Raw genomic sequence first — 288358 nt, 5'->3', positions numbered from 1 at the left:
GGTCATGTTGGCCGGGAGCTGAATAGCCAAACATGCAAGAAAGATGATAATGCAATAGACATTTTTATGTTTTTGTCCAAAATGCTTATATTCCATATACAGAAGACACTGTATACTCAAACTGGAAAACATCCTTCTCCGTATTAACAGCAATAAAAACTAGGATAGTTAAATTAAAACAGTAGTTGCCTTTCTTTAACTTAGACTGATTTGTACAGTTATTTAGCATGATGGGGGTTTGCATCAAGCATCATTTTCAATGCCTATTTGAATAAGACATATTTCATTTCTGATATGCCGTCAAACTTGTACACTACTGTGGCAGAAAAAGTAAGAAAAAATCTAGTTCTGATTTTCTATGCATGACACTCGTTGTATTAGGTCATAAGAGGTTATCAACATTATACTGAGGCAGGTAGGCTTGGGGATCTGTAAATGCTTTGCTAATCCAACCACCCAGAAGGTGTAAAGTAAGAACATCACTCTATGCTGCCTTCACTATGCAGAAAAGCCTCATCATCACCACATGAGAAGTGGTGGCTTCTATGCAGCACAAATGAGCATATGGCACTCTGTTGTAAATACACTGTAATATATCACTTTCAGGACATATCTATTGTAAATTGCAGGTGAAATATACCCGACTCCCCCCCACAGTTCTCAGTTTCACAGCCAAAGATTCATCCTGCTGACATTTTGCTACTGCTGTTGGTCTTTTCTCAAGAAAAAGAGAACTACAATTTTCAACTAAAAGAAATATTCATGGTGAATGGCTATAGCAGATGTTTCAGTTCTGCATGTTGGGTTGCACACAGGCCTCATTATCCCATGTTATAGCACCCACAAGTATATCATTTCAGATAGGTGTCCTTTTATCAGCAGGTATAGAACCTACTATAACCTTCTGTTTCTTGAAAACGAATATACAACATTTCTAATCTATTTTATTAACTGCTTAAGAGTGTTGAATAGACAACACAGTGACAATGGAATAATAAAAACCCGCTCAACAGACTAAACATAAATGAGATAAAGGGTAAATACGGTTCTCATGCAAGCCTGGGAATACTTGTGCTTGCCTTACTGAATTATCACTAAGATGTATTCAATTTTACCACTAATCTGCAAATGAAGTAATGAAGTAAAGCAGAACTGGTTTGAAAAATATGTATACAAGTCAAGGTGAGCCCAGTGCAAATGTTCCCTTTAGTAGTGATGAGAGATGAGCAAAGTACTTTATATATTGTATTTTATTCAGTTAAAAATTAAAAATGTATTGAAAATGTTATGTTTCACAGTTGTCTTAATTCAACTTTGTATGCAGTTGTGTGGAAATCTGCTTGTTTTTAGTGATGGGCAAAATGTTTTGGCAGGCATGGATTCCCGGCAAATTTCCTTGTTTTGCCATTGGCGGATTGTTTCGCGAAACGGATGAGAAAAAACTCGCCACACGTCCAAAAATTGTCACAATAATAGTCTCTTGTCCAAAAATTGTCGCAAGAATAGTCGCAGGCATCAAAAGAATAGTCGCACGTCCTAATTGTCGCAAGAATAGTCGCAAGAATAGTTGCAGGCGTCAAAAGAAGAGTCGCACGTCCTAATTGTCGCAAGAATAGTCGAAAGAATAGTCGCAGGCGTCAAAAGAATAGTCACAGGCGGAAAAAAAATTTCCGCACGACATTTTCAAATTTTTCGAAAGATTCGAGAATTTATCGGCGAAACAGGACAGATTTGCTCATCACTACTTGCTTTCATTTCTGTTGTTCACTGTGTGACTGAGATCTGTTTCCAATTCTTTGGCCTAAACGTGCTGTGCCTGTTGAAGTTGGGTCCTAAAGGAACCCTGGAGCTACTGCCTGGTCAGCAGAGATAAATTTGGAATAAAAGGCAGGAAGGAGTGCTGACAAGCTCAACTATATGGAATGCAAAGACCGCATTTTGACCTATATTGAGTACCTATATTGAATGGGGTTTAACAAGCAACTCCTAACAGGGAGACTGCAATTGCATTTTCGGGTGTTAATTGCCCCTTTTGTATGTATGTATGTATATTTTTATTTTTCTGTTACTAACAATGCAATGTATATTTACCGGAATTTGAACATAATTGCACTCATTAGTTGCACTGGTTAGTGAATTGCATGGCAACTGACCGGACAGCTTGTGGGGAGTATTCACATGTCCTTGTGCTGCACCTTTAACCTTAAAGTAAATACAATAGGGGGCCCATTTACTTACTCACGAACCGGCCGAATGCGTCCGATTGCGTTTTTTTCATAATGATCGGTATTTGGCGATTTTTTCAGAAAATGATCGCGACTTTTTCGTTGCCATTCCGAATGTTGCGCAAAATCTGCCGATTTTTTCGTAGCGTTAAAACTTGCGCGAAAAGTCGTGCCTTTTCGTAGCCATTCCGAAAGTTGCGCAAAATGTTGCGATTTTTTCGTAGCGTTCGGATTCATTCAAGCTTCAGTATGGTGACTTTTCTTGGGCCAGGTTGGAGCTGCAGGGTGCCATTGAGTCCTATGGGAGGCTTCCAAAATCATGCTAAGTCTGAAAGTTTCGGCCGCCGCTTACGAGCGCTCAATACAAAAAAGTCGCGACAAGATACAAGCAAATCGTAATGGCTACGAAAAACTCGCGTTTTTTCGCAAAAATCTTATTGGTAACGAAAAAGTCGCGACAATTTCTGAAAAGTCGTAAAGGCGCCGAAAAAATCGCAAAAAATACGAAAAAGTCGCAAAATGTTCGTTTTCCAATCGGAATTTTTCCAATTCGGATTCGAATTCGTGTCTTAGTAAATCAGCCCCTAAGTGTCACACTTAGCACGTAGATATAAGTTCATATTAATGGCTTTTTTTGCTCTTGAAGGTAATATATACAGTATGTCACAGTAACATTTTTGCTTATACAACAGAAATATGCTGGCCCTAGTAAGTAGGGATGCACCGAATCCAGGACTCTGCCATTTTCGGCAGGATTCAGATTTGGCCGAATCCATGCCTCTGACCAAACCCAATCCGAAAAATCACTTCACGAAAGTTGAAAATTCTTCCCAGATATAACCCTTCCAAAACCTAATTAGCACATGCTAATTAGGGTTTGGTTCGGTTTTCGGGCAAATCCTTTACAAAAGGTTCGGCCGAATCCAAAAAAGTAGATTCGGTGCATCCCTACTTGTAAGGCACTGAGTAGATATTTCCATCATTTTAAACTAAATATTGTTATTATTATTATTATACCTTTTCTAAGAGTGGTATAGTGTCTTATACGGTTTATGCATTAAATAAATTCCCATTTTGTAATATAAAACTTAAGACAATTATTACATAGCAAATTTGAATTGCGCATAGCACATTTTTAAGGCCTGCTTAAAGGTGGCATATTTTTTTAATGTAAAAAGAACTTTTTCAAAATTGGTTGCACGCTTTCTTCCAGAGGTGGATGGGGTCATTTTCCAGATGCACAAAACTTATACTAAATTCATGCAACAGAAACATTCTTCATGCAAAGGAATCATTTTTCGTATTGCAAATATTTTTTTATTAACTACTTTTATTACATGCCACGCTTATGCTGTTGAAATTCATTTGGAACTTTTCCATCCTCATGCTATGGTGACCTAGTTACAGTAGAACAATGCTTGTTTCTCTAACGAGATACAATTTAAACTTTCTAAATGCATATTTGAAATGACTGTTTTACTGACAGGAAACTATTTCACTGGTAGGAGTAATAAAAAAAAAAGATAGCAAAAGGCTGTTGAACCACAATGCTTTGCTGAATGAGATAACATTTCTTAGTTAGAAGCTGCAGGTGAAAAGTAAAACTAATTGCATGGAAATATGTTTTATAAGGCTACGAAAGTATTAGATACTTTGGATACATGTGTAAGCTTATAGTAAATTAGCCCTTTAGTTACCACAAGCTACACCGTATTTTACCCAGGATGAGACTGTATCCTTCAGGGGTGAGCCCTCGCTTTGTATGGAGGCCAGGTGGATATGTGTTGTATTTCTCAATAAATGGGCGCCAGTGGTTCTTAACATTGAAACCATGAACTGTTTATTTACACAGCCACTTAGGAGTAATTACAGAATAGGCAGGCAGTAGCATTTCACAGCATAGGCAGTACTTACAAGGAATAGTCACACTGACCCTTTAGCTGCAGGGCACAATGGGTTAACTCCCAAGCTTTCAGGTATATGCTTCCAGTGGAACCTGGGTGATTACTATCTAGCCCTAGGTCTGTACACTGTTAACCCTACTCTGGGTAGTATTATACCCCGGCTTATAATGCCTCTACAATTCCTGGTTGGAGCGAATGCTGCTCACTAAATAGCCCTGCCTGTCTATCACACCTAGGGGCTGATTTACTAAGACACGAATTCGAATCCGAATTGGAAAAATTCCGATTGGAAAACGAACATTTTGCGACTTTTTCGTATTTTTTGCGATTTTTTCGGCGCCTTTACGCGAAAAGTCGCGCCTTTTTCGTAGCGTTAAAACTTAAAAGGCGCAACATTTCGCGCAAGTTTTAACTCTACGAAAAAATCGCCAGATTTTGCGCAACTTTCGGAATGGCTACGAAAAACTCGTGTTTTTCCGCGCAAATCGTATTGGTAACGAAAAAGTCGCGATAATTTCCGAATAAATCGCAAAATACCGATCATTACGAAAAAAACGCAATCGGACGCATTCGGCCCGTTCGTGGGTTAGTAAATGTGCCCCCTAGTGTGATCTATAACAGGAGCTTGCTATTCTTTCTAAACCTACCTAGATTTCTCTGGCTGCTTCCTCAGGCAGAGAGCTTCACAAAATGGCCTTCAGCCTCATGGCTGCTCAGCCTTTTATAACCACAGTGACACCTTATGGCCAAACTGTGGAACTGCACAAGGGGTCATGCTATGACCCAGGAACAAGGGACTTACTTCCCATTACATTCAGGACCCTTCATAGCTGTCCAATACTAGGGAACCCAGAGTTAGAAAAGGCACATTTTACCAGTTCCCTACACATGGATAGAGTTTTCTCTGGGTATGGTGCTACTTCACCTATCAGCTGCTGTGTTAAAGTCTCCATATAGACATTTACTAAAATCTTAAATGTTCTCTGTTAAAATTAAAATATCACCAGCCTCTTTGTTATAAGGGGGAATGTACCCCTTTTGATATGAGCTCATTTAGCAAAATAGCTTTAACATACAAATGTAAGGCACTTACCCTTTTCCCACTTGTGCTGTCTTGGGATATGTACAAAAATCATTCTTATGTACATATTTACAAAGCATTTAAATAATTTAATAAAAATATTACCCATGTATCCCCAAGTGCTTAGTGTTGTTGAGCCATGGACACCTTGCACTCTTATGTGCCCAGTTCATGAACCAGTACAAATCCATTGGTCTCCCAAATCTGTTAAAAATCTTGTGTGGTTACACCTGAATTCATTGTGGGTGAAAGGGCCTGTTTACAAACAATGCTGTTGTAGTAGTGTAGTAATGTAAAAATGGACACAATCATGAGGAATATTGTCACCATTCATTAAACATTCTTGTGGCCAATCTTTTATTTTTTGTGCTTATTTGTACCAAAAGCCATTATATTTTGACACTCAGTTTTGCTGGAATGTGTACCCAAAAAATAAACACAGATAAAAGAGTTGTCTCACTGTTTTTCCATGATTTTTTCCCCCGAGAATACGTTTTTTTACATTAAAGGACTTTTAACAAAAAAACATGATTGCTGCAAAACTTATTATATAAAAAGTGAATTGTTAAAGGCAAAATAATATTGCCAAGAGTGAATAGCAGTACATTATTTAAATTTTAATTTAAAAAAAAGTATAAAATTGTATTTTCTGTTTTACAATAACTTTTGGTTCTTGATAAAAGTATTTTTCATTTTATCCTTTTTTTTTCAATGTAGATTTTACATACAAATATAAAATGAAACAAAGGAGCAAATCTTATTTAAAAACTGTGTAAAAAAGTAATGGAAAAAGAGGTGTCAGAATTGATCTATCAGCTTTCTTCATCTTGGCTAGCTGATGGAGCGCTGCTTTAGATATGCTCAATTTATCTGTCAAAGCATGATGTATATTTGTAACTATTTTTTTTGGGAATAGTAGGATGATATTTTTATCACAACAACATGTACTTGTACCACCACAAACACTAGAAAACAATGGAAAATATTGCAGGGCCCTACATTCAACAGCATAAATAGATAAAGAGCAGACAAATGTCTGATTATGTTTGGTATTTAAAAAGCCTCCTTTTTTTTTAAATATTGTCAACAGTTTGACAGAATTACAAAATCTGGTACTTGTTACTAAATAATGTCAACTATGGCCATGTTGTAGCCATTCTAGATTGTAATCTTTGAAACTGTCAGAACAATTCTCATGGAAATGGAAAGTTCATTTTATTAACACTCCCATCATCCCCTCATCTGCAGCAAACACATGATTTTAGTGATACGGAGAAGAACAAAGCAAATTTACCAGGCATAAATGCAAACAACATGAGCCTTAAGGGGTGCAAGTTTGTAAAAATAGAAGCAATGCCATTTCAGTTTTAACATGTACCTAATGATAAAATGAATATTATTTGTTAAATTCTAATTGATGTATGTTTCATATTTCTTATTTTTTCTTTGGTGTGGTTGTTGTTTGGTACATCTGTTTGTTATTAAAAAAACAAACAAAAGGAATTCTGGGAATGAATTCCAAACTCTTAAAAAATCCCATTTACATGGGTTTATCCTATAGGCTACAGCTCACCCACTGGGTTTGAAGCTGAAGCCAGGACAATAGCTAATCAGACCGGTTTCGCCCTTTTTGGGGCTCATCAGTGTAGTGCAGGGTTTTCTGATCAGCTTAGGTAGAGTCACCACGTGGTTCTACAAACAAATAAATTAGGTTGAGGAGACTGCCTCATTCAGACAAAAGCAAACAAAAGGAATTCTGGGAATGAATTCCAAACTCTTAAAAAATCCCATCCCTTTTTGGGGCGAAACCGGTCTGTAGTTGGGAATCTGATCAGCTATTGTCCTGGCTTCAGCTTCAAACCCAGTGGGTGAGCTGTAGCCTATAGGATAAACCCATGTAAATGGGATTTTTTAAGAGTTTGGAATTCATTCCCAGAATTCCTTTTGTTTGCTTTTGTCTGAATGAGGCAGTCTCCTCAACCTTTTTATTAAAAAAACAAAACACTAAAAATATATTTCAAATGTTGTAGTTCAGTAATGGTAGCCATGTGGGAAAGAGCTACAAATTAGCTCTCAATGGCATTGCTTGGCAGCTAAAAAGTAAATAACTCTCAAAAATCTGGTAATAAATGAATGCTTAAAGCAAAAATAAGTGATCTCATTAATAATAAAACAAAGTGCCGTTTTTAACAGCATAGTTTGTGGGGCATTTTCAAATAGCACACTCTGGATCCACTCATCCTATGTAATTTGTGAATTTATAATTTATAAAAAAAACACCAGACAAAGGATATCATTACAAACTGAGAAAACTTATGGCATAACTCATTACAGAATTATTAACTTATATTATATCATTACAGCAGCCTCAGAGATTACAACAGTAAATCAGAACCAATAGTTCATAATAAGTTTTATATCATTAGAAGTTCTTATTATGTTTTCAAATCACTGATATATATTATCCATTTAGATCTATTTTTTTTCTCTGCATATATTGTATCTTTGGTTCAAACAAGGTAAAACACTGTAAGTAGAGCATTCAGTGCAAAGTTTTACATATATTACATTTTACTGCTAGATACAGTATAAACTGAAAGAATAATTAATACTGTATATTTTTTATCTTATTTTATAGGTAAATAATACAGGCTTGGGACCTTGGGGATTCCATGATAAGGACTTAGAGCACTATGGCTTTAAGATACTGCATAACAGGTGTTTTTTTTTATCAAGCAATATGTAAATATAGCTTAGCTATAATCATATACAGTATAATACTAACTATTACAGAGAAAAAGCAAGTCTATAAAAAATGCTAAATTGCTTGTTTAAATAAGACTGTATAAGAAGAGCCATGTTTTGGAACTTTCTGGATTACAAGTGTCTGAATAATAGATATTCACTCCCCAGTGCAAATCAAGTAAAATAGATGGATAGATGCATAGATAGATAGATGGATGGATAGATGCATAGATAGATAGATAGATAGATAGATAGATAGATTTCAGAATAGCAATATAAAGAAGTACACTGGACGTCATGATTAAGTAAAAAAATAAATTTGTTTTGTGCATCCTTATATCAGTGTTCTGATGGGTTACCCATTTAATAGCACCTGAGCTTTCCTATATCATATATGTGTGCACCACGTACTTGACTTACGTGTGTGTGTGTGTGTGTATATATATATATATATATATATATATATATATATATATAGTATAGGTTGTCGGCACTCGAAGGTTTTACTTAATACAGTAAAGAAAACAAAAAGAGCAAAATCTGAGAGAAATCAGGCAGTGAAGTTTATTCTGTCCGACGTTTCAGTCCTATACAGGGACGAAAGTCAGGACTGAAACGTCGGACAGAATAAACTTCACTGCCTGATTTCTCTCAGATTTTGCTCTTTTTGTTTTCTTTACTGTATTAAGTAAAACCTTCGAGTGCCAACAACCTATACTATATTTTGTTTTTTCGCTCGAGCACCGAGGTATCGCAACATTGGGGTGTGCTTCCCACTCTGTGCTATATATATATATACAGTATATATATAATCATGTATTTTTTTTTTCCAGAAAACAGCATCGAGTAGCCAGTTGCAAGTGGGTAAATAAAAATTTCAAATGTACAAAGGGATCATTTAGGACTGCATGCACAAATGCACTTGACCACAGCACTCTGCTCCATGTTAAAAGTAAAGATGGCGTGTTACCTATGGGTGCATTGTCATTGTGCTGGCGCCATGTAGTGCCGCACTGCTGGCACGTGGCATCAACGGTATTTGACCTTTCTGCCTGTTTCAGATCATCCTGTTTGCCGTCTGAACCAACCTTTGCCTGGATACAATTTGAGACTCTCTAACTCTTCTGGTACTGTGTTTTTGGACTGATCAACTGCCTGTACTCAAGTTTCCTCCTTCGCTCATCACTAATAGGCACTGCACAGGCCTGATCAGCTCCTATGCCTTACATGCATTGGATGCCCATAAATATATGCAGCAGTGGTTATTGCGCATAGCAATACATTTCACTGATTTCAACCGCAAGCTAGAATTTAGAAATTCTTATTGAAGTTTGTTTAATTACTATTTGGGGCACGGCATATTTTATTCACAGTTGTTGGAAACCTAAGCATACTTTCTAATGACATTTCTTGTGAACCTGTTATGTTTACCCTACTACATTGCATTGTACAGGTATAGGACCCATTATCCAAGGGTATTCCGGATAAGGGGTCTTTCCGTAATTTGGATCTCAATACCTTAAGTCTACTAAAAAATCAATAAAACATTAATTAAACCCAATAGGATTGTTTTGCATCCAATAAGGATTAATTATATCTTAGTTGGGATCAATTACAAGGTTCTGTTTTATTTCTACATAGAAAAAGGAAATCAGTTTTAAAATTTTGAATTTTTTGATTAAAATGGAGTCTATGGGAGACGGGCATTCCGTAATTCGGAGCTTTCTGGATAACGGGTTTCCGGATAAGGGGTCCGATACCTGTATAAGAATAATATAGATTGTCCAACAGCTAATGGGTGTAACAAACAAAATATGTAACTATTTATACATTTTAATACATTAAATTTTTATTACTTTGTGGATAATATAAACAGACATGGGACATGTTATCCAGAGACTCATTGCCCAAAAAATTCATAAATACATTAATGCTATTTACTAAAAAACAATAAAATCACTTGATTTTAAATGTTTTAGCAGCATTACCACATAGTGCCTAATATCATGGAAAGTCCTCTTATTTACATAACAATCATTTTGTATAATAAATGCCATAACCAAAAAAATGAAAACTTTTGGTGGCATTCCTGTACTAATCAATTTCACCTACACAAATCTGCCCATGAAATCCTTTTATGTATTTGTCTTGAATCTTTCCTTTTTTTTATTTAAATTGCATTTGGTTTTCTGAATCTGCTCTAATAAACACAACACTACTTTTAACTTTGATAGAACAGAAGGGACACAGTTAAGGGTCCTCAGGCTGGTACAAATTATGCCATAGGCAGTCATGTACACTGTAATGAATTTTGACAGCTACAGTTATGGATATATAGCTATCTTGTCAATTTCAGTTTCCTCTGCTGTGTTAAATAAGATGATCATGGTTTCATCTACTAAAAGTACCACAGTCAAATGTAATGATTATAAATGCATATTTTATGAAGACCTAAGGTGTTCATTCCTTTGTGAATACATTCTTACTGCTTAAAGGAAACGGTGATTGGAATTGCCATCCAAATAAAAATGATCATAAAAGTCCCGTTTTAACCCTATGGTATAATATTTGCTATGTATTTCATAATTTTCATTAAAATACAAATTAATGACAAGATACTTAGTTTGGGACAAAGCAGATGTACAAACATTGTAACTATTAACTGTAAAATACAGACAAAATTCATTTATATCAATGCATATATCATTATAAAAAATATATTTTTTTTAATGTATAGGGCTCAATTATTCATTGATATATTTTTATAAAAATATTACATTCTTTGTGCAATATGCAATCTTCCACTATATTTTATTTCCATAAGACAACTCTCATCAAAGTCAGTAATTATCTTATATTATATAATGGTGCAATTTGATTGTTTTAATGAGCTGGCTTGTAATTTTGGGGTATATCTGGGGTATATCTATGTCTTTTACCATAATGTGCTGCTGAGTAGATCTTTGAAACTATGAATTAGCTCACTCTGATGGAAGGTGTATGATTTGGGGGTAAACATATAGTCGTGATTGAAACCTCTGTTCAAATGGCCTTGAAGCTCAGCACAAATCCCTTGTTACATCCCTAGATCTTTTGCATTTGCAAAATTAATTGTTGACTTTTTCCTGGATAAAAGATGGTCCCTGAAAATTACATTCTGCACCCAAATAAATGATTTGTAAAAGAGTCAGACTGGAATACTGGGAAAATCCTAGGTGCCTCTTCCCCTATAACCCTTCCCCCTGGGCTTCTTCATTGTGGCCAGTTTTTCCCATTTGTGCTCCTCTAAATAAAGTTCTGGGCCATGCACTGAAGATTTTTGCAGTTTCTGCAAAAATTAAGGACAGTCCAATCAGATTGCACATTCCAAAACTCTATTTACAGAAGCAGTCAGGGCTTGCCCTGCAAAACACCTGAAGTTATTGATTACGTTAGCGATGGGCAGGAATGCCAGAGCATGTCAAAAGGTGTAGTTGTGTGGCAAATAGGAAAATAAGGAGCAGCAGTGTAAAAAGAAGATTAGTTTGGGTCACACAAATGTAGCTGCATATACAGAGATTAGTAGAATGAGGAACAGAGGAATGTCTTGATTGCATAAGAGAAAAAGGAGAACTAAAACCTAAAAATAAATATGGCTAAAATGCTATATTTTATATACTGTACTTACTGCATCAGCCTAAAGCTTCAGCATCTTAACAGCAGCAATGATCCAGGCCTTCAAACTTGTCACAGGAGCTCCCCATCTTGAAAAGTATCTGACACACTCACATGCTCGGTGAGCTCTGGGCAGCTGTTGAGAAGCTAAGCTTAGGGGTTGTTGCAAATGATCAACCAGAAAATAAGGTTGGTATGCTGCAGGGCTGATTATAAAATTCTGATGCTAATTGCACTTCTGAGCTGCCATGTAGTAATTAACTGTATTAATTACTAATCAGCCTTATATTGTGACATTTATATTCTATATATAAAATATATTGTCAGTCATTAATCTCAGGTAAGTAACAGCAGTACAGAGTATGTGCAGGGAATCAGTAGAAAAGAAAATAGGGAGCTACTGGGGCATCTTTGGAGTCACAGATCTTCCCTAATTAATGGTTTTGATTGCATAGGCTGGTACAAAAGCCCAAAACACTTAATTTAGGACTGGAGTGATGGGGTCAGGAAAAAGACAGAGGCTAAATGTATTGCTCCAGATAAGCAGGAACATCCATGGAGATTAATTATATAGGGTTAGCGTTGCAAGAAATAGAATAGTGGAAATAGAAGAGCAAGAGCGAATAGTTTCCTCAAACAACCATATAATCTGGGCTGTAAAATGCAGGGCGATAGAGAAAGGTGCAACCTGATTTGTGCACACTGTCTGTCCATCTGTTTCTTTGATACCCTCTGAATTTATCTTGTGTTGATATCTCAGTATAAAATACTGTGGACCTCAGTGTCTCAAAATGGTGTCTATTGTACTTGGCTATTTTAGGCAATAAAGTTTTGACAATCAACATTTTAATAATAGGCATACTAACTAAAAGATTTTAAAGACTTGCTAATGATTGTGGGCCCTTCATATCAGGTTCTCTGGTCTGCCATTGTTATCCCAGTCTGACACTGCTTTGTGGTAAAATAAAACTAGAAGAGATCCTGAGATATGCAGTGCTATTCTATGTGGGGGCCTCATGATTTTTTAACCTAGTATTGTTGTATTTGATCATATAGCAAACTTGTTCCCATAAGATCTGAATTGACAGAAGACATCAGAAGAAGATGGCACATTCGCTGTGCAACTTTGCTGATTTATGGCAGGTCGGCATACTTGGAAACTTCTGAACAGAATAGATGTTGCAAGAAGGGAGGTTGGCTGATTATTATTAATGCTTATGTATACTTATATACTAGAATTGAATTAAATATAAATAGGATTAAGCACACTTGCCTCTAAAATATTCTGTAACATTATTGCCTGCAGAGGACAATTAAAGGATATTTTGAGCCATTTATGCTCTACCTATGCACACAGGCCCATATTAAGGTTGTATTTTGTTTCCTCATAGGATAATGAAGTTTCAGGTGTATTTGATTTAAAGAAAGTTATTTAATTTTACAGCATCTTTGGTTTTTTATCACTGACGGCAGACCTGTTTGATTGCATTTTAATTCCAAAGTGATCCCTTTTAAAATTAACATTCACTAAGTAAAAAAACACAAAGAGGATCTTAAAGACCACAATGTGACTCACCAATTAATTGAAAAGAATATAACCCCTGCAACGTAAAGTGGAAACTTAAGAGCAGCAACTGATGTGTTTCAATTAAAAAAGACACAATGATTAGTGATCAATGGTAGTCGTAAATTAACAGTATTATTAGTTTTATTGAACTGCCGTCTTTGGGAGATATATTTACTGCTATGCAAAAGACAGGATTTTTCTAAACTGTAACTTTTTAAAATCAATACACCTAATTCAATGAGGTATATCGTATTAAGGCCTCTTGGTGACTAATCACTTTTCATTTGTCACTAGAAATAAGTATCAAAGTTAGGTGTATCAGTCTATATATATGTTGTTCTCCATCGCTTAATATGCCTTTACTGTAATTACCTATAATTAAGTACTGTTTCAGTCCCTTGGAAATAAATCCCATTTTTCTACTTCTTTCACAAACACAGTCAATGGTTACATTCCTTTCTATTAACTCTATCTCTTGCTAGCCTGTTACTAACAGCTAATTAATAATACATATACTTAAGTACAGACCTGTAGCAATAGGCAGACTGCCTCATCCCCCTAGTTATATTTTTATCAGGCTATATATAGAGAAGAGGTCACTCCTAAAAAGATTGTGTTTCACCACTAAATACCTAAAAAATTTTATTCTCTTTACGAAGAAGACAGTTACCCAAAAAAAGAAGTTTTATCATCCTATTTATGATTATTAAAAATAATAGATAAGCACAAAACTAAATACTGTCAACATTGAGCAGACAGCATTACTAGACATTACTAGACATATCATGTCCCCTTTTTTATATTTTTTTAAATTTCAGAATTATTTTGAGGAAATATTTATAAATGAAGAACTGTTTATTTAAATAGAACACTATGGAAGTTCCATAGACTCAATTTTAATCAATTAATTTAAATTAATAAAATGTGTTTCCTTTATCTCAGTAATAATAAAACAGTACCTTGTACATGATCCCAAATCAGATATAATTAATCCTTGTTGCAGGCAATCCTTTTGGGTGTATTTAATATTTAAATTATTTTTTAGTAGACCTAGGGGTATATTTATCATGCTGTGTAAAAAGTGGAGTGAAGCATTACCGGGGATGTTGCCCAGGGCAACCAATCAGCAATTAGATTTCAACAGTTAGAAAACCAAAGCAAAGCATCTGATTGGCTGCTAGGAGCACCGGTAATGCTTCAGTCCACTTTTTACACAGCATGATAAATATACCCCTTAAAGTATGGTGATTTAAATTACAGAACGACCCCTTATCTGCAAAATCCCAGGTCGAGTAGTGATGAGCGAATCTGTCCCGTGAAACGCATTTGTTGCGCAATTTTTTTTGTCGCCCACGTCTTTTTTGTCACCTGCGGCTATTCTTTGTAGTAACCACGCCCATTTTGACGTGCCCGTGCCCTTTTTTTGGCACAGTCATGTCCAATTTTGCAGCAACAGTGCCCATTTTGACGCAACCGCACCCAATTTGACATGCAACCAAAAGAATTTTGCGCGACGAAGTTTTCCACAGCGAATTTTCTGTTTCCTTATACTATAGATGGTATATATACTAACAGAAAGTGTGAAGCAATTTTTTACAGTAATTTGAAGAGTAATCATTATTTGTACTAAATAAAACATATATTAATTATTCAGTTTGTGTAAACAGTAAGGTTTTTTTAATGTCATTGCTTAATGTAATCATCAAAGAATATGTTATTTGTCATTAGAATTTATTGATTTATATTATATTACTGTGCATTATTAATCAATAGAGATGAAAAAGTCTCCGAAGTGACATTGAGAAAGAGGTTAATTATTGAGTATAAACATCTGCTTGTCTATGTTGAGTTTGAAGTGTAGGTTCCTTGCTCCAAAGAAAGCCATAAATAGACATAGTATAGGTGTGCCAGTGAATTTTCTTTGTGTCTATAACACGATATACTATATCCGTTATTCCCAAATACTGTGCACCCTAACAACCTATAGTGCGAGGTTCTCCACATCCGGTATAGTAGATACTAAGGCACCTGCAATAAAGTCATTCTGACCAGGATAATGTGCAACTTTACAGAATTATTGTTTTTTGTAATTTGTGCTTTTATAGCATTTGCTAATTGAATAGTTAAACACCAAATACAAAACCTTTTGTATCTATCTGCCTTTGGTTTATAAAATATAATGCAAAATAAAACACACATCGTCCATACATTTATATTACATATAATATCTTAATAATATATCTTACTAATAAATAAATCAGTCTATCTTATACATATTAGAAAACCATAAATACATCTTTGAAATTTGCTATATGCTCGAGGAAGTCATAGTAAAACAAGTAACAAAGTAAAAATTAAGTTCAACTTCCACCTCATGGGACATTTAGATTAGGCACAATGGGCCAGAATCAGTTCAATGAATTGTTCTAAATTGAATTGCATGTCAAATTCAATCTTTTCATAAGTTTTCACACAATAAACCATGAGATACCTTTTTTCTCTTTGAATATAGTCCATTATTTGAAAGCACATTATGGTTGAGGGGACACAGCTGATGATGTGAAGAGCAACTGCGTACAGGGCCGATTTAAGGTGCCAGAGGCGTCAGATCTCATTGGTGAAGTTCTCCTAAAATTGTTTGATAGTGTAACACTCATGCATCTAGGTCTGTGTTTACCAAAGCAGAGGTCCAGCTATGCCTTTCTGAGCTAATGGCCAAGGGGGCAAATAAGCCATAATTACAAAATGGGAAAACAAAATAATGTATAATTGTTATGCTCTCCCAGTGGATTAAAAGCTATAGCAGATGAAAAGTCTGATAGTAACAAAATCCCTAAAAAGTAAAACCAGCAAAAAGACTCATAAATTATACTTTACAAGGAAAACAGAGATCCCAGTCAAACTGACATGGTGCCCATAAGACCAGAAAGAAACAAAGGTGGAGGCCTATACGCTAATGATCCCTCTAATTCACAAAGCAACATTGACAGCATGATAAATTTTCAACCTTAACTTAAACAAGCCTTTGAAAATGAAAATTAAGGACATTTTCTGCAACATGATTAAGGAAATCTGAGCTGAAATTCCAGGAATTAAACAGGAGCCAAGAACTTGGGATCCAGAACAGACCTGTTGAATATAAAAGAAATAAACCAAACATAAATTGCATGTAACCAAAGAGCCACAACGCCATTATACCACACTAAAAATGAGAGAAGAATTTTACAGACAAAAAGAAGATTTAAAGGATCTGTAGAAATAACATAAAAATAAGGCTGGTGCCTAAAACCATTTCTGTAGATGAAATTCACCCAGACAAAAAACAGCATATTTAAACAAGAACCAGGAGTATCTCTACCACGGGAAAGAGCACACTGAGTTTTCAAACCACATGGCGCCTAAACAAAAGTACCCAAAGAATTAGTCTCACTGGGAGGGATCTTTATCTCTCACAACATTAATAAAACTCAAACAACTTTAAACTAACTGACTAGCTTATGACTAAAGAATTTCCATTCAGATAGGGATACTTGGCATCAATCAAGAAGAACTATTTGCTGAATGAAGCCCAAAGCATTGGCTTGTTTACAAATTATTAAATACTTCTTGTTCAAGCTTGCAGTTAGTACTAAGGATTATAGTACTGCAGTCAAGGTCACCATTCAAAATATTGGGGCCCTTAAAACTAAATGGTCCAGGTCCCTTGTGACCAGAGTCATGAACTCTTTCTAGGTGCCACTGGGGACTGGATACTGCCTTGCTTGCCAAAGAGTGCTTGAGGAACCCCTTGCTAAAAAAGAAAAAAATGGTTTTCAGTCAAAAACTCACTGGCCTACCTACAGTATTCTCACATTTTCTCCCCTAATTGAGGTCCTGTGTGCAGTACATTTACTGTACATACCATCATACAATACCATGAATAGGAGAGAGAAGGCCTCTGCTTAAGAGACTGATCATACTGAGTACTAGGGATGTAGCGAACTGTTCGCCGGCGAACTAATTCGCGCGAACATCGGGTGTTCGCAAGTCCGCAAATTCGCAAACTTTTGGCGATGTTCGCCATTTGGGTTCGCCTTAGCTGGCGCCAAATTTTGACCTCTCACACCAGACCAGCAGATACATGTCAGGCAATCAGGCAGCTCTCCCTCCCGGGCCACCCCCCCCCCCTTGGACCACTCCCTTCCATATATAAACCGAAGCCCAGCAGCCATTTTACATTCTGCCTGTGTGTGCTTGAAGAGATAGTGTAGGGAGAGAAGCTGTGATTGATTTGAGGGAGAGTTTAAGTAGGATTTCTGGCTAGTAATCTACTACTGCTCTGTATTTGTGTGGGGATAGGAGCTGTGCATTCATTTCAGGGAGAGTTTAAGTAGGATTTCTGGCTAGTAATCTACTTTCTACTGCTCTGTATTTGTGTGGGGATAGGAGCTGTGCATTCATTTCAGGAAGAGTTTAAGTAGGATTTCTGGCTAGTAATCTACTACTGCTCTGTATTTGTGTGGGGATAGGAGCTGTGCATTCATTTCAGGGAGAGTTTAAGTAGGATTTCTGGCTAGTAATCTACTACTGCTCTGTATTTGTGTGGGGATAGGAGCTGTGCATTCATTTCAGGGACAGTTTAAGTAGGATTTCTGGCAAGTAATCTACTTTCTACTGCTCTGTATTTGTGTGGGGATAGGAGCTGTGCATTCATTTCAGGGAGAGTTTAAGTAGGATTTCTGGCTAGTAATCTACTTTCTACTGCTCTGTATTTGTGTGGGGATAGGAGCTGTGCATTCATTTCAGGGAGAGTTTAAGTAGGATTTCTGGCTAGTAATCTACTACTGCTCTGTATTTGTGTGGGGATAGGAGCTGTGCATTCATTTCAGGGAGAGTTTAAGTAGGATTTCTGGCAAGTAATCTACTTTCTACTGCTCTGTATTTGTGTGGGGATAGGAGCTGTGCATTCATTTCAGGGAGAGTTTAAGTAGGATTTCTGGCTAGTAATCTACTTTCTACTGCTCTGTATTTGTGTGGGGATAGGAGCTGTGCATTCATTTCAGGGAGAGTTTAAGTAGGATTTCTGGCTAGTAATCTACTTTCTACTGCTCTGTATTTGTGTGGGGATAGGAGCTGTGCATTCATTTCAGGGAGAGATTAAGTAGGATTTCTGGCTAGTAATCTACTTTCTACTGCTCTGTATTTGTGTGGGGATAGGAGCTGTGCATTCATTTCAGGGAGAGTTTAAGTAGGTTTTCTGGCTAGTAATCTACTTTCTACTGCTCTGTATTTTTTGTCTAAATAACAATTTGTCTAAATAACAATAATAATTCCGTGTCCAGAAACATCACTTGAGTGACGGTTTTCCACCAGCAATAATATATTCCGTATCCACTACTGTATACGTTGCCCTTGCAGGCCTTGTTGTCCGGTGTCTGCAACCAAGTGCCACCTAGCTGTGTGATCTTTTTCACAATTTGTCTAAATAACAATAATAATTCCGTGTCCAGAAACATCACTTGAGTGACGGTTTTCCACCAGCAATAAAATATTCCGTATCCACTACTGTATACGTTGCCCTTGCAGGCCTTGTTGCCCGGTGTCTGCAACCAAGTGCCACCTAGCTGTGTGAGCTTTTTCACAATTTGTCTAAATAACAATAATAATTCCGTGTCCAGAAACATCACTTGAGTGACGGTTTTCCACCAGCAATAAAATATTCCGTATCCACTACTGTATACGTTGCCCTTGCAGGCCTTGTTGCCCGGTGTCTGCAACCAAGTGCCACCTAGCTGTGTGAGCTTTTTCACAATTTGTCTAAATTACAATAATAATTCCGTGTCCAGAAACATCACCCAAGTTGTTTTGTAAAAATAAAAAAAATGCCAGGCAAAGGCAGGCCGCCACGCAGAGGCACTAGGGGCCGTGCTGCTATGATATCCTGTGGCCCTAGGAAATTGCCCAGTTTTCCGAAGGCACTTACCCTGAACTCCCAAAATGCTGAAGAGGTAGTTGACTGGCTTACACAGCACACCCCATCCTCTACTGTTTCTAACTTTGCCACAACATCCTCATCCTCCTTTGCTATGGGCACCCCACGTACCACTTCCTCCACCACCGCCACCCCTTCTTCACTGGAGTCAGAGGAGTTATTTACTCATGAGTTTGTTGAACTGAGTGATGCGCAACCATTATTGCCAGAAGAAGATGAAGGAGATGCGGACATTACACCAGATATCATAATTCAGGCAGGCAACACAACAGAGATGGACATAAGGTGTGATGAGGTCCCCGCTGCTGCTGTCTTCTGTGAGCTGTCAGAAGAAATTGATGCATCTGAGGAGAATGATGATGAGGAGAGTGATATTTTGTGGGTGCCCACAAGAAGAGAGCAAGAGGAGGATAGTTCAGATGGAGAGACGGAGAGTCAGAGAGGCAGGAGGAGATTAAGACTTAGAAGAAGCAGAGACAGCTCCCAGGGAACAGTAGGGCAACAACATGAATCGGCACCTGTGGTCAGCCAGCCAACGCACCCGCCAACTTCTACTGTTACTGCTAGAAAGCCCACATCAAAAGGCTCAGCAGTGTGGCATTTTTTTAATGTGTGTGCCTCTGACAAAAGCGCTGTAATTTGCAATGAGTGCAGTCAGAAACTGAGTCTTGGGAAGCCCAACACCCACTTAGGTACAACTGCTATGCGAAGGCACATGAACGCCAAACACAAAGCACTATGGGAGCAACACCTCAAAGGCAGCAGCCAAACGCTAAGCCACCCTCCTTCTGCTCCAGCATCTTACTGCTCTACCTCTGCTGTCCTTGACCCGTCTCAACCACCCTCCACTCCGCCTTCCAGTTCCTGCTCATCTGCCCCCAGCCAAGTTTCTGTGAGGGCCATGTTTGAGCGTAAGAAACCAATGCCTCCGAGTCATCCCCTTGCCCGGCGTCTGACAGCTGGATTGTCTGCACTCTTAGCCCGCCAGCTTTTACCATACCAGCTGGTGGACTCTGAGGCTTTCCACCAATTTGTAGCAATTGGGACACCGCAGTGGAAGGTACCCAGCCGCAATTTTTTTTCACAGAAGGGAATACCACACCTGTACCAGCATGTGCAGAGCCAAATCACCGCATCTCTGTCATTTAGTGTTGGGGCAAAGGTCCATATGACTACTGACACATGGTCCTCCAAGCATGGTCAGGGCAGGTATGTCACCTACACTGCCCACTGGGTGAACCTGGTGATGGCTGGGAAGCAGGGAATGCGTGGTTCAACAACAGTGGAGTTGGTGTGACCGCCACGGGTTGCATGCAGGTCTGCCACCACCTCTACTCCTCCTTTGCTCTCTAACTCGTCTTCTAACTCGTCTTCTAACTCGTCTTCTAAGTCTTCTAAGTCGTCTTCTAACTTGGCTTCTTCCTCCTCTGCTGCTGTGTCCTCCTCCACACCTGTGCACCCCCAGCTCCACATAGGCTATTCGACGTGCCAGGTACGCCGTTGTCATGCTGTCTTGGGCATGACGTGCCTGGAAAGTAGAAACCATACCGGATCTGTACTCCTGTCATCTCTGCACTCACAGGCCGATCGGTGGCTGACCCCACACCAACTGAAAATTGGAAAAGTGGTGTGTGACAACGGAAGCAATCTGTTGGCAGCACTGAGACTGGGCAATTTAACACATGTGCCCTGCATGGCACATGTTTTAAATTTGATAGTCCAACGGTTTGTCTCGAAGTACCCAGGATTGCAGGACATTCTCAGGCAGTCCAGGAAGGTGTCTGGCCATTTCAGACGTTCCTACACAGCCATGGCACGCCTTGCTGACATTCAGCGGCGGCACAACTTGCCAGTCAGGCGTTTAATTTGCGACAGCCAGACTCGCTGGAATTCAACCCTCCTCATGTTTGAACGTCTGCTGCAACAACAAAGAGCCATCAATGAATACCTGTTTGAACTGGGTGGTAGGACTGGATCTGCAGAGCTGGGGATTTTTTTCCCCCGTTACTGGGTGCTTATGCGCGACGCCTGCAGGCTGATGCGCCCTTTTGACGAGGTCACAAATATGGTTAGTCGCACTGAAGGCACCATCAGCGACCTAATACCCTTTGCTTTTTTTCTTTAGCGTGCCGTGCGCCGAGTGACAGATGACGCTGTAGACCAGCGTGACCAAGAGCCTGATTTCTGGGCAGAATCACCAGAACGTTCCCAGGCACCTGCTGCAACGCAGGGAGAGGTGTCAGAAGCGGAGTCAGAGGAGGAAGGTGGCTTTGTGGAGGCAGAAGACCAACAGGAGCAGGCTTCCCAGGGGGCTTGTGGTCACCTTTTGTGGAGCCCTGGTCTTGTACGTGGCTGGGGGGAGGAGACGGTGGTGGATGAGGACGTAGTCCTTGATAACGAGGAAGGGGAGATGGATACCTCTGCATCCAACCTTGTGAGAATGGGGTCTTTCATGCTGTCATGCCTGTTGAAGGACCCCCGTATCAAGAGGCTTAAGGAGAAGGACCTGTACTGGGTGGCAACGCTACTAGACCCTCGTTACAAACATAAAGTGGCAGAAATGTTACCAACGTACCACAAGTCCGAAAGGATGCTGCATTTCCAAACCAGCCTGCAAAACATGTTGTACAATTCTTTTAAGGGTGATGTCACTCCACATTCCAGGGGCAGAGGTGCCGGTAATCCTCCCACGAGCACACCTGCAAGGACAATGCACTTTGGCCACTCTGTAACGTCAGACATGCAAAGTTTTTTCAGTCCAAGGCAGCGCCAGGACCCTTCTGGATCCACCCTCAGAGAACGCCTCGACCGGCAGGTAGCGGACTACCTGGCATTAACTGCAGATATTGACACTCTGAGGAGCGATGAACCCCTGGACTACTGGGTGCGCAGGCTTGATCTGTGGCCAGAGCTGTCACAATTTGCCATAAATCTGTTGTCTTGCCCTGCCTCAAGTGTCCTCTCAGAAAGGACCTTTAGTGCAGCAGGAGGGATTGTAACTGAGAAGAGAACTCGCCTAGGTCACAAAAGTGTTGATTACCTGACCTTTATTAAAATGAATGAGGCATGGATCTCGGAGGGTTACTGCACGCCGGAAGACTTGTTCTGACTGCCCATGCAGCTGTCCTTCTCTGCACGCCGCTTGACACCACACACTGGCTTAATTGTAAGCCAAACTTTTTGGACAGGTAAATCCTGATTTTTTCTCTCTTCTACTCTTCTGTGCTTGTCACCCTATCTGAGTTCTTTGAAAGGGTTTGGCTGGGGCATGGTTATGATACCATCTAGCTTTGATGTTTTTAATGTCTTCTGTGCTTGTCACCCTATATGAGTTCTTTGAAAGGGTTTGGCTGGGGCATGGTTATGATACCATCTAGCTTTGATGTTTTTAATGTCTTCTGTGCTTGTTGTCACCCTATCTGAGTTCTTTGAAAGGGTTTGGCTGGGGCATGGTTATGATACCATCTAGCTTTGATGTTTTTAATGTCTTCTGTGCTTGTCACCCTATATGAGTTCTTTGAAAGGGTTTGGCTGGGGCATGGTTATGATACCATCTAGCTTTGATGTTTTTAATGTCTTCTGTGCTTGTCACCCTATCTGAGTTCTTTGAAAGGGTTTGGCTGGGGCATGGTTATGATACCATCTAGCTTTGATGTTTTTAATGTCTTCTGTGCTTGTTGTCACCCTATCTGAGTTCTTTGAAAGGGTTTGGCTGGGGCATGGTTATGATACCATCTAGCTTTGATGTTTTTAATGTCTTCTGTGCTTGTCACCCTATATGAGTTCTTTGAAAGGGTTTGGCTGGGGCATGGTTATGATACCATCTAGCTTTGATGTTTTTAATGTCTTCTGTGCTTGTCACCCTATATGAGTTCTTTGAAAGGGTTTGGCTGGGGCATGGTTATGATACCATCTAGCTTTGATGTTTTTAATGTCTTCTGTGCTTGTCACCCTATCTGAGTTCTTTGAAAGGGTTTGGCTGGGGCATGGTTATGATACCATCTAGCTTTGATGTTTTTAATGTCTTCTGTGCTTGTCACCCTATATGAGTTCTTTGAAAGGGTTTGGCTGGGGCATGGTTATGATACCATCTAGCTTTGATGTTTTTAATGTCTTCTGTGCTTGTCACCCTATCTGAGTTCTTTGAAAGGGTTTGGCTGGGGCATGGTTATGATACCATCTAGCTTTGATGTTTTTAATGTCTTCTGTGCTTGTTGTCACCCTATCTGAGTTCTTTGAAAGGGTTTGGCTGGGGCATGGTTATGATACCATCTAGCTTTGATGTTTTTAATGTCTTCTGTGCTTGTCACCCTATATGAGTTCTTTGAAAGGGTTTGGCTGGGGCATGGTTATGATACCATCTAGCTTTGATGTTTTTAATGTCTTCTGTGCTTGTCACCCTATATGAGTTCTTTGAAAGGGTTTGGCTGGGGCATGGTTATGATACCATCTAGCTTTGATGTTTTTAATGTCTTCTGTGCTTGTCACCCTATCTGAGTTCTTTGAAAGGGTTTGGCTGGGGCATGGTTATGATACCATCTAGCTTTGATGTTTTTAATGTCTTCTGTGCTTGTTGTCACCCTATCTGAGTTCTTTGAAAGGGTTTGGCTGGGGCATGGTTATTATACCATCTAGCTTTGATGTTTTTAATGTCTTCTGTGCTTGTTGTCACCCTATCTTAGTTCTTTGAAAGGGTTTGCCTGGGGCATGGTTATGATACCATCTATCTGAGATATTTTTTCTGTCCTCTGTGCTTCAGTGGCTGCAACAAAAAAACCATAATTTTTTAGGAATGTACACATTCCTGATTTTTCAGGGTTCTGCAACTGCGGCAAAATCGTATCTTTTATGGTCACCACAGGTGATCGAAAAGGTAGGACAAACCTGGGCCCACACTGCAGAATCAGTGTTTTTTGGTTCACGTTACTCTACATTGAATTACCTCTGCCTGACCATGCACGTGCGCACAAGCACGGTGACTGCTAAACACACCACTACAGAAATATTCCCACCGACGGGACGAACGTCCTGGAGGTGACAAGCAACTAGTAAAAACTAATATTCGCACACTTGACAGTATCATTAAAGCTTTTTGCGTTTTTTTTCGTTGCAGTAAACGCGGCGTTTTGTCTTTGCGTGTGAACCGGCCGTAACCTTTACACGACTTGATTGGAATGTAGATGCCGGACTTTTTAAAGCAGTTTATTACATAAGTTTAGGAATGTAGTGTGATTTCTGCCCTTTACAGCACAAAACGCAACGCTGTGTCAACAACTTATTTTTCAGAGAAATTTTTGCCATTGATGCCCCTCCTGCATGCCACTGTCCAGGTCATGGCACCCTTTAAACAACTTTAAAATCAGTTTTCTGGCCAGAGATGGCTTTTCTATGTTTTAAAGTTCGCCTTCCCATTGAAGTCTATTGGGTTCGCAAAGTTCGCGAACGTTCGCACTTTCCGACGAAAGTTCGCGAACGGGTACGCGAACATTTTTTTTTAGGTTCGCTACATCCCTACTGAGTACATTGAAACAGTTGTCACTGTTCTAGCTAAACCACTATATATTTTCCACTGTCTTCTGCCCTCTTATTTCTCGATGCAGGTTAGCCTTCTCAGAATTCCTACAAATCATTTATATCTGGGGGGGGGGGGTCTTTCAATTCTAACATCCTATTTTTGATGACAATTCTTTTAGCTTACTCTGTTTACCTTATAATCAGTATGGTAACCAGCACTATAGCTGCAGCTGGAAATTAGTAACTGTCTGCACAATCTATTCTAACCTCTATTCTAACTATGACTCATTTTAGACTGTCTTTTTGATTATATTGCTGGTCAACCTATGGAATGAGAAGCACATATTCTATCCTATCAAATGTAAGATAAGATATTGATTTGATATGTGACAGCTATAGTGTGTAGATGTAGGCACCCTGGGTGAAGAAAATGATAAGCAGTTTTACATTTCAAATGTAATATTCTTCATATGCAAGAAAATACGAATGATCGATGTTTACTTCAGATTCTCAGTTGCTTTAGAAGTCTAAATAAATAATATTTCTTTCAGGTTATTCCTACACATCATGTAGGTAAAAAAAATATGTTACAGCAGCATCTGCACATTGTTGTATAGCTGCTTGTGAGTCTGACCCAATGACAGTAAACCACAGGAGATTAATTATCACACTTACCAAGGTAAAACAAGTAGTAAACATCAATTCATGAATTAGACATTGCTGTGGAACATTGGGTTTGATTGATGACTGTTCTATATTACTGACTTATCAAGTATATTGTCACAGGCAATTACATCTTCAAGTTAAATATTTGAAGAAATGACATAACGTGTTTGCAGCAATTTGAATTAGACTCAAGTCTTATTGATGAATAAACACCCTTAAAATGACTGTAAATAATGTTACATGCACTTTGCTTTTATATTAAATGAAATACTGGCATTTGAAACTTGTAAATATTGTATTAGTCTTTACTAATATTTATTAGTCTATACAGATATGGGACCTATTGTCTAGAATGCTCAGGACCTGGGGCTTTCTAAATAAGGGATCTTTCTAGAATTTGGATCTCCATACCTTAAGTCAACTAAAAAATCTTTTACAAAATTAAATAAACCCAATTGGATTGTTTTGCCTCCAATAAAGATCTTAGTTGGAATCTAAGTTGGGTTGTTTTATTATTACATAGAAAAAGGAAATAGTTTTTAAAAATTATTTGATTATACACTGTACTAATTATATATCTGTACTCAGTGTCGGACTGGGACCCTAGGGGCCCACCAGAAAACCTTATACCATAGGCCCACTCTCTTTACTATTTTTCCTTCTTTCTTCACCCAACCTCTTTATTCTCCTAGTCTCTTTTATTTACATGCTAGCATCTATCCTTCCATCTATTTCTCTTCTTTGTTTTCATTCAGAAATAGGGAATAACCATGAAACAGGCCAAATGGTGAGGAGCAGGAGGGCCCACTGACACTTGGGCCCACCGGGAGATTTCCTGGTATCCTGGTGGGCCAGTCCGACACTGTCTGTACTAATATTGTATTAGTCCATACCTTATTGTTCAAGGTATACAAAAATGTATGTAAGCAAGATGTGCAAAAAATGTTTCTTTTAATAAACAAATATATTGATGCATACAGTGAAACCTCAGTATTACATACCCTGATTTTAGGTTTCCCTTCATTTTGAACCATTTTTGCGGTCCCACCAATATATAATGTATCATTAATTTCCCTGATTTCACTTTTTTCCTGGATTTCACACTATTTTTTGGCCCCCTGAAAAATATAAAATGGAGTTCTACTGTAAAAAACAAATGGATTTTTGAAAGAAATATATAGCGCTATATATTTCAAACATCTCAGGATCCTTTCCAAGTTAGAAAGCAGAAAAAATGTTGGTATTTCCTTATGAATCACTCTCACACACCACACCATGTGACCAAAGCCAATAGCGCCACCTCATAGCAGGCTGACAAAGCCATAATGAGCATAACGCAACTTCAATCACAATATAATTGAATGCTAAGGTAAGCCAAGGTACAGCACCTATAATTTAATTCTGACCAACATTCTAGAGACATACAGTATAGATATTTTCTTTTAAATAAAGAACTACCCACTCTGCTTGAGTAGATTTCCAAAGTGTGGATCCAGGACAAATGAAAAAAAGATCTTTAAAAAATATACAAACTGCTAAAGTAAAAAATGCTTTTGGAACCTAAGCTATTGTTCTTTTAGGGCTACATTTTACAAGGCAATAATATGTCCAAGAATGGGTCAATGTTTTTTTTCTTACCTATCCTTTCAATAGTCCATTTTCAGAAATAAAAGAAATCTCTTTCTCTACTTTGAATCTGCTGGGTTCTTTTAGTATTGTTCTATGTTGTATTTATAGTGTCTTGCCCTTTGTATTAAATTAACCTTTGTGTAACCTTTGACAACAAATGTTCTTATTAGTCTATCAGAGGCTTCAATGTACTTTTCCTCATCTAAAGCTATTCTCTTTAATCATGAAAATTGTCCTTTAGGGATCTTCTATATTTTACTAGGTGTATGATGCATGTGAATGTTGCCTGGCTATAGAAGTTATTTCTTTCTAAAAGGGTTCTAAACAACTCTGTAATAATACATCCAATTTCATTATTCATTCTAGCACTTAAGAAATGGATGCGGTTTTGATTATATTCAGGTGACCATAGAATGTCATTCATTTAAATATACTTAAAACACCTTTATACTACTAGCAGTAAAATTCAAAATCAAACACACTTGATTAATACATTGTAAAAAATATCCTTCAGATTTACTATTAGTGGAAAAACCAAGCCTGAGAGTTGGAGAACAAAGAAAATGTAACTTTTTATAAAAAAAACACAAAAAATAAGACTAATTGCAAGCTGTGCATTCAACAAACATTTTCAACTTTCAACTGTGCTTTTGTAGCTATAAACTATTCTTTTAAAATCTCATTGTTCTTCAAAGTATATGTATAGGAATATAAGGAAAACAAGGCACTCAGCAGTCTTAGTAATATTAGTATTAGTATATTTACTGATTTAGGATGTTGACAATATAGGTGAGGGATCTGGATATTTAATTTTATAGAGCAGATTTTAATTGTGCTTGCCTTGGCATAACATTTCAAATAAGTGTACACTTATTAATTTTATTAAATAAAAAGGAAGTCTCAATTACTGGGCGCCAAAAGTTCGGCACCCAAAAGTGATTGTATTCACTTACCTGATAACCCAGGATGGTGCTCCTATCAGCAGAAGACTGCACTGACCTGGGGTTCTCCCAGCAAGCACCCTGAAAAGTGATGAGCAAAATTTTTCACCAGGCATGGACATATTAGCTCATAACTGCCATGAAGTGATCCTCTTCCTGCTTCTTTACTGTGCATTCGCAGTAGAGTGAAAAGTTGGTTCTACTTTGCCTGCAATGGCCCCAGGATATTAAAGAAAGAAGAAGCAGAAAATGAAAGTTCTGTGGTGCTCCCCCTAATGATTGCATTTACCTACCTAATACCCCAGGCTGGTGCTCCTGTCAGCATAAAATTGCACCAGCCTAACTTTTGGCACACCAAAGTGATAGTGACTCCTTCAAAATTATTTATTGGTTATTCTTTATTTACATAGCACATACACATTTATGAAATCATTTTGGAGGAAACCTTTGCAGACCTGGATTTCTTGGAAGGCCACAATGGCCCGGGCAAAAATCAGAAGGGTGGCATGCCGCCCACTGTTATATCTCCAGTTGGGACTGCAAAGCAATCAAACTGGACAAGAAGATGCAGACCCAGTTGATGAGAGAATTGGGAATATTGGGGGGGGGAGGAAGGAGATTTTGCAAGCGGTGGGGGGAGGGGTCCGAGCTTTATGGGGGGGCTAGGGATGCAGCATCTTCAGCTCTGATCCTATGCAAAACTGGAAAGAACATACTATATCATTTTAGACAAAAGTATGCATGCCCAGATGTCGGAAAGAAAAAGATGCTAGTACCAGGGGAGTTTCTAAAACCGTTGTATTAAATAAAATGTCTCCCTTCTCTTTTAGTATAGCTTGTGTGCTGCATGCTTTGGGCGCTGTTTTAATTTTACAGAAATATGTGTTTGTTCAGGTCAAGAGGATTAAGAGAAGGAAATGAGAAAATGTGAATTGAATGCAGACAGCCATTTGGGTCAAAATAGTTCAGGATTTCTTCTTTGTTCTACTCCCTGATTAAATCGCACATATAAGAGATCAGTTTGACTGCAAGCAGAAAATATTGAAAAAAATGAAATGTTCATTTAGAAAAGAAAAGAGGATTTTATAAGAAGAAGATTGCCCTTTGCACAATATTTTCAGGGTTAATCTCAAACATATTTTGGTCATTTGCTGAACTTTCAAATACTCATAGGAAAGTTTTCATAAGCATTGCGTCTTTGACATTGTGTGTCCTACTGTAAATAATATGGTGAACACTGTGGCACGCAAATCTGGGTTAATTACCAATATGATCTCATCAGGCTGACATTTGAAAGGGAAATTGATTTCCTCATTAGTCGTATCTATTTATACAAAGCAATAATTGTATGTTTATGAATTATTCAAATGCCAAAGAAAACACAGAAAAGGCAACAAGAAGTTGTGTGATTTCTTGTGTATGCATATGTGTCTAATATATAGTTGCACAAAACTGTTAAAAAAAATGTCCTTGGTTGACTTCTATTGGAACAAGTATTACCATGCAGACAAAGTACTGTACCTCAGACAGAACAGAGTCTCTTTTGTTGTTTAGTGTCATATTAGTGTAAATAATCCTTCCCATATTGGTCCCATATCCTTAAATGGTTTTAGTAGCATGGCAGGGGGACTCTAAAGGGGGCATTTACTTACATTTGTTTTATTCACAATTCATATTTTTTTGCAGCAAAGTACACTTTTATTGCGGAAAAAAACTTGTGATTTTTTTATGTGACAAAACTGTGACTAATCCGAAAGAAAAAATGAGGCATCTTAAAGCTGTCGAGATCTTGTAGAAGTTATTGGCAGGTGTATTTTTTTACAACTGGAAGTTCTTTCTTTGCTTTGTGTTGTAGAGTATTTTTTTTTAATGCTTGCAATACAATACAGAATAGTCATGGTTATTACGTTTTTTTCTGCGTCTTTTTTCATTTGTGCTTTTTCAATTCAGATCTTTTGATAAATGACTAGACATGGTCATTAGTTTAGTTGTGGTTTTGAAAAACTGAAATCACTAAAAAATCAATCTGAATGTTGATATACGCCTCCCTAAATGTAGATCTTATTATGGCTATAATATGGTACCAAGTATAGATTATTATACAAAAAAAGGTGATCTTCTACTTTAAAGGAAAAGGAAAGGCTAAATCACTAGGGGGTGCCAAATGTTAGGCACGCCCCAGTGATTGTAACTGCTTAAGTGAAACCCCCGGCTGGTGCTCCTGTTAGAAGAAAACTGCACTGGCCTGGGGTAAATGCGGATGAGTGATCCTCTTCCTTCTACATTTACTGTGATCCTGAGGCCCACCCATGCCCAGTTGAACAAATAAGCTGGCTTTTTTGTGAAAGTTTTGTTTTTCACTCTACTGCGCATGTTTGAAGACTGAAGGAAGAAGGGGAATGCTCGCTTGCCTACACCCGCTTAGTGCAGTTTTCTCCTAACAGGAGAACTGGTCGGGGGTTTCAGGTAATCGATTACAATCACTGGGGGGTGCCTAACATTTTGGCACCCCTCAATGATTTTAACTATCCTTCTCTTTTGAGGTAATTTAATAAAGAAGAGGACTCATTTGGGATCATAAACAGTTGTGAGCCCTTTTCTGACTGTTTAAAACTCTCTAAATATACTTTACTATGCTATGACTGTATTCTTTTGATTATACATTTTAACAATTCATGTAATAGAAGGGGCCTGGGCTCACATGGATACACAACATTTCATAATAGTCTTTTTTATTTTGAAAAGTTATATTAGAAACCAGAAAGTTATCAACATGTGTAACAATAATGAGAAGTTTAACCCAACAATCCGAATGGACTGAAGGCTTCCCTACCTTTTCTCTTATTTTCAAGTTTTACATACAGTATGCATGAGAAATCAAACAGAAATTTGTGATGTGGCCAAGAGGTAGGTTATAGTAGCTTTGGTAGTAGTAACAAAGACAAGAAAGCACATTCATTATCTATATACTGTAAGAAGGGATTTAAGACATTTGTAGTAGAGACTGCACAGAGAATGCAATAGAGCAATACAAATATTGGGGTGTGATCTAGTATCTTTCAAAATGTTTTTGTTATAACCCAGCCATGAGCTCTACCTTACAGTACATTTCCTGCTATGCCCAGCCCTTCATCATATCCGAATTTCTGTTTTCTAAAATGGAAATTTGGTTCTGCTAGTGGAGAGATCACAATTGCGGTTTAGGGGCCAAAAACACTGCTGCACATAATGCACCCCTTTTTATATATGCTGGTTTTATGACTTCATGGTTAGGCATAAGTGTATTAAAGTATGATTGAGTCTGAATACAAAAAATTCGTATTGGTTCATACTGTGTGTATTTTATGTGACTTTTTCCTACTTTGCGCGACTTTTTCATACATTTGTGTGACTTTTTCCTACTTTGCGACAAAATTTGTGTGACAAAATCGAATTGTCGCACCGAGTACAAAAGTTTCGGATTCATTCAAGCTTCAGTATCGTGACTTTCCTTGGGCCAGGTTGGAGCTGCAGAGTGCCATTGATTCCTATGGGAGGCTTCCAAAATCATGCACAGAAGGATCAAAGTCGGAAAGGTATTCCCGATCGTTCAATACAAAAATTTCATGACTTTTGGATCGCCAATACGATATTATCGTGACTATTCCGATTTTTTCTAAAGCATTTTCGTGATATTTGCGATCATCAGAAATTATCGTATCTAATCCGAATTTTTCCCATTTTGGGATTCGAAATCGTACTTTTATGAATGTGCCCCAATGTGTTTCAGTAGAGTTTTTGGATGATGTTTCTTCTTCAAAGTTACTATGGAAGCTCAAACATGAGCACCACTCTGCAGAATTGTCTACTGGCAAAGCAGGCTTTAAAGGTTTCTTAAGCTGCACAATATTAAACACTTATATTAAAAGGCACAATAAGGGGCATATTTTTTATACTTCGTAAGCCAACATCACTGGTGATGTTGCCCATAGTAACCAATCAGATCTTTTCTTTTGTTTTCCAACTTGTAATGACCATTCAAATCTAATTGCTGGTTGGTTGCTATGGGATACATCACCTGTGATGTTGGTTTACATACTATAATAAATATGCCCCTAAATGTAAAGGCTGCTGTATATACATAATCAGCATTAAACAGAACCTCAAAACCATTTGGTGGCATGCAGAACAGTAATGCATCTATTTTTTTAGTAGAATGGAAATAGAATATACAATATATTTCACTGTTTGTACGTTAGTATGTCTTTGCACATATAAGTTTAAACCAAGTTTAATTTTGATATAATATATAATATAAATAGGTTTATTTTACATTGAGGTCTCTTGATTATATTTAAGAAAACCTATTTCCCTTTCAATAACTGTGCTTCCCCTTTGCAATTATTAAGTGCTGCCCATTTTTCCTCTATGTTAATATGTTGAAACATACAAATGTTTTTGTTCTGCTCAGCAGGAAATAACAAAGGGCACCAAGTCTTATAGATGTGATTTAGCTAGAATAAAATTTACATTTTCATACTATGACAATAAGGCCATGTTCATGTCAATCAGAATTTTAAAACTCTGCGGATTAGAATGTGAATTTTTAATAACAATTAAGAAAAAGTGTTTAGGGCTTTCTCCTGGCTTGCCATGGGAAACTAAGTTCACCTGCTAACCCAATGTGTAACACCAGCCTACTTCTCCAGTAGAAGCAGCAACACATAATCAATATACTGTTCTGAATTTGAATGTTAGATGCCTTGTTTTGAGGAAGCCTTTTGACTGTAATTATCAGAGCAGTGTTACAAAGAGTGGGGCACAATAATGATGGGGATTCCCCTTGTTCTAACACTTTATTGATACCTTTAAACTGTTGACAGCTCCCTGTTCTCCAATATAAACCCTTGTCAACGAATGCAATTTGTGTGATGCAAATATATGCCTGTGAGATTGGGTGTTGGGTGGGCTGATCTGTTTTCAAAGCAAAAACTAATGTTGTAAGATAAGAAAGAAAAATAGGTGTTTGTAACTGCTGATGCCAATATCAAGTACATTTCTTTGTCCACAACTCAAGGAGTGAAAATATTTGTGCTGTGAATGGTCCATGTAAGGATCAGCACATAAGCAGGACACACATCTTATGGTAGTCTTGTAGTTATACCAGAGCACCCATGGGCACATTTCTTCTAAGCACCATGACCAGACAGCTTCTTAGACAGATATTAGGAGGGCTGGGAGGAGGGGCTCCAATCTGACTGGTTTATGTAGAAGGCAGTGAGCATATGATGTTGACATTGCGTTTTTGTTTCTCAGTTACTTTTCATTTCTGAGTTTTAGAAAAAAAATTGTATCTAGGAAAAAAAGTTAAATTGTTATAAATCTGGCCCCTAGTGCTAAAATGCAGAATTGTGTAAAACGATAGGCAATAACATGGGTTATCAACACCAAATTTGAAGGCACACATACCCCCGAAAGCCCCCAGTGAGATACTTGTGAGTAAATCCAGCCGCAGAATTGAGGGGGAGACTTGGATCTTCTGTGATCAGACAAAAAGAAAAAAAAATTACTAAGGGATATTTACAAATCAAAATTATAAATTGAGTTTTGCCCAAATATTCTTTCTCTGGGATAGCACATTCATGAGCCCTCGGTCAGCGGTTTCTGTACCAGGCTTCCCTTTCTGCTCTGTCTACACTTAAATCTCTCTTCTTTGTTTCACTCAGTCACCACTGAAAGTTAGTGATGAATTTTTTCACCAGGCATGGATTCGCATGGATTCGGAGTCAAAATTGGGCGCGGCCGCATCACAATTGGGCGCAGGTGACAAAAATATAGACGTGGGCGACAAAAAAAAATCATGCAACAAATGCATTTCGCAAATTTTTTGCTGTTTCACAAATTTTCTTGCCATTTTGCGAGTTTTATGGTGAAGCAAAATGGGCCAGATTCGCTCATTACTACTGAAAGTATTAAGCATTTTTTTATTTGAACACTTAAATGGCACAAAATTCACTATCCTGAAGATTGTTTACAATATAATATAGGGATCATTCTAACTAGAGAACCTCTTGCATTGTAATTAAGTTTGGGATGCCTATTTTGGAGCGTAATGGTACTTTATTCCAAGACCTTCTTACCAATATTTACTGTCTCTAGAAACACAAAGAATATAGCACACATTCCCTATAAGTCTCTAGAGAAATATTCCTTCCATCTAGCTGTTTCAAAGCCAGAGAATGTGTATATTTTTTCTTTTTAGCCGTTGCCATAATTCTTAGCTCAATAATAACCATAAGGGACAGTTCAGCAGATTACACTGGAACTGCACAGAGTGATTATAAAATACAGATATTGTTGTCTAGTAAACAGGTTTTTAAAAAAGAAATACTATTGAAAGATATAAAACACAGAAAATTGTAGACAGATGGAAATTGTAAATAATATGTAAACAACAATATTTACTGTAATAAAACAGAATTGTATTTTATTTTCTATGAGGAATATGTTCCAGTTTGACAACCCCCTGCCAAAACAACAATTTGATATCCCTTTGGTTCAAATACTCTGAAAGAAATGATTTGTGCCCCAGTTTTAGCCTATCCTATTTTACATTTAGGAAAGTTAAAACCTTTCTTTTTTTATAGTCTCTAGTTCTTACAAAGTGCAGCTTTCAACAAAATAACATCAAAGCCTTACCTCGCCTTATTAATCCTGTACTTTCTATAGTCAAGTGAAGTTTAAATTTAAAGACTGCTGACGGCAAAAAACTAATTTGTTTAATACAGTTTTACATTGCTGCCAATACCAAAGCAAGGGCCAACAATGATCAAAATTTTAATAAACTTCAATGTTAAGGGGGGCATTTACTAACACATGATTCATATTTTTTGGTGCCAAAATTGTATTTTCACAATTTATTCTGCAACAAAACTATGACAAATCTAAAAGCAAAAAAACCTGTCAAGATCAAGTCAATGGCAGGTGTCCCTTTTACACCTTAAAGATCATTTTAGTTTTTTCTAAATTTTTTTTCACTGGTGCTTTTTCAATTCTGATTGAAAAAGCACGAATAAATAACTACATTTGTGAAAATGAGTTTAGTCCTGGTTTCAAAATCTTCTAAAACCACACAAATGAGAATGTTGGTAAATGGGCCTCTAAGTATTTTTTTTTCGTTTACTTTTTGTTCTCTTTTTAGCCCCCTACAACTGATGTTATAAATGCATTTATGTTTGCAGCTACTGTATATAAATAGGTTAAATACACAAGTGCTGATAAATTTGTGACATATTTGGAAGGATATACCTGCCCTTCTTTCTGCCTGGAGGCAAAACCAAAAAATCAAGTCAAGTATATATTGCACCTCAAAAACCACTTGTAGACAGTGGTGTAGACATTAGGGACCCACACCACCTCTCCTGATCACACAGCCTCTGGTCCTATAAATTTCAAATCCATAAGTAGTGATTTTATTTTGCTACTGTATATTTCCATTATTATGTTCTGTAGGGGTTTTAGAATGCAATCCTATTTGAATGATTTTTGGTGAACTTGCTTGCTTATTTTCTATTGGCTGCTTCTCTGGTGAGTGATATAGATACCATCGGCCCTCTAGCTTGAAGTTTGGAGCAGCCCCCAATCTTCTTGTCTCTTAGAGGCAGCAATCAAACTATTGCATGATTATTATATTAATATTATTTATTTGTTCCCATTTTTGTACTATGATGATTCAAATTTCCTTATAATTCACTTTACACATTGCCTATTTACTGTTAGTGGGAAAGTAAAGGCAATATCAATTGGGATTCCAGTTTGTTAGGTACCTGCTACCCCAGGTCTTTTTTCCCCCCACAAAAAAATCGTCAGGGGGGCCCGGTGTGAACATCAGCTTAGGCCCGCTTCCCTGCCACCCATCCTTCCTGTCTCTTTCATCCCTGCTTCCTGTCACTCACAGTGCTGCCAGGGGAAAAAGAGGGGTGATTAAGGTTATATAAGGCTATAGAGGAAGCAGACCCTATTCTCAAGGCCCACCTCCCCCCAGAAACTGAAGAGTCTGCTTCCACCACAGTTACGCCACTGGTGAACCTTAGGCAAGCTTCTCAGTTTGTCTCATGAGATAACTATAACTGAAATGTTTTTTTAGGAATCAAGAAACAGTACAGATATGTAAAGGGGTGCAAAGGACTGCAGCTATTTTCAAAAGGAAGAAATATATAGAAATGTAATACTGAAACATGAAACAGTTATGTGTCATATCTATTTAAAGCAACTTTTGTAGATGGTGCTGGTTGAATGTAACAGAAAATCTGCATCTAATATACTTTAAATATAACACATTCCAAAGTTTGAAAGCAATGTGTGGGAGGGAGTGAAATATAGAAGACTTTTAAAAATTCAGTGATAGATGTGACATGTCCAGTTAGTGCATTTGACTTTATAAAGCTCTACAAAAACATGCCTGCAGCACTTTCATTTAGGGAGCTTATTCCAAAACTATTGAATAATTGAAGAAAGCATAGCTGCCGTGTTTCTTTCTGTTAAGACTGATAAATAGAACTTGGGCAACCACTGTAAAGAGGCAAAAATAAAGAATGAAACTGCATCTAAGGACAAGGTCAGTTATGTTAGATGCAAAAAAAAAGATGAAAGAAAGCTATTCTTTATCTCACACTTGTAAATGCTATGAGATCTTACTATAAAATATGTTACACTACAATGTAGTAAAATAATCATATATATATACTGTATATATATATATATATATATATATATATATATATATATATTGTAAAAAAAACAAACACAAATTGTTCAGTTGCTTATACAGGTATGGGACCTGTTATCCAGAATGCTTGGGACCTGGGGTTTTCCGGATAAGGGATCTTTCTGTAATTTGGATCTCCATAACATAGGTCTGATAAAAATCATTTAAATATTGAATAAACCCAATAGGATTGCTTTGGCTCCAATAAAGATTAATTAAATCTTAGTTGGGATCAAGTACAAAGTATTATTACAGAGAAAAAGGAAATCATTTTTAAAAATTAGAATTATTTGCTTATAATGGAGTCTATGGGAGATGGGCTTCCCGTAATTCAGAACTTTCTGGATAATGAGTTTCCAGATAAGGGATCCCATACCAGTACAGATAAATATGCAATATAGGTATGGGTTGTCATAGGGTACTGTCATGGAGTTAAAGTTAAAAATATCTGGAGGGCATACTGTTGCCAAACACTGATTATGGATTATAATAAAGGTGGCGTAAAATTGTGGCACTGATTACCACAGTGTTTACTATACATAGAGCCGTAAAAAGTAAACTTGAACGCCTAATTTTTGGTAGTTCTGGTTTTTTTTTTTATGCTTTCATTTCTGTAAATTTGCATTTTTTGTGTTTTTCCTCATTATTTTTTCATTCATGCTTTTTTAATAGGCTGATGGAATAAATCACTTGGCATTTGTGGTTTTAGAGAAAACATTTTTGGGGTTTTAAAAAAATACCTCTTAAACTTCAAAAATAGTGATGTTGATAAATGGGCCTCTAAAGTAGCAACATTTAGGGATTCAAAATAATAATCAACTAATCTCACAGTGTTCAAAATCCAGCATGTTATCAGGCTGTGGTTCTACAAAATCACACGTTTAGTTTCAGCAAGGGCTCTGGCACACGGGGAGACTCAGGGTTGAACTGGGCCACCGGGACACCGGGAAAAATCCTGGTGGGCCCTGGCTCTAGTGGGCCCCGGCAGCCCAGACCCGTCCCTTACCTGCGCTCCCCCTGCCCGACCGCTCCTCCCCTGACGCATTAAATGTACGCGCTCGGGGGAGGACGTCGGGTGGGGGGGGGTGCGGGCCCCTGCGGGGGCGGGTGGTGTGGGCCCCTGCGGGGGGGGGGGGCGGTGCGGGCCCCTGGGGCCAGAGCCCCGGTGGGCCCTTCACCCCCCAGTCCAACCCTGGGGAGACTAGTCGCCCGCCACAAATCTCCCTTGTTGCGGGGGACTAATCTCCGCGAAATTCCATCCCACCGGCGCTTTACTCGCCGGTGGGATGGCATTTCGGGGAGACTAGTCCCCTGCGACAAGGGAGATTTGTCGCCCCTGACTAATCTCCCTGTGTGCCAGAGCCCTAAGGAGGAGCAAGCCTACCTATGCAAGTGTGATATATATCATTTGATTGAATCAAGCAGATAAGGTAGCTGAGATATAAAAGGGCAAATGAAGCATCTACATGTGGACTTGCAATACTTATATGTACATCAAGCCTTGCCATCATGGTTTTAACCTAATTTATCCCTGCTGTTAAAAATGAAAATATTAAATGAATATGAACATATTTTCAGGTCTAGGCATTTATTATATTTAAATCATTTAACATATTGAACATATTAGTGATTTATCACTCATGCAACAGGGAGCCAAATTAGGAACAGGCAGGGATTTCGAATGAGTGCATTTTATTTGAATATTCTTTAATGTAATACTACCAGTCACCCTTTTTGTGACAAAGATTATGATTTAAAATTTGTTTCCACCACTCAAGTACTGCCATTTGCCATCTAAAGGACAATGACTTTGTGTCAGTGTTAGTTTAGCAAGATTCAAGCTTTTTTCCACTTTGAGTTTCTGAGTTGAATTACAGATTTGGTACATTCATAAAATATAATGGGTAGAATGTGATTTCTCTGTGTTCGAGTTGTGTTTTCCTTATCAAAAAAGGGGCACATTAAAATAATTTTCGACATGTGTATTAGTCGCCGCGACTGACTAATCGCCCTGTGTGTCTTCGCCCTAAATGTTGTATTGCAGATTGCAGATTAATGCTGGAATGTCAAGGTAATGTCATACAAGGCTGTTCCTCATCTTCTCTCCAGGTGGAGAGAAGTTGATGCACTCACATCTGTTTTGCTGTGTCTCTGCACTGACAGGCACAGTGAAAAGACGCAAACCTATGCAGGTGCTTTTATACAGTTACATAAAATATATATCTATACCTTAATAGGCGAATTATGATGTTTAGTCCATGTCCTATATTTTTAAAAAACCTGTAGTACAAAAAATAAAAATTTCTTCAAATCAAAAACTTAGATATTAAAATTTTAATTTTTTTTTTTAGTTTTATTTTGCAAATGGTATATTTTTGTCTATGTATACAGTTTTACAAATGAATTAATCCTTCAGCTAGTACAGTATGTGGTCATTATAAGAACTCCTTTAATCTTCTTTGGATGCATCTTTCTAATGAAACCCTGAGTGACTACCTTCCATACTTATACAATGGTTCATTCATGTTCTCTGCACACATTTTTTTCCTTGTGTGAATGTCTAAGGTACAAAAATGGCATTTTAATTTGAGCTCCAAGAGAAGATACACAAGCTGTCTAGTATTTCAGATGGTATTAATTTTCTGTTCTTTTTTTTAAAAAAAAAATATTGACCTTTTCTCATTTAATAACAAACACTACTGTCTCATATAACAAAAAGTTTTTTTTTTAAAAAGTTAGACATTTTACAAGTGAACAAAGAATAATGAAAGAATTATATTTTATTTGAAGCAGCATAGATGGATTTTTACCTCACAGACTAGAGTACCATTTTGCCTAAGTAAAATTTGGGATGTAAATTGTTTCCAATGAAAGCCGATAGCTATAAGAACTTAGGTATGATGTATTCATTTTTATTTGTTATTGTACTTTAAGATCTTTATGTTTATGTAAACCTATAGTGATATATGTAGATTCATATTACAGGTATGGGATCTGTTATACAAAATATAGGTTTTCTGTCATTTAGATTGCCATACTTGTAGTAAGGTACAAGGTACTGTTTTATTGCTACAGAAAAAAAAAATGTGCATTATTTATTAAAATAGAGTCTTTGGGCAATGACCTTCCTGTAAATCAGAGCTTTCTGGATAACGGCTTTCCAAATAATGGTTCCCATAGCTGTATTGCTTATTTTTAGCACATGTGATGCACTTCTTTTTATTTATGCCGTCCCACCTCACCTAAATTTGCTCCCGTATGGAGCACTGAGAACAGGACCCACAGTGTCCCCAGTGCTCAACATGTGCAATCCCGAGGGGGCGGGGAATGAGGGTGGCCTCTGGGCGTCCTCCCGAGAAATTCAGCACTGTCTATGATTAGGCATAAAGGTCCAAAATGCGACAGGCATGTACAGAGTGTTTTTGTCTGTGCCTCTTCATGTTTTTAAACTATTTTCAATAAAGGCTATGCATTAAACAAGATAATATTGGAGGTGCAGTTGATTTTTAAATGAATCAAGCATACGCTAGTTTTATATGAATATGTCTTACAATAAAGTAACTGACTTTGTCTATTTACAACCTTATTTCTAAGGTACTCCAACTTCAAACATGCGTGAGTGCTTTCTTGAACTCCTGAGCTTTAACTAAATATTAAGCAGTTCCAGCACCCCAATATCCAAACTGGGGACCCCACTCCAAAATCCAGCATCAGTCAATTGTCCAGTGGTGCTATTTACTGTAATTTGTGACAATAAAAATGGCTGCAAAGGACCTTTTGGTGGCCAATACTGTAAATACTATAACCATATTATAATAATATTATCATAGCCCATCCAGGTTCCTGTAAGGCACAGCCTCTCTGATTCTGCTTCTGATATGATTGATGGATCATAACCAATAACCAATGGTCATAACTGTTGTTGCTCGTATTGTAATATTAGTGGATTTCTCTGGTGGGTTGAGCTACTTTCTGAAACCAACTTTTGATTTCCTGAAACCTCCAACTGCCCATGCGCAAGCAGGTTCGTATCGGCGATGAGACCCAAAGAGTCTTCAGTCGGTAAGCGTTTAAACTTAGGAACTATGCGATAAGGGAGAGGTGAGGGGGGTCTAGGCAGTGATAGTTAAGGGGGCTTTTAGCGCTCGGGGGTATAGTTCTCCTTTAAAGGTAAAAGCATTTAACTCATATTTACCTACACTATCTACACTACACTACTGAAGGGAAACTGTCTGCTTCTCCTAGGGATTCATAATACGAACTACTAACAAAGCCTAACACTGGAGTGGTGCTGAAAAAATGGACATTTGATATACTCTGTAAAGTACTGCAGGAGACTATGACTGCCAGGGGAATGCTTGCAGGGTTGTGAAAGGACTAGTATGCTCTGGCTGTGGCCTTCACATCCTTTCTGGATTCTGGGATTCTGTATGTTTCTTGAGGCAAATTAGAAGATGGCAGTTAATAAATAAATCCCTATCTTTCAAATGAAACAAAACATTCTGAAAATTCAAATGAAAAACTTCTCCACTTAAACCTGTTGAGATTCTATAGAAGTCAATGGGAGTGCATCTGAACCATTCAAGGTGAATTCTTTATTATTAAAACAATAGAGGTTGTACAGCGAGTGAAATGAAAGGAGTAATGTGATTTTTGCTTTAAATCAAGTCTTACTGTGATTCGTAAAACACATGATAGTGTTTAACCGATTCAAATTAGTCTTTCATAGGTCTCCCAAAGTTCTTCCCAACCTGAACCTCTTGTTTGATTTTTTTAAAAGATGTTGTGTTGGAAAATATAAACATCATAGGCTATTATGTCTGCATGCTATAAAAATAGTTCCTGGATAAATAGTGCTAAAATAGAGTTTCTTTCCATTCTTCTTCCCATTAGGGGATGAAATTATCATCATTTTAAATGTCTTAAATATTAAACATTAATTTAAATGCCAACTGTAATGCTATAATGAAGTCATGAAGTCTCATGGGGACAGGCAAATAAAAGAAGAACATTCATATTACCTCTTATTTCTCTGCAGCAGAATCATTTAAGAGCCTTTGAGACAAGGAAAGTCTTATACCCACATACAGTACACTGTGGGATGTATTTATTGACACTGGAGACAAACATCAACAGTGTTGTTGCCCATAGCAACCAATCAGCAATTAGATTTAAATGGTCAACTACAAGTTAGAAATTATGACTAGAGATGACCAAAATTTGTGGGGAAATTCTGCATTTCGCCATTGACATTTTTTTATAACGAAACTGACGCGGTTGCGTAAAAAAAAAAAGCGGTTGCATGTCAAAATATTTGTGCAGTAACAGTATTTCACAAATTTTTAGCAGTTTTGTGAATTTTGGTACCAAATTCACCATTGCACTACTCAGTTTTATGTCATTGAAATGGGACAGATTCGCTACCAGTGATGTTTGTCTCTAGTGTTAATAAATACACCTCATGCATAAAAGGCACTAAGTTTGCTCATGTGCTGTTGCCTTTAGAAACCAATTAGGTGTTTGCTTTTAAACAGATGATTAATAAATGCTACATGCTCATTGGATGCTATAGGTTATTTGACCAATACCAAACTTGACATCTTTTAATACACTTCCCAGTGTGTCAAGCACAAATATGACTTGAACAGGATAAGCTTTATAGCTCTAATTTACCATGTTTTTCAACAGGACCAGAATTGAATGATACAATAGCCATTCTTTTTGGTACAAAAAATGGTTAATTTCTGAAAATCATTTTAATTTGCTTGCATTATTACATACTAAAACACACAACTAGAGACTGAGTATCAGGCTGTGCTGCTCTGGTTGTTATTAAATGTATCCTTTACCCAATGGGGTCACAATACAGGGTTCCTTTTCTGTCAAATATACATACTGGCTCTTTTGGGACCTGCATCAGTATTATTTATGTTGAGGTAGGATGCCTGGATAACTTCACCTCCTGCCTTTAATGAATACAGTGCTGCTGAAAGCAGATAATGCTGATTTCATGGGACAAACCTAAAATGCAAAGACCCTCAGCAATTCTGCTCCAGGGCTTGACGGATTGTTGTTTTAGGAATTGAAATAGAATTGTAAAAAAACATAGCTTAATAAATGCTCTGTAAAGGCATCTTTAAATGATTGTAAAGTATTCAGTTTAAAACTGAAGTTTATAAATATTATAATTTCGATTTTGGAGCTGTTTTAGTTTTTATTTATTCTTAATATAATTTATATATCTTTAGCAACATACCTCTATATTGTACCATTAGGTGTGGTTTCTTGATAAAACTCTTGATAAAACATAGCATTCTAATGCAGCTAAATATAATGTATTCATTTATTATTTTGTAGCAGAGAGCATAACACAGGCTTCTTGGAATGGAAAGAAAAATGTAAATTCATATTTTTTGCGTTTCATCCTGTTAGGTCAACCACTTGAAAGCTTTTAGAGTCTGCAAAACCTTCCTAATGCCGTGTCAAATCCTTGATGTTTCTGTCATAATGTATGACAGACACATTTTGTCTAATCGGTAGACACAGTCATTTAAGATCCATTCTATACATAAAAAGCTTTAATCTCCATTTGTAAAAGATGTAAAGAATGATTATCCAAGAAGAGTTTTAAAGCTGAATGCCCTTGAAAGGTTTTACTGAAATGGAATACATTTGCAAAATATTATACTTATTGGGTGTCTGACGCAAGTGGAAATGTCCAAGCACTACTGAGCTTAATGTTGGTAAGAGTTTAAGTTTGTCCACGGTATGTATATTGCATAGTTACATTTAGGGCTTACAGTTGCATCATATTCTTAATAAATTGTGTTAAGAATAAGATTTACATTATTTTTTTAATAAATGTTTTAATTATACCTTTTAACTCCTTCTTTCTGAAAAATTCACCAAAATCAGTTGCCTGAATGTCTGCAGAATATTCATTTCAATATAAAATTTCATGGGAGTAAGTTTTGCATGAGCATGTAAGTTAATACAGTTGGAAAACAAGTTAGAGTCAAGATGCAGCAGGATCTTGACCAACTGGCAATCTGGGCAGCTAAGTGGCAGATGAGATTTAATGTGGATAAATGTAAGGTCATGCACCTGGGATGTAAAAATATGCAAGCCCCGTATACCCTTAATGGGACTGCACTAGGCAAATCCATAATGGAGAAGGACCTTGGAGTCCTTGTAGATAATAAACTTGGCTGTAGCAAGCAATGCCAGGCAGCAGCTGCAAGGGCAAACAAGGTTTTGAGCTGTATTAAAAGGGGTATAGATTCATGGGAGGAGGGGGTTATTCTTCCCCTTTACAGAGCACTGGTAAGGCCCCATCTAGAATATGCTGTTCAGTTTTGGTCTCCAGTGCTCAAACGGGACATTATTGAGTTAGAGAGGGTCCAGAGAAGGGCAACTAAGCTGGTAAAGGGTATGGAAAGTCTCAGTTATGAAGAAAGACTGGCCAAGTTGGGTTTGTTTACACTGGAGAAGAGGCACTTAAGAGGTGACATGATAACTATGTATAAATATATAAGGGGATCATATAATAACCTTTCTAATGCTTTATTTACCAGTAGTTCCTTCCAACGGACACGAGGGCACCCACTCCATTTAGAAGAAGGGAGGTTCCATTTAAATATTCGGAAAGGATTTTTTACAGTGAGAGCTGTGAAGTTCTGGAATTCCCTCCCCGAATCAGTCGTGCTGGCTGATACATTATATAACTTTAAGAAGGGGCTGGATGGATTCTTAGCAAGTGAGGGAATACAGGGTTATGGGAGATAGCTCTTAGTACTAGTTGATCCAGGGACTGGTCCGATTGCCATCTTGGAATCAGGAAGGAATTTTTTCCCCTCTGCGGCAAATAAGAGAGGCTTCAGATGGGGTTTTTTTGCCTTCCTCTGGATCAACTAGTAGTTAGGCAGGTTATATATAGGCATTATGGTTGAACTTGATGGACGTATGTCTTTTTTCAAGCCAACCCAACTATGTTACTATGTTACTATGTTACTATGTACAAGTATGTTTGAATGTGGCTATATGTATATATATATAGTATAAATAAAGTAGTGTGTATATATATATATAGTAATGTATATATAGTATATGTGCAAGGGGGATTTGTTGTAGCTGGTGTAATAAAAGTATAGTTATTGGCACATAATAGCATGAAAGACTAGACCTGCATGTTCTTCAAACACTAACTTCAACTGTCACTGGACATTTCTATGTGTCATTGGGCTGGAATGGGGATCAGGGATTGATAAGAAAACTTCTAATTTCTGTCAATAGTGTAATTCGGTAAATTCCAGGTTGTCAGTACATAAAGGCCAGTAGGAACAGAAATTCGGGATTTAGGAGGAAGATTACACTAGGTAAAGGTAGAACAGGTAGTGCAGAAGCGAGGTATCAGAAGGATCAGGCAGAGTCATTATTTGAATATCAGACACAGTTCAAGGCAGGTAGCTATCGATAATAGTCATTAACAGAAAATGAGTCAAATAAACCGGAAGACAATCAGACAAAGCATATCCAGGAACTTGATGATGAATGACATAAAACTGAGCGGTGCCATGATGTTAAAGGAACAGTAATACCAAAAAAGAAAAATGTTTTAAAGTAATCAATATATGATGTACCGTTGCCTTTGCTTCAGAATCTTTGCTATAGTTGATATAAACAAGCGGCTGTGTAGCCATGGGGACAGCCATTCATAACCAAAAAAGAAGAAAAGGCACAGGGTATACAACTTATAATAGATAAACCTGTAGTATACGATGGGATTCTGCACAGCTTATCTGTTATCTACTGTGTATGCTGTGTTTTAATGGCTGCCCCCATTGCTACATAGCAGTTTGTATATATAAACTATAGTTTTATCACTGCAGGGCAACAGTATATTTTATTGCCATCCTTTTAAAACACTTTCATTTTTAGATGTTACTGTTCATTTAACTACATTTTCCTGTCCTCGCCGCAAAGTGCCAGTCTGGGCACAAATGACGTTATCATTCCTATGTCATTGAAAGCTAAATGATGAAAGCTCCCTTGCTGGATATTCCAAACAGATCAACGGATTCTGAAAACCATAGCTTCAACCTCACAGAAATAAATAAGAAAAAAAATTAACAAACAAGTGTGGTATCTAATTTCTAAATCATTACATTTTTCTAATCATTACATTTTTCAAATTTTCCAGCTTTAATGTTGGTGGATATAATAAAGCTCAGTCACTGTAACAACTTTACATAGAAGACTCTGCAGTTTAGAGTCTTGTGGCTGATGAAGTAAATTCTATTAAATGAGTGCTCTAGAAAGCATTAGCCAAAGTCTCACCATCTTGTGTGATAAAGGCAACAAAAAAGAATCAATAGTTATCTGATTTACTGCTACTCTAAAATCCTAATATAATTATCTTCATGCCAAATGCACTTAAATTATAATTCCTACAGTTGAAAATATCTTTCATCTGTCATATTACTATCACCAGTTATTGGGTTTCTATCTCTGAACAGAATATGTTAGTAATGTGATCCCTGGAAACTAATGCCTATACCAAGGGGTTTCTTCTGGCACAAGCGCTGCAAGAACAGCATTAAAAGTTAGTGCAAAGTGCAGATGAGGTCTGGTTTGATTCAGTTTTACATGTCATGTGAATGCGTGATTTATTTCTTATGTGACTATTTTGTCGAAGAGAAACTAAGCAGAGCTGACAGAAACCCATTGTGCTTTATTTATATGCCACACAAGTACTTAATTTGGCTTCTCTGTGCTTTATTTGCATTGGTATGTTCAAATACAATGCTTTTTCTCATTTTCTTTGACTAACCTCTTTGCTTATAAGATTATGAAAATATTATATTATAAGATTATGACTGACTCTCCTTTTATAATAGGAAACATACAGTGCCTACTTCCCAAGTTTGAAGCTATTTCGATTATATTTTTACATTTTATAGCATGTGTGAGCCTTCCCTTCAGGAAATTTCCCTACAGTAGTGGGCACAGTAGTATGCAATGCCTGACCTACAGTAACAAACTCACACATGTTTATAAAGAAAGTGTATTCTTTTTATTTGTTAACATGATTAGGTTGGGAAGTAAATGTGTGTTTTGAAATGAAGAAAGCAGTAGATAAAACTTTTTTAAAGGGAAATTCCGGCTTCTGAACCACACAACACAGAAACCCCTAATATAACTATCACTGTGATCTGTATGAATAAATACCATTTTTATATGCTGAAATCCAGCTGCAAAACAGTTTATCAGTTCAGCATCATTTGAAATCCTGGCGGGGAAGAGGGACTTAAACACTGATGTTCTCCACAGCTTACAGACAGCATGCTGGAACTACATGACAAGGGGACTCCTCAATTGACCCTTCACCTTGAGGCACCCCACTGAACCCCCTTGTTACATACCTTAATGAAACACCAGGAGACAGAGGTAGAGAAAATGGCCACAGCATTTATTCACATTTTATCAAATTAATAGGACCTTGTCAGCAATATTCTAAAGCCATAATTCCATAAGAGGTCGCTACTATGCTCTGCCGTTCCTCGCTGAAGACTTGAATGAATATTCGTCTTCCTCTACCTACAGAGAGGATGGCCCCAAACTCTGCTACCAGCAGGAGCTGCATTACCAACCATGAGAGAAGTTCAACAGCCCTGCTGCTGGTCCTGGATCTGCAGTGTCTCAATGATAGGATATCCAAGCCGGCTGTCACCTAGCACAAGCAGTAGTAGCTTCTGTATCTATCAATCCACTGTGCAGTCACAGGAGACTGCGCGGTGGATTGACCTGTGCAGTACTCTGGCAAAATATGCAAAAAGGGGGAGGGTGGGTGGGATGTTTCTACCTGCTCAGAAGATACGGAAGTGAGTGCTTCTTTTTTCTGACATCACATCCCCCCCAGGCCAGCTTTCTCCTGCCTTAACTCTTTCCTTCTCACCTAATCACAGTTGAACCTAGTTCTGCCAATCTCTAAACATAAACCAGTGTAACCTGGCTGCTGGTTATTCAGATCCTTTGTCGTGCAGCCCCTGTGCTTATAGCTCCAGGGCTTTCCTTACCCTGGACTGGTATAGAATCTCAAAACATAATGCCCAGCCTTTTTAGTCTATTTCATAGTTAAGCTTTAATTCTCCTTTACGGATTCTTAAAATGCTTAATAACTAGAAAAATACTTCTCTGACCCAGAAGATGTGTTCCCCTGTTGACTTATTCCTACAAAATAATCTCACGCGTACATGTTTAGAAGTTTTATTTCATGTTCTTATTGATCTTTACTAGTTAATAAAATGCTTTTGTAATGCTGGGCTGCAAATGGTTTTAGCCTCTCAGTTACACAGAGCCCTTATCTATTAATTATCACTTGTAATTAGAAAGCACCTCTGCTTTAAATGAAGAATAACCTTGAAATCAATATAGGTTAAGGATCAAGTTTTTGAGTACTGTTGCCTGAACCTGAGATGAGATAATACTGTCTACAGTACAATAAATTAACATTATGATTATTTAAGGTATCCCATTTCTGTGGCTTAATGATTGCAATGTTGTTTGTTTCTGGAGCACTGACCTTGTCAGCATTTGCATGTAACAGAAAAACAGCGACTGCATGAAAAAATATTTAGGTGCATTTGTTTACTTCTAAAACATGCCTGAATGCTTCTATTCCTGATTTTATCATTTTAGCCTCCAATTTTGCACTTTTTTTCTCTAACCCTACTTCTTTCTCTGTACAGAGGATATGGAGTGGTAAGTTCTAGTAGCCACCTGTAATAGGGGCATTAGGCCAAAGGGGACTTTTAGAGACAGAATACCTGCCACACCAGTTTTTATTTCAAATTATTTTGGTGCACCTGTGATAATTTGTTAATTTCTCCTTTAAATGTCCACTGTAACCTTACATTCCCTGTAGAATTGGGCTTACTTCTGTTGGTATCTGTTTAGTTTAAATTTATAAAATTTGTGTACACATGTTGCGATTTTAATTCACTCCATATCAAGCAAGTACAGGGTAAGGAGGCCTTTAAAAAGGCATAGTATCCAAGGCTATTTTGATACTAAAATCTATAGTTAGTATTGATGCTGGTATATATGGTTTATGTATGTGAGTGTATAGATAGGTCAGTATAGGTTTGTGGGTGCTGGGTTTATTTGGAAGGGTTGAACTTGATGGACTCTGGTCTTTATTCAACGTTATAACTATGTAAATGACATGGAAAATTCCCTACCCCGTTTCTTCTTTTGAAAGGGCAGCCCACCTGCACAGGTCCTTTTCATTCTCCAAATCTAATGAAGTCATCCTCCTGAATCTCCAAATTTTTTTGCAAAACTGCCTTAAAAAATTGTTGTGAGGAAAAAAGTTGTGATCTCTTTAAAAGCTATTGCATCAGAAAAAAGTCACGTGTGTCGAAAATGGGCCATATTTCGGGAATTTTTTGCTGTTTCACAAATTTTTCAGCTTTGCTCATCACTACCAATGGGGAGCCTTATATTTGTCAACTCTGCTGTACTGCCTTACTTTTACAGGCCAGAAATGGTGTAAAGGGCAGGCTAGAAGGACAGAGGGTCCTACTGTATGCTAAGGTTCACTCTTATAAAAGCAGTAGGGGGGGTTCAATGTAACTTAAGTATATGTAGAAGAATAAATAATTTATAGTTAAGGTTTATGTTTGGCTATGGAGGGATGTTTTTGTATTGTTCTACAAGTTACATGTAGGGCTCAACAAAGTTTACAGTAAAGTAGATAATAAAGTTGTATCCAATATCAAACAATTTTGGTAAAGGTACATCAAAAATAGTTGCAATATTTAAATAAAGTCTATCATAATTAATTTTTATTTTAGGCATATTGGTAATTTAAATGGGATCGAAACCCAAAAATGAATTGATGCAAAGTACTCAGTGTTTCTGTGAGAACTTTTGCAGTTTACAACCAATTTGTATTTATAGCTGTTGCTGAGATATTTCGAAGCCTGCCTGGCAGTCTTAAATTACTAACATTCCAGAAATCACTTAAAATAGAAAATTAACTTACAATAAAAAAGTAATCAGAGAAACGATGTAAGTTTACACCAAATTATTTATATGTGTTTAGATCCCCATTAAATAAAAAGAAGGAACTGTAAATATATGTATATGTTATTATAAAAGTATGTAAGTGTGTTGTACAGAACACACTCAATGTACACATTTCAGCCCTGTCCAACCTTTTATATTAAAGTTTAGAAGTAGGCCATAATTAATTGTAATTTCAAGAAGATTACAGAGGTCAGGCAAATTCTTTGTGCCACAGTACTTTTGATAATTATTTTAATGGATGCAAAGTGCAAGGATTCATTTTGATTCAAGTGCTATTTCACTCCATTCAGATTTTCTTTAATGTCAGAAACACTGAATTGTAATTTAGACGGCCCATACTATTTGCAGGTTGAAGACTTTCCATCAATTTCTATTAGTAGCACTTTGGCTACCCTGAATTATTGTTATCTTTTATTTATCCATCTAATCTCTGATTCCTGTATTGAACATTAGATTTGCTTTAGTCAAGTACAAAAATTATTTCTTACGTACTGTTATTACTTAAATAGCTCCTCTATATAATACATCTCCTCAGTCTTTCCTAGGGAAAATTGATGGTGCCTATTCCCGATGTGAATAAATGTGATGATAATGTCATGAAGACTGTAAGAGGTCATTAACAGTAGAGCACATAATGTCCTTGTAGACAGCAGGCTCTACATTTTATAATTTATGGTAATATTATGTGATTTCCATGGCTGAAAACTCAGCTAGACCCAAATATATATATTTTGATTTTAAATACCTAGTACCATATTAAAAGGCAATATATATACCAAAATATGAAGTTGTTTTTACACTGAATACACAAGGCACTTTGCCTAAAATTCTAACAAATTAAATCCTGGCAGCACTTGAATGGGAAAACCAACACCAACTGTATCACTATGAAGATTTTCATTCATCCAGGTCATGGTATATCTAGTAAATCTAAATCAACTGGACTTAGGCTAAGTAATCATTGAAGACGTTTTACTACTCATCCGAGCAGCTTCTTCAGTTCAACTGACAGATATGGGAAGTCCTTAGCATATATACTCTTTCACTAATCCAATGGCACATTGTAACTCTTCAGAGAGGTGACAACTGAAGCTCACAGAGGTGTGAATGCTGTGGAGTTACTTTGGATAGGATTACCAAAGTATCATGCAGCTCCTAGAGAGTCAGTTGAACTGAAGAAGATGCTCAGATGAGTAGTGAAACCTCTTCAATGATTACTCAGCAAGTCCTTATACAACACTAACTGTAGTCACTATAATCAGAAATTTCCAATCATTTTCCAAAGTACTCCTCTTCAAATTTAGTTCTACAATGTTCTTTCTCTATTGGAATATTATTTTAATAGAGCAAAGTTGCAAATCTAAGAAGTTACTTAAGTTTAAAGCGTGTAAGAAAAGTGATCCTCTGCCAGAAAAGAAATCCACAACTTTTCAAAGTGTATTTGACATTATTTAATTAATGCTGAATAGCACATTCCTTTTTCAAGCTTCATTGCACTAATAATTTGAAGACAATGCTATTAGCATTAATCACAGCCTGTCTGTAGTGTTGTTTCTACCAGCTGCCTATTGATACAAAAGGAGTTATTTTTAGGCTTTTCTGTCTGTAATGTAGATTTTAGTACAGTATGACCTATTTCACTGATATCATTTACCAAAATTGCATTTCTGTCCATATGATTCTGACCTAATTATAGTACTTTTAAATTCATTTACCACCTACACCTGCAATGTTGCACAGGTATAGTAGGTCAAAATATAATCAAATATTACATTTTTTTAACATACAGTACATGCTTGCTTATTATGGCATGTATTGTTCAATTTAGCTGATTTCCATTTTTTGGCAGATTTGCTCCTTTACTCCCTACTCTCCAATGAAATGAGGGCTCCTATGTACGTGAAATTTCAAGTTACTTTATATGATGCTTTTTAGCTCAATGGAACACTGGCATTATGGATTATCGGTGTTCTCTTGAGGATAATTACTGTGATCAAAACATCTGTACTCTCTGACTGCTCATTCTTCGTTATGTAAACTGTATGTAAAATTGATCACCAAATAATGTTTACATGTGAATAAACAGGTTACAAAACAATGCTTTGAAAGCTGGTGAAAGCCTGAGAGAAGGAAACCTTACTAGCCCTGTAAGTTTATTATTGAAGTGCTCAGTATGATATTTAAGTCATGTTTTAATTTTGTATTTAATTTCAAATGAAAAAAAAAAAAAACTAAAAAAATAATGATAGGACTGCAAGTGCAGTTGTGGTCCCTTCAGTTTCCTCACAGTAAATTGAGTTTACCCACTTTTATTAAAAGTACTTTCATCCAAATGCACTTCTTGGCTTTTCTGCTCAGTGCCACTCAGTCCTTCCTGCCTTTAGGTGTAAATCGAGTGATGACTAAGCACTAAGGAAACCCTGGAGCTATCACCTGATCAGTTGGTGGCAGTAGCTCCAGGGTTTCCTTAGTGCTTAGTCAATTGCCAAACTTCAGTTCCGCCAGAAGGATAGGGCACACACGCATGCTAAACACTGGGAATTATGCCAGGCAGACATAAAAAAAATATTCGGTACAATTTCACCTGTTTTGGGCCAAGCACACCTGCAGTTATAGTCCTTTTGCAACCACAATGGCGCTGAAATGCTGGGAAAAATGCTGCATTATGGGAAAATGGCAATTGCACTCAAAACTGCACTGCACTTGCAGATATACTTGTGCCCTCCATAAGTTTTTAAGCCAACATTGAAGGGAGATTTTGAGGATTTAGAGATTTCCAAATGTATATCAACTTTTTTTCCCTTTTCCATTATTTTAAACTTCCTCTACTCTTTTTCACATATAATACAATTTTTAATAGTACTTTAAAGTGCATTTTTACAATCTTAAAGGTAAAAATGCTGATAGCAAGAAAAGTACTAAAGTTGAAAATTAGCCTTTGTTAATGAAGCACAAATTCAAATTATATTGAAAATCGTGCATTCTAAAGATAACATTTTTATTCTAGACTTGAAATCTGCTGAACCAACATGTTATTGTACCAACTGCACGATACCAAAATGCTCTAAATGAAGATCACGTAGTACCAGATCCTCCTTCCAGTCTGTTCCTGTTCCTGACCATTATACACCAGCGCTGCCAACATTGTTTATAGGGATACGTTTTATGCCATAACCCCATAACTATCACAGTCTTACAACATAACATTTTGGAGTCAACATTTTAAGAATTTTCTGACAAAAAACAGAACTCCGGCATATCTATTATGTTAAAAAGTAGCGAGGAGCGAATTTTTTCGCCAGACATGGATTCACAGTGAATTTCCACATTCTGCCATTGGCGAATTGTTTTGTGAAACTTTAGTGAAAATTAGCCAAGGAAAAATTTGTTGTGCGTCAAAAAAAGCAGCGTTTTTTTCTATCGTTTCACAAATTTTACACCGAGGCAAAGTGGGACAGATTCACTCATTGCTATTAAAAAGTAGATGTAGTGCATTTTACAATTCATGAATGTGTTTTGGACAATATCTATTAGCAATCTCAGTTTGTTCATAAAGTTTTGACTCATGCCATCTAAAAACCTAGCTGATTCTTACAAATACATTTCCAACCTGCTACACTTAGAAATATTATTAAAAACTGTGTCTTGGAACAACCCTCAAGGAGGGTAATCTTTAGCAAGGGATTACAATAGAGGGTCTTGCAGTCTGAGGGTGTGACTGTCTATGTGAGTTAGTTTTCTGGATTTCCACCTTTTGTATTTTTTAATTCCTTTTAAATTCAACATAGGAGTTTGCCCAAGATTGTCTAAAGCACAATGATAAGTTGTATGTTGCAATATTACATGCAATGCAATATGCAGAAATAATAATATATTTTACATCAAGCTACAGTAATTTGGAGATAATAGGACATGGATTTTAAAGAATTTATAAAAGGAAGGTTATAAATCTGGGAACCAAAATGAGTTGATAGGGTGTGAAATACAATCTGAACTGTTTCAAGAAAGAAGAGTTTTAAGGTTTCAACTTCTATTTGACATTTAATTGGTACTGAATAGCACATTTAGTTTTTAACTTTGTCGAACCTATTAATTTGAAGGCAGTATTATTAGCACTAATCACAACTTGTCAGTGGTGTTGTATCTAGATAACACATTCTGCCGGCTGGCAACTGTTATTGAAAAAAAGTATATTTTTATATTGCAGTGAATATATAAAACAAGAGAATTCTTTAAAGTTTCATTCACTGTACATTGTGACAGAAATGAAATAAATGCAAAATATAAAACTAAAGAACTGTTATGACATATTTTATTACTAAGTTTAAAAAAAATTATCTTTTACCTCAATTTACATTTTCAATATTATTTATTGTGTTGAAAATAGCAGAGCAGAGCACAATGTTTTAGGTTTGAGGGTCAGAGCACAATGTTCTAGGTATGAGGGTCCTACTCACCCTCATGATGAGCGGAATTTGTCCCATTTCGCCATAAAATTGCGAAACGGCAAGAAAATTTGCGAAACGCTGAAAAATTTGCAAAATGCATTTGTCGCACAATTTTTTTTTGCCGTCCACGTCTATTTTTTTGTCGGGCGCTCATATTTTTTTGTCGCCCCCACGCTTTTTGATGTGACTGTGCCCGATTTTTACGCCACCGCACCTTTTTTTTAAGCAACCGCGGCCTTTCTTACACGACCGCACCCAATTTGATGTGCGACAAAAAAAATTCCGCCCAACAAATTTTTCCATGGCGAAATGAGGAAATTCGCTGCAAATCCATGCCTGCCAAAAAAATTCGCTCATCACTAGCAATAAGCATAATAAAAAATAGTAAGAGGCTGTGATTTACTTATAACGTGCTGGCAAGGCAGTGTCTAGAATATGACGATATGGTGCACAAGCTGGATTTGATTAGAAGAGGCCTGCTTTATTTGAAAGCTTTATATACATGTAAATGTTTCAAGAAAACAAAAAGTTAGAAAAAAATGTGACATTACATGAAGTTTTCAGCAGTAAGAATTTCAATATTGGAATTTATTCTTCTATTCCAGTTCTCTAACAGTTTTGTGTGTAAAGTGAATGTGCAGTTATTACTTTTCTGCATTAATCAGTGTTGTTTCAACTGATAGACTGAGGTCACCATGCGTGACATTTCGTATAAAGATTTTATTTTCAGATGCACTATATTTTACTGCCATGCGTAACTACAAATGTTTTGCAAAAATGCTCTCCTTCCTCATTCATTCGCTCATCTGTCAATAGCCCTAAAAATGTACCTAGGCACTAAATAGCAAACCCATGTTGAGAATTAATGTCCTTTTAACGTTTAATGGTTTAATGCTTGCTGTATGAGTAGGGCTAGTAAATTCCTGGAAATTATTTTAAATTACTTTTTAGTAATTGCATAGTGTTTTTAGACTGCATTTTCTGTTTTTTTCTGCTGATAACATTTACTTTTTAACTGCCTGTTAATCCTTAGGGGCACATTCATGAAAACGCGAGTTCAAATCCCGAATGGGATTGGATACGAAAATTTCTGAAGATCGCAAATATCACGAAAATGCTTATGAAAAAATCGTATTAGTCACGATAATATCGTATTGACGATCCAAAAGTCACTAAATTTTTGTACAGAACAATTGTAAACAGCGGGAAAACCTTTCCATTTGTTTCACGCAAGCGTGCAAAAAATTCGCGCAAGCGTAGTGGTATGTATGTATGTATGTGAAATGTAATATGTTTTGATGTTCCTTCATTTTTGGGTGGGCCTTTAAATTTGCAGTTTCGTCTCATGTGTATATTCTATATGCTAAAGTGATGACAATAACGATGACTTGACTTGAGAATGAAGGTGCAATTGATACTACTACAAAGGAGCTACCACCAAGAATTAATGTATGGTTGGAATAATTGTCAGATGGTGCAGTTTTAAATGTTCAGTCAGCAATAGATGATCACCCAGAAACAGAACCCAGAAATAGAAATGAATCAATACAAAATAATTATATATATTGTCATGTCAGCATAATATTGCCCTGGCATGTCCAGAGTTAAACCTGGCAACATTTGTCTTTGTGTCCCACAGACACCCTTAATTTATTCAATACACAACAAGGGACTGTGGAAGGTGACAGCTTCATCAAACTCATCAGCCAATGCGGAGCCATATGGAGCAGGAAACTGGATCAAATAAGACAAGTGTGGACCTAGAAGACCAGCAGGAGGAAACAGCGTACAGAAAATATGGATTATAGAAAGGGGTCCATATCTCCTTTGTTTTAGGGTTCACATCCTCATAAATCAAATATTGTTTATGAGGAGGCCCCATGCTTCCCAATGATACCAAACAGGGACTGCCTATACCCACCAATTAGGAGGGATAATTTTTGGGGGACTGGGACATGAGACCCCCCTCATGTTTGGTATCATTTTGATCACCCACATATGAGTTAAAACAAGCCCCTACTTTCATAATAATATTGGGTACTGGCAAGTACCAATATTATATGACAAGAAACTGGCATGAGAAGTGCAGCTCTCTACAGGGGAGGTCATGTGACAAGCTCCTGGGCACTCCCTCATGAATACGGTAATGAGGGAGGAGCCCTGCAGGAGGATAAAAAGGGCATAGACCCAGGTACTAGTTAGTTCATTCTGAAGGTCTCAACTTATGTTGGAGGATGGGCTCAGGATTTCCAAACTCTTACCTCAGGAGGACACAAAAGATAACTCGGTTACGTACATAGAGTTTTCTCTGTGTTTTTATTTCCTTTTATTTTATTTACTGTTTGTATGTATATGTCTCTTTTTGTAAAACCTTTTTTAAATGCACTGTTACCTTTGTAATATTGAATATAAAATTTAATAAGTTTATGGAAGTCACATAAATGGAGTAAGTTTGGGCATAACTTTTTATGTAACTTACAAAGCTTTCACATAGTGACCAGGCCCCCTTACAGAGGAAGATTTAATGGGGCCCAGCACAACTGTACTCCCTCTACCCCCTAATGGCTGCCCTGTGTGCACATACTGTAGCCTGATTTTGCTTAGAGGTGAAAATTAGAGATGAAAATTATTTTCATAAGCAAAATTAGTCATTGGGCCTGATTCACTAAAGTGCGATAAAAATTATTGCATGCTTTTTTGCGTTAAATAAGTCGCAATAATTAATTATCGCGTGCGTTAAGTCGCCATTTTTGCATGTGGTATTTTTTGCGCTAGTTTTAACGCATGCGTTAATTTCCGCGCTGAAAAGAATACGATCGCATGATTCACTATAACTTAGGCGCGCTAAATATCGTATTCGGCTATGCGAAAATTAACACCTACTACAGGCAGGCGAAAAATTATAGAAAAGTACAGTAAATGAGTTTTTGCCAATAAAATATGGACTTAGCACTGTTATTTATTCAACTATGTGTCTTTTTTACTCAATTTTACTAAAGTCTTGGCATGTATAGAATTTCGCTACTAATATACAGTACTATAGCAGTGAATATGTTGTCGCCAAAATATACAGTACTATAGCAGTGAATATGTTGTTGCCAAAATATACAGTACTATAGCGGTGAATATTTTGTTGCGATAATATACAGTACTATAGCGGTGAATATTTAGTCGCGATATTATACAGTACAATAGTGGTAACTATTTAGTCGCACAAAATACATTACTAGGTATAATAAACAGTAAATGAGGTTTTGCCAATAAAATATGGACTTTGCATTGCTATTTTTTCAAGTATGTGTTTCCCCTAGAGTGACGCAGCCGCCAGTTTGCAGGGAAATGGTCATTTTTAATACAGTAATTTTACGAAAGTATTGGCGTGTATGGCTAACATGGCGTGCGTTCATTTGCGCGACTATTTATATGCGGCTACAAGTGATGAAATGTTTCGCCAGGCATGGATTTGCAGTGAATTTTTGGACGTGTGGCAAATTTTCGCCACTCGAAAATTCCCCGCACGTCCAAAAATTTACAAAGGCTTCAAAAAATAATAGTCGCGGGCAACAACTTGCGTTCATTAGTACATAGCGTATTTTCTGCCGAGTGTGATAACTCTAGCACTTCTTTTTTTTTCTTACTTATATTTTTATTGGTTTTTGGGGGGGGGGTTTGCAAATAAACATTTATACAGCACCTCTCTAGCACTCTGTGCTCACCCACACAATAGTTAAAATTATGCTAGAATGGCATTTCCTGAAACAAATTATTTTACGGTGAACTAATTTTTAAGGCCATGATTTTGCCATTGTCTAGGAAACCATCTATATTGTGTTCTGTATATTCCTTCAGCAGTTTGTCATTTTTGAGGTTATATAGTGAACTATAAAAGTCTGCAAAGGTCTAGGCTTGGTATTGATTATTTTCTTTTGATGTTATTCTATGATATATTAAATGTTATGTTAGGCCCCTAATTGCCTACATGAAAGAAACTCTGCTTGGTTACCTTTGCTATGCTACTCAATTTCAGTCACCTTAAGGTGTATTTCATTTCAAGTGGAGACTTTTTTCACCTTTTCAAATAATTTTCAGTATTTCATGGGAGCTCTACAGATGCACTACTGACTGGTCATGAAGATGCTTAGAAAGAACATTTCAGATTTGTTTAGTGGATTACTGATTTCTTTTCTAAGGGACAGTCCAAAAAACTAAATGCATACAATATTTACATTTACCTATTTACATTTACTCTTTGGGTTATAAGACATCATTATATGGCATAACATAAAATCTTCCTCTTAGGAAATGACATGAGAACCTCTGCAGACAACATGATAAATAGAGATTTAGCGAACTGTTCGCCGGCGTGGGTTCACCGCGTTTTTTTTTGGCGCCGCGTTTTTTCGCCTTGGTTTTTCCGCCGCATTTTTTCGCTTCGTTTTATCGCCTATGCATATACATAGGAATAGCTTGCGGGGTTTTTTTTGGCGTTATTTTTTGGCGTTTTTTTTGGCATTTTTTTTACAAAGTATTTTTCAGAGAAGTTTTTGCCCTTGATCCCCCTCCTGCATGCCACTGTCCAGGTCGTGGCACCCTTTAAACAACTTTAAAATCAGTTTTCTGGCCAGAAATGGCTTTTCTAGATTTTAAAGTTCACCTTCCCATTGAAGTCTATGGGGTTCGCAAAGTTCGTGAATATTTGCGAGTTTTGGCGAAAGTCCGCGAACGGGTTCGCGAACATTTTCGGTGATGTTCGCTACATCACTAATGATAAACAAATAAGCCCATAAAAACCAGCTGCCCCAAGAAAATGACTGCAGATTTGGTCTATGACCTACTGAATAAGTAATGGAGCAGATATGAATAGCTACCTTCCATCAAATGCCTGTAAACTATTCCTCCTCCCTATATCCTACAATATCACCCAGAATTCTAGTCAGGGATGCACTATATCATGCTTCACTTGTGTATCTGTTCTTGCACTAGTAACATATGATAGAAACATGTAATGATTTATTCATAAATGATAACCTATGTCTGAAATTAGATGAAAATACATGTGTGTACTAATATTACTTGAAAATATATGTGTGTACTATCAAGTGTATACTAACATGTTTATAAATCATTGCATGTTCTTGTCACATAGTTACATAAGTAATTTGAGTTAAAAAAAAGATGAAAGTGTAGATCTTAGATCACTTATAGCCATGGAAATTATGCTTGTTTAAGAAATCACCCAGGCCCCTCTTAAAGGCATTAACAGAATCTGCCATTTCAACATCACTAGGAAGGGCATTCCCCAACCTCACTGCCCTCACCGTGAAAAACCACCTACGCTGCTTCAAATGGAAGCTCCGTTCCTCTAATACCTTAAAAGCACTTCCTTGCTTGTTTTCCTTGCCCAAGCTGGTCCTGACGTCCTGGTTCCTAGCTAAGCTTGTTTTGTGTCTAATCTACTGGTTTTTAACTTCTCGTCTGACTTTTGACTACGATCCTTGCCGCCTGCCACTGACTTTTGCCTGATCTCGACTCTGATTCCGTCTCATCCCTTTGTACCGAGTTTGGAGAGTAACCTTGGCCATAAGTAGGATCCCTGTCTATCCCGACGAAGAAAGCCCAGGGCCCCAAAAGGGCATCAGTGAACACCAGGGTCTGCAGGGCTCTCCTGCTCTACCTAAGGGGTTATTCCAGGCAGTTTCTGGGCGAAAGTCGCAAAAGCACCGAAAAAGTCGCGCAAGCGGCGAAAAAGTCGCACAAGGTACGGAAAAGTCACAGAAAATATGATTGGACCGATTGAACGAACGTTCGGAGCATTCGTGGATAAGTAAATGTGCCCCTTAGTGTACATCTGTACTTTGTAGATTCTGGGGATTGTATCAGGTGGCACAGCTCAGCCCACACATAATTAATTTTCTTTGGTTGCATTACACAGGATATTTAATAGATTTCATAGGAAACACAATATTCCTAAAAGTCAGAATACATTAATGTGTAAAAATGTATAATTTTACTTTTCATAAAATATGCAGAACTTGGTTAACTGTGATTTGTAATAGTAAGTGCTAATACTAAGTGCTTTATGTAGTCATTACAGCACACTGAGTGGTACAGAAATGATAATGCAATCATTATAATAAGAGACAGTTATTTATAATTTAGAGATTTGATTACACTTTAATGTACCATTCCAACCAGCAGCATTAAAGTGGGTTTGGTGAAATGCCACATTTAAATCAATATAAAGAATATTGTGAAATAACCAAATGGGAGACTTATTTGCATCAGTATTGTTGCATCGCATGCAAGCCAGTGGGCACCAGGGTTTCAGAGATTTTTGTAGCTTGCTACATTAAGATATACCAGGACTTTTCATCTTCATCCAGCAGTATTGCTAAGCTACAAGCCCAATCCTTGCCATTGTATTATGGACTATGGATTATGTATGTATTATAGTTTTTAGTCCAGTCGTCTTGCATGATCAATACTATGATATACACCCACACATCATTCTGTCTTCTATATCACGCTCTGGATCCTTAGTTTCCTGGATATGTGACTCGGAATCACTATTCCAATATGTAAAGGCAACAGGAACTGTGCACATTTTAGATTTAATAGTTCTTACCCCTTTATTACAGACACACTATATAATATATCCCCTGAAACACAACATTTTGCTTTAATGAATAGCTTTTAGCCTTAATAAATAGGCTAAGATCCTATTTTATCTAAAAGAGTGTGTATGTTTAAAATAGTGATGAGCGAATTTGTCCAGTTTCTCCCGAAAATTTGGGAAACTGCTGAAAAATTTGCGAAATGGCAAAAAACTTGAGAATACTCAGCTACTGCATGACATTTTTTTAAGAAAACGCAACTTTTTTTTACACAAACACAATTTATTTGACACAACTGTGACTTTTTCTTCACTCAGCGAATTTTTGCTGCTGCAAAATTTGCCAATGGCGCAATGCAAAATTTTGCAGCGAATCCATGCCAACCAAAAAATTTTGCCCATCACTAATTTGAAGCTGTAACATCAAAAATCAGCACCATTAAATAAAACTTTTGCACATCTCTCAGGGCCAGTGGCCCATTTAATCGAGAAATATCCTCTAATTAGGGTGCTGCCTGCTCTATCTACAACTGGCGTCCTGTTAGTGTCTTTTTTTCTAGCATTAAACACCTAAATAGCATGCAGTATACAGACAGAAAGAAACAGTAATAAGAAAAGAGAGAGAGATGTCTGATGAGTCAAGTGAATAGATAGATAGATAGATAGATAGATGATAGATAGATAGATAGATAGATAGACAAATAAAACTTGCTGCTGGAGCTAATGTTTTAACATAAGTGAAAATACTTTGTATACTATGAAAGACTGTGAATATGCTGCAAGGATTGTATATTTGATGCAAGTTTGCCCTCCACTGGAGAACTAAGTACAGGTTCAATCAGAGTCTTCTTGAATCTTTTTGTGCTGTTATCATATTTTACTCCTAAATGAATATCTACACATGTTATACAAGTTGTTTTTCTGTGAAATGTGCCTTTATTTGTTAGTGTTGTTATTTGTTTGTCAAGGGCAGGTTAAGGGCATTGAATATGAGTAAAAACAAGCCAGCTGCTGTCTATCACTATACAGTATATACATGCATTATATTGTGCTCATGGGCTTCTAACACCAGTTGTTTTATTTGTGAATAGAAAAGCAGGTCTGTGAACGTTAAACATAGCGTTTTTACGCTGTTAATACATTTCTATTTCCGTTATAAACAGCTATAACAACAGTTAGCAATATAACAAACAAACATATAGATATTACATATTGCTGTGCTACAACTGCATTAGCACATTCTGTGAACCAGTTTACCTTTTCCTTTACCTTTCCTAAAAGAATCACTGATGACAACACTGATGGTTACTCTATTGATTTCCCTCGCAACACGCATTTGCAACCAGGGAATTTACTCTTATATATATATATATATATTGAATGTGGTGAAAAAACCTATTTGATTTGACTTACTGTAACTGTTAGAACCAACCATTCTGACTTATAGAAAGGTAATATACATTTGCAAAGTGATTGCAATTCACCAGTTTTTGAATTATTTTGATGAAGAAAAATAAACTTTTGTTTTTAAATATTTCTTTAACAATTTTAAATACCAATGTCACTTTACAGTACTCAGTCAATGAATCAGTCAATGTTTCCTTGATCCACCTTGAAAACTAAGTTGCTATTTTAGTTGCCAGACAGTTAAATGACTACCTATTGTTTTCAATGCATTCACAAATCTATATTTGGATGCCACTGGATTGCATCTGGGGAAAATGTGTATTTGTGCCAGAAAGCAATGTTTAATGTTTTGGAAAGCATAGTTATTGTCGAGAGAATTATTCACTTTATGGCGCTGAGTTAATTCTTTAAAACACATTTTCTCAAGACAGATATGCTGCAGGGCTCTCTGAACATGGAGTTATGCTAGGGTATAGTCTATTTTAAGCAAATATCTGTAATAATAAAACAGTACCTTATACTTGAAAGTAACTAAGTTGCATGAATCCATATTGGTGGCAAAACAGTCTTATTTGGTTTATTTAATGCTTAATGGATTTTTAGTGGACTGGATCTGGAAAACCCCAGATCCCAATCACTGTGGAAAATAGTTTCCATATCTTTATCTTTATCAAAGGGCTGTGATAGGTAGTGCCAGAAGTTAGAAAAAGCATCTCCCCAAAAGTCAGAACCTTCATTTAATTATGCTGGAAGACACCACACCAATTGTGCATGAACAAAAACAATGAAATGGCAGTATTTAATTATTACTGCTTGTAATGGTAATGTCCCTTTCAGAATCATAAACTAGCAGCATAGCTATTCAGACTGCATACTACACTGCTACAAATTACAGCAGTTTAATACTATTTGATCACAACCAGAAATTAGGGTTGCCACCTGTTTGGTTTTTGCCAGAACAGTTCAGGGCTTTTCGAGTTCGGGTCACAACTGTAAATAATCTGACCAATAACCACCTTTGGTGTCCCACAAGGCACAACCACATCCCTAAATGTCATAACCACAGCCCCATATGTACTGCGCTGCCACTCAGGTCAAAATCTGGGACAGTGGGATCAAGCATTAAAAATGGGACAAAAGTGTGAAAAGTGGGACAGTTGGGAGGTATGCAATTTTCTGCCAAAACAAATAGTTTAGTAAACAGAGCCTCATTAGTTTCCAGTTACAGTGGGAAGACTGGGCAAAATGGTGGAGCTTTGCGAACAAAAATTGAACAACCTTTTTCAAATGTTCTCAAATTAATAGTTGTTCACTGGTTAGCAGTATTGGCTAAGGTGCTAGGACTGATTATTAGAGATGTAGTGAACTGTTCGCCGGCGAACTAATTCTCGCAAACATCGGGTGTTCGCGAACGCGCAAGTTCGCGAACTTTCCGCGTATGTTCGCAATTTGGGTTCGCCGCGTTTTTTTGCGCTGCGTTTTTTCTCAGCCTAAAAAAACACCGCACAACCACACATGGCGTTTTTCAGCCTAGTACTGGTGTAAGCAAATCCCGTTTCCATGGTGCCAATAGTGCGAAATAGCAAAAAACGCCGCGTGTTTCCGCTAGGTCTGCCCGTTTTTACGCAACGCTTTTTCAACAAAGTATTTTTTAGAGAAATTTTTGCCCTTGATCCCCCTCCTGCATGCCACTGTCCAGGTCGTGGCACCCTTTAAACAAATTTAAAATCAGTTTTCTGGCCAGAAATGGCTTTTCTAGGTTTTAAAGTTCGCCTTCCCATTGAAGTCTATGGGGTTCGCAAAGTTCGCGAATATTCACGCTTTTTGGCGTAAGTTCGCGAACGCGTTTGCGAACTTTTTTTTTTTTTTAAGTTCGCTACATCTCTACTGATTATGGCTGAAGCAATATCTGCAAGGAAACTATCTGTGCCCTCTGGGTTACCCAGTTCCCTCCCACACAAAACATACAGTCAGTTTCATTAGCTCCTAATTAAACAGAGCATAGTGTGTGTGAATGCAACAGGGACCTTAGATTGTAAGCTCTCTAGGGAAGGGCTGAATATGTTGTGGCTATATAAGTAAAGGATAACAGTAATTTATTTGTTAAGTTTTTATTAAGTTTTATCCTATTGGGACAATTCAAAATGTAATGAAAACTTTTGCAATACATCTATGTAATTTCACCAGGCACTTAATAAAAGGCCAAAGTTACCCTCTGTTGATTTGATGACTGAAAATAAACACCTAATGGGTTGATATAGGTTATAAAACTAGTCTCAATACATAACCCCAGTATCTAAAAAGTATCAGTAACACATAGAAACCAGTTATCAGTTAGCATTTATACATTTGCTGCAATTGGTGAAGCGAGGTAATACTGTATTTGGAACAAGTCATACCTTGTTTCTTTCCCTACATGCCAGGAACTGCACATTTCTGCACAATTCCCCAAAAAATGTAATGCTAATTTTTTTCTTTTACTTTATCCATGCTTTCAGAGCATCTTAATCTATGTAAAGATATGCATAAAATAATATCATAAGCAAGTTGTTGTTGTAATTTCCTTTGTACTTAGTTTAATTATCTACTCATGTGTTAATTGACTTTTGCTGTGCTCCAAACTCTATATATGAGCAATGATGTTTGTGCACAAAGCTTTTCTATATTCTTTCCTTAATTGATAAAACTAAAATGTTTCTTTGTTTTAGTCTCACTTCAAGCTTCACACAACCTTGAGTAAATCCATGATTCATTAGTATATATTTCAAACTTTTCTTAGAAAATGAATTACCTTGTGTATATATTACTGTGAGTACTGTCTTATTTAATTCTCTCCTCTATTGTTTGACCTCTATTATATTAATAAATTATTCTCCACTATAATCAAGGGAAATTGTACTCATAAATTTTTTTTTCGTTTGTTTGGGTTCATGGCAATGATGTCCTGTACTTATTATCCTGCCTGTTACATATTTAATGATATCAATGAACACTTACAGGAAACATAAGACAATGTTATCCTAAGTTCTTTTCCAATATGGTGTAGCTAGGCCTAGTATTACATGCTACTTACCCTTCCATTCTATGTCTCAGAAGAATGTGGTCAGACAGTCCTGAACCCGATCGACATTTGTTTAACACCTGAAATTCAGGCAGCTAAAGCTATTGCATTTAAAAATCAATTTGTCCAGGAGAAGTGTATAAAAACCACGGGAGCACATATTGCATTAAATCATAGTAATGGAGATTTGCAGCTGGGCACAGAGTAGAACATTTGATATTCCAAAAAAAGGTTTTGTGCCGTTCTTAGGCAGTTTGGGATGAGAAAGATTCACCATGAGAAACAGAATTGCAGCTTAAACTACAATATATCCTCATACTCTGCAACTTATTGATAATGAGAGTATAAACATTGGCAGTGACAAAACTTCCCAAGAAGTTACAAGTAAAGGATATGCTCAAAAAATGTGAGCCTTGCCAGATTTATCACTGGATTTTTATGATACAGAATTGTTTAATTGCAAATTCTTAAAGCCATAACTATTAAGGTATGTGAATGGTACGTTTGCATGGAATGTGTGTGAATCTGTAGCCAGACTTGCAGAAACATATTCCTCTCTCTATATACAGTATAAGCTTTAGCTTTTATTTTGCAAACTATTCCTAATGAATGATGGAGACTTACATACACAGGGTTGGACCGGCGGGACACCAGGAAAAAAACAGTGGGCCCCAGTCAATGTGGGCTCCCTGTGGGTGCTCCCCACCTGCCTCAGATCGCTGAAGCAACAAGGTAAAGCGTGTGTGGGCAGGCACATGTTGGAGCAGGGGCAAATTGGCATTCACTTTGACATCTAGAGGAGCTCGCTACTAGAGTGGGGGCCTGAGGGGCATCTAGACACTGTACATGTGTTGCATGTAAAGCAGGAAATAGAAAGCAAAGGAAATATGACGTTTTTCAGCAACCTTTTAAAGGATTACTATTGTGGTAATCAGGTAATCTATTATCTGAGCTTTTCTGGATAATGGGTCTTTCTGTAATTTTGATCTCTATACTTTGTCTGCTAAAAAATCATTTAAAAATTAAATAAACCCAGTAGGATTGTTTTGCCTCCAGTATGGATTAATTATATCTCAGCTGGGGTCAAGTACAAGCTACTGTATAATTATTGCAGAGAAAAGGGAAATATGTTTTTAAAAAAAATAAATTATTTACCTAATATGGAGTATGTGGGAGATAGTCTTCCCATAATTCAGATCATTCTGGTTAACGGATACTATAACTGTATTATAAAAAAAACAATTGGCAATGTTCATTATAGGAAATTATATTTTATTGAGCATCAGAAAGCCACACCGAAAGAATAGGAATCTATGTTGACTATATTGCATTTCTCTTTGTACCCCCTGTGCTAATATAATGCTTGCCACAGCATTGGGGATTTTCAATAGTTTCAGCGGCAGAGCCCCTAGTGTTCACAGATATATGTTATTTGTATCTGTTTCTAGAGAATCACTATAATTTTTTTCTAGCCAAGGCACACAATAGGATTAATACTTTATGGTTGAGATTAAAAATGCAGAGGCCTATCACACAAGATTTAAGTCGTCCTGTATAGGAAAAAACTGGACTTCTTACTTTAAAGGAGTTTAAAAGCAATAATCAACGTACTTTATTCAGGTGAACCTTACCTGTAACAATCTGTAAATAGATGTAACAACTGTTAGGAGCAGAACAGTGTTTTAAGGGTTATTATTATTTCTATTAAAGGGTACTTTCTCTGTTAGTAATTATAATTTGTTTATGACCATGTAAGTGTTTGCCTATATGCGGCTCACGTTTCTGACTTAATAGAATGTGACTTGTACAATCGCATATGATGCGAGAATGCTTGTTCATCAGCATGTAAGAAAGATAAACTGTCCATGTAAGAGGTATAACTGTGCTAATTCTTTTTATATTTGGCAAGATCATTCTAAGGTGCATTATCCATATGTATCTGTTTGTTAAGTCCACACAAAGCCCATCAGTAAACATCTGTGGAATACATTGATAATAAACTAAGTAACAATATTGATTCACTGATTGCAGCATGCTTAATATTGTTGTCAGAACAATTAATTTGGCTACCAAATGAGTTGCTTACTATATTCCCTGTTACAGGACTGCCCAGCTGTTGGTAAACTATAGCCCCAAAAATGTCTTAGCTATTCAGGGAAGGAAAACAGAAAGCAAGGAGTGAGGTAGTATGTGTGTAATAGGGTACCACATGTATATATTGTAATTGGGCTGTGCAGTGTTTGTAACATTTTTAGAGATTACCCAGGCCAGGCTAAGGAACTGTAGGCATTGTATTGTTTGTATGTGAATCAAACTATTGTGGAAGCCAATACCACTAACTTTAAAATGACAGTTAAAAATTGGTGTGGGTGTTTTATGTATGTAGTTAAAATTACTAATCTATTTACATTCTACTGCTCCCATTGAAGGGCTCAGAAGCTACTCAAAACAGTCCTTTATTTAGTACAATGCGTTTCCACATCACTGATGTTTTTCTCAGCTCAAAAAAAAAGAAAAATAATCAGAATAATGTATCTGTAGGATCTTGCATGAGTAGCACAATTGGTTCCATAACAGGGCAACAGAATTCACTAGTACCCTGTGGCACAGCTTGTGACCAAAAAGTGGTTAGCCAACAAAGGGAGCTTTCTGATCCCTGGAACGCAATGTGCTTTACGTATGTGATTAGATAACATCTACCTATTTTTACCAAATTACTTATTCCGTTATACTGGAGCCTGTAGCTTTATGTTGCAGAATGTTAATATAAATTGCACAGTCATCAAGTGTCTGTACAGCTACAGGAATTTTACAGATTTTTCTGTGACTAAACCATTTGCTGCCAATTTTGAGAAAGCAATATTCCTAGGTAATCAAATATCTGCTCTCATGGCAATTTTAAAACACAGCTGTGTCAAATTATTTTGGTGCAAAATGTACCTTTTCAGTAAAAGAAGCCCCATTTGGTTTAATGCGAATCTGGCTCATTTTCACAAATGACAGTGAAAGAACCATCAATTTTGCAAAACAGAGGGCTGGTTATAAATTAAAAAAGGGGTGTAACTAGAAACGTGTGATTCTAGCCACCAGTGCTCCCAAATGTGCATTTCCCCTGCTGCACTTAAATGTATTTAATAGTCAATATCCAAGCAGCAGCAATTCCCTACAGCCTTAAGCTATTGCTTGTTGCTAAATCTCAGCAACACATGAAGACTTGCAGGCTGCATATTTTTGTTAAAACAGTACCCACATGTGGGTTACACACTGAAAACAAACATATGCACATATATATGATTCTGTACTAGTCAGCAACGGAGAAGGATGGTGTGGTATAGATGATGAACAAGGTTTGCAATGATAGAATAGCAAGTGCCCTGCTTGTATGAACTTGGCTATCTGGAACAGCTGAATTGAAATGAATTATTTATATTTTTCTTTAAAAAAAAAAAAACTTGATTAACTCTTCAGGTAATATTTTGAAATGTCATTTGGTTTTAGTGAACTATCGCTACCAACCAACTAACCCTTCAAGTCACTTAGTCAGTTGTTAAGGCGCTTGACTGTGCAGTATGAAGAACTGTGTCCTACGTCCCCTTTTAGTACTATAACTCCTCTTGGAGACAATATGGCTTTCAGGTTTTATGTTATACACATAAAACTACAATTATTATGATAAAGTGCAACTTAATAAAAACATTAATATTACACTGAATGCTTGCCAAAAATTAGTGTATGGCAGTCTTTTCGGCCACCTTCAACAGCAGCGTTGGGTGGGAAAGTCGTAGAAAGCAACTATGAAAGCAACATACTCTCAGGACCCTTGTCCAAGGAGCAAAAACTTGACCCTAGCTATCCCAAGGGCAAGTGGGTGGAATACTTCTCCTGCCAGCACTGGTGGAATAAATTAGGGGGGGAGAATTACTTCCTTCTGTACGACACTTATTCCTATCCTGTCTCCCTACCTCACATCCTGTTATGACCTACATTCAGTTTCCTTCTCTCCAGCTGTACTGACCGACACCCTTGGTTTACTGTACAGATGAAGCCCCCACCCTAGTGCAAAGTGTGGGGTGTAGTGATGGGCGAAAAGTTTCGGCAGGCATGGATTCGCGGCAAATTTCCGCGTTTCGCCATTGGCGGATTGTTTCGCGAAACGGATGAAAAATTTCGCCGCGGAAAAATTCGCCACACGTCCAAAAATTGTCGCCGGCGTCAAAAAAGAATAGTCGCGGGCGACAAAATAATAGCCGCGGGCGACGAAATAATAGCCGCACGACAAAACAAGAGCCGCGGGCGACGAAACAAGAGCCGCACGACGAAACAAGAGCCGCGGGCGACGAAACAAGAGCCACGCGCAACGAAATAATAGCCGCACGACAAAACAATAGCCGCGGGCAATGAAACAAGAGCCATGCGACGAAACAAGAGCCGCGGGCGACGAAACAAGAGCCGCGCGCGACGAAACAATAGCCGCGCGCGACGAAACAATAGCCGCGGGCGACGAAACAAGAGCCACTCGACGAAACAAGAGCCGCGCGCGACAAAACAATAGCCGCGGGACACGAAACAATAGCCGCGCGACAAAATAATAGCCGCGGGCGACAATTTTTTTTGTCGCACGACATTTTCGCCGTTTCGCTAATTTTTCGCTGTTTCGCGGATCTTTTCAAAGATTCGCGAATTTTTCGGCGAAGCGAAACGGAACAGATTCGCTCATCACTAGTGGGGTGTTCATGTACACTGGCATAACAACCATGGACAAGGGGATGTAACTGCACCTGGGTCTGCCCCAAATAGGGCCCATCAGGGATATGAAATGTGTGACATGCAGCCTGGAAGGTAGGAGGGTAGCATGTTGTCCTGGTGGGGGGGGGGGGCATAGTCCCCTAGTTAAGCCACTAGCAATGTAAAACATAGTGGGGGTCCTAGTTATTTTTTGTTTTCCACAACAACAAGATAGCTGAAACCTCCTTTCTCTTAAAAAAACTATGGCTGTTCCAAATGTCTAAAGGTGGTGCACAAAAGGTGGTGCACAAAAGCTGATCCTCCATGCTATCCAACAAATCAGCCTGTGGGCCGAACAGAAGGATCATGTCTAAGGGGCAGTATACACTATTTATACTTACAAATACCCATTAATTTTATCTTACCATACAGCTTTATTGGAGAAACAACACATGACATATTCACATTGCAAAAGTGCATTCATTTGAGAGGCTTTTACTACCATACTGCTTTTCTAACGTGATGCATTCATTATTCAATTCTGCCAATATGCTACCTTTTGCAATATATTCTATAAAAGATGTTTTAGTTTTAATTTGATTAGAAATGGAACACTCCAGCTCCTATATGACAGTCCCATCATAAATTTAACTGCGTGAATGCAGAAAAGGAATATACTCACAGTAAGCTGCACCCTCATACTTTCCCACTCAAGTTAAAAAAAAAGAAGAGCTACTTGTAAAAAGAGCATATTTGAAATTTGCATGTAACATATTTTAAAATGTAGAAGTGATTAAAAGCACATCACAGTACCAGCTACAGCCATTCATTTGTAAGAAAAATATAGTAGCTTAGCTACAAGTAAACAATAGCAGCAGTACAGTGGCTCTGTACAATCAAGCAGCATGAAGTGATTTACTGTTATGGTAAATGAGATGGCACTGTTCAATAAATATATTTGCATTTTCATTTAATGACACATTGTTGAGAGTTTTGATCATAACCTTTTCTACAGCATAAGGCTAATACTGCTATTTAACTCCAAGGCGAAGCATTTGACTGACACTCTTATATGAATTTATAATAAGTGTTCTCAGTTCTGTGTCTGTAATCTACATTAAGTGACCTCCCCAGGATTTATTTAAAGCCATTTTATTAAATCAGCCTCCAGCCATTTATAACAGAAATGTGTAGTATCCTAATTTTTATTAATAATAAAATCATTTTGCAATGTACCCATTAAATGCCTTAGAGGCTGAAATGCATTTCGAAATCCAAGGCAATAAACTGATTTGATAGTTCTGTATATTAAATCAGACTAGCAGCGTGCAAGTTCTCCCCCCGCCCCCTCCTTGCTGATTAGTACAACAGATTGCGAGTGAATGTAAAACCTGTGACCTTCTTATTGCTGCATCTCACTTCAGCAAATGCACATAGTTTGATTTGACTGCCATGATCACCTAAAGAGATGAACTACTGAAACTTGTCAGATTTTCCATCAGGCATTTTATAGCACCATTGATTGGAGGTGTCAGGAGCTGCGTGTGGGATACACTGCTGCCTGGCTAGAGCACAGCTGGTGCATGAGAAAGAAGTGCCCCAACTGTACAGTGACAGATTTTGCAAATCCTTCAGGAGTCGCTAATAAATCATTGTGGATTGAGAGGAATGCAGCTGATCTCTGAATTAGCTTCTATTGGAAAGGATCCATGAGTTGCATCCCACAATCTCGATGACATCACAGCAGCTCTTGGTCCTTGAGAGCCCTGATGTTGATCAGCTGAAGGAATTGGCTGCCGCTGCCAATCATAATACTGCTAGATGCCGCTCTACTTCTGCCCATAAGAGAGAAAGGCAAAGACACAGGCAGCAGCAGCAGTGGGGAGAAATGACTTTAGCTTTACACAAAGCCAAGCGAGGGAAGAAGCAGAAAGCAGCTGGTGCTGGTGAGATTAAATAGTTCTCACTGCATTTATACCGGTCTCTCAGTGCTCCCTGGTGTCATTCTGGTGTCCACGATAGAAAGTGCATTATAACGTTGCACTAAAGAGATGTGTGAATCATTCCAGCTGGCTGAATGTTTAAGGAATTCTGGCTGAGAGTGTGTGTGAGAGAACGTAACAGAAAGGGCTTGGCTGTGAGAGAGTTCGGCAGCTTTGCCTCTTTGCCTGCTGAAGCTGAGAACTGACAGGTAGCACTAATTCTCCTAAACCCAGGACGACTGAGCTCTGCTTCGGAGAATCTACCCAGCATCAAGTCAAGCAGAGCCATCCAGGTAGGACACACTTTAAAAAGTATCCAAATGAAAAATGAAGTCTTGTCTTATAGGTTTACAGCAAACGTGCATGCTTTAGTCCTCTGTCGTCAGGTCTTTTTGATTTGTGAGAGTAGCCAACTCTCATGAATGGTTGGAAGCATGTATTGTATAATAGTGATGCAATAGATTCAGTAATTATAGCAAACGAAACACAACATATGGGAACAATGAGCAATAATTCTTTGGAAAGCAGAGCAAACTCCCCCTTTTGTTTGACTCTGCTCATCCCATCATTTGAGCTCTGTCTCACTATCATAACTGAATTCTGCACGTTTGGATATTGATAGCAATGTAACAGAAAACTGCAAATGTGTTTTGCCGATGGTTGGCCAGTGGTTTTCCCCTTTGGATACCTACTAGCTCCTTCCTGCTAATTTCAAGGAACTTAATGAAGAATAATTACAAACCATTTTGTAGCAATTGCTCGCAGGAATCCTTATCCAGCAGATCTGTGCATCGGTTATTTCATTCATTTATTGATCCAGTTTTTTTTTCATTAGAGATGGTCCTGTGATAAAGACAGATTGTTTGCTTAGCAATTTTTCTTTTATATTGCTATTTGGCAATTGCTCTTTACAATATTGATTCGCAGTTTATATTTACATGCTGCGCTGTTACAGTTTCACGTTCGAAATTAGTCAATATATCAATTCATAAGAGATGCTACGAACAACACCGATACTAAAACCCAAAAGTTTAGTCAAGTGAGATATTTATCAAATTAGCTTTTCAATTTGCAAAGTTTCAATATTCAATTGAATGTGAAATATTCCAGCGGAATGTTTCTTAATGTAAGTTAGTTGTTAAAGTGCTACCAGAGAGTGTCCAATATTGTATACTTTACTGGACTATATTTAAATCAAAATGATCTTGTGTGCTGTACACCATGATAAACAAGGCCTACCAGTGTATTCTAACATTGTATTTTACATTTTTTGCTTTTGTTGTCAACAGCAATGTCTAAGGCATATGATTATTACAGAGATAGTCATAGATATTCTGACACGTTAAATGTAAATCAATGTGTTTGTGTTCAAAAGATTGCAAAGTGTCTGTATAATGCAGGTATGGGACCCACTATCTGGAAACCCTTTATCCAGAAAGTTCCAAATTATGGGAAGGCCATCTCCCATAAACTCCATTTTAATCAAATAATTCACATTTTTAAAATGATTTCCTTTTTCTCTGAGATATAATTGATCTTTATTGGAGCCAAAACAATCTTGTTCTTTATATCCCCAGGTCCCAAGCATTCTATATAACAGATCCCTTACCTGTACAACTACTCCTGTATTAAAGAGAATTAAAGAGAAAAAGAAAGACACTTTAAAATTCAGTAAATTACTGTAACACTCTATCTATCATCTATGTATCATCTAGTTGTATATATCTATTTTTTCTATCATCTATAATATCAATCTGTCTGTCTGCCTGTCTGTCTATCTATCTATCTATCTATCTATCCAGTATCTGTGTAGGATGTCATTTTTCATTTTGCAAAGAGCAGAGGTAAGCGCAGTTCAAATTCTGGATCATGTGTGAACTATGGGTTACCTCTTTACATCAATGGGTAATTGCTTCATATGGGTTAGTGCCTAGAAAATAACTGAAATTGATTATGCAAAGTTCCATGATCTCCACAAGCCACCAGATAACCCAAACTGTTTTGTAATGTGTAGGCAGAAACCATAGAAAGTAACTCCCATTCTCCTTTCTAAGTGAGGGTTGGACTACAAGTGTGAACTCAGCTTAACACCATCATATAATTTTATAAATGTGTAGAAGAAGCATTAGGGCTTATTTATTAAAGTTAGGTGAAAGAGTTAAGAACACTAATGGGCCATATTATTCCCCCAAATTAGCAACCTGTGTCTGTGTCAGTCGCACTTAGCATATCAGATGAAAGACGTAGCATGCTGCATACTCTAGTGTAAAGAAGACATATAATTAATACCTGCTTTAATCAGGTGTTAAGAATGAGGCTCCTGTTGTAAATTGTGTTTGCATGCTCTCATCCTTGAGCCTAATGGATAGCACATAAGCCAGGGGCGCCAAGTTGATGCCCATGCCTCACACATTAAAGGAACAATTCATTGTAAAAATTAAACAGGGTAAAATGGATAGACTGCGCAAAATACAAAAATATTTGTAATATAGTTAATTAGGCAAAAATTTAATCTATAAGGACTGGAGGGGCAGATATCTAACAAAATATCCAGAACACTACTTCCTGGGGGCCACATGGGTCATAACTGTTCAGTTAGTTTGTGAGCATGCAGGTCAGATTCAAATGCAAACTAACTGAATGAACCGTTATGTCCCATATGCCCCCCCCCCCCCCCCAAAGTCACTGATTGGTTACTGACTGCTAACAGCTCAGAGAGCTGAAAAAGAGGAAGTAGTGTTATGGCCATTATGTTAGACATCCGATCACTCCAGCCTTTATAGATTACATTGTTGCCTAGCTAACTATATTGAAAACATTTTTTATTTTGCGCAGTCTATCTATATCACCCATATTCATTTTCACACTGAACTATCCTTTAAGGTATGTATACTAGTAATATGCTGTAGGTTGTGCCAGATAGTGGCACAGTTACACAGGAATGCTGCGAAAGTGGTGCATTGTAGGTAACAAATATGGAGATTTGTGCCACTTTACATCTATCTCTTCAATTTAGGTGGCACATTAAAATATAGCTATATTACATATACACCTTTTAGCATATCCTTATAATTGTTAGTGTATCCTTATGTTTGGGTTCAACATGCACTTCTCATTCTGTGATATCCATGTATAAGAAACAGGGCAGGTGTGTTTTTAGTTACTAGCTGACAGATTCAAACTTGCTGGATTCCATTAGTTGGCTTTTTATGTATTCATTTTCTGAAACCCTTGTTATAGACAATTGGCATTAAGAATACCATTGTCTCTCTCTGTATACTTTGTTATGAAAGTTTACTACCACTCATTTAATTTATTTAAACTCTGTAGGGTCTTTGCTTTTCATAAACCATCATGTTGGACCTCCTTTTCTTCTGCTTTGACATAGCACCCTCTATAGGCAGCTACACCATACACTTACTAGTGCCACACTTACCTCAATGTCACCCACCTCAGCTGCTGAAAAAACTCAGATTATACATCCTACTTGGTTATGGGATACATAGATAGATAGATATACAGATAGATAGACAAAATGTAGATTTTATATTGCCTTTGTATAACACAAATCACACACATAACACAAGTCGCATCATTATAATATACACCATATATGCCACATGCATATGAAGAGTGTACTAACCTGTATAAATGTTATAGAAATGTGAATTTTTCTTTATGGTTTGCCCAAAAGAAAAAAAGTTTGATATTGTCATGCACTTATTGGGATGAAACGTGGCTAGTCATTTATCAGTTCAGGTAGTAAAAATAGGACTTATTGCTAATGTTTTTATGCTGAACCACTACACACATATATAGGAGGGCTGGTATTTTTTCCAGAAATGGTGACAACCTTATTCACCATGTTGCTACCTTGCCTAGTTGCAGTTTATTACAATTAAAAAAAATCATGTGATCTGTAAATGTCACACTTTTAATACATTTCTAATTAGAAACTGTGACTTACTAGCAGACAGTTCATCAGTAATTGCATTAGGGGAAATATAATTCGGTTTCTTTAGGAGTGGTAAAATCATTTCAGTCAGAGCTGAAGTGGTTAAGGTAAATTTGACCTTGTTCAGGAAAACACTTTGTGTATTATTGATCAAATTTTCCAGAAATGCAGAACAAATCATAGACAGACAGCTTCTTCAGCATGCAAGAGACAAATGGGGGTAGAAAGTGTACTACAGTAAATTATCTAAATACTTGTATACGTATTTGTTTTCATATTTTCACCCATAGTGTTACCATAAGATATACATTAAAATCAACAAATCTAATATCTGTTTGTATTACACATTATTGTTATAGTCAACGTTAGCACACAATTAGCATTACAGATTTAATTCAATGTACAGAACATTTGAGACTAGTATAAGTACAATTACTGCAAACTAATTTAAAATATGAGTTCTAAAGCTAAAACCATCCCGCCGCCCCACAATATACACTATATGGTAGGCCAAGCACTGCAACCATCTATCCACATGCCTAAACAATCACCTTAATATAAAATGCTATGTAGAGGTTTGGCATGCATGGTGGTAGAGTGGTAAGCTGCTTGGCAAAACAGCAACATGGGGCTCAATTCTGGCAAGGGCTAAAGTGTATATTTTCTACCTTGTTTTCTCAGGGTGCTTTGCTTCCTAAGGAGATGAAACTGTAGTCTCTACTTATATCAGTGTCTGGTAAAGCACCAACATGTTGGCACTATATAAATAAAAGCATAATAATTAGTGATGAACTAATCTATCCCGTTTCAAAAAAAAATTTGCACCAAATTTTTGCAAATGCAGAATTTCGCAGCGAATTCAAATCACTATATGACATTACTTAGTAAAATGAAAATTAATCAGACAATTTCCATATCGAAATACAATATGTAGTAATATACAATTACAAGTCTAACAGAAAGATACATAGATAGATATATAGATGATAGATACTGTAGATGAACACTAAATTAATTTGACTAAATATGTATCTTTATTTTTTGCCCCTCATGTAGGTTCGTAAAGAATAGAAGTAACAATCTTTCAACTATAAAACCTGTATGAACACTCTCTACAGGGGGTTTAATAAAAACACAATGTCTTAAAATACTATTATAAATTACTTTACAGAATTACTTAGGGACCTAGTATCCACAGCCTGTAGCAAAAGTATTTATATTTAAGGGGTGATATATCAACTTTGTAACTTTTGCTGAGCAGTTACGCAATTATCGGTTGCTTTCGCTTTAACAAATGTTCATTTTTATTTACATATTATACCAATACCAACTGTACAGATACTTTCTCCCCGCATGCAATTTGCATCAGGGAGCTAGGATTTAGACAGATGCTAGTTGTTGCTGAGCAGCAATGAGCAGTACCATGCCGCAGGGCAAAATGGAGTTTGACTCCACAAAACAGCCTCACACATTTTGACAAACTGAAACCTTTATCAGCTTTGAGAAACATGTCAGTTCATTAAAAAAAAAAAAACTTTCTTGGCTGTCAGAAAAGTTTCCCAGTTCATATTTCATAAAGCTTCCTCATTGTCTCTAAAGTAATTTATTGATATACCTGTTATTAGAGACAGCGTAAAATCCTATCAGTGACAATATTTACCGTATTAAAAAATGAAAGTGCTTTATTAAAAATCATTCAGAGGTCTGTGAATCTAAGATTATGATTTTAATAAACCATCAAAAACATATTCAGGCTCGGTACAATTGTTACTGACTTACGTTCCCATCAGTTTTAAAACTGTCACTTTCATGGACTTTTACAGAGCTATGAGAGCTTATTGGAATTGCTTTTATTTTGTTTCTCAGATCAGGACAACACAAAGCAATAGCTACTTACAACATATGACTTGAGACGGACAGGAATGCCTGGTTGTTTCTTATCCCACTGCCCATTCCCATTCCACACCTGCTCTCCTACCTAAGAGGAAGCCCTCTGTCTTCCAGCCCAACCACCACTGCAAGGCCTAATTCCTCTATTGTTACGCCATTGATTTATAGAAACAGGGGGCAGCTCAAGAGTTCATTGTGAAGTGCATCACTGTTCTTTGTGCACACCCATGGCCTAGCTCAAACTATAGCAATGTCACTCAAACACTTCTTACTTTTGCAGTATTACAGGAAAATGTGTGTGTAAATTATATATATTTATATAGGTCACTACAACTTTTAATTCATTATTATTATTAGTATTATTATTATTAACACATATTTACAAAGCTCCAGCTACAGATTCCACGGCGCTGTACAATAAATAGGGGCATACATTAAACATACAGATTACATACAAAAACACAATAACTGATACCCTGCCCAAAGATGCTTAAAGTTCATTACGATTAAAATAATTTGCTGAGGAGTTTGCACCTACAATAAGGTACAGGACCACAGGTAAGGCAGTTCATGAAATTTTAAGGTTAATTCCATTTTTTTTTTTTATCATTATATTACGTGCTCTTTTTACTGTATAAATCATAAATTGTAAAGGACATACATTTCCCAGTATCTGCCAGCCAGGACTGATTATTTAACTTAATGAGAATCTGGCCACTGCATTATACTGCAAATAGATGACTATGACTATGGTAATTACCTCTTTTAAAAAAAGGAACAAGTTTAAAAATGTCCCTCTTAAAAATGGCAGTGTCAGAGGATCCTCATGTTAAGTTTAGGCTGGACTATTATAATAAGATAATCAAACAGAGCAATGGTTTAGAGGTACTGTACAGATCACAGCACCCTACAGCAGACTTTGTTGGGATAAATATGAACAAAATGCTGAAAATCTGCAATGTTCTTATTGATGAACTTGAAATTGATGATTGCAGTCATGAATATGAGCCTCGTGGTACCATGATATGATTCATCATTTAAGAAATAATCTAAAGATTAAACAAAATAATTCTGTAATATCCATTTTTGTCATAATTTCATACATGCAGTGTTCATACATAAGTTAATAACCTAACTAAGAAGAGTAATGATTTGTATTTTTCAGCCAGGCATGATAAGCAGAACCATACGAGTCAGGTTTAAAAGTAAACTAAATTTACAGGTTGTTGTTAGCCTTGGCAAAGTTGGTTTCATGAGGAGTCCTGTTTTTCCCACATGTATAAGGAAAGAGTTATAGAGGGAAAATGCAGAAGGATAGTCTTGGGTCCCTTTGCTTTGGAGATATGGTGACATTTTTATTTAATTTATAATATATCTTCAACATCTGCTTTTGTATAAAGGCTAGGGAGCTTTTCGTTTCATTCATGCCATAGTACTGAATTATGGGTTGGGGGGGGGGGCTAACATTTAAAGACCATGGACAGCATAGATTCAAACCTACATAAATGGACATTTGATTATTAAGCTTTTAAGGAGGATCACTTCAGTAGATTACAGTGCTATGCAGATGTTTTTCACTGACAAGCTTAATCATAGGACTTAGCCAGGATATGAGTGTGAGGGATTTATTGAGTGCTATGAAATGCTAATAAATAAAAATAAGGTAAGGAAGATTTAAGGGTGGAAATAAATGGATAAACAATTCTAATGTAGTCATAGTAAGTTAGTGGACAACTGTGATAATCAATGCATTTTGAAGATGTCCTTTACAGCAGTAACATCCTGCCTGTATTAGACTCAGAGACCTTCAGTTTACAATACAGACTGCAATACCTCGGCTTTATATGAGCATGCAGTTGGAGTCCTGCATCAGTGCTTTGTTTTATTGAGTTTTTTTTCCTCTTATTGATTTTCTGTTTTTTTATATTGGCCTGTACTGCTCACCACTTTTCCTCATGATTATTTGGTGGTTTATTTGGTTCTGACCAGACCTACCTGTTTTTGTTGGTTCAGTCTCTGAGTTTATGTTTGACTCCCTTGTTTGCCCCTGTGGGAGTTTCTGGGTTCTTGTGTGTTTAGACCTGGTGGCACCCAAGTAACGGAAGGCCCAAAGTCAAATGGGGCTGTTATAGGCAGGAGAGCATGCCTGGAATCCAGTTCTTCCCCTAGGGTTTGGCATATCTTTACTTGACAAGGTGACTGTTGACTTTAAGCAGGTATTGGTTATTGCAAATACAAATCATTGGGTGTCTACTTTATGTGGTATATTTGTCAAAGGGTGAAATAGAGTTCACAGTTTATTTGTGTGGGATTTTTAGGAGTATATTTATCAATGGGAGAAAGTACATGCATAGAGAGCTGCAGAAGTTCCCTCTTGGATACTTTGGCAAGCTCTGTTTCACTCTTTAAAAATATCACCATTTTCTGTGGTATGTAATTTTTTGTGATATTTTACCCTTTGATTTACCTAATAAATGTCTATGTTCTTTCCATCGATGTTGATACTGCAGTTTGTCAGATCCACGGACATAGTTATGGACCTTTATCAAGAACTTTGGCAAGTGTATAGATGTTTTTATTCCAAGTATGCAAGGCAAATTCATGCCAAATACATAAGGGCGCTTCTTATATTTATGCTATGAACATCCATGCTTCTTATTTGTATTAGTGCCGTGAGTAGACAATTAAAGTAGCGGGGCATCATAATTCATTAAGATATTAATAAAAATATCTCTGAGCTGTGACAAATAGGAAGCAATTCATTGCACAGCTTAAGGAAACTTCTCAAATTTCTTATGTATACACATGGGAGGTTCTTAAGAATGTGACAGCACCATGTATCTGCTAACCGCAAGGAAAGCATTATTAAGTATTTGATTAAATTGGCAAATTAAGGACATGCACACTGCCCTGAACTTCGGTCATAAACCTGTCGAAATGACAGATGACATTATGAATACGGTCTGACAGGACTGTCTGATAGAAATATTCTTAAGGGATGACAAACATAATGATAGTTAGAAGAATCATAATTTAATAAATTCATCTCAGGGGATTGGAACATTTAAGTATCCAATATTTTCTTTTCAGGACCTTTTGTAGAAGCATTGCTGTACCTGTGAAAGAAGGCTCAGTATATTAAAATACATCATTTAGTGTTTTTTCATTTTACAAATCTTTGTATTTTTACATTATATTTGTATTGCACATTTTTGTATTGCAATAGACCTCAGTGCTGTACTTTCAGAGCAAGGTGTACTCATGTTCAAATATATTTTTCAGTACAGTAGATTTAATTAGAACTTTGATGACCATATAATCCCAATACACCCTACATGAGTAATTTATAGAAACATTTTCTGCTGGCATAAGCAATGGAAGACAGAGTTCACACAAAAAAAGGAATCATTCATTCATGTAATGAGAAAGAGAAGACTTTATTTTTAACTTTTACAACACGAAGTTGTTTTTTTTTTTGAAACGCCAAGGATTCTAAATAATAAAAAGGTGGGTTACATGCCTAGACACAGCGCTGGATTTATATTCTGGGTGCCCTAGGCCGCCCCCATTGATCCCCACCCCCCAACTCCTCATCTAAATATATGTTATATTCAACAGAACGTCAGAGTGTTCTAGAAATCACTGAGGTTAAGTGCATAATACCAAGGATCCCCCTTTTGATAAAAAAATAAATAAAAGAGATCTGTTTGTATCATGAAGATACGCAAAACAATCCTCTCAATTTAAGCACAACTGGTCTCCACAAGTGTAAGAATATAGTTGGACCCCCTGTCGTGTTATAGACTGTTCAGTCTGCAGGCGTGTTAATGCATGCCTTGCTATATTCTATGCTGGAAATGTCAAAGTATCTGTTGGAATTATAGTAAGCCAACAAGAGATGACGTGCTGGGTAACAACTATCAAACATACAAAATAATTAATAAAGAAACACTGAAACACACAGACCTTAGCAGAAATGTGTAAAGAGCTAACAGAAACAAAGTCCAAGTTCAGGCACAGGGTCAGGGCAGGCTGCAAGGCAAATGTAGTCTGTAAAGGAGGCAGAAGCCAGGGCAGGCAGCAGACAAGTAGAATCCATATATTAGGCTATGGTAAAAACATGGGTGGCAAAGGGAGGGCAGGTAAAGACAGGATTTAGAAGCATGGTTGTTAAAATACAGGACACAGGATCTCAGGAGCTAGGAACATGACAGGCGCATCGTTGGGATTTGTTCCACCTCTTATCAACCTACCACACCACCCCTTCTATCCCAGAAGAATCACACAGACATCAAATTTTGGATGGAAAGGGCTGCAGAACATTTATTAACACTGAAGTTTAATTTAACACGTACCGTAAGCAAATAGCATAACACGAACATATGATAAACATAAACAAACATAACATGAAAATAAGATAACATATCATGAACATATGATAACTTGAACGTTTGTATAACAAACAACTGTAACAATCTAATAACTGCGCAACGCCACTAGCGCTGCCAGCTGCCATCCTAGCCCGGGACCACCTACTCCTCAACAAACTCACTTCCTGACACACCTCCTTACCCCTGAGGTGCCAGGCGTGCCAACCACCAATAACCATGCAACCATTGGTTCCCGGACTCAACCACTCCGCCAGTCAAACTATAATACCAACTCACCTGTTAGGGGAGGGAGGGTGGGCGTTTTCCTGCACTGTCTAAAATGGACTGGAAGTGGGAAACACCAACTACCTATTTATACCCCCGCCTTGCTGCTATTTGAACCCACCAATCCCAAACCAGCTGGGAGTGGCCTACACCCCCACGACGCTGTCATGCACCTGCTTCCCTACGCCCTGCTACGGGTCACCGGTCACTGGAAGCTTAGTTGCAGCAGAGTCCATTGTAGATCAGGGAGTCCTTAACAGTATCTTACTTGGCCCAAGAAGTATGGCTATATTTTAGGGCTCATTTATGAAGACAGTCACACAAAAATGGATACAGATGCAGTGTTTTTTTATTCCATTTATTAAAGGCACTTGCATCTAAACCTGGTCCCCGCACTTGAGCCATTGTACCCACTCAGGTAGTAATTTCAGGTTTTCACTATGGAATGCATCAAGAGGTGCAGCAGACTTGCTCCCAGAAATCCAATGTGCTAGTTTACAGTGGTTTGCACCTGCAAACAAGGTGCAAATTCAGAGGGGATTATCTATTTCAGCAACATGTACACATCATTTATGGAAATTATGCAGTCCCCACTCCCCCAGTTTTAAGAGGAAACACATCCAATTCATCAAAATGTGCAAGCTCAGTTGCACTTGTCTCATGCTTCAGACGCAATTGTGCTGAGCACAAATCTACATATGGGTGCACAGAAACTTGGCACATTGCCCTTCCGTACTTAAATGAAGAAGTTGTTTAATGAAAATTCTTGACTGATTTTAAAAGCTTCACTACAGATTGTAAGGCTACAAATTCCACTAAACTGTAGGTTTACCCCCAAATAAAGGTGGATTTTTGAAAAGTAAACATTTTGATGATCCAAAATAGGCAAATCTATCTTTCTGCTTCAAGCCTCCAAACTGAAAAGCTTTGCTAAAAGCTTTTTTTATGCTATTTTTGAAAATATCCTGAAAACTTGCAGTTTATAGCCTTTTATATGCCATTTATTATTTGATACTAACATAAAACATCTAAAATATAAAAGCTAGGGGACTTCTGAGCAGTGGCCCAGTGTGCATATGATTATCAAATGATGTGGCATTTAGAGACCCAAAAAAGGAAAGTAATTAATACCAATTGTTATGGCTGTCGCAACTTACTACAAAGTTACATATTTTATTTGTATTTATATGTATTTTATACATTTTTACATTACCTATTTTAAAAGTGGATTCAGGAGTAGTTTATGCAGTGTTTACATCTTAAACAGTTTCAATAGGTAATAGCAATAATAATGAAATGCAATTCTATACAGTACGTATGCTGAATCAAACTTCATGCATAAGAATTGACATTAAACAGTTCCAAAGTTAAGAACTTTGAAATGATTCTAGAAATGTTGATGACATGTTACAAGTTGCAATAAAAGTGATGCGCAGAGATATTAAAAAAGTTCAACACATGTACACATCCGCATTTACTATCTGGGCATTAAATATCAAAAAACAGAAGCCTGGGTATCCCATGTCTGCACTTTGTTAATGCAGGCATGGATTAGCAGCAAATTTCCGCATTTCCTCATTGGTGAATTGTTTCGCGGTAAATTTGTTGCACGTCAAGTTGGGCACCGCCGCGTCAAAACAAGAGAGGGTGACAAATAGCCACGGCGACAAAAAAAAATTGTGTGACAAATGCGTTTCGCAAATTTTCTTGCCGTTTCGCAAATTTTATGGCGAAGCGAAACAGGACAGATTTGCTCATCACTACTTAGGTGCTGTAAATGCAAGAACTGGGCACCATGCTTTGTCTTCAGTATGAGAGTTCTGCATATTTACAGTGCCTGTAGTGTTGCCTTGCTCTAATATCTATGTCTATCATCAATATCTGGAATTCATTACACAGGGGTGCTAATTCCAAAGTGACATGACTATCTGACACTCACGGGAATTACCCCTCCATCATCACCACCGGTATAGGAAAGAGTAGATTACATTAGTTCACCTGATTTTCAAAACAATGACACTGGGAATGTGGACACTCTAAAATCTATGGAGACCTGTCAAAGCAGAAAAAATAAAATATATTCAATAACCTGTAACAACGGACATTTTTAAAATATAGGTATATTTTAATGCACAACACAAGAACATTTGTAAAAATAACCATCCCCCAAGTATGTTTTATTTTAGCTTGACTTTTCAAGCAATATATATATATAAAACACCTTTGAAATTGTATAGCATTTGGATAAGTGCTCTTACTGGTTGGCATTTTTAAAGAAAGGAGAATTTAATTCTCCATAGTTACACATTTTTTCAGTTTAATAGTATATTATATAATAAAAATCCCAGCATAAATTATTTTGTTCTGAAAAGATTGTGCAATCTTTCCCCCCTTCCTGAAGTCCATTATGTGTTTGCTATTTAAATCAAAAGGCAGTCTTGTGGGAGTATGAATAATCCTTGGCAATTGACATTTGCTCTATTGCACATTAGAAGCTCTAGTTAATACAAAGTGAACACTAAACAATTTGTTGCAAATTATATCTATTAACCGATCTAGAAGACATTTCCTTCCAAAACAACACATCTTTTAGACATTAGTATATTGGTATACATGCAGTCACAAAAAAATAATAAATTGATAAAATCAACTCATGCATTTAAAGACAGTGCAGTTACAGAGCACAAGGGTTTTTGACACCCCTTCTCTGTATATTTACTGCCTGGAAAAAAGCATTGTTATATAAATAATTATTTGAATATTCTTTCTGTGTTGCATTAATGATTTATTATTGTCTTTTATATTCAAATTGAAGCATAGGGGCCCACTAGGTTTTTTCCCAGTGACCCACCGGCCCAGTCTGCCCCTGGTTATACCTTGGCTGCATGTTACCAGTCCAGTGTAATTCTCTTCACTGTAACTGTAAATACAGCACAGGTATGTGATCTGTTATCTGCAAGCCCATTATCCAGAAAGTTCCCAATTACGGGAAGGCCATCATCCATAGACTCCATTTTAATCAAATAATTCAAAACTGTAAAACATAATACCTTTTTTCAGTAATAATAAAACAGTCCCTTGTACTTGATCCTAATGAAAAGATAATTTAATCTCATTGAAGGCAAAACAATTCTATTGGGTTTATTAATGTTTAAATGATTTTTTAGCAAACAAATTATGGAGACCCAAATAACGGAAAGATCGCCTATCTGGAAAACCCCAGGCCCCGCGCATTCTGGATAACAAGTCCCATACCTGTACCGTAACACACCCTTATACATTTTGTTCAGTAATGACATCAAAGAACATATACAACACTGTATCCAAGTTTGCTGCAGAAAAGGATCTTTATAGAACAATTAAATCCATCCTTCAGATAAATCCGGAGAAACGTATGAACTGGAAGTGACACAGCCAGATGAATGATTAATTGCAAATAAATGTAAGGTAATGCATTTGGGATTTAAAATAGGCAGACTACTTTTTTACTTATAACATTCTCATGCCTTAATTAAACAGTAGATTTTCCAGAGGAATTGAGGGCATCTACTGGGATTAAGGGAAGAGGATTCATCTTAAGGTGCAAAAAGGGTTTTTTTACAGTGAAGCCAATGCCTTTTAGCAAGAAAGAAAACAAAAGGTTACTGGCATTAATCCTCTTGCAATGCTGGTCCCATTGACATTATGAAGTCAGGATAGGATTTTTCCCCTACAGAGGCAAAATGAACATAATGTAATATGAATCAAGTAAGAGTTAGGAAACATGTTTAGATGTTTACAAAAAACTGATCCGGGTGATGATCCCTTTTTCAACCATAGCTTCTGTGTAATTTTCAGAAGTTTGGGGGAATGTACATTTAAGACACACTTTTATATTTAGTCAAATCAATGTTGGCTTCTGCTCCTGCCATTAGATATATCAGACAATACTTAGCCTGCTAGGTCATACTACTAATCCATTTTATTGCAAGAGGATTACCACACAAAGCCTCAATTGATGACTAGGGGACAATAACTCTGGTAAGCGAATGATTGGCACATACCTTAACTAATTAAGTTAAGTTAATTACACACACTAGCCAATACAGCATATATCAGTCTATAAGACACAAGAGCTATAAATATCTTTTAAATTATATCCTTATATATGGAGTTTATATGGTTATAATTGGTGCTTAGTGATGTCTTTTCTGTCACATGACTCACTGTATTATAATAAATGTACCCCCTGTTGTAAAATTTGAGTATATTAGGATACAGTATATGAGGATATTAGAAGTCACCTCTGAGTTCCATGACCTTCGGCCTCATGCTTTTATTTGGTCATGGAACTCCTCGGTGACTTATAATATCCCTATATTTTACAATTTTGCAGATTTGCAATAATAAAAATGCTAAAACAATCCCCTGAAGGTTGTCTGAAATGTTTAGCTCTGGCCATACTTCACAGCAGGTGCTTGGGTGCATTCTTTAGAAAATTGCTCTGGATTGGTCCCGTTGGCTAATTCTTTATCCATCTAAGGCTTTTGACATAGACAATGGATTTCTAAGGCTAACATACATTAATAGAAACAAGTATTCACCGTCTGGAGATGCTACTTACTGCTTAGCATACATAGATGTTGGGCCTTTCCCAAATTCAAATTTTAACGGAAGCTGTGGGACCTAAGTTTAAGGATTGTGATCAGATTTGTATATTCCTTGGTCCATTGTTTTATCAGTCATTATATTGTGCAGTACTATATGCTTGACTGACATTTTTGGCAAGTGTCTGTTTGCATCATTGCATTGGTTCTTTATACTGATCATCTACATGACAATACAGGGCTTGAACAGATTTATTTTCTAGAATAGTACTCTCCTGAGAGACGCCTCTTTTTAAAAATCAATTTCCTGGTAAAGTCAAGGAAGAATTCCATCATTTTTCTTTTTAATTTGCCCAAGAAGTATTGACGTCTCTAGTTGAGGTGATCAAACCAACTATTGCTGCCTCCACTGACTAAAATAGAAACAAATATGTAGATAAATAAGTTTCATTATTAAGATTTAGAAAATTCATCTTAAAGAAATATTGCTTCTAAGCATTATGGATATGCTTCCTAAACAGTGTCAGATCCCAGTCCCCCCGTCCAGTCTGACCCTGTTCCAAAAAGTGCAACAAATTTGATGTTTGCTGTTTTTCTCAACCCATTTCCAGATTAGAAACAAAAGGTTCACCCTTAAATAAATTCAAATTGGATTTTCATTTGGTTTTCTTTTTTAAATGTTTTATGATTTAGAAGCATTCCTTCTTTGCCTCTATCCACCCTGCAACTGAAAAGCCTTTCTGGTTGCCATGGTTACTGATCTCAGCAACCAAAAAAAAGTTGACCATAAGGCTCTAATTTTACAGTTATTTTTGTTTGTTTGTTTCTCTAATTAGTCACATCTATCACTTTGACTACCAAACTTCTACCTGGTTGTTAATTATGCCTTACCACACAAATAGCAGATAAAATGTCAAATCAGAGTAACAGCAGAGTAAAACATATAAAAATATGCAACAGATGCAGTTAATTGGTATTTTTTGCATTTAAAAGAACTGCTTATAATCCAAAATTAAAATAGACTCAGACACTGCTGATAAAGGGCATAGATGTAGATAATAACAGCTATTTTTATCAGCTGTGTGTGAGTTCATCCTACCTTGTGGTTAGATAGTAATCAACTGCGACATGCACATGGTATTGACCACTGCCTTGTACAGTATTTGATTAGGTTTTGTACTTCAGTGTGCTTACTATTTATTCCACGAATGCTTGGACCATGTTTCCTGATCATATTCTTCTACATCTGATACTGGTAGGTATAGAACATGCAATGGAAGAGCCATGGGCATTGTTCAACCTCTGAGAATATTATATGATGGTAATCACCTTGTGAAGACGAGTCTACTGCCTTTAACCACTACTAAACAACATTTCCTAGCATCCTCAGAGGAATTCTAGGAGTCGTAGTTTAACAGCAGCATTAAAACTACTGGTTGTATATTCCTGTCATGTAACAAACAAAGCAAACCACGGGATTCTCTGTGTGCCTAAATTCTTTTATACATAGCTATGGAAATAGAAGCATTACATTTAATTATAACATTCACTGCTATAATAGGTGTTAATATCTCTTCTTGTACTTGGTTTATTTTTTGCATTGCAAAAATTTAGAACATTATATAAATAAAAGGAGTCCCACAATACTAATAATATAAAAGCACCAGGTCACACCCCTAAAGGGTTCATTAACCATTAGATGGTGCAAGTGGGCAATTATCATACAAATGAGTGCTTACAGTTAGCCCCAGTGTGGCATTGCTGCACTTATGTGGCAGGGTGTGCATTTTATATTACATCTAGTGCATACTTGCGCACTTTTGCCCTGGCATTCATTGTATATGATTGTGTATCATTGCAGAAGCATAAAGATGTTTACCTGAAAAAGATGGGGAAACAAAGTGAATCATAGTCAAACCTTAACACTTTTTTGCACACTGTAGGGCTGATTTATGTTTGCAAGCACACTGAGCAACGTGAAATTCTGAGTGCAGTCACCATGCTTTTCCCCCACAATCCACCATTTTCCCCACAATTCTGGCATCATTGCAGACAGAGATGGCCGATTCATGCAGTTCCTCAAAATGGATGCTAATCGGGTTAATTCTGTCTGGCATAATTTCCGGTGTTCTCCATGCATGTGGTTTTTCCACAAGTGTGTTGTGCCTACTGCCACAGCTGAGGGAACCCTGACTCCTAGTCAGGAGGTGATGGTAGCTTTAGGGTTCCCATGCAGCTATAGGCACGGCAGAACCTGATTCAGAATGAAGGGCATGAAAGATTGAGTAGTTTGAGCGCAACTCTATGGAAATGCAAAGAGTGCATTTTGACGCAAGTACCTTTAATGAAAGTGGTTTTATGCACACAAGTTGTCCACTGCATCTGCAGATGAAAATGAGCCCTTGTGTCTTGCCTCCCTTTAGTAAATGAGCCTCAAATTTTTGTATATAAAAAAAAAGTTTGTATAATAATGTGTTGATGTTTTACTTTTAAGCAATACCTCTTAACCTACACATTTCTTCTAAATAAAATGATTGCCTTAACAATTAAAATACAAACAGATTTTCCAGTATACTAAATAAGAGTTTGCACCTGTTTTTGTGTATCTTTTCCCCAGGTCTTTCATTAAAGTTGCAGCAACAACAGTTTTATTAGCGATTGTATTTTATTGCTTTGACACTGACCCCATAGTGAATGCACTGCATGTTACCCACTGCTTTTTGATTGTTGTGACCTTTTTGATCCTGCCATGATTGCAGATCCATCTGTTTTACTAAGTTTACGTGAGGATATTGGTTGACATTTGCAAGATGATGCTGCCCTCTTGTGATAAAAGAAGTAAACACTGTCACTGCTGCAAAAGAGGCATGCAGTCACCGAATATGTGTAGTTCAATGGGCAACAATATGAAACTTAAATGTATTAAATTGAGGGTTAAAATAAATTATTTTTGATAACTAGACAAAGGGTTAAAATATGATCACCAAGATCCGCGGTTGTGTCTCATCCCTTTTATTTCTTCTTAGTGTTTTTTGCCTTTTATATTTGTTTCTTGGTATTAGAGAAGAAGAAGCCACTGTGATTTGAGTTCAAACTTTATTATATATCATGCATAAGTATTTGTATAACATACAAATGTTTGAAGAACACTAGACATATGTATCATAAGTGATCTTAAAAAAACTGTTTAGTGTAAAAATAAATAGAAAAAGGAAATAGACTGCATTCAAGCAAATTAAGCTGGGGAGCTGACCCCATTTATTCCTTTGGTGCAGTCTCTATTTCCTTTTTCTATGCATTGTTGGAGCGTTGCCATAAGTCTAGGAGACTCTGCACCAAAGAAATTTGTTTAGCGTCAATGCAGCTGTGTACTTTTTGTTTGCTACAGTGTAAAAATAAGACTGGGTAAATAGTTAGGCTGTGCAAAAAATGTTTTTAATATAGTTAGAAAAAAATGTAATCCATAAAGGCCAGATGAACTGAATGTCTAATCTTATAGCCAGACCTCAATGTACTCCTTTGCAGCTTTCTAACTTATTACCAATTCCTAACCAATCAGTGACACAAGGAGAGGCCACATGGGACATAACTGTTCAGGTAGTTTGCTTTTCAATCTGACCTGCGTGCTCAATATCAAAAGCACTGAATTGTTATGTCCCTTGTGGCCCCCTTTCTAGCAGCAAACTGACTAAAAAGTTAGAGAGCTGAAAGGAGGAATTAGTGCTCTGGCTATTATGTAAAAACATCCTCTCACTCCAGCCAGCATTTTTGGTTAACTTTTTTGTCACAGCCTATCTATTTACCAAGTTTTATTTTTGCACTGAACTGTTCCTTTAAGTTCTACAGTTGTTTGGTATATACAGTTTATTTATGTGAGTGATTAGATAGAGATATGAGATAAATGCACTGACTCTTGTCCTGTAAAGCCGTTTCTAAATATGTAATATAGTAACATATCTACATATAGCAGTTGATTTGTATTGAACAAAGACATGTCTATAAAGCCAGAAAGCCTGCATTGTCCTTGTGCCTTTATATAGTGATAAATATGTTTCACAATCTCAAACTGACCCAGTGGGAGAAAATATGGGATGTTTATTCTTTCCCCCCCCCCCCCCATGCCTTACTTATTATTTGTGTCACCTTATGGTCTCTACATTGGCACCCATTGCTTCCACCTAAATCTTATTCCCACTATTACATACTACCTGCTGTCCTGATGCCGTTAGCGTCCTGTAGATGCTTACTGACAACATGAAAAATAATAGTTTTCACGAAAAAGGTTAAATGGGTTAATAGTCAGTACTTATTTCCCCCATGGCTACAAAAAAATTGCCATGTCTACCTCTATCTATCTATCTATCTATCTATCTATCTATCTATCTATCTATCATCTATCTGGTCGCCCTTATAGACCCTCCTTTTCCATCACTCATTAAATCAGCTCCCAGATATAAGGCATCAACAGAGACCCCACAAGACCAAAATAAAAGTTACAGTTAAGGACATGGATCTATAAAGCAGATGCTTGGAACCTGAGGTTTTCCAGTCTGTCTAGCTTATTTATCTAGTCACCCCTATAGACCCCCCCCCCTTTCCATCGCTTACTAAATCAGCTCCCAGATAGGACACTGGAACATGGTGCTGTATGATAGACATTGATCTATTATGCAGATGCTTGGAACCTGAGGTTTTCTGGTCTGTCTGTCTATCTATCTATCTAGTCATCCCTATAGACCCCCCTCTTCCATCACTCACTAAATCAGCTCCCAGATAGAACACTGGAACATAGTGCTGTATTATAGACATAGGATCTATAATGCAGATGCTTGGAACCTTAGGTTTTCCAGGTAAGGGATCTTTCTGTAATTTGGATCACACCATACCTTAATTCTACTAAAAACATTTAAATATTAAATAAACCCAATAGAATTGTTTTAACAACAATATGGATTCATGCAGCTTAGTTACCATCAAGTACAATGTACTGTTTTATTATAACAGAGAACAATTTTTTTCCCCATAGAATCCATTTGCTTAAAATTCAGAATGGGCTCCAGGACAAGGGATGCCACACAAAGCTTTATGTTTTACAAAATAGTACTTAATTATGTAGATTGATGTATTTAAACACAAGCAGAATGCGGGAGCTTACATTAAGGAACCTCTGACGGTATTACAATAAATTGAGCAGACATGACACAAAGCCATGTTAATGTGTTTGGCCATGATGAATCCTTTAAATGTTGCCTTATTTGTATATATCTACTGTTACTAGATGAATTATACTCTGCATTATATATACATAGAAATGTGCACACACTTGTTTTAAGTGTGCTTAATCTAATATATGAACATAAGTAGAATTTATTGTTGGAGTCATATTGTGCTTAAAGCATCATGTCATTGATATTTTACCTTATGTTCCATAGCTATAATCAACGGGGAGTTTCTTTACTCTTTTACTTGTTGAAACAGAGGTTTCTTTGCTTCTAGAGCTTATTTTTATGAGATTGTAATAATGATTAGTTCATGTGTGTAAAAAGTCAATTAATGGTGGCTACAGCAGGGAACATTTTTCATTTGTCTTTTGCTTAGTGCTGTACAGGATATTTTTATCACTTCTGCCTAGATCAAATCATTCTAGATTACTTGAGGGGTTTTTAGCTTAGCATTCTTAATTATTAGTTGTGTGGTTATAATTGTACTGTTTTATTAAGTATGTATGTTTAGAGATTGCTTTGTTTATTTCTAATTGGAGTAAAGATATAATCCAAATGCTTCACTTGGTTCTATATATAGGCATGGGACCTGTTATCCAAAATGCTTGGGACCTGGGGTTAGGATCTCTCTACTAAAAACTGTTTAAACGTTAAATAAACCAAATAGGATTTTTTTGCCTCTAATAAGGACTTATGGTATCTTAGTTGGGATCAAGTACAAGTTACTCTATTACTATTATAGAAAAAAAAGGAAATCATTTTTAAAAATCACAATTATTTATTTATAATGGAATCTATGGGAGATAGGCTTCCCGTAATTCAGAGCTTTCTGGATTTCCTATATTATACTGTATGCATAGCTGCAAGACTGATATCATGATCTTTTTAAGAATGGTGGACACAAATGCATTACTAAGAAATATTTCTTTGCATTGAAAGGCCCTCTGCCACTGACACAAGGCATATATGCTTTTTAGTTCTATTAAAAACTAAAAACTACTAAAAGTGCTGTTATTAATTAGCAATATATTTTTATATCCACTTTACATCCATGTTTAATCCAATTATCCTCTAATATGTTGTGTATTTGTATGGTATATGTAATGTGCTAAGGTGTAAATCAAACATCGGTACAGTTATTATACATTAGTCAATGAGAATAAATATTTAAGTGCTATAAGTGTCCCTACACAATTTATCAGACCCCTGACATAAAAAGCTTACAATTTATTAGGATGAAGAGGAAGACAGAAATAAAACAGTGCATATCTGTTTTCATATTATGCGGTTACAATGTTTAACTATTTAAGCACTTCTATAAAACCTTTTAATGATGAGTGAATCTGTCCCGTTTCGCTTCGCCATAAAACTCACAAAACAGCAAGAAAATTTGCGAAACGCATTGGTCACGTGATTTTTTTGTCGCCCATGTCTTTTTTGTCACCCGCATCTTTTTTTTGTCTTCGCATCTATTTTTTTTGTCCCCCGCACTTTTTGTGACGCGCCTTTTTTTGATGTGCAACAAAACAAATTTCCGTGGCACAAATTTTTCCGCTGCAAATTTTCACGGAAGTTTCATGAAACAATTCGCCAATGGAGAAATGTGGAAATTCGCTGCAACTCCATGCCTGGAGAAAAAATTCACTCATCACTTAAACCTATATATTTTTAGTCTATGCCCATATAATATGCCATAGAATTCAAATTTATTTTTTTAACTGCACTATCTCACTACCCCTTTATTAAATTTGTTATTGCTCCAGCCTACCATCAGGGCCAAAACTAGGGGCATATTTATTATAGTGTGTAAGCCAGTATCACCGATGATGTTGCCAACAGCAACCAATTGGATCCCTGTGTTATTACATATTGAGTGCAAACAAAGAAAAAAAATGCATAATTTGAATATGCCTTCTATCATACACTGTTAAGTCTGCATAATATTTGTGCTTATCCTGAAGAAGTCCTATGTAATATCTTATACTATAAACTACCAAGCGATAAATGCAGTAGATTTAGCACCAACATGCCACTATATTTCTGTGTAAGGTAATGAAAGACACAGTGTCAGTGGAAAATGATTAGACTATAAATAAGGGTATAAAACCACAGCCTGACTGCAAATATTTTCTCATCATTTTTTGTATGTTTATATTTTTCAGGTAATGTCATACTATTTCAGTGACCACAGAAATCCTTTGGATGGGAGAGGAGTCTATTTCACATATCAGAACACACCTGCATATCTGACTGAATTTGCCTTGTAAGTTTTACCATACATGCAGTGCAATGGTCACATAGGCTTCTGCGAGGAGTGCGAGGCCACTTCTGTGCTCTATACACCAAGCCTCATTATGTAAAAATAGAGATTTACAACACACGTGCTAAAAAAATGAATCTTTTTATAAAGCTAAGAAGAAGTTTCAGAACACTTGTATTACTCTTAGTCACGTTCTGCCTGGCAAGTATTGTCATTTCAGCCTATTATTTGTTCTCTGGTCACAAGCAGGCAATCATCCTTGTTGAGACAACTGCACAAACCGAATGTGGAGATGAAAATGTATTACCTTACAGAACAATTGAGATCAAAGCGGCTAAACCTATTGATTCTTCAAAGAAAGATCTTACCATCTTACTTTTTGTAGAGAGCCAGTATTCTCAGCTTGGACAGGACATTGTAGCAATTCTGGAGTCCAGCAGGTTTCCATATCATATATTGATTGCACCAGGAAAGGGAGATATACCTCCTCTTACAAAGGATGGTAAAGGAAAATATGCAATTATTATATATGAAAATGTCTTAAAGTATGCATCCATGGACTCCTGGAACCGAGAGCTTTTGGAAAAATACTGCATTGAGTACAGTGTCAGCATTATTGGGTTTCATAAGGCTAATGAGAACAGCTTGCTGGTTACTGAACTGAAAGGATTTCCTTTAATTCTTTACAATAATGTTGCTCTTAAGGACTGTTTTGTAAATCCAAATTCTCCTCTACTTCACATAACAAAAGCTTCAGTAATTGAAAAAGGACCACTCTCTGGTGAAGACTGGACAGTCTTTCAGTACAACCACTCCACGTATCAACCTGTTATTTTATCTGAATTACAGTTACAGGGAACAAATTCCCAATTTCTATCTGGATCTTCCCACTATGCCACAGTAATTCAGGATCTAGGCCTTCATGATGGAATTCAGAGAGTTCTCTTTGGCAACAACTTGAATTTTTGGCTGCACAAGTTAATTTTTATTGATGCTATCTCTTTTTTGTCTGGGAAAAAGCTCAGCCTGTCTTTAGACAGATACATTCTTGTTGACATAGATGACATATTTGTGGGTAAAGAGGGCACTCGGATGAATATAAATGATGTAAAGGTAAGATGTTGCATGCAAGATCCAATATTAATAAAGGTCATTGTTTCTACAATAGTATACATAGATTCATAAGCTTGTTTTCCTGTTATAGATCATATGAACTAAAGCGGTATTTTTATATTACTAATATTTATACCTACCAAACTACCTTTGATTTTACTTCTGCTAACTGTTGCACTACTATTGGATTTTTTTTTATAAGTTTTTATTTAGGATTTTAACATTTTAACAACAAAAAGAAACAGTTTAGAGAACTACTATTGGATTTAATGTATAATTCCTTATTTTGAAAAATGCATATAAATAAAAAAAATAAACAACAAAATATTAGGAAAGACACGCCCTTGTGCTGGCTATGTTTACAACCTGTAGTATACAGGGTTTCTTGTATTCGTATAAGGCAGAAAATATTTATTTTTTTTAATAATGGCATTTTTAAATTCTCTATTCTATTTTCAGAGAGGAAATTACTCAATATAAGTGCAATTTTTATAACTAAAAGTAAGAACCCCTATTTAAATTAATGGGGAAAAATTGGTGTGCCAAAGTCTGTTTCATTGTTTAATATCAACAAAATAGGGAAAGCTATTTATTTTCTCTGTACCAGAAATGAAGATTGTTGTAAGATCCCTGAGTACAGCTAATTGCACAAGGGAAATTTGGTTTAGGCTGCTGGGCTGACATAGAAACATTGGAGTCCATGTTTTATTTTGAAAAATGACTGTTTAGGGACCAATTTAATATTGTTCTTTAGCATTAAATATGCATAATTTAAAATCTAGATACATATTATTTTATACAATAAGAGCATGTACTTCTACATATATATATTTGTACTGAATTTGTTACTTACATGCATAACTTACATTTATAACAGATAAATAGCGGTATAGAATCTGGTATCTGGAAACCTGTTATTTTGAAAGTTCCAAATTATGGAAATAATTCTAAATTTTAAAAATTTTCTTTTTCTCTGTCATAATAAAACAGTACTTTGTGTTTGACTGTAACTGATATATAATTATTTTTTTATAAAAGGCAAAACCATCCTGATGGGTTTATGTAATATTTAAATGTTTTTTTGTAGACTTAAGGTATGGAGATCCAAATTACACATAGACCCCTTACCTGGTAAACCCCTGGTCCCAAGCATTCTGAATAACAGGTCCCAAACCTGTATCATCTTTCAACTTCCTAAATATAAATCCAAAAGGACTTTAGTTTTGGTTCCGTCGAAAAGAATGTTTCTCACTTAATCTGCTTTAGATCTTGAACGTGTTATAAGCTTAGCATGACATTTATAATATGAGAGAAGATCACACAGTTTCCAGGTTTCTGCTAGACAATCATCAATAGCAATATTGGGCAATATTGGACAGGGCAAGGAAGGAGCAGGCTCACAGCAGGAATTCAGAATACAGCTGTCTAAATCACAGGAAAAATGATCAATGATCCATCACTGGGATAGAGAAGAAGACATGCATAAAACCACCTGGCGGGCTAAGAGGCAAGTCTTTAGAACAGGCCAGGTTGAGGTAGGTGGTAGACAAACAAGTCTATGAGACATGACAGAGGTAAAAGCAAGAAATCAGCAATAGAATTTCAGGACAGAGCAAGTCAGAAGCAGACACGCAGCTGTAACTCAGAATGCCGGAGGCTTGATTACAGTAAAAATGCTAAGTGATCCAGCACTGGAGTAAAAAAGAGAGGTTTGGAGATCCAAACCTACATGGCCTCCTCAACCAGGAGGAGGAGCAGCCAATAAACCCAAAGTCCCTGGTTCAAGACCAGAGAGGTCCAATGAGCTAAAGTGTAGTTATTAAAAATTTCAAAACAATTTGCCCTACTAACTAAAGATAATAATAAGGAATACAGGTGCCATGGGCACACTAATGGCACACATTTCTAGTATGTTTTTACAGGACAGTGATATTTATACATTGTATTATATTAGCCAGGCTACCAAACCAAGCCAGACTAGCCCAGCACTGTTATCATAATTGCCACCTGCTTTTGCAATAGTTCTGCCACAGAGAAATTTAAGTTAGTTCCAAGGACTTTAGAGGACAACTGCTTACAAGAACAAATTCCAATTTTATTTTAATTTCAGATAAAAAAGGCTCACAGACAGGGAAAACAGATACAACCTGCTCCCTTGCAAAATGATATATTTTTAAACATCGTGGGATTTGTGATTGATGAGTCCCATCATCTGATAATCTCCCAGTCCACAGAGTGAAATATGCATTGTTATTTTTCTTATCTTAATATAAATGCTATATCTTAACTGTTTGTGCCAAGTATAAGGTCTGGCTTCAGTCGCTGCTATATCTGCAGGATTTCTTGATAGCACTGTTAAAATCAAGACATGGGCATTGCAGACAGACTGAAAACAACCTACCATATTTTGCTGAATTGTAGCAAAATATGTAAACATATTAAATGATACTGCATGGGGTAACATAATACACAACATCTGTTTTCATTTAATGAAAGGACAATCACTAAAACTATATTGTTTAATATAAGATTCTATATAAGTGGCCAACTTATCTGAAGCCTTAGGATTGTACTTATTATGTATCAGCTGGCAAGGGGATATTTAATATTTTAAAAACAACATTTTTTTTTTTTTGGTCCCCAAAACAAGTTTCTTATCAACCCTCCCAATTTGGTTAGATTGATAGATTTTTTTTTCCCAAATCACACAACTTTATGAGCAGATATAAAGATACTCTGGGTACAGATTCTAGCATAGAGGCTTGAACTGTTTGCTATTTTCAGGTTAATATAAAGCAAAGGGTCTAACTGGGCCTTGGTAGCTCTTTTTTACCACATTCAGTAAAAGATGTACTGAGAATAAAAACTGTGACATCCAATTGTCTTGGTTTAGTCATTCAGCCTGAACCAACCCCTTCAAATGACTAAATGGTAGCACATTAATATAACAGGAAAGTGACAATTTAGCAGCACAAGTTTCAGAAAATCCAATCTTTATTTAATTATTTTAGAGGCCCATTTATCAACATTCTGATTTTAGTGGTTTTAAAAAAACCTGCAAAAAGAAAACCTTGAAATCCTTGTTTGTGTATGAATTTTCATACTCTTACAATTGAAAAAAAACAACAAACATGAAAATCTCTAAAACCACAAGGTAAATAAAGCTTGTTACAATTTGCCTAGGACAGCTCTCATTGACTTCTACATGACCTCACTAGCTTTAAGATGGTGAAGTTTTGTATTAATGCTTTTTGTGGTTTTTATGCTTAATAAACTACAAATTTTTGTGGTACAGAGTAATTAGTAGAATCAATGAGTTCTAGCAATAAAAAATATGATTTGTGAAAACAAACAAAATATCTGTCACTAGCTCTCACCACCTGCGGCGACTTCCAGCAAATCTATCCTACCACCATTTCACCTAAACACTCCTATGGGTTATCTCAGGTAGATTATCTCAGGCTCCCTAGGGTCATACACTATTTCCTTCTCATCTGCCAAAGAGAAAGTGGCTCACTGTACTTCCCCTTATATAACTTTTCCTGGGGTGTACCCTTCCCAAGAGCTGAAGCAGAAATCACAATAATTACAATAAAGACATTTTCCCATTCCTTACAAGCCTGCAACAAGCAAGCAGTAATTTCCCCGAGAATTCCCTTGAGTTTTTCTACTATCCAAAACAAAGGGTTTACTTACTCGGATGATATCTATCCTCTACATGAGTGTTCGGATACTGAATTTCAGTGGCGGAATCCTATTATGTGACAGGCGTCCTTAATGGCCTCATCAATCACTTGAGTTAAAGCTTAAAGGTATACTGTTATACTGTCCAGATGCTGATTCTTACTGGTTGCATTGTATGGTTATAGAGGTGACTTCTAACATGAAACACATTTTTATGAGACACTGAAATACAGTAGCATACCAGCATTGCCAAACAGCATTGCCAAACTGACTTTAAGCAACGGACCTTGTAGTTGAGTCAAGTAGAAAACTGTGAATTTGAATTCTCTGTTCTTTTTAAATCAAAGCTGATATGTGCTACTTAGCTTCATGCTTTCAGCTCACAGTGGGACACATTTTATGTTCTTATGAGGCAGGATTTAAGGGGGGCCTTTAGCTTTTTATTTCTGAATATGGTTTAAATACTGTGCATTCTGCTTGCAGGTCCTGCTTTCTTTCAGAATGAATATATGTTAATTTTTATATCATACTTTGTTATAAACAATAGCATTTTCTTTATGTTCTTTCTCTTTTTTTGTTTACTAGAGACTTGCTTCTGATACAGGTATTTGACCTATTATACAGAATGTTGGGGACCTGGAGTATTCCAGATAAGGGTTCCTTCCTGTAATTTGGATCTACATACCTGAAGTCTAGCAAAAAAAATTACCGGCGTTCTTATTCGATCAAAGTCAAATTATTCTGAATTTGACTTAGAGTTTTTGAATATGGTGCAAAGTGTAGACTGTGAACGCAGTGAAGAACATCTTGCAACATCTTGCATTTGAAATATGTAGAAAATGACAAAAATTGATGTTAAAAGTTATACCATCTTCAGAAAACACTGGACAATTTAAAGTAGAAGGAAAGGTTAAATCACTGCGGGGGGATTATAATCACTTACCAGATACCCCAGGCCAGTGATTGTCTTAGCAGAAAACTGCACTGGCCCAGGGTACTTCTGAGCAAGTGCCACAGAGTGTCCATCTGCTACCACTTCTTTCTTCAATGGCCCTAGGCAGTAGAGTGAAAGAGTTAGCTTTTTACTTAAAGTTCAACTCTACTGTGCAGGTACACCCAGCGAAAAGAAGGAATCAGGAGGAATAAGATAGTTCTGTGATGCTCTGTTACATTATATCGGCAGGAAAGAGATGAGGGCTGAGAGTGTTTGCCTATTCAAATTGTATTTTTTTGCCATCTAAAAGTTCCCCCAAGTTATTGAATATGATTAAGTCTGTTAGGTCTGCTGAGACAGTATCTAGCAGATCACACCTGAGCCACATAGGAATAGTGATGTAGCGAACATCGGCGAAAATGTTCGCGAACCCGTTTGCGGACTTTAGCCAAAACTCGCGAATATTCGCGAACTTTGCGAACCCCAGAGAATTCAATGGGAAGGCGAACTTTAAAACCTAGAAAAGCCATTTCTGGCCAGAAAACTGATTTTAAAGTTGTTTAAAGGGGCCACGACCTGGACAGTGGCATGCAGGAGGGGGATCAAGGGCAAAAACTTCTCTGAAAAATACTTTGTAAAAAAAACAACGCCAAAAAAAAAAAAACGCCAAAAAAACGCCAAAAAATAACGCCAAAAAAAAAAACGCAAGCTATTCCTATGTATATGCATAGGCGATAAAACGAAGCGAAAAAACACGGCGGAAAAACCAAGGCGAAAAAACGCGGAGCAAAAAAAAAAACGTGGCGAACCCAAAGTGGCGAACATCGGCAAAAGTCCGCGAATTTGCACGAACACGAACACCCGATGTTCGCGCGAATTAGTTCGCCGGCGAACAGTTCGCTACATCTCTACATAGGAAGTTGGGTACAATAAACAAAAGTGAAAAAATTGACTAATTTACTTATAAGCATTCAAAAAGTGTTAGCACTTCATCTGGTCTTCATGCAATTGTGGGTGCTTGGTCAATTTATAATATAAACATATTTAACAAACTTCTGCATCCAACGTTTTGGCTAACAATAGGGCCTTTCTCAGGGATAAATGATAAAGGTCCTAATTCGGGCCAAAACGTTGGATGCACAAGTATGTTAAATAAAGGACACTAGATTATGAGAATGGGAGCACTGGTCATTGCAGGAATGTATATATATATAAAGGAAGGAAGGAACCAGTGTTGGAAATGGAAGCAATTGATATGTCTGGCCCTATCTGGCCAAAGAAAAATGTGTTTCTCATGGCTAAAACACAATCATAATCTCTTTTTTTGCTGTGGGTATACTATATTAAAAATGTTATTTTCCTTGTTGTTGTACTGCAGGCCAGTTCGTTGGATATACTAAAAATAGCTAATATGTGCTTTCAGTTTTTACTGTGTGATTTTTATTTGTTTGTTATTCCTATACTGAATAGTGGCAAGGTCTCTAGCATTTATTGTGCAAATTGTGAACCAGGCAGGAAATAACATAATAAATGCTGTCACAATATGCATCACAATTATCACACATTTATACTTGGTTGAAACCTGATAAGATGAATCAAACCTGTAAATTAGATGAGCTGCTGCTAGTTTCAAAACATTCACTAAAGTCTAGTTATGATAAGGTATGTATAGACCTCCTGACTATACTACTTCTGTACCGCTTTTGTTTCAATTCATGGCAATAGGGTTTAATCATTTGTAAATAGTGATGGGCGAAATGTTTCGCCAGGCATGGATTCGCGGCGAATTTCCACGTTTTGCCATTGACGTATTGTTTCGTGAAACAGATGAAAAAATTTGCCACGGAAAAATTTGCAGAGCGTCCAAAAATTGTCGTCCGCAACAAAAAAATAGCCGCGGGCGACAAAAGAATAGCCGCAGGAGACAAAAAAAATAGCCATAGGCGACAATTTTTTTTGACGTGCGACATTTTCACTGTTTAGCGAATTTTTCGCCGTTTTGCGAATCTTTTCAAAGATTCGCGAATTTTTTGGCTAAACGGGACAGATTCGCTCATCACTATTTGTAAATAGTCATCTGTATTTATCTAAATCTGCATTATAGAGATTCTCAGAAATGTATGATGGGAGCGCATATATATAAAATAAAACAACAACTAATAGTGCAAAACCGTATTAAACATTATAGAGATGATAAGTGTTTAAGGAAAGGAGTAAAAAATGTTTATTTTATGTTCCTTTTCTGGTCACATCCTCTTTCTATGTTTAAAAAGAATATTATTATGATAAAACCTTCTCCTCCTGTACTGCATAACTGGATGCGATAAATTGATAGGGAGTTACCAACTGAATTAATAAATGCAGAGAGAGCCAGACCCCATATGTAATAAAAGGCATAAGCGTGTTTCAAGGGCAGTAATCCATAGCAACCAATAAGATGTTAGCTTTTAAACAGGTGACCATTAAAGTGATGTGGGAAGATGAAGTGATAATGCATTGATGTGTGGCATGCGTACTTCTTCCAGTAAAGACCCACCCTATCCCCTTTACCAGGCTCGGAGTGTACCAGTAATGAGTACCAACTATTAGTGATGGGCTAGGCATGGATTCACAGTAATTGCCGCGTTTCGCCACTGGCAGATTGTTTCGCAAAGCGGATGGAAAAATTAGCTGCGGAAAAATTTGCAAAAATTGCCGCAAGAATAGTTGCAGACGTCAAAAGAATAGTCGCACGTCCAAAAATTGTTGCAAGAATAGTTGCACCAGCGTGCGACAGCGAAACGTGACAGATTTGCTCATCACTACCAACTATACATATAAAATATTATATGGGTAAAAAAAACTAATAATAAATACACATTATGCATCTGTTTCCTCTCTAAAAGCAATGGTGTGCCCAGACTGCCATGCATTGTTCTGCTGTAAACTACATTAATCGTAAAATCAATCAGATAATTCTTGAGTAGATTATCTCAAAGACATCTCTCCAGGTTATGTGAATTGTCTTTTGTTGACATGCTAATGATTCCCTTATCTCATATAGCACCAGAGTAAGATACTGTCTTCCTAGCACAAGAGTAGGGTATTATCTGTGAAATTACTACTCCCTTTACTTCTACTAAATCATTACCTTTATATTATTCATGACTGTGTTAAACCATGAAGTGTTATTCAGGCATAAATATATATTTGGTCCTAGGCAATAACATTCATCATAGTAGTAATAATAGTAATATTACAAAACCTAATAATAGCTCTCTCAAAAAATATTTGAGTTGTTAATTTCATTTTATTAGGGTTCATATATGAAGGTAGCTTAATATTTAAGTTAATCTTATGTTGTAAAAACAATAATTTTAAGATCAAATCAACACATTAATCATGGTTGCTACCTCTACAAGTATATTGAGCTCTTTATATCTGGGAAAACATACAGTTATTAAGATGATTTATATGTGATTATCGGTGTAGTGCTTTAAACAGCATAACAAGAAAGTGAACTTGATTTATTTTTCCCATCTGGTACTGACACAACGAAGTGTAAAACTTCTGCATATTTTTTTTTTTCTTTTAGCTTTTCATATTCCTTCATATACCTTCTGGGGAACAAATATTTTTTATTAGTTCTTGAACTATTAATATATTCCCTATTGTTCAAATACAAACTAGATTACACAAAGTGATGCTTTATGTTTGATGCTTTATGTTTATGCAAATCCTGTGGATCTAAAAGAGTGAAGGGATACAAAATGACAGGCATAATAAAATAAAATGGCAAATTACAGCTTAGTGTGACATACTGAATATGTTTTGCTTTAAAAATAAAGGAGGGGAAAGAAATTGACTGCCCATGCATTTTATCTTCTGGAAGATAAAGTATTATATAATTGCGTTGCTTTATTGATATGTCTTTAGTATTATTGTTCTCTCCTTTCTAGACACCATATTAACAAACTAAGCATGAACGTGTCTTCCAGCAATGTCTTAAAGTAATGAAGTAGAAAAATAGCCAGCCATAGACAACTGCAATAACATTAACCCTATACCTAATTAGTATATGTTTTATTTATGCTATCCTTGGTCATCTGATCCAATTAGCATTTCCAGATAAATAGCCTAACGTGAGAAATTCACCTGTAGGTGGGCAATTAACATGGTAGGACTCAATTATAAAAGCACAAAACATTGCTGAAACTTGCCATACTCTTACCCCCAACGAAATGCAGGTATAGGATATATTATCCAGTGTGCTTGGGACCTGTATTTTCCAGATAAGTTTTTTTTCCCCCTATTTTGGATCACCTTAATTTGATTGTTTTGAACTTATATGGATTCACACAGCTTAGTTGGGATCAAGTATACGGTACTGTTTCATTATTACATAGACAAAGAAAATCTTTTTTTTGTTAATTAGGATAATTTGCTTTATAATGGGATCTATGTCAGATGATCTTTCCATAAATTTGGATCTTTCTGGATTTCAGATACTGGGTGAGGTATCCAGAACCTGTACTATTTACCAAAGATCTACAGTGCAAAATGCAAAGGGTACCATTTAAGGCATACCACTTTCAAGTAGGTTACCCAATATGTAGAATAAAGATATGTAATATAATAACTGTGAAATGAAGAATAAAATAGGATAAAATGTAACCTTGTACTTTATTTTTACAGCTTTTATTATATCCCCCAAAACTGGGAAATAGTGATAAGTTTATCAGTCTGGTTTTGCTTCACTAAAAAAAAATGGGAAACTGCTGAAAAATTTGGGAAATGCGGCTACCACACAACTTTTTTGACCCATATGACTTTCTGACGTGGCCACTACATATCTGACATGTCTATGACAAATATGATACAACTGCAACTTTTTTTTACTCAACCGCAACTTTTTTGACGCAACCCCAACTCTTTCCTCACTGGGTGGATTTTTGTTGCAGCAAATTTTGTGGCAGTTTTGCAAAAAAAAATTGCAAATGGCAAATTGCGGAATTTCACAGCGAATCCATGCATGGTGAAAAAATTTCGCTCATCACTACTGAGAAATCATGTTTCTCTCAATATAAAATATAAACTTGCCAACTTTTTTTGCAACTTGTTACATTTGCCCAATTAAATGAGCCTGTTTTAAAAAACTGCATACTGACCGGTTATTAATAACGTTATTATTTGTGCCCTCCTGCAACCTGCATTATGAATTTCTTGAAAAATGTGGTTCTCAGTGAGTAGTGCAGCATCAGAAGGCCCAGCTAGCTGTGTCCTTACAGTCTGAACGACTGGGCAAATTACTGACAAAATACTGGGTGGGAGAGGGAAACACCTATATGCCTCCCCCTCACCGCCTCTTGAAGTGAGCACTGCCCTTTGCGTGGGACATTGCAAATTAGGCCTGACATGTTTTGTGATGTTTCCAAGACATAAAGGAGAAAGTAACAAAAATGTGGCACCCCTTTTTTAAAAATGACTCTTATAGCTATGCTTCACATCAACTCTTATTTATCAAAGTACGATTGATTCCGAATACAAAAAAAATCATATTTTTTTTCTAATTTATAGAACTGTGCGTATTTTCTTTGTTAATATGCGCAACTTTTTCGTACTTTGCGACAAATTTTGTACGACAAAATCGTATTTGTCGCAACGAGTACGAAAGTTTCGGATTCATTAAAGCTTTGTTATCGTGACTTTCCTTGGGCCAGGTTGTAGCTGCAGAGTGCCATTGAGTCCTATGGGAGGCTTCCAAAAACATGCACAGAAGGATCAAAGTCAGAAATGATCATTCGGATATGAAAATTTTGTGACTTTCGGATTGCCAATACAATATTATCATGACTATTATGATTTTTTCGCAAACATTTTCGTGACATTTCCAATCATCAGAAATTATTGTATCTAATCTGAATTTTACCCATTTCGGGATTCAAACTCGTACTTTGATGAATCTGCCCCTTAGTTATGACAAGAACACCAAGCAAACACTAAACCTCAGCAGAACTGCATTTATTGTCCCTTCTCTTGCATGATGTGCATTACATACAAGAGCAATTTAGCTCACATGTGGTATATTTGTCACTTCAAATGTACTTTATGGGTTTCAAACAAAAGTTTAAAGTGGAATTTGCTTTTAAGCTCTATGGGGCAGGGACTTCCATCCTCTTTTCTCTTTTATTTATCTTGTATTAAGTTATCATCCTCTACAGTGCTAGTACATAAGTAACTCTATATAATAATGTACATACATGCATACATTTGTCAATTAGGATAAAAATACGTATTTTCTAACCACAATACAGACTTCCATAATAATAGTGGATGCATGCTCCTCTGCAACATGCTCTTGATGCACTAATACAGACACAAAGCAGGGTCTAGTTTGTTAAATTGTGCCAAAGCTGTGTCAAATACATGTAGGGGTCATTTTGGTGGGAATACAGTGTGCAATGTGCTGCAATTGACCATTTTGGTACACTGCGTTCTGGCTTTCCAAAAAGCCCCTTAAGGAGCTCTGGCTGCATTAGGCAGCACTCTAGCCAAGATGGGAAGATGGAGGGAGGCGCACAGGTACCCCCCCTGCCCCAAACATGTTCCCTAACGTGTTATTCAAATGCACAAGTTAAGACGTGCCGGGATACTTGATCTGGCAGAGAATAGCATTCCCAGGGGTGCAAGTGCATGGTATATGAGTAATAAGTGGTATGCTTTTGCACCCCTTTGCACTCTAGCACTTTTGGCCCAGAGAATAATGACTCCTAATGTTAACTGAATCAGTAACATGTACAGGAAAAAAAGCAGAAGAAAAATAATAATACAGTCACCCTTCAATATTTCTATTTGGAAAATATAAAGGCAAAATTAAAAAAAATATATACTAGCCCTTAAAAACAAAAGAAAGTCATCAATGTATAACAAAAAAAAACCTGCTAACTCCTTTACTCCTGGAAATACAGCTCTCTGTTCTCTAGTAACTCTGTATAGACTCGTGCAAAACTATTAACGTTTCATTGCTCTGCTCTCATTGTGTTAGAAAATAAAAAAGACTAATGAAGACTTTATCTGGGAAAGGAAGGAGCAACATCCAGATAACATATTAGGTTGCCACAAAGACAACAATAAACCAGAAACATAATTGCATTGCAAAACAAGAGTTCTACAACTTTTAAATCAATAAGAATTAAAAAAAAAAAAATAACATAATGACTTTCTTGGGATAGCAGATTCATTATAAAATCAATGTATCATACAGGTCTTAAAAACTGAACAGTATCTGCAAATATCATGTTAACATACTAATAATGGTGATATAAAGCACTATAAGGGCTTCTATATTTTTCCAATGGATCTGGATTTTAACCATTGTTATTTTATTTTATACTTGTCCTTTATACAGATTTTGTTTTATGTGTCATGAAGTGCAGAGTGTAGCCAGACCTCTGACAGTTGTCTATTAAAGGAGAACTAAACCTTAATTAAAGAAATAGGCTAGAAATGTTGTACATCATGTTTTGAGCTTCTGTACCAGCCCAATGCAATCACAGACCTATAGCAATGAAGACCTGTGCCTCCAAAGATGCCTCAGTACCTCCCCATCTTCTGCTGATTCCCTGCACATGCTCTGTGCTGCTGTCACTTACCCGAGCTTAGGGACTGACTCACAATAGACTGTATATATAGAATATAAATGTAACAGTATAAGTCGACCCCTAAGCTTAGCTTCTCAACAGCTGCCCAGAGCTCACTGGGCAAGTGCACTGTCGCGGACTGTTCTAACAAAATACAAGATGAGGAGCTCCTGTGACTATACTATTACTAAAAAGATGAAAAAGATGGCATTTCAAGCCATATTCATTTTTAGGGTTTAGTTCTCCTTTAAAAAGCACTAAGGAATGTATTTGCACCCCTTAGTGCTCTTGCACTTCTGAGAGTAATTGATCCGGTTTTTGTTTTTTTATGTCTTTTTTTTTTTTTTAGTTTTTATGTATTTTTTTGTATGTATAGTTTTTTACTACTCCATTCATACTGGATTTATATTGACCTTAAAAAAAAAAGCCTGTCCTTTAGTAGTTTTTCTTTAATTATACCAACATAATATGATGCTGCCATTGATACAGTAGAAAATAATTTGTTATTACAGTGCTTCCCAAACTGTGGAACATGTATCCTTGGGTGGTCTTGGGGCAGTGTCAGGGGGTGCTCAGTTCGAAGGAGGTTTCAGAATAATGTCTATTTGTTTTCCTAGATAACCAGCCTGTAGGACATTTGTGTTGAGATCTTCTGTAGCCTTGTATAAACTAAGAAGGTCCCAAAGAACAAAAGACTGTAATGTCAAGGGGGCCAGAGTTAAACAAAATCTGACAATCACTGTGTTATATTATGTTACCATATCTCCCCAACATCATAAAGAGATAACTAGTGAAAGCTTTGTGTTAAATAAGAATTTGGTTTTAAATCTATTGGTAATGACCCAAAATGGGTTGCCAAGCTAGCTTGGTTGGGTCCCCAAGACTCCATTTAATATAATAATCTTAAATCCAATACTCTGTCCAATCCAAAATAATAATAATAATAATACTAGAAAACACTGCTTAAAATGGTATGACCTGAATCAAAGGACATTCCTTTTTTTAGTTCCTTTTTCTAAAAGTTAGAACTGGTTGCAAACATTGTCTGCCTGCCATCTCAGGTGCTGGATTTGTTTTCTTCTTACTCTTATCTCAGATTGGTCCCTGCTACAAGTACTGGAGTGCTAAGGGTGCACAAATGTTCTACTTGGTACTCAACAAAGCTTTTTAGCTCTCTAGTGTCAGTGACCTCATTAATGCTAAATACCAAAATGGTTATTTTATGACAACATGGACATCATGGGAGGGGAGAAGTTCAGAAAAGGTAAAATACCACTTTAAGAAAATGTATCTATAAGATTGGCTGACTACTACAGTATCTGCATAAAAGTCAGAAGAAATCTTATCAGTTAATAAGTATATTTAGAAACTTGAGCATAAAGAGAACAGATGGAGCAAAATATACAATGTCTGCAAAATTATCAAAATGGTGCACAGTTTGGGCAGAGCATGAGTTTTTACAAAGCTTTGCTCATGTAGACAATAGAGAAGCACTGTAAATATAACCATCACTATTAATATAGTAGTGTCAGCTTTGAATTAACATCTTCACTGTATGCTTGTTTGGAGCCTTAGGGATCTTCTACTGGATACAGCAGTATATACTTGGAGAACATGTTTAATTACATTAATTAACTACCATGTATGTGCAGTACATACTGTAGGTTTGAATTATGCCATATGTATATGCATTTTATGTTGATGAAAATATGAAAAAGTTTGCAGGAAAGACTTTTATTTTAGGGTGCCATCTGCTATGTAGAAAAGAACATAGATTTTTTTTTTTCTCTTTGAATCTGTTTTTTTACTGCATTTTGCTATAAACAGGCAGGCAAGGACATTATATACCTTGAATCAAGAACCTAGTGAGAATATTGTCACAGCCATAAAAAGTTTATAAGAAAAATATCAAAATAAAATATGTTATTAACAAAGACGGTTTATAACTTTTTATATCATTTATATTGTGCTGTCAATAGAAAGTGGAAACTCAGGGCTTCTCTTCTGTTTTAATGATTTCTCTGCAGCTTTGGGGAATAAAACACAAATGATGAATCCTAGATTTACCTGGTGAACAACATAAGTTAAAATGAAAAACACTTTATGGACCAGAGTATTCAATAGGTTACCTGCACATCTGGCAAGGTGACTCGGTTTTCATATGACACATAGGATTATTGTCTTTTATGTATATGCTTTACAGAGATTACAGATCAGTTTCTGCCCCGGTGGAGCTTACAGTCAAAGATCCTTATCATATTCACACACAAACATACAATCAGCAGCCAGTTAACCTTGTAAGCATTTGGAGTCTGGGAGATAACTCCATGTTAGCCCAATTTATGGCATCCCATTTACTCAATCATTCACCTCCTGTATAAAGAATTTAATACATTTTGCACTAGTTAACATAAATAGCATACAAAGTAATGCTTGAGGTTTCATTAGTGTGTAGAATCATGTACCCACTGTCACTTACTATCACTGAATAAAATTTGACTTTTCAGAAAAATTTGACAGTTGTATCAGAAAAAAATATGCACCAAAGTCTTAGTGCTTGTTTAATAATTAGTCTTTATTAATGTAGTGCAGATTTCTACTCCATGATTTGTCCTGTGTTCTTCTAATTGTATACTTTCATTTTAATATTTTGTTAGATATTATTATTATTTGTATCGTTGCAGTAGCTGTCTCAGTTGGACAATTAGCCCCTGAGAGGCCAATTCTATTTTTTGAATGCAAACCAATATAAGGTACACACATGATGAGTGTGTGTATGTGTGTATATATATATATATATATATATATATATACACAACAGTATACATTGTGAGGACTCATGGAGGGATTGCCACAAGGTGCAGTGCTACAATGCCTAAGGGTGCCCTCAAATGAACACCATATTATACACTATGCACACTTGGGGTAGTTTCAGAAGCCACTTTATAATGTTAAACTCTCTTTGTGGGTCGACATGCTGCATCTTAAATGAAGGTATTTACTGACATATCATGTGAACTATGAAAAAAGTCATTTGTTTAATGACAACCTTTTTTTGTTATTTTTCTGCTCCCAAGGCTGTTGTTTCAGGGTGGCACATTTGGGTATCATGTATACTTCAGTTAGTGCAAACCATTTCTTCACTGCTCACCTAACTTATGTGCTTAAGGGTTATTTTACCACAAATTTCTTGGAGTAGTGGAGGTCCACCAATTAAATTTTGTCCAGGGCAGGCTGGTATCTTAAAGTGGCCCTGATGACAACTTTGAAATACGACCCAAATAAAAGTACCAGAACAGCACCAAACAATGTTTAATTGGTAAGCTATAAAGTGCAGAATATCTAATGGGCCCATTCATTAAAGCACACATTTTTGCTGGTTAAAGGCATGGTTGGAAAAAATTCGGAGTAACCACGACAATTTCTGATGTTCGAAAATGTCACAAAAATTATTTTCCTGGTTGTACAAAAATTTGTTGTTGCAATACGAACAGTGTCGGACTGGGACCCCAGGGGCCCACCAGAAAACCTTAGACACTAGATCCACTCTCTAAACAATTTTTCCTCCTTTCCTAACCCAATTTATTCTCCTAGTCTCTTTTATTTACATGCTAGCATCTATTCTTCCATCTATTTTTCCTCTTTGTTCCCATTCAGATATAGGGAATAGAGATGTAGCGAACTGTTCGCCGGAGAACTAATTCGCACGAAAATCATGTGTTCGCAAGTTCGCAAACTTTTAGCGATGTTCGCAATTTTGGGTTCGCCTTAGCTGGAGCCAAATTTTGACCTCTCACCCCAGAGCCAGCAGATACATGGCAGCCAATCAGGCAGCTCTCCCTCCTGGACCACCCCCGGACCACTCCCTTCCATATATAAACCGAAGCCCAGCAGCCATTTTACATTCTGCCTGTGTGTGCTTGATGAGTTAGCATTGGGAGAGAGCTGTGCAGGGGTTTGAGGGACAGTTTAGGTAGCTTTGCTGACTAGTAATCTACTTTCTACTGCTCTGTATGTAGCTGCTGTGGGCAGCTGTCCTGCTGATCTCATCTGCTGTAACCCAATAGTCCTTGTAAGGACTGCTTTTATTTTCTGATTACTGTTACTCTTCTTTTCATTGTGTACTGCAGCTCCGTCTGTGTGTGTTGGAGACAGGTGTGCTGCTCATAGTAGTGCACTAAGCACCAACCACACATTCACATCATTTTTTTAAATTTGTGTTTTTTTACTTTGCTACTGTAATTTATAGAGCCGAGTGCTATTAGTCTAGCTGTGGGGGACTGGTGTGCTGCTCCTAGTAGTTCACCCCCAGCACCAACCAGAGATCACTTTTTTTTTATTATTAATTTTTTTATTTTTTATTTAACTTACTGTTCTTTAATGTGTCCAGTGCTGTTTGCTGTTATTCATAGTAGTGCACCAAACACGTTACACATAGTAGTGACATTGCATTGCAATAAAATCACCTGAGCAATGTTTTTCCACCAGCAATAATATATTCCGTATCCGCTACTGCAGCGTTTTGTCTTTGCGTGTGAACCGGCTGTAACCTTTACACGACTTGATTGGCATGTAGACGCCGGACGTTTTTAAAGCAGTTTATTACACAAGTTTAGAAATGTAGTGTGATTTCTGCCCTTTACAGCAAAAAACGCAACGCTGTGTCAACAACGTATTTTTCAGAGAAATTTTTGCCCTTGATCCCCTCCTGCATGCCACTGTCCAGGTCGTGGCACCCTTTAAAAAACTTTAAAATCAGTTTTCTGGCCAGAAATGGCTTTTCTAGTTTTTAAAGTTCGCCATCTCATTGAAGTCTATGGGGTTCGCAAAGTTCGCACTTTTTTTTTTTGTGAGGTTCGCTACATCTCTAATAGGGAATGACCATGAAACAGGCCAAATGGTCAGGAGCAGGAGGGCCCACTTACACATGGACCCACCGGGAGTTTTCCTGGTATCCCTGTGGGCCAGTCCGACACTGAATCCGAAAGTCGCAAAATTTTCAGATCTGAGCGGTCATAAACAGCGCAAAATCCTTTCTGACTTTGAAACTTCAATGCGTGATTTTGGAAGCCTTCCATAGGACTCAATGGCACTGTACAGATCCAACCTGGCCAAAAGATAGTCACCAAAGACCAAAGAATGAATTCCGAAATGGTCGTAGTCTTTGCGAAAAATACGACTTTTCATAGAAGTTAATGAAACCACGGAAAAGTCGTGCAATTTTAATAATATTATCATGGTCATTACGAAAAGCTCTATAAATTAGAAATATTTTTTCTGAAAAAACAAATTGTGCTTTAATGAATGGGCCCCCATGTGTCAACAGCAATATGAAACAACAGCATTATAAAATGTATGGGTAATCTAAAATAAGCATAGTTCACAGTTCACTGCATTTGAGAGGAAATGCATTGCATTTGTTTCTCACTCTACTCTACAAGGGATCACACTGTCTTATCAGACTGACAATACTACAGTGATAAAGAGTGTTTGAGGAAGTCATGAGGAAAAAACACAAGAAGAGTTGGCGCCATTATGTATTAAGTCACATAACCAATGACACATGGCACATAGAGGCATATTTATGAAAGGTGTATAAATAAACCTGAGATGAAATTTATCACCCACTAGGAAACGTATACGTTCGATTTCTGTGACATGACCAGTGGCTTCTTTCACAGAATCCATGCAGTATTGCACTGGAAATTCCTTGGGGACTGAAGAAATGAAGTAGTGAAGACATTAACTTTCACATGTTCTGTTTTTTGTGGATTTATTTGTGAAGGCTGTAACAGGTTATTTTCTGCATAAAATCAGCATATATTCACCCTAAACAAAGATTGTTGTTCTTAGAGTGTCGCTGAAATATGTATATTCCTTACATTAATGTGGTGGCACTGGTGGGAAAATATGCTCCTCATTTACTGTTCAGTGCAACAGATTGAAGTGCACCACAATATACAGATATAGGACCCATTATCCGGAATGCTGGAGACCTGGGGTTTTCCAGATAAGGGGTCTTTTTGTACCTTGGATCTCCATACCTTAAGCCTACTAAAAAATAATTTCAACTTTAAATAAACCCAATAGGATTGTTTTGTGTCCAATAAGAATTAATTACATCTTAGCTGGGATGATCTACAATGTGCTGCTTTATAATTACAGAAAAAAAGGAAATGTGTTTTAAAATTTGGAATTATCTGCTTGAAATAGAGTCTATGGGAGATGACCTTCCTGTAATTTGGAACTTTTTGAATAACTGGTTTTCTGATAATGCATCCTACACCTGTACTTTTTAAATTAATTAATGTATGTAATATGATCAACACATACACAGATTTATAGATTAAACAGACATTCAAATCATCAGAGATCATGCAGAGATCTAGTAAAAAGCCTTTCAAGGAGCGCAGAGGCTTTTATAGCAGCTAAGAGAGGACCAGCTTCATAATACACTTGGCTTGGGAAATGAGATGTTAAATAGTGAAGTGACTCTGTCCCATTTTGCAGAAAAATTTGCGAAACGGCAAAACATTTTTTAAAACGCCTTGAAGTCAATATATAGGCATTTTTTAATATATTTTTTTTTGCTGCAGTTTCACAAAACATTTGCTGATGGCAAATGCGGAATTTGCTCATCACTAATGTTAAACAGTCAGGAATCCAGATACCTATGTGCTTATAAGTGTAGGTAAAATTTCCAAAACTTCAGTTCAAAACATTAAGGGGCAAATTTATCAAAGTACGATTTTCGTACCTTTAAAAAGCACGATACAAAAAACTTTTATTAAATACGATTTTTTTTGTATTGTGCTTTTTAAAGTACAAAAAATTAGTATCTTGAAATGCAAAAAAAAAATCGTATCTTATCGTATAATGTCTGAAAAGTAAGTTTTTTTCGTATCTGAACGATCGTAAACTGCAGGGAAACCTTTCTGACTTTGATCCTTCTGTGCATGATTTTGGAAACCTCCCATAGGAATCAATGGCACTCTGCAGCTCCAACCTGGCCCAAGGAAAGTCTCCCATAGGGCTCAATGGCACTCTGCAGCTCCAACCTGGCCCAAGGAAAGTCTCCCATAGGGCTCAATGGCACTCTGCAGCTCCAACCTGGCCCAAGGAAAGTCTCCCATAGGGCTCAATGGCACTCTGCAGCTCCAACCTGGCCCAAGGAAAGTCTCCCATAGGGCTCAATGGCACTCTGCAGCTCCAACCCGGCCCAAGGAAAGTCTCCCATAGGGCTCAATGGCACTCTGCAGCTCCAACCCGGCCCAAGGAAAGTCTCCCATAGGGCTCAATGGCACTCTGCAGCTCCAACCTGGCCCAAGGAAAGTCTCCCATAGGGCTCAATGGCACTCTGCAGCTCCAACCTGGCCCAAGGAAAGTCACAATACTGAAGCTTGAATGAATCCAAAACTTTTGTTCGAAAAAGTCACGCAAATGTACGAAAAAGGTGCAGAAAATACGCAAAAGTTGTAACCTTTCAAAAAAATACGATTTCTTTTGTATTCGGACCAGTCATACTTTGATGAATGTGCTCCTTACTTTTGTTAACAAAAACTATAACCATAACGTTCTTTGGCCAATCAGTTATGTTCTGGGGTTATTCTCAAGACCATTCAATTTGGCATAATAAGGGGGATCTATATACATTGTGTATACTTCTGTGACGAAGAAACTTGTGTGCAGTCACTCTGTACAATGGCAGTTTAAAATTCCACATTAAATCACCTTTAAAGAAAATGGAGGGGGTCCTATTTATACAACAATTAAGTAGAACATAGTTTTTTTATTTCAATTATTTATCTTTTATTGTTAAGCTTTATTTCTAACCTGTTTCAGAGTTGAACAATCTTGAATAAATCACCATTCAGTAATGCAGTCCATCATTAAAGCAGAAGGAATATTGAGAAGAAAACCCAGTATCAATTCTAAAATGTACATTTCCATGGAAGAGCCGATAATCTAAAGCTCCCCAACTAGGTGCACAGCCAGGGCAGTTACTAATCATATCCCAACTACAGATGAATTTAACCCTGTACTATACTGGTAATAAGGGTAAAAAAGAGCTGTAGTTGGGATTTAATCAGTACCTGACCCTTTAAAACCCAGTGGGTGAACATCAGCCTTTACTGTATGTCATTCCATAAAACTGGAAATTTTAGAAGCAATATTAGGCATTATGAGGAAGTGTTATAATACGCTGAATACACTATAAATAATAAACAGTTAAAAAGATTTTTTTTTCTTGAGTCTAGATAATCCCTTGTAACCTATGTCTAGCTAGTGCTGACTTGAGTTTAGAATACACTGCAAATTGCCCCTAGGATATAAATTTCAGTTAAATGACTATTTTGAGCACTAAGCTACACTATACACCCTAACAACCTCTTCAGTCATGTTGAATCATATTTTGCTTAGAATTAAATTCACGCTTCTAGCTTTATGCATGATTACAAAAAATAACCAATATGCAAATTGTTGGTTTAAATATCTAAACCATGTCTTCCTTAACATGACAGAATATGTATTACTCTGCTATAGGCAAGTCTTGATAACCCGCTCACTCTTCTAACCCAGAGGTTATTTGACCTTTAATTAAAGAGAAAATTTGTTGTCCTTCTTTCAAGAGAGAGCAAATAATGAACTCATTAAAATGAGGCTAGTGTTTGGCCCTAGAGCAGTAAGCGCTGAAGTCTCATTAGCAGCTAACAATTCAGTGCATGGCACATGAATAATGCTAATATGGCAGAGCAAAATGTCTTGGCACATTCAATTTTAGAAGAATCAAATTCTTATTGTCAGTGATATCCATGGCATGAAGTTTTAATGCACTTAAAGAAAAGTAATTTACCTTCTATTAGTCAGGAATGTTAGCAGTAAAAGCCTTAAAAGTTTGCAATGCAAACAAAGAAGTGGAATGTGATTAATTCGTTGTACTAGAATTGCTGGAAAACAGAAATTCTGTATGAGAAAGATGAGCTAGAGAGCTACAGAAAAATAATCGTAACCTGCATGTAAAGACAAAACGGGCGCCACCGCGTAAAAAAAGTTGTGCAACACCTGTGTTTCATGAAATTTTCTGTCATTTTGCAAATTTTTTGATGAAGCAAAACAGGACAGATTCACTTATAACTATAAGTAAAATAAAAGAACATACATATATATATATATATATATATAACATAGTGGAAATAAATGCCGCACTCACAGGACTTACTGAAAAATAAAGAATGCTTTTATTGTGAAAAAAACGTCAATCTAACGTTTCGGCCGTATCCACAGCCTTTGATACGTTAGATTGACGTTTTTTTCACAATAAAAGCATTCTTTATTTTTCAGTAAGTCCTGTGAGTGCGGCATTTATTTCCACTATGTTGCAATTGTTCTGATACTGCACCCAGGCATCCTTTGGATCTAAATAGACGTGAGTGCCTGCTTTCCTCCATTTTTTATATATATATATATATATATATATATATATATATATAGTTGCATCAGAGATGCTCAGTAAATACAGGGATGAGTGTGTGATCTAAGTTTAAGGGTAACTTCCATTCACAAAAGGGCTGGTAACAAGTGCAACCATTTTCAATAATAGGGGCATTAGCCTGTAAGCACCAAAATCAGATGCTATACAAGTGATCCAATTGGTGTAAAAAAACAAAAAAGGAGAACAGGAAGAAGAAGAATATGAAAAATCTGAAATAAAGAAATGAAGACCAATTAAAAAGTTGCTTAGAATAGGTCCAAATATATTCTACTAAAACTGTATGAATTTCGCCTTCAAACCTGCTCACCCACAAACATGTTTTAGTACTAGAATTTCTTCTTGCCAAGCAAGGTATAGCCTACATAGAGGTTTACTTGTTTAAAAGCAGCAAACCAAACAATTTTGGAGGTAGCGGTACTGGCCCTTCCCAGGTGTAATAATATAACTGAATTGTCTTGTAAGGTTGTAAGGTGGTTGTACATAAAGCGAGTCAGATGTGTGGGTTGGTGCGGCTTGTGGCATTTGCTATAGAGTAGGTTTAAGATATTTAAGATATGTTTTAGATGCAAGGTTGACTGTAACACAAAATGCGTCTTGCAAAATCAAGGTGGTTTACCTTTATAAATGTAAATGCCTGTTCTATTTAAGAAATATGCTTGGGGTTTAGGATTTCATATAAGTTATGTATCGGTACATTAAAGCTTTATCTGTCTTTGAAAGGTCAAACTGTAAGGCAAACTAGAAATTTCTAATAAATTCAGACCGTCTCTCCGACTAATACCACGAACAGAAACTAAAAGAGATTCAACAAAGACGTTTCATAATATATTTAATAAGTTTCAAGAATTATATACAAGAACTGAATATCTAGCAGGTTAAACAAGAAACTTGACTGACAGGCCAGTTTTTGTGTGGAGATAAGGTTCTTTGGTTCAGACCTGTGATGTTTATCTTGTCCTAGATATGAGATTACTGGCACTAACCATTTAGTTGTCCATCTTGTTTCTTACATGCTAATGGTTCTATGTCTCATTTTGTCTCTTACCATATACAGTAACAGTGATGGTTTCGATAGCTTACATTGTTCTAATTTCTCCATTTCAGGCCTTGTTAGAGACACAAAATTTGTTGCGAACTCAGGTTTCAAATTTCACCTTCAACCTTGGATTTTCAGGGAAATTTTATCATACCGGTAAGTAGAAAAGCATACATTCTTTTTTATTTTTGCAGAATTAACTTATGTAAGAATACAAAATGCCAGACATTAAAATACAGGTCTGTATCTTCAATTACGAATTAATTTTTGGGGTAAGATACAAAAAAAAAGTTTTCTTGTATAGTCAACCATAGCAACCAATGTTTGCCCACGTCTAGTCACCCTTAGCAACTAGTCAGCAGGTATCATTCACTGGTCAACTAAAAGCTCATCAGTGATTGATAACTGTGAATAACTGCTATTATGAATAGACCTTTTCTTAACAAGGCCCCATAAAAAATGTGCCTAAACTGTAGTACTGTCCTAATAGGGCAGCTATACCAATTCAGATGGTCACCAAACCTTAAATGGGGTTATATGTTTATATTAAGCACACCATCTCTGTGTAATTACCAGAATAAACTATCAATAGAAGTGAGAGGTTAAAAATATTATATTATAATGATTATTATTTAAAAAATACAATATTAATCTGCATTTTTCCATTTAACATTTTTATGTTACATTTACTGAAAAAGAAAAATATGTAGCAAAATATTGAGACCAGCAGAGGGTTGAACATAATATTCCCAATTCACTTGGTCAGCCCTGTAAATAATAAATTGCCCCTATAAATAATATTGTACATGTAACAATAGACTTTTTGTACCCTTTCAGATCCACAAAAATATATACAGCTTAATAACTTTGCCTACCGACCTAGCCTGCACTGTACATTATTTGAAGCAAAGTTATTTTTTATATCCTGGCAATTTCTCTATATCTGATATGAAGATAAAGGATTCATTAAAAGTGCTCTAACCTCTATAGTGTACAACATGTGGCACAGAGATCCCATTCACTACAATGGAAATCTGAATGCATCATCTAAGCCTTCTGCCTGTATAATCCCAACTAATATCATATAATGCAAAAACAAGAAAAACCCATTTGTATACACTTGCACAGGATACAAATTGAATTTCAGTTTTTATTCCATTACAAGTTTCCATTTTTGGTGTTTATCTATCTATTGATAGTTTTTTTATGGGAGGCTTTGTGACATTTTCAACAGAAATGATCGTGTTTTTTTCCAATCGTTCTTTTAACCACCCAAAATTTGTGCTTTAATGAATGGACCCCTTAGCATTCTAGCATCTACGCCAACAATCAGATCACATAGATCATTTATGATTTAATAAGAAGGATTAATTAAATTCAGACTGGAAATATTAAGGTAGCATAGTCATAACAGACACAGAGAACTCCAAGGAGGCATTTATCAACATTTTGATTTTAATGGTTTCAGAGTTTTTTGAAATCACAACTCAACTTTCCGTGAATGGCAGTCATTTATGAAAAGATGTGAATTAAAAAGGCACAAACAGAAAAAAAATGAGCGTTAACCACTATTCAAAACCCCCAAAAACTCACAAATCACAAAGCAAAGATAGAACTTCCAGCTGTAAAAGAGGCATCTGCCATTGACTTCTATATGATCTTGACAGGTTTTAGGTGGCATATTTTTTGTTTTGTCACAGTTTAACATAATTGTGAAAAAAAGGTTTTGTTCTGCAAACAAAAACACAAATCATGAAAATAAATCAAGCATTAATATATGCCCCCTCCAGTGTTTTCCTGAACACAAAACAAAGAGTGAGATGACAGAAGTGATGCACAAACTAGGATCCCTTCATTAGTAATGTACTCATCCAGGATGATGCCTTTATAATTGACCCCCACTGTCAGCTTGGATTTAAAGTAGTGCGTTCAACTTAACTAATATAAATTAATTTTACTCTTCTAACAACTAAATCAAAAAGGCATTAAGTCTTGGTTATTCTGTTGGTTTTATATATATTATCGTAGATTATCATGGATTTCTCCCTCTTTTTATAAAATTCTCTACTAATTTAATGTTAAAGAGAGTGCCCAATTTTGGTTCTTATTCTGCCTATCCATGCCCTCATATAGGCCTATTTGCAGGTTCATATTCTACAATGAGAAGGAATGAGCAGAAATCAGTACACATCTATACTTCTAGTCTGTACTATATTTATTCAACACTAAGGGGCTGATTTATCAAATCTGAATTTCGGACATTGAAAAGTACGCTTAGGAAAAGTTTGTATCAAAATTTCGGATTGCATCGTGATCGGACGAAAATACGAACGATCGTAAAAGGCACAAAAAAACGTTCTGAACCTTCTGTGCATGTTTTTGGAAGCCTCCCATAGGACTCAATGTCACTCTGCAGCTCCAACCTGGCCCAAGGAAAGTCACGATACCTAAGCTTGAATGAATAATAAAACTTTCATACTTATTTCGACAATACGATTTTGTTGCACAAATTGTTGTACGAAAAAGTTGCAGAAATTAACGGAAAAATCACAGAAAATACGCACAGTTCAAAAACTTGGAAAAAATACAAATTTTTAGCATTTGGACACAATCATACTTTAATGAATAGGCCCCTTATAGTTTTCACTGTGGTTCGATGCTGATGCTGTACAGATCCCCTCTTTTGTTTTTCTCACCACTTCTTGCTGTCAAATGTGAATGTGCCTTTCAACTATGTCCTTAAAGTTAACCATGTCTTTCTCCAACAGCAACCCCCCCACTAAATCCTCAAATCTAAATTTATGAATTTATGCACACACTGCATACCTAAATGATATATTCAAAGTGCAAATTAATTTCCAAGGCAAAACAATGAAACCCATTATAACTAAGGTCTACAATTAGTAGCTGCTAATTTCCCTGTGCACCAGAAATGAAAGGCTTGCACACATCACTGCAACCTAATCACACCTACCAAAAATGTAATTTACTTTAAGATACAGATGTCTTTAGTAAAGAATAGAATATTGTGTTTTAATGAGAAATATATGTTGCAATCCACCACTCATACCAACATACACAATCATCATAATACCACTGTAAATTTGTCTTATTATTGGTATGTGAGCAAACATTAATGTCTGTTGTATTAAGCAAAGTAATGACCTACAATAGCTGTGCCATTTATTTCTAAAAGGACAAATTATATTTAACATGACAAGCACAAATTTCTAGCTTAAGGAAATGGATAGGACAACCAAGGATGCTCTGCTTTCTTACTGTGAACGTAAGAAGGAGGTAGAGGGATAATTCAGGAAGACAAATGAACTCAACCTCTTTTTTTTATTAATGAATTGTCTAGCAGTACAATGGGACAATAAATGAACCTGCATTAGCATGGCTCCCCAAGCTGCACAAGCAAACATCAGCCTCACAAAGGCAGCGATAAGGAATGATTTATCATTTTTGCACATTAAAATTCACAAAAGGGTGAAAGAATTGTAGAATTTCAATATTTTAGCAAATAGTGCTATCTAAAGTTAACATACATATCTAAATACCTGTATTTTGCCACTGAAAATGATTTAATATATAAATGGAAAATGCACATATACATATGTAGTATTTCCTAAATTAAAATGTAATAACAATAAAACTTAATAACCTAATAATTATAATAGCTTCTACGGCCTTGACACACTGTAAAGTTAATTATATAAGCAACAAAATAAAGATAAGTCTTTTTATGGCATTTTGTGACATTTTAGTGCTTAACAAAATTACACTTTGCCATTCTTTTTATAAACAAGTTTAATTACAGACTGTAAAGAATCATGTTTGGAAAGTTACAAGAAATTATATTCTGGGGATTTATTACTTCATAAAATAATAGCTTTGATAATGAACATGCTTATTTGTGAATGCGTTTACTAAATGGAAGCCATTTATTTTATTTATATGAATCATTTTCTGTTATATTTTAAGACCCTTTAGTCTTATAAATTGGAAAAGTAAAGTAGGAATAAAAAAAAAGCTAAATATAAAAGGAAAGACAGAAAAACTGAATTAAGTATAAGTTTAGCAAAGGGCCATCAAAGTGGCCAATCAGAGGTTTTATTTATTTGTTTACTTAAATAAACTTACAAACAAAGCCTAGCAAGTTTTCTATATTCTTATATTTTAAAAAAGTGTTGCTTCTACAAAACTAGGGATGCACAAAATCCCGGATTTGGTTTGGGATTCGGGCCGAATCCAGCCTTTTTTTGAAGGATTCGGTTTTGGCTGAATCCACGGTCGCGGTCGAACCGAATTCAAATTAGCATAAATGAGCATATGCTAATTAGCACCCAGAAGGGTTAAATGGTAGGGGAAAAATTTTTTGCTGCGCACTGAATGTGCAGCAATTTTTAACCCTTCTCAATCCTAATTAGCATAGTCAGGGTTCTTTTAGGAGACTCAAAGCACTAAAAAAAACGCCAGGGCCAAACGATCGGATTATTTATTTTTTTTAACTTCAAGCTCCCCAATATCGCCCACCCATAGGTGGGGATATTGGGGGAAGATCCGCTCGCTTGGCGATCTCGCCAAGCGAGCGGATCTTACCGTGTATGGGGACCTTTAGTGCTAAGGGAAATTTGTACAATGGAAATTATATGAATTCTTGAAGTAACAGGCAGTTGACTCCCCTGAAACATTGAACTGGTTATGGCTCAATAGATGGGTTAAGCACCGGTAAAAAGAACTGATGTGTGCAGCTCTTATTTTCTTCATTTATTGCTGATTGAGATGTGAGCCAGGCATCCATGGTGCAGCACCATCTAACATTTGCACACAGGTTAGTCTGGGGAGTGAGGCAGATTGGATAAAGAAGTAATATTAAATTGCCTTATTGGTCTTATTTGTAAAACCTTTGTACTTGAAGTTTTTCAAGTACAAAAAAAAAAATTTAATTTGAATTTTTTTTATATACAGTTGATTTAATTTAGTTCCTGGTATATAAATGCTCTTCACCATTACTTTCTCTGTGTGTGAGAAGATAGATAGATACAGATAGAATAATATGTTCTCTTGTACTGTAGGATTACATATATAATGTTCATTATCTTTGCTTATTATAATAATATTTAGCGGTCACTTTAGCTGGAAAAAAAAACTGTTTTGGTGTTTATATTTAAAATACATGAATTGTGGAGAAAAGTAAACCCAAAAATAACATTTTGCCTGCTAAAAGAAAATGTAATTCTACATTATCTGTGGTCTACCTGACACAATATCTGACTCCAATTTAGTCTGTCCTAAAAGTCAGAGCAAATGAAACTTGTGGATTTTAATCTAATATAGTATGCCGCACCACATTTACAGGGTAATGTAATAAAATTTACAGATTTGCACCAGATATATTAATCTCATAGCAACGGGTAAGCATGTACAATTGATTGGCCACCTGTTGAAAAACAAGTATCTGGTGCCTCATGTATCAAATCACTAGGCATAAGTGTGCTGGCATAAAGAGGGCAAAATCATGCCCCTTAGTACAGAGAACTTGTGTTCTAAAATGTCAGTGCAGCTTGCACTTTGCACCTTGTGCTGAATGCAGTGTAAAGTGCTTAACACATTGCTATAGGCATGCAGTAAGTACAGGGACCTGCTGTATCTTGTGCCCACTGGCACTTACTTCATTGCATAAAAAAAACAATTATGTGACTTGTATGTTTTCAAATATTTTATACCATTTACCAGCCCTTGACAACAATACTAGAATAATTTGGGAATTATTTTCTAAACTCTTATTTATACGGTCTCAAAGTCATCACTATCCCATTTAAAATAAGTTTTAAAGCCATTATGCATATTTCATGTCCTGTAGTTATTAGTGGTGTAATTAAATTTACCATACCTCATGTTTTCTTCAAGGGACCATAGAAGAGGATGAAGGAGATGACCTTTTATTGCAATCAGTAAATGAATTCTGGTGGTTTCCTCATATGTGGAGTCATATGCAGCCTCATCTCTTTCATAATGAGTCCTCACTGGTGGAACAAATGATCCTAAATAAGGAGTTTGCACAGGTATGTGATGGCTACCTACTCAAAATGCATATAATCAAAATGGTAGTTTTGAAATGACACAATTTTTATATTTTTATAAAGTGAATTATACTCTGGGACAGAGATGGGGCTGTGGTTGGATGTTTGGGGTGTAACTAAGATTGGTTAGGATGTTCCAGGGTACAGGCAATAAAGCTCCCAAAAGTAATCTCTGGATGGTTGACATCTCTTGATCCTACATATAAACAGTCCGGGAAAGTTAAATAGAGTGAGCCACTGTAAGTGAGCAGTCCAAAGCCCTACAGAAAAAGTGCAATAGGTGTGAACCTAGGGTAAACTGCACCAGAATGACTCAAGTTTACTCTACATAATTTATGGAGAGCATAATAAATTTGTAGACCACCGTGGAGACCTCTTGTTTCCTGTAACTAAAACCAAGGTTTGCGTTCTACAGTAAATTAGAGTACCAATTGTTTCAAATATTAATCATACTGCAGCACCTGCATTGTTGTTTAAATCAAACTGTGTAACAACACCTCCTTTGATATCCAGTGAGTTCCTATACTTATTGTAGTGAGCCCCATGCAACATGTTCTGTATGAGATTAAGTCAGTAAGGCCTGCAATATAGGTTACATTTCTGTAGAAATGTTCCTAGCAACCAATAAGCACTTCACTATGATGTGTCTAGTGAAGTTGGAGTTGCTCCTTTAATGTCTACCAAACTTTAACACATCCACTTTTCATATTCTTTTATATTTTCGCTTCATATTCTTTCTGCAACTGTCCCATCAAAATTATTTGTTGACTGCATGTTACTGTACTTGTGAAAAACAGCAACCTAGAGTATATTGCGAATATAGTCTTTAGTTGGTGTGGTTTGTTGAAATAAAGCTTAACTAAAGAAGTAGGGAAGAAATGTTCTACATTATATTTTGATCTTCTATACCAGGCCAAGCCACCCACAGCCCTTTGGCAGGGACGATCTGTGCCTCTGAAGATGCCCCAGTAGCTCCCCTTCTTCTTTTCTGCTGATTCACTGCACATGCTCTGTGCTGCTGCTGTTACTTACTTGAGCTTAGGGACCAACTCACAATATATTGTATATACAGAATATAAATGTTGCAATATAAGGCTGATCAGTAAATAGATAATTGGCAACTCTGAAACGAGCGCATTCAGTATCAGAATTGACAATTGACAATATGCATTGTCACTGCCACATCTAGCAAGATCCAAGATGGGAAGCTACTGTGACAACTTTAAAGACATGAATCATTACTGCTATAGAGACGCTGAACTTTTAGGCTAGTACAAGTAAGTAAGGGTAAAAGTAAGTAAGGGTTAATAAGGGTTTAGTTCTCTTTCAAGCAGAAAATTTGAGGAATTATCTAAACTCAAAAACATAGGGGATTTTCCCACACTGAATCAAAGTAGTTTTATTGTATGATTTATCATACTGTGTAAAAAAAAATGGCGGCTAAATACACCACACATCACCAGGCATCACAGCCTACTTATAAAGCTATGTATTGATTTTCAGAAATCGCGTATCTTTGTGTAAAAATCTGGTGTAAAAAGAAGCAGCTGCTTATAAATAATATGTGAAAATGTGGCATTCATTCATAAAAAAAATGTTTTCACTTTTTTTCCTGCGTTGTAATGTGGTGAAAAAAATTGCTTTAAATTCAGCAGTCAGACGGCTTAAAATTAAACACACACCTTGATACATTTACCATTTATTTTACCCAGCTTTTTATGCTATTTTTCTGGCATTAATCATTTTACAGAGTATGATAAATAAGCCCCTAAGTGCTTTGGATTTGGTGTTAAAACTCAAGATCTATCCAACGCATTACTGCAAGGGCAGTCAAGTTAGGTAATAACATAAGTAACAGGTCAGGTCCACAAAAAGGAAAGCTTTTTAATGTATATTTTTAACTGTTACCCCATACTTCATATGTCACATCTGGCTAGAGGTTCCACATTAAGGATAAAGAGCATCAGTGACAAGGTACAGCCCCAGGGCCGCCATCAGAAATCACGGGGCCCCTCACAACAAAATTGTTGACAACTGTACAGCCCTCTCAACAATTATAGATATTACGGCCTAGATATTATATAGCTATAGAGATACATATATTAGAGATACATGCCTCTTATTTAATACAGTAAATGCAGTAGGGCTGGAGTATAATGATTTAAACATGTACCAAAGCTGAATGTGGTAAGTATAGTCAAAAGATTTCCATGACAGGGTGTCAATAGCTATCTGTTTGTCTAAGAATACCTTGTGCTTGAGTTATATTAAGTGTTTGAATTGGGATTGTTGTCAGAGGTATGTCATCTAGAAACGAAGACTGACCAATATTCATAATATCAAGTAAGAACAATATTTAAGTGAGATCAATGTAGGGAATAAAACAATTTGTGCAGTCTGTGCAACATTTTCCCTTATTAGAACAGAATAGACCTTCCTGTATAGCATAGTGATAGGCTAGGTAGGGGAATAGAATATCTGTATATTTTTATAGTACAAACCAGTCAGTGCCAGGGGTTATAGAACACTTTGGTAATTGTAAGACCGTGTAACTTCCTTTGGGGAGAAGGGTTCTTCAGGTTTTTATGTAATTTGGATATAGTGGAGATAGATCTAGGTCTAAATATCTATTGTATATGTTCCAGCTAGATAGGATGTTAAACTCCCTAGACAAAGTTTTTTTGCTTTAGTCAGACATATTCCTGCATTATTTGGAACATTTTTTCTTTTTTTACTCTTTTTCTTTAGGGAGACTTGTTAAATTAAAATTGGTTCTTATAAAATGTTTAGGGTAATAGGGTTTTTGGAAGTAAAGCTCTAGAGCAGTGATCACCAACCAGTGGCTCAGGAGCAACATGTTGCTCCCTAATCCCTTGGATGTTGCTCCTAGTGGCCTCAAAACAGGTGCTCATTTTTTAATTTCTGACTTGGAGGCAAGTTTGATATGGATCATAAGTAAGTGGGGATGGAAATAAAATGTATAATCATAGCGGTAACAGGAAGGTAATATTGACCAGTTGACCACTTCCTTGTAGGTATAAAAAATATTACTTGTATAGAATGATAACATCACTTCCTATCCCAGAGATTTTTTTGAAAAGTCCAATTCTTTATATAAAATGGGATTAAATTGGTCCACATCTTAGAACCAAGAGAACAAAGGAGAAAAACACTGAACAGGTCAGAAATGTCAGAACACAAAGCCTTAAAGCTGTAAGAAAATAGCCTTTGTGTTGCATTAATGAGTCCAATGACATTTTGATTACATGAAATTAAATTCATATTCATAGAGATATATATTGCTTTGTCAAACTAGCAATCGTAGTAGAGTGGTTATTCATTTATTTCAAACTTGGAAGGAAACCTGGCTCTTACAGTTTTTTCCTCTGCTGATAAGAAAGGTGCCATACTGCTCTTTTTATCCCATTTAGGCTTTTGCTTTGTGTCTCTCTTTAATTGATGGTGAGTGTATATCCTATATAAAATGCCAATTATTTCCATTTATACGTATGTATATTCTGCATAATCCATTGAATCATTATATCTATTTAAGAGCACACAAAAGAATCCTATTGAGCATTTGGTGCATTCATTACCTTTTAAATAATCATGTTTGAAATATTGGGCAGGGCTCAAAAGTAATTACAGTACTTTGCAATTTAATATCTAAAGCTGATTAGAATCCTGAACAATCCCACTTGGCTGCTTTGCATTTAAATGTGTAGTCTAAATTTGAAGGTTATAAATCTTTGAAATTACATTAAGGAGCACATTGCTTTAGCTAAAAGTGTCATAAATATAGCTAATCAATTAGGAATTAAATAGCATTCAGCTTTTATAAAATGCAGCCTTCCTTGAGATTTCTACTCATTGCATAAAAGCAATACTAGTTTGGTTTTTAATGCCCTACAATGAAGATTTTATGTTATTGAAGACACATCTTAAAAAGCCTTTGACCTTATAGTATTTCGCAGTACCCTCATTTCCAAAAGGCATTTATCTGCCCGTGCATACAACATAATTATGTTTTAAAGGTCAAGCCCACAAGTATACTGACTTTTAGGCCATAACGCTTAGAAGTACTGTCTATATTTACTAGTAAGTTTTTACACATATTCTGCACCCTTTAGAATGGATTTTTCCACTTCTGTTTCGCTCAATTTATTAATTTCAGTGAGACTTTGTTTGACTCAAAATGTCCAGGACAACACTAGGAATGCATTGCCCTCTTTTCTGTAATGTTGAGCTATCTGAATTTTTTATGGATATACTGGATGCAGAAAATTGTAACTAAATTTGATTATTAAGAAGATATAACTCAAATGCCTATATATAAGTATTTACAAGGTGGTAACTGCTTTATAAATGACACAGACAGCCCAAAATATGTTACTAAATGCACATTAAAAGTATTTAGGTAGTTTGCCTGGCTAGAGGGGTTATGTAATAAAAGGCCCAAAGTTTGTCCAGGAGCAGTAACGCATAGCAACCAATCAGCAAGTAGAATTTACTGGTAACCTGTTCAAAAGCAACTATTTGATTGGTTGCTGTGGGTTACTGCTCCTGGGTAAACATGGTGCCTTTTATTACATATGGGAAAAGAGGTTTAAATAAGGGGACTACCATATTTGTGCAGCAGTAATCTATTACCATTAGCAATTCTGACCAGTTGAGAAGGGATAGTCAGGTTGGTTTAGGAACTTTAAGTAACAGTATAAAAAAATCATATTTCTGACATGCTTACTTTTTTATATTATTATTTTATATATTTATTTATTTATTTTATAATACTGTATATATTATTTTATACTAGGGATGCACCGAATCCAGGATTCAGTTTAGTATTGGGCTAGGATTTGGCCTTTTTTGGCAGGGATCAGATTCAGCCGAATCTACAGTCCTGGCCAAACCAAATCTGAAACCTAATTAGTATATGCTGATGTAAAGGTTAATGTCATCGCATAAACGCGGCAGTGTAAAAATGTTTTACCCTTCCAAATCCTGATTAGCATATGCTTTGTCAATGTAAACATGCTTTCTATGTAAACAAAATTATAACAATTATACATTGTAAGTAAAGTTTTCCCATTTTAGGTATATAACCCCACATTATGTACTATATATCATCTTCTCACCATTCTTCTATCTGCTCCCCAAACCACCTTTCTCTTGTATTCTCTACCTTCCTCTGTTTTTCCCCTATTTTCTACTTCTTTTCTATTCTCTACAACCCTCTCTGTCTCCTTTTTTTTATCTGTATAACACTTCATCTCTTCTCTACTTCTCTTCCAGCAATCATTTCTCCCCTTTTATATTCTATATGCTCCTTGCACTTTATAGCCTCTCCATTATTTGCATGAAAAAATGGAGATAAACAAATAAAAGCTGCAGTGTTACAATAAAAAAGTTCTGGGATTCAAAACTCCTACATTCCCCTCTGAGGGGATGCTACTTCACAAGAATACAGAAGTAGAGGGATGGCTTCCCTCCCAAATTCCAGCACTGGAGAAATGGGGGGAAAACAAATAATATAAACAAGTAGGGATGTAGCGAACCTCAACAAAAAAGTGCGAAAGTTCGCGAACTTTGCGAACCCCATAGACTTCAATGAGAAGGCGAACTTTAAAACCTAGAAAAGCCATTTCTGGCCAGAAAACTGATTTTAAAGTTGTTTAAAGGGTGCCACGACCTGGACAGTGGCATGAAGGAGGGGGATCAAGGGCAAAAATTTCTCTGAAAAATACTTTGTTGACACAGCGTTGTGTAAAAACGCAAGCTATTCCTATGTATACGCAAAGGCAGCTGGCAGACGTAGCGGAAATACGCGTCGTTTTTTGCTATTTCGCACTATTAGCACCATGGAAACGGGATTTGCTGAAAAACGCCATGTGTGGCTTGTGCGGCGTTTTTAGGCTGAGAAAAAACGCAACGGAAAAATGCCACGCGAACCCAAATTGCAAACATGCCCGAAAAGTTTGCGAACTTGCAAACACCCGATGTTCGCGCGAATTAGTTCGCCGGCGAACAGTTCGCTACATCTCTATAAACAAGCTCAAAGTGACACTGAAGAAAACTATGTATATAATTGTCTACAATGTATATTAATCATTTAGAATGATATGTTGATCTTTTATTTATGCTAAGAAAATATAATTTCATTTTCCTTTCACAGGAGCATGGTATTCCAACAAACATGGGTTATGCTGTCGCTCCACATCACTCAGGTGTCTACCCTGTACACATGCAGCTCTATGAAGCTTGGAAAAAAGTTTGGGACATCCAGGTCACAAGCACAGAAGAGTATCCTCACTTGAAGCCTGCACGTTACAGACAGGGCTTTATACACAATGGTATCATGGTATGTTCAATTAAAGGCTCATCATCTAGACATTGTTTGTTTGACAGGAAGTAATGCTTCATAGCAATTTTTTAATGAAATTTCACCCAAACCATAGTAATTTCATAATGTTATGTGATCTGAGAACCTGATATGTAGTTATTCTACCCCCTGGATAAGAAATGTAGCTGATAAGGCCCTATTTGTTACTATTATGTGTTCGGAGTACTGCTGGCACTATGAGAAGTTTCCAAGGCTGTTTTTTTACATGTTCACATGTACACCCAGCGCTGCGGAATATGTTGGCGCTTTATAAATAATAATAATAATGTTGGTGTACTGACTTTGTCCACTCCAAACTTTTTCTTTTATCTCTGTTAATTGTATACCAAAGATAAAAGTTGGATTAAAAAAATAGATGCAACTAGTTTTCTTCATAATTATATCCCACATTTAAAATGTATTTTGTAACAATTAATTCATTTTAATATTGTTGTCCTTAAGTGGTGGTAAAAAGGCAATGGAAAGGTTGTAAGTGATAATTAATTGTGTTTTGAATTATTTCAGTGTCAGCACAAAAGTCCTCTTCTGTTTTTAATTATATGTACTGTTTTATCTTTTAACTTAACACTTGATATTCAAGTACATAAATGTAAAAATATAATATTTAGCAGACTTTTAAATATTGACCTTTCATGGTCATTTTATCTAGATGCATGACAAGACTGAATGAAACAATGAACAAATGGTGATTCTTATAAACCTTTATTTAGACTATTAAAAAGTCGTGTGCATGTACATATCATGCATAATATGCTCCCTATTGTAATTTATAAAAATATTACAAGCCATCGAAGACTTCCATGGCCATATAAAGGTGCTCTCATGTTCCTTTACGTACTACAGTCACTTCTTCTTATCTTTCTGTTAAGTTGCTGCATGCGGCCGGTTGAGTGAGGTGAATGGCTGTTCAGTTTAGCATGTGATGGGGGGGATTGATATAAGGGGTTCAGTCTGGCGAATGGAGTAGTAGTGGAGTAGTGGTGGCAGTGGTAGGGGGTTGTGGGTGCTGAGAGACATAAGGAGAAGCACACAGATAAGTCTATTGGGGTTATGTAATAAAAAACGCAAAGTTTGCCCAGGAGCAGTAACCCATAGCAACCAAATAGCAGGAAGCATTTATTGGTCACCTGTTTAAAAGCAAACATCTTTTTGGTTGCTATGGGGTACTGCTCCTGGCCAAACCTAGTGCCTTTTATTACATATGGGGGTAAATGCCTTTCTAAGCTGTAAATGGTGCATTTCTAGCAATATCATTTAACATTTTTGCCACTGGAAAATAGCATACTGTAAATGTGTAAATATGTACTAGACACACAAATATTGTGTACTTCTTGGGGTGTTGAATTACCAGGGTACCTGGTGTTTTGGTGAGTGCCGTCTCTACTATAGTATTTTTTTTTCATTCCTCTCACTATGTAACATATTTGCAGCAGCACACCATTTTATAAATACTTTTTGCACTGTGATTTAATACAGTGTACCAGGCTGCTGAAATAGTGTGTTAGCTTATTTCAACACCATTTTTTTACACATTTACAAATGTCCTCTTTAGTTGATCGACACCTCAAGTTAGCTAAAGCCGCTGTAGGGAAATCTGTTACATTGCTATATCTGCATTTTTTTCATTTTTTTTTTATAATTTTTAGGCTAATTAAAGGCTTATCGAAGGTTAGTATGGCCTACTTCAACTATCATTTTCATCTACTATCAACTATCATCATTTTTTTACAGTTCCTTTATTTGTTTTGCTACCAGAGGCAATAATGACTTTGCTATGCTAGTGCTCTTCAGCCAAGTACATTATCTAGCAATACTTATGCAGAAATCGCAGAATCACAGATCTAACTGTTCGCAGAGGCAAAGCCCATCCATTTTTTTTAAATAAATCATGATGATTACTTTTAGATGTCCCTCAATACTCTTAAAATGTACAGGGAATGTGCAGTTTTGATCTTTCTCGAGAAACAGACATGGAATTAACTTCCACTTCACTTTCTTTTTAGTCAATAAATAGCTTTAAAAAAGAACCTTAAACTACTACTGATCATATATTCAATAAAAAAATGTACTGCATTACTTTTAAATGCAGCTTTCCTTTCTAGTAAAAGGAGCATCGCCTGCTATTAAAGTGCTTTAGAGCAAGGGTAAAAAGCCTTTATTACTGAGCCAAGTGAATATTTTACCAACGGTTAGGCTTGGCTGTTCCTAAAAAAATATATAATAAACATATCAATGATAATGTAAAAGTGTTACTTTTGAGAGAAAATAACAATATTACAGTGAATTTTTTGGGGGGGGTAGAACTTTGGGTTAAGTTGCAGTTCTTATTATTTTTCTTCTGTTTCTAAAAAAAACACATATTTTGGTAACTGAATTTTCCTTTTTTTTTTATAATAAGCTCTTGCATTAAGGGAATGCATCACCATGTTTGCTGTATAGATGTGAAATGAGCTATGAGAATAGAGACACAATAAATTTGTAATAAATGTTCCGGGGTGCATCTAAAAATGATTCTTCCGGTTCATCACATGTCAAATTTCTCCTGAATAGACTTCAATATATCTTTTAAATTTGTGTGTATTTCAGTGTCAAACAGTCCTTTCTGTCCAGAGCAGAAGTATTACATGGCACTGCTTTATTGCACCCACTTTTTGCTGTATATTTTGGTTTTTAATCTTTATGTGCTGCATCAAATTATCTCTTCCTGAGACTTAAAAGTCATTCTTTTTATTCTTGTGACTGCAGAATGACAACAGTCAGATTACTAGCAGAAATTTGATTATACCCTTTTTATTAGAAAAAGGTACAGTCAAGCAGGCTTTTTTGCCAGTAAAACATGCTCATTTCTTTGAAAGCTCACCCAGCATGATATTTTCACTGTGAATCAGATTGTGCCTTTTATGGGTAATAACGTCTCATCCTCGTTAATACGCCTGATTTGATCCAGCATCTAAGGCTTAGACAATCAATGGGATATTATCACATTATGCCCATGATCAGGAATACTAAAATCATGCAGAGCATTAGCATGGTCAATGAAATGTAAAATTATTAGTAGCAACTGATACTTGATAATACAGTTTTAGAAGAAGAGCGGGGAAAATTGTGTGTGCCTAGATGTAAGATAGTGATGAGCGAATTTTTTCGCCAGGCATGGATTCGCAGCAAATTTCCGCATTTCGCCCATTGGCGAATTTTTTCGCGAAACTTCTGTGAAAATTTGCTGCGGAAAAAAATTGTTGCGCATCAAAAAAAGGGCTCAGTTGCGTCAAATCGGGCGCAGTCACGTCAAAGAAGGGCACAGTCACGTCAAATTGGGAGCGATTGTGTCTGCGGGCGACAATAAATAGACACGGGCGACAAAAAAGACACGGGCGACAAAAAAAAAATTGCATTTCGCGAATTTTCTTGCCGTTTCGCAAATGTAATGGCGAAGCGAAATGGGACATATTCGCTCATCACTAGTGTAATATAATAACCATGTTCAAATTTAGTTTTGCAAAGCTTTTATTGATGTAAAAACATGGATTATTATATTTTAATGTTAATAAAGGGCTAAAATAATTACAGATTGTAAAATGTATTTAGCTAAATTGAATACAAATAATTATTTATTAAACAAGGGAAAAGAAGATGTTCTACAAATGGGATTATTTTGCATATCCTGTTAAACTTTTTCTATCCAAAATATTGCCCTGTTTATTACAAAAAGCCAGAAAAAAATGTCACCAGTTAACAAATGTAAAATTCCAGCTTACCATTAAGAGGTAGTTACCTTATCTTGTAGAGCTGCCTGAATTATCAGAAAATCAATTGCAATTAGTGTATCAAGCTCTCTTCTTTAAGAGTGAACATACATAAAAACCTTATACAGACATTGGACCTGTAATCCAGAATGCTAGTTGGGACCTGTTTTTTTTCCAGATAAGAGGTCTTTCTATAATTTGCATCACCTTATTTTAAGTCTACTAAAAATAATTTAAACATTAATTAAACCCCATAGGACTGTTTTGCCTCCAGTAAGATTGATTATATCTTAGTTGGGATCAAGTGCAAGGTACTGTTTTATCTTCTATGGAAGATGGCCTTCCTGTAATTTGAAACTTCCCATATTATGGATTTCCAGATAAATGGGCAATATTCATTAATTATGGAGTTGGAGTTTTCTGAACTTGAACTTTTAAGATTTATCAAATGAAATAAAAAATGAATAAAAAATAATGTTGTTAATAATGCTGTTTTTTGTTACATAGTTAAGTTGGGTTGAAAAAAGACCATAGTCCATCAAGTTCAACCCTTCCAAGTAAACCCCAACGCACAAACATAGACCCATACTCACCTATCTATACACTCACAGACATAAACCATATATATACCAACATCAATACTAATTGTAGATATTAGTATCACAATTGCCTTGGATACTATGCTTGTTCAAGAACTCATCCAGCCTCCTCTTAAAGGCATTAACAGAATCTGCCATTACCACATCACTAGGTAGGGCATTCCCCAACCTCACTGCCCTCACCGTGAAAAACCCCCTACGCTGCTTCAAATAGAAGTTCCGTTCCTCTAATCTAAAGGGGTGGTCTCTGGTGCGCTGATCCTTTCTATGGGAAAAAAAGAATATCCCCTATCTGGCTATAATCCCCAAGAATTAATGGGAACTTTTCGGGGTCAAAATGTGATTGAAAAAAAACTCAATCTATTTTATTCAAGATTTTTTTTAAATACTCAAATTTAAAAACTAGTAATGCAGTGAACGTCCTTTATGATGAACTTGGAACGTTTAGCAAGCGACTGGTACAAAATAACCTGTGTGCCAGTGCTCTTAAACAGTTACAGAAGGTTACTTTCTCATTTTATTAATCTGCTTTTTTCATTCTTTCTTTCAATATCAATAAGGTCTTGCCTAGACAAACTTGTGGTTTGTTTACACACACAATTTTTTACAAAGAATATCCTGGTGGCCCCAGCGAACTAAACAAAAGCATCAGAGGAGGAGAACTTTTTCTGACAGTACTTCTAAACCCTGTAAGTACTTTGTTCAAACATTAATAATCTCTTTGGTTTTGCTGTGAAAATAGCTGTAACACGATTGTTTTTGAATGATATCAGCTAATCCTCTAAAATAATTTACCATTCTTTTAATCTGAGAAATGCTTTGCAAGAAGTGTATCTAAAAGTAGCATTCGATTGCTTTTCATTCAAAGACAAATCAAACAACTGTACTTTAATTGCTTAAGAAAAAAAAAAGCATACTCATCAAGGACATTATCATGATATGATTGTATAACAGGAGATCATACAGTACATTATTCTGGGGCAGTAAAAGGATTTTGTTATATACTGTGTTTGAATATAATATTTTATAGGGCTTTGAATGGCATACAATGAATCTAGGCCCAGTTTGTTTTCAATGCAATTTCAGAGAGCAGGAAATATATTTTCAGTCATGCACAAGAAGTAATATCATTCCATATAATCTACTATCACTTCGAGGGACAGTATCTCTCGAAATGTGCTCTGACTTACAAACATCTAGGGAAGCATGAAGAGGTTCACTGTAAACCAGAGCAAACCAGGGAGATAATCCTGGGCAATTTACCACAGTCACTGTCTATTAATTACATGCATTTTTAAACATCTTGATGTACTGGTATAGATCAAGAACTGACAAGGCTATTAGGATCATTTTTAAAACGTTATTGATGTAAATTTTTCATTTTAAATGTTATATTTAACTCTAGGAGGCCATTTGACATTTCTCAGTTATAAGGATTTCCCGGCTGGAAAATTATAAAAGGATATTTAGCAATACAGCTAAAATTAACAAAATGCATTTAATTTATATTGGTGAATTAATTGGTGAAATGCAAAATTTTGCCACAAATCTAGACCTGCTGAATAATTTTGCTCATCGCTAATTTCATTGTGTTTTATGAAACACAGTGTATTCCTTAACTGTATAAAGAAAGCAAATGGTGTGATGCACAAGGCAAAAAGCACCACTATACCTTCATTTTTATTTGTATTTATCTTTGGATTTCTCTAATGAAAATATAAAGAAATCAGAGTAAATTATTTTTTTATTGCCATAAAGCCCTTTAACCCTTTGCCGTCAGCTGATCTGGTCACTTGCAGAATTTTTTTTGTCAGACAGTTTTTGAAGATTTTGTACTGTTTCACTTAAGGGTCATTTCCTTAATGGGACTCTAGTTTACCTAGGAAAGTAATATATCCTTTTTTACAGGACAACCTAAGCTTTCAAAATATGCTAGAATGTTTGTGGAATTTCACTTCTGTAACAAGATAGGCCTCTAAATGTTTAAATGAAAATAAAAATAATGTTTCCATCTATACCATCCCTATCACCCTTACCCCAGTCCTAAATTAACTCTTTCCCCCTGAAAAAGCCAATTGTGCTTTTATATATTTTTTTGTTGTTGTTTTTGCATTTTTTTCTTACTTTTGTGATTGTTTGGTTAATTTCTAGTTAGTTACAGTGGAGCCCTCACAAGACTGCATAGCTGAGAAACAAACCAATTTTGTGTATCAGTGCCAGTGTTATACTGCAAGGGCCTGAATATCTGCCATCTGTAGCCACTGCATCTCACTGCATATAATCTGCTGATTTTGTAAATACAGACTGCATTTCACTGTATATAATGTGTCTGGGATGTCAGTACCCACTGCCTTTCTCTCTATAAAACTAACTAAAATACATTTAACTGAACACAAACACAAATGGATGGAGAATCCCTCACAGAAGTGCATGTATAAATACGTTTAAATCTTAAACATTTTAGGGTGAAAAAGGACTCCCATCTGCACTTTTGCACAGTCTCCATGGAAGTCAGTGGGAACCACAAAAGGTAGTTGGCAGGTTCATTTTTACGCCAGAAGCGAATCCACTAAGTCTCACATTAGCTTTAAGTCAGTCTATGCATGGCCCATCTTTAGCCTCCCCAAACAAATAAGTCAACCATGTCTCCAGAATTTGCTAATACTAAATATTTATAGTTTAATGGAGATTTCTCGCTTTTATAGGTCCTAAACTCCCAGCAGTACACTACCAAATTTCCAAAGTACTGCTCCAGAAAGCTGCATAGTTTAGATTTCAAGGCCAAAAATTCCATTGACAGAAGGTTTTCCCTAGAAAACTATACATTTTTGGAAATAACAGATTCTTACAAATCCAGAAGAGGTAAAACTGTCTGTCTATTCCAAACTACCAAGTTGAAATGCTATTGTTTTTTATAAAAATGTGTGAATTTTGAAGGAAAACGCTTTAAAGTTTCCAGTCTATAGCATTTTATCTCCTAAAGGTCATAAAACATCCTAAATATGAATACCAGGGGTCCAATGAATAGTTTTACAAGCATGTAATCTCCCACATACCACTAGGTATCAAGATAAAACATTCTAAAATGGCAAAGCTATACTACAATACTAAAAACAGATCAGGAACAATAATACAGGGGTAAAAATGCACTTTCAGTCACCAATTTTTGCCTTGAGTGAAAGCCTCTTCTATGCATGGAAAATGGGGCAGAAGAGTGTGATAAAAATGTTTCCCAATTTCAATTACTAAAAAGTAATTTAAGCACTTAAGTTACATACCTAGTTCTTAACCTGATATAGTGGTGATTTGTTTACTGGATTCTGACATAATGTAGAGATGTGTTTATTTCTTTATTACTTTTTCTACCAAGAAAGACACATTCACTGAGAAATGTAAGGGGAAAATGATGAAACTTAGTCCATGAACCTCTACTAGTCTATGTAGCGACTTAGGGGCATATTTACAAGAAAGTATACAATATTTTACTCAAAAAGGTGTAAAAATTGGCCTGAAAACAAATGTCATATTTATAAAGCTCTGTTGCTACCCAGATCAAATACCCTTCAAGGCAATGTTTATACTGTAGTCAATCAGAGATCTAGTGAGTCTAAAACCCACAACTATATATTTTTTCACACATGCTACATCTTGAAACTCCTACAGTACTTCATTCTAAAATAGCAAGGGTGGTCCTAACCCACCACATCCAGTTCTTCCTCTTACACGTTAAATAATGCAATGGGTTTCTATACAAACAGATAATTAAATGCTGTTTCCATTAATTCCATATCTAAGTGCTTACTGTATTCTGTGATTGTGTATATGTTACCTAAATAAATTAAAAGGAGGCAGATTTCCAAAGGAAATGAGTTTGCATTCAAACCACAATATAGTGGCATAAACATTTTTTTCATTATATCCATGATTAAATTACAGAAGACCACAGGAATCTTTCTCCAGTAGCTATTTCACTGCACTCATGAAGACTACTCTGATTTTACACAGCATGCAATGTTATTCATGTGGATAATTAATTTTCTGTTAATATATTGGGGTTATGAACTGTGTGTGTGCTTGTAACCTCTCCAGTGAATAAATATTGCCATTTCCAGCATTTTTCTATAACGCTTGAAAATCTAATTTGAATGGTTTCTCTATGACACCAATTACTGAACATCCAATGATGTCTCTATCATTTATATGAAAATATTTTAGCTGGAAATTGTAATTATATTGGTATTGTACATTACTTTTCAATAGCTGGATCAGCTGGGAAGCACAGTTATTTGTTTTTAGTCTTGTGTAACAATTCTTTGATTCAGCATGAATGAAAATAAAAATCTAAAGCTGCAGTTTATACTTGGACTGGGGAGATGGGGGAGAAACATGAAGCTTAAAGAAACACTATTAACTTGCATTTCTGCTGCATCTCTATGATGCATCTAGGTGGTATATAAAAAACAAGACTTATGTCAGTGATGTCAGCACTCAGTTTTTTTTTTAAATTATCTTTTTATTGAGTTTTCATACAAGTACAAAAAAGGTCCATCTAGACATATGGCATGAATATAAACATGTTATATCAAGAGCAGGTCATATCAGATAACATTTGGCATGCAAGACTAGGTCAGATAGGTATGTTGAGGCTTCATATATGTTCAGTTAGCATAGTCAGCACTCAGTTTTGAGTAGACATCAACAGATCTCCTTGCCCTAGGATAGGGCACACTGTCTGTGTCCTTTTACTGTAACTGCTGTTGTCTTCTGGTAAAGACTTGCCCTGGGCCTATTGCCTAAACTTGGACACTGAGACTGTAAATACCTTGCCTTGCTTTTTATTTTATCCAGGCATTGCCTGTCATTGTCTGTTTACCTGGCATATGCCAGTATCTACTTCCTGTCTTGTTACCTACTTCCTGTCTTCTTATCTACTGTAGTTTGTGAAGCAGCTATTTGTGTTGCTGTTCTGCTTCCTTCTTAGTCCTCACGCTAACCCTTTAAGATCAGTAGGCGGTCTGAGTTGGCCCTGGTTCCTGACACTAGCAGTGCTTCTCATTGGCAGTGACAAATGCAATATGTGATGATGCATAATATTGCATTGCTGAAACAGACAATGAAATGCTTTTTTACAATACCCCAAGGCATTCACCTCTGCTTCCTGTAGTACTCCGAAGCTGTCTCACAAGGAAACTTTAGGCTACTACACAATGCATATATTTTCCAAGCTGAGATATTTGTTTTTAAGAAAAAAGGTTATTGTTCAGGGAGGCTGAACATTCAGTAATCTCCAGAGTGTCTTATGACTTTTCATACTAGTATTTGAGTTAACTGTATATTTTTTTTCATGGTAGAATTAGTTATGGTTTAGTATTTGTTTCTCCTGCTGCTTAGACAAACAATGCACAGCAACAAATCTGTTATGTTTTCTAAACAATAATCAAGGTGGAAGGATATTTTAAGATAACGTATTTGTAAGAAAGCTACAAAATCATTTTACAAATTAGACCTAGGAAGAGAAATAAGACTGTTAATGGAAATTTGTAAAACAGGAATGAGTGGAACAATAATTGGTATCATACACCTTTAACAGAAAACTCCTCTGTAGAGTTAAAATATATAAATAAAATATAAATATGGCTTTTTTATATTAATTAGCAATAAAATATAGCCAGCTGTTTAAACACAGTGCCACCTCTGCAACTACAGAATGCCAACTATCCTCTCACAAATGGATTCTAACATGCAGCTGTCCCTCATCCACACACAATGGCCTTGGCATGTGTTTTTCACATTATGGATGCCACTCTTTTAAAATCATTAGTAGTCATTTGAAGTAATTAAAACCACAAACCTGTGGTTTCCCCTTTTTTTTCTGGAGTAGGCAGTGATCTAGGAGCAATGAAGAGAAGCGCTAAGATGGCTGCTTCTTGGGATTGTTCTTTAGAAGGTGCGATTGGGAAGGCGATTTTTCTAGGTAGATTAAAAAAAAGTTTTTTAGGTGTCAGTGTCACTTTAAGCCTTGCTATAATGTGTACTATTGATAAACAGTACGGAAAGAACGTATGACTTAAAAGTGTTGCAAATTTCTTTTCCGATAGTTTTACAACTGTGAATAATTAGAGAGGGAAAGGAAAGTTTAATGATATAAAGTCAAATCTCCATACAGATAGAAACATCAATGCATTTATCCCAGGGCTTCTCTAGGTAGTATTGTTAATCGTGAATTACCTGACAACATGATGTGGCTAATTGCTCTCCCATTGTGTGAGAATCTCATCATGTTTTAATTATTTTGTTTTTAACATCTTTCTTAGAGTCCCAAAAGCAACAATAGAATTTAGGCAGCTGAAATATTTTTGAATATTTTTGAAATGCTTTTGATTTTAAACAGAAATGCTGCTCAAAACTCAAAATTAAGGGTAACTATCATACCAAAGTTTTCAGCATAACCGATCCACTCATTTATATTAAAGATTTTTAGGTTTTCCCAAGCTGGGAATTAAATATTCTAAGGGTTTGGTAATGGTATATCAAAGTGCCACGGGCAGGTCATTTGCCAAGCTGAGTAATAAAGATGCGGACACTGCGGAGGCAAAGGCCTAATAGAATCTTAAAGAAAGAACCGTTTCATATGTATACTATACACAGTTAAACATATTTTTATCTTGTCTGATTCTTAAAAATAAGATTTCTATATTTTCTCAATTATCTACATATAATAGGATTTGAGATGTAAGGCATCATATACAAACCCTGGGGGGCACACGTGCAAGAGTGCTAAGGAGCTCAAGAGTGCACCCCTTACTGCTCACTTAGAGAGCACTTGCACTTGTACTGTTGTTGCTCTCTGTACTGGATCAAAAAAACAGTGCTCGGTGCAGAGAGTCAGAAATGCTGGTTAAACTATGAGCTGTGCTGAATAACCACTACCACACTTGACAGTACTGTGTGATTCAACAAAAACTATAAAAAGACAAGCAATTGGTCTGGGGGGCAAGCAAAGTCTTTTCAGTTTCAGGTTCCGAATTTTCTGCTAATTTGTAAATTACAGATAGTTTACATCAAAAGCGGGCATAAAATGAGAGCTGTAGCTGATCCAACACAAAGCAATGTCTCAAAGTCTCATAATCTAAGGCCAAGTGGTTTAAAGGGCCATTAGGATGGTGGTGGGCAATCTATAGATACAATTTACAGTGCATCAATCTGACACCTTTTTAAATATCTAAAAAAAAAATCTAAAGTGGCTAAGGGTGAAGACACATCAAGCTATTTAGTAGCAGCTACTTGTCACAGCTACTAAAAGTGAGAAAATACCCTGCCATAGACAATACTGAGAATTGCCTCTGCTAAAAACACAGGTAGAGACAGCTGTCAGTAAATGATCAGCATTGTCTATTTCTGTAGCTGCTACTAGAAGCTCTGTGTGTCTTCACCCTAAAGGGTATATACAGTGTATGACACCCACTAGACAGCACAAATGTAATATATTGACGTTAGTACTATGCACTGATTTGTCACCTTTAATTTCTGGTAGGGAAATACACCTACAGCTTTTACTGAAACCTATTGTAAATAAATAGAATAGGCCTGGTATTGCAAATGAGCCTTGCAAACTATATAAAGAAATTGTAATGAAATCATAATTGACTACATTACTGTAAACACAGATATTTTATACACATATATTAATACCTTTATGAGCAATTAACTGTTAAAAGTATTAAATGTCTTTAATATCGGGCCAAATCCAATGATTGGAATATCAGAGTAAAAAGCAGTTGCGTTAATAAACATTTTAGGAAGTGGTCATGTACACAGATGACAAATTGCCAATTACTTAATTAAATCTGACTCGTTAATGAGATTTAATCAAGAAAAATGAAGCATGGTTCAAGCTATGACTAGGATCAGAGTTATTGCATAAAATCACATACTGGCTTATGCAAGCAGCAGAACAGACAAAGAAATAAACACAATAACTAGTAAACATACTGCTTTTTCTATTTTTAATTATGCATTTCCAGTTACACATATTATAAATAATAAATGAGACTGAAAGTTAATGAAACAACACATGGAGATCAAATAATAAATAATATGTAATAAATTATTCAATGTTCTTTATGAAATAGTTTGGCAGTGATGTGTACTAGAAACCAGGAAGGTTCAGCGATATATATATATATATATATATATATATTTATAGCGAGAAGGAGGGAGAGAGAAAGTACAAGAAAAAGAGCACAATTAAATATCTAATTCTTATTTGTCTATTTTTGTAGTAATCATAAAACTAACTCAAAAACATATAAGATGGTATGCTTTATCATCTTCAAAGAAGGGTATATTATTCCTTATATTGGTTTGTCCCTTTTACAGTATCTCCCAATACAAAGGAACAAAGCAAACTGGCTGTGAGGTAGCTTTAAATTTCGGCACATCTAATGCAAATAACATCAAACCTTGGTATAAAGGTCATGCATAGAGCTTCAAATTACAAAAAAAATCTGTTTCCTCTATTATATAAACAACAGGGATATGGGAGGAGTTTCTTCACTTCAGCACAACTCAATACCATATTCCCTCTGACAAGAAGTAAAACTCATCAAAGGCTTCCTTCTCTCCATCAAGCACCTATGCTCTGGACCCTATTTCTTAACATCTGCTCAAAATTAATTTAAATTCTAATTACCTTTCCTGGATAACGCTTCTTACTGTATCTAGGAATCTTTCTCAAACAAATCATTAAGGTTGAGGAGACTGCCTCATTCAGACACAAATAAACAAAAGGAATTCTGGGAATGAATTCCAAACAAGCTCCAAAAAAATCCCATTTACATTTTACATATTTAGGAATCCTTTTGAAACCTTTAAACAATTGTAAAGGCCAGGATAATAGCTGATCAGATTCCCAACTACAGACCGGTTTCCCCTTTCTTGAGGTTCATCAGTGTAGTGCAAGGTTTTCTGATCAGCTTAGGTAGAGTCACCATGTGGTTTCACAAACAAATCATTAAGGTTGAGGATACTGCCTCATACAGATACAAATAAACAAAAGGAATTCTGGGAATGAATTCCACACAAGCTCCAAGAAAATCCCATTTACATGGGTTTATCCTATAGGCTACAGCTCACCCACTGGGTTTGAAGCTGAAGCCAGGACAATAGCTGATCAGATTCCCAACTACAGACCGGTTTCGCCTTTCTTGAGGCTCATCAGTGTAGTGCAGGGTTTTCTGATCAGCTTAGGTAGAGTCACGGTGTGGTTTCACAAACAAACCATTAGGATTGAGGAGACTGCATCAGACAGATACAAATAAACAAAAGGAATTCTGGGAATGGATTCCAAACAAGCTCCAAAAAAATCCCATTTACATTTTACATATTTAGGAATCCTTTTGAAACCTATAAACAATTGTTTAGGCACTTCAACAAATTCTTAACATTTTCTACAAATCACAGCAAATACATTTTTCCTTGATCGCATTTGTATCGTATGGTATTATCCATTATCTCTCTATGTTTAACTCCTCTCATCTTGATAACATTCATTTCTTAATGGAAAATCTACTTGACCCTCTGCAGTCTGGGTTTTATACTAAAGACTTGAATAAAGCTGCTCTCACAGAAGTGGAATCTTATAAGTTAATTAAAAAGGACACAGTTGTTTATAGTATATTATTAACACATACTATACACACTCCATGATATAGCTTTAGATATTATTTATTTTTTTGTAGATCTTTCAAGTGGGCATCAGAGCATCTATTGATATTAGAAAAAATGGCATTCAGTGCAAAGGGCATCTTCATCAGATGGTGAAGAGTAGAGTGAGGACTCTAATGCTGTTTAATTATCTCTCTGAAATAACTGCACTTGATGATACTCTAGTTTCTCTGGATTCCATATTAGCAAGTGAGAAAATACAAGGTCACTAATATCAACAATCTTAACACAAAGTTGATTCAGGAACTGTTCTAATTGGACTTTACTCAGTTACATCATTAAATTGGGTTGAAAAAATACCAAAGTCCATCAAGTTCAACCCTTCCAAACAAATCTCAGTGCACATATAAAGACATACTCATAACAATCTATCTACATACTTACATATATACACTTTATATACCAATATCTACTGTAACTGTAGATTTTAGTATCACAATAGCCTTTGATATTATGCTTGTTCAGAAAATCATCCAAGACATTAACAGAATCTGCCTTCACAACATCACTAGGAAGGACATTCCACAACCTCACTAGTCTCTCCTTGAAGAATCGCCTATGCTGTTTCAAATGAAAGTTCTGTTTCTTTAATCTAAAGGGGTGGCCTCTAGTGTGCTGATTGTTTTTATGGGGAAAAAGATCCCCCACTGTCTTTAATCCCGTTAAATGTCGTTAAACCCCAACCTTTGGATTCAGGTGCAATGTTTTTCACCTTCTAGGGCAAATTGCAGACAGCTTTAGCTGAATAAGTAGGTTAGAAGTAGGTTAGATTTGATAAATTAATCCAAAAGGTTTAACTTGATGACCCCTTTACATATTTATTAATAAAAACAATAGAGAATCTTCTTTATGTATTCTGTCCATCTCTTATATTGCTTAATTTATGCAGTAATAGGGCTGCAAATAATAATAATGTTTGCATTTTTTTCCCACTCTAATTCACAACTGCCTGCATAGTCGCTTACTAGAAAAGTGAGAGAAGATTTTTTGCTTATTAAAGGACATGCTGTTGTTAGGCTTCTTGTAAATCCAAGATGGCTGATAATATGCTCTAAATCATAATGGAAAATACAACCTCTTACCATATCTTAAAATATATATATACAACATAGTTCCAAATTTTCTGACACTTGACATCTGCAGTGTGTATATACCCACTACAGATGTCAAATGTCAGATGTCAAATGACTTGGAGCTATGTTGTTTCCAATGACAACGGTCTACAAATAATTGGAAAAAATGTTGTTTCTCTTAGAAACCAATTGGATCAGATCTTGGCTGATTATTTAATAAGATCTAGAATGAACTTAGGCATCTTGTGAATGTAGTTGTCTAAAGGGAACTATGCTAACAGCTAGAAAAATACAGACCTGAGAAGTAGCAAGGTTTATGGAGAGAACACTGATTTAGGTTAGCATTTATCTAGTTCTTTTGCTTGATCCCAGACAAGGTTAAATCTGAAAGCATTAAAAATAACTAACCCCAAGGCATAGGCTCCCACCATAGAGGAAGTAGATATGGTGACCATACCTAAGGACAACTGAGAAGAAAACTGTTGAATGCTCGTTTGCAGTGTTATTTATTCTTGGAAGGCCATCTTGAAGAGTTGGGATCAAATGTGGTGTGTAAATGTATGCTTTATAAGAGCCCCAAACAAATGTAAAGCAATGTGCCAAGAAGGCATTTTTAATGCAAATTGGAATGTTTTTACCCACAATGCAGTATTCTCCCCAGAACTCCAGTAAAATTAAGGTTACACTTAGCTACATCCATTACGCAACTCATGCATGATGAATTAGCATGGGTACAAATAAGAATCCATTTTAGTTGATCACTTTACACACTATTCCCTACACATTGTGTTACAGTAGCATCACTTCCAGCAACCAGTGTTAATAAGGGTATTAGTAAATGACTAAACCATATGTATAGGGGGCAAGCACTACATGAGCAGTAATCTACTTGACTGCCGTGAGAACTGCTCATGGAGTGCCTGCTCCTATACATACTCTATATACCCCCTCTAGCTAAAAGCTTAGGGCAGTGCACCTTGGCCGCCCTCTGTCATTTGGGAGGGGACCCTAGAATTTCCGGCAGGTCCCAAATTATGTTAATTTCAAGGTCCTCTTGGTTTAATTCATGCACTTTATGATACCTTTATAAATGGTATTAATACATGCTCAGTTTTAAGAGGATTGGTGCTCTTTTACCTTGTGATCATAAAATAGGCATCCTATAGTAAAGTACATCTCCTTTTTAGGCCCTCATTTAAACATTAATTTAATTTTATTAAGATGGCCTTGATAAAGCAAAATTATTTTCAGGTTTGGGGAATCATTTCAAGAAGGTGACCAATGTTTAAATGCATCTAATGCAGTGATCCTCAACCAGTGGTTTGTGAGCAATATGTTGCTTACCACCCTCTTTGATGTTGCTCCCAGTGGCCTCAGGGAAGGTGTTCATTTTTAAATGCTTGGAGGCAAATTTGGAAGCACACAGACACAGTTTTACTCCAAGAAAAACCTCTTGTAGGCTGCCAGTCCACATGAGGCTACCAAATAGCCAATTACAGCCCTTATTTGGCATCCCCAAAGAACTTTCTTTATTTTTTTTTATGCTTGTGTGGCTCCCCAACATTTTTAACATCTGAGTGTGGCTCACGAGTAGAAACGGTTGGGGACCCTGATCTAGTGCATAGCATATATTTCTACTAATAAAAGAGTGGGTGGCTATGAACCACAAATACTTTGCTTCTTAGCTATTAAAAGGTGCAGTATTTAGAAACATATGTCTGATGCCTGGCGATAAAGAATAAATTCTGTGTTTGCAGATTCACTCACAGGCCCCCCTGACTCAGATGGATTCTGTTATCAAACCAGCCTTAGTTACGTCTACTATAGCCTTGAAGACAGAATCACCTATTTGGCAAAGATGGCATATGCAGAGCTGTTATACAGGTTTGGGACCTGTTATCCAGAATGATCGGGACTTGGGGTTTTCCGGATAAGGGATCTTTCCGTAATTTGAATCTCCATAACTTAAGTCTGCTAAAAATCATTTAAATATTGAATAAACCCAATAGGCTTGCTTTGCCTCGAATAAGGATTAATTGTATCTTAGTCGGGATCAAGTACAGGGTACTGTTTTATTATTACAGAGAAAAAGGAAATTATTTTTAAAAATTAGAATTATTTGCTTATAATGGAGTCTATGGGAGATGGAATTTCCATAATTTGGAACTTTCTGGATAATGGTTTTTGGGATAAGGGATCCAATACCTGTACAATTATATGTGTGTACTTCAGTATTCAGGGTGCAACATGCAAAAATAGAAACAATTTGTATTTTTTTCACTTTGCACCCTACGTCCAATGACCCCTAAAGGAAACAAAGTGTCAGACCTTACAGCTTTTACCATATGAATTCAATACCCAGTACATTCAGTTCCTCATCTTCCTATTAAGTAAGCAAATTATCAGGTTCCTGAGCTACCGCAATGCAAATGGCTGCAGGTTTCTAACCAAATGGTTGGTAAGGTGGTTACTCTGCAAAATACTGGCACAGGAAGCAATTGTTAATGTACTCAGACAAAAATTAAATATTCAGTTAACATGTGACATATTTATTACGCCCCCCCCGTGTCCCCTTCGAATGACTTAAACCCTGAGATAAAATCATAAAAACCTTAAAAAAAAGTTTCCTCTAAGCAAGCTGAAAAAGGTGAATAATTCAAAATTACTTTACAACAATAAATTGCTGAACAATGCACAGCATTTTGAAAACACTGCTGCATCCCAGGGGGTCATATAATTTCCCATGCATATTAATTTACTTTGACTTTTCACTTGGTGTGTATTCATGTATTAATTTTCCTTCCCTATGCTGTATTATGCAAGAGGTTATTTCCCTCTGCTTCAAAAGTACTTTCTGGTCTTCATTATTCATTGGTGCATTGAACTGTACCCTTCAAAATTGCATCCTAATGGGCAGAAATAAGCAACAGGTTATGTTTAAAAAGTATTTTAATTAGTCTGTATTACATTAAGAAGTTACTGCTTTTGTTGTTGTTGTTGACAGGGGTGGTTGTGCAGTTATGTAAGCTTTTCTGAAGCTTTTGTAAAATACATTAATTGTCATTACTGATTATTATTATTATCCTTAAACATATTACATTTTTTGTAACGAAAAACACCACCTAATTTGGGATGTTTATGATTTTGTAAGCTCTAATTGTATTATTAATGAACCATGATGTACCCCACATTTTACGGTTTTACCCCACATTTTACGGTTACAGCTAACCTAGGTTTATGTACTGTATGTAGTACGTGAGCATGGTTGTAAATGTCTATCATATAATAACAAAGCTTTTTAGGCTTTTTTTTTAGTCCAAGTTGACTTTCCTGTCTGTGTTAGTACAGAGGTTAAATGCACTGACTGAGCACATGGGCCTTGTAAGTGTTGTGCAGCAGCCACATAACTGGCGGTCATAAATGATTTGTGATTGATTTTAACTTCTACTGCAAGTTCAACCTACTACTGCTGCAAAATGGAAGCACCTAATATGTGTCTCACAAAACAGTTTCAAGTAATATTTAGGTAAGATGATGCTGAAAGAATATAACACTGGTCTAGTGAACTTTTCTTGTTTGAGGGATTGAACAGTTGTTCATCAAACAGCTGACAATATTTCACATTTTTATAGATTTTAAAACTCCAGCTACATAAGCACTTACACAACTGATGGACTATGTACTGAAAGGGAAAGTGTACTTAGGTATTATATTGCAGAAATGTGTGTTTACAGTAATAGTAATTCGTTAATAATGATAGTAGCTAGAACCTTGTTAATAATGATTAAGAATTTTAATATATAATATATACTGTATAGTGAATTGTGATTTATAGTAACAGTATTTTGTTATTATATATACTACATACGGAATAGACAATAGTGAGTACTGTATATAATGCTAAAAAATATACTCTATAATCATGATGCATATGATTACTATTGTGAAAAATGATTGCTGCTATAAAAATAAGATATGTTTTTCCTGACATATTAGTCTTTATAGCTTACATTTAAGATGCCCAATGCATCTTAAAAAGATACAAAGACAAAAGATATGCAAAATATAAGCACAAACTCTCTATTATGTATATATTATGTTTTTTATAGTTCCTTCGTAAAGCTCAACAGGAATTATATCATCAGCAAACTTTCTTATGATCATGGAACAGTCCCGAGATCTATGTTTTAAATGAAATAATTGCACAGGCAATGCAATACATTTTCTTAAAAAGTATACAGTAAGAGTTTAAAATCAATGTTATGGTTTTAAGTTTATGGAATAAACAAACAAAGAAAGCGTAGTGCACTTAGGCTAATTATATCACTATTCCCCATACTGTAGCATCAATATTTCTTTAAAACATGGTCTTTACAAATACTTCTTTGTGTCTGACTGGCAAGTTCGCTAACAACTCTAAATGTATTCTCCTGCTGTGTCGAAGATCCCTAGTAGGTTGGAATCTATAAAATATATAACACTAAAGGAAACTTTTCAGTGACATTTCAGTTACTTCAGTACAGACAGAAATAAGTACAATATAATAAAGACCATAGTCAAAATATATTTTATTTTTAATACAAGCTGTAATTTCTTCCATTCACTCTGGTGAATGGCCTACATTAACTATTGGGGGCACATTTACTAACCCACGAATCCGAATTGGAAAAATTCCGATTGGAAAACGAACATTTTGCGACTTTTTCGTATTTTTTGAGATTTTTTTCGGCGCCTTTACGACTTTTCGGAAATTGTTGCGACTTTTTCGTTACCAATACGATTTGCGCGAAAAAACGTGAGTTTTTCATAGCCATTACGATTCGCTCGTATCTTGTCGCGACTTTTTCGTATTGAGCGCTCGTAAGCGGCGGGCGAAACTTTCAGACTTAGCATTATTTTGGAAGCCTCCCATAGGGCTCAATGGCACCCTGCAGCTCCAACCTGGCCCAAGAAAAGTCACCATACTGAAGCTTGAATGAATCTGAATCTTTCGTACTCGGCGCGAAGGCTACGAAAAAGTCGCGACTTTTCGCGCCAGTAGTAACGCTACGAAAAAATCGCCAGATTTTGCACAACATTCGGAATGGCAACGGAAAAGTCGCAACAATTTTCCGAAAAATCGCCAAATACCGATCATTACGAAAAAAATGCAATCGGACGCATTCGGCCCGTTCGCGAGTAAGTAAATGTGCCCCTTGGAGTTGCTTTGTGGGAAACTACAATAAAGTTAAAAGGAGAAGGAAAGGTAAGCTTTATCAGAAAGGTCTATGTAAATACAGCCATAAGAACTCACAGAAAAGCTGCACTGAGTCCTCTAACAAAAGAAACACAGGATTTCTTGTCTCCTTTTTTGTAAACATGTTCTTTGGTATCTGACTTCCTCTCTCAGAAAAATCCTTCATTCCCGGGGCAAGAGTCTGCTCAGCTCTCTCCTCTCTCCTCTCTCTCTTCTCCTGCCCCCCCTTCCATAAGAATTCATAAAACTCACTCCCCCCAACCATAGGAATGTGTAATCTGAGCTAACAGCCTCTAGAGCTGCAAGTAGGAAGCTATGAAGATGAAATTTAAATGGCAGCTGCAATCCTAAATAAACAGAGAAAGCTTCTAGGGCTCTTTACTCAAGTATGATAAAGCTTTCTGCAGAATAAATATAGTGTTGTAGGTGGCACTAATGTGGCAAATCTATTGGCAGTAAAATGCCCAAAAGTCTTTCCTTCTCCTTTAAGCTCTCTATTTTAATAATGTATTCTACTCATGTATTTTAATGAATACATGATTGTTAAAAAACAAGGCTATAAGCCTCTACTCAAGCCACAAAAAAACACAAAACTAAAAAAACAATCACAGAGACATGGTCCCTAAGAAGGCATTCCGATGATATAAAAAGTATTTTTAAATTCAAAATATGTAATATATAATAAACCAAGCGAGATCCAAAGATCATGGAACAATTTACTAAATATGATGCCCAATCTCATATTTCTAGAAAGATCAAAAGAAATGTTAGAAATATGATTCATTAATGTCCACTTCCATTCTCCATCAAGTATGAAAATAGTACACTCTCAAAAAGTTACAATATGTAACAACATGAAAATCACAAAGACAAAACTTCAGTAAAGCAGAAACTGTACTCTGTACTTATTCTGCATTTGCTGCTCTATTATAATCACTTCTGCCTACAGTATGAACCTTGTTAGTCGCTCACAGGTGACAGGTACTTTGACCTGAGAAACACAGGATGTGTTCAAGACAAGAACACCCTATTAGCAATATCTATATCTAATAACTATTTTTCAAATATCATTTATTGGGCCCGATTCACTAAAGTCCGAAATAAGGAGTGCTATTTATAGCATGCGTTAAAAATCTTATCACTTCTTATTTTTCACTCGATTCACTAAAAGGACACTTGTCATAATTAAGAAGCGATGTTCTTGGCGTTATTTATCTTACGATGACATATTTTCAAGCAATATATTACGCAGCGCACAAGATATTACGCAGCGCGTGATATTTTACGCACGTAACCATTACTTTCTGAAAACCACCATTTCCCTGAAAACTGGAGGATGCATCACTCTAGGGCCAACATATACTTGAAAAAATACGACTGCAAACTCCATGTTGTGTTGCCAATAGCTCACGAACCGCAATTTTCTTTAAGTACCGCCTGCCCCAAGTAGGGTTAATATTCACACAGATTAACACAATATTTTTATATGTGTATTTCATATTTCATATGTGTTTGTGAATCATGCGTTAGTACTATTTCTATTCGCTAATTAACGCAATGCGTTTTTTTGTGCATGCGATATGCGGATTAACACATGCGAAATGACTTTGATGAATCGGTACTTAATTATCGCATGCTTTTTAATGAAAAAACTATGCGATAAGCGTTATTGACCTTTAGTGAATCGGCCCCTATAACGCTTATCGCATAGTTTCGGACTTTAGTGAATCGGGCCCATTATCTTAAATATATGAATAATCACAAAGGATAATAGGGATGTCCGTTATATGTACAGTATATTCTGTTGGGCCATTAGAATTCTGTTAGGATGATTTCTTGCTTTACTAAAAGAGCCAAATATTTTTCCATGGATCTCTATGTTTAGCACCTTTTTAATCAAAGTTACATTCACATTTTTTTCAGCTTTCTTGAATAAACGTCAAAGAACCATTAATATATCTTTTTTAATTGGCCAGTTATATGCATGTTTGAATTCAGATTATTTTTCCTCTAGAACTGCTTTCTTTTTGTAATTGAATTCTATCCTCCAAAGATATTCAATTATTCATAGGTTAGTTCTCCTCTTGTTGGTATTTGTTAAGTTTGTCTTATTCTTTCAAACTTTCATTGGGGTTATCCGTTTCTAACTTCATTTATCATGTTCTCCTTATTAGATTCATCAATTATTAACAATTTTAAATTGAGTTTGCATCTATTTGGGATGCCCTGGTGGTACTGGACAAATAATATTGTCAAATCCAACTCCTTTAGTCTCAAAAGAAAAAAAAGGATGAAAGAGCGAGGGAGCGCTATGCAATTCGCTAAGAAACATTTTTGTCTCTAAATGTGTAAGGGGTTTCTAATTTAAATGCATATTTGATTTTAATGCAAAAGATCATTTGATTGAATTTTAGATTCCAAGTCTTAAGTAGCATAGCTATCTGTATAATGTAGTAAGTTGTGGATATGTTAAATTAAAATGCAGAAAGCCTTCTCCTCAGAGAATAAGCACATTAAATATTCTTTAGACAGGGAACTTGTGATGAAGCATAAATCAATCCACAACTTTTCAATCTGTTCATATGTGGATTACCCCATGGGTCAGAGAAGAAAGTTTTCTTTATACCAGGCGATTCTACTAGTAATATCATACTCAATATTTAGCCCTAAAAATAAATATATAAGTTTAAAAATATTTTAGAGGTTGGTGTTGGGATTTAAGTTTGTTGTTTTAATGCAAGTGGAAGAACAAGTGTATAGAGAATTAGACCTAAAATAAAATTAATTTCTCATGTATTTTTCTTGGCTGCAAACAACATATTTATGTCATGAACAGAAATACTACTAAGGTCTTTACTAATAAGTTATTTGCAGTAGAAAACTACTGAATGTTTATATCAGTTCCTCTTTAACAATGATATTAGCTAGTGTGATGATGTAGTTACAGAATACTTGGACCTGGGATTTTCCAGATAAAAGATCTTTTCTTTCTTTGGATCTCCATGCCTTAAGTCTGCTAAAAAATATAAACATAAAATAAACCCAATAGGATTGTTTTGCTAACAAAATGTATTCATGCAGCTTTTCAATAAGTATAAGGTACTGTTTTATTATTATGAAAAAGAAAATAATTTTTTAAAATTTAAAATTATTTATTTCAAATAGGCTCTATAAAAAAGGCCTTAATGTAAGTCAGAGCTTTGTGGATAACAGGCTTCAATATAAGGGATCCCATACTGTACCTGTATAAAACTTCCCCTTCCCCATATGATCTAGTTCAGTGTTTTTCAACCTTTTTTGGGCAAAGGCACACTGAAAAAAATCATGAAAAAAATCACGAGGCACACCACCATTAGAAAATGTTAAAAAATTTAACTCTGTGCCCAGCAGCAGTGCCCCCCTAGTACATTGGTGCCCAGCAGCAGTGCCCCCCTAGTACATTGGTGCCAAGAGCAGTGCCCCCCTAGTACATTGGTGCCCAGCAGCAGTGCCCCCCTAGTACATTGGTGCCAAGAGCAGTGCCCCCCTAGTACACTGGTGCCCAGCAGCAGTGCCCCCCTAGTACATTGGTGCCCAGCAGCAGTGCCCCCCTAGTACATTGGTGCCAAGAGCAGTGCCCCCCTAGTACATTGGTGCCCTGCCTACGGCACACCAGGCAACATCTCGGAACAGTGGTTGAAAAACGCTGATCTAGTTGATTGTAGCACCACTGGCAGAAACCCACTGCCAGCTCCTAATATATTATAGTATATTAATGTGGTTTAAAAATCATATCATGACTTTGAGACCAGGTACATTTTTGCACTCACCTGTCCTGAAAGGAGATGATAACTGTAATTGTAATAAATTAAGCCCCTCTGGGCCCAGGTTTGCATCAAGGCAATAACCTATAGTGACCAGTAGTTAGCTGGTTTAAGCCATCTGCAAACATCTGACAAAATGTGATTGTCATGGATTACTTTCAAAGTGCAAATTTGTCCAGTGTTTATAAATGACCCCCCATCTTTTGTTAACGTTGATACTGGTAGTTCTTATTCCATAAAAAAAACATAAGTATCTATGATTATAATTGTGACATAGCCCCAACATATCTGGAAAACTATACACCCAGAATAAATAATGGCTTATCATATATATACAGGTCCTTTTCAAAAAATTAGCATATTGTGATAAAGTTCATTATTTTCTGTAATGTACTGATAAACATTAGACTTTCATATATTTTAGATTCATTACACACAACTGAAGTAGTCCAAGCCTTTTCTTGTTTTAATATTGATGATTGTGGCATACAGCTCATGAAAACCCAAAATTCCTATCTCAAAAAATTAGCATATCATGAAAAGGTTTTCTAAACAAGCTATTAACCTAATCATCTGAATCAACTAATTAACTCTAAAAACCTTAAAAAGATTCCTGAGGCTTTTAGAAACTCCCAGCCTGGTTCATTACTCAAAACCGCAATCATGGGTAAGACTGCCAACCTGACTGCTGTCCAGAAGGCCATCATTGACACCCTCAAGCAAGAGGGTAAGACACAGAAAGAAATTTCTGAACAAATAGGCTGTTCCCAGAGTGCTGTATCAAGGCACCTCAGTGGGAAGTCTGTGGGAAGGAAAAAGTGTGGCAGAAAACGCTGCACAACGAGAAGAGGTGACTGGGTCCTGAGGAAGATTGTGGAGAAGGACCGATTCCTGACCTTGGGGGACCTGCGGAAGCAGTGGACTGAGTCTGGAGTAGAAACATCCAGAGCCACCGTGTACAGGCGCGTGCAGGAAATGGGCTACAGGTGCTGCATTCCCCAGGTCAAGCCACTTTTGAACCAGAAACAGCGGCAGAAGCGCCTGACCTGGGCTACAGAGAAGCAGCACTGGACTGTTGCTCAGTGGTCCAAAGTATGTCATTCGGAAATCAAGGTGCCAGAGTCTGGAGGAAGACTGGGGAGAGGGAAATGCCAAAATGCCTGAAGTCCAGTGTCAAGTACCCACAGTCAGTGATGGTCTGGGGTGCCATGTCAGCTGCTGGTGTTGGTCCACTGTGTTTTATCAAGGGCAGGGTCAATGCAGCTAGCTATCAGGAGATTTTGGAGCACTTCATGCTTCCATCTGCTGAAAAGCTTTATGGAGATGAAGATTTCATTTTTCAGCACAACCTGGCACCTGCTCACAGTGCCAAAACCACTGGTAAATGGTTTACTGACCATGGTATTACTGTGCTCAATTGGCCTGCCACCTCTCCTGACCTGAACCCCATAGAGAATCTGTGGGATATTGTGAAGAGAAAGTTGAGAGACACAAGACCCAACACTCTGGATGAGCTTAAGGCCGCTATTGAAGCATCCTGGGCCTCCATAACACCTGAGCAGTGCCACAGGCTGATTGCCTCCATGCCACGCCACATTGAAGCAGTCATTTCTGCAAAAGGATTCCCGACCAAGTATTGAGTGCATAACTGAACATAATTATTTGAAGGTTGACTTTTTTTGTATTAAAAACACTTTTCTTTTATTGGTCGGATGAAATATGCTAATTTTTTGAGATAGGAATTTTGGGTTTTCATGAGCTGTATGCCACAATCATCAATATTAAAACAAGAAAAGGCTTCAGTTGTGTGTAATGAATCTAAAATATATGAAAGTCTAATGTTTATCAGTACATTACAGAAAATAATGAACTTTATCACAATATGCTAATTTTTTGAAAAGGACCTGTATATCTTAAGTGACCTACAGTAATAAAGTATTTTACCAAACTGGAATACATATCAGTAAATATTTCCCTTTTACATCTTTTCCCTCGAGCAACCATTTTGTGTTGGTTTGTGTGCCCCCTCACAGATCACCTGACCAGAGATAATTTACCTTTAACTGTAACAAGTAGAAGTGTGCGAGTAAAAGACTGAGCTTTGTCCATTAATTGGCTGATGTGACCTAACATGTGTGTGTGCCTTGGCTTGTTTGTGTGCACTGCTATTTTTATGATCCCAAGGGTGGCCCTTAGTACATAAAATTGCAGTTTTCTATTAAGGATTACCCAATGGCACATACTACTAAAAAAATATATATTTATATGAAAATGATTTATTAGATGAAGAAGGGTTTTACATTTGAGCTGTTTTATGCAATATTTTTATGGAGTCTTACATTGTTGTGGTGGTATACAGTAGTTTTCCTTTAATCAGTATTTTTTTGTGCACAACCTGAAAAGACTCCAAAAAGACTTTTTAGGTTCCCTTTGATTGATATCAAATATTAACCCTTTGTAACATGTGATGTGAAGTCCAAAGATTAGCCTTATAGCTAATTTGGAGGGTGTACGGTATAAACTTCATAAAAGCAGGACTTATTAAATTAAAGGAGAAGGAAAGGCTAAGTCACTTGGGGGTGCCAAAATGTTAAGCACCCCCAAGTGACTTAGATCGCTTACCTTGTACCCTGGGCTGGTGCCCCTGTTAGGAGAAAAAAGCACCAGCCCAGGGTACTTGTAGCGAGCGCTTCCTCCTTCCTTATTCTTCTGCCGGCGAAATCCCTGGGCCGGCGCATGCGCAGTAGAGTGAAAAGCCGACTTTCTTGTTTAAGTTTGGCTTTTCACTCTACTGCGCATGCGCGCGCAAGCGAATAGGAAGTAGGAAGCGCTCGCTGCTACCACAGGCTGGTGCTGTTCTCTTCGTACAGGGGCACCAGCCCGGGGTACAAGGTAAGCGATATAAGTCACTTGGGGGTGCCTAACATTTTGGCACCCCCAAGTGACTTAGCCTTTCCTTCTCTTTTAATTAAATGTAATTTTCATATATATATATATGCTGTATACTACAAAATTCTAGTACATACAAGTTTGGGACCTGTTATCTGGAATGCTCGGAACCTGGTGTGGATAATTCTGTAATTTGATCTCCATACTTCAAGGGATTTACTAATCATTGATTTTTTTTTTTCCAAAAACTCGTAAAGAAAAAAGTCTGTGACTTTTCTGAGATTTACTATGCATCTAAACTTCTAAAAAGTTCATGTAGAAGTCAATGGCAGTGGCTCTTTCCTTGAAGTTTTTTCTTTTGAAACTTTAGAGATTTAGCTGGGTTTGTCATGACTTTTTGAAATTGTTGCAGTGATAATTCGATAAAGACAGGGATTTTTGTGGCGTCAATTCAAAAAAGTTCTTGGAGTAACTTTTTCTTGCAACTTTTTTAAGTAGATATCCCACATTCAGGAAAATGACTTTAGTCGAATTTGAGAATTAAAAAAATGAGAAATTATGGAGTTTTAGTAAATCAGCCCCTAAGTCTACTAAAAATATATTTCAACATTAAACAAACCCAATAGGATTGTTTTACCTCCAATAAGGATTAATTATATCTTACTGGGATCAAGTGCAGGGTACTGTTTTATTATTACAGAGAAAAGGGAAATGACTAAAATGAAGTCTATGGGAGATGGCTGTCCTGTAATTTAGAGTTTTGTGAATAACAGGTTTCCTGATTACAGATCCAATAGCTGTAAAATGTTATTTTAAATGTATTTAGAATTAAATCATTTATATTTTTCTTTTATGTGAGATGATATTGCTATGAGGAAATACTAAAGCAATTTGGCTCAATTTCTTTCCTAGATGCGATAATACAGTAATCAAGGCTAAGGTTTCAATAGCTTTCACCGTTGAATGGTAAAATTTTAGCTGAAAATGTTTGATAATGATGACAAAGATGTAAATCCAGAATTTTATAGAGCAAAGAATTGAAGTAATGTGTTTAACACTTTTCAAGCACATAAATGGTTCTCATTTAGTAAAAGGGCCAGTGGAAGTGAATGGCACTATGCTGTTGAGAGACAATTTATCATCATTAAAATTAGTGCTCTGTCAACATAAAATCTCTATTTCAGCATTTCATTTGTGTTAACACAGCTGTTTAAAAAAGCTAAGGGTCCAATCACTTATTGTGCATTGTAGCATGTGTAAATGTTTCAGAGAACCTTAACTCTTATGTTTTAACCTGGATAAACAAATTGTAGATCATTATTTGTGCCCTGTGTACTTGACGATGCATTATTTCATTGCTATAAAGTCACCAACGGTATTAGCTGTATCCGTTGTACAATATTTAGCCGTTGCATTATATGTGTAATTGTCCAAAGGTCTTAAAAGTTATTATGGTTTAATTTGCAGATACACATGCAAGGAGAAAGGTTTTAAACAAATATATTTCATATATAAATTATTAGCCCCTGGTAAAACTTTAAAAGGGCGAAATGGGGAACTTCGCCTAAACGCAACTTAAGCTTTTTGAAAAGTAAATATAATTTCAAGCAGTTTTGCAATATCATTTTAAAAAATGCAGCCTTTTAATGATTTTTAATGCAATAAAATGGTCTGGAACAGTTACCTAAGCCTGGGCCCCTGTTCCCCCTGTTGATCAGTTATTCAACTGTAGTCAGTCTGCATTCAGCCTGCATCTTCCAAATCCCATAATTCACTGCATATGTGATGGAAATAAAAAAAAAAGGAACATCACAGTGTTATGCGTTTTGGGTTATGTAGTTAATGTTTGCTCTATGTAAGCTGTGGAGAAGTTGTTACAATTTGTAACATCAGGGTTTTAGTCCCCCCCTCCCCGTCAGGATTTAAAATGATGCAGAAAGTGAAGAACTGTTTTACAGCTGGATTTCAGCATATAATGGTATTTATTCATACTTTTTTAAGGAACAGATTATAGTTATAGGTATATTAAGGGTTTCTGTGATGTGTGAGGCTCTTTAACAAATTTTTGTTCAGAAACTTTGCCCTTTAAAATATTTGTTTTGCATAATTATATCAAAACTACAAAAGCAGCTATATTGGTAAGTTTTAAAAGTGACATTATGTAACTAACAAACTAAACTGCACATAAACAACATCCATTGTGACATAAGGAGTAATTTACGAGTGCAGCTGCTGCTGTGGTGGCATAAAAATGAATGCTGTTGAATAGGGCCCAAAGACCTGTAACGCAGCGTAGGGAAGCAGAGCTTGACTGAGCTAGTTGATCGTTTCCTTTGCTTCCTTGTGCAGAGTGAAGCCCCGCCCCCACTTCCTGTTCAGTTCCCTCATCAAAAAAAAACCTGCTCATGCACAGACTGGCTCCTGCTGCTTCCAAGCATGTGCTGAAGGCTCTCCACTTTGACTACAGTAGTCAAAGTGATGAGGGAACTGAACAGGAAGTGGGGGCGGGGCTTCACTCTGCACAAGGAAGCAAAGGAAACGATCAACTTCTAACTGAGGAACCAGGTCAGACAGAATGCTGGGACAAAGGTAGTTAATTCTGGAGGCTGTTTAGAGTAATTTTACTGATAGAAAAAAAAAGGTTTACTTATCCTTTAAAAACCGGGAGGGGGTAAGGATATATAGGAATTTAAAGGATGTGGACCAGAACCCTAAGGTAGTGCGGCAGAAGCTGATCAAGGAGGTATAGTTGGGCAGGATGGCGGGACCTTTCAAGGACCCGCCAATAGGCAACCTGACAATTTCCTTGCTGGGAGTGGTTCCCAAGAAGGAGCCAGGTAAGTTCCAGGTGATCCATCATTTATCCTTTCCATAAGGGAAATCGGTGAACGATGACATCGATCCGGACCTTTGCTCCATCTCCTACACATCCTTTGGTGCAGGAAGCTGGTTGAGGGGCATGGTTAGCCATGGCAGACATAGAGTCATTTTTCTCGGTTACTGCCTATACACCCGGGGTGTCACCACTTGCTGGGTTGTGCCTTTGACAGCAACATATACATCGATTTGTGTTTGCCAGTGGGCTGCTCCATTTCCAGTGCTTATTACGAGAAGTTCAGCAGCTACTTGGAATGGGTGGTGAGGAAGCAGACTGGTTCCAAACTGGTTGTACACTATCTAGACAGCACAGTGTGGTGTGCCTTTACATTGGAAGTTTAAAAGGAAGTGGCACAGGAGTTTGGGGTTCCGTTAGCTCCGGAGAAACAGTGGGGCCAGTTACCTGCCTAAGTTTTCTGGGACTTGACATAGACACAGTGGTGGGCCTGACACGGCTACCGGGAGATAAGTTAGAGGACCTGAGGAGAGGGAAAAGAGAGCTTCTGGGCAGGAAAAAAGTAATCCAGTCACTCCCAGGTAAGCTAAATTTTGCATGCTGGGAACCTAACTTGGAGATTAATATGTCTTGTTACTATGAATAATGTTTTTGTACTTTTGTATCTTTCATTTTTGCATTTTGTTTTTGCTGGTCTCAACTTTGTTTAACAGATAAGAACATATTAACAAATGCAAATAACATATATACTGTACGTGGGCTACCTGACATGTCAGTCACCAGGTTCTCAAGGGAATCAGATGGGAAAGGGAAACCAGGTAACCATCTGTTCTCCACCTTGGGGGATCCTCATCGGCTGTGTGCCTATATAAATACTGGTTGGCTATTTAGCTGTAATAAGCACTGGACATAAGCCCCCAAAAGTCAAGCATTTCACCACCAGCTCTTAGAATATTATTGGAACAGATACTGTAAGCTTCTCCAAATCAAACTTAGACAATAATCAAAAAAGGACTCATGGGGAGGATGAATGGGTCATTGCTCTGGATGCCCATTGTGCTGCTGCTATCACTGCACTTACTACTTACCTGAAGGTAACTTCTTTCCCTGCTCTTGACACTTCTATTCTGACAATACACTTGAAAATGTATTTATGGATTAAATCATAATTTCTTATGATTGTAGAAGAGTATAGGGCCAATAACATGTCATTAGTAGGATATTTGTCAAGATTTACGATCGGTTAATATGATTTTACTGTGGTCACATTTATAAGACATATCAATAATTTGGGGGGGATGGAGTACAAACAGTCATATAATTTGGTCAGGAACTGTATTATGTATATAAAAAACTGTGAATTTTCTATTCAGTTCCAATAGTTATGTTTTTTATTTATTCATAAGGTAATATACAAATGTAGAAGAAGATATATAGCATTGTTCCACCACTGTTCTTAATACTGTTGTCTATGTCATTATAATGGAGGAGCAATCTGATGTTAGATCTAATAAATGGCTAGAAAATCAGCCCAGCCAAAATTTAACCCAGTTAAATTACACAGATGGTAAAGGCAGATGCTTTATAAGCTGCTGAACTATCTCTCTGGACAAAATCAAATGTTTGTGATCAATGTTCTCTCTGCAATCTCTTCCCCAGGAGTTTAACAACTCTGAAAATGCATTGATGTTTAAAGTTATAGTTTTAACATAATACTTGCAGGAAAGTGCTTTACAAAATGAGAGTCACATAAAAGGAATATAAATGTCAATGTTTTTGCTGTTATGTCTCTTGAAGACAGATGTTTTGCAAACAATATTTCTACCACTTAATTAAATATTGTCAGTTTCATTAATAATCAGATATTGCATTACAATTACAAGTAGGTGTGAGCATTTTAGATACCATTATCGCCATTAATAGTGATATCGAGTAAAACATTAACTGAATGTTTTTATATTGTATATTTGACATGCAAAACTTTGTCATTTCTTCCCTTTAGGAATATGCACCATGCAACTCATGGTAATGCTGTAATGCTTACTTTTGCACATAACTATGTGCATTAAAGGACCCCCACACCAAAATGTAATCAGTGAACAGCCTATTTGAAATATTTAAATACCTACCACTCATGTTTTCAAAGGTTAATAGTAAGGCTGCAACATCCCCTTAATTACTTGGGTTACTTCTCCTCCTGTAACCCATTCGGCCCCCTCCCTTAGGTATTGACTTTGGATCTTGCCTTACTGAGCATGCTCAGTTCTTATCTTATTAACACACCCTCCAGTCTAGCAGCCAATAAAGAGAGGGCACTGCTGGTTTCCATAGAAACTCTGTTCTAGCTGTGCACTCTGCTGGAGAAACATGCTTTTCATTCTAACCTCCTCTCCTGAGCTCAGTTTAACCGTTACATGGCACAATACAAGCAAGTTCTGCCTGTGTAAGACTGCATTGTTTATTGCATGAACTTTACAGCGAACATGTGCTGTTTGCAGATGTAAATATCACTGGGGATGAGGGAAAATGGCCGGCAATTGAAAATTGCTATTTATTTCAGGAAAATGTGATGGTGCTGGCATGGGCAAGATGGGTGGGTGAGATGTGCAGCATTTTTTTTACATATTTATATTTGTCTCTCTGATTTGCACCCAGGTTGTAACTCCTATAAGTGTGTGCCTCAGCCTTTTTCTACATGCACACACACACATATATATATAAAATGTATTTAAAAGAAAGAGGAAACAAAGGATTGCATTGAGTACAATGGGCAAGTGTGTTTGATATGATTTATATTTCCTCTGCTTGACAAATAACAGCTATAAAGTGTCAGGATAAGTTTTTGATGTTGGTCAGTGGAGAGTCTGCTGAAATGTGAAATGAAACTTCCAGTGATGGGTGCAGCTTTATAGAAAATGGGAAATGTTTTTAAATGTCAGACTATTTTTAGAGGGCCGAGTTAGAATACTTTCTAATTAGTTTGCAAATGTAAATTGAGGTGCAAAGTTGTGGGCAGCCTTTAAGATCAGTGTCAGTAAGGCAAATTTTATACTAAAATGAAGGGGCCTGCACAACGTTTCTTATGATGAATGGTTAGTAAAGTGTTCAAGCCTCATAGTGCAACTCATTATAGACTGTAGTGGTGACAGCCTGTGTCAATTAATACTGTGTTAACATTCATAATGTGTGACAAGATAAGAGAATGAGAAACTTTGCATTGGCATGTATAAGGAAAGAAATATAATACAGATATTTCACTAGATCCTCAGAAAAAAAAGCTGCAACTTTAGATTGGATAAAGATCTAACTGTAACAGGAAGAAGTGTGGAAATAAAAGGTAGAACATTGCCCATTAAATGGCTGATGTGACATGTACCTGTTTGTGTGCCCCTGGTTTGTTTGCGTGCACCGGGTGGACCTTTGTGCTTAAAATGACAATTTTCTATTTGGGATTGGCCAATTGTACATACTAATAAAAAAGTATATTTTTTAGAAAATAGTTTATTTAGATAAAGCTGGGTTTTACATATAAGCTGTTTTACATGATATTTTTATAGTCTTACAATGATAGGGGGTATACCCACATATTGCCTCCAACCCACCCCTCATAAATACAGATCTGCAGAATACAAGCAACACTGAATTGACGGGAAGGGTGCTCCGTACCTATAAGGTAGCAGGAGCCTTGACGGTGCTAGGAACAGCAGGGGAAGTGGAAGGGGTTAATTATAGAGGCTAAGACTGGGGGGAAGGAGGGCTTGTAAGTAAGAGGAGGGACCAGGATAAGGAAACTAACAGCAGCGGAAGAGGCGGTACCATTACCTCGTGGAGAGTCAAGGAACATTGTCCCACCCACCCGCCCTTGAATACAAGCAAAGTGGACTGGGTTGGGGGGGGGTTCGTTTATGCCGTCACAGCTTGCGGTAGGAATGCTTGCTGGAAGGTGGGGGCTAAGCCCCAGTTTTGGCACATGGGTGTCAAAAGGTGGAGGGTAACCTCCTCGGACAAGGGTCCCAGGAGAGTAGTGGATTCTGGTTGCCTGCTCTCACTTGCCCACCTGAAGCTGCTGCGGAAGGTGGCCGGCATGGCAGGCAGCCATGGTTGGTGGTTTGGAGTGGGCAAGCATTCCAATGGGTTATTGTTAAAATGTTGATCATTTTATAAACTTGTATGTATATATTTACATATTTTCTGTTAATAAAGCTGTGGCCTGTTATATCCCATCCTGGACGTCATTATTGTCTCTGAGGTACCGGGGGTGGGGGAAAAGAGCTTAAGGTAAGGGAGCCTGCGTAATTGACGCTGCACTGTCAAGGAACGGGTCTGTGTGCTTAATTCTGAAGCAAAAAATCTTCACCTATGGGCATTAAGCTCGGGGCAGGGTGAGAAGTGTTAAAAACATGGTGTTTTTCCATCTACTTTTTACGCATCACACCCTACCCCACACTTTTTAAATTAACCTCTGATTTGCACCTAGCTTTTCTTGTAAAGTAGTGTGGAAATGGAAAACATCATCAACACAGCTCACTATATTTCCCTTTATTTTATTACATTTTCAACATTTGTAAAATATGAAGGTAAATTTTAGGTTTATAGGATTTTATATGACCTTGGTCTTTGTGTGTATCTGTGTAGTTGATAATTAAAATGCAGATCATATAGTAACAGCACAAAAGGGTACACGCATTACATATATCACATACACACATTTACAGTATAGATGATAATCTCAGCTAAAATATATATAAGAAAAGCTATACATTTATTTTAGCCAAAGAAATTACTTTTTGTTTTACTGACACACAAGTTAAATGTATCCTTAGAAAGAAACACACAGTTGACTAATTAAAAAGATAGTATATACTAAGGAAAATACTAAAACATTTTAATTTGATACCATATAAAAACGCTTCTGAATACATTCAGCAATTTGACTAAATGCAAGTAACTACGTTAAGTATTTTCCTATGATAATCAGAAAATGGTAGCATTTTCAACAGCAAAGACCTGTGCTGACCTCACATAGTGATAAAGTTATCTGTACCATTCTCAGCCCAAGGAGGTGATCTGGTCTGAACCTTTGGTCAGGTTTCCATAGCAACCACTGCTTTTGCGACCTTTCTGCATTAGTAATGTTCCCAGCCATAAGGATTTTTACAAATTTTTTTATAAAATAACATAACATTTTCCCTTTTTAGCTCAGCTAGGCTGGTTTTATTGAAAATAATGCTTGGTTTTGTTAAAGAAATGATTCCATATCTTGTAAGTTATTGATTTGATCAGTATCTTGTAAGTTATTGATTTGATCAGTATAACTTGATTGCCCTATGAACTCAAACTAGTCATAATTCAATTCACATGACTTGAAGCAATCCTGCTGCTTATCAAATTCGAGATAAAATGTCACAAAAAAACAAATGTGTTTATAGAATAAAACAAATGGTTTCCAAAAGTGACATTTTAGCAGTTACATTAGTTATGCAAGATTTTATTGCTATGATGTGAATTGGTATGTGTCTATTGCTTTATCTTTGCATTAATACCTATGTAATAAATAGGTGACACGTTTCCACACCAGTGACTGAGGGTCAGTGAGTGGGCTATATCATTCACTTTTAATAAGAGTGATATTTGAAGTTATTCTTCATTAGTCAACTCATTTTTAATCATGGTTATGAAAAGAAAATGTGAAATGAATTGAAGGATGTGGCAAGTTATTATAATAATTAAATGAAAAACATATTCAGTAGCCTCTAAGAATTCTCTCATTCAGGAAATATTCTTGATAAAAGCATAGTGATAAGTGATTTTTTTCAGCTGATTTTGCCATGAAAAATGCCCACAGACTCCAATGGCTGCAAAGAAAAAAGTTAAAGTCACAGCAAAAAAAACACCCTTTGACTTCAATGAGTTTTGCAAATGTTTTCAATTCCCTGAATTTTTTTGAAATGTGAAATGGGACAGATTTGCTCATCACTAAAGCATTCATCTGTGCAGCTAATTCCTATGTACAACATATTTTAATATAAAAGCCTCTTAATCACAATTCTATTATCAGCTTGTTCTGGCATTATAGTGATGAGCGAATCTGTTCCATTTCACTGAAAAATTTGCAAACAAGCAAAAATTCATAAAATGCATTGAAGTCAAAGGGCGTTTTTTTGTGGCTACAGCATGACTTTTTTATTATTGTGCAGCTTTTTATTTGCAGCCATCTCAGTTTATGGGCGTATTTTTTCAAGCAAAACCTGACAAAAAATCACTAACTGCCAGTAATGCAAATATAATTTATTAGAAATGTTTGTGGTTACCCATACTTAGTGGATTGGGGAGTGGTACATGCCACAGAGCTACAGATAAGTTGGCCACAGACAGAAAGATGAATTTGTTTAGTCAAGTAATATGAGCAGAACTTTGCCAGATTAGCACCAAAATAAACTGGATCAATTGTTTGACCACTGGACCAAAATATTTATAACATGACTACCTCCTCCACCCAGCATAGTCCTTGTGTGGCTAGATCAATATCTGAACAATCCCATGTGAGATATGGATGGGCAATGTGCAGCTGATACATGGGCAAGTAGGTTGCAGACTAGGTAAAGAGTGGCTTCGTTGGCAGCCAATATTCTCCTATGTATGCGGGTCAGTGGGGAATTTGGCCATGGCTTCTCTAAGTGCTTTGCAAATTACATTTGGATGATACAGTAGCTTCTCAGGCATCTACATTTTCAAGTAGGAACTTGGGGACCACCATATACCAGATAATTGAGGCATTTCCTTTGAAGCATGAGTGCAGATGTTCTGTTTCACACAAGGAAGGTATAATTATTAATACATTTTGTACTGGGGCTATCCAAAATGCCTGTAATACACAGTATCTTGTGAGACTGTAATGTATTTATCCAGTTTATCCATTGTGCTCTTAAGCCACAATTTAAAAGAATATTTTACAATATTAAAAATTAGAATGCAGTATTTTAGAGTTTATGGTGAATTGAATCTGGGAAGTATCAAGGGATAATGTGCCACTGTGTGATGAATCACTTTAATAAAAACACTGCCTTAATATTATATCCAAACTTAAACTTGCATCCATCTCCCTGCCCAAATTGCCATGAATTGAGATGCATACAGGTAAACGTACTGATGATGCATATTAAAGGTGCCCTCAAGTAAGTTCAATTTATACAAGATGTTGGTGTCAGTGGAACCTTCTATTTACTATCCTAAAATGTGCTGCTGCATGAAACATTGGTTACAACATAGCTAATTACATTTAATTATATTTAAGCACAACAATAAATTAGACACTGCACAATGGGGTTGACAAGCAGTGAAATTAAATTTCTCGCTGAATTCTGAAAGAATGAAAAAAGACATCCCAGATGAAGTCATGATTAACACGTTTATTTCCAGTCTAGTTATGTGAAATAAACGGCTATTTTTATAAAGATCTTTTCTGTGAATGAAGAATTAAGAGAAAATACCATTCACAAAAAAATATAAAAGTGATAATATTGAGGAAAATACCATTTAATCTAATCATAATTGAATCTGTTATTTGTCTATTAATTTTAATGCCTTGCGTGACTTCTTATTGAAAAGTCATCATGGTGGTACAGATCCCCAATTAAATAGGTGGTTAAGGCATAATTTGTCAGAAGCATCTCACTGATTTACAGCAATTTGCAGCTCAGTCTGTAACAGAAGTGAAATGATGAATTTGCTGTGTGAGATATACTCACTTTGCATATATTTGTAGCTGGAACTCAGTATGATTGATTTAAACAATAAGCAACAATCCGTTTAGGCTTTATGTTTGACATTTTGCCTGCATAAACGTGAGATGTTTAGGTTATCTTATTAGAAGCTAGAAATAGTGTAAAGGTAATTAAGTTGAACTTGTTTGGAGCTGCATTTCCTTTAAAGAAAGAAAACCTAACAGATGGTTTCTCTATACACCACCAGATATTTAATTAAGGGGAAAATTAGTCTAAATAAAGAAGCACTTTGTATGTGTTCAGCATATTGCAAGGAAATTTTAGTTTAAAAATTACTCCAAACATGTGGTCAGTATATTTAACTAACTTTAATAAAGGCTTGGAAAAACTTATATTCTCAAAATGTTCCACTGAGAACCATTTTTATTTTCATTTTTTACTTTTTTTTTGCTAATCTTTAAAACGGAGTAGTGGATTAGCCAGTATACTAGGCAGGAAAAGGCAGATTATGAAGACTACAGCATGCTGGTATTATGGGGTTGCCACTACTACTGGTACATATGATTGCCACTTTTTGCTTGGGTCCTTACCGGCCAGTAATGTAAGTAGGTTAGTATGTTAAGCTGCCTGGGCTGTGACATAGAAGTGTGTGGTTGTGATATTGTGGATAAACCAGGAGAAGAATTAGTAAAGGGGCCCCGAAATTAAACGAGGCAGGAGTTAGGGCACGGGGCCATGATAAGGCTAGGAAAAGGCCCAGGGAGATATGTGTTTAAGGGGCAAGGCATTGTGGGAATTGTATTTCCCAAGCGGATTGGATGAGAGGCAGAAGGAAGAGGCAAAAACGGGTGTGCGCAAGCCGAAGGAACCATTTTGGTGTTAGCAGCTCCCACCCTCCCTCCCTTAGTTAAAAATGGGGGATAAGGGTTATAGGGAATAGACGCCCAGAAGGGTCTTTGTCGCAGCCGGGGTGGACTTAGCTCAAGGTTCAGGGCGGAAGGTTAGAAATGGGGGCTGTGGTAGCTAGAGAAAGGGGGTTACTAACCTCAAGAAAATGATTACGGTGGGGGGGGGGCAGAGACAGCTTCCACAAAGCAGCCTTCAGTGGCTTATTGTTATGAGGTTACCAATGAGACTGTTTTGTTATTTATTTACATTAATATGTTATTGTTTAACAAATTTATAATGTTGTAAATAAACAGGCTGCAGCCTTTTCTATCCACAAGAGGTTGTCGTGTGCATATTTTGTTAAGGGAGGTGAGGTAAGTGAGAGGGTGAGGGGTAGTTTGGGAGGGCCACAAAATAGACGCTGCACTTATCAAGAGGCAGGGTTAAATTGGTGATGGATGACTGATGAATTTGGATTCCAAACTTTTAAACATTAGTGTAACCCCCTTTTTTATCCAGAGAAAGTGAGAGAGAAAATATTTGAAAATGTTTGCCTATTACTTTAACTCACCATAGGGTTTACAGCCCCACAGCTAGGATACCTGTGCCCTAGGTAAAGGTTAGTATAATGTTTAGTGCAGTTGTGGTCACTCAACTTTAGGCAGGTAGTTGTGTGAATTAACGCCACTCCCTGGACTTCCACAAGGAAATTACACAGGGCATCTATTGACATAAAAGAACCCTGGAGCTACTGCCACACTTGAAGGTGGATGTGGCTCCAGAATTCCCACAGCAGCCCGTGCCAACTGATGCAGCAAGCTAGTGCTCTGCTGGCAGAGACAGATGTCATTTTGAAGCTGAGAGGTGTAAATTATGACATCCAAATAGGATTGATGTGAAATAAAGTTTTGTTTCTTAAAGGAGACATATCATATACAAATTAAGAATGTACCAGTGAATTATACTCCTCTAAATAAAAAAGGATTGTGGCACCAAAACCACACTAGGCCCGCCCATCTGTTCCACTTGCTGCTGGCTGAATTCTCTGAATGTGCAGGGGGCCGGCGGCTCTCAGTACACTGCTCTGTAGAATAGGAACCAATCAGCAGCTAGGCTGACCTGATAGGGAGCTGAAGCCTGTCTTTGTCTGTGTGAGTGCAAGGCTGTGATTGGCTATCCCCTTCCTGCTGTGTTTCTAGCAGGGACCATTAGGACATGCCCACCCTTCATTTGAAATAGGGACGGAGAACTGATAGGATCTATAGGGCCATTTTTAGAGATAGGATTCATTTTTAGCCCAAAGTGAAACCAGCACCATATATTATTCATAATTGCCTACAAAATATTTTTTTTTCCATTTATCCAATATGTCTCCTTTAACCACCTCCACTTGTGTTTGGAGTGCGCACCCAACGGAAAAATTATCTGAATACTGATTTTTAGCACAATTGCTTTTGATTCATGTTGAAGCACACATAAAATTGCTTTCATTTAATTAATCGCCCTTAATTGTGTGAGGCATATCTACACGTTACAGTTACACTGAAATTATCAAAAGAAAATGCACCCTGCATTTGCTCTTGTAAATAAGTTCTAATGCACTTCTAATGCAAAGGATGTTGCTCTGTTGCAGAACTTGCCCAGCAGTGTATATCCTGGCCCCTAATACATATTAATTCACTTCTTTTACATCTATTTGTTCCTTTTCATTTGAACTATGCACCCATGCACCCAGATTTTCATGGGGGTAGGGGTTATGGGTCATTTGTTTGCAGATGGTTAAAATCATTGATGTCACTGTAACAAAAACTGTTAAAAAAATTATTGTAAGTATGCCAGATAACATTTTAATAGTTGTTTAAATAGTATTTTACCCCTTATATTCCATGGCAGAAATTCATTAAAAGGCTTACGAGAAGAATGCAAAAAAATAAGAATTGTGACCATGAACAATAATGGATTTATTGAAAGGTTTTCTTTTTTCCTAAAGTCAGGCACTGCCATCTACTGACCGAATGCTATATATTTAGTAAACTGAATGTGTTGCATCTAATGGAACATTCTGAATCTTTTGCAGATCAGCATCTTCATGACACATTTGTCTAATTATGGGAATGACCGTCTTGGCTTGTACACTTTTGTTAACCTTGTCAATTTTGTACAAACTTGGACCAATCTGAAACTGCAGACTCTCCCTCCGATACAGCTGGCTCATAAATATTTTGACCTTTTCCAAGAACAAAGGGATCCATTATGGCAGGTACTGAAAACATTTTACCTGAAGCACTTTTTAGTTATTTACATAGTGAACACTGAATAAGTAGTTCCCAAGGATAGTTTTGTTCCTTACCATTTAAGTAGAATTTAAGCTAGTGAATTAGTATCTGGCACTCTCCTACTGCCAGCTGTGTTTCTGGGGCTGCTGCCGCTTCCCCCCTCACCTACTCCGTGCTTACCTCTTCAGCATCAAAGCGGGTACAGGGGTGACTGAATCACTCTTGCACTCTCTGTACTAGCAGAGAAAATTTTCCATTATGAAAAATAAAAAAATGGCTCTTAAAGTTACCATAGGCAGCTTTTTGCCTCCCCTGGTAACTGACCACTCAGTACCACTTGAGACTAGGGTTGCCACCTAATTCATGGCCCCTTAGCAGCCAATGTCGTGAGCAAAATAGGAGGGGCTATGATGTGTAAGGGCAGGGCTATGACGCTGAGGGGGGCAGAGCTTCTAAACTAGTCAAGAAAAGAGGTAACGGGTGAGGTGAAGGGGAGTGGGGCAGGATGGAGGCAGAGTATGGGCAGAATTTGGGCAAGCCAGAGGCAGAACATTTTTTTACCGGCAAGCACTTTGCTGGTTAACTTGCAGGGCTTGAACTAGGGGTAGGCAGAAGAGGAACCTGCCCAGGGCGCAACAATGTGCCGGCACCAAGGTTCTCATCTTGCCTCATGGCAGGAGCAGCCCCGCCTACTGCACTGTTAAGTCCAACATCAACCTTATCAGTATTATAATTGAGTAAAGTACTACAGCAATTTCTTGTACATTGTGGGATTCCTTATCCAGAAACCCATACCCAGAAAGCTCCAAAGTATGGAAAGACCATTTTAAGCAAAAACTTAACTTTTGTTAAAAGTTGTTAAATTGTTGTTTTCTCAGTGATAGTGAAACAGTACCTATGACTTTATTCCAACTAAGCTGGATGACTCTATATTGGTAGCAAAACAGTCTTATTGGGTTTAGTCAATGTTTAAAAGATACTTAAGGTATGGTGATCCAAATTATGAAAAGATCCCTTACCTGGAAAACCTCAGGTCTCAAGCTTTCCAGATAAAAGATCCTATGCCTATTCCGTCTTCTAATTCATGATTATATGATATAAAAGATAACTGATACAGGCTTTTTTATTTCTTAGGGTAGTTGTAACCCTATTTGCAAACAGCATGGCACAACCAGAACAATTATTAATATCTTTACATTTTTTATGACATTTGGCAGAATATTATCCTGTTTTACCATTATACTGTACTTCTGAATCAGGAATCTATTATGGCTTTAATGAGACACAAATGGCTTAATGGCTATTGGGCTGCCAGGCTGCGACCTTATCATGAAAAATTCAGTGGAAAAATTAATATCTTAACTTATACAAGAATAATTTATTATTTTAAAAGATATGGTATCTAAAACTGCACAAAAAAATCAAAATCAAGACATCCTGCTAGATGAGTACATGAGTGATGAGCTAAATCTTTCACTAAGCATGGATTTGTAGCGAAATTCAACATTTCTCAGCAAATCTTTTCGCGAAACTGCAGCAAAATTTTAGCTGCACAAAGAAAACATGGGGAAAAAAAACACAACAGAAAAGATGAAAAACACCAATTCGCTTAAATGTATTTTACTATAAAAATAGCCATGAAAAAACTCTCATAGACTTTGCATTGTTTTGCAGATCTTTTGGCAAAGCGAAAAAGGGACAGATTCAGATTATTGCAATAGAAAAAGACACCTTAAAAAATGTGGCTTTGTCATGTAACAGACTTAAGCTTATGGCTTACATCTTGCTTCACATTCCATAATATACAATATTGGAACCATGTCATTTCATTACAAGGAAACTCCCCAAAAATTGTAAAATGGCACTAAAACGCATTGAGTCAATGGACGTTTGTTACTTTTTTTCAGCACAAAATGCTTTGAAGTCAATGGGTGCTTTTCACTGTGTTTTTTTGGGCAAAATACATTAAAGCCAATGAAGCATGATGAAACAGAATTTTGCTGCAAAGCCATGCCTGTCTAAAAAATTTCATTCATCACCACTTATTTGGGTTTTTTTAAAAACAAAAATTGTTTGGAAGGATAAACACTTGCCATTAGCAGGAAACAATATTTACATATCTATATCCATGCTTATGTGTAACATAAAAAAGTTTACTATGTTCCTACAGAACCCATGTGATGACAGAAGACATAGAGACATTTGGTCTCGAGATAAAACATGTGAGCGTCTACCAAAATTTCTTGTAATTGGACCTCAAAAGACAGGTAAGCAAGTTTATTATGTAAATCTGTATACTTTTGGTGAAAGCTGATAACCACATACTTATTAAACTTATCAGTATAAAGATACATATGGAACGTCATCTCATGTGTATACATCTGGCTCATATTACTTATAAGAAAAGGGCAACTCTGTTAACTGACATCAAGCAAATGAAACACCAAAATATGACTTTAAATTCATAGTTATTAAATATTTTATCTGCTGTATCAGAACAAATATCATATATTTATAACCAATAGACATTACTAATGGCAAGCTCTAGGGACAATAACCCTGACAATATTAAAGTTCCTAAATATATTATGTAAGACTGTTGGCACACAAGGGGTTTTTGTGTTGAAGAGTGCCCACCCAATTATGCCCAGACACATCAGAAAGCTGATCTATTGAAAACCCCACCTGCTTTTCATATTCAACATTGTCCCATATAAATCAGGATCATCAGGAGCAGTGATGAGCGAATCTGTCCAGTTTCGCCATGCTGAAAAAAATTGTGAAACTGCTGAAAAATTTGCTAAACGTAGAAAAATAAGCAACTTTTTTTACATGCAACTTTTATTTTCTTACTCAAAATGGATTAAAGTCAATGCTCATTTCTTCTTACTCCAAATGCATTAAAGTCAATGAGTCAATGGGCGGTTTTTTTTTGTGGCAACTTTTTTGTGTAGGCGACATTTTTGTCAATGGGCGTTTTTTTCTCACTCCAAATCCATTATCATCAGTAATTGGGAGGTATGCTGGTACTGGTCAGTTGTTTCCAGTTCCAGTGAGCGGCAGACATGTTATGTTTGAGGTACTATGTACAAAGTGAATACTGTTCACATCCTTTTTTACATTCCCTTACATGTAATTTGACATAAATTTATCATTAAAAAGTCATTGCATTTACATTCCCTTTTTCCTTCGCCAGTACTTGTAAAAATATTTTCTTTGAATTTCAAATCCTCTTTAATACTGCAGTGTATTTGTCTGCTTGGACTGTAGTGGCTGATTTGTTCTTTTCATTTGCACAAATGAGCACCCACTATTTTGTCCTGTGATTATTATGTAATTATGCATTTTTGTTCCTGGAAGTACACTGCAATAAATATACACACAAAGTAGTTATAGCGTACATGCAATCTGTATTTGTAGTTCTCCATCATAATATCTGAGAAAAGTCAACACAACAAAGCCCTCTGTGGTTTTGTTTAAATTTTTTTGTCTATGATGTATAAATGAACAGTATTCCCATCAGGTGTGGGACATAATATCCAGAATGCTCAGGACCTGGGGCTTTCCAGATAAGGGAAGACCCCTGTAATTTGGATCTCCGTGCCTTAAGACAATATGATTTTGTTGCGCTTTTTGTCGCAAATGTACGTAAAAGTCGAAGAAAATACGCAAAAGTTGTAACCGTTAAAAAAAATTAAAATTTTTTTAGTTTTCGGACCTGTCGTACTTTGATGAATGTGCCCCTTAAGGTATAGAGATCCAAAATACGGAAAAAAAACCTTGGTCCCGAGCATTCTGGATAACGGGTCCTATGCCTGTACAAGATACTGTTTTATTAATACAAAAAAAAGGGAAATCACTTTTAAAAATCTGAATTTTTCTATTAAAATGGGGTCTATGAGAGATGGCCTTATCCTAATAAGGAGCTTCCTGGATAGCAGGTTTCCAGATAATGGATCCCATACCTGTGATACTGTACACTTTACTATATTTGTTCAGTGAATAGAATTTAATTCTTGATGTTGTCCTACTTATACATATTAAATTGTGCGGTGAGAAAGAAGCTTGGGTTAATTAAAGACAAAGAAGTGCGTGGAGTTTTTGTAGGGGATACTTTACTGGCTGTTCCTATTCTGTGCAACAAAATAGCTGGGGTCAAGGTAAAGGAGATACTTCATGGAGGCAGGCTACAGACCTGCTAGGGTTGGTAATAACATGTATACATATGATGGAATTGTAGAAAGGATGACCTTTTGATCAAGCAGCTTAAACTCACCAATATATATATATATATACACACTGAATAATGTACCCCGCCCATGATGAGGAGACTGCTGTTATACAGGTCATGGAACTCAGATGTGACTTCTATTATCCTCATATTTTACAACTCAGGGTACACTATTTATTATAATATACACGTTTCAATAAGTCATATGACAGAAATGACACCACTAAACAATAAATATAACTGATGACATCACTAAGCAGCATATGTAGCAATATAATTTACATGATATTCATACTACTTGTGTATATACATAAAACACAACACAGGGAATGATCTGTTGTAAGGTTTGCAAATAAATAATATATATACATACAACTGTATAATATATATATATATATATATATATATATATATACCGTATATACTCGAGTATAAGCCGATCTGAATATAAGCCGAGGTATCTAATTTAACAAAACTGGAAAAACTTATTAACTCGAGTATAAGCCGAGTGTGGGAAATGCAGCCGCTACTGCTAAGTTTCAATAATCAATATAAAAACCAGTAAATTACATAAATTGAGGCATCAGTGGTATGTTTTTAAAATATTTATTTAAAAGAAAAACCATAAACTAGCTCTGTAAGTGGAGAAGAGGGTCAACAAAAACAATATGAGTACTACCCCACGCTCATTGCGCATTGGCAAACTGGCAGCAGACCCAGTCCCGGAGAACACGTAAGGGGGAATAAGTATTGCAACTGGGAGTGGGCCAGGGAGCTGGAGGGTCTGGTTGCAGGTGGCCTAATTTGCACACAAAGGACAGAGGGTGCTAGTCTGGAGGGACCCATAGCACCCGACTTGTGTATTAGCCGAGGGTGACTTTTTCAGAACATTTTGGGTGCTGAAAAACTAGGCTTATACTCGAGTATATACAGTATATATATTTACACCTTTTCTTTTAGTATATAAAAGAGATGAGAAGGTTGAAAGCTTAAAGGAAAATCAATACGCGCACATAATCCCATAATGATTACAGCAGGGCAGCCATAAGGAGGGTATGTTAGAAGATTAAGCCTCAACACAAAAGTTTCACCACACCGTTTTTTATTAAATAATTTGCTGTGAATCTTCAGTTTAAAGATCAACCATTAATCGAAGTCGCATGAAAAAATATTCCTATTCTACATTCAAAATGTAATAACAGTAAATCTTTTACTATGCACTAAGCGTAATAGTATCCAAGAACCCGATATCTCTCCTTCTTAACTGCTTCATAAAATCCGTATCTCTTATTTCAAAACCCGCATATAAATTTTCACAATTTAGTGATAATGAATGTTTATTTCTGCATAGAACCTATAATTGCATGGTTTTATCAGAGAGTGTCCATTAAAAACAAAGCAAAGGAACATTTGGCAGCTGCAACAAGATATTTTAAAGTCCTTTTAGGACCTCACAAAAGACTGAATGCGTCAGTTGTTTTTCATATGTCATTTCATTCATCTGCAAGACAGCCCAGCATTTTGACTAAAAGAAATTGCAATTATGATTTGCATAATTTGAATTAAAGCTATAAATACTCTTAGAAATGTTTTAAATTGCCAGCAAAGTGCATTATTGAAAAATGCACAGTAAAATTTCTTATTGCTAGGATATGAAGTATGTCCATAGTCCAAAAAAGGAGGTTAAATATACTTCCTGGTGCTATTAACTTAATCTGAAACGATATTGAGCTTATAAAACAACAATACAAAAAGCACATATCTGCTACATGAGTCTTTCCAATGTTTGAAATTGTCAGAGGCATAATGAAAATTCTTCAGCAACTTTCAGTAGAAGAAGATTATAAAGAACTAGAGATGCACTGAATCCCGATTTAGTTTAGCATTTGGCCAAATCTCAGCACATTCTTTTTGCAATGTTAGGATTTGGCTAAAATATTAGTGCTTAACCAGACCAAATCTGAATGCTTGCAGGGGTAGTTCACCCTTAAATTACATTTTAGTATAATGTAGACATTGGTAATCTGAGACAACTTTTTATCTGGCCTTCATTTTTTTATTAACAATTTTTTTTTTTAATTATTCAGCTTTGTATTCATTACCTCTAGAATTTAGAAATTTAGGTCCAATTACCCTAGCAACAAGGCAGTGGTTTAAGCGACTGGAATATGAACAGGAGAGGACCTTTATAGAAAGATTAGTAATAAAAGGTAGCAACAAAAATAAAATTATCGTCTCAAAGAGCATTACTTCTTTTTGTCACCAAGTGACCCTGCTTAGAAAGCTGGAAAGAGGCAGAAAAGAAAGGCAAATAATTCAAAAACCATAAAAGAATAAAGACCTCTGCTAAGTTGCTAAGGAACAGGATATTGGTGTTATTAGCCCTAAAAAGGAATTATCTTACCATATGTTCTTTTTATATGTTATATATGTTTTTATTATCCTTTGGTTACACACAGTTAATGAACTCCAAATAATATCTCTTTATACTTTTTATCTAAAGTAAAGAAATAAAAGAAAGTGTAATTAGAAAGACTAAAAAGCGTGTTTGAGTGGGAAAAACAAGTTGTCTGAAAAACTGCTAATGAATCACAGAGGACATAATGACACATCTCAGCTGCTCTTTTCCCTGTAGGATTAATATGTTCACACCACATAATCATGCACACAATTTGTGCAAAGAATGCACTTTTTTAATTAAAACAAATTATCACACTTAATAATAACTGAATGTCATGTTATTATGTCATTATTCTGTTTCACAAATGCTTTGTAAAGGTTTTATTGGTAGTATTTAAGATTAAAAAGATATGGGATCCCTTACCCAAAAACCAAAAGCTTTGAATTACAGCAGGTCCTTTTCCCATAGAGCTCATTTTAGCAAATAATTCTAATTTTTAATTGATTTCCTTTTGCTCTGTAGTAATAACAGTACCATGTAATTGATGGTAAATAAACTGCATGAATCTATATTGGTGGCAAACAATCCTATTGGATTTATTTAATATTTAAATAATATTTTACAAACTAGGTGTAGTGATCCAAATTATGGAAATATCCCTTATCCAGAAAACATCAGGTTCAAAGCATTTTGAATAATAGATCCTATAGTTGCATTATAGTTGCAAGCAGACACTCTATTAGAGTGTAGCGAACCTCACAAAAAAAGTTTGCGAACCCGTTCGCGAACTTCTGCCAAAAAGTGCAAACTTTTGCGAACTTTGCGAACCCCATAGACTTCAATGAGAAGGTGAACTTTAAAACCTAGAAAAGCCATTTCTGGCCAGAAAACTGATTTTAAAGTTGTTTAAAGGGTGCCACGACCTGGACAGTGGCATGCAGGATGGGGATCAAGGGCAAAAATTTCTCTGAAAAATAAGTTGTTGACACAGCATTGCGTATTGTGCTGTAAAGGGCACAAATCACACTACATTTCTAAACTTGTGTAATAAACTGCTTTAAAACGTCTGGCGTCTACATGCCAATCAAGTCGTGTAAAGGTTACAGCCGGTTCACACGCAAAGACAAAACGCCACATTTACTGCAATGCAAAAAAACACAAAGAGCTTTAATGATACTGTCAAGTGAGCGAATAATAGTTTTTACTTGTTGCTTGTCACCTCCAGGACGGGGTGTGCTGTGTAAGCCAGTCAACTACCTCTCCAGCATTTTTGGAGTTCAGGGTACGTGCCTTCGGAACACTGGGCGATTTCATAGGGCCACAGGATATCATAGCTGCACGGCCCCTAGTGCCTCTGAGTGGCGGCCTGCCTTTGCCTGGCATTTTTTTTATTTTTACAAAACAACAACAACAACAGCAACTTGGGTGATGTTTCTGGACACAAAATTATTATTGTTATTTTTAGATGGAATGTGAAAAAGCACACACAGCTAGGTGGCACTTGGTTGAAGACACTGGGCAACAAGGCCCGCAATGGCAACGTATACAGTAGTGGATACGGAATATAGTATTGCTGGTGGAAAAATGTAATTTTTGTGATTTTATTGCAATGCAATGTCACTACTATGTGTAACGTGTTTGGTGCACTACTATGCACAACAGCAAACCGCACTGGGCACGTTAAAGAACAGTAAGATAAATAAATAAAATAAATAAATAAATAATAATAATTTTAAAAAAAAGTGATCTCTGGTTGGTGCTGGTGGTGAACTAATAGGAACAGCACACCAGTCCCCAACACAGCTAGACTAATAGCACTGGGCTCTATAAATTACAGTAGCAAAGTAAAAAAACACAAATAAAAAAAAATTATGTGAATGTGTGGTTGGTGCTGGTGCACTACTATGAGCAGCACACCTGTCTCCAACACACACAGACAGAGCTGCAGTACACAATGACAAGAGGACTAGAGTAACAGTAATCAGAAAATAAAAGCAGTCCTTACAAGGACTATTGGGTTACAGCAGATGAGATCAGCAGGACAGCTGCCCACAGCAGCTACATACAGAGCAGTAGAAAGTAGATTACTAGTCAGCAAAGCTACCTAAACTGTCCCTCAAATCCCTGCACAGCTCTCTCCCTATGCTAATACAGAGCAGTAGAAAGTAGATTACTAGTCAGCAAAGCTACCTAAACTCTCCCTCAAATCCCTGCACAGCTCTCTCCCTATGCTAACTCATCAAGCACACACAGGCAGAATGTAAAATGGCTGCTGGGCTTCGGTTTATATATGGAAGGGAGTGGTCCAGGGGGGAGGGGGTGGTCCAGGAGGGAGAGCTGCCTGATTGGCTGCCATGAATCTGCTGGCTCTGGGGTGAGAGGTCAAAATTTGGCTCCTGCTAAGGCGAACTCAAAATTGCGAACATCGCTAAAAGTTCGCAAACTTGTTAGAACGAATTAGTTCGCCGGCGAACAGTTCGCTACATCTCTACACTCTATGACTAATTCTCTCCTTTTAAAATTGATGGAAATGAAATCTTGCTATGTTGCGAAGTTTTCAAAAACTTTGCTTGACTACCAGAATATTTATTATAAGCTTATTGAAAACACAAATATAAGTACAAGTATTCTAGCTAATACATTTCCAGATATATTTTTTTCCTGGTACATGAAATTCATGCTAAACTGATGAAGTCATTTGTAAGCTTAATTGCCCAATTTACCTAGAGGCCTCTTTGATATGAGGACGCTTTGATATGATGTTTTTAATAATCGAATCAATCCAGTGCTCCGCTATCACTTTTAAGTTTTATCCATAAACATGTTATCCAGAGTGTTATGAACACTGGCAAATCCCCTTCCCCATATTGCACTGATTAAATAAACAACCCAAATAAACAACTCTTGCATACAATTCTGAAATGAGACAATCCTTGTAAAGGATATAAACTAACCTAACAAAACTTCAAGGTTAAATCTATTTAAGTATTATAAGACACTTTATCCAAAAAATCCCAAGTCTAGATATAAAAACCCACGTGAATTCTATCATTCTTAGGTGCTTATATTATTTTGTCTCTTAAAACTTATTGCATTATGATAGTAGGAAAATGTAATGGAATGTATATTACATGGTGCCACTTTGATTGACTAGCTTTTTCCGTGAGAATGGAATACAATAGGTAAATCACCAAATGACAACATTGCATTAGTGTTTATTTGTGTTGTTTTCTTTCTGTCATCTGTATTGTTGTAGGCACAACAGCACTTTATCTCTTTCTACTAATGCATCCTAATATTATAAGCAATTTTGCTAATCCAAAGACATTTGAGGAAGTGCAGTTCTTCAGTGGAAACAACTATCACAAGGGAATCGACTGGTAAGATAAAAATGGTCATGTTTAGCCCAGTCACATTTGTTATTTTATTTTACAGATTTTAATACTATTTTACTTGCCATTTTCCCTTTTGTTTTAACTACAAATTATAAATAACTGATAGCTTATATGGGTATAGGATCTGTTATCAAGTAACCCGTTGTCCAGAAAACTCAGAATTAGGGGAAGACCATCTCCCATAGACGTCATTATAATAACGTAATTTAAATGATTACCCTTTTCCTCTGTAATAATAAAGCAGTACCTTGTACTTGATCCCAAAACACAATTAATCCTTATTGGAGGCAAAATAATCTTTCTGGGTTTATTTAATGATTAAGTTATTTTTAGTAGACTTTCTGTGAATTACAGGAAGATCCCTTATCTGGAAAAAAATCGTTGTAGCAGTTTGGATTTACTGGGCTGAACAGATTTATAAATAAGGGAAGAATACATTTACAGCCCCATTGTATTTACTGAATAGTATTTATATTGCCCCTTTGAATATAAACATTTCAAAACATTGAATTTACACATAACAAGAATTTCAGACTGCTGGAATAATACCATAGAGTAAATGTACTATTTCAGTTTTCCTCTTTTACACCAAGGTACATGGATTCTTTTCCTTATCCATCAAACACAACATCAGACTTCCTGTTTGAGAAGAGTGCAAATTATTTCCATTCAGAGGAAGTTCCCAAGAGGGCTGCAGCACTGCTTCCAAAAGCTAAACTTATCACCATTCTGATTGATCCATCTGATCGGGCATATTCCTGGTACCAGGTATCTTTTATTCCCAGACAAGGCCAGAAATGAAAAAAATGTAATCAGCTTGAGCCTGAAATGCTTCATAATGTTATATGTATTAAAGGCCAAAAATAATCACACACTATTATATGCAAAGGAGTGTTGTTCTTCTGCTACAATAATTATTCTACAGCAATACAAAAGACATTTCTCCAATAAATTGCATACATACAATTAATAATAATAATAATAATAATAATAATAATAATAAAGCCAGTTGAAAACTATTAAGTGGCCCAAGTATTAAGGAAGTTTTACTTTTTTTTCTTGTCTTACAGTTACAGAAGCATATGTAATTTGTTCCAGTTACAATATATATTATTATAGGAATAATTAAAAGCTACTATTAAATATATAAAAAAAAAAAACTCAAGCTTGGTAGACCAATCGCTTTAAATCTGTATGTTTCAAGAATAACAATTGCATGGGGAAATAAATTAGCATTAGTTTAAAAAGAACAGAGGTGTAACATAATCATTTCCGGATTCAAATGTTTAATCCTTGGCAAAAGTGAGAAAACGCTGTCACACTGTTAGGGATGATTTAAGATCCCATGGTTAGGGATACTAGAAATAAAGTGAGAACAAGCTAATGAATCGGGTGGAAGTTAGCATTTAGCTAGAGAGAGGCAAGTCTAAATATTAATTGAAAGCTAGCTGTCAAATGGAACTGCACCACCCAGCTAGTAAGTGGCTGTCAGAACTAAGAGTGCAGGCAGATGGGGGTTTAAAGGAGACATATTGGATAAATGGAAAAAAAAAACCTAATTTTGTAGGCAATTATGAATAATATATGGTGCAGGTTTCATTTTGGGCTAAAATTGAATACAGTCTGTAAAAATGGCCCCTTTATTGAAGCTCGGTATAGATCCTATCAGGTCTCTGTCTGTGTTTCAAATGAAGGGTGGGCGTGTCCTAACAGTCCCTGCCAGAAGCACAGTAGGAGGGGGAGAGCCAATCTCATCCTTGCACTCACACAAGCAAAGACAGGATTCAGTTCCCTATCAGGTCAGCCTAGCTGCTGATTGGTTCCTAGTACAGTGCAGTGTACTGAGTGTCGCCCGCTCCCCTGCACATCCAGAGAATTCAGCCAGCAGGAAGTGGAATAGATGGGTGGGACTAGTGGGTTTTTGGTGGAATTTCTCAATAAATCAGTCTGAAACACAACTTTTTGAGCACAATCCTTCTATATTTAGAGGAGTATAATGCACTGGTACATTCTTAATATTTATATGATATGTATCCTTTAATAGCTTTGTAGCTTCTGCCTGGCTGAGCTGAATCTGGACCACCAGCTGTGAGCAGATACAGGAATTAGCTATACTTTCCTGTGAAGCAGAAATAGGGAATATGCTTCACTTTCCAGCAAGAACTGAGCTAAGAGCCCGTTGAAGCCGCTTCTATTAGAGCCATCTGAGCCAGCTAATTTACAACCTAGGGTGTGGAAGGGGACAAGGCAAAAGTTGGAATGGCTTGCCAGGCCACGTGTGCAGGAATTCAGTCCTGATAAATAGCAAGTGTCATCAATTAGTCTGGGTTAGATATTATTAAACCGCTTTAAAGCCTCTAATTGTTAGCTAAAATCTAAAACCCCTAAAATCTAAAACCCTTATTTTGTAGTTTAAATGATTCAGAAGATAATCAAATGAAAGTGCCAGAATTACATAATAGGGGCAAAATACCCCCTTGTTATATGTGATTTCAGTAAATAGGGCTTGTGCTAAACATATTTTGTGCTGGTTGTGTAGCTCACCAAATAGCAAAAAGTAGATAATTTTTTGTGATTAAAACAGGCTATTCTCTTCTTCCTTTGTTGTGACTTTTTTAATAGCAGGAGTTCATTATCTAGGGGAAGTGATGGGCAAATTTTTTTCCGGGTTTTGCCGTGAAATAATGTTCATATACTCCAATAGCCACAAACGAAGTAGCCTGGCTTGGAAAAAGTTGATGCAAAAGAACGCCCACTGACTTCAATGCCTTTCGTGAATTTCACTGTTTCACAAATTCGTTGGTGAAGCAAAACGGGACAAATTTGTTTATCTCCATCCAGGGGGATTATCTGGGCACTAGTAAACTAGAAATCTAGCTTGCAAGGACCAAACATAGAACAGTTTCAGTTTCCCTGTTTAGCTCAAGACACAATAAAAACCATACATTTTTATGCTTAAAACAATAGACAAGTATGTTCAGCACAAGCACTATAAATTGAGCTTATGTTCAAAAAAAGAAAAACCTTGCCTCTTTAATGCACATCTAAATTATTTAAAAAATTGATGTCAGGATGGTATAACACCAGGCTTGTAATTTAAAATATGCTAAAATAGTAATCTGGGTTATAAAATTAAAGAAACAGTAACACCAAAAAAATTAAAGTGTATCAAAGTAATCATAGACAGCAGAAGATGGTTTTGGATGGGAGGGGGGCAAAAAGAAACAGGTGGTGCACTGCAACAAAATGTTACACCACACCCATTTTACTAGGCCACACCCATACTGTAGAGTACAGCTGAAACCCCCTGCAGGCTATCACTGGACAATTTCATATTACCAGAATGCAGTTTAAATGTGCCTAATCCGCTCTTGCTAATAATTTTGACAGATTTGCCTGACTTAATCATAAGCAGAAAATGAATTATGAATTGTGTTTGGAGAGGCTAGTAGATATCCACTACTGTTTGTTTTTTTGTCAAAGTGCATGAAGATTCACCCATGTAAAATAAACAGTGTAAATGTCATGCATAATGCCCCAGAATGCTGCATAATTGCAGTGCCAATATCTTGTGCATCAACCTTTAAATATATAGTAGAATATATACAGTTTTGATGCCATGAATAATGTTACCTGAATACACTGCAGGATAAACACAATACCATTGCCATGCATAATGGCAATAAGGCATATGAAATGTAAAGTGATAGTTTATAGCCCCAGAACACATGACAGATAAATACAGTGCCAATGTTATGTATAATTCTACCAGGACACATGGTAGGATAAATAGATAAATACAGTGCCAATATCATATATAGTACTACCAGGACACATGATTGGATAAATAGATAAATACAGTGCCAATTTTATGTATAATTCTACCAGGACACATGGCAGAATAAATAAATATAGTACCAATTTAATGTATAACACTACCAGGACACATGGCAGGATAAATAGATAAATACAGAACCAATTTAATGTATAACACTACCAGGACACATGGCAGGATAAATACAGTGCCAATTTCATTTATAATACTACCAGGACACATGGCAAGATAAATAGATAAATACAGTGCCAAATTAATGTATGATACTACCAGGACACATGGCAGGATAAATAAATACAGGGCCAATTCCATTTAAAGGTATGGGACCCATTATCCAGAATGCTTGGGACCTGGGATTTTCCGAATAAGGGGTCTTTCCATAATTCAGATCTCCTACCTTGAGTCTGCTAATAAAATTATTTAAACAGTAATTAAACCAAACAGGGTTGTTTATGCTCCAGTAAGACTTAATTATATCTTAGTTGGGACCAAATACAAAGAACTGTTTTATTATTAGAAAGAAAAATTAAATAATTTTTAAAAATGTGAATTATTTGATTAAAATGGTCTATGGGAGATGGCCTTTCCATAATTCGGAACTTTATGAATAATGGGTTTTTGGATAAGGGGTCCAATACTTGTATAACACTACCAGGACACATGCCAGGATAAATAGAAAAATACAGTGCCAATGCCATGTATAATACCACAAGGACACATGCCAGGATAAATAGATAAATACAGTGCTAGTTCCATGTATAAATACTACCAGGACACATGGCAGGATAAATAAATACAGTGCTAGTTCCATGTATAACACTACCAGGACACATGGCAGGATAAATAAATACAGTGCTAGTTCCATGTATAACACTACCAGGACACATGGCAATATAAATAAATACAGTGTTAGTTCCATGTATAACACTACCAGGACACATGGTAGGATAAATAAATACAGTGTTAGTTCCATGTATAACACTACCAGGACACATGGCAATATAAATAAATACAGTGTTAGTTCCATGTATAACACTACCAGGACACATGGTAGGATAAATAAATACAGTGTTAGTTCCATGTATAACACTACCAGGACACATGGCAATATAAATAAATACAGTGTTAGTTCCATGTATAACACTACCAGGACACATGGCAATATAAATAAATACAGTGTTAGTTCCATGTATAACACTACCAGGACACATGGTAGGATAAATAAATACAGTGTTAGTTCCATGTATAACACTACCAGGACACATGGCAATATAAATAAATACAGTGTTAGTTCCATGTATAACACTACCAGGACACATGGCAGGATAAATAAATACAGTGCTAGTTCCATGTATAACACTACCAGGACACATGGCAGGATAAATAAATACAGTGTTAGTTCCATGTATAACACTACCAGGACACATGGCAGGATAAATAAAGCAAATCTTGCTGTACAGTAGGGAAAGACTTCTCTTCCAGCCATTTTTTGTTTTAGTGCTCCTGAGCTGCTGCTGGTTTGAAAAAGTCAACCCACTCCTCCTTCCTTCTTCATGGCAACCAGGAAGGAATCAGGATGTGAAGACAGAGAGAGAGAGCAGCAGGCAGAGCAGTACATTATATTTTTAATTACTTTAAAACACTTTCATTTTTTTAGTGTTACTGTTCCTTTAAGGTCAACTTTGCTCTTAAAAATGTTAAGTTACCCCAATTATTTTGGGTTTTTTCCATTTTAATTTGCGAATAACATTTAGGATCTCTAATGTTCATGCATGGATGCAAATGAGTAACTTGAGGTACTTAAACTGACAATGTCTTTCTTTCAGCATCAGAGATCTCACAAAGATCCAGCTGCATTAAAATTTAGCTTCTATGAAGTGATTAGTGCTGATCAGAATGCACCCTTAGAGCTCCAAATGCTGCAAAGAAGATGTCTTGTGCCTGGCTGGTATGCGTCTCACATAGAGAGATGGCTAGCCTATTTTCCTCCTTCACAGGTAACACATTTTCAGCCTTTCATTTTAAGCATGGACGATGGCATAATGGAAACAATTTTCCAATACACAGCAATCCGAATATTTCAGTTGTTTTATTTGCAAATGCAATTGTCATTAAAAGTTCTATTTGTCTGTTACATTCATTGCACTGATAATTATGACTCCTGAAACAGCAGACGTGATTAGCTTGTATGTGAAGATGCATGCAAGGTATTGATGGAACTGGAATCATACCCAGCATAACTGAAATGGAATTAATACTGTTTTCCATTACAAATAAAAATTGTATTTGTTATGGAAAAAAATGGATGGAGTTCCCATTTAATCTAAACAATCTATTGATCCCAGTGGGCATTATGATCATAACTGGATCATAGCAATAGCAATCTTTTCACTTTTAAGGCTACTTGTGCTGTATATCTGCAGTTACTAATGCCATACCCATTTCCTGCAAAATTTCCCATTTCATCTGGAAAGGAATCCTACATGCCTGTTTAAATACAAGGTACATTGTTACCTTAACAAAAAACAAACTGTTCTCTAAAGAAGAAATGTCATAAAAAGAGACCTTTAGGCACATGCAGCTTGTATTCTGAAAATAATGAACAGGATCTCCAGAGCAGAACAAGAGATGAGCTGAGAAACACTGTGTATCGTATATAAATTGAATTATACATAGCTGTATGAAAACCACAACAAAAGTTGTTGTAAAAGTTTTTTCATGTGTATGTATAAAGACCACAGTAATGATCACTATGATCACTAATTTACACTTTGACTTCACCTCTAGGATCATTAAGTATGGGTGAGGGTTTACTCTTTATATATTGTGCTCTGACGGTAATTATGATCAGCATCAAAGTTTATATTTTAGATTTCTGTTTTCCAATGTACAGATTTCCTTGCAACAAAGTCCCAAATTAGAAATAATATGAAGCAAAATTCACATGTTAGTGTTACTGGATAGATGTAAAAGGATGATAGAATATATGGAAGGTTCCAAGTCTTAATCAAGATTTTCTTTTATTTACACCATTTCAATCTTCACAGCAACCTAAATTTCACCTATTCAACTCTTCCTCTACTACTTTCCCTACCTCTCACACTACTGACTCCACCCTCCAACTTCCGCTTTCCTTTTCTCTCTTCAAATCTTTATCTTATTGTAAGTTATTAGCAAATAACACTTTATTTCCAAATAACATTGACAGTATTGCTCAACAGATCCCTTACAGATATTACGAAGCTATGACACTTTAGTCTTAACTGTGAGATTACCCTGTGATTGTGGAAATCATGTATGTTTGGTAATATATACGTATGGTTATTTAAAGGCGTTTTCACTCATTCTAACCTTAATATTCAGAAAATGGGGTGTTCCTCAAACGTATAGTTAGATGAGCACAGAACAATTGTGAATGCAGTTAACAGTATTGCCTCAGACTTATTTATATTACACTTTCCTTGTATATTTCGAATGGCATTTTCATATTGTGATATGTGGTGATGTAGAGTGATATGTTGAATGTAATTTTATAAAGTGCTTTTATAGATATTTACCCCAAATCCCCCAAACCCAATGATATAAGCCAACTATTCCACGGGGCATTTATAGTGCATTCAATAGATTGTAAGCTCTATAGTGCATGTCCTTCCTGCTTCCTGTATGTACCATATTGTAAAAAAGTGTAAAATGCGTATACAAGTAACACTAAATAGTAAGGTAGTAGTCCACTATGAATCAGAACAAGAGCTCCCATATTTAAGTTCCAGGTTGGAAAAAACTTGTGGCTCGTGGAATATATGCTGGGCAAGAGATTTGATATGTAACTTACATGGACTTTTTCCTCCCTATAATGAGCCTTTCTGTTTCACTAAAATAGATCCAAATTCAAGATTTTATTCTAGAATTGAGGTGTTCAAAAGACTGTACTGAAATAAACCACTGAATCACATCACTTTTGATTATGACTTATGCGGAGGCAATACAGATAGACATTTTCCCAAACATGCAATAAAAGGCAATAAGTTTACCCAGTAGCATTAACCCATAGCAACCAATTAGATGTTAGCTTTTAAACAGGTGACCAGTAAATTCTACCTTCTGACTCACTGATACTGGTTACTGCTGCTGGGCAAACTGAGTGCCTTTCATTACATAAACCCTTAGTGACATTTGTACTATAGTAATACTGGTAGGAACACTGATAATTGTTTATATTTGAATTAACTAACTAACAGAATCCTGCACTGAAATCCATTTTTCAAAAACACAAAGAGAATTTTTTTTATATTTAATTTTAAAATTGCACATGCCATGTGACCTGTGCTCTGATAAGTTGCAAGTTGGAGTGATATCACCCCTCCCTTTCCTATCAGCAACTGATCAGCAGAACAATGGGAAGGTAGCTAGATAGCAGCTCCCAGTAGATATCAGAATAGCACTCAATAGTAAGAAATCCAAGTCCAGCTTGTAACTCCTCCAGCTACATTGAGCAGGAGAAACAATAGGTTACCTAAAAGCAGTTCTAATGTGTAGCGCTGGTTCCTTCTGAAAGCTCAGGCTCAGTCACAATGCACTGAGATGGCTGCCTACACACTAATTTTACATTTGTTGGTTCAAGAATAAAAGTTTAAATGGTAGAGTGAATTATTTGCTATGTAAACTATTTAGAAATAAAAAGGACTTGAACCTGCAGCTTAAATCGACCCCTATATGGTGTTCCTTGCTTAGTATTCTCAAGTATTGTGCTACAAAAAAAATGAATATTCGCACGTGCCTCTTCTGGCTAACCCTAGCTCCAGCCCTAAACAGTATTTGGGCTGCTAGTGCCCACTGCCTTTCACTGAATATTGTGTGCTTATAGTAAATCCACTGCCACACACTGTATATAATGTGTCTGCTCTGCTTCTGCATGTTTACTATTAAAACAAATGTGAACTCTGAGGGATAATTATAGGGTTTTTTGTTTTTACATCACTGCAAAATTTGCTACCTATGACATGTATGGGCAACCTTAGACTCCCCAAACAAAAAAAAATTGCCCTTCCACTTATGCTGCTGATTGGTTGCTAAGGGTTGCTGCTCCTGGGCAAACGTAGTGCCTTTTATTACATAACCCTAAGCTAATTACAAGACCAAAGTAGGAGATATTTCATACCTTATTTTTAAAGTGGCCTGTATTTCAGGCACCTCAAAATTTTATCTTGCATTGCTTTATCCTTCGCCTCCTTTATTACTGAAGCACATGGCGAAACAGCTTCTAACTGGATGTCATATTTATATTTTATCATGTTGATACTTTACATTAAAAAGGAGCTTAAAACCTGCTATTTTTGATTAAGTAATAAATCATCAGCATCATAATGTAGGTAGTGTCCAAATAAGTGTGGGATCCCTCCCCATTCTAATAGACTGGGCTAAGGAGAATACATCTAGTTACTTCCATGGGTCCTGTACAGTAGAAAACATTAACTCCACATCCCTTAAGATAACTTTGGAGTATTTATGAAATTGTCTTGGTACAAGTCTAATTCAAGGTCATTGCAGAAACCCCTCAAGCAAAATTGTTGCAAGAATAAAATACATGACCAGAAGATTCTATACTGAAATATACTCAAAGTGATAAGCTAAGTATTTATATAAATACATAGGAAACAATGTATCACAACAGAGGACATGGCACTGGTGTATGGCTAGTAAAGTCAATCCATCAATTCATGACATACATTTCATACAACCCAACCTGTTTTTGTATGTATCAGATTTGTTCAATTACAAGCTGAAGCCTTTCTGTAGTCAAAATAAACACACACACAAACACTCAAACATACACAGATGGAGGGTTATTAAATCTTTAATATAAAAGCACTTTGTATAAGGCAGTTTATCACAAAAGTTAAACTCCTGCCTCTGGGTTGGGCTTATTGACTAAGCTCAAACACATCTGATCTAGACACATACAGTACTTTAAATTGTTTTCCACCTCATTACTTTATACATCTATTACTACATACATACATCTTATATTGCCATCTTGTGGCAGATTAAAATACTACTTTCATCCTGAAACACTTTTGTTCCATTGGTGATTAAACTGCATATAAAACATTATATAAAGGCAAAGAGCCTTTACAAAAACAGTATAATATATAAAGTGCAGTTGCTTTTTTTAAATAAATCAGATGCCTTAAAATACACATTTTTAGGTAGAACACACAATAACCATTTGCAATATATATATATATATATATATATATATATATATATATATATATATATATATATATATTTCCAGCACTGCTACACTTGACTCCTCACCTCAGCTGGGCTGGACTCTCGCATATGTATTGGAATAAGAATTTCCAGGCTGAACTATAACTCTCAAACATTTACTTTAACAAATGGATGCCAAAAAAACAGATTTTTAGAAGAAACAGAAAAAGAGAAGGTTCTTCCTTTGTACACCACCATATTACATCCAGACATCAATGGGTATTACTCATACTACTGGTGATGACTGCTCCCTATACCTATAACATTTTTAAAGGGTGCTCCATGGGATTACACAAAGATATACTTGAGTCCTACCAACTTAACCCCAAAAAACTTGGTTGCCTGGACAACTACCCTGCAGTAAATATCCTTGTTGGGGCTCAGAGCTGCTGTAGCTCACACTACCTAACACTCCTAGAATGTTTTATAACAGGAGCTGTCTGACACTATCTTTACTTCATTCACAAGGGCCCCAGTTATCCCCAGTTGACTAAGGCCTTGGTTACCTTAGGGCTTAAGCTTACTGCTGTGTCCTTCTGCATCAGGCTCTCCATCAGAAGATAATAAGCTCCCCAGGCCCGGATTTGTGGCGAGGCCACAAAGGCCCGGGCCTAGGGCGGCAAACATTTAGGGGCAGCATGCCGCCCCGCCGCACCGAAGTTCTGCTCCCATACGGAGCAGCGGGGACCTCTCCCCGCTGCTCCGTATGTGTTCATATCGGCGCCCGCAAAAATGCGCATGCGTGCGCTGGGGGGGGTGAGTTGTGCATGCGTGCTCTGGGCGAGTTGCGCATGCGCGGGGGGCGGCTGCGTTGGGTGGCCTCCGGGCGCTCGGATTTTAAATCCGGCGCTGAAGCTCCCTCCCAGTATATAGATTAGGAAACAGGGACTACATTTACTACTCCTGGGCCTGTGGGCATGCATGCTTCCCCAAGGGCACAGGTTAGACTTCCTTACAGCAGAAATGGTTAATTCCTTACATCCCCTACATAAGTGCAGGTTTTATTAATCATTATAAAATCAGAGACACTACAGAAGCTCTTGAGTTTGGTATTTCAGCATCTATCTGGTTGATAGGGTCCAAATGGCCTTAGCAACCAGGGAGTGGTTTGAATGAGAGACTGTTATATACATAGAAGAGGACCCAAATAGAAAAATAAGTAATAAAAAGTAACAATAACAATATAATTGTAGCCTCACAGAGCAGTAGTTTTTTTGGCTCAGGGGTCAGTGACCCCCATTTGAAATCTGCAAAAAGTTAGAAGAGGGCAAATAATTCAAAAACTATTTAAAATAAGTTGAAGCGTTGCGTAAAATTGGGAATTTTTTCACATAGTAAAAGTTAACTTAAAGGTGAACCACCTTTTTAAACTGATTCCAAATTGACCAATGACCCCATATATGTGTCACTCTGGGTCATAGATGCTTTCTGTTTTGGAGAATCAACTTTGGTCAGCCTTATCATATGGGAAACATATGTAAAGGTATTGATACGGCCATATCTGTGTAGCTTCTGTTTATGTAAAGTTTATGTATAATGTATTATCATTTTGTATATTTCAGTGGAGCAGTAAATCCTAAATCTGCAATTGTTTCTCTACAGCTGCTTATTATTGATGGACAACATCTGAGAAGTGAGCCTGCTACTGTAATGGATGAAGTCCAAAAGTTCTTAGGTGTTTTTCCTCATTATAATTATTCAGATGCCTTAACGTAAGTGCATGTTTTTATTTGTCAATTTTTTTGTTGAGAAGTTCTTCTAATTTAATTGTTATTTTGTCTGAATAAAATCTAATTGATAGTTATATTTTACAGTCTAGCTCATTACACAGAAACATTATCATTCACTATTGCCTTTGGATATTTATATCTTGCTTTATCCAAAGGAAACAGTTATTATATGTGAAAATGGTGTTAAGGGTATAGTTTAGAAATACATTTGTACTTCATTTTGCAAGCACACAGAGCTAAGTACTCTCCTGGGGAGATTAAAGAAAACATTACTATATAGATAGAGTAGGTGTACTATCTAAGGAAGTCTTAGTGTAAGACTCAATCATTTCTTTTTTTAGAAAAACATTGGGATAGAGAATATGAGTGTTTAGAGGGTCAGCACATTTTTATAGCCAGGTTGGGAAATTATTTAAAGCTTTTTTTCTGTTCTTCTGTAAATTGTAAAATGTGATATTCAGCTCAGAATAATTACAAATATAGGGCTCAGCCAAGGACAGGTGAAGGTTACTTGAGAAACTTTGTTAAAGTTTTTTTTTTTCCTGCCTAATGGTGACATGTTGCTTTCTGGTATATGAAATATATACTGTAGGTGCTGGACATTCTGGCTACACTACATTGAAAACATTTAAAAAATAAATACTATAGTTAATCTTTATAAGAAAAGTCTTGGGAGTATTGTGAACATATATTAGCTTTGTGTGGTGGATTTACTTCAGTTACATTATTTACTAAAAGCTGTACTACACATAGGGGCAGATTTACTAAAACTCCATCATTTTTTTTATATTTTCAAATTCAATTAAACTCATTTTCCCGAATGTCTGATACTTACTAAAAAAAGAGTCACAAGGAAAAGTCACTCTAAGGGGCTGATTTACTAAGACACGATTTCGAATCCGAATTGGAAAAATTCCGAATGGAAACGAACATTTTGCGACTTTTTCGATAACTTTGCGATTTTTTCGTATCTTTTGCGGTTTTTTTTGGCGTCTTTACGATATTTGCGTAAAAATTCGAGTTTTTCGTAGCCATTACGAAAGTTGCGCAAAGTCGCGATTTTTTCGTAGCGTTAACACTTAAAAGGCGCAAGTTTTAACGCTACGAAAAAATCGCGACTTTGCGCAACTTTCGCAATGGCTAAGAAAAACTCGCGTTTTTACGCAAAAATCATAAAGACGCCGAAAAAATCGCACAAGATACGAAAAAATCGCAAAAGATACGAAAAAATCGCAAAATTACCGATCATTACGAAAAAAACGCAATCGGACGCATTCGGCCCGTTCGTGGGTTAGTAAATGTGCCCCTAAGAAAAGTCATAAAAAACTCGACTTTTGACACTGCGACAATTCAGAAAAGTTGTGATTTTCAGACAAAACACGAGACAAAAGAAAGAACTTCAAGGAAAGGGAAGCTCTGCTATTGACTACATGAACTCAGCAAGTGCAATCTGATGAATTGTCGAATTCTGCTTTTTTAGCCTTTTAGGTGCATAATAAATTTTGGAAAAGTTGCAGCATTTTTTCTCTGGGTCCATAGTAGTGATGAGCGAATCTGTGACAAAAAAAAATAGCGAAACATGGGTACCGCTCAACTTTTCTGACGCTCTGAACTTTTTTGACATGACTGTGCCTTTTTTTAAACTTTTCACAGCTAAATGTTGCTGAAGTTTTGTGAAACAAAATATGGAATTTTGCTGCGAATCCATGCTTGGTGAAAACATTTGCTCATAACTAGTCCATAGACTTTATTGTATGACATTAGCTGATCCAGTGTACAGTAAATGAATAGATACAGCAATGGCCATTATCCCCTTTCAGATACTAAGTGGCCTATATTTGACACTGTTTATTTTACACCACTTCAGACCTCACATAATGCTTTAAAGTCAGTGGGGAAAAATTTGGGCACCAAGTAAGTTCAGGCAGTAAAAAAAAACAGAAATGGATAAATGGCACATTTTCCCATAGCATTTTCAAACTGCTTCTTCCATTAACATCAGAGTTACACATAGGCAAATTTTCAATAAGGCTAGGGGAGGCTACGCCTCCCACAGCCCTGCTTGGCACCTTAACATTCTTTTTTAAAAAACTCACTCCATTTCTGCACTGCTCTGAAACCTTTAACATTTGGTCATCCTCTTGCTTTCCTGCAAGCTCCTGCTCTGTTGTAATCAGCTGTGCTCTTATTGGATCTTTCTTCTTTTGGATTATCCAATCAGAGCACAGCTCTCTTGACAGACAATCAAGGCACAGATTTGGGCAAGGCTGGGGAGATGTTACAAACTGAAAGCACTGCAGAAATGAAGACTGATAAGAAGGATCTTCAGGCTGTAACTTTACCTAAGAACCTCACCAACTCTGAACTTTTGCTGCAGATTTCATCCCACTCCCACAGGTACTATACTGTATCATCCCACTCCCACAGGTACTATGCTGTATCATCCTACTGCCATAGGTGCTATACTGTATATGTTCTAAAGGCTGAATCACTAGCCAAAATGATATCTATACCATCCCTATTACCCTTGCTCCAGTCCTAAATTAACTCTTCACCCTGAAAAAAGCTAATTGTGCTTTTATATATTTTTTGTTGTCGTTTCTTTCTTTTTTCCTTACTTTTGTCATTGTTTTGTTCTTTTCTAGTTAGTTACAGTGGAGCCCTCATGAGACTGCATAGCTGGGAAACAAACCAATGCTGTGTATCAGTGCCAGTGTTATAGTGCCAGGGCATGCCTGAATATCTGCCATCATTATCAGCTGCATCTCACTGAACATAATGTGCCAGTTCCCACTGCATCTCACTGCATATAATATGCCAGTACCCACTGTATCTCACTGAATATAATGTGCTGATTTTGTAAATACAGACTGCATTCGACTGTATATAATGTGGCTGGGATGTCAGTACCCACTGCCTTCCTTTCTATAAAACTAACTGAAACACATTTTAGCTAACTGATTACAAACAAAAATGGATGGAGAACCCCTCACAGAAGTGCATGTATTAATATTTTTACATCCTAAACATTTTAGGGTGAAACAAGCACTCCCATCCGCACTTTTGCACAGTATCCCTGGGAGTCGGTGGAACCGCGAGAGGTAGCTAAGAGGTTAATTTTTACTGCAGCAGTGAATCCACTAATTCACACATTAACTTTAGGTCAGTCTATGTGTGGTCCATCTTTAGCCTCTCCCAAAAAAAGTCACCCTCCGCCTATGGAGTTACATTTCTGAAAATCATTACACAGCTTAATAATTACACTGCTTTTTACACAGTAATGCCTGGTGATGTGTAGTGTGTCCCTGAAATGTAAAACTAGCTGAACATTAACGAGTTGTACTTGTTGAAAAATAAAATTCATTTTGACAAAGTTTCCACTGCACACTGCATCACAACTTATCCACTGCATTCATTTTAATGTAAAAGGTGTGGTTATGACTTAAATGCAGTCTATGATGGATATTTATATGCACTTTTCCCTGTCGCCTGTCTCTGAGTTGTTTTTGAATTTTTTTTCTTAGTATTTCACTCTCAATATTTAAAACTTCTAAAAACTTAATTTCAGGTTTAAAGAACATTCAAAGAAAATTTGAACAGTAATATGTAGCAGCCAGTTAGGTGTTTGCATTTTAACTGCACTAATAAAATATAGTTGTTGATTAGTGGCTTGAAGTTACAAAACTATGGAAAATTTACCTAGGTTTGTTTGCGCCCAACATTAATTGATAAAAAAATCAAATATCCCTATCTACAGTACTTTGGAACAAACAAACCTTGACTGGTAATTAGTTTATTAGCTCCTCTTGTGCTCAGTGGGATCAGGAAGTGATAGTAGATGCTAAAGTGAAATTGACAAAAGAATTATGTTCATCACAAGCCCTAGTCATTCAATAATGTTGTTCCTAAAGCTGCATAGGATAAATTATTATCCTGTTACCCTTATTATTAGATAAATTCTGCTGCACCAATCTACAGTGTGCATACAAAACAGGAATCGACTGCAATAAAGATTTTTTTTTCCCATCTGCTACAAAAGATAAGAATTTATTTTGCTTAACTTACTTTAGCTCTTGTTATTTTAGATTTGATCCACAAAAAGGCTTCTGGTGTCAGCTGTTAGAAGAAGGGAAAACAAAATGTCTTGGGAAAAATAAAGGCCGCAAATATCCGACTATGGATTTAGAGGTATAGTGAAAAACATATCTCATGAAATTACAGATATATTTTATTATGTCAATTTAGAAGTCAAGCCCAGGATTATCATTTGCTTGATGGTTAGTGATGCTGTTACCTTGGTAATTTCAAAGTAAACTTTCAAAGCGATATTTTTATATATTACAATGTAATGTGTAGAGAGGAAGAAAAGTATAAGGTATATACAATCCTGATGGAATACTTATGGAAGACCATCAGATCTGAAAAGACAATGAGATCTCAGGCAATTTACAGGGCTGAAACCCTTTTTAACACCATATTACCTCTTGCAAGACCCTGATTTCTAGAGCAGTTAGTAACAATCCTGTGGATGCTATCTCAGTTGGTAGAGCATTTGATGTTATCTCCATTGCTTCACCCCTGGGTGTTACCCCTATTGCTAGAACACTGGATGTTTTCAACATTCACTGCTGATGGATTTAGTCCCCATTGCTTAGCCATAGGGCATTGGATATTTTCACCATTTCTATATCACTGTATATTATGCCTATTGCTAGACCACTGCATATCGTTTCCATTTCTGGACAATGTAGTGTCATACTCATTGCTAGACCATAAGGTGCTGTCCTCATGGTTTCACTGTTGGATGTTATTCCCATTGTTTGACCAATGTTGTTTCTAAAGCAGGAGTTCTTAAAGGAAATTAATACTTAACCAACATATAATTTATATCATGCTATGTGGCCTGTTAAAGAATCTTGCCCTTTTACATCCTTTCCCTTTAGCCACCATATTGTTATAGTCTGTGTGCTCCCGCAGACATCACCTGACAGGAAATATTGCAGCTTTAACAGGAAGAAGAGTAAATGTATAAGAGAGAGCTTTGTCCATTAACTGGCTGGTGTAACCTACCATGTATGTGTGCCCTTGGTTTGTTTGTGTGCACCATTAATCGTATGATCCCAGGGGGTGGCCCTTAGTATATAAAATGGCAGTTTTCTATTTAGGATTACCCAATGGCACATACCATTAAAAACTTTACCAATTTTAGAAAAATGTTTTTTTTAGATGAAGCAGGATTTTAAATCTGAGCTGTTTTATGTGATGTATTTTTATGGAGACCTACATAGTTTGAGGGTATAGTTTTTGTTTAAGTCTGACATGTGCATGCACAGGGCTTAGGGAACTTACTCTGTTTATGGGTGCACCCTCAGAACACAATTTTGTATTATTATAGATACTAACATACTAGTGTTCAAAACTTAAGGTTTGAGTTAATTGGTTCCATAGACATCAGGACTCATTGGGCTGCCTGTCACTGGTAAGAAACTCTACTAACTATGGCTAATACTTTATAGTATTTCGACCTATTGATTTTCATTGTCTTTTAAACGGATGGCAAAATTAAATGGCAAACAAATTGCTAAATGAATTTATTAAAATCTTTCATTCAAAGTCAAATAAACTTGAAAATGTTATCTTTTTACAGTTATAGAGTCTTTCGTCCAATATATTGCAATAAAATTCAGCTTGGTCAATTTAAAAATAGACTCACTTTTAAAAGCTTCACACGTTAACTTTGTGTTTTTTGTTGTTTATTTCTGCATACAACACAGCATGATATTTTAGCCTTTAGGTGATCACAGATGAGCATAACACAAAATGTGCAAAATCCCACTAATTTTTATTTTTGCAAAGGTTTAATGAGCATTAACACCCCACTTATTACCATCACAGAGATTTAACAGACACAACAGCCTGCTAATTGTATTCACGGTGTTAAAAAAGTAATATATATTGCTAACTATATTTTAATTTAACACTTATTTAGAATATAAAAACTAATATTAGACTATAAGAGTGAATTTAGAAAAAATTGCGAAGTTGTTTAAAGAAATATACACATTGGGGCACATTTACTAACCCACGAATCCGAATCCGAATTGGAAAAATTCCGATTAGAAAACGAACATTTTGCGACTTTTTCGTATTTTTTGCGATTTTTTCGTTGCCTTTACGACTTTTCGGAAATTGTCGCGACTTTTTTGTTACCAATACGATTTGCGCGAAAAAACGCGAGTTTTTCGTAGCCATTACGATTCGCTCGTATCTTATTGCGCCTTTTTCGTATTGAGCGCTCGTAAGCGGCTGGCGAAACTTTCAGACTTAGCATGATTTTGGAAGCCTCCCATAGGACTCAATGGCACCCTGCAGCTCCAACCTGGCCCAAGAAAAGTCACCATACTGAAGCTTGAATGAATCCGAATCTTTCGTACTCGGCACGAAAGCTGAGAAAAAGTCGCGACTTTTCGCGCAAGTAGTAACGCTACGAAAAAATCGCAACATTTTGCGCAACATTCGGAATGGCTACGAAAAAGTCGCGACAATTTTCCGAAAAATCGCCAAATACCGATCATTACGAAAAAACGCAAACGGACGCATTCGGCCCGTTCGTGAGTAAGTAAATGTGCCCCTAAGGGGCAGATTTATCAAAATGTGAGATTAGAGCTCTCCTCTCCCACTTACTAATTATTCCTATAGGATTTTTAGAAGTGTATTTATCAATGGATGAAAGTTAGAGTTCACTTTTTAATAAATTTGCTTCTAAAAATCCCATAGCAATAAATAAAAAGAGGGTGTTTTTTTCTGTGGAGAGCTCTAATCTCAAATTTTGATAGATCTGCCCCTAAGCAAGGTAAACTGAGATGGTTAAAACTGGAAATCACTACTAGTGAAAGATAGCTTAATATAATGAATTAAACATTTGTAACTTATATGTTCAATGGAGTGGAATGTTACTCTGAATAGAGGCAAAGTTATATTGCTGAATAATAAATAAATAAATAGTAATAATCTAAATCCTCCTGTATAAACCATACACCTTTCCTAATTCACAAGATAGCAAGTGCTACTATGCATCTAATAACAGCCATGTCCAAACATACCCCACAAAATGTATATAGGTGTAGGGACCCCAAAGAATTGGGCCCCTTCAGGATTAGTTCCCCTTTAGACAGGCACCATGAGGGTGGCCTTATGAGATTTGGACACCTAAAGGTGGTCCTAGGTGTTTATGTGTGAAAGGGGAGTTTCCCTGTTATGCAGCAGCAACCACTAGGTGGTAGTGTGCTGCAATATAAAAAGGGTGACACCCATTTTGTGAAGGTCTTTCTGCCTGGGACCCCTCTCAACAACAGGCTTGTGTTCTAGTACAGGAGGTACTGTAATAGGTCACTCTAGGAGTGACAGGCAGGCTAGAGAGAACAGGCAGAAATAGCCCCAACAGGAGAGAGAGGGGTTAAGACCCCCCAGCACTCATGGCTGGAGTTAAGGACCTGTAGTGTGCAGTAAGAGGAGCCAAGTCAGCACCTGGGAGTGTTCCCAGTGAAGGGGCCCTACGCGTGGACCGGGGTGAGTTCCTAGGTGGAAGCATCCGGCGGGAGTACGGGGGGTAGCCCAAAGAGAGTGTGTGACTTGAGCCGTCTGTGTGACATCCTCTGAAGTGTTCTGCCTGCATCATCAATAAACAAGTTCATCTGGTTCACCATTTTAACCAGTGTCTTGGCTGTTCATATACTGAGGATCCTCAACTGTCTGGTAAGCAGCTACCCCAAGGGAGGGGCAAGGTACTGTTTGTTGCTGGGAGTCTGGGTCCAAGGAGGACCCCATTGAGTTTTCCCAGGGAGGAGACATATAGTTCTACCTATACCCACCCTGGGTGGAGGCACGCCATTCATTTATATCATACCTGTCCCCCATAAATAAGCGGGGGCTCAGGGCTCCTGTAGCGCCACATGCAGGGTATTGCGTGTTAAAAGTACAACCGTAGCCAAAATAGGGTTACATAGGTATAAAAAATCCTAAACTAAGTTTGTCATCCTTTACATGCCTATGTTTATTTTATTGGTCTCAAACATTTTTGGACTACTCTTTTTACAGAATACTTTAGTGATATTACCCACCTGCTACAAAATAATTTATGTAGGCTATTTTGTTGTTGTATTAAAATTGTAGACTTCAGTCACACCAGTATCATTCAAATGAATTCAGTTGGCTTGATGTTAAACTTTATACTGCTCTAAAGACAAGCCTGTTACAATCCTGTCATGGTAAGTGATTTTGATATTGGTGCGGCAAGCTTTCCTTTAGCAGACTTTCCTTTTAGCAAACTTTTAGCTGCAGTTTGATAGAAGAAGATGCGAATCATTTCTCAGCATAATTGAAATTTCAGATTCAAATTGCCTTGTTTTATACTCAAAATGCAGCATTTTCCCATTATTAATAGCACCCGATCTTCAAATTGCATTTGCCACCAGATATTTTAAAACGGGCTCAATTGCACCTAGATTTTGACGCAAATCCGATGCAAGTTCCATCTAGGCTTTTCATAGAGTGGTTGCTGACTTTCGGACTGTGAGTTCACTGCTTAGTGCACCTATAGAGGCAACCCACTATAAGAACCCAGGTCCAGGGGTGGTGATAATAGATGAATATGCATGCTTCATCAGAAGAAGCAGAATGGACACATTAACAACCATGTGGAAGTTCAGACACATGTACCTTAATTAATTTTGTATCCATTATCTAGAAACCCATTATCCAGAAGACCTCAGGTCCCAAGCATTTTGGATAGCAGGTCCCATGCCTGTAAATGGATTTACTTATTGCAGATGGTATAAATTATCTCAGTACAAAGATCAGTATAAAACTAATTAATGTACTTGAAGCAAGGATAACTCACTTTTAAATAAATGAGGAATATTTGGATTGAATTTACTGACTATATTTAGCCCACGCCTTCAGCACAGTGCAGTGGGTATTGGTTACTATACCAACCATCATCTGTAATAACGTTGGGGAGCAAAATGAGTTTCCATGAAAACAAAGGTTGACCACGCCTTACTTTGCTGAGCCCTAATTAATAGGAAGTTAATAGGATGTTAATGTATAAAAGGTAGCCTGAAACGAGACATCATCTCAAGGCATGGAAATAATTATGCAACCATTGCTGTGTAACTGAACCCCTTCCAAGTTGCCGTATGTAGATATATGTCAGATTCATGCAATCATTGTACATGCACAGGTATCGTACATAATAATGCTGCAAATGGGTACTGTATATGGGATAACTACAAACCACAGGACCATTTTAATTCTTAATCAATGTAATCACAGTTAATTATTATTTTTAAATACCTGCAGTTCTAATGTTGCTATATATGGTTTTAATTGCTTGTTCTTCTGAGTAATAAATGCATTGCTAAAGAGTTACAACAAACACTGATTGAACATTTAATCTCATGGGACATATTTGTGTGAATTTGCAAACGTGTGACTGTCACTTTTAATTAAAATGCAAGTTATTCGTTCAGGGTAGACTTTTCCCCATAATAACAAACAAGAACATGTGTGTGTTAATAAACTTATCCATAAAGATGCATGTAACTAAAAAAAATGTAAAATAAAAAAAATCAGACACATAACAGTATCTCTGTCCTAAATTCTCTTTGCGCAGAAACAACTCACAAAGGCACCTTATTTTAAAGCGGCTCTGCTTTTCTGTTCAGCAATAGCTCACCCACCTGAATTCCATCATTGTGTTTTCATTAAAAAAAATTGTGCAGTACAACTGCTTCTTTTTTCCCTACAGGTAGCCCTTTAATTCTTAGCAGAGTTCAGAATGTGACATGTAATATGGTTATCAGCAACATCTAATAAACACCACTTATGAAAAAAACCTGATGCAAGCTGGGTAGCTTTTAGTGCAGCCTTATATATTTCACATAGCCCTACACATTACATTTTCTATGTGCCTCATGTCAAAGGATATTGGTAACATTCCCATCTAGATTGTATTTTCCTCTATTCCCCTCTGGACATACAGTATGTTCTGAGTGACACACTGCTTTAGGAATTAAATATCACCTAGAGCCACATTCCTTACAAGCAAACTTGCCAAACTTACAGCATTAAATTGCTTCCACTAAAAAGAAACAAAAGTAAAGTTTTGCAAAATAGAGTATAAAAATTGTCATTTTTAACACATTTTCCTTACATTAAAATAGGAGTCTTGTTTGCTGCACAAGTGTGGGGCAATCTATTAGCAATCAGTTGCTCCTACACAGTAATCCTTGAACAGATTGATTTTATTATTAGGTTTGGGCAATAAATACCAAAATAATATGCAATCCAACAGCAAACAGTTACTTTACCTACTCTTCTCCTTTCACTATCATTTTAGATCATTGTACTGAAGCATACTGAGCCCACTAACATTTTTGGTTGGAGTCTTGGCTTCCACCCTGTGCTACTAAAGCTCTTCATTCTAGACAGATAGCATATTATTTACCTCAACTGAGACTGCCCTAGATATTCTACCTTGTGGGAAATCCAAGATGTATTCACCCCTTCTTAATATAATCATACCTGATAACTGATTCTCTTGGTCACATGAGGATACTGTAAGAAATATGTAAAAAATACTTTCCTAGAAAAGCTGTCCACTGTCCCTATATCACAAGTAAGTTCTTTTCTCTTCCCCTCTAGGGAAAACAGACTTAATTTGTAAGTTCAATTTACCATATCCCATTAGTAGGCTTTAACAATAATGAGTGTACATTTCTTAAATATTCTCCCACTTGCACTATGGGAAACACATTCTTTATCCAGTTCCAGCAGAGAAATACAATAAATACTCAAAACCTGTTCTCTGTATCAAGACCTTCCAGGTTAAATGATCGCTGGACCTACAACTACCCCACACTCTTATCTCCTAGTAGCAAAAAATAGTAGTCCACAGCTTCCTTCTGATGTCCACAGCTACTATGCTCTTTAATCCCCCTTTTTGGATCCTGTTTATATAATCAAACTTTCCTTACAGCCTACTGCTCCACATCCCCTTCTGTGTCTGTACAAGTGCAATGGCACATTTTAAATTCTTATAAAATCTTCATCATTGCTCATTTGCTTACTTGTTTTGTTTTAACCACTATTCTTTTATTTGTCCTTGCAGGCAAGAGCTTTTCTTTCAACTTACTACCAAGACCACAATATTGAATTGTCTAAGGTTCTGCACAGATTAGGACAACCATTACCTTCATGGCTGAGACAAGAACTACAGAAAGTGAGATAGCACTGGAAACACAGACTCATATAATTTTTCAAATCTACAGTCTCTAGAGTTAAAAATGCAAAAACAAATCCTTCTTCGGACACCTTCAATTATCTCTAATGACCCTCCGTGTAACTCACAAGTCAAGAAAGTCTATATATGCACGTGATGGCAAATATTAGCCTCCTTATGTCAGATCTCAGCATCACAGTTGACATATGTTAATTTACACAAGGATGTATTCTCAATGTATCTTTGGGACACCAGCTTCATGCATTTCCTTTAATAACAGAGAGTTACACTATTTTTATTGGAAATCTTCATTTACTCCAACTTAAACGACTGTCTGATAGATTCAAAGCAATGAAAACTGGAAATGTGGGCAGAAAATGTCAAGGTTAGTTGGTCCAATAAATAAAGCAAGCACACTATCACTTTTAATACTGCCATGTTGAATGTTCATCATTCATATAATAGCATTTTATTTATTTTTCACATTTACAAAGCATTCAAGAGAACACCACCTTCGCATTTGTGAAATCATGATTTCCCAAGGCATATATTCAAAAGTATTGCACAAAAGCAAACAGTTCTCTATGTCTTTGCACACCAAGCTGTGATTTTCAAAAGGATTTAGTTCAATAAAAGCACCCTACAGTTTTCAGAAGTGCTGTTCAAAATTATTTATTTCTTTAGCCATTAATAAGGTTTTTTTTCTATTCTTCAGTTTTTTTCTTCCTGCATACAACTAACTTCTAAATTATATCTGACAGCGATTTGAAGGGGAACCAAATTTCAGTCTTTAACATAATGTCAGAAGAGCTTTTGTAGTATTAATTTGAAAAGGTCAGCCCTACACTAAAGCTACTGGTTCAATTAGATTTGTTCATTCACAATGAATAAGCCCTATCTACACCATCATTTGCTTTAAAGGAGAAGGAAAGGTAAAAACTAAGAAAGCTTTATCAGAAAGGTCTGCTTTCTGCAGAATAAATATAGAGTTCTAGGTGGCACTAATGTGGCAAATCTATTGGCAGTAAAATGCCAAAATGACTTTCCTTCTCCTTTAAGGTCCAAAGCCTAATAAAAATGGTTTGCTAATATTCAGCATTCTTTTCTTTTTTATCTTCATCAGGATGTCATTTATCAGTGTTTTTTGGTTATTGAGTTGAATGTAATGTTCAACGCTTGTGAGCCTCATTGTGTATATCATATTAACCACTATTTTCAGGGAGTGAGTTAGTATCATCCCAAAGTTTCCTTTTGGAAAGTTTCTGTTTTATTTCTATGCATTTACAATTAGCACAGAGCAATTTTCTATAACAAAGATATCCAGTTTTGATACATTTTTAAATTGTTATTTAGGTTAAAAGTTATTTAGGTTCCATACAGTGAATATTCTATTGTAGAATTTCAGCCATAATGCTTTACAGAACTGCTGTTTTCTGAGGAAAAAATAAAAAAATATAATTAAATCAATGTTTTTTTTATTAAAGCTACTCTCATCTCATTAAGATTCCATATTGATTTAGGGTACATATACAAAGTTATTTTTTAATGATTACACCCTATGTAACCACTGTGACTATGCAGCATTGCCTTCATGTCTATTGCTCTGAGAAGTGCCTCTTTCAATATATAAAAGCAACCAATATAAAGTATATAAAATGTGCTGATCCTTTTTATGGGAAAAAAGAAGATTAGTAATCATGTCTCCTCACAAGTGCTTTTTTTCCAGAGAAAACAACCCCAACCCTGACAGTCTAACCTCATAGCTTAAATCTTCCATCCCCTTTACCAGTTTAATTGCACATATCTCCAGCTCATTTATACCATCTATTTTACATGAATAAAACAATAGGTATAAAGTATTTTAGCACATGCTCATTGAACCTGTGCAGAACAAGGGGGTATACTGCCCCTTTAAGTTTCTTTTTCTAATGAGAATAAAATGACTGTAGATAAGACTATAAACACTTTTAAATTAGAAAGGTTACAGTTCCTAAAGGATCTGTTTGCAGAAAATGAAAATATCCTTAATACTTTCACACCTAATTGTCACCTAGTCTGCATCATTTCTAAAATATGTTTATTCAAAATATCTGTAGTTATTTTAAGACAGGTCTTTAATATTATCTTGGGTATCTTACTTTAATATAAGCCTATGATCCAGCGAACAAAATAAACCAGGTTTGGCTTTGTTTATACAACCAATCAATGGCAAACACACTACAATTAAAACTTCAGCTTCAATTTATCCAGTGGTCAAATAACTGGTATGTAGATTCAAAAAATGCATTTAAGTGTGATTAGACCTTAGTTAGAAGAAAGAGAGGAGCATACACAGTGTACCTGTTGTTAAATGAGCTTTGCCAAGCTAGAATAGTTTAAACAGCAATACATCATATCTTTCAAGTGTAAGCTGCTCACATTGGGATGCTTAAAAAAACAACAACAAGAGTCAACTGCTGGAGAATAAATCATGTTTGGCATCTAGCTAACTCAAGATATCTCAGGTTTGCTTTTATCAGTGCTTTGTTAGAACAGGAGATTTTGGATAGATTCTTAGTTATCAGTTAAGACACTGAAACCTTATAGTGTGGTTCTCTGATGAATTTGACTTCATGCATGGTAGCCCAAATTGACTGAAAAGAGATCTGGTTGCTGGGCAGTGGGACTGAGTTACTGAATGACAAGAGGGTCAGGCAAAGCAGCTGAAAGCTGACTACATACACCTGCAGATACTTTAATTGCTTGAAAATCTGATCTTCCAAAGTTTACTTGATTTTATTAGAAATTACCCACAATCTACAGTATGATGCTTACTACTATCACTGTAGCTCTCATATAATTGCTTATTGGGCTGTTTGTATTGTGATCAATTCCACAAATAAAGTAAAGGGAAAGTATGGGAACAAATGAAAAAAAAATAATAAAAATGCAATTATTTGTCGGTCTTCATTGACCATTTCACTTGTTTTGAGTCCATTGTAAAAACATCCCAGGGGCACACCCACTCTCAAGTGTCCATGAAAATAGGCCAAATGGTCAGGAGTAGGAGGACCCATTGGCACTTGGCCCACCGTTGGATCAGAAATGACTAGACTAGCTTTGTTCCACTTATGGCCAGTTTTCTTATGTAAAACTCTTCACATCACATAAGAAAAACAGAGGAAAGGGTGCATTCTCTGGTAGTAAATTTAAAAAGAATTATTTTAAAAGTCCGAGACACGACTTTTTCAGGTGCACAAAGTTTCAAGCTTGCTTCCTTACAATAAGGGGCTGATTTACTTACCCACGAACGGGTCGAATGGAGTCCGATTGCGTTTTTTTCGTAATGATCGGTATTTTGCGATTTTTTTCGTATGTTTTGCGATTTTTTCGGATTCTTTACGAATTTTTCGTTACCAATACGATTTTTGTGTAAAAACGTGAGTTTTCGTATACATTACGAAAGTTGCGTAAAAAGTTGCGCATTTTTCGTAGCGTTAAAACTTACGCGAAAAGTTGCGCATTTTTCGCGTAAGTTTTAACGCTACGAAAAATGCGCAACTTTTCGCGTAAGTTTTAACGCTACGAAAAATGCGCAACTTTTTACGCAACTTTCGTAATGGATACGAAAAACTCGCGTTTTTACGCAAAAATCGTATTGGTAACGAAAAATTCGTAAAGAATCCGAAAAAATCGCAAAACATACGAAAAAGTCGCAAAATGTTCGTTTTCAAGTCGGAACTTTTCCAATTCGGGTCGGATTCGTGGGTTAGTAAATCAGCCCCTAAGTCTACATGTTTAAATAGCTACCACCGTTGTGCCAAATTGGCACGTGAAGCGGAAATGGTGTCAGCACGGACAACATGGAAAAAACAGCCCAAGGTGCTTCAAGAAATAATTTGGGCAAGGACCACTTGACCCACTTTAAAATGGCTGATCGTGAGAACAAACTCTTAGCGCATATGCACCAAGTGGCCGGGTGCTCCAAGGAGCATGATGTCGTTCTGTATCTGTATTTTAAGATAAACCTTTTTGCATTTACTACACCAGAGAGTGCGCCCTTTTCTCTGTTTTTCTTTTTAGATTGGATTTAGGGTGACTCAGCTTGGAAGTGGCAGTATCCAAGCTAAGTAACATCATCTGGGACTCATCATCTGGGAATTTCTATACTACAAGCCCCCATATATATAATTCTGTAGTTCCATCACATTGCATGCCTCTCTTTCTAAGCTATATTTATTTCATATTTTGCACATTTATTCAGCATTTGACTTTTCTTTTACTTGATATCTAGTATTCAATGTATCTAGTGTTCATGATATCTAGTAGTCTATTTTCAAGCTGCTATGTAGTGATGAGCGAATCTGCCCCGTTTCACTTAGCCACAAAATTTACGAAAAGGTGAAAATTTCACGAAATGCGGCAACCATGACTTTTTTGAGGTGACTGCAACTTTTTTTCTTGCTCAGCGAATTTTTGTTCATTTTCAGTTTAACGAAAAATATTAGTTTTAAAATGCGGAATTTCGCAGTGATTCCATGCATGGCAAAAAAAATTAGCTGATCACTACTGCAATGCAATTTTCTCTGATAGCTAGAATTAAAGAACGGTTGTTTTGGATAAAAGAAGACCAATTTGCAAGTTTTGCTTAACTAAATAAACTAATTGTTTTAGGCACAGTTATGAACTATTTTTTACCTGTCCCTTTGTTATTTCAGTTTTTTAATTTATTTTCCTTTTCTGATGTCTCGGTAGATCTGCTTAATGAAGATGTCAACCTGTGGGCTTAAGTAACATTTGAACTTCTTCACAAGAGGATTTCTTTACAGAAACAAAGAAATGAGCTCTCCGTCCATATCACAATCAATTCTGTTCTGGATATATATCTGTTCTTGTCTCATTTATGTTTAATATGAAAGAGATCAGAATTGCAAAAATCTTGGACTAAATTATATTTATTTTAAAGTATATCACAAGGCTATCTAATATATAAGTAACAGATAAACTATTTTTATTTGAAGTAAAATTTCTTTTTTCCTTACGGTTTTTGTTATACTTGGTGTGTTCTACACTTCAGTCTTCTAACTTCAAAACAAGACAATATGACGTTGCTATGATCAGATTCTCCCTGTGTTGTAGAGACACAGAGAAAAGGAGCTCCAAACTGGCCACATGCTTAAATAATTTGAATAAAATCATGGTGAAAAAACATATTTTCACGTTTTCAAATTTAAATTTTTTTACAATTTGGATTTTCAAAAACGAACAAAAGAAAAGATGTAGGAACTAAAACATGGTCAACTCCAAGTCAATGGGAGGCATATTTTCAACAAAAACTATTACAGTTTTAGAGTTTTTAAAGGAGAAGGGAAGGTAAAAACTAAGTAAGGTTTATCAGAAAGGTCTATGTAAATACAGCCATAAGCACTGCACAGCTCTCTCCCTTCTCCTGCTCCCCCTCCCATAACAATTCATAAAACTCACTCCCCCCACCCTTATGAATGTGGAAACTGAACTACAGCTAGAGCTGCAAGCAGGAAGCTATGAAGACCAAGCTAAAATGGCAGCTGTTATTTTAAACAAACAGAGGAAGATTCTAGGGCTCTTTACTCAGGTATGGTAATGCTTTCTGCAGAATAAATAAAGCATTTTAGGTAGCACTAATGTGGAAAATCTATAGGCATTAAAATGCCAAAATGACTTTCCTTCTCCTTTAATACAATCAAGTTTTTGTAAATATGCTAGTGATGCTCTAAATGTCTTTGTTTGTTTTTTTTGCAGTGGAAGTTTGCAAAAACTTAAAATTAGTAAATCTGCCTCCCCACGTTTAGATGTTAAGAGAATTGGTTATGTAAAAGCAGACAAGAAAAAACAGTACAGGTATAGGATCTATTATCCAGAATGCTCGGGACCTGGGGTTTTCTGGATATGAGATCTTTCAGTAATTTGGATCTCTGTACCTTAATTTTACTACAAAAAATTTAAACAAAAATAAACCCAATAGGATTGTTTTGCTTCCCATAAGGATTAATTATATCTTAGTTGGGATAAAGTACAAGATAGTGTTTTATTATTACAGGTATAGGACCCGTTATCCAGAATGCTCAGGACCAAGGGTATTCCGTATAAGGGGTCTTTCCATGATTTGGATCTCTATACCTTAAGTCTACTAAAGAATCAATAAAACATTAATTAAACCCAATAGGATTGTTTTGCATCCAATAAGGATTATTTATATTTTAGTTGGGATCAATTACAATGTACTGTTTTATTATTACAGAGAAAAAGCCATAAATCAGTTTTAAAATTCTGAATTATTTAATTAAAATGGAGTCTATGGGAGACGGGCTTTCTGTAATTTGGAGCTTTCTGGATAACAGGTTTCCGGATAAGGGATCCCATACCTCTACAGGGAAAAAGGAAATTATATTTAAAAATGTGTTTGCTTCAAATGGAGTCTATGGGAGTGGTCTTTCTGTAAGTAAGAGCTTTTTGGATAACAACTTTCCTGATAAAGTATCCCATAACTGTAAAATGAAAAGGTTTTAGGAATAAAATTGTGTGTCATCTGCAAACAAGCGATACAGGAATTCCAGTTTATAGGGTTAAACACTTCTGGAGCACAAAATGGAGAGAGAAAACATGCTGAATAAAAATAGCTATCTCTTTAGTCATCTGAAAGGGAGACTGGGCAGACTATAACTAAGTAGTTTCTTGACAAGGGGACTCCTTAATTGACCCTTCACCTTGAGGCACCCCGCTGAACCCCCTTGTTACATACCTTAATGAAACACCAGGAGACAGAGGTGGAGAAAATTTATTCACATTTTATCAAATAAATAGGACCTTGCCAGCCTAACCCAAGGCAATATTCTAAAGCCATAATTCCATAAGAGGTCGCTACTATGCTCTGTCATTCCTTGCTGAAGACTTGAATGAGTATTAGACTGCCTCTAAAGGCATGGACCCAAACTCTGCTACCAACAGGAGCTGCATCACAAACCATGAGAGAAAATCAGCAGCCCTGGTGCCAGTTCTGGATCTGCAGTGTCTCGATGATAGGAAATCCAAGCAGGCTGTCACCTAACACAAGCAGTAGTAGCGTCTGTATCTATCAATCCAATGTGAGTCACAGGAGAGAACCCCCTTTCTCCCTTTGCTAAAATTACCTGTGCAGTACTCTGGCAAGGTCCTACTGCTGCTGTGAAAAATAAGACTTAAAATACATTATAATATATCCACTGTTTTGATCCAGAGGAAGGCAAAAAACCCAACATGAAGCTTGTGCCATTTATGCCTCAAGAGGGGAAAAATTCCTTCCTGACCCCCATGGCGATCGGAAATATTCCCTGGATCGAGCAATCTTAGTTAACATGAATTAAATACAATGCTGACTCTCAAGTTTATACTGTATAAAGATACAGAAAGCACAATATAACAATGCATTCAGGAAAACATCCTCATTCAATTATTAATAGATAATATGTGAACAAAAAGAAGAGAAACTCCTGACATTTTGTAGGTGAGTGGGAAGTTTTTACCTGATCAGAAGATAAGGAAGTGAGTGCTTCTTTTTCTGACATCACATCCCTTTCTTTCTCCACCTCCCAGGCCGGCTTTCTCCTGCTTTAACTCTTTCCTTCTCACCTAATCCCAGTTGCACCAGTGTAATCTGGCTGCTGGTCATTCGGATCCCTTGTCATGCAGCCCCTGCGCTTATATCTTCAGGGCTTTCCTTTATCACTTGCCAGTTCTTTTTCAACATATCAAAATGCGTTCATTTGAGTTAGGACCACAGTTTTCAGTGAATATCATACACCACTTTTTTTAGGATATACAGTATGCTAAAATGCTTGATACACTACTAAAATGAGCAGAAAACATAAACATTTAAGATTTGTTACAAACTATTTGAAACAGAGTTAAATCAGTAAATAAATGCATGAAAAATACACAATTTACAATTTCTGTATCTTAACTGTCAATACAGTTAATCATTAAGGGAGATGGCGCCATTTGCAAAACTTCCTTCACAAGTCCTTGAGCGGAATACTCCACTAACCTTGCATTCAAACAAGATTTTGTTTAATTTATGAAGAAAATACTGTATAGGTACATAGGGTTGAAAAAAGACCAGAGTCCATCAAGTTCAACCCTTTCAAGTAAACCCAGAAGCACACACAAACCTATACAGATCTATCTATACATTTACAAACCATATATATACCAACATCAATATTAACTGTAGATTTTAATATCACAATTTCCTTGGATACTATGCTTGTTCAAGAACTCATCCAGGCCCCTCTTAAAGGCATTAACATAATCTGCCATCACAACATCACTCAGAATGGCATTCCCCAACCTCACTGCCCTCCCGTTAAAAATCACTTATGCTGCTTCAAATGTAAGTTCCGTTCCTCTAATCTAAAGGGGGGGCCTCTGGTGCGCTGGTCGTTTTTATGGAAAAAAAGAACATCCCCTATCTGCCTATAATCCCCTCTAATGTACTTGTACAGGGTAATCATGTCCCCTCGCAAGCACCCCTTTTCAAGAGAAAACAACCCCAACCTCGACAGTCTAACCTCATAGCTTAAATCTTCCATCCCCTTTACCAGTTTAGTTACATGTCTCTGCACTCTCTCCAGCTCATTAATATCATTCTTAAGGACTGGAGCCCAAAACTGCATACTCAAGGTGAGGCCTTACCAGGGACCTATAAAGGGGCAAAATTATGCTCTCATCCCTTGAGTCAATGCCCTTTTTTATGCAAGACAGCAATTTGCTTTAGTAGCCACAGAATGACACTGCCTGGAATTAAACAACTTGTTATCTACAAAAATCCCCAGATCCTTCTCAATTAAGGATCCCCCAAAACACTACCATTTAGTGTATAACTTTACACTTGTCAACATTGAACCTCATTTTCCATTTTGCTGCCTGGTTTTCCAATTTTGTCAAATCTCTCTGCAAAGTGGCAGCATCTTGCATCTAATTTTTCAGTTTAGTATTATCAGCAAAAATAGAAACAGTACTCTCTATGCCCCCCTCCAGGTCATTAATAAACAAGTTAAAAAGCAAAGGACCAAGGACTGACCCCTGTGATCCTCCCCTAACAACACTGGCCCAATTAGAAAATGTTTCATTTACCACCACTCTTTGTAACTTCAGAGAGTTTTCTATCCAATTACGAATATTATATTCTAGGCCAATATTCCTCAATTTTATCATTAACTTTTTGCAGTACTGTCTCAAATGCTTTAGCAAAGTTTAAGTAGATGACATCCACTGCCATTCCAGCATCAAGGTTCCTGCTCACCTCCTCATAAAAGTCAACTAAATTAGTCTGGCAAGATCTGTTACACATAAAACCACACTGGCACAAACTTATAGTATTATGATCCAATGTATTCAAGTATCCTATCCCTTATTACCCCTCCCAAAAGCTTTCCTACATGCTTCTTTCTCTTTTGTATCTGTGGGATAATAATGGGCTGACTTTGATGTGGGGGAAAATGCTATATTCTGTTAATTCCACAATCATTTTTACTGGGTAAAATGGCCCAAATTTTGAGTTGCAAATCTCTGCCAAATACGGAAAGGAAAATTACCATGTTAGTTTTGTTTGTTGTTTGTGTATTGTTACTTTAGACAGAGTTATATGACTGTGGAACATGAGAAGATGCCATCATCTGGGCTGAAATTAGGTTTCAACAGTAGTTTGGGTCCAATAATATACTAAAAATAATGTACATTCACACAGTCAAGGTTAAGATTTTTTTTAATTCAGTGAAATTTGCATTATGTAATGACAATGCACAAGACTAAAGATGCAATTGTAAAAAGTGTATTATTACTTTAGCAAAACACATTTTTAAACATTTTAACTGATACCTGTTTAGTAACAGGCCTGTTTTATTTATTTATTTTACTTTTATTAAGATGGTGTCAAATCATGTTGCCTCATCTTCCATTGTATAATTTTTAAGAAAGTAGACCAACCCCAAAAACAATTAAGACTATGCTTGTACCATCTTTATGATTTAATTTTTTATCAGGCTAAAGGTGTGCTGTTGCAACAGTGTTAAAGCCGCCTTTTCCACAAGTCACCAAAGCCCTTCGCATACTGCTCAAACTACTTCAGAACCTTAGGGCTCTGGCACACGGGGGAGATTAGTCGCCCGCGACAAAACTCCCTGTTCACGGGCGACTAATCTCCCCGAGTTGCCATGACCCGCTATCCCGCCGGCGAACATGTAAGTCGCCGGCGGTATGGCACACGCGGCAGCGCGATTTCCCGAAATCGCGCCGCCGCGTCTGCCATCCCGCCGGCGACTTACATGTTCGCCCGTGGGATGGCAGGGGTAGGATTAGTCGCCCGCGAACAGGGAGTTTTGTCGCGGGCGACTAATCTCCCCCGTGTGCCAGAGCCCTTACATCCAAGGTATAAAGGGTTTTATAGATTAAACAACAGGTGCACCCTTCTCAAGTCATTTCCACAAATAATGCCAAAATCATCTAAGGGGGTAAATTATTTCTTGTGGGCTTATTTATCAGTTTTTGAGTTTGTTTTTCTAAATCAAATAAACTTGCATGTTGAATGCTCACTTATTTATTAATAAGGGAACCTCGTTTGAATAAAAAAACTTGAACACCCAGACTTTTCAAGTTTACAAACTCATAAACTCAAATATCTTGAATTAAATATGGCCTTTGCCTAGGCTAACTCCCCATGACTTCTATAGAAACTCGCAAGCTTTGAGCTGGCAAAGTTTTACATTTGATTTTTCGGGTGTTTGGGCTTAATAAATATCAGACATTCGAGTTTATAAATTATAATTCTAATTTGAGTTTTTTTGGCACAAAAAACTTGAATCATGAAAAAAACAAACAAACTGGAACGTTGATAAATCGCCCCCTTAAAACCTGGGACCTTTAAATGAACTCAAAAATTCTAATGTTTTTATTAGATTTGTTTAATTATTAAACAATCATTCATTGATTTTTGAAAGGTTGCAGCCATTTCACAAATCTTTATTTAAAAAATCTTGTCAAGCAAATAGCTATTAACCTTTTTAGTGCCACAGGACGTAGAATCTACGTCCTGTGTATCAAAGGACCAAAGTGCCACAGAACGTAGATTCTACGTCCTGCTGCACTTCCGGTTTTGGGAGCGGAGGAATGGCTTTTCAAGCCATTCCTTCGCTCCCCACTCGTTCCCCAGCCTCCAGACAATAGTCAGAGGTGGGGAACGAGTGGCCCCTGGGTAGCGATCGCCCAGGGGCCCCATGGGACTCACCTGCCATCCTCGTGGCTTTGTGTGCAGCTCCTCTCCCTTCTGCAGCTTCCCCCTCTGGCCCCCCTGCTTCCTGCCCCGCCCCCTCACATGAGCTGATGCTGCTGGTGTGCCAGATCGTTTTTCTCCTCCAGATCCTCACCTAGACCTCAAGTAAGTGGCAAATACACACACAAACACACAATCACACATTTATTACACTAATACACACTTATACTCACACTTACACACACACACATGCATTTTTGGGAGGTTTTCAAACATTTATCACTTACAGCACTTAGAGAAAACTCACACTTGGTTGCACACTCGCACACATGCACACAAAACACATTTTACACACATGTACACACACACTTACACACTTATGTAATTTTATAATTATTTTTTTTTTTCTAATCGCATCGTTTTTATTCTTGCCTGAAAAAAATGTTTTATTGCCATTGCGGATAGTGTATTCGCTAACCGCACTGCGCAATACCTTTTGTGTATTATTTTGGTGTTTCTACTACATTTTCTGTGATTTTGGTGGATTTTTGGGTATTTTACTGCATGTTTAGCCATTTTATAGCATTTTCAGTTATGCATAGTTGTTGTTTGCTTGACTTTGTCTGTAAAACTTATTTGCTCTAGCCAAAATACTCAAACTGTTATTCTGCCCGCAGATATTATTAGGCAAAAAAAAAAAAATGATTTTAGTGATTTTTTTTTATCTTTATCAATTGTATTGCTTTTTACATTGTTCTTTGTTACTTGTCTTTGCACATGGACATTTTGTCTGCTGTATTTCAATTTGGCATCCTCTGTACCCCACATAGTTTGGTAAATCTATTCATATCGGGCATCAAACTGTTCAGTAGACCCCTGGCGTTCATATTTAGAATGTTTTATGTTGATACGGTACAAAATGTGGGGGTAAATAATGGGGTAAAATGCAAGCTTTGTGACAATTTTCAGAAATGTCATAAAAACCGTTCTGTTTAGCATAGCTTTGTAGTTTGGTAGTTTGTAGTAGAAAGATGTATTTACCCATTTTTGTTTTGTCAGAATGTGTACTTTCGGAAAATATATGGTTTTCTAGGGTCTCCTTACTGTTAGGTGGTCGTATGGCACATAATACACATACCGGGTGCAAAAACTGCATGAGCCGAAGCATCTTATGTGAAAATTCATATGCACTATTTTTACTTGGGTGCCCCTGTACCCCACATAGTTTGGTAAATCTATGCATATAGGGCATCAAACTGTTCAGTAGACCCCTGGCGTTCATATTTAGAATGTTTTATGTTGATACGGTACAAAATGTGGGGGTACATAATGGGGTAAAATGCAAGCTTTGTGACAATTTTCAGAAATGTCATAAAAACCGTTCTGTTTAGCATAGCTTTGTAGTTTGGTAGTTTGTAGTAGAAAGATGTATTTACCCATTTTTGTTTTGTCAGAATGTGTACTTTCGGAAAAGATATTGTTTTCTAGGTTCTCCTTACTGTTAGGTGGTCGTATGGCACATAATACACATACCGGGTGCAAAAACTGCATGAGCCGAAGCATCTTATGTGAAAATTCATATGCACTATTTTTACTTGGGTGCCCCTGTACCCCACATAGTTTGGTAAATCTATGCATATAGGGCATCAAACTATTCAGTAGACCCCTGGCGTTCATATTTAGAATGTTTTATGTTGATACGGTACAAAATGTGGGGGTACATAATGGGGTAAAATGCAAGCTTTGTGACAATTTTCAGAAATGTCATAAAAACCGTTCTGTTTAGCATAGCTTTGTAGTTTGGTAGTTTGTAGTAGAAAGATGTATTTACCCATTTTTGTTTTGTCAGAATGTGTACTTTCGGAAAAGATATTGTTTTCTAGGTTCTCCTTACTGTTAGGTGGTCGTATGGCACATAATACACATACTGGGTGCAAAAACTGCATGAGCCGAAGCATCTTATGTGAAAATTCATATGCACTATTTTTACTTGGGTGCCCCTGTACCCCACATAGTTTGGTAAATCTATGCATATAGGGCATCAAACTATTCAGTAGACCCCTGGTGTTCATATTTAGAATGTTTTATGTTGATACGGTACAAAATGTGGGGGTACATAATGGGGTAAAATGCAAGCTTTGTGACAATTTTCAGAAATGTCATAAAAACCGTTCTGTTTAGCATAGCTTTGTAGTTTGGTAGTTTGTAGTAGAAAGATGTATTTACCCATTTTTGTTTTGTCAGAATGTGTACTTTCGGAAAATATATGGTTTTCTAGGGTCTCCTTACTGTTAGGTGGTCGTATGGCACATAATACACATACCGGGTGCAAAAACTGCATGAGCCGAAGCATCTTATGTGAAAATTCATATGCACTATTTTTACTTGGGTGCCCCTGTACCCCACATAGTTTGGTAAATCTATGCATATAGGGCATCAAACTGTTCAGTAGACCCCTGGCGTTCATATTTAGAATGTTTTATGTTGATACGGTACAAAATGTGGGGGTAAATAATGGGGTAAAATGCAAGCTTTGTGACAATTTTCAGAAATGTCATAAAAACCGTTCTGTTTAGCATAGTTTGTAGTTTGGTAGTTTGTAGTAGAAAGATGTTTTTATCCATTTTTGTTTTGTCAGAATGTGTACTTTCGGAAAATATATGGTTTTCTAGGGTCTCCTTACTGTTAGGTGGTCGTATGGCACATAATACACATACCGGGTGCAAAAACTGCATGAGCCAAAGCATCTTATGTGAAAATTCATATGCACTATTTTTACTTGGGTGCCCCTGTACCCCACATAGTTTGGTAAATCTATGCATATCGGGCATCAAACTGTTCAGTAGACCCCTGGCGTTCATATTTAGAATGTTTTATGTTGATACGGTACAAAATGTGGGGGTAAATAATGGGGTAAAATGCAAGCTTTGTGACAATTTTCAGAAATGTCATAAAAACCGTTCTGTTTAGCATAGCTTTGTAGTTTGGTAGTTTGTAGTAGAAAGATGTATTTACCCATTTTTGTTTTGTCAGAATGTGTACTTTCGGAAAATATATGGTTTTCTAGGGTCTCCTTACTGTTAGGTGGTCGTATGGCACATAATACACATACCGGGTGCAAAAACTGCATGAGCCGAAGCATCTTATGTGAAAATTCATATGCACTATTTTTACTTGGGTGCCCCTGTACCCCACATAGTTTGGTAAATCTATGCATATAGGGCATCAAACTGTTCAGTAGACCCCTGGTGTTCATATTTAGAATGTTTCATGTTGATACGGTACAAAATGTGGGGGTACATAATGGGGTAAAATGCAAGCTTTGTGACAATTTTCAGTAATGTCAAAAAAATCGTTCTGTTTAGCATAGCTTTGTAGTTTGGTAGTTTGCAGTAGAAAGATGTATTTACCCATTTTTGTTTTGTCAGATTGTGTACTTTCGGAAAATGTATAGTTTTCTAGGGTCTCCTTACTGTTAGGGGGTCTTATGCCGCATAATGCACATGCCGGTAGCTTATATTGCAGTGTATACACTTTGTATGCACTAACTTCCTTTTGGGGTCTCTAAATGCCAGATACATCGGTGATCCTATGCACAATGGGCATCAAACTGTTCAGCGGACCCTTGGTTTTCATATTTAGGGTGTGTTTTCTTGGTACCTAATGTTATGTGGGAGATATGGTGCTTGAAAGTGGAAGATTTGATGTGATTTTCAGGTATTTCACCAAAATTAGCAATTTAGGGAAAGCACTGCGACTCTGTAGTTTGGAGTAGAAAGACATGGGTACCAATTTTGAATTCGCCCGAATGTGTACTTTCCAAAAATATATGGTTTTGGGGGGACAATGTATTTTTTTGTGTTTTTACCCCACAGAAAATGCAGTTAACGTGTTGAATTTTCAGTAGCTAAAGAGACCTCTGGGGCAATCTCTATGCACTGACGTCCTTATGGGGTCTCTAAATGCCAGATACAGTGCTGATCCTATGCACAATGGGCATCAAACTGTTCAGCGGACCCTTGGCTTTCATATTTAGGGTGTGTTTTCTTGGTACCTAATGTTATGTGGGAGATAAGGTGCTTGAAAGTGGAAGATTTGATGTGTTTTTCAGGTATTTCACCAAAACTAGCAATTTTGGGAAAGCACTGCGACTCTGTAGTTTGGAGTAGAAAGACATGGGTACCAATTTTGAATTTGCCCGAATGTGTACTTTCCAAAAATATATGGTTTTGGGGGGTCAATGTATTTTTTGTGTTTTTACCCCACAGAAAATGCAGTTAACGTGTTGAATTTTCAGTAGCTAAAGAGACCTCTGGGGCAATCTCTATGCACTGACGTCCTTATGGGGTCTCTAAATGCCAGATACAGTGCTGATCCTATGCACAATGGGCATCAAACTGTTCAGCGGACCCTTGGCTTTCATATTTCGGGTGTGTTTTCTTGGTACCTAATGTTATGTGGGAGATAAGGTGCTTGAAAGTGGAAGATTTGATGTGTTTTTCAGGTATTTCACCAAAACTAGCAATTTTGGGAAAGCACTGCGACTCTGTAGTTTGGAGTAGAAAGACATGGGTACCAATTTTGAATTTGCCCGAATGTGTACTTTCCAAAAATATATGGTTTTGGGGGGTCAATGTATTTTTTGTGTTTTTACCCCACAGAAAATGCAGTTAACGTGTTGAATTTTCAGTAGCTAAAGAGACCTCTGGGGCAATCTCTATGCACTGACGTCCTTATGGGGTCTCTAAATGCCAGATACAGTGCTGATCCTATGCACAATGGGCATCAAACTGTTCAGCGGACCCTTGGCTTTCATATTTAGGGTGTGTTTTCTTGGTAGCTAATGTTATGTGGGAGATAAGGTGCTTGAAAGTGGAAGATTTGATGTGTTTTTCAGGTATTTCACCAAAACTAGCAATTTTGGGAAAGCACCGCGACTCTGTAGTTTGGAGTAGAAAGACATGGGTACCAATTTTGAATTCGCCCGAATGTGTACTTTCCAAAAATATATGGTTTTGGGGGGTCAATGTATTTTTTTGTGTTTTTACCCCACAGAAAATGCAGTAAACGTGTTGAATTTTCAGTAGCTAAAGAGACCTCTGGGGCAATCTCTATGCACTGACGTCCTTATGGGGTCTCTAAATGCCAGATACAGTGCTGATCCTATGCACAATGGGCATCAAACTGTTCAGCGGACCCTAGGCTTTCATATTTCGGGTGTGTTTTCTTGGTACCTAATGTTATGTGGGAGATAAGGTGCTTGAAAGTGGAAGATTTGATGTGTTTTTCAGGTATTTCACCAAAACTAGCAATTTTGGGAAAGCACCGCGACTCTGTAGTTTGGAGTAGAAAGACATGGGTACCAATTTTGAATTCGCCCGAATGTGTACTTTCCAAAAATATATGGTTTTGGGGGGTCAATGTATTTTTTTGTGTTTTTACCCCACAGAAAATGCAGTAAACGTGTTGAATTTTCAGTAGCTAAAGAGACCTCTGGGGCAATCTCTATGCACTGACGTCCTTATGGGGTCTCTAAATGCCAGATACAGTGCTGATCCTATGCACAATGGGCATCAAACTGTTCAGCGGACCCTAGGCTTTCATATTTCGGGTGTGTTTTCTTGGTAGCTAATGTTATGTGGGAGATAAGGTGCTTGAAAGTGGAAGATTTGATGTGTTTTTCAGGTATTTCACCAAAACTAGCAATTTTGGGAAAGCACCGCGACTCTGTAGTTTGGAGTAGAAAGACATGGGTACCAATTTTGAATTCGCCCGAATGTGTACTTTCCAAAAATATATGCTTTTGGGGGGTCAATGTATTTTTTTGTGTTTTTACCCCATAGAAAATGCAGTAAACGTGTTGAATTTTCAGTAGCTAAAGAGACCTCTGGGGCAACCTCTATGCACTGACATCCTTATGGGGTCTCTAAATGCCAGATACAGTGCTGATCCTATGCACAATGGGCATCAAACTGTTCAGCGGACCCTTGGCTTTCATATTTAGGGTGTGTTTTCTTGGTACCTAATGTTATGTGGGAGATATGGTGCTTGAAAGTGGAAGATTTGATGTGATTTTCAGGTATTTCACCAAAATTAGCAATTTAGGGAAAGCACTGCGACTCTGTAGTTTGGAGTAGAAAGACATGGGTACCAATTTTGAATTCGCCCGAATGTGTACTTTCCAAAAATATATGGTTTTGGGGGGTCAATGTATTTTTTTGTGTTTTTACCCCACAGAAAATGCAGTTAACGTGTTGAATTTTCAGTAGCTAAAGAGACCTCTGGGGCAATCTCTATGCACTGACATCCTTATGGGGTCTCTAAATGCCAGATACAGTGCTGATCCTATGCACAATGGGCATCAAACTGTTCAGCGGACCCTTGGCTTTCATATTTAGGGTGTGTTTTCTTGGTACCTAATGTTATGTGGGAGATAAGGTGCTTGAAAGTGGAAGATTTGATGTGTTTTTCAGGTATTTCACCAAAACTAGCAATTTTGGGAAAGCACTGCGACTCTGTAGTTTGGAGTAGAAAGACATGGGTACCAATTTTGAATTTGCCCGAATGTGTACTTTCCAAAAATATATGGTTTTGGGGGGTCAATGTATTTTTTGTGTTTTTACCCCACAGAAAATGCAGTTAACGTGTTGAATTTTCAGTAGCTAAAGAGACCTCTGGGGCAATCTCTATGCACTGACGTCCTTATGGGGTCTCTAAATGCCAGATACAGTGCTGATCCTATGCACAATGGGCATCAAACTGTTCAGCGGACCCTTGGCTTTCATATTTAGGGTGTGTTTTCTTGGTAGCTAATGTTATGTGGGAGATAAGGTGCTTGAAAGTGGAAGATTTGATGTGTTTTTCAGGTATTTCACCAAAACTAGCAATTTTGGGAAAGCACTGCGACTCTGTAGTTTGGAGTAGAAAGACATGGGTACCAATTTTGAATTCGCCCGAATGTGTACTTTCCAAAAATATATGGTTTTGGGGGGTCAATGTATTTTTTTTGTGTTTTTACCCCACAGAAAATGTAGTAAACGTGTTGAATTTTCAGTAGCTAAAGAGATCTCCTGGGCAATTTGTATGCACTACCTTCCTTATGGGGTCTCTAAATGCCAGATACATTGGTGTTCCTATGCACAATGGGCATCAAACTGTTCAGCGGACCCTTGGCTTTCATATTTAGGGTGTGTTCTTTTGGTACCTAATGTTATGTGGGAGATAAGGTGCTTGAAAGTGGAAGATTTGATGTGATTTTTAGGTATTTCATCAAAACTGGCAATTTTGGGAAAGAATTGCGACTCAGTTGTTTGGAGTAGAAAGACATGGGTACCAATTTTGAATTCGTCCGAATGTGTACTTTCCAAAAATATATGATTTTGGGGGGTCAATGTATTTTTTTGTGTTTTTACCCCACAGAAAATGCAGTAAATGTGTTGAATTTTCAGTAGCTAAAGAGATCTCCTGGGCAATTTGTATGTACTAACTTCCTTTTGGGGTCTCTAAATTCCAGATACATTGGTGATCCTATGCACAATGGGCATCAAACTGTTCAGTGGACCCCTGGCTTTCATATTTAGGGTGTGTTTTCTTCGTACCTAATGTTATGTGGGAGATAAGGTGCTTGAAAATGGAAGATTTGAGGTGATTTTTTAGAATTTTCATAATTTTTTTATAGAAAATGCTAAATTCAGTAAAGCATTGCCGTTTGGTACTTAGGAGTTGGAAGACATAGTTACCCATTTCGGATTCGTCAGAATGTGTAGTTTTCAAAAATGTATGGTTTCCTGGGGTAAACCTAATGTTCCAGGATTTTTGGCTTTGGAATGTAAAGTGTGCCGTATTCTGCTGTAATGCTTTGAAAATTTAGTAATTTACTGCTGGGAGTTTTTGATCTATAGAAGTCAGAAATCTCAATAAAACTATACATATCAGGTATTGGCACGTTCGGGAGACATGAGGCTTTCCAAATCAGTTGAATTTTTGTCCATAAAATAAAATGTGTTTCTGGTAGAAATCCTTATATCATGAAAAATAGCATTTTTTCTTTTTTTTTTTGTATTTCAAGCTCTAAATCTTGTTCCAGAAGTGGAAATACACAAAAACTCAGGTAGATTTGGAAAGCTCAGGTTCTCCTGAAAAAAACAATATATAGTTTGCCTACCTAAACTTAACCCTGCCCCCAGTAAAAGCCCCTACATTGAGAGAGCACAGAATGTTCACAAAACGTCTGGCACTGGGGGGAACTGAAATGACGAATTCGGCTGGCACTTAAAGGGTTAATGTTTATTTTGCAATGGACTCCATAGTGTTACTAGTAGAATGAATGAAAGTGAACATTAATCTCAGTGATCCCAGTGTGTATGTTCTAAAATGATGGCCTCTTGCCACTAACTATAGCCCAGGCTCTAATAGGGTTTAGGCAAAGTAGTATGACTTGTAATTAAACAGGTAAGACACATACATGGTACCAAAAATACAAGGCTACATATATTTACAAAATATTATACACAACAATGTACTTTGAGTACTGGCAGAACAAATGAATAAAGTGCATTTTAGCTTTTATGTTCCAGATAAGCTTGTAATTTTATATTTTATTACATTCATAAACATTTCATGGGTATATAACAGCCAAATGCTCATCTTAACCAAATGCTTATTATAACACTTCTGACTCCCAATAAACAATTCTTCAATACATTTTAGCATTTCCAATACATTATTTCATGCATGCATAAAACATTAGTTTATATGTTATATAAATCAGTATTTCCACACGCAAAACACGCTTTGCCTTAAGCTCATTTTAATAAAATAAATACTGATGCATGAAAACAAAGATGCATTTCTTAAATCCGTTTGGTATGCAGGAGTCTCATATAACTTTCCATAAACTGAAGGCTTCATTGTTTTGGTATCTGGACTCACCTGGTGACTTAACCTATTATGTTCAAAAGTATGTGGGACTTATCTAGGGTTCCCAAAGTAATTCAGGAGGATCATTTCACTTGAGCAGAACAGTAGACAGAAGGCTCTCTGTCTGATGTAGGCTTTTTAGCTAAAAGAAAAACTACCCAACCTGGAATATATTTTGGAGAATTTACAACACAGTATAAGTTTAACACCAGAGGATATCATGGATGAAACAAAACAAGAGAAATATGCACTCCTACATGATGAGTCAGATATTGAAGAATATGATAAAATGAAACTTGGCCAGAAAATCCATCACAATGGGTAAGTCCATGCATTTTAACAAAGATAAGATACAGTGGCAAAGAAAACAAAAAAGGTAGTATGAGTAGATAGAGATACATGATAGATAGATAATAAATCAATAGATAAATAGATAGATAGATAGATAGATAGATAAATAGATAGATAGACAGAGAGGCAGACCAATATGATAATAACAGAAAATAGAAATAATTCTAGAAAATCCAACTAGAACTGGAAACTGAAATGCTTCCAGCTCTGTTTCTTAATAAAACCAGAAATGTACTTTTTATTGTACTATGAAACCATATCAATTTAAGGTGATTAATTGTGATTATGTTGATTAGTCTTCTCTAAACAAAAAAGAAAGGTCTTTAAAAGCAGTCAGTCACCGCCATGTATTTCTTTAAAAGCTAGCAGATGAATTCTTCACATTTAAAAAACAAATATTGGCATAAATTGCATAGAAAATGAGTTATTTAACAAAAAAAAAACCCCAGAAATCAATAACCATGTTAAAGTAAAAGAAAGCAAATATATTATATTTGAAATACATACAAATGAAAAAAGCTGATTCATTAAAATTCTAACTTTGGAATCCTCAAGGATTTACAACAGTTGAAATGTAATTGCAGTTATTTATGCTTTCCTGGCTTTAAAGACATTTAGGTTAGTGATTAATGGGGTGATTTAGGCTTGGGAAAGGTTTTTATACAAATCCCTTGGAATTTTTTACTGAGCAGTAACCATTGTTGATTCTGGCTTAAAATTACTGATCTTTTATAAATCAGCCTCATAATGTACATGAAGAATGCAAAGGTTCTAATTCACACATTTATTTTTGTAGCCACTAAAGGCCATGTTTTAGGAATATAAGGTTTGCATTTGGGTTTCCCATCTGAATTGGTGCCAGACTGGTCACACATTTAATTTAATGTTGGTGAAACAAACACAAGTTATTCACCAAGTTCACCTATGCCGTGTAATTATGCAGCACGCAGATGACTTTATACTGCCAAAGTGTGTACATCTTATATGTAAATGGGTTTTAGACATGTTACTCATTACAAGATCCAAAACAGCATCTTTCCTATTAGGTTTCTGAACTACTGGAGGAAAAAAGTTGTTTAGCATATTCAAAAGATGTGTTCTTTAATGCTAAAATAAAAACAGCACCACTGAATGTGCCCCTAAATCCTTTATCCTCAGATAAAGATTGGTGGAACTATTTAGGTTCCTAATTTATACATAAAAATTATTTACAAAGAGCTTTTATTCTTTAGATTTTTTTTTTCAATACAAAAGGTCCCAGTAATTCTTCAACTTAATAGATGGATGGTGGAGGCTATGGTGCACTTGGACCTTACTCTCCCAACCCTTCTCTATACTATATACTGTTATGGTGTACACAATTATGTTTAGAATGTTTATTTCCATATAATATAGAAGTGACCTGCACACCATTTACAAATTTTCCCACGTGGAAAATCTTACAAGCTGAATTCTAGGGGGAAAAAACGCTGCGTTGTGGGTATAATATGAAATATTGCATAATAGATTATAATAAGACTATATACGAACTATGTCCGAAATTGTTGAAAATGTACTTGATGTCCATGCAGATGGCAGTCAATAAACCAAAGATATGGAGTATGAAACTTTTAAAAGTGATTCTGTGGATAATTAATAACCGGTTTCAAGGAAATGGAAACCTAGTTGTGAGCATAAAAATGCATCCAAAGCACTTAACATGATCACAAAGAGGCAGTATATACTAAGAACTCAGCTAATACACTCTATTATGGGCTTATTTATCAACTCAAGTTTTTAATTTCAAGATTGTTTTTCTAATTCAAAAAAAAACTTCATATTTCAAAAGCTCGATTATTAATAAGGCAATAAAGAATAATAAAATTAACAATAAACCCTCAACAATCTCGAAAATCTAGCATTTAAAATATGGCTTCACTTTGCCTAGGACTACTACCATTGACTTCTATATAAACACAAACTTTTAAACAAACTTTTAGATGGTGAAGGTTTACATTTGAGTTTTCAGGTTTTTTGTACTTAATAAAGGACAATATACATGGAAAATATACATAAATGATAATTATGATTAACTTCATAAAAAAATTACAAAAGGAGAATGATTATGAAAGGATGACCCCAAAGCACTCCGTATGACTATCTATCTATCTAAATCTAGATGGCAGGCATCTGGATTCCATGAAGCATTGATGTATATATCTTCTATATAGGCGTTCCTTAGCTGAATGAACCCAAACCAAGCACTGTATTCCACAGTCACTTCCATCACCGTGAAGAACCCTTTGAACTGCTTCAAGTGAAAATTCTGTTCCTCAAGTGTAAAGGGATATCCCAGCACAAGAACCTTTTCTTCAGAGAAAACAAACCAAACTCTTTCCTCATAATTTAATATCTGACTACCCCCTAATCCAACATAGACACACCTTGTTTGACCATTGAGAATCCACCCATTATCTGCTAGCATTTTAGTCTGCATATCAAACCATATTTTCTGACTGAGCCTTTCACAACCATCCGTCCACCCCTAGAAAGCAGCCCTGGGCCATTATATAAATGTTTTTTTGATTGGTGGTTGCTCAAGGGCCACTACAGAACTGGGGCTAATGCTAGCAGCTAAGGAGAGGGACAGGAACATACCCATAGTGTGAAGCTATAAAACTTTAATAAAACAACAAAGTAAAATCACCCTATGAGTATGCACCCCTTTTTATTTTGTATGTTTTAGATTTTTGAGTATATATCCCTGACCCTAGGATACACGAGAAGGCAGTAACCTGGATATTCCTTATTCTAATGTGGGGATTTAGTGGCAATGGCAAGTGGATGGCAACTCAGTCCTCTCCCCTGGCTAATCTTTTCTCTAAATTAATTTTATCAATGTATTATATTCATGAAATTAGAATTTTATGATTGACTTATTAGTGACTTTTTTCATCTACTTCCTTCCTTGCACTCTCACACTCATAAGTAATAAAAAGCACTAAGCTTGCATAGGAGCAGCAACCCATAGCAACCAATAAGATGTTTGCTTTTAAACAGGTGACCAGACAATTCTACCTGCTGATGGGTTATGGGTTACTGCTCCTAGGCAAAATTAGTCCCTTTTATTACATAACCTCTTTAGACATTTATCTTTTTACCTGCCCTTTTGTTTTTGCCCATGGGTTCAATTTATTCTCAAACCACCTTGTCAGTCATAGTTTAACTAAAGTTTTGAGCATTTCTAGCCAGTTCTGATTGCATAACACATAGTTGCCAATTCATTATACTGTATAAATGGCGTAAAAAAAGACCCCAGCACTTTACATGGGTATTTTATGCCATTATATGTAAGCTATAACCCATTCAATAGGAAAAAAAAATCATAAATTCCTTTGCTACAAAATGTTTGGTGCTAGAGGATCACTGTTTTTTACACAGCATTTCTAAGTAGTGGCTACTTTATATGCCAGAATTTTATGTGGAAAATGTAGACACAGCTATGTAAATATGCTATTTTTTACATAGCAATGCCTGATGTTAAGATGGTGATGTGCAGTGTATTTGATCAGCATTTTCACAGCATGATAAAAATAGGCCCAGATACCTGGCACATTTTCTAGTAATATAGTACAGACTCCTGTGGCAGTAGTGTATTTAAAAAAGGTTTTCTAACGCAGGACAATAAAATACATTATTCTAAAAGCTAAAAGTAAATCCTTTTTCTGTGCTAGAAGGTTAAACACATCAGTTTAGATGTGGGCTACCGCTTACAGGAATTTTTGGATACTATTTGCAACTGTTTTCTATTTTTTCTTCTTAAAATGAAATATGAAGTTTGAATGCATTTATATGCTTCCTTTTTATTTAAAAATGAAATAATTCTTGGCGGATGTTCTGACCTATAAAGATACATTTATCCAAGTGCCAAACCTAAAAAAAAGCAAAATGAACCTAAAATTAGATCCACTCAATATCATATAATTTTGTTGAAAGAGATACCGTATCCATGAGCTTTTTCCCATCTGTTTGACCTCTATCAGGCATCCATGCTAAAATAATAAATTCCTAAGGAATGGAGATGAATAGATTGTGACGTTGTTTCACAGTGATTCCACTATAGCTAAATATACCCACATTTTAAAAACTATGTGTTGATATCAATTACCATTTTAAAATGCATAGGTGCATAGAACTGTTAATTGTGCAGATAAAAGGAAAGTTCCTAAAATCCATTACAGAAATAAAATTGCCAAATAAATATAATAAATAATAAGCTATAATAATAAATATAACCTAAACGACAATGAATAAAGTTTAACCTCTTAAACTCTGAAATTGCCAAACAGGAAACGCTGGGCCAAGAGTAAAAGGCAGAAACAATGAGGTAGCAGGTAGCATTTACTGGTCACCTGTTTAAAAGCAAACATCTGATTGCAGGGCTGGATTTCATTTTCGGGTGCCCATTCTCTGCTCCCTCCCCCCTAAGGATCGCGCACATGTGCATCCATGCAGATCACATACGGAGCTCTGGGGACAGAACACGCTAAAGTTTTCTGTGCATCCTGTCCTCAGTGCTTTCTGGGTGAAACATTTCGTGATTGAGTTCTTCCATAGAATACATGTAAAAACCAATTACTATAAATATAACAAATTCTTTCACTCATATATACTTCTTTTAATTCTTTTCTCAGTCGCATGTTAGAATGACAACTGTATTTATCTTGCACATATTGTACAGCAACCACATTTTATGTGAGCTTATTCTAGATTTTATTCAATGGTACTTATGTGCCAAATGTTGTTCTCTCTCTGTCTGTTTGGTAAAGAATATATCAACCTTTTCAGGAAATCCTACATAAGAAGATCCAGCCTAGGTTCAACATTGGCTCAACCACAATGGCTTTGTCATACAGTTTTCATTGTACTCCTGGTCTGCTCACAAGCTGCTCTCTGTATATTTGTATTGACCATGCACCTCAACATAAACACAATTAAGGATGAACATGCGTCACTGCACAAAAATGCACTGGAAATGGCAGGTAAGGATTGTTTTAGGAAATGGTACTAATGTAAAAGGTTTAATGTAATGATTATTTTGGTCTTTTAGTCATGAATTTTAAGGGACAGTATACACCTAAAAACACCTTTGCTAAAAATAAACACACTGAATAGGATGCTTAAATAACATTCTGTCTAATCCTTATATTCTAATGTATACAAAGCATTAATTTCAATATTAGTTCAGAGCTTCCTTTAAACAAGTATACTCCTCCCTTATTTGAGCAGCAGCCATTATCAGGGGCTTCCCAGTGGACTGGTAATATGTTTTATCAGCTCCTCCTGCAGGATCAGGAAGTGACAGGAAGAACTAAAGCGAAACAGATTTTATTTCTTGCTTAGTGCCAGAAATTTTAAAAAAAGTTAATTCTCTGTAATTGATTCTTTTTATATTTTACCTATAAAACATATGGAACCCACTCCAAAATTAACGTGCTTTGGACATACACACAGCTGCACAAGGGGATCAGTCAACAATACCTGTCTGCTTTCAGATCCATTTATACTTAGATCACAGAATCCATGGCCTACCACCTTAATATGAATTAAATCCAAACCATTTCATGGCAACCAGGATAGCCATAGCAATAAGCTTGATCATTATACTCTTTTTAAATTGTAAATAAATAAATAATATATACACATATGTATGCTTAGTTTTCATCACTGAGGATTTTTTTCAATTAATTTATGCTTATCTTTTCTATGCAGTTCATTTTCAACCAATTAATAATACAAGCATTTCAAAGCATGAAAATGTAACTCAAATGGTAAGACTTTCTTTCAGTACATTGTATGGTAAGAATCTTAGCTTTCCATTTTATTTTTTCAAACATAAATATTAAAGGAGAACCAAAATCTCAAAGAAATACAGCTTTAAAAGCTGCACACACCCAGTGGCCCAGCAGTCCTTTAACAGTAGGGATCCATGCCTTCCAAGTTGTTTACAGCAGCTTCTCATCTTTCATACCTGTTACATCTGTCATACATGTGTCATAGTAGATGATAATACAGAGTTAATGATAATAAATTAATTGTGATACAAAACACACTGCTTTCTATATTGCCAAGTAATGTGAATCAGAATAAAGTGATTATTGTCAAATGCATACTGTATATACAATATTGGATGCTGTATTGTTTATATATATATTTATATATGCAGTTCCAGCAAGGGTAGCACACCACTCAAAAGGGGTTGATGCCCGGGTGCTACTGCAAACAAATATCAAAATACAAGTGCAATAGAGGCCAGCACTCACAGGACTTTGAAAAACATCATCCAAAGCAAAATAAAGGTTTTACAAAAAGTTTTTATTTATATATATATAATATCACATTGTGATTCAGCAGCCCAGAGCATGTGCTGTGAATCTGCAGAAAATAAGAGGTGGAGGTAGTGATGGAATCTGAAAGCACAGATCTTTATAGTTAAGTTTGTGGGGTCTCAGGCTAGTGTAGAACCCCAAAACACTGTATTGTACATTAGTTAAAATAAGTGTCAATTTTATTTACTTTGCATATACCTTACCAACCCTTTAGATTCTGCCTTATACACAAACCTCCATAGTTCTTCTCCATAGCTTTCTTGCCATAAGCTTGATGGGATGGCATGCAGATCTTAAAGCAATAATACCACTGATGTAGTATCCCTTTCTTTACCAAGATGTATCTCTGTCCCTAGTTGGAATAAACATGCAGGCTCTCACTCTGTACAAATAACATTTATTAACAATTGAGAACACAAAGGCATATGTAACACCTGTTTGGCCAGTAAAGGGTCAATCCAGACTAGTATTAGGTAGAGCATGTGTTACATGCGATCCCCCTTTCCCAGGATGGGCCTCTGCTAAGTGGGAGATGACCTTTAGGAGCTGTTTTGGAGATGAGGATGGTGTTGAACTACACCTCCCTGATGCTGTATGGTGTAGTGCTAGTAATTAGGACGCCAGAAGGTTCTTTGCTGATCAACTATTAACATTTATTGTTACACACAGGATGGTGCAGGGTAATACTCACAAATACTGAGGTAGATGGTGAAGCAGTTAATAACAGTTGTAGTTATGCAATGCAGAGTAACACCACGGTGGAGGTAGATAAGGAGATATAAGCAATCCTAAGGATGATCACCTGGTACTGGGCCGGATCCCTACAGCAACGGTGGATCAGGGGAAAGATACTGCCTGATACCTATGTCTGACTGCGGTCCCTTCAGTAAGGCAAACAGAGCCTGGGTATTGCTAAACCCTTTTTAGATCTCCTATGGTGGAGCAAGTGCTGCTCATGCTAGATAGCCCTGACTGTCTCACACTATATAGAGTGTGCTATTACAGGATCTATCCCTCTGCTAACTTCACCTCATTCACGGGGCCCTGTCCCCGACTTTCACTAGAGCACCAAGGGGCTACTCTAGGGCAAATGGCTTTTACTGGGGCCAAGTCTGATCCCAGGCTCGATGGAGATGTTACCTGAGAATCAGAAGGCAGCCAAAGAGGAAGCCCTCCTCCTTGCAAGACACTTTATCAGTCTGCAAGGGGAGTGGTCATCCTTAGTAAACCAATAAGGCACAATATAGTATGAACTAGATATATGGTGCTTTGCCCAGCAACAGCACTAGGAACTAGGAAGTAGGGATTTAAAGCCATAGGGACTCTAATACCTATGGGTCCCTACACATACATACAGGCAGGTTGTCAAACTTTCACATGTATCAATTTTTTGCTCTCCACAAGGTTATCCCATAGGTCAGTTACTCAGCTAGGCAAGTTTGGTTTGCCGTATCTGAATCCTGCAAAAAAAATGCTGGGATTTGGACCAATCCTGTTACCAATTTCTAATCAATTAACTAATTACCTACACAGCGGATCCCATAATGGTGATTAATAAATTGTCCCCTATATCTTATATATATCTAATATATACAGGTATGGGACCTGTTATCCAGAATGCTCGGGACCTGGGGTTTCCCGGATAAGGGATCTTTCTTACCTTAAGTCCTCTGAAAATAATTTACGCATTAAATAAACCCAATAGGGTTGTTTTGCCACCAATAAGGATTAATTATATCTTAGTTGGGATCAAGTACAAGGTACTGTTTTATTATTACAGAGAAAAAGGAAACAATTTTCAAAAATTAGAATTATTTGCTTATAATGGAGTCTACGGGAGAGAGGGGTTTTCTGTCATTCGGAACTTTCTGGATAGCGGGTTTCCGGATAAAGGATCCCATACCTGTACCAATATCTAATATATATATATACATACAGTATATATCCATGCTAAATTAACAAAGTCAGGTTCTATATGTTGGTACCATTGCATACTAAAGTAATGTTTTATTTCTGTAAAATTACTTTTTTTTCCCAACATAGCACATTATTATATTTATTGTTAATATGGGTTAAATTATTTAATAAATTGCAGCTAAACAGTCCCTGTGTGTTTGATTTTGTTATATTTGCTGTACAGTACTGTTTTATAAAATACATATTAAAGATTGCCATCATTTTTATTGCAAACCTTAGCTGTGGATATATGGCATGCTGGGAATTTCAGGTTTACTACCACATGGCCTGACATGATAGAAATGTGCTATGATGCATATATCCAATGTACTTCTTGTACTTAGTATTCATATAGCACAGAGAAAACTACATAATTTTAGGGAGTAAGCAGTGTGTCGAACGCGGCTGAATTATTCGCAGGGGAACAAAGGTCTCTATTGATTAGCAGTGCATGTACCTGAACCATAAATTCACTGACGTTATTCCATTTTATTAGGATGTGGAGCCGATGATTAAAAAGCAACTACAGGAACTCAATGTTATGGAAAATGTCAATTTACTCAAAAGACTTCACGCCTTAGAAACAGTAAGCAAAGATATTCCAGCAGATTGTACTAAGACATAAGAGCAGCAGCATTATGATTTTTACCAAATATTATCATAATTTTAAACCACTTATAACCAATTTATTATCTTTAGCTAGATAACAGTATGATATATGGCACAAGTGGAGTTTTCAACTGGTCAAAGGGGATTATACGGCAAATGCCTACATCTAGTCTCTTGCACTTTACTTGAATGCAATGGTGACCAATTAGTGCTATTTTAAGGCAAAGTTTACAAAAAAGCAGGAGTTAAAATTCCACATGTGCCACAAATCCTATGTTATAAAATTATGTCAAAATAATAATAAGAACTGTTAATTAAATGATACTTGCAGAGCTTGACATTGTAACAAAGGCATGCCTTTTGTTTGGCTAAATTATGAAATCCTCACAAACAAATGCAAATGTGTAATATGATAGCTAGTCATAATTATTTTAATTTGAAGCAAAGCAAGTAATAATCAGGAAGAATGGAATAGGATATGTCTTCCTTGTCGCTTGTTTTATTCTGTCACATCAAAATGGTTAGCAGACACAGGGGGATGGCTGAAAGGTTTTTAATCAATCTACTTCCCTTGAGAAATAGTTCTCTGTATTTCTCCTAAGCATTCAAACATATAAGTCTCCCAGTATGTGGGTTCCTGGGTTTCTTAAACAGTTAGGGCAGATACTGGTGCTGAGGTTGTTCACAAAGTAGAAATCACAGTTCAATACTGAAACTGGTCAGTTCCCCATTTTATGACGGTATGGTGGAATTTCAATTGAATGTTATAAGTAGATAATCAGTAAGTTCATGTAGATAACAACATAGGATGCTAATTCTGGCAATAACTCTTATTTTATCAGTACCATAATGCTTAAAAACAGTCTCCAATATTGTGGGCCAAAGCAGTAGATGAAGTGCAACAAATGAGGTGAAAGCTTATATGCTGTTCCACTTTCTCTGGTTGTGCCAGAATTATAGCAGGGCAATGGTTATGACAATGAATTCCAATATTCTTTATGAAGTATTTTTAGCAGGTAAAGGGGATTTGAGTCTCAAAAAATCTAAACAACCCACTGGAATAATATCATAAATCTTAAACTAATCTGATTTTAGAATATGAAATCAATGAAAAATATTGTCTCCAGCCATGGTGAGGACCTCAAAACAGTAAAAGTCCAACAACAAGTGGAAGGAATAAAGGTAAGAGCAACATTATTTCTTGAAAATAATAAGGGCAAGGAATGTATTATCTGAAAACCAGTTATCCAGGAATGGTTGAGATTTTTTTTAAATAAAAAATATGCATTGCTTCATTTGATGTTTATTTACAAGACAATAGGGGTGATTTACTGTAATTCAAGATGCAAGTGGTACAAAAGCATGGCTAATTTGAAAAGCAAATGAACCTGGGGTCTAGCACCTAATGAGAGATTGGAAATTGGCACTCCCTAACTTCTAAGTCTGAACGATGTACAAGCTAGGGGGTGAGTTCAGGGCAGGAGAGGTGATGCCTACCTGCTTTCCCTGAAATGAATACAGCAATACCGCAGTCAGTTCAATTGCAGTGCTAAAAACATGGTGGATTGCACCTTTTTTTTAATATACTTTGCACCTTGTCCCGCACTTAACCCCATTGTCTTGTAACTCGTTTTAACTAACCCGGCATAAATTGATATAAAAGCAAAAACAACTATTTTGCATCCTTTATGCGTAAATGTGCACTGGAAAAATTTGCTTTTATATGGGTACTGTCAAACCAGTTATATTTTAACACACATGTAGGCTTCTATAATAAAAGGCACTAAGTTTGCCCAGGTGCAGCAACCCATACCAACCACAGCATATCCTGGTCAGCTAGTGATGAGCGAAATTCAGATTGCACTGCGAAAAAACATCCATAAATTCCACTATAAAAAAAATGTTGTGCAGTAAATTTGCTGTCCAATGACTTCAATCCATTTTGCTAATTTTTGCCATTTCGCAAATTTTTCAACGAAACAGGATTCGCTCATCTAATTGGTTGCTATGAGTCACTGCACCTGGGAAACTTTGGGTTATTATTATTGTTTGTTTTTATTATTGAGGGTCACATGTTGCTGGAGGAGGAACCCCAGGATTTAGGGTAACACAAACAATAACATATACAGTATAAGGAATGGGCTAAAATATCAGCTAAAGTGAATACATACATACATACAGTACATACAAGGAGTGTATGTATATATGCATGGGCAAAGCAGTCAGCTGATTTAATAAAAGAATATTTCAGAAAGATTTTGTAATACAAATGTACAGAAACCATGAACCTATATGCTATGTATGTAAGTAATGGCTGTACTTACTATATCTGAAAAATTTACAAAAATAAAGTCCAAAAAAGAATATTTAGATGCTAGATATCTAGGTAAATATCTACCTATACTGGGTAGATACTATCCATTACACAAGAAAAAAAGGAAAGTAGACTGGCATTGCTGCCCCATCTATCTTCCTGCTCTAAAAGTAGTATCTGGGGCTTGCTTAACATTAATGATTGGCTTTAATAATATATGCATGTATTAGAAGAGATACAAAGCAGAGGGTGAATTTATTAAATTTTCTTCATGTGAAAGAAAAGGTTCTAAAAAGCATATGTAATTTCCAAATGTTTTTCCTATTCTTTTTCTCACACCTTTTACAGCATGAAAATGCACTGCAAAGGCAGTTAAACAATATTAGCAGAGACCTGAATGGCTTTCACATTCGCCTGGAGGAGGTCAGTACAATTTGCTATGCATTTTCAATTATTTTAATGGAAATTATATGCTACTTGCACAGAGGGTAGCCTATAATAGGCCTATGAAGCTAGTCATAGATTTGTGCCATGTAATATATTCTCATTAGAAAGCAGACTGAAATAAATGCATCTATTCTTTGTTCCTTGCTTTGGCAGTGCATTAAAAAATTCAAGAGTTTTCCAGTTGTATGTCAGTCACTTTTTCTATTCCTACATTCTTTTTTAGTCTATACTTGGAATTTGTTGGAACAGATGAAATAGTCTAGCATTACAATTTGCTGTAATTCAGCAGGAGCATCAAGAACATATTCTTGGTTGAGGCAAAGTTCAGTTTATATCTTGGTCTCCTCCTTCTGCCTCCCCTAAAGTGAGAGATGTGAATTGAAATGACATGATATGTAATAAAAAGAGTTTCATATTTTATGTTATTTTATGTTGTCAGAGGGTAAGGAGCAGAATGTGACTGAAATGGACTGAACTATCAGGACACACAGTATGCACATTCATAGGAACAGGAGAAGAAACATTTCCAATTAAAGGTGGCCATACACATTAAGATCCGCTCGCTTGGCGAGGAATTAGAACGCCGGAGTAGGCGCAGACGGTTCGGGGACCGCATTAATGAGCCAATGCGGTCCCCGATCCGACTAAATTTTTTAACCTGGCCGATCGATATCTGGCCGATTTCAGGCCAGATGTCGGTTGGGAAGGCCCGCCGTTTGTGCCCCTACACGGCCTATAAGCTGCTGAATCGGTCTAAGGGACTGATATCGGCAGCTACAAACTGCCCGTGTATGGCCACCTTAATTGTACCAGTAGTGATAAAGATTATATCATAGATAATAATCCTACACTGCTATTACATTCTGCCTGTTAATCAGTGGTGCAGAGGAAGCAGACCCCATGGTTGTGGAGTGGCCCAGGGGATAGGAGGGCCCAGACTGCAGGGTCTGCTTTATCAATAGCTGTAAGAAGGCCCTCACCCCAGCCACTCTCACAGGGCCGGATTTCCAAACTGGCCACCCCGAGGCCGCCCCCGGTCGCACGCTCCCCCCACCCCCCCCGGGAGTGCACATGCGTGAACAGCGGCAGTGTGCATGCACAAATGGGGGGGGGGGGCGCAGTAGGCCAAACTTGCATACGGAGCAGTGGGGAGAAGTCCTCATTGCTCCATATGGGAACAAAAATTTCAAGATTTTGGTGCGACGGGGCGGCATGCCGCCCCCAGGTTTCTGCCGCCCTAGGCCTGGGCCTTTTTGGCCTCTCCACAAATCCGGGCCTGCACTATCATACCTACTTGGCACAACAGGCTGGGGAGCAGGGCACATGGGTGGGAGAGCAGGTATAGGGCTGAGTAGGTATGTGCCCCGCCCCTCCAAAGTTTTTTTGCAGGGGGGCCCAGCACACCATTGTTAGGCCACTGCTATTAAGAAATTACCAATGTCTGATACATTAATGATACACTGCCTGGTACACCTGTGCCCAAACATTTATATGTAAAAGTGCATAGCCTTATGCGCAAACTGCAACGGCCCTTCTGGATTGTACAGATGTCGTAATGTGACCTTCATCTCGCTGGATCTCTGAGGCCTTGGGAGCCCCTACCTCAGCATAGAATGTACACAACTGAATCTAAATCACTTTCACTACACTGAAGTTAAAGGAGAACTAAAGCTTAGCTAAAGAAGGATGGCAGAAATGTTGTGTTTTGTAATGAAGATGGGTGCCTCCAACTATACACCCCAGTGACTCCCCATGTTCTTTTCTGCTGATTCACTGCACATGCTCTGTGCTACTGTCACTTACCTCATAATATATGCATAGAATATAAATGTCACAATATATGGCTGATTGGTAAACTATAAAGATTCTTATTATATGGCAGCCGTGAAACCAGTGCAACTAGCACCATAATTTAACAAATTAATAAATAATAGTAAACAAATAATTTCAGCACTGTAGCATCAGCTCCTATGACAAACAAACCTCATTTTCTGATTGATAAGCTTAGCTTCCCAACAGCTGCCCAGAGCTCACTGTCACTGAAACTTCTAACAAAATCCAAGATGTAGAGCTCCTGTGACAACCTTGAACGCCTGGATCATTATTAATATAGAGATGATGAACTTTCAGGCTGGGACAATAAGTTTAGTATACAAAATGTGGCATTTTTAGCCATATTCCTAATTAGGGTTTAGTTTCTAATTTGATTGCTAATTTGTTTTAATGTATCTGGTTTAAATGGCTTGTTTTTTTCATTAACTTGTACTCTGCTTTTCCTTGTTAACACAATTGTTTTTAAGCAATAAACACACTTTAGTTATAGAGTATATGTACATTGATTTGACTTGATATATATGTTTGAATATATAGTATATAAGCATTTCTTACAGTTTTCAATAGCTTGAAATCAACAACTAGGACCCATACCTTACAATGAAATGACTAGATTTTGCCACTAGGTGCCAGCTTGTGATCATTATTTTGAGCTTTTAAAAAGACGTAAAATTAATTTATATTTATTAGTAGGTAAAAAGCATATTTTTAGCGGAAGAGCAAGGATAGTAATATCAATTTCTATTCTGATTATAGTGTAGCAAAGTTATTAGTAGATATATGTAATAATACCAAGAGAGATGGGAGGAAAAGGAAACCAAAGATATACATTCATACAAAAAGATGGCAATTTCATAATCTGACAGAATTACTACAGCCTCTAACCCTACATCTGCCTATCTGGAAAGCTAATATCTAATCAGGACATGTGTTCCCCATGTGCAAATTGTTTTACAACACTTCCTATGTTATAGCATACTTACTGACTGTTCATATTTTTTAGCAATATACAAATGTCCCTTAACAGGACCAGGTGTTTGGAAGTGATTCCCATTCACTCTGAAGGGAGGCGATTTTCACTCTTCCCTTGTCAGCTGGTCCATATCTGCCACTTACTTAATGCAAATACGGATGCTTTGAAGTGATTGTGGGACCCATTGTTCCCCTTTTAGTTTAGTTTCTCCCCCATAGAAACACACAGAGACTGTTTAAGGTATGTAAAAGGTAAGAGGATTTTTACAGTGAGAGCTACTAAGTTGTGGAATTCTCTGCCCAAAGCAGTTGTAATGGCAGATACATTAGATAGCTTCAAGAGAAATGTGGATGCCTTGTAAGAAAATTACTCTAAATACAAAGTTGATCCAGGGACTGGTCACTGACACGTTAAGACACGTTTTGACACGTTTTCTTTACAGAAAATATTTAATATTTAATTAGTCTCCAATTACAATCTTATTTGCTTACCACACAGACACAAACAACCCCCACCTTAAAATTAGTTTCAGAAGCTGGGTTCTGATTGTGGGAAGAAGCAAGAGCAAACAAAGGAAATCTAGGCCAGTGTAGGAAAAGACACAAATGTTTCACACGGTGATGAGCAAATTTGTTGCGGCTATCGCACTACTTTTTATACGTGTGCCAATTTTTACATGCCTTGCATGCATGCGCAGACGAGCACACGATGTGCGCACACAGGGCTTGTGGGCCGCTGGCATGTGGACTGCAGTAAGGGGGAAAGTGCCCGGAACTAGAGGTAGGTAAAAGAAGAGGTACCTGCATGGCACCCCCCACTGTTGCGCCCTAGACAGGTGCCTCTTCTGCCTACGCTTAGTTCCGGCCCTGCTCATCACTAATCACACATAATGGCCAAGTCAGAAACAAACCTAGGACTCTGGTGCTGCAGAAACAGTAACCTTTGAGCTAACAACAGAATTCCATTTTGACTGTGGCAATACCTTCTTCTAATATATGGTAGTATTTAAGGCTAAAAGGCTTAGAAAGAAATGAGAAATCTATTAAGAAATAAGAAATCTATTAGCAGGTCTAGGCTCTACAAATACTTCATCTCGTAATTCTTCTGGCCAGTGCTATAATTACTCTAATATCAGTAGCCGTCAATGTTTTTCTTAACAAGGGCTTTTGTCATCACCATATATACAGTAATTTGTCACAGCATTGAGTATATTACATATTTTCTGTGAGTTGTAAATAAATAAATGAATGCACTGCATTTTACACTGTAGTGCTGCACAGCTATAGTGCTATAATATTCCTTGGCGGAAGAGACTCATGTGGACACCAAGCATGTACTGTACTTATCTCAATAACAATAGGGGATAGGTTTAAGAGATAAAGGAAATAATTATTTGATTTTCAAGTTATTCCTAATTATTTGAACCCCCCCCCCTATTTTTCAGGAGTTACCCTATTTTGGCTCCTCTCCCCTGGTCTCCCATTACCCCATGGCATTCTCCATTTTTTTTGCACATTGTCCCGAAGTTACCCTAGATTTATTGGCACACATGCTCAATTAGCATTTGAAGATGTCATAGTAAGCAATTGCGCATGCACAGGTATCATTTAGTGGCTTCAAAGAGGCATTAGTGTATGTACACTTCTCTGGAATAGGGTACAAAATCATTTTAGGCATTGGTCTGGCTTAAAATGCATACACACCATTATAAATATGCCTGCTGGCTCTTTGAAACAGGTAATTTTTGTGATTGTGATCCATCTGGCTTTATTGTGTTAAAATATTATACACAACTTTATTAGTATTTATTCTGTTAATGAACAGGGGCTGGACTTGGCCTTCTCACAGATATCCCAGCTCAGAGATGATGTCTTTTTTCTTGAAAATACCATAAATCAATCAAAGCAAGAACGATTTGATGTGAAAGAATTTACACAGAAGCCAACAAAAAAAGAAACTGTGACCCAAACAACTATCCACCTGCTGCCCACTGCACCTCAGGGTAAGTATCATTAATTTCATCTACATATTTTTAAGTGGATATTAAGGGGATATTTGCAAACCTGAAAGAAGTGTGCAAGTATAGGCCATTTTCTGCAATCTGTACACTGCAGTTGGCATGTGCAAATTGGCACAGCTCTCTGCCCTCTGCGGGGCATATTTATAATCCCTAAGGATTGCGGTTGGGCAAAATGAATGCAGAAGTCAATTTTTGAACTCTTGTTCCCTGCAATCATAGTTACATAGCTGATTTAATTTGAAAAAAGACAAAAGTCCACCAAGATTAAACCTTCCAAATGAAGGTAGAAGGAGACTTCAAACTGTGGCAAGGCACACTCTTTGTGCATCACCCACTATGGTGATAGTGAACGCAGAACTACTATAAGGTACCAAGGGCAAATATTTATTGGTGGGTTCCCACTTTTCTAAGACATTTGTGATAGAATGACCCTCAAGCATGTGAACATCAATATAACAAGGCACTTGGCAGGCAGCGGAGAAATGGTCTGCACTAACTGAAGTAGACATGAGGCCCAGGTCACCCTGGACCAACACCAATGGGAGCATAAAAATGACAAAATGGTTATACCACAAGAAAAAAGGCAAATAAATTAGCCATGCCATAAATCTCTTGCAGATTATGAGGGGTCTACTGTATCTGCAGGATGCGTCTGTCAAAACTTATAACACAATGAAACACCTGCTGGTGGGACCCCTGTCCTGGTGGGCACCTCAGCAAATACCCCTTTTATTTATTAAAATGGCCTCTTTGAGAGGATCACTATCCAGTCTACTCCTTATTATGGAGGTACACAAACCTGCAAAGGCACGCAAAATATTTGTGACTTTTAGAGATACTGACACCTGAAATTAAACTTTTCCAAAATATATCATTACATTGTCTTTGCATGAGCTTTATAATTTTGCCATTAAAGTATTTGCCCAATGCTTGAACATTACCTATCCTGATCCTCATTGTTCCTCTATGAGGGGGCTGCCATATTTGAGTCTGTTAGCATTAGAAGCTATAACTGACAGGCTGAGATGGGAACTTCAAGTAATGATAACTTACAAAAGCAGCCTTATCAGTGAAAAAAGATCAACATGACTTATAGGGAACTTTTTATGTACATTCATATTTTGAAAAGTAGTTTTTTCGTGTCAGTATCACTTTAACATTGTATAAACCTGTACGTATGTTGAGTAAACGTTTAGTAACTGGGCTGCCAAAGGCAAAAAAAACACTGTTGTATGTGCATAAGCCTAAGGCATATAGTATATATTCTCTTTCAAATTATTCCTAATTAATGTGCAAACAAATATTTTATTTCCGTTTTATGATAATGGCACCAAAGTGTTCACGTCAGTAAATGACTGTTAACTCATGAATACAGACAGTACTGTGTTTCTTCCATCACCATTACAAATTCTCAGAAATCTACAAGAGATATCAGTTTTTGTACTGTTCGCCATTATAAAATATAAGAAAATCTGCATAAGTAATTTTTTTCTAATGTTTCAATTACAATACAAACTACAGTATGATCACCATGGCTACAGCTTTTATTTTACCAATTCATGGAAGAAATGGCTTCAAATGGATTCAAATCAAGTCACTACACAAATGTTTACCTTTCCTCTGAGGCTGTTTCTTATCAGTTATTTTGAACTTTCCATCTGTGTATGGTTTGAGTAAATATATGAAACAGAGCCATTATGTCTATGAATGATTACAAACACACACAGATACACAGATATCCAGAGATACACACATATACTATTCTATATTCATATTAACTGTGCAGTATTTCTTTAATTCATTGACTCTGTTAACTGGTTCAGCGTGTGTAAACCATGGTAGCAGTTCAGCAAACCAACGCCACATTCCGGAGATGCTGTGTAGTTAGAACTGCCCTTATGTAAGAAGAATAACAATGTAATACCAAGAGAACTGAGAGGAGAATAAATGTGTATTGTGCACACAGAGCTTGGTACTAATATGCAGGCCATAAAACACATAACCATAAATGTTATTAGATTAGAGATAAAAGGTTAAAGTCCCATGAGATAAAACATCTACATATCCACACTATGACTCTTCCCAGTGGTTTTGTAAAGGACAGAACAAACACCCATTTTTAAAGGCATAAAACCACCAAGAAGTTCCAAAGCATGACCTATAAGAATAAATGTATGTTACACCCCTATTCGGCCCCTAGCTTGTAATTCATAGCAAGAAAGAATACAGGTAACCTAGTAACAGTGCTTTTATAGTAGGTGAAGAAAATTACTGGATAGGTGTTACTATATGATCCCCTTACAGTGATTTTACCAGTGGGACAAAGAGCACATGACTGGGGCATGGCCAATTGTTCACTGCTTCTACCTGTTGCCAAGAATAAAACATATGACCATCTTATTTGGATGATATGGCTACAGCTTTATTAATAACCACAGTCATATGATAACAATAATCTATCTAACCTAGCTTAACCAGTTAGGACCTACCCTCCCCTGTTTAGCTGCTAACACTGCCCCCAAGGTGCCACATTAACCAACACCTACTAATCAAGGAGGGCGGGTGGGGAACACACACAGCTGGTGACCTAAAAAAATGGAAGACAGATTTCCTGCTCCACCTTGCTAGTACTTTCTACCTGGTAGGTTCAACCTGACCAATACCCCACTCATGTTGCCAGCCCCATCATGTACGTCATGTAGGCCCTCCTCCTTCGCTACACTGGCATCCTGCCCTCACTTAAATATAATTGGTTAAACATTTTCAGTTCTCCCATATACTTGCACAAAAATATGCAACAGAAATTAGTAGAGGTGGTTAGAAAACCCTTTCTACACCCAGAACCTGGGCAAGGATACAGCGACTGACTAAAATCTTTTCTACAGCCTGGTAAATGACTGATAAATCATTTTATCGACTAATTGATACTAAGAAAAAATTGTACAATAACTACAATTTGATATTTTTCTCTGTTAAAGCTGGCATTCAGATTTTGCTGCATGATACTACAAGAGACTCTACCACCATGTCTATGTCGAGTCAGAAGGAAATGGCTGATGAAATCTTTCAAATATCAATCCCCTTCTTGAAGAGTCGGTCAGGTAACATTAAAGAACATAAGTAAATGTTATTTTTCTAAAAGGCATTACAGCTATTATACCTGTTTTGCAGAATTGAATCTTTCCATAATTTGGATCTTCATATAACTCTGCTAAAAAAAAACATTTAAACCACAAAACTCAGTAGGATTGTTTTGCCTCTTAGTTGGGATCAAGTAAAAGACACTGTTCAATTATTACAGGGAAAAGGAGAATCATTTTTTAAAATTATGTCTGTGGGAGATGGCCTTCCTGTAATTCAGAGCTTCCTGGATTACAGGTTTCTGGATACCACTTTTTTTGCTTGACATATTTTTCATTATATTTCTTTTAAATGCCATAGTTTAAAACATGATGGATTGTTCATGTTAGTGTTACACATGGAACTTTAGGCCGTGTTTAGACACCCAATGCTATTGACCCATGCTCCTTTGGCATCTATGGCTATGGATGGTAAGCAATGTTAAGGCTAGGTAAGCAGCTAGAAATTAATGACATCTTATGGAAGGCTGAAAGTGAAAGCTCAGACCTTTATAGACACTAGGCCACGTTACGCATATAGAAAATAATTCTATATGTATAAAGTGGACCTTTAACCTAAGACAGGTTTTAATAGAGGAGTGGATGTTTAAAGATAAATTTGGATATATGAAGATAAGTTCACCATATTTTTCACTATATTTTGCCCATATTATATTACAGTATGGGATTCATTATCTGGAAATCCAAAAAAATATCTTGAAGGCCATCTCCCTCATTTTGAAATAATTCAAAATTTTCAACATGATTTCCTTTTTCTCTGTAATAATAAAATAGTATCTTGTACTTGATCCCAACTAAGATATTATTAATCCTTACTGGAGGCAAAACAACCCTACTGGGTTTACTTAATGTTCAAATGATTTTTTTAGTAGACTTAAGGCAGTGATCCCCAACCAGTGGCTCGTGAGCAACATGTTGCTCACCAACGCCTTGGATGTTGCTCTCAGTGTCCACAAACCAGATAGTTATTTTTGAATTCCTTACTTGGTGGCAAGTTTTGGTTGAATAAAAACAAGATTTACTACCAAATAAAGCCCCTGTAAGCTGATAGTGTGCATAGAAGCTGCCTAATAGCCAATCTTAGCCCTTATTTGGCACCTCCATGAACTTTTATGATGCTTGTGTTGCTCTTTTTACATTTGACTTTGGCTCACGGATAAGAAAGGTTGGGGACCCCTGGCTTAAGGTATAATGGAAATTATGGAAATATCCCTTATCCAGTCTATCACTATAGCTAACAGTATTAACTGGATTTATCTTTCTGACTTTGTTAGACTTCCAAGTATTCTTCTATGGAGCAGACAAGGATGCAAATGGCTTTCTTACTTATGCTGAAATAAAGAAAGTGCTTGGAGACGAGACTCCAAGTGAAGACATGCTACTTCCCTTTGACGATGATCAAAATAGAATGTATTCCTACACTGAACTTATCAGAACATTCCATCTTAAAGGTAAAGAACAAGTGAGTCTTGTTTTTGATAGGTAGGCCTACACAGTTACTAGACTGTAAACCTACTGAGCTACTGTAGGAAGAGATTCACCATAAGGTCAGGAAAAAATGTCCTACATGCCAGTTGCACATTGAAAACAGCTACAAAAAGCATGGGTTGCAAGTTTTCCTAAGTATCTTGAAAAACTGACCGCTAGAATGGCACAGTTACCTGTATATAAAATAATTATATGAAATAAAACAAGAATGTTATTACAATGTATTGATTAAAATTTCTGATTCTTAATGAATGATACATTGGTGAACAAAAATATCAATTTGTACAAAAATATAAATATTTCTGGATGATTCCAAACTTTTTAATACTATATATATATATTCAGAAAGCACAAAAAGACCAGCAACACCAGGATTTGTGACAATCAGAAATAGTTGTATTCTTGTAAGCATATACAGTAAATGTGACACTTTCTCAAGTGACGAAAGGTCAAAATTTGGTCCGAATGTGCGAATTGGCTGTATACTAGAATACAACTATTTGATTGGCACAAATCCCGGTGTTGCTGGTCTTTTTGTGCAATATATTTTAACAGGTAAACTATTATAGAGACGATACACTGCTCACACCTCATAGAAGGAAAGAGCACACACAAGTCATTTTACACAAAGCTTTAGGGACCAAATCTATGATCTGAGCAAGATTGTTCTCTTCCATTATCTGAGCTTTTTTTAAAAACACTGATACTTGTTCACATAAAACATCAAAGCACTTCCTAAAGGTGGAATTAGACTGAAGTCATTAAAGTAGGGAATTCTGTGCAGTGCATTAGTCATTGGGAGAGGACAAACTGTGACACAAGGTGTGTAGGCCAAAGAACACGTGTACAAAGAAACCACTGCAAATATCCCAACATTCCTTCTCAGACATGCTGCTTTTCAAAAAATTGTGTTCTTAACACCTTTGTTGTATAATAAATAGTCAGTGCATGATCCCCACTTAGTTTGCTCATTAAAATCAAATCTTAAAAGTATTTTTTTAAAGGTGCGATATTTAAAACCATAGTTAAGGGTATACTGTCATAGGAAAGCATGTTTTTTTTTTCAAAATTCATCAGTTAATAGAGCTTCAGGTTTTGTTATAGTTAATTTTGAAATTTCACATGGGGATAGCCATATTCTCCATTTCCCAGTGTGCCACGGCCATGTGACCTGTGCTCTGATAAACTTCAGTCACACTTTACTGCTGCTCTACAAGTTGGAGTGATATCACCCTGCTCCCAGCAGCCAATCAGCAGAACAATGGGAAGGGAGCAAGATAGCAGCTCCCAGTAGATATTAGAATAGCACTCAATAAATGCAAGTCTGACTCATGACTCCTCCAGTTACATAGGAGTAGGAGAAACAATATGTTATCTGAAAGCAATTCTAATGTGTAGCGCTGGCTCCTTCTGAAAGCTCAGACTCAGGCACAATGCACTGAGATGGCTGCCTACACACCAATATTACAACTAAAACCAAATGTATTTGTTCATGAACATTTATTCTTAAACAAAATTTCATACTAGAAACACTGAACAATCCTAATGAAATCTTCCGTGTACTGTTGCATATGTGTGTGGTTAATGTTCTTATTAAAATACCATCTACAAGGTTTTTTTTTTACTGCCAGGCGATTTTAGAACCAATATTAATGCATAGATGGCATTCTGTGTATGTTTTGTTTCAGAATAAAGAAACAAGAGAATATGAAGAAAGCAACAGACAAGGCAGCAAAGAAAAAGACATTTAATTACTGTTTTGTTTCTTCATACAGCACCTGAAAATATAAAGAAGTACACAATGTTTTTATATTTAAAGGGGTTTTATTTCAAATATTTAAACAAACATAAAAGCATGATTCAGAGAAACAAAATTCATGTTTTTTAGAGAAACATCTAAACTGGATGTTAAGGCATTCAGGTAAACCATATATTCCCTTTCCCAATATTATTATTATTATTATGGTATTGTATTGCAATAAAACTTTTGTATTAAGTGAATGAGTCCAGTGTCCGTAGTGTGTTCTCTAAGATTCCATGATTTACAGTTATTCATAAAAGATATCCATATTAGTTACAAGATTAAAACTTTTGCTAATACTGTATTTAAAACCATCCAATGATGTACACAGTAAAACGATACTTTGTTCCTGTTTACTTTTCCATCATGGCTGTAAGACAAATGCAGATAGCAAGAATCTATACATTTCCATCTCATGTGTTTTTCAATCAATAGGTTTTTAATTGTTAACAAAAAACGTTGGTGCATGGATTCAGAAAAAACTGTACATCGACATACAAGTACAGTCTGAGAAGTCAGTAATCATTCAGATTAGTGAGATGTGTGTATATTTGTGATTAATGTGTACGTTTGTATATAAACATATGGCACTGGTATTAGTGCCTTTACACATTCCGTTCATTGTCCAGTATTATATAAACAACTACTGTGAAAATGAGTAAGGTCTTCTTAAATAACAAATACACGTTCAATACTGTCAGCTTTTTCACGCCATGAGCCACCTCTCTTCCTCCAGTCATTGCTACATGTTTACTACAGGATGTCTCCTTTATATCTAACACACAAATATATCACTGAGTCACTCTGACTGACCCATCACCCTAATTTTTAAAGGCCTGTTTTATTGCATTATGAAACACTCCAGTCAATTCCAGTCATTTTTAACCTTTGAGGCAAAGTAGGACAGACTTTAGCTTTACAAATGCACAGAATTACTTTCTTTGTTTCCTATTGATCGTAAATAGACCAATGCTTCACCTGTAAACAAGGATGTGGTTCTCTCTGTATATCATATCAGTAAAACATTCCAAAAATAAAATAAATTATTCTCAGACATTCTAATGTGTAGATATAAATGGGGGAAACCCTGTAATTTAAATTTAACAGGAAGACAAACAACAGATGGTTATCACATATATTTATTGTACACGTTTAGTTTAAGTACCTGGATATTCAATTACATATTATCATGTAGCTCTTGAAGGAAATAACACTGTCTCTTTCCATTTCATTAATAAATAAGTTATCCTCACTATCTACATGCATCATGCAAAATATGTACAGCTAAAATTCCAGGTATTTGGAGTAAACACAGGGAAAGAATACAGCTCGTGTTTCTACCATAGTACTTTAACTGTTCTAATCTTATTTTTGTTTCTATAATCAAATCTCCCTATATATGCTCAGTCTCAGTTACAATAATTGGGAGGGATTATGAAATCAAAAACTGAGCATAAATGATGTGGCTCCTTGATATCAAATAAAGTCAGCCTTCATTATATCAGGCATGAGGAGATGTCACAATGTGGGCTGCATAAATGCCTGCCTTACATTTACTGCGACAAATGGTATCTAAGAAAAATAACTGCATATGAGATCAGAATACATTAATATTTATGAAAACAGCAGGTTTCATTGTAGAACCTTTTTTGAACTGCTTTTACAAGAACTGGCATTCTTCAAAATTAAAAAGCATACAGGTTTTTAAGTGGTACAAAAACTGAAGAAAACAAAATGCAAAATATTAACTATATATTGTACAATGGATTACTCAACAAGACTTTCTTGCTTCCCCTGTCAAAATCAAAGCTATTAACAATACCAAGATATTTAACATGTGAAGAACAAAACCGTTTAGGGTTGCAACATCAAATAACTGATGGATTGTGTACTCCTGAAAGTATCCTGCACTAATGTTTCCATATGGAACAGCACCTGATGTCACAATGAAGCATTGTGCTAAAGCTAAAAAATAATTGTATTTCCTTAAAATACAATACGTTGCCAATTATTTACAATGAGAAAGTTAATATTACCATTATATCCTAATTCCAGAAAACAGGAAAAAATGTCAAAAATATCAAACATTTAGCAAAAAATACCATTAGAAAATATTTTGGATCTGTGGTTAACATACGTTTAGGGGCTTCCTGGAAAAAGCAATTATTGATACTATATTTATAATGACATTTCTGTTTTTCTAAAGAGTGTACTCAAGAGAAATATGTGAAATATCATTTCACATAAAAATATATATATATTGTAACAAAATTAGGTTTGTGTTTGGTTCATTTTTTGGAAGCAATAACACATCTCTGTTAAACAAAAGGAAGCAGAATAAACATTTCCTTGTTAAGGAAATCAAATTCATTACTTAGTATGGTATGGTATGTAGTAGTGAGGGAGTGCTTAGAAGAGTTAATGGAAACCCCGCTTTAAGCTTTTCGTGTGTTAGGAGAGTCTAAAGTACATTGGCTTGGATTTATGAGGTCAGAAGGAGCCACATGAAAAAAAGAAAAACTTTGCTTGAAAAGTGTAGCAAAACAGTATTCTCATGACTCACGCCTGCTGACTTAATTGCTTCCAAGAATGCAAACAAGACTTCTCCAGCATTTGTAAAAGAATTAATATCAACTATTAGAATTGCATTTTATTTAACCTCATACTTTAACTCAATTCTCCCCAGGCTCATTTCACCTTCTTTTCATGTTTTATGTGCCCATTTTTCCTATATTTGCCATTTGCTGTGCCATTTTGATAGTACCCATTGAGGCCGACGTGTTCCTTGCTTCTCATGCTTTTCCGCATGTATTTCGCTAGCATTGAAATGAAGTACCAGGCTATAGTAACAACAAAAAGTAAAAGTAATACTACATCTAGTAAAAAGTACTGATAGAAAGAGACGTTGTGAATAGCAGCACGCAGATGGTCAGCTCCATTGTGTCGAAGTATGTAATTGATCCAATATACTGCCCTGCTCACTGGATGGCCCGGCTGGTCTTTGTGAATTGTAGACAATTTTACTGCCTGTTGTTGGTAACTACAAGAAATCAAAGTGTCAAAATAAGTTATTTATAAATCAAAAAACAATATGATAGGTAAATGCAGGAATAGGAATAAGTCGCTATCATTCTACACGTATTTTCTCATGATCTAGACAAGTGATGCATATCTGGGGCTAATTTATAAACACTGGGCAAATTTGCAATAACCCATAGCAACCAAGTAGTGATTAACTTTTTTCATTCAGTTACTAGAACAATGAAAAAAATCATCTGATTAATTGCCATGGTTTACTGGCCAGGTGCAAATTTGCCCAGTGTTCATAAATGACCCCCAGATTTGACTCACTTGGTTCACACGTAGTGCAGTCCAGTTTTGCTTCGCTGAAAAATTCACAAAACAAATTGAAGTTTTATAAACTGCAAACCAGCAATTGCCATATCATCTCCCTAATGGGGAGAGGGGGAACAGTTGTGCCAGGCTTCATGTAATCTTCTTTCTTAAGGGGGTCTGGTCGCGTCACGACTTACGTATAGACTCCACTGACCCCCCCCAATTAAAATACTGCCTTATTAGCATATTAATTATTTTTGCTATTTTTAATAACTACTACTGATGAGTTATTTGGCCCCACAGCAAGATCACTGGGCCCCTAAACTTACAAATAGTTACATAGTTACATAGGGTTGAAAAAAGACCAGTGTCCATCAAGTTCAACCCATCCGAGTAAACCCAGCACACAACCTATACTAACCAATCTATACACTCACATACATAAACTATATATATACAACCAGTAATACTAACTGTAGATATTAGTATCACAATAGCCTTGGATATTCTGCTTGTTCAAAAACTCATCCAGGCCCCTCTTAAAGGCATTAACAGAGTCTGCCATTACCACATCACTAGGAAGGGCATTCCACAACCTCACTGCCCTCACCGTGAAAAACCACCTACGCTGCTTCAAATGGAAGCTCTGGTCCTCTAATATATAGGGGTGACCTCTGGTGCGCTGATTGTTTTTATGGGAAAAAAGAACATCCCCCAACTGCCTATAATCCCTTCTAATGTTCTTGTACAGAGTAATCATGTCCCCTCGCAAGCGCCTCTTTTCCAGAGAAAACAACCCCAACCTCGACAGTCTAACCTCATAGCTTAAATCTTCCATCCCCTTTACCAGTTTAGTTGCACGTCTCTGCACTCTCTCCAGCTCATTAATATCCTTCTTAAGGACTGGAGCCCAAAACTGCACCGCATACTCAAGGTGAGGCCTTACCAGGGACCTATAAAGGGGCAAAATTATGTTCTCATCCCTTGAGTCAATGCCCTTTTTGATACAAGACAGCACTTTATTTGCTGTAGTAGCCACAGAATGACACTGCCTGGAATTGGACAACTTGTGATCTACAAAAACCCCTAGATCCTTCTCCATTAAGGATGCCCCCAACACACTACCATTCAGTAGATAGTTTGCGTTTATATTATTTCTACCAAAGTGCATAACTTTGCACATGTCAACATTGAACCTCATTTTCCAGTTTGCTGCCCAGTTTTCCAATTTTGTCAAATCGCTCTGCAAAGCGGCAGCATCCTGCATGGAACGTATATACAGTATCTAGTAGAATTAAGTCTAAAACAACTGGACTTTTCTGAGTTTTTCTTGAAAACGTTTCACCACTCATCCGAGTGGCTTCTTCAGTTCAAATGACTGGTAGGGAATTCCCCGGTATTTAAACTCTTGATGGTAGTAGAGTCACAGACATCCAATCACAATGGTTCCATTGAACTTGTTCAGTTAGGTGTTAGCTGAAACTGACAGGTGTAAGAAGGTATGATCCAATCACAATGGTACCAAGATTCTCATTGATGAAGGTGTTAATCCTTCAAAGTACATGACTGGAAGTGTGAACTGTTGTGAAACTGCCGGGGTAAGGATGTCAACGCGCCATTGTATGTTGGTGACAAGCGGTGTCTCAGGCCCCCTCCTCTGTTCAGGGATGGTTTTTCCAGGTTGGCATAAATGGCCTCTTTCACACCTCTTTCAAACCATCTGTCCTCTCGGTCCAAAATATGCACGTTACTGTCCTCAAAAGAGTGACCTTTTTCTTTGAGGTGTAGATAGACCGCTGAGTCTTGTCCTGAGGAGTTTGCCCGCCTATGTTGGGCCATTCTCTTACAGAGAGGTTGTTTTGTCTCCCCAATGTATAAGTCTGAGCACTCTTCACTACACTGGACAGCATAGACCACATTACTTTTCATGTGCTTGGGTGTTGGGTCTTTCGGGTGCACCAGCTTCTGTCTCAAGGTGTTGCTGGGTTTGAAAAACACAGGAATGCGATGTTTGTTGAAAATTCTCCTAAGTTTTTCTGATGTTCCAGCAACATATGGAATGACTATGTTGTTTCGCCTGCTATGTTGTTTCGCCTGCTGACTTCCAGTCATGTACTTTGAAGGATTAACACCTTCATCAATGAGAATCTTGGTACCATTGTGATTGGATCATACCTTCTTACACCTGTCAGTTTCAGCTAACACCTAACTGAACAAGTTCAATGGAACCATTGTGATTGGATGTCTGTGACTCTACTACCATCAAGAGTTTAAATACCGGGGAATTCCCTACCAGTCATTTGAACTGAAGAAGCCACTCGGATGAGTGGTGAAACGTTTTCAAGAAAAACTCAGAAAAGTCCAGTTGTTTTAGACTTAATTCTACTAGATACTGTATATCATGACCTGGATGAATGAGAATCTTCATAGACATGGAACGTATAGTTTTGCACAATTTAGTGTCATCAGCAAAAATAGAAACAGTACTCTCTATGCCCACCTCCAGGTCATTAATAAACAAGTTAAAAAGCAAAGGACCAAGGACTGACCCCTGCGGTACTCCACTAACCACACTGGCCCAATTAGAAAATGTTCCATTTACCACCACTCTTTGTACTCTATCCTTCAGCCAGTTCTCTATCCAATTACGAATATTATGTTCTAGGCCAATATTCCTCAATTTGATCATTAACCTTTTGTGAGGTACTGTATCAAACGCTTTAGCAAAATCTAAGTAGATGACATCAACTGCCATTCCAGCATCAAGGTTCCTGCTCACCTCCTCATAAAAGGCAACTAAATTAGTCTGGCAAGATCTGTTACGCATAAAACCATGCTGGCACAAACTAATAGTATTGTGAACTGCAATGTATTCAACTATCCTATCCCTTATTACCCCTTCCAGAAGCTTTCCTACTACTGATGTCAGACTAACAGGCCTATAGTTTTCAGGCTGAGAATGAGATCCCTTTTTAAATAATGGCACCATATTAGCAATCCGCCAGTCTCTCGGCACCATGCCAAACCTCAACGAATCCTGAAAAATTATGTGAAGAGGCTTGGCAATCACAGCGCTCAGCTCATTTAATACCCTGGGATGAATCCCATCCGGTCCTGGACCTTTGTTTACCTTTACATGTTCAAGTCTCTTTTGAACTTCCTCCTGAGTGACCCACGCGTCAGTAGCTAAATTACTAGCACAGTTTATGTAACAAAAATGTACGTAACTTCCATATCAAGCAATGGCAGCAGAGAACAGTGGCACGTACGTAGGAAGGGGTTAAACTTAGGGCAAACTCTACTGACCCCCAATGAACTGACTGAATTATTAGCACATTAATCAACAGAACTTTTTATATGAACTGCTTATTATAGAGTAACATCAGCTATTTATATTGCACACACACAAGGGGTGTGGCCAAATTTTGGTATAGCATGCTTGTGTTCATGGGGGCCCATATAAATAACTTGTGCGCAAAGTTTCTGATGGCCTTAGTAGCAGGTTTAGGATTGCTAAAGCCTTAGGGGCAGAGTTATGATTGTTCAAGCCTTTTGGCCCCTTAGGGGCTTAATTATCAATTTGTGAATTCGAGGTTTTTTCCAAAATCAATTAAACTTACATATTGCTGCTCTATTGTTAAAATTAGTTTGTACAGACGTATTAAGAGAAGACAATTACAATAAACACCATCTAGATACCCAATATTGTTAGACTTATATCTTCTATATTTCAGGATTTGTTTGTATATACTACTGTATGAAGAACTGAAGGAATATGCATAAATGTATTACCTTTGATTATGAATAACTTCAGTTAGCGATGCAAACAGAGTATCCTCTGTGATTTTCTTCCACTCAAGAAGAATTCCCATACCTTTGGCTTGTACTCGAGTCATGGTATCATAATGGTCACCAAACAGTGGGATCCCCACTACAGGCACTCCATGGTACATAGCCTCAAAAATACCATTTAACCCACCATGACTGAGGAATGTTTTAATTTTTGGGTGACCTAAATATTAATGAAGCAAACAAACAATTATAATCACGTGTACAACATGTACAAATATACTTCATACCTTTGATCTATAAATTTGCATGTCTCCCCAGGCTTCTTAAAAGATAAGTAAGCCTTTTATTTAAAATTAAATAGCCCACAGAATAACATACCTTTCTTCCTGCATGGGGATTTATTTTGTTTTTCTATATAAGTAGCAGAAATGCAGCTCTTTTACTTACTTATCTAGTGTAAAAGCCTTTTGCTTTCTGAGCACTGCTTTTCTCTCCAACTATCCAACTCTCCAAAGACCTCAAAGAAGTTCCTACTGGGCATGCTCTCTGCTCCAATTAAAATCAATCAGGCATGTGCAGGAGGCACCTCTTTGAGGTCATCATAGTCAGAGAGAGAAGGAGTGCTCAGAAAGCAAAAGGAGGCAGAGCTTCACACTAGACAAGGAAGTAACAAAAAGAGCTGTAGTTAAAGTGGCTGTACTAAAAAAAAACAAAATAAATCCCCATGCAGGGAAAAAGGTATGTTATGCTGGGGGCTTCTAGAGATTAAAAACAAAGGTTTACTTATTTTTTAAAGGGGCAATACCCACCTAAAATCACCTTTGCTAAAAATGAACACAAAAAATAGAAATTGTTTTGAAATTACATTCTACCCATTGTTTTATATGTTGAAAAAATGTCCTACTATTTTGCCATTATAAAGCACTAATTTATAAGGGCTATTTTCACTGAACTCTTTCCCTACTTTTATAAACTGGGCGTTTTTTTCTGAGGATGTTCAGACCAAGCCCTTTTATTGAGCACATAGTAGATGTTTATTAACCCAGCATACGGTAATTACATGCTAATGGCAAAATAACTGTATTTTTTGTTTAAGGCTAATGGCTCATGGAGTGTTTTAATCACCTCTGTAATCAGACAGAAAACAGCAAACCCTATCCACATGATCCCACAGAAGTCTAAGTCAGTTTTCTCTGACAGGAGTATAAGAATATTTTTCCTGCCCCTGTTATCTGCTTGATTCCAAGGGCTCAAACACCCAATGTGCCATAGTGTTAAATAATAGTTTTTAGGAATGGGGTGAACATTTTGGAAATAACCCTAATCTGAGCTACAAATCATTTTGGATAACTGATCCCATGCCATTATTGCTAAGCATTTTTCTATATAAAAACTGACCTGAACTAAGTGCACAAACACGTGGGAAACTAATTATGTGTTCTTATACTTCTGGCAGACGACTGATCAATTATAGCCTTTGAATTACCTACCACATTAAAATAAAGAGTGTTCCTCTAGGTGTCTCTCAGTGCTACCAGGGTGCCCAGCTGATTTTAATATGCTTTTTATTAACTATATTTGTTTTAAGCATACAAGCCCTTTGATACCTGAAAGAGGCTGTGTGTGCATGGAACATGTTCTGTAAAGGAAAAACCTTATAAAATGTGTGCAGTTTAATCTGCCTGAATGAGCTTTGCTTCATTCTTTTCTATAAATCAGGGTTTTTGCTGTAAATGTCACTAAATAAAATGCTCATCTGTCTGGACTAATACACTGGCCTGCAGTTGTTGTTTATATGGAACACGTACTGTACCTAATACATGGTACCTAAAGCTATAGTGTGCATGATCATGTTTAGATTATGGTACAGTATTATATTGATATTACGTCAATTAAATTTTTTTGACAAAGACCATCATATGTATTCTCTAAATGAAATGATTGTATATATTATATCTTTTAGCCCAGCAATGAACAATTAGAATATGGACTTACCAAGTAAATCATTTTGAGGTATCCATTCAATAAGTTTGGTGTTGTTTCCTAAATTTCTTGGTTTGGTTCCAGAAAACCTGAAGTCAGAATGCAAGAAATAGAAATAAGTATGACTTTTTTATGAGCTGGTAAAAAAGCAATACACCACAGCAAAACTAAAATGTTAGTCATGAATGTTCCATTTAATTTAGTATTTTTAGCATAACAATCTGGTTGTCTTCCTAGGTGAGTGTGCCAATGGTGAACATACTTCTGATGACGAGTGTTTCCTTTCTCTTGCATATTTAATTTGATAAAGTGACCAGAATGAGAGTCCAAAAACAACATTTCAAACTAAGAATAACAGAGCCTTCTTCTCTATGTGCTTAACTTGGGAAAGTTGGATTACTTACCTCCATATCACTTTCTGAGGTAATCGTGCAAGGGCCCCAGCCAGTTTATTTGCAATGTCTTCAGACAAGTATTTGACTCCAGCTCCAAATGAAACCAGAACAAAACCATTCTCATCAACATTGTCCACCCACGTTTGAAGATCCTTAAATGAAATACATTTGCTTACTGAGCAACTCATGATTAACACATAGCATTTCCACAAACATAATATACATAAAAAAGTATGTATCAAGCACATTGGTACTGCCTGCAAGTGGCTTGGAGCATGTATGTACACAATTATCTTTAAGAAATAACGTCAATGTGTGCACAATTTTACAACGATTTTAGTGCTTTGCATATGCACTTGCCATTTTAGAGGCTCTTTGTTCTAATATATGCAATCCTTGTATGTCCTTAAAAAGGTCACACTTTAGTGACCAAAGCACACATGATTAAATAAATAAATATATATATTTAATCATATGCATTTCAGTTACTACAGTGTACTGTATATATATATGGGATCTATTATCCAGAATGATTTATTTATTTCAATGACAACAAACACTTCCATGCTGTACTTACTTGCTGTTAAATTGTACATCCAGCCCAATTTAAATCAAAAGGACTACCAGTTTACATGGAAAAAGTGTACTTGTATTTTCTTCTATTAAAAATATTCCTTGAACACTTATCCTCTGTATTCCTTCAATGATGATTTGCTGCAACGGCATAAACTGCCATGATGGAAGACAAGAATCCATTGTTCCATGGCACAAGGTGCTCTTTATTCTCTATGGTTCTGCATTTGGTTATTTCCCACAGACCTCAATCTTTTAATGTACAGCTGTGTTACAGTGCAAGGATCCAGCTGGTGCTAACCAGCAGAGAGCTGAACAGCAAATACAACACATAATGCTCTGTTTAAGCTATTCTGTTTCAAAAATGCAGCCAATAAGTATTACGTTAAAAAAAATGTAAAAAGGTATATAGCTATAAAGCAAATGCTTATAATGTTTTCAGTGTCCTGAGTTACCTTTCCTCTTATAAGATAAAAAGGACAGTTGTAGTGGGTGTTCAAAAGTGTTCACTTACAACTTACTATGTTTAATTTAAGCACCAAATAACTGAACAGGAAAGAAAAATAACTATTTCTGGCTTTGCAGAAGCGTATTGGTTACAATACGATTTGGGCCAAAACTGGTATTAGATTGAGAACATTCAATATATAAAACAGGGTTTACTATTACACATACATACATTTTTTGAATTCACTGTACAGCCTACTATTGATACAGCCTACTATAGATACTAAAAAAATCATAGGATATATTCATAGGACCTGTTCATTAAAATTCATAATTTAGGGCAAATTCAATTTGAAGTAATGGCACATGAACAACAAATATCTATGGTAGTGTAACATGTTGTTATGATTGTAAAATAGAATCACTCAATACATTTATTCATAATTGATAGTATCCTCTATATTAAATTGGTATTGGCCATATAGGGGTATCATTTGAGCCGAGTGTAGTAGTAAAAGGTCTATTTCTTCATTACATTTCTAAAAGCCCTTCATAAATATTAGGTTATGACATTTAATTGACTTAAGTTTAATAAAGAACAGCAGCATAGTATTTGGAAGACATAGAATATGGTTTAGGTAAATTATACTGTATTTTCTATATTATGTATCTGGTCCATATGTATCTGCAGTTTGCAATTACAAAGGCAGGCAGGTATTGTTATTATCAGGGTACTAGCTTGATGATCCTCAAATCAGGTATCTGGCAGCAGTACACTTTTAAGAGATTGACACATTTAAGGGTAATGTAATAAATGATGCAAAGTGTTCTTCTGGATCAAATAACCCACAGCAGCCAAATGCAACAGGCAGAATTTAGTTGGGCAAATTTAACAAATTTTATTACAATACCCTGCACAAATGAAATCCTCTATAAATCAAGGGGTCATTACTTAGACCAGGTTAAGAAGGACAAAGGAGCACAAGAGCTTCTTCCTGCTGAGTGCAGTATCAGCAGACGCTAGGAAGCCCTTTGCGGCCTGCATCTCTGGTCCCTACTTGCATGTCTGAATGATGCACGAGTTAGGGAAATGTTAGTTCCCTCCTGCCCCTCATAAATACATTGCTGCCAAATGCAGGTCTCTGCACTCCAAAAGAAACTAGTGACAATCTGAGCAACAAGCCTAAAGTGAATGAGCCCTCTCACCTTCTGAGATAGGTGTACAAATCCATTATACATACTGCGTCCTTCTATTAAACTCTTATATAAATGAAACCAACATTCCCTATACTTCTTCACATGATAGTGAACCATTTGTCTTAAACACAAGTGCAGAGAAGGAATCAAACAGCTCCAGGCAGCATTTTAAAACTGCATTGCAATTTTATTAGCAGTCTCAGCACACCACACCTTTCTCTTGGGCTCTGCCCGAAACATGTAGTGTGCTGACACAATACCTCCCAACATTTTGAAAATGGAAATGAAAAATAAATGCTGCGCTCAATTTTTTTGACCATGCCCATTTTTGTGACCACACCCTCTAAATACCACTCCCATTTGACTAAATTTGGCAGGTTATTTAAAGTTTGAACACATTTCTGGGGGTTTGTGTATGTGTTCAAACATTACAGTTTTGCTGAAAAAGGTGAAATTGCCCTTTAAGCTGCAAGTCTCAGTTCCCCTAAGAGACCTGTTTAGCTTATTAGTTGCAATTGTATCTCAGTGCAAATGGGGCTTTTCACCGTTCTAGGCTCTCTGCCAAAAGCCAACTTATTTAATTAAGGCTGATGCCACACCAGGCGTAGGGCTGATTTTTTCGGCAAGCGGAAAAACGCTTGCCGAAAATTCAGCCCTACGCCTGCTACTTGTGCCTGCACCCGAATGAATGGGATACGCTCGGGTGCAGGCACATGTAGCCGATATATGCATGAAAACGCGTGAGAATGCAAAGTCTCGCGTTTTCATGCGTATATCAGCTACATGTGCCTGCACCCGAGCGTATCCCATTCATTCGGGTGCAGGCACAAGTGGCAGGCGTAGGGCTGAATTTTTGGCGTTTTTCCGCTTGCCGAAAAAATCAGCCCTACGCCTGGTGTGGCATCAGCCTTAATGTGAGAAACAATGTTTCTAAGTGCAGGTGAAGCTCGTTAAGATTTCTGGGCTCTCTGCCAAAAGCTACTTTTAATTAAATGTGTATCTTTTTTAGCATTCAGTGCTAAATGAGGGACTTTTCAGTAAGACTTTTCAGTAAGAATCCGGGACTGTGGGTTGAGCTGTCAGAAGAGGGACTGTCCAGCGAAAATCGTGACACTTGTGAGGTATGCTGACTCTGCTAATAAAATTGCACTGCAGTTTTGAAACACTGCCTGGAGCTGTTTGATTCCTTCTCTGCATTTGATTTTCGGATACACTGTTGGGGTGACTCACAGACACCTGGAATCCATAGCTGTATACTCCTGATTATTTGCTCTGAAGCATAATCCAAAACCTTTTTATTTGTCTAAAAACACCTCTTTGAATATAAAATAATATTATGCGAATTCACACATACTTTCATTTTTTTACTATAAAGTAAAGGACCGCCATCATTTACTAAATATTATCTAAACAAAAAACACTGTTGATGGTTATATTAACAAAACATTGAGACGCACATTTGGATTAGAGCAATCATAAAGCACACCATGAGTTAAGGAACTCAAAGAACACAGGGTTTTGGGGAAAAATACCACTGAGTGGACTTTCTTAAATAAGAAAAAGTTTGGCACCTAAAAGCTTCCCAGGCCTAAGGGGCCTTACATTTCATGTGTTTACTCATGGCACAAGTCGTGAAGGGCACACCATATTCTCACTTCCTCATGCTGGGGCCATACACAGTCATTATGTACCATGATTATTTTATTTATTTATTTAATCTTCACTGTACATTTTTCATTTTTCTTTTGGGATTGAGGTGTTGAAGGTTCTTAAGGATCTAGGCACTTAAGATGGGGGGGTGGCTAAAAGGCTCCGCCCCTAGACCCTTTGCCCTTTGCCTTGAAGACCTTATGGCTGTAGTTTCTAGGATAAAGGGACCTAGCAAACTTTGCAGTGTGGGTGGCTGAAGTTCAAAGGTGTCCCTCCAAGCCTTGCAGGGGGCCTAAAGCCCCTTGCCCCTTTCAGGCCTTCTGGCCACTTCTTGCACTTTTTGTTTTTTCACTGGATGTATAGATTTTGAACATGCTTGAGATTCAATAAAAACATTATTGGAATATTAATAGAATATAATAAAATAATAGATTAATAATAGATTAATAGATTAATAATAATTAAATTTGCCTCCAGCTCGTCTGAGAAAATATGCTAATATAAATATAAAATGTTCACTTTGAGCTTGAAAAAATCCTAAACTATTCTAGGGGGGGGCAGATTAAGCAAAACTTTTAATGTGTGTATCAGTTTTGGTTTGAGAGTATAAGGCCTCCAGCTTAAAGGAATACTGTCATGGGGAAATCTGTTTTTGAAAAACAGATTTTTTTTTTATATTAAATTTTAAAATTTCACATAAGGCTAGCCATATTCTTCATTTCCCAGGGTGCCACAGCCATGGGACTTGTGCTCTGATCAACTTCAATTACTCTTTACTGCTGTGCTGCAAGTTGGAGTGATATCACCTCCCCCCCCCCAGCAGCCGTTCAGCAGAACAATGGGAAGGTAGCACGATAGCAGCTCCCAGTAGATATCAGAATAACACTTAATAGTAGGAAATCCAGGTCCAAGACTCCTCCAGTTACATGGGAGTAGGAGAAACAATAGGTTACCTGAAAGCAGTTCTAATGTGTAGCGCTGGCTCCTTCTGAAAGCTCAGACTTAGGCACAATGCACTGAGATGGCACCTACACACTAATATTACAACATAGAATACATATTAGAATACACGGTAGAGTGAATTATTTGCTATGTAAACATTGTAAAAAAAGAAAAAGTACACTATAAAAATCACGACAGTATACCTTTAACTATGCCAATAAAGCTATAAATATGCCAATTTTTTACACCTTTTTGGTACAAATAATTAGGGGTTGTTCTTAGAAGCATTCTCTAGTTATTCTGTTAAATATTCACTAACTTATGTGAGTATTATATTAATTATATAATATTAGGACAAAACTAACCCTACCAGTCAGACCACTCCCTGCAAGGTCATGCATGCCCCCTCCCAAACCACATTATCTGTCAGCCTGATCACCCCCTTTTCTCATACCTCTGCGGGAAATGAAGCAACATAGTGGGTTGGCAGCCACCATGTTCAGCTATCTCCAATATATTAACTGTTGAAGACAGCTTTAGTCTGTGTTTTAAGTAAGATATAGATCAAAAGAGCACTGTTAACAGTACACAAGTGTATGGAGATTTTGAAGATTCATATTTTGTAATGTTTATTTCTCCCATTTTTTATATGAGAATTACATCACAGATCTTTTTTATACATAGTTTTACAGATGGCACTACAATGTTTCAATAAAACATTTTTATAACTTGTTTCACTGGTGAAGATTTGATCTTTTACCTTGTTCTTCAACTTTGTACAATGTTTAGCAAGCTTTGCAAATCATACTGTTGTACATGGCACAATGGAGATGTCTTCTGTTTTGATAACCACCATAAATGCATTATTGCTGTTAGGCCTACAGTACATATTTCTCAGCAGGAGAAGAAAAGTCTGATCTGTGCTGCTTCTTTTCCATATGTGTCAGATGATTAATTACATTTTCTAGCTGGAAGTATGCTATTCATAACTAATTGCACTGCACTGCTGCAAATTAGCACCAATGGTAGGCTGGACATACACTTTTAAAGCCGCTTCTTTAGCAAGGTTGCATATCTTAACCCTGATTTGGACACCAGCAAGCAGGGCCAAATAGCGTTCAGCCATTCGGGCCAATGATCCTACTATAAGAGGGGCCTACAAAGACCTTTCATAAGGTTGCATCAGCATTCCAATAGGATCCTTGCCCAAAGGGATTTTCAAACCTGCATGGAATATATATTGGTAGACATGGGACAATAAGCAGCTGACTTCATCTGGAGTGGTTGTGTCTGCAGATTTTATCAACCTGTGTATGGCCAAGGAATGTAATAACCTATTCTCTTTTTGGGGTGTGTGGTCAGGATGCCTAGCTAAACAGACATGCTGCACTGTAGCTCTTTAACCCTGATCCTATTCTGTGGGCTACTTTTCTCATTAAAACCTCGTTCCTAGCTAAAAAGCTTATTGTTGGTCTGGGGAACCTCCTACCCATGCTAGAAATGGGAAAAGCTGCGCAAAAGTGCATTGTTGGCTTTGCACGACTGTCTCACATCGTGTGAGCCTAATCAAAATGGCAGTCCAACCAGACCCCACAACACCTGACGTGAAATGGCAGCACATCACCCGTCACAGCACTGCTTCTCAAGCCACGCAACTCTAATTGCAGGCCATAGCGGAATCTAAAGAAGCACTCACCAGGATATTCGCTGACTCTAACACAGCTCTCACCTCCCAGATAGAGGAGTTGCACATTGACCTCTTCCTGCTGCGCCATGACTGACAACTGAGGCCAAGCACAGGCTTGGTAAAATAGAGGATGACATGTGCCCCCTCAAACAGCAGGTTCAACAACTCTACAGGGAGCAACAGCAGCTGGTTAGCCACGTAGAGGATCTTCTTTCAACACTTTGCGGTCGAAAGACCACTTCCGGAAGCACTCCCACCACAGCCACCAGAGTATGGAAAAATCATCTACCAGAATGCAAAATCTCATTACACCTGGCAGTGCAAAGGAAATGAGGACCTTTCTAGAGGCATATAGTGGCTAGAACACCACTGGGAATGTATGAATACCCCTTATTCTGGGGAGGACTGGTGTTGCTGTGACTTGCCCCAGCTGACAGGCCAGGCACTATTATGACAGGCTAGCAATGGCTAACTGCAACCAAACAGTTCAAATCGTATCCTGGAACATTTGCAGTCTAAATGATCACATAAAACATTCAGTAACTCTAGATTAGTCCTTGAGCTCACAATGTCAAACTATGTGATAAACTAATTCAGATAAAATTCCTCCACAGAACATACCTAACCCCCACAGGCTGGCCAAGATATACCCAGGGACCCCAGACACATACTACAAGTGCGGTCTGGAAGTGGGGACCATGTGTTTTAGGAGTGCCCAATATTCAGTGTAATTAGGGCATAGTTCTACATTTTATATACGCTCTCTGGAGCTGTGCTTGATGGAACACAAAACTCCACTCACCCTACAGTCATAACAGAGGTTATTCTTTCTGCAATTGCTATACTATGCCAAAAAGGTTATCCTACTGCATACCTTCAAACATTTCATTAAGAGGAAGAGGGACAAAAATATGTGACACGGGTAATGCAGCAAACCCACACACCCACTTTACATGCCCCAGATGTGCCAGTATAATTACTAAATAAAAAGAATAAAGGACATATTAACTTCAAAGGTGCCAGTATGACCACATTAAATTGATTAAGGGCATATTGACCCCAGACATCCCAGTAAAATTATTAAATGAAACTGATAAAGGGCATATCAACTTCAGACATGCCAACAGTTCTGTGCATTTGCCAAAGTTATAAACAGGGACAATTCCAGTGGTACATAAATCTATGTTATTTCCTTCTATTCTTAATCAGTTGAAAGCAAAACAATATTAATGTACCACTAGAATTTCTAGCCATATTAACAAGGCCATCCTAAGGTTCCCAAACTTATAAGGGCCCCTTTTAAATGTCTGCTATATTTTATGAACCAGCGATACCTCTGTCTTCTATTCTCCTGCATGCTGTGCTCTGCCAGAGATTCCCAGGAGTGAGAGATATATGTTAGGGAAGGACAAGGTGAAACTGTCCAGCACACAAATAGAGACAGCAGCCTCTTCTGCCCCCCCTCAGCCCCTGACCCAGTGAGCAGGAGCAGGGAGAGGGATGCCGCCAATGCTGATAGTTGACCCTTGCCTGTCACAAATGCTCCTCCCAGGCCAATTAAACAACAAGGTAAACCTGTGAGCTTGAGGTAGCAGGGGAGATTTAAGAGTTAAGGGGACTGTATTATTTTTCCCAGAGCAGAGCAGGCACAGCAATCAATTAAATGGCAATGCTGAGAAGCGGGACATCTAACAATGAATCCGGGACAGCGGGCAGTGCTATAAATAGCGGGACTGTCCCGCTAAAAGCAGGACAGTTGGGAGGTATGCAACTGTTGTGGAAAGATACCAGGCCACCAACATTGGCCCTGATGGAAAAAAAACAATTAATGAAATTCTCCATTTACAGAAAGCAGTCTATTTAGCCAGAGGACACCCAGACAAATTTCTGGTCATATGGGGACCATGGCTAGCCCTTTCAGAAACAGCAGCTGACCCACAGTAGGTCTGCTCTCCTCCCCAGAGTTAAATATGACTAAACCCCTAACTTGTAACCCTGATCCACAATATCCCCCCATAGTGCACATTCATTGCTTTGCTTTGATTGTACATGTATTAACTTATTCTCTCTTCTATATCTTCATTGTTTGTAAATTAAAATGCAAAAAATAAAAACTCCTTAAAAAATACTTATTCTCTTTATAATTCATCCTTTATTATTTCACACACAAATACTCTATTTTTCTCCTTAAAGGGTCAAAATACCTCCTATTTAATAGTTGAGTGAACAGGGCTGGTGCTGAATATACTTTTTTTGTTTTATTGTGCTATTTCTTGCACTAAATAAGGCAAATTCTCAAAGTGAATTAATGTTGAAGAAAAAGGTATACAGGTATAGGACCCATTATCCAGAATGCTCGGGACCAAGGGTATTCCGGATAAGGGGTCTTTCCGTAATTTGGATCTCCATACCTTAAGTCTACTAAAAAATGAATAAAACATTAATTAAACCCAGTAGGATTGTTTTGCATTCAATAAGGATTAATTATATATTAGTTGGGATCAATTACAAGGTTCTGTTTTATTATTACATAAAAAAAGGAAATCAGTTTTAAAATTCTGAATTATTTGCTTATAATGGAGTCTATGGGAGACGGGCTTTCCGTAATTCTGAGCTTTCTGGATAACGGGTTTCCGGATAAGGGGTTCGATACCTGTACTAACCATTTAAATTGCAAATTGTGTATTACATCTGGTCTCCTAGCACTAAATGTTCTTTCTCAAAGAAAAAAAAAAAGACAATAAACTGAAGAGATTTTAAAGCTTCTGGTATGAATTCTGGTTCACAGAGCCAGAAGGGTGTAAGGGTCAGGCTGATAAGACAATCTCAAAGTCCAAGTCCTGCATAAATCAATAGGTGACGAAAGGCTGTAACAGGCTTCTCATTTGTTTTTACCCTTTAACTGAAAATTGAAGGTCATCCTGCCTGAAAGTTTGAGCTGAAAGAATGTATGTTACTAACTTGAGTGCACTTTAAGGAGTGCCTTTCTTACCTCTCCTATACATTTAAAGGTGCACATTTTAAAAGAGGTGGTTCACCTTTAAGTTAACTTTTAGTATGTCATAGAATGGCCAATTCTAAGCAACCTTTCAATTGGTCTTCATTATTTATTTGTTATAGTTTTTGAATTATTTGCCTATATTCCAACTCTTTGTGGTTTTTAAATGGACGTCAATAACCCCAACAGCAAAGAAACTATTGCTCTGCGAGGCTACAATTGTATTGTTATTGCTACATTTTATTACTTATGTTTTACTATTTATATTCCAGTCTCTCATTCAAACCTGATTGCTAAGGTAACTTGGACCCTAGCAACCAAATAGCTGCAAACTCCAAATTGGAGAGCTCCTGAACTGAAAATGAAGTAGCTCAAAAACTACCAATAATAAAAAATGAAGACCAACTGCAAATTGCCTTAGAATATCACTCTTTACATCATACTAAACGTTACCTCAAAGGTGAACAATCCCTTTAAAGGTGTTTTAAAGTCTATTTTACGAGAGCACATCACCAAGTGTAAAATTCAGTCATAAAACATAAATACAATTATTATTATTATATCACTATTCACCACAGAATTTTTTTTGCCTGCTGAATTTGTCCTTTTGTCTAAGGGTTACTTCATAACTGCCTGATAAAGCTGTTATTGAAGTATAATTATTGCAGTTTTTGCTAAAAGTTAATATAATCCAGTAAAAAATACAGTATAGGGCTTGTAGTGAGCATTCTTTCATCCCAAGATGCACTGGAACACATAACTAACTTGAAGAGAGAGTTGGACATGGAAGCGAGAAACCAGAGACTGGCATGGCTATGGAAGAAGGATCGTGGAGACATGACAATCCCTGAGGAGACTGCAGATATTGGTAGGACAGCAAAAAGGAAGAAAAAATGAACATTGTTAGATTGGACCGCAGAGTAAAGCTGGTAATACACGCACTGATAATATCGTATGAAACCTCGTTTCGTACGATATTCGGTGCGTGTATGGCAAGTCGGCGAGTCGACCGATATAGCAGGAGGCTGCTGATATTGGTCGACTCGCCGATCAGGCGGGTTAAAAGATTTTGTTCGGGCTCCATAGAAGGCGCCTGAGGAAAATCTTCCTTCAGGGCTAAATCGGCAGAAGGAGGTAGAAATCCTATTGTTTCTACCTCCTTATCTGCCATTCAGCCCTGAACGTTAGTGGCGGATTGAACCGTCGGTCGCACGAAAGATCGAAAATCGCCACGTGTGTGGCCACCTTTATAGCCAATTACAGCATGGGGTTCTATTCCCATTATTTTTTTGCCTGCAAATAATCAGGTTGGGAATTTCTTGACCCTAACCAGGTTCTTTCCATGTTTGTTTGACAACGGTTTTATTTTATTTTGACTCCATGTAACAAAACAATGTCTAACAAAGAACATAAAACTTAGCTGGTACAGTACTAATGGAAAATACATTACAGAGTAACAAAAACTAGTACAATCTCTTATTAATATATCACCTTTCTACAGTATGTTATTAGAGCATTAAAGCCAATAAATCTGTTGGTCTCCAGCCAAGGATGACATAGGAGAGCCCACCATCATATCTCTTTATTAAATTAAAGCAAGAACTGTATCCAGTAGATCTAGCCACTGTTAAGTTGCTAGCATGGTAGTGTTCATCATAATTGTTAGCTTTCTTGCACAGTAAATTGGACCTCTTCAGTGATCTATTTTCCTTGAGATGGACCACCAAGTCCAGGAGTTAAACCTCTGGCGATCTTACACCAGGAAGGGAAAGTTGTTCATTAAAGGTATTTAAAGGCCTTTGCCAAGAAGCTGTTAGCCAAGGGCACACTCACTTGGGATATGTTTCTACATATTCCCTAGCCTTTGCACTCAGCTTGAGAAGTGGTATACACATCTTGGGGCCCATTTACTTACTCACGAACCGGCCGAATGCGTCCGATTGCGTTTTTTTTGTAATGATCGGTATTTGGCGATTTTTTCGGAAAATTATCGCAACTTTTTCGTTGCCATTCCGAATGTTGCGCAAAATCTGGCGATTTTTTCGTAGCGTTAAAACTTGCGCGAAAAGTCGCGCCTTTTTCGTAGCCATTCCGAAACTTGTGCAAAATATTGCGATTTTTTCGTAGCGTTCGGATTCATTCAAGCTTCAGTATGGTGACTTTTCTTGGGCCAGGTTGGAGCTGCAGGGTGCCATTGAGTCCTATGGGAGGCTTCCAAAATCATGCTAAGTCTGAAAGTTTCGCCCGCCGCTTACGAGCGCTCAATACGAAAAAGTCGCGACAAGATATGAGCGAATCGTAATGGCTACGAAAAAGTCGCGTTTTTTCGCGAAAATCGTATTGGTAACGAAAAAGTCGCGACAATTTCCAAAAAGTCGTAAAGGTGCCGAAAAAATCGCAAAAAATACGAAAAAGTCGCAAAATGTTCGTTTTCCAATCGGAATTTTTCCAATTCGGATTTGAATTCATGTCTTAGTAAATCAGCCCCCTTGTGTATTAGGTTAAACTGCATTCTGTCTTTAGTGGATATTATTAAAGTACATGTGTTATTTGTTGTCTAACCCCATTGGACCTCATCTAAATGTGGAATAAGTGTCACCCATTTGTTCTTTTAGCTCTTTTAAAAGGAGGGGCCCAATATAGACCAATAATGTGTAGGTATGTAAAATAGATAGGGTTCCCTACAGTTCATGCAGTCTTCATAAGTGTTAATTCAGCACGAGTCTGTTTAGGAGCAAGCACAGAGCACAGCTTTATATACTGCACACTGATATGAGCTTTAGTGTCTCAGCACACAGCACTTAGCATTTGAGATGAGTAAATAAGCTCTTTCATCTCATTTTAATTACATGCGGTTCTCTATCTGAGTAAAGGGTCAAAGTCCCAGAAAAAAATTAACTTTTAACAGTAGTGCAACTTTCCTTGCTTTAGATTGGTGATTTTTCTTATATGGAACAGCAAAATTTGAGTTTAGATTTACAAACCTTATATGGATAGGTATGAATCCATCCCATAGAGTTTTTAATATTTAGAATATTGCTATATATTAACTTTAGAAGTGTGCCTCCACCACACACAACTTCCTCCAAATGACTCACAATATGAATGGATGAATCAGCCAGAGCGAAACATGTGTTGGTCATGTTGATATGGAGAAAGAGCATAATGAGTGCAGGTGCCAGGCAGTGAAGGAGCAGGAGGAAGGTTGTGATAAATCATTGCCACCATGATAAGGACAGTATCGGCACCTACAAGCTCTAGTGCAGAACAGTGTGGCAAGTATATTGTGCACATTGAATTTGAAAGCATACGTTTGTGGTTAAAAGCATGAGTAGCAATATTGTGATTTATGCAGCATGCATTGCAAAGGGCCACACAGCAGGGCTGGAAGGCTAACGTGGTAGATGAACATGTTCCCACCCCATGGTATTATTGATTTATGCTGACAGTGGTGTTTGAGAATATAGGACCTAGCTCCAATCAAGTTGAACTGAGGACAAAGTAAGGGGTCTGTTTCTGCACAGGGCACCCATTGATTTTATGCACTCAAACATACTGGAAACAGTTAAAAAAGGAGCCTCAGGGTGGTATCTCCTATTTCAATTTGACTTCAAGAACACAAGAACACATAGCTTGCAACATCTCATTAATGCATAGTCGGTAGTATATTATGATATCAAGGATGTTTGTGATGTTCCTGATCCATGTCAAAATATACACCTGATCCAGGTGGGACTGTCGGTTTTTATATTTTATTGTTACTTATGGTGTGATGTAGAATAAAGTGCTGGGAAGGAAAAAGCACAAAGGATACTTTTTCTATTTTTCATAACACATTAGTGTGCCCCAAGTCTTTCTATTCCTTCAAGTTTTTTGTGACTCACAATATTGCAGTACAGTTATGAGAGTTATTGATATTATTGTTATGTATTTATAAGCACCAACATATTCTGCAGAGCTGCCACCAATATAGATATATATAGCTTAGTTGGGATCAAGTGCACTGTTTTATTAATACAGAAAAAAAGCAAATCATTAAAAAAAATGTGAATTACAGGTATAAGATCCATTATCTGGAAACCTATTATCCAGAAAGTTCCAAATTACGGAAAAGGCCATCTCCCATAGATTTCATTGTAAACACATGATTCTAATTTTAAAAAACAATTTCCTTTTTCCCTGTAGTATTAAAACACTACCTTGCACTTGATCCCAACTAAAATATAATTAATCCTTATTGGATGAAAAACAATCCTATTGGGTTTATTTAATGTTTAAATGATTTTTTAATAAACTTAAAGCATGGAGATAAAAACTACGGAAAGATCCCTTACCCAGAAGTCCCCGGGTCCCCAGCATTCTGGATAACAGACCCCATACCTGTATTTGGACTATTGGACTCTACTTGGAACTTGATCAAATAAAACCACAAAAAAAAAGCTCAAATGCAGTGAATTTGGATTCTACTCATCATTCTCAGTGGGTGCACAAACTCTTAAAAAAAAACCATGAAAATACTCAAAATGAAAATATCCCTTAAATTTTGCCTTGGACAAGTCCCACTGCTTTCTATATGAACTTGCAATGTTGTACAAATTTGCTTTTTTCTAAGCCCTAGTTTCTAAGTTTCTAAGCCCTAATTAGAATTCATGAGTTTAGGCACAAAAATGTAAATTTAAACATAAATCAGCCACTTAAATGCAGATATCTGCTCTGCAGAATTCCATGTAAAGCTCTCAATACAAACATATATCCACTTGCACTGGATTCTGACGCAATTTTGCACCCCTTATACTTGCTGCAAGGCTTTGGAGACCTAGGAATCCCAAAGGGAAATGTACACAGGTGAGCATGGCCGTAACTAAGGATAGGCAGAAGAGGCAAGTAACTGAGGTGGGGTGGCCAAGGACATCTCTCTTCTGTGTACCCCTAGTTTGTATTTTTATACATAAAGTTACTCCACCTTCACTGGCGGTGCGATATGGATGTTATGGTCACCATTGTGATTTGCAACCCCAGCACACCACTCGGCTTCCCTGCATGGTCCCCTGCAACCCACATCACATAAACACTAGGCAAATATGCACATGGGGAGTAACCAATCAGTGACTGGCTTTCCTCAGCCAACTGCAGGTTGAACAAGGAAAACAGAAATTTGTTTGCAACGGTTTACTACCCAGGCGCATATTTGCCTAGTGTTTATAAATAAGCATAATAACAGTGCAAACCCACAGACCCATGTTTGCCTGTATTTATGTTTAGGCTGAGGGCACATGGTCGCACAGTCCCCTTCACTTCATCTGCCCTAAACACTCCAGTGTGTAGTTGCACCAACAGGCACAGTGTTGACCGGAGTGCAGCTATACCAAGCAGAGATCAGCCCAAAAAGATGCAAAATAATGCATTTTTGGGCTAATCTTCACTCTGTGTAGCTGCATTCAGGCTGGCAATGTGCCTGTCATTACAGCTAGACACAGGATCATATCTGTTTCTCTAAATGCAGGCAAAAAGAAGCGGACCATATGCCGTGTGCCCTCAACCTCAGAAAATCAGGCAACAAATGGCACCCCCCAGTGTACACCAGCACTCTATATGTTAAAGGGGGTTAGTCACTCTAAGAATTAATTCCAAATTCTTTTCTATTGTGCTTTACTTACACTATACAAACTATTTAAATCCTGTTTCTTTCAGTCTTTGAATTTACAGTTCACAGAAAGCAGGCAGGCATTATTTTTATTCTTCACAAAATCTGTTTTTGCTCCAGAATGGGGCACATGATGCCGATGCCCATGCACTGGCTACACAATTGACCATAGGGAGGGAGGGGGAATATAAGTAGTACAGTTACATTTAGGAAGTGCTGAATGGAAAGTGGAAGTAACTGCCTGCCCCGCATTTACGCCTGAGGCATTCCGGGGAGGAAGGCAAAATATGATTTACAGCTGAAATTTCTAAATGAGTTTATAAAAAAAAAAAAAGAAATTGAGTTTCATGTTTAATTTCCAAACAACTTTTATTATACAACTTTATATGTGTGGGTGACAGGTCTCCTATAAAAGAAGCTTACTTTCCCTAACTGCCACTAAAGCAAATTACTGTGCTTACTGTGCAATATGAAGCTTTAGGACACAGCTAGCTGCATTAAATAAAACCACAGTGACTGTGTTCCACTTTTACCTGTCAATAATGCTAGTGCTTATTAATATGTTTCAGCATGTACATTAAAGTGTATTGATAAAGCAAGATCAAGCAACAACCCACAACAAGTTAATATTTCTCTTCCCTATGTTAATCATCCATTCATTTCACCACCTTTGATAACAAAAATATGGAGAATCAGGTAGATTCCGAATTGGCTCACATGCCTAGTATTGTATTACAGTTGCCTTTTTATATCCCCATTTTAAAGGGGCAGTATACACATACATAAAATTTATTAGAGAACCACTCTCCCCCTGTAAAAAGGGTAATTTATTGAAATGGAGATAACATTAGGTCCCTGACATACATGGCATTTCTCTGCCAGTGGTGAACATATCGATACAGTCAGTTTCTGCCCAATGTGTGCATTACCTGGCTGGAATGTGATCCACCTGTAACAGTGCAAAAGGGCAAATTGTGGCCAGAAATTGTACATTTTAGCTGTTTCTAACAAGAATCATCCCTGACTGTGCAGTGAAAGGTAATCTGCAGTTACTGCATACATGGGATAAAAGCCTGCTAAATCAGCATGTCTTTCACCAGTCAAAAACTTTGAGGGCCTTAGACAGTAACAAAAGGTGCAGCTAATTATGCATCGGTATTATCTGTTGACTTGTAACTTGTTTTACCAGCTTTGCTGCAGAACTTGGGAGTGACAGAATTTAGAAAGTGGCACCATTTTATTGTTTAGCATAAAAATTTGGCCCCCAAGCCATAAAATGGGTTATACTGTAAGCCTATGGGCAAGAGAAACCTGCACAAAGGTTTTGCTAATAAACACAAAGCCTGTTTTTGCTGTTATATGGCATATCAGATACTTATCAGATGATAAAAGTTTCCAAGCTATTTTTAACAATTACGTTATATAGAAACCATTTACACAGCGTCCAAAATATATTGAGTATTATTCCACATTGTAGAAGAACATATTCACAGATTGAATATATGGATTAAATGTTATCATTATTTTCTCAATTTTTATACACAAATCATCTCTGTACAAATCATCTTCCATTGTGACTTTCTAACTTGCTGGTTGTTATATATATAAATTAAAAAAACAAAACAAAAACAGAGGACCAGTTGCAAACTGTCTTAAAATACTACTGTTTACTCCATACTAAAAGTTAACATTTAAGTAATTCATCTGAACATTAACAAGCTATGATGCCAATAGGAGTTGATAAGATTCCGGGCAAAGAAGGAAGAAACAGGAAGAAGGGCTGGAAATAGGGGTAGGCACCTGCCTGGGGGACACAATAATGGGGGGATGCCAAGCAGGTACCTATTCTGCCTACCCCTAATCCCGGCAGCTTGCCATTGCGTGGCACCCCACCCTGGACATCAATGCGCAATTCTTCGTGTGCACACACATATGGGGGGGTGCAGGTGCAAGGTGGCCTGCTGGGTTGCCTAGGGTGCCCGGTTGGCTTGGCCTGCCCCTGGTATCATGTAAGTGATTATAATAATTGGGGGTATCTATCATTTGATTCTAACTTTGATTCTCCTTCAAATAATAGCTTTCAGTATTATCCGCTACAAGAATTCTTTGAATACTGTAAAGAAAACACACTGAAAACAACTCTGAGACTTACCTGAGGCAAGGGGCTGACTGGCTTAGTCAGAATTCCTCCAACATAGACAACGTTTGGAAGTGTAGGTCTTGGAAACTCCAGGGCTATATCTGTGCATAGCATCCACAGACAAGATCCTTGAACTAATTCATACATAGACCTTGTTGAAAAAATGTTATATTTCTGCATTATCCTATCATATTTCGGCAGGACTAAAAAATTCACCCCAATTCGAGAAATTAGGTAAACAAATGTATTTTTGATCCTGTCCAGCAGGTTCATGTTGTCTGTTAACATCGAGTTAAATTCTGGAACATATGCTAAGGGAGCAGGAGCACCGACTTCAGCTGGATACCAAAGGCCAGTAGAAAAAACAGCATACTTAACATCCAATATATTGGCTATTACAAATCCACACATCTCATTAGGATCAACCAACAGCAAATCAAATTGTTCCTGCTTCAGGCGCCGCATGAGGTCCAGATTGCCCACCATGATATCACAATTTTTGGAGTAGTGGTCAAGAATGTCAAAGAGTTCCAGTGCTGTAAACCTCCCAGAGAAGATATTCATCATTTTGGACTGCAGGAAGTTATCTGATGTGCTGCTATTAAAAATTCCTGGGTAACGCTGGACTTGATAATGACTGGATTGTGGAATGTCTCTTCCTTCAGAAGCAAGGAAAACAGTTTGATGTCCTTGCTCATGCAGTGCAGAGGCAAGGGTTTTAAATATGTACAAATGGCTTTCAAACATTATTGGCGGCACAATGAGTATTTTGGCAGCCTTTGTTACTCCGACAGCAATCCATAGACATAATATAACTGAGGTAAAATGCTTCATGGCTGAGAAAAAAAAATGTGAATAGTTACAATTTTGATTTTCTTTGTCAGTAAACAAACATCATAAGCCATATCTGTAATCAAAATATATACTCTAATAAAAACTACTTTTTGGATTAAGATCTATGTATGAGATGCATTAGTGGAAGTGAAGTGATACATATATTTCATTATATGTGTAAAAGTAAATCATTCCATTAAGTACTATGAAACATTTTTATTTTTACATATGGAGGGATGACTCCAGAAATCCACTGGATTTATGTAGTTTAGGGCATAATTAAAGTGATGCTGGCACATTACTATAATTGACACCAGTCCAGCAAAAGTTTCCCTCATGACCAAGCATGGCATCTAGTTCTGACCCTCATGCTGGGGTGGGGGTGTTTATTACTTCTATAGGCTGTTTAGGTACTGTTTAAAGTTGTATTCCAGCTGATGGAAGGATAGTTCAGCCCTCAGCCTAGCATATTCAGCAGAAATTGCCCTCTCTTCTCAATGTTGCCTATGCATTTTGAGCTGTAAGTACTACTGAGTTGGAGGAAGGCTTAGGGCTTAGTTTTTAACCCTTCACTGATAATAATACTGACCCATTCCTATCAGCGATATGATACCTTCTGTTTCACACCCCCTTCTCTTTTTAAATTGTAAGCTCTATTGAGCCCTCTTTAACTCCTGCATCAATCAGCCTTTGTAAATAATGTTTATGTTTGTTGTACAGAGATTTATAAATATGAAATAACACTACTACTGCTGCTAATAATAATAATGTCTCAATATCACTTTAATACTAAGCATTAATAAGGAAAATGCCATCCAATCATAGCCTTTATGCTTCTCATTTCCTAAAATGGGATTATAAACAACAATGTCTTATTTGTCCAAAATTTTGAATGCAACTGTATAAATCTTCTTCTGATGTTACTGAACATTTATTATGGTAGAAAGTAGCTGCTGGAGGGAAAAGTTAATTTTTGTTACCAAGGTTCTCAATGAGAGAACTGCATTGATCAGAAAAACATGTATTTGGTGTTAAGCAAAGTTAAAGTTATGTGTCCAGGAACCCCTAGGAGTCAGAAATCGAATTAAAAATGCATTCATAATTTTTGTAGAAATAACTAGAAAATTGGTAGCATATATTTTGACAAAGTCAGACTTCCCCCTTCCCTCTAAACCTTTAAATGTTTCCTTAAAAAAAACCTGTTTAAAAAAACAAATAAATTGCATTCTGTATTATTCAATGTAAACATTATATAAAGGATAATTTCAAATTCTCTCCAACAAAATAGGTGTACATTTCCCCCAAACCTTTTGAAACCCAATTACCTCTAGCATAGGGAAACAAGGAATTTCCCAGGGATATACTAAATGTAATTGGATAGGGTCGGAGAAGGGCTGGCAGAGGGTTGGCCACAGGTTTTTTTTTAAGAAAATAGCAGGGACTGTTATCAGTCTAGTTTGGGCAGCCTTGCCAGCATCCCTCCCACCCTCCACTTTGTTTCCATTTGTAAGTATAAGGGGCTTGTAGTGAGAGAGAATAGCCATGTGGGGACCTAGTGGTTATGGTAAGCAGTATGAAATTCCATGGGAGCTTAGATCAGGAGAGGCCTGACAATTTGGGGATAGGTATGGAGTTAAGACTGGACAGGAGTCACGCATTGTTGGGGGTAGGAGAGTAGTTGTCATGAGGTGGTAAAAGTATTTGTTATAGCACAGGTATACATGGATATGTGATTATACTATGGTTCAATTATAAATGGTATACATTATATGGAGTCTGATGCTAGGTAAAGATATATAAGTTATGTGTTTTGTTCATAAAATGCTCTGCAGTCTTTTCATCCCCAAATCGTGTCCTAGTGTTTAATTGTTTGGGGGTGGTATTCTGGTGCTGGTCACACCAGGGGGTGGGGTACTGAACTTAGTGTTGCCCCTGGTCATCTTGTAAACAATCAGGCCCCTTTAATATTTCTGATTCATTCTCTTGCTTGTAATTCATTGACTTTGTCCCATGTGTGTTATAATATTATGTTAAAGAGTGGCGTAATTTCCTGTCTCTGTATGATTAGGATAATGATAATTAATTAAAATAATATGAAAGGGCATGAAACCAAACAAAGTAAGGAAGACACAAAATCGCTCTTAGCAAAGCATTAGCATCACCTGTTTCTTTGGGTGGTGAGCGTAGAGTGTAAGTCCTAATGGCAGTGCCAGTTCTCAGCACCAACCTCACATAAGCCTCAATAGAGTGGAAATAGTAAATAAACCCTTGCATTTGACAAATAGATAAGTGTAAATACTATCCACAAAAACATGTAATTTAAGCAAATTATTTTTTGGGGGGTGATAAAATGTAATATTAGTCGCATGAAACAATAACATTCTGTATTTGTAAATTTCACACACGTTGCAATACTTGCTATATTGTACAAATTAGCAGTTAGGCTGGAATACTGGGGGAAAATGCTACATTATAAACAAAAATAATGATGGATTTGTGAGCATTTTGCACTCTGCACTTGCTTAGTAAATGAGCCCTATTGTGTATTTATTCAGTCATCACAGGCTCTGTTCTTACGTTTGCCTGAATATCTTGATTTAAAAGGCCTTATTTCTAACCACTGGAATTCAGGATTTCCATTCATATTTTAGTCTATAAATTGCTAGGTTTTCTTCTGATCTCAAACAAAAAACATTGTTCGCACCCATGGCGCCAACTGCCTCACCAACTTAGTAAGATCTCAAAGAGTTCCTTGGTATGTGGGATAGATATTTCTTGGCTGAACTGAAATGTCAAGTCATGAATTTTACACTTCCCCCAGTCATTGTCTATTGAAGCTGTTCTTAAAAAAAATCCTTTGTTAAGTCATATTTAAAATAAAAAATCATATTTATCATGTACAAAAACACTGATTATCACTGATGATTATAGATTATAAGTGACATGGACACTGCCAAGCATCATATGGCTCTCTTACAGGAGACAGCAGCCATATTTATAAGAGGGGGCTCCAGTGCCACAAATGTTCCAGATCATAAGATTTTATATTACAGTTATGGCAACATTGTAACATTCTAACCCCTTTGCCTGAAACCTGCCTAAATACTTGTAGATCCAGAGGAAGGAGAAAAACATGATCTGAAACCTTTCCAATTTGCCACTGAGGAGAAAAAAAATCCTTCCTAAATCCACAATAGTAATTGGACCAGTCCCTGGATCAATATTGTAATAAAAGTCAATTTTTTTTAGTAAACCTGCCCCTTTTACTTTGCTAAAAAGTTATTCAAACTTTTCATGAAGCTATCTAATACATCTGTTTGTACAACAACTATACAGCTCTCAGTGTTAAAAAAATATATTTTTGCATATTAAGATCTAAATTCCGTTTCTCTCAGCTGATGTCCTTGTGTCTGATAGAAGGGCCTACTAGTGAACAAAGCATTAGAGAGTTTATTATATGGCCTTGCAACATCAGAGGGGGCAGGGCAGGCATGAGTATATAAATAAAAGCAGATGGACGGAGGAGGAATGGCAAAGGTGCTGGTGAGCGCCTAAGTCACTGGTGGGGTGAGATATGGGCAGAAGTAGGCCCACCACACACACTCTACATGCTAGATAGCACCAGTATGGTTCACCTATATATTTATACATATATATCATATCTTTTTGAGTCACATGCAGGTGCATAATGAGCCAAAGTGCTCCAACTTCCTAGTTACTTACGTGTGTGAAATGCATTGGGGCCAAATTGCTTAATAGGGGGCTCAATGCCCCAGTACTGAGGCCAAAGAGCTCAACAGGGGGCTTTTCTTAGAAGAATACTTTTGTTTCTCCCATCCAGAGTGCAGGATCTGTTGACCCACACCTTGGTGGGGGAAACAATTTTTAGGTGATAGGTGCCCTTTAATGCTTTTACATTTCCTTCTTAAGCAAATGAATTGAGATCAGAAATGATTTATGGCATTTTAAATTACAATTTCTCTACTTTGTGTTTTGCCAAAACCAAACCTCCTACTTAGTTCCCTTAGGCAACAGCTCTGGCATGTCTAGTAGCCATTTCAGTTGGTCTCCATTAGTATAAGCATGTTTTCATTTTATTGAAAACATATTATCCAGGATGTTTGGTACCTGGAGTTTTCTGGAAAAAAAATGTTTTCTTTTATTAGCAAAAAAAGTCCTTTAAAATGGACTTTATTTACAATGGCTTTCCAAATAATAGTCCAATAAAAAGGAAAGGCAGATTAAACCATAGGTGTATATTTATGTAATACATCCCTTACAGAGAAACAATTACAAATGAAATTGTACAAAATAATATCCATTTCCTTTACCCTAGCTTGATTTGTAATACTTTCTCTTTTAGGTATCTTATCTACAAAAATAACTCTTCCTTGTTACTTAGCTGCTGCATAACTGGCATGGAGAGCATCCTGATCACTAAAGAAACAGGTTAGATAGCCTTCGTTTGACTAATTTTCAAATTGAAATATTTGTGTAGACATTTTTTGAATAGTACTTAGCTCCAAGCCTCAGGGATCATAAAAGGACAGGTATTAACGGACCAGTACACCCCCTTGTTTAGCATAGGTTCAATTGAAGGAGAAGGAAAGGCTAAAAAAGAGTTAATTTCAAGCTGCAGGCATACCTTCAGTTTTCTCAATAGAGTCCTTAAGTCTCCCCATATTTCTCCTGTTCAGATGATCAGAAGCCTCATTGGAAAAAAAACGCTGAGCTCTGTAAAGAAAGTTCCCATAATGCCTCGCTTCTGCACCGAGACCAAGACCCGTGTACATGCTCAGTTAGTAAGACTATGAGGAAGCTTCCTGCTGATTGGCTCAGATCCACATTCCTAAGGGGGGAAGTGAGTTCTTAGCATTCTTGAGGGAGGGGGGAGCAGGAGAGGGGACAGAGCTGCGTGTCTCTGGCGCAGGAGAACAGAGGACTCAGTGCAGCGTTTCTGTGAGTGCTTATGGCTGTATTTACATAGATCTTTCTGATAAAGCTTACTCAGTTTTTACCTTTCCTTCTCCTTTAAAAGGGATTGGGCTGAATATATTTTTTGAATATTGATTTAATTACAAAAAATGTATGTAGTTTTGTTATCGTGAGCTAAATAGGGCATACAGGGAAACCAAAACTACTCCATGTTTGGACCATGCCAGGCAGACAATTATATTACCAGTGCAGTTAAACTTATGTTATGCAGGGGGGTTATCTGAGTTTTGTTATCTAATTATCTGCCTTACTAAGACCAAACATGGAGATTCACTGTAGCAGTGCATGTTTCCATGAATCTGTAGCAATAGGTGAATGGGTTGATTTCAAGGCACCTGTGATTTACTGCAGGAGACACAAATCCTTGCCTTAATAAGTGCATGTATCAACATGAAGAATACATTTCATCAAGGAACCTCTTGCACTGCCTGCAAGAAGTCTGCATGTTCTCTTTATGTCATGTGTTAGTTTCCTCCCACACTCACAAGTTAATTTTCTCCTGATAAAAACTCACCATAGTTTGACTGCGATAGAGCCTTAAGGTGGCGACACATGGTCACATTTTTAGCTAGCGATTCTGGTCCTTCAGACTGATTCGTCAGCTTATCTGCCAGTATGCGGGCACCCCCAATGGGCCTAACCAACTGATATCTGGGACCACATCAGCTCACTGATGCAGTACTAGGTCCGACAGCCCATATACCCGCTACTTTGATCAAATTAGAAATCTGCAGATCACACAGTGTATGGCCACCTTTATATTAAAAGAGACTGATGTAAATGATGTATAATTTCTGTAATGGGCAGTCAAATATGTTAAAACAATATAAATAAAAAATAAGAATATGTTCACTTGTAAATACCAGATGTTTCTCTTGAAGATACACACTAATGCTTGCTAGTATATATCTCCAAATCCTGATAAAATTTCCATGTGCTAGGACAGCGCTGTCCAACTGGCGGCCCCCCTCTGTGTGGCCCCCCACCTGTCTGGCTGCTTTGATGGCTTACTCTTGTGTAAGCTTTAAATGGTATCAGTACTGTGATTAACTGCCCCCCCCGCATGGTTCTCACCTCAGATTCAGGCTGTAATCAGGCTACAGCCTGATATGTAATCCCCTGTAATCCCCTGTGTTGTTCACACCTTTTAGTATCTGCATTGTTCACCCCCTGCAGTGTTCAAACCTCAGGCTCAGGCTGTAATCACCCTCAGGAGCAGTAGAAACCCACAAATAATCCCTGCATACTACAAAAAGAACATATACTGAGGTGGTACTGCAATTAAAAAGTTTTTTAATATATAGTTATTGTGCAGACTGTAGGAGCAGTGCCAGCATTGTGTCACTGTAGGCTGCCTGTGTGTGCCATACACACAGGCAGCATAGGGCAAGCAGAGTATGGCACACAGGCAGGGTAGGGAAGACAGAGTAAGGCAGGCAGAGTATGGCACACACAGGCCAAGTTTGTCACAAACCAGCCAAGAATGGCACACACAGTGAAAGTATGGCACACGCAGGCAGGGTAGGGAAGGCAGAGTATGGCACACACAGGCAGGGTAGGGAAGGCAGAGTATGGCACACACAGGCAGGGTAGGGCAGGCAGAGTATGGCACACACAGGCCAAGTATGGCACAAACCAGCCAAGAATGGCACACACAGTGAAAGTATGGCACACAGGCAGGGTAGGGCAGGCAGAGTATGGCACACACAGGCAGGGTAGGGAAGGCAGAGTATGGCACACACAAAGGCAGGGTAGGGCAAGCAGGGTATGGCACACACACAGGCAGGGTAGGGCAGGCAGAGTATGGCAGGTTTTTGCTGTACTACAACCATTAATATGGGTATGGTCATGTGATAACATGGGTGTGGTTTCAAGTGGGTGCAGTTTCAAAAAGGGGAGTGGTCAAAACTGGCTTCCATTATCGGCCCTCCACCACGTAGGTCGGAAAAATTCTGGCCCTTGGTACAACAGAAGTTGGACAGCACTGTGCTAGGATAAAGACCTGCCATTGGGGGGTAGGGTAGAAGCTGTGATTGCTGTAGGTGGGCCCATATGGCCAATACTAAAAAAATAAATGGAAATCATAAGGGTGCTGTCTGAGACAAGGTTCATACCTTGCCTCATGGTAGAAGCTCAGATAGAGTTTAGATGGGACAAATAACCATTTTATGTTTTTCCATCATTGTGGCATGGAAATCGTTGTGATTGATTACAAAAATGTGAACAATTTGGGAAACCGCTATTATGCATATGGAGTTCCAGTCAAACAGTCAAATCATTGTTAATAATTGTTAATAAAATCTGAACTGCTAAAAATCCTAGTATTTTATTAAATCTAAGATTATTAAATAAGAGTCCATGGGCTCAAATACAACACTACTAAGTAGTTTACACAACTTGCCAGACAGTAGTGATTTTGTGTTTGCATGTCTTGGATATGTGCAGAGCAGTCAGTCATCATCCACTATGATAATAGACTTGCATGGACGTTCCTAGGGCGGGACACCTTGAAAGTCTGATGTGTCTGATTCTAAGACTCAAGGCAAAATCTATTGCTCCCTTAACCATGACATTCGACAGTGAGTTTAGTTCATGTCCAAAGGAGGTGTACAATATTTTTTCATGGGCACATTCCAGATAAATTCCAAGGCTCTGTATCTTAAGAGCAACGTAGTATTACATTTTAACCACAAAGTTATATTTACATGAAAATCTGGCTTGTTTCTGTGCAAAAAACAGAGAATTGGGCTAATAGGGGAGAGCAAGGAATATGTGAGATCCTATTATGTCCCAGAGTTTATCAAACCATTTTATAGTTCCTTGAATTTTTCTCCAGCTAACCCAACAGCTTTAGGCTCCAGTGAGAGTCTGAGAGCTGTAGTTTGACAAGTTAGAGGTAAGGTGGGCAAACTATGACGCAATTTTAAATATACATAGACAACTTAGTAGAGGCAAGAGGCTGAGGGAGGCGGCCAAACTATGATGTTAGAGAAATGAAAGCAATTTCCTGCTGATAAGAAGTTGGCAAAGACTAAAGAGGAGGATTGCAGATGGCCAATTTAGTAGCACGGATCTGACAGCAGCTTTTTATTCAGAGAAACTGGCTCATGGGGTGTAATGTAAAAAATCTGCTGTTGAGAATGCAGGCTTACGGCACACTACATGCCTGCCATGGGAATCCACAATGGCAAACATTATGCCGATGGCAGGTGCTGGCACTGCTGTTGAAACACAGGTTACATTTTATAGTGTTGGTTTGTAGCGCATCTGCAGAAACACCCTGTGATGAGCCACAAATTGTTTTATTGTCTTAGGGAGCCTCCCTAATTTCTAACCACAATGCACATCATGCCAATTAAACCAAGTAAGATGAGGCTCTCTGAAAATTGTAGTCTTTACACTGTAAAACAAAATGTCCAGTTAAAAAAACAGAAATGAGGCTTTTAAAGTTTTTTCCTGGAAACCCAAGGAATCCATTAATCGTAGTGCAAATATTGCATGTACTGCAGACTTGCACAGAGCTTTGCATGAAGGTAAGCAGAGACATCCTCAGTGAATGCTTCTTGCTCTGGTGGTCCACAGACCAGCAAATTGTGCTCACAATTACATCAGATAGTCAGGAGATACATGTATCACTTGGGTGCATGGTGAATCTAGCCTTAAGAAATAAGATACACAAAAGCATTGCAACAATTTTAGAGGTTAAAATTATGCAGCAATTTTACTTGTTTTTCCACATTAGACACAGCATTTTTTTAACTACCCTGGTTATCTCAGAGTAGGCAAGGTGTTCACTGATTTGAGCCAAGTATCTTTATGGTGAAAAAGATGTATACTTTTATACAACAAAACTTAATTGATTACCCCAATAAAGTAATCAGAAGTGACATGGGTTTCCCCATCTGGAGTCAGACACCAAAGACAGTATCACTGGGGTCAGCTACTTGGGTATCCAGAAACCAGTAGTCTCCCTGTCTTTCACTTATTAGTGAAAAAATCCCTGGCTTGTCTTGACTCCTATTCCACCAAGTGCCAAAGTACAGCAAATGGATGTTTCACACACAGTCACAAAGCGTTAGATGTAGTGTTAGCTGTACTGAAGAGTAACATTTTTCACATGTTAAAGTTTAACTGATTTCCCCATGTGCAAAACAGTGCTAGATTCTGGCCATGTGGTCTGTTTTGCCCCCCCAAAAAGTGGTCTGTTGCACCAAAAAATACTGACATGATTATTTTGTGCCCCTTACCTTCCACATTAACCAGTGGGATGGGATGGTTCATGATCATGGTTGCTAGGTTCCAAATTACCCTAGCAACTAGTGGTTTGAATGAGAGACATGAATATGAATCAGAGAGTGCCTGATTAGAAAGCCAAGTAATTAAAATTAGCTATAACAATATAATTGTAGTCTCAAAGAGCAATAGTTTTTTGGCTGCCGAGGTGAGGGACCCCCATTTGAAAGCTGGAAAAAGTCAGAAGTGGAAAGCAAATAATAAAGTTGCTAAGAATTGGCCATTAATACTAAAAGCCATTCATAAACTAAAAGTGAATTTTAAGCTGAACCACCCCTTTAAAAAAAAAAAAGCCCACGGTAGTCTATATACTCACAGTGTAACAGTACAGTAAAACCTACAAGTAAAAAACACATATTTTCACAGGTATGCGTACTGGTGTAATATAATAATAAGACCAAAGTTTACCTACAGAATCGAACTTATAAAAGTTACCTGCTGTTTGGTTGCTATGGATTACTAGATCTGTAGAGAAATGTGTACCTTTCATTACATTAATGAAAGTATCACTAAAAAGCAGCAAGCTCTTCCATATTTTTTTTTCTTTACCACTAAGATCTTTATACTTTATGTAGTTTCAATTTTAGGACTTTTATTTTACCTTATGATATCAGTAAATATTACAGTATAGATGTTTGCACAGCATACATTCTCTCCATATTTTCTTACAGACATGGATGCTGCCGCAGTGTTTTTAAGGCTCCTATGTGACTTTGCAAAGAATGAATGTTCTGTACATAAAATTATCTATGGTGCTTTACGCAATATAGTAATTAAAAGAAGATAAACAATTGTACTAACATTTGCTTTCAAAGATAGCATTATCTAGTCTCAGCAGGTGCTTAGGAAAGCCATCAAAACACCTCGGGGATTCTATGGAAATTTCCTGTCTGGTTCAAACTTGTCAAGTTCTACTACTTAGTTGTTAATAAGTTCAGTTTGCAGTGGTAGGAAGTCTTCAAGGTTTCAGGTGCTGCAGAACTACTGTTCTCAGCAGCTCAGCTACTATAGAATTCTGAGAACTGTAGTTGTGCAGCATCTGGAGTGCTGAAGGCTCCCTCTCCTTGGATTACAATGGTGTAAAGTTGCATCAAGGGTAAGGATGCCACCTTTTTTCCTTCCTATTAAAAACCATTGGTATCAAAGGGGTGCCAGATGCAATCCTAATCAAGTAGCTCTTTTTGAATCCAAATAAATTAAATAACTGGGTTCAGTTAACAAATTATATTTGTCTGAGGCTTTTATTACTGGTAATATGTGTACATTTCCTTCCATCTCCCACATTTTGTGCAGCATTAGAGACATTTACACTATAATAATGGGTTTCTGTTTTACACTAACTGCCTCCCCCTGCAAAAGATCCTCCTTTTACCTAATTCTGTTGCCTGTGTCTCTGGCTTACAGATAAGGAGGAGATCAATATACAAGTTTGTTTTATGAATTTCACAGGGGGTGTTTCTTAGGTAAAGCTGTGCCAGTCAAAAAGCCTATGCAGGAGTTCCGGGAGTTGTATTTCAACAACAGCTAGAGTTTTGAAAGTTGGGAATGCCATGATCCTTTCCTGTATTGCCAGTGTTTATTCCTGGTTATGCAATCCCAGTAATTACATCACATGAACTGTCAACTCAAATTCATTAAAAAGACATCAAGTACAGCCCTAGATCTCTCTTACATTACAATTATATATACATACCACGTACAGCCATTCCCTTCCCTATGCTATTCTTTTTTTTAAACTAAGGTAGTATCCTAAATTGTGATTCTAAAATAATATTGGGAAAGCTTAACCAAACATTTGCCATTATATATTGTGACTTCATATTATCCCAGGTACTGTTCATAAACCCTATTTTGTAGTTCCACAATCAGGTGAAACAATCACACATGATCAAATGCATATTGTATAAATGTTTGGTATGATAACACTGGACAAATAGTGTGTCTAGTCTAGTAAGGTAAAAGTACTTTTAGAGCCAGATAATAATAGTTGTATGAGCTTTCTCTATAATAGCATGCAATGGATCTTTGATACTGGTATATTCCATTGTGATATATTATTTTGTTACTTCTATAAAAACATAGGTAGACCCCCAACAATTAGCATTTATAGTTTTAGTGATTTTAGAGGTTATCCCCCCTGAATATTGTACACTGCTTTGAGATAACGCTTAGCAGTGCATTCCAAAGGGCAATGACACAGGGAGTTACTTGTCATGGCTACAAAATAGACAATACTGATAATTGTCTCTATGTGTGTTTTAGCAGAGACAGTTCTCAGTATTGTATATGGGAGGGTATTTTGTGACATTTTGAAGCTGCGACAAGTATTTGGTTACAAGTAGCACCGTGTCATAGCCCTAAGGGACAAATTACAATAGCACAGAGGAGCATTATAGTAAATTAGTAGTCTGCAACATATACCCATGTGGCACAGTAGAGCTGTGGTTTTCTGTACAAATACTGTATGTATATCATTCCCACTACTCACCTTGAATCCTGTGTGCTTGGGATGTCAGTTTACAGAAAGGGAGCTTGAATGTTTTCCAAAGAGAGGAGTAGAAATTAGGTAGAAGAACCCAGAGAATACATGGAAGACTTCTGGTCACAGATCCGTACAAAAGGTAGATCCACTCTTTCACTTGTCGTCAGGGGCAGGCAGGGCTGTACTGCTCGCCTGCTATTCTCCCATAAGACAGCAGGTGCAGGGAATCCTCCTGTTTCTGTGACTGGGTGAGTGGGTTAAATCCCCTTCTTGACTTTTCCTAACGCTGACGAGTGTTTTTGACTAGGTGCGATAATAACCAGGTTTAATAGTGCAATAATAACCCTGTCCCTGGCTGTATCCTCACTCCCTCACTCACTGTCACACCACAAGGTGTCAGTTTCAGTGTCCTTTTTAACTTTAGCTCCTTCTCCAGCCTTGGCTCCGCCCCTCTGCTGCCGAGCTCCACAAGCAGTGCCCTCATTCCCCAGAGGCATTCATAATTAGTGGCTTTGGAGCTAATTGGGAAGCACTTTCAGCATCTGGGTGATAAGGAACTCGTAAAACCAGTCCCCTGTTTTATCATGGCTTCCCTTTAGGGGATGCTGGGTCCAAGTGGGTCCTTGTTCAAAACTTGAATCTCTGCAA

General features: G+C 36.9%; 3 protein-coding genes across 4 annotated transcripts; 2 read left to right on the top strand and 1 right to left on the bottom strand.

Annotated features, from left to right (window-relative positions):
- Positions 1 to 71421: 71421 nt before the first annotated feature.
- ndst4 (N-deacetylase/N-sulfotransferase (heparan glucosaminyl) 4) lies at positions 71422 to 209860 on the top strand. The gene is made up of 15 exons (XM_031903014.1): positions 71422 to 72261; positions 94439 to 95649; positions 118484 to 118571; positions 124329 to 124483; positions 130674 to 130859; positions 135807 to 135935; positions 171496 to 171678; positions 173865 to 173961; positions 181583 to 181706; positions 182315 to 182489; positions 187383 to 187553; positions 193432 to 193541; positions 197645 to 197747; positions 204730 to 205225; positions 209575 to 209860. The coding sequence occupies exons 2-14, from the start codon at positions 94669 to 94671 to the stop codon at positions 204847 to 204849; spliced, it is 2622 nt and encodes an 873-aa protein (XP_031758874.1). The 5' UTR covers positions 71422 to 72261; positions 94439 to 94668; the 3' UTR covers positions 204850 to 205225; positions 209575 to 209860.
- Positions 209861 to 224976: 15116 nt separating this feature from the next.
- Positions 224977 to 248522, top strand: LOC100493539. The gene is made up of 10 exons (XM_012955545.3): positions 224977 to 225343; positions 230201 to 230394; positions 231125 to 231183; positions 234194 to 234283; positions 235402 to 235488; positions 236969 to 237043; positions 241698 to 241875; positions 244872 to 244994; positions 246308 to 246484; positions 248210 to 248522. Exons 1-10 carry the CDS (start codon positions 225243 to 225245, stop codon positions 248212 to 248214), a joined length of 1089 nt encoding a protein of 362 aa, XP_012810999.1. The 5' UTR covers positions 224977 to 225242; the 3' UTR covers positions 248215 to 248522.
- On the bottom strand, positions 248326 to 288149 carry ugt8 (UDP glycosyltransferase 8). 2 transcript variants are annotated; one of them, XM_002934246.5, is made up of 6 exons: positions 287717 to 288149; positions 275119 to 275942; positions 257838 to 257980; positions 257446 to 257522; positions 255451 to 255670; positions 248326 to 251362 (listed from the first exon to the last, which is right to left on the bottom strand). In XM_002934246.5, exons 2-6 carry the CDS (start codon positions 275938 to 275940, stop codon positions 251011 to 251013), a joined length of 1614 nt encoding a protein of 537 aa, XP_002934292.2. In that variant the 5' UTR covers positions 275941 to 275942; positions 287717 to 288149; the 3' UTR covers positions 248326 to 251010. The 2 variants fall into 2 exon arrangements, with proteins under 2 accessions (XP_002934292.2, XP_012810998.2); XM_012955544.3 differs by lacking the exon at positions 287717 to 288149 and adding an exon at positions 278103 to 278188.
- Positions 288150 to 288358: the final 209 nt, after the last annotated feature.

The sequence above is a fragment of the Xenopus tropicalis genome, chromosome 1, assembly GCF_000004195.4.
Source record: "Xenopus tropicalis strain Nigerian chromosome 1, UCB_Xtro_10.0, whole genome shotgun sequence".
Classification (NCBI taxonomy): Eukaryota; Metazoa; Chordata; class Amphibia; order Anura; family Pipidae; genus Xenopus; species Xenopus tropicalis.
This window is presented reverse-complemented; position numbering and strand designations above follow the sequence as displayed.

What these genes read in the sequence shown, in the direction of transcription:
- ndst4 (XM_031903014.1), top strand. Translation starts at nt 94,669, where the DNA reads ATGAATCTTTTTATAAAGCTAAGAAGAAGTTTCAGAACACTTGTATTA. An exon ending in TGAATATAAATGATGTAAAG is followed by an intron (nt 95,650 to 118,483) that starts GTAAGATGTTGC and finishes TCTCCATTTCAG; the next exon opens with GCCTTGTTAGAGACACAAAA. An exon ending in TAAATAAGGAGTTTGCACAG is followed by an intron (nt 124,484 to 130,673) that starts GTATGTGATGGC and finishes TTCCTTTCACAG; the next exon opens with GAGCATGGTATTCCAACAAA.
- LOC100493539 (XM_012955545.3), top strand. Translation starts at nt 225,243, where the DNA reads ATGGATGAAACAAAACAAGAGAAATATGCACTCCTACATGATGAGTCA. An exon ending in GACTTCACGCCTTAGAAACA is followed by an intron (nt 234,284 to 235,401) that starts GTAAGCAAAGAT and finishes ATCTGATTTTAG; the next exon opens with AATATGAAATCAATGAAAAA. An exon ending in CTTCTTGAAGAGTCGGTCAG is followed by an intron (nt 244,995 to 246,307) that starts GTAACATTAAAG and finishes TGACTTTGTTAG; the next exon opens with ACTTCCAAGTATTCTTCTAT.
- ugt8 (XM_002934246.5), bottom strand. Translation starts at nt 275,940, where the DNA reads ATGAAGCATTTTACCTCAGTTATATTATGTCTATGGATTGCTGTCGGA. An exon ending in ACCTCAAAATGATTTACTTG is followed by an intron (nt 255,671 to 257,445) that starts GTAAGTCCATAT and finishes ATTAATATTTAG; the next exon opens with GTCACCCAAAAATTAAAACA. An exon ending in GAAGTTATTCATAATCAAAG is followed by an intron (nt 251,363 to 255,450) that starts GTAATACATTTA and finishes GATTTCTTGTAG; the next exon opens with TTACCAACAACAGGCAGTAA.